Below are 257240 nucleotides of genomic sequence, written 5' to 3' on the forward strand. Positions count from 1 at the left end.
GGACACTTTTGTATTCGTGGGCATATTTTGAGTTGTAGGCATACAATTTTTTCAAGCTGTTATCGCTTGTTGGAGTATCTTTTGTTACCCCAGTTGTTGTTTTTTTTGTTTTGTTTTTGGACTGGTGGAACTTCCCTAATAGCCTCAGAGCTGTAGCCTATCTGTGTTTATTATTCTATTTTCTATATTTTCATTCATTGGCCTCCTTCAGTCGTAGAACGACTATGATTCATCTCAGTGCACACTTCCTCATGTGGCTGTGGAGCCCTTTTTTGGAGAGACACTTCCGTCCACAGATAGCGCAGGTTAAGGTGCCTTTTGCTTCGGTGGTAGAGGAGCTGGCCGTTTTTTCGGATTGTACGTTTTTCTCCCTGAGCTGAGACCCATGTACTTTCACTGTCCATAGCTTTCTTGGTCACTGTCTCTCTCTCCATCTGTTGCGGTCCAGAGCTATGTCTTCCCAATTGTCAGTATTGATGTTCACTGATTTGAGGTCACGTTTTATTACATCTATGTAACGGAGGTGGGGGCGACCAGTTTTTCTTGTGCCAGTCGCGAGTTGACCATACTTTCGAGATGCGCTTGTCCTCCATCCGGCGAACATGTCCAAGCCAGCGCAAACTGCGTTGTCTGAGGGCTGTAAAGATGCTGCGAATACCTGATCACGCAAGGATCTCAGTATTGCACACTTTTTCTTTCCATGTAACATTCAAGATCCTACGGAGACATCTCAAATGGAAGGAGTTTAGTTTTCTCTCTTGCTTTGCGTAGGTGGTCCATGATTCACTGCCATACAGCAGTGTACTCATAACGCATGCCTTGTAGACTTCCATTTTGGTCACCGTAGTTAGCTTATTGTTTTCCCAAAGTCTTGGCCTGAGTCTAGCGAAGGTCGAGGCAGCCTTTCCTATGCGTTTTTTTTATCTCCTCTTCTAGAGACAGGTCATCTTTAATTGTGGATCCCAGATAGCAGAATTCGTTTACGGCGTCCAGCTATATTTAAGCTTATCGATTTGTGTGTCGACACCCTGGTCATTGGAGTCCGTCATATTGAGGTCTGCAAAGCGTCCTATATTTGTGCCTCAAATTTATTCAGGCGTCTTTCAATGTATTAGTTTAATGTAAATTGTATCCTCGGAGATCCTTGTTTTTGTTACCTTGTGTGTGTGTTTGTAAGTTGAAGGTCATTATAACAAGGTCAGAGTCGCTTCCAAAGTCAGCTCGACGAAAACTTCTTGTATGAATGCTTGACTAAAACGCTAGCGCAGAACCTACAGATAAGATTTGTGTTAGTGGAGCCAGGAGGTCCTACGCAGGACTTTTGTGGAGATATCTACCTTCTACAAGTTTCATTACAGATCTACTTGAGAAGACCATATACACTATAAACGCTTACGTACAGTAGCTCATACACATATGTGATTCAATGTAGTTAAGACTTTGTCCAATGGACCTCATTCACCAATCGTAAACAAACAACATTTAGTCACGTGATCTTATTGATAAAACAATGAAAAAAACTGTCACGTGACAACCATCATGAATTAAACATGAGATCGTAAATTATATAGAAGAGATAAAGCACCAAGTGGCTAAATGTTGTTTGTTTACGATTGGTGAATGAGGTCCATTAAGCTTGTCGCAGTTAGTAATGTTGTTGAGTATTTTTGTAAAAATGAACACAATCAAATAGGCGATGACGTCATTCGTTGTATTAATATTTTATGTAATTTTTTTTCCTTGTCGCATAGTCTTGTTGTGACGTAATTTATCAGCTCTTATTTTGAGAGCATTTTCGTCATATTGTAATTGATAGACAAGTTGTACTTTTTTGTGGTCCTGAATGATTCATGTCTTTTTTACTACTGGCCAGCCTGAGCAAACTGCCTTGGATTTTAGCCTATTAATTCTTGTTAGGACTATTTGACCCCTGTTTAGGGTGAGTTGTATTTTATATTGTACGATACTCTTTGAACGGATTCGTTCGTCTTTGTACTTTTAGACGTTAGAATCTGTTATTTATTTCAATAGGGTGTCACTGTTTTATTTTTATTTCATCGTTGGTTCAATACTGTGGATTCTGATACTACCCTGAACATTGTTGTCAGCATCTTTAATTGTCTGTATTGTTGGTTGGAAGTTAACGACAGTCCTTGTATGCTGCTATCATGATTTATGTTCGTAGACAGTTTCTATAGTAGACCTACCTATTACAGAGACGAATCCATAGATTATCATAAGTTATGAAACTGTGATGTTGTTGACGTCAATGTTATCAAGCAACATAATATAAGATCTTTATAGCTTTATCACTTAGTCTAATTGACCGTTGCAAGATTCGTCGACCGTCTTTCTCCATTCCTCTCTGACTTTTGCCCAGATTAGGCGTTTAGTCGAATCTAGGCTTCTTTTAAATCTATTTTCTAGAGTATGACTCATGTTGCACTGACTAAAACTTACTTGAACTTTTTTTGTTTAGTATCCTACATTTTTACTTGCTAGATCTAGATTCTATATCTCTATCTATTAATTCTAAATCTAGACTTTTCTAATTTGATTATTATTATAAAACATGATTCTTAAAATGCAATCTATAGACTTGTAAAAATTTCAACAATCTTCACGCATAAACAATAGATTTTTAAAGAACATTATATTTAGATGTTTACTTTTAGACAAATGAATTATTTCTTTTATCAACATTTTGTATTTCTTTTTCTTGATTGCAGCCCTGTTTTGAATACAACTAGATCAACAACTTCTGAAACTCCAATAATACTACCTGCAAGTGCTGCTGAAAGAAAAATAACCCTAACAGCCTTTAAAATTACTACATAGATTCTAATGCTGACAACATCAATTAGATCTAGATGCTGCCTGAAGATTTCATGTCTGTGGCATTTTACCTCTCGAGAAAAGATCTTTTCCCTTTGCAACTTCTTGTGTGGCTAAAGAGGCCAATCCTTGATACACAGCTGTAGTCACAGGTTGAGCACATGTAATCACCAGGCACCATTGCATTGTCACCTTTCTTCCTGCTGCTGTTGTGTATGGCATCTGCAATCCGAGACCCTTCCTTTATGCTCGTCTCTCCATGTGGATCTATCCAGTGCCACCTTTTCCCAGCTGCTAGTGTCGATTTTGAAAATGCACACTATGATAAACTCAATGCAGTTGACTACAATAATCTCCATGTCCACATTGTTTCAACAAGAACCTGTGTGCATCACACATTGTAAAGGTCGAAATTGAAAAAAAAATATTTTTAAGCTCTGTGCCAAAAATGCTCCTAATATTCAATGATGAGCTCTGACCAGGATAACAATCACAGATTGAATTAAATCACAATTAAATAAAAAAAGTTGTAAATCTTAATTATAAATTGAAAATATTGTCTAGAGCAAACATTAAGTGGCACTTTTGGGTAATGCTTCACAGACCAGACCAATAATTCTATTGAAAATGAAAGAACATTTACTTTTTTTTTCAATTTCTGAAGTCGTATTTAAAATGCTTTCTTTCATCTGCTTTTTAAATAAGCAAGCCTTGCTAAATATTTCTTTAAATACATGATGACCCAAATTGATTTTTATGGATTTTTTCCTGTGTCAATGACACAGTAGGCCTACAAGATAATAAGCCAACAAATTTAATTTGTAAAGAAAATGTGTCTCTTTTTTAGAAAAAGCAACCTATAAATGGCATTATAAAACAAATATGACAACATTTTTGGCTTGAGCCATGAATATAATATGGTTAAACTATGCCTATAGATTGGAGGACCGATGGGAATATTTAATCAAAAGAGACCATAAAATGAATAGGTGGTCAGGTTAGCTACAATGTTGCTCATATTTTAAGTAGATAAATGAAGCCATTTTCTGATGTGTAAAAATATTGATTAATGTAAGTACTAGATCCACTGGTATCTAATAAAAAAGTTTCAGTTCAATTTTATTTTATTACCTTTTAGATCATATGACCCGTGACACAAGTGTTGGAAATTAAAATGGCCTGCAGGTTGAATTAAGTTGAGCATCACTTTTCTAGACTAACATCAATACATCTGCTATTAGAAATATTAACAATTGTTTTTATTTAGTGTAATTTCATGCTTTCTCAAGGTATTATCCTATCACTTGTCTGAACCAGTTAGATAGGGGGTATCTTATGAAGGTTACCATGGTTGCTTTTAAAATGCTTTTAATAAAAAAAAATGTATCATGTACAATTTCTTTCCCTAGTTTGATACCAAACAAAATATTTAATTTCCAAAAGTTTACAAAATTGATTCTTGATTTCAGGTACAATAAATAATTGTGCAAAGTTTCAACTTGATCCAAGATAGGGTGTGCAACAAATAAATGTGCAAACTTTTTATCACAGTGAGTTGATATAAGCTTTAACAAAAATAAACCAATTTATGAAGTTAGATGTTTTATTTTATCTTGAGAAGTCAGTAATGATTAATCATTTTGTAATTGATAGAATTATCTTTAAAAATGGTGTTAACCTAAGTGGCTTGTAATTGTTTATTAAAAGTAACCAATGGTTCCAATGTAGCTATTTGTAACTTTAAAGAGAAGCCTTTAAGAAAAATAAGAACCATACATTTTATTGACAATCTTATGTGTTGTGTGTGTCTTGGAAAATATTTTGTGTAATTGCTTTTCTTTATTATGGATGTAAAATTTAATATGATGATGTCTGTTAAGCATTAATAGTTGATAGTATTCAATTAAGCTTAAAAATGTGACAATGTGAACTAATACAGTGATGGTCAATACTGTTGTTGTGTATTCAATAATAGTTTAATTGCTTTTAGTTAGTTACAATGCTATTAATATTATAAGGCATTTTTTTTTAATTTTTGTTTTTAATATTAGAGATAATGGTAGGCCTTTATTTGCTACAGTGTAGCAAATATACTGCACACTTATAGTATTCCAACTAGTAAATTATGTAATTTGTTGAATGCTATTAAAGAGCTTCCATATAAAATATGTCTTAACATAATTCTTTAGTTTTTATTTCATAATACTATTACTACTATTAATAATAACACCTTTATTATCCATGCAGAAAATGTCTTTACTTTAACTCTGTGAAAAATATTTACATGAACAATCCCATTAAAAAAAACTATCTACATTGGATTTAAAAAAAAACAAATTACACTCGCTATAGCTCTAAAAATATTTTACTTAGTTTTTTTTTACAGTGACCAATAGTTAAGACTAAAAATTAAGGTGTAAAATAATATACAATACAGTACTAAAAAAGACATTGTTATCTTGGCGTAAATAGGGCTGCTTCATTGAAGGATGTCTTTACTGCTAACTGTTGATCATTGTGCAGGCCATATGACACCCTGCTTATTAACTAAAGTGTGCTCCCAGATTCTGCAGGCTTTTCAGGACTTTGCTTATTTATTGTGCAATAGTAGATCATTAGCGGAACTAAGAACACTGATCTGGAAGCAGTCAGAAACTTGTTCTATATCAGCAGCATGTACATTCCTTTGATCTAAAAAAAAAAATAATGATAAAATAATACAAATAAAAAATTATATTTTAAATGCAAAATATAAAAAGGATAATGCAGAAGTTCAATGTAATATAAATGATGGTATCCATATCTTGAGTCCACTTCCCCATTAATGTTTAGTCAGCTACCCTTATGAAACTTTAAACTGCATCCTCTTTGAATGCCATCTACAAGACAAAGATGATAGTGCCTAACATTTGGTTTGGCAGTTTTTTGGATAGCAGTCAATCTTGGTACTGATGCCAAGGTGGCTGGCTGATGACATGACAACTATTAGCTGGTTCAACATTGTTTTTTTTAAATACATTGACAAAGTTTAGTTTGTCTTTCCATTTTCCCTTGTATCGGTGGGCTGAAATCAATCACAACTGAATTTAATGTCTAGCTTTGTTTTAAAAACAAATTATTTTATATAAAACTTTTGAGGAGTACACATAATGGGTCCAAGAATATTGACTGATTTGGAAGGGTGGCTAACTTGGAGCTGTCTTCATATACACAGGAGCACCTGGCTGACAGCTGGTACATTGATGATAAAATAAGTTAGTTTGGGATTATCTGCGATAGAAAGTAAATGTACATAGTTATTTTAACCTGACCCTGTTTTCTAGTTTAAATGCATAGATAACTGAACCAATTAACAGCACCTAAAATTTGTTAAAATAGTAAAAGACTGATTTATAGCCAGTAACATATTCAGTTAACATTGACTAGCAAGAGTGTCATGTGCAAAGCATAATGACCTGCCACCTTTACTTTCAACAACAAATGTCAGGTACGTATTAGGGCTCAGGGTCATTCTAGAAACTCCATCCCAATCTTCAAACCCAAGACCCTTAGATTCAGAAACCAAGCCCTTTAACAATCAGCCAACCTTTTGAGAAGAATACAGAAATTATTACGGTATAAACCTTATTCATTAAGCCAAAATATCAAACTACAGCCTATGAGAAACAAAAAAGTAAACAGATAGAACAAGAAATCAAATGATGCACATGGGGATGCATTGGGCAAACAATGAGAAGAACAGCAGACAACATTGCAAGACTGGACTGGAACCAAGAGAGGAAGAGAAAGTCTAGGAGACCCATGCAAACATGGATTAAACCGGCAGACCAAGAAGGAAAGTTGGCAGGATGGAAATGGACCCAAGCAAGGGGAATAGCCCAGAACAGATTCAGAATGTGAAGCACTGATGCGGCAGCTCTATGCTCTGCTGGGAGTCAAAAAATTTAAGTCAAGTCCTTTATCCTTAGTGATTAGAATGAAGCTGTATTCAAATGTAATCTTGGAAAACTTATTTAAAAAAAAAAGGATAATAAAAAAAAAGCTAATGACAACATTTTTAATTAGCATGCTTAAATAAGTTTTTTGGTTAGGTAATTTTTATCTAATTTCTTATGTTGCCTATTTTTTGTTATTATGCATTCATTCAAAGATAGAAAGATCTATTTAAAATAGCTATACCATAATCGTAGGCCAAAGGAACAGATGACTTTATATCATCTGCCCTATGGACCACAAGGTCTAAAAGGGGAACTATATCATAATGCTTTAAAAATCTACTTGCCATGAAGAAGAATAAAAACAGGCCATCTTTGCTGCAGTTCTTTGTTTTCTATCTGTTCCCAAAATATGGTTTCATTAAACTGTGTGCAGCTCCTAATTCTTGATCACCAGGAAATACTCTGCATCATTATCTAAAAAACATTTAAAATTAATGACCTAGACATAGAAGATTAGTGTAGATACTGGAACTGAAAGCTATTTTTTTATATAGTTTAATCAAATTAGCACTTGAAAAAAAGATTTAGTACAAAAAAAAATAATAATTAGAAAGTTAACTTAATTTCCTGAACTAACCTGTAAGTTTTAGCTAACCTATTATGTATTATCACATTCACCTATCCCTCAGTTGTTGGACCATTGGGGCACCACACATGATCTGTTGGCCATATTTTCCATTCCTGTCTGTAATATTATCCAAAAGAAAAAAATTTTGATGTAGACTTTAAGTTTTGCCTGTAACTCATAGGAGATTATTTCATTAGTCTATAAGCTGATCTAATTTAGAGAACTTGGTCTGCATCTTGATCAGAACAATTGTTAATGAGATAATGAAGGTATTCAGCTGACAAATAAAATATAATGTGTTTAAAGTCTTAGTGATAAGGGAATTCATGCTTAACTAGTTTGGACACTACTGAATATATCTAGCTCTAGAAATCCTATAAGAAGAGAAATATACCAACTTTGAAAAGTAATTACAAAAATATGTGGACAATGTTTGACATGCCAGTTCTACAGACTAGCTGGATTTCACTAAAGCTGCACCATGTAACAATATATATAGAATCTTAAATTCTACCAAGTCTTGGTTTTACTGACAACCAGTCGACAAATGCAGTTAACAATAATTAAACCTGTAGCTTGTCTTTATTAAATTCAAAAGAGCATTTTGGCCCACTTCAAATGTCTCAGATGAGGGAACGAAACCTGAACTACTGGCCTGAATATCACAGTCCACAGCAGCCCTTTCAAAACTTAAAATAATATGGAAAGACAAAGGCTTAGCCCTCAGCACCAAAATCAGACTGATGCGCTCTCTGGTCATGGCCACATTTTTATATGCTTGTGAGTCTTGGACGTTGACTGCAAAGCTAGAGAGGAGGATCCTAGCAATGGAATTGAAATTCTACACAAGAATTCTAGGTATTACAACAGAAGAATCCTAGGTATTACATTCAGAGACCACATCACAAACCAAGAGACTAAAGACAGGGTTACTGCAGTGATTGGACCCCATGATGACCTGCTAACTATTGTAAGAAAACGCAAGTTTAAAATCTATGGCTATATTACAAGATCTTCGGGGCTCACAAAGACCTTCCTTCAGGTAACAGTACCAGGAAAAAAAAGAAGAGGCAGACAGAGAAAGTGATGGGAGGATAACATAAAAGAATGAACAGGTCTACCATTGAAAGAGGTTCTAACTAAGGCAAAAGACAGAGAGGAATGGAGAAAAATGGTCGACGAGTCTTGCATGGTGCCCCAACGGTCCCATAGACTAAGGGATAGGTAAAAGTAATGTAATGCATAGAACACTTTGACACATAAGAAATGTTAAGTCTAATTATAAACTATTTATGTAGTTTTGTTTACCCAGAGAGTGGTTCAAAGAAGCATCAATGTTTTGGATAACTAAAGTCTTTAATAAAAATAAACTTACTATTGACATGGTAGTTATCAGATGTCAAAGGATTCACCTGCTGTTCAGTGCTTGTATTAATTTGATCTTCCAGAATGATTCTTTAATGACTCCTTGATTCCACCGAGGACTAGTACCGTAACTCTAGTGTTGAAAACTGTCCTCACGTGAGCTTCCCTCTTTGGTTCAAACTATAACATTATAAATAAATTTACATCAGATTAGTACATTTTCCTTAAATGAACTTTTATTTATACTTATATACTACTTCTTCTTTCTAGCCAGCTTTTTGCTGCTGAGCTCAGAGCTCTTTGGCAGACTGTGCCAAGGAAAAATAGTGTCTTCAGTTGTTCAGCACTGCCATACAGGGTGTTGGTTATGTTGGTTTGAAATGTTAGTAGGGTCTGCCTAAGGTGGATTAGGAAGGGGCATTCAAAGAGGATGTGGTTTACAGTTTCATAAGGGTGGGTGCAGTGTCTACAAAGAGGTAGGTGAGTGGGATTTATCTTGTTAAGATGGTAATTTAACAGAGGTGTTTGTCCTGTTCTTAGTTGGAAGGTTGTAGATTGCTCTTTGCAGGGGAAGAAGTTAATATTGTCCAGTTTGTTTGGCATGGTCATTTCTTTGTACATGGCTCTGCCTGTGTTTCCTGATGCCCATTGGTAGAACCACTCCTCTTTGTGATTGTTGACTAGCATTGACCTTAGGGTGAGGTAGTTAACAGGTTGTTCCATAGTGATCCTGCCATACTTACGCTTAATGGAGTTTTATTAAAATCATTTATTGAAATATCTCTTAAATGCACATAATAAAAAAAAAAGAAGCCACTTACTAGTTGTCATGTTACTGCTTAGATTAATAGTTTGAATAGAGATTGTTGGATTTTGATAAGAATTATTGTTTTAGAGATTCCTTTTATCTCCATCGCTAATCTTAACTTTGTTCTCTATTGAATCGGGAGCAAAACAAACTCTGGACTCTCTTCCACTCTATTTTCTCATTTTACTGGCATCATGTCCCTGGGGAAATTTAAAAAAAAAAAAAATTAATTTCAGCTCAATCTCAATGATCAAGGTCAATATATGAAAAAAAATCCCCCTGGTCCTAATCCAATGATTCCCATGTTCATTTCATCAAAATCTATCAAATACTTTCAAGTCTTTGAAGTAGTAGTAAAAATTCTACTTGGTCATTGGAGACAATTACAAGATTCCCATTGTTATTTCTGTGCTGTCAGATTATTACCATTGTCAAAAGTATTCATTATATTCATCTAGATTATAATAAAATGATGACATGCAAAATGTTTTCAGAGTTGAAGATAATTACTTCCTAGTCCAAACCTCCTGCAGGAGGATGGGGAATGGGAGCGGGCAGGGTTTGAACCCAGGATCATCGATAAATCTGAATGACAGTCCAGCGTGCAAACCACACGACTAGGCAGACCATCCTGGTGTTTTAAGGTGTCATAAATAATACTGCTAGTGATAATTAGTTGCTAATACAAAATAATATTTTCCTCAGCAGCATTTTCAAAATATTCAAAAAACCTTTGGATGCTATTTGTTGATGCAATTTTGATATGTGACTCCAAAAAGCTAACCCAATCTTAAATGTATTCTTAAGTTATACTAAGTTATATGTAGAGGGCTGCCTGGTTGTGTGGTATGTGCTCTGGACTGTCATCATGATAATTACAAGTTTGAACTCTACCCGCTGCCATCCTCCAAGTCCTGTGGGAGGTTTGGACTTGAATCTAATAATCTTCATTTCTAAAGGAAGTTTCAAAACAAAACAAGGGAGTCACAAATTAATGTTAATTAATGCTATAAAAAAAAATGAATGAATTAAAAATAAGAAAAATAAATAAATTTTATTGCAAAAATGTTTAGTCTCCCTGTAAACATATCATGGAGAATTCAGTGACAAGAATTGAATGCTAACTTTGAACACACTCCATTTGACTTTTGTTCCCCATTGAAGTCTCTGTGTGGTTTCCTCCATCCCAAAATTGTCTTCATGTAGTTCATGTCTCCTGTTGAAAACCATTTCTTCAGTTTGTAAAATAACATATACACAATTCCTATGATTTCATCATTGTAAAACTAACCTACACTCCATAATATTATGTAATGTCTATATCTCTAGGTAGGTTGGCATGAGAGTTTATGTTAGAAAGATGATCATCATGGTCATGTTAGTTGGCAGTTAGGAATTGTCAGAAAACTCTTCACTTGAAAAACTAATCTCTATTAGTGGTCATAGTTTGGAGTACAAAAAGGGACAGGGCTAAGACTTTGATAATTGTCATAAGCAAACAGTTTAAGTATATTATCCACTTCAATGAGGCCATGAGATGGTTTACATTTATATTTCTGAAATTTAAAAAAAAATGTATGCTGTTCATGATTGCTAACATTTTTATTATAGTATAAATAAACTAAACAAAGCTTGTAAAGTGGGCTTAAAATATAAATCTAGGTAGAACCCAGGTCATTTATGTAAATTAGAAACACAGGTTGACCTTGAACTGTTCTTTAAGGTACACATGAGTTAGCTTGGTAATGATTTGGACTCATTATTATTATAGTTTATTCTACATCTATTTTCAAAATCCTGGATCCATTGGTGTAATGGACAGGTAAAGTCAGTTGTTTAATTTTGTAAGCAAACTATGGTGGTGAACTTTGTCAAATGCCTTAGAGAAGTCAAAATAAAATGATGTTTGCTCACTATTATCTAAGCCTTTGAAAAGTCATCAATTAGACCTATTAAGAGTTACACATGACCTAGATTTCCTAAAACCATGTTGTCATAGAGTAAGGACATTATGTTAATCTAAGTAATTATGATGTTCCTACACATTATGTGTTCTAGTATTTTACATGTGATGCTGATGAGTGATACTGGTCTGCAGTTTATCTACTTTGCTACTCTACCCTGATAATTTGATGCCCGAAAAAGCATTTTGAACACTGGTGCTAGTTCTTTGAGTAATCTAGCTTGAATACCATCAAATCCAGGTGGTTATTAGTGAGCTAATAGTTTTGGATCACTTTTTCTTGTGTGTGTATATATATTATATATATATATATATCCTACTACAATCAAAGAGAGTAAAGTAACATTTTAAGATGATCATAAAACTTCAGCCACTTCCAAATACCATTTTTCACATATATTTCATATGAAGAAGATGGTGAAGCTCTAATGCTCATCTTCTGGAATTGCTGAATGAAGAAAGACTAAAAGACTTTATTTTCAAGCCTAAATTATGACATATCAAATGATGGGAAAAAAACAAACTAAGACATACTCAGAGATGAAAAAATATTAATTAGTTGTAGGGAAATTTTCCCTTAGGATTCATTTACTAAATAGTATAGTGATGGCTGAATGTAATAAAAAATATGAATAAATTTAAAATATTTTTAGAAATCTTCTTTAGAAATTATGATTCACCCTATAATTATGCTGTCACAGTCTCAGTTGACATTGCCTGTTATATGTTCACCTCGGGTTAAGAGGGTGAAAAGACACATGAAACTCCTGATGTAGAAACAGGAAGTAAGGACTAAATTGACTTTTAGTTCAGTCAGTAGTATCTTTTGGTCCAGTCTGCACAGTAGTGACTTAGAGAGTCGAGTAGTAACTTTGAGTTAAGTAGTATCTTTTGGGCAGTTGAAGCCAGTGGTCACTTGAGACAGTATATATATTTCTAGGAGTTAATTTTCGGTAGTATTAAAGTATTTGCTACCCGCAGTGATGTGGACGTTACTTGTAGTCTATTCTGAGAACTTAACATGTTGAATATATGTGATATCGCTGTTATGCAGATGTGATAATGTCTTGTATTGGATTATGTAACTGCCAAGGAGTGGAGTATAATTATTGTCATCAAATAAACTTTATATTTTGTCTGCCAAAGTGGATTTAAGTCAGTCTGTAATATCTATTTTTGTCATGTGTGACTCCAGGAAGCACAAAACCAGCATTCCATGACATTCGCATTAATAGTAACCAGTCTTATGTGTAATATTATAATACTACCTCAACACACACTTAACGCTGACATATGCATGGTTCTTAATTTGAAATAGATTTATGCATGAGTGCAAACTCTCAACCATAGTTAATGGCTTGTATAACATTTTTTAAAATGACTTTGCTATTTAATCCTCATTATTGTAAATTATCGCATTTAATATTCTTTTAAGTTTACCGTTTAGAGCTATCCTGATATTGTGTGAACTCATCTTTCAGGGGGCCTAGGCACAACCCTAACACTAAGCATCTCCTTGCAATGTTTGTTTAGGTCTTTATCACAACTCACCCTAGCCCTAGAGTGTTCATGGTAGTGAGATCTTCTTCTACAGAAATGGGTCTTTATTGTTGTCTGACATCATAGATATTATTCCTTTATTGACTGGATGTGATGGAACAGACCCTGAGTAATACAATGAAGAATGATTAGGACTTACTTCTGGTTCATGAACAGTGATTATCATTAATTTTTTAACACTTTCATATATTTTTTTCATTCAAAGTAAGGTTAACCCAATTAATGTGGGAAAGTTTTTAATTTTTTAGACATAGAAGTATAAAAAATTTAAATGAAAGAGAGAGAATTTAATAGGAAAAAGTAAGTGCTGCTTAATTAACATCACCATAATTGACTACGGAATTGAAAGACATAATTAGACAACATGCCCTCTAACATTTGTAATAGTGATTAGTAGCATATAACTTAAAGTCATAAGATTTTAAGTGATCAATAAGAAAGCCTAATGAACTTATTTTTTTTTGTAACAAAGTTCTAGAATAACTGCATAACTTCATCTCTGGCACTGCCTTAATGATTTTAACTTCTTTACAGAGAACAACAAGGTATTTACCTTGGAGTTTTTGTCTCAGATGAAGGAACCAAACCTGAACTACTGGCCAGAATTGCCTAGACAACAGCAGCACTTGCAAAACTCAAAACAATCTGGACAGACAAAGGCATAGCCCTTGACACTAAAATCAGACTGATGCACTCCCTTGTTACGGCCACATTATTATTATATGAATGCGAATATTGGATGCTGACTGCAGATCTAGAGAAAGGGATCCTAGCAATGGAGCTAAGATGCTACAGAAAGATCTTCAGTATCTTATCTTATATGATACAGACGTTACTTCAAAAAAGAAGATGATTAGGTCCTACGGGTCATGCATATTTACATATTAACCAATGACCTAAATTCTGCCAAGTCAATGGTTTTCTTAGCTAGATCAGGCAACCCATTCCATGCTCTAATAGTGCTAGGGAAGAAAAAGCATTTGTACAAATTTGTCCTAGCCTATGGAACGATGAATGTGCCTTTATCTTTGGGTCTTTCTGAGTATTTTATTACATTTTGTTTTTGTATTTGAAGATTATGGTTCAGTGTTTTATGTATAATTGCTAAGTCTTCTATTCGAAGGCTTTCTAAATTTAGTGATTTTACTAAAAGTGTTACTCTAGTCAAATGTGAATATTCATTTGTTATGAATCTCACTGCTCTATTTTGTGTCCGCTCCAGTTTCTTAATGTTTTCTTGAGTTGAGGGGTCCCAAACAGAGGATGCATATTCTAATATTAGCCTAACAAGGGTTAAATAACATTTTAGTTTTATGTTCTTATTTGATTTATAGAAATTTCTTTTAATAAACCCTATTGCTTTATTTGATTTTATGACAGTTTCATCAATATGGGGATTCCATGACAGTTTTTCATTTATTATAGCGCCTAGGTATTTTGCATTTTTAGTCAGTGTTACTGGTTTACTATGAATAAGATAAGTGGAATTAATTAATTAACTTGTTTTTACAAAGATTGCATCATGAATGAAGAGATTAGAAACAGGATTAATACAGCAGTTGGACTCTCTGATGACCTGCTAACCACTGTCAAAAAAAAAGTAAACTCAAACTCTATGGCCAGGTCTTTCAGGCCCGCAAAGACTTTCCTTCAGGAAAAAAATACCAGAAAAAGAAGAAAACGGAAGACAGAGGAAGCGATGGGAAGACATCAAAGAATGGACAGGCCTGTCATTGAATGAAATTCTATCCAAAGCAAAGGACATAGAGGAATGGAGAAAGACATTTGAGAGATCTTGTTAGGTGTCAAAATGGTTGAACAGACTAAGGGATAGGTGATGAAGAGAACACACAACTCAATACTTTGAGCATCAAGCCATTGATCTCTTCAAATTTTCTCCAAAATTGAAATGATGCTTTTTTGTAATATAATCACTGATTCACACACATTTACTCACATAACTAAGTAGCTTTTGTTTACCCATCTTACTATCATTATTGTTTTAAAAAGATACAAATTATTTTGGTTTCTATACATACATTCCTATTTCTTAGGCAAACTTTTGCATTTATAAAACAATTAGTTTTTAGATGGACATAATGAAAGACAGACAAACATACCCATACATGTTTAGCCAGCAGAAAAACATCTTACTCTATAATTCTAGTCTGGCTGCAAGTCGTCCATACATTGAGTATAGTTGATAGATAACTTCTTTAGTGTCTTGTAAATCTGTGCAAAGCAAACAAACAAAACATATTTGTAGAATCATAGTAGTTACACATAAACTCGATTTTTTAACTGAGTAAAGTAGGATTTAATTTGTAGAATTCAAAGCATACCATCTTGATCCTTTCTCTTTCTTCTCAAACTTCATTTTTTGTACATATCTGAGGGCACGTGATGCATGATTACCTGATTAGGGAATAAATTCAAAAGATAACATTGCAATGTCTGTGAATATAATATACAACAGCAGACATTCATCTTAAAAAATATTATGGTGTTAATTTCTATAAACAATATTTAGACAAAATACAAAAAATATTCAAATAAAGTTAAGTTTCTATGTAGTGAGTGGATGCTTTACCCACTTAATGTTTATTTGACATAGTGTCCATGTTCAATTAAAATTTTATTTACCAACATTGCTATTTTAGTAACAGTAATAAACAAACTTACCAATTGATAAGAAATACATTCCTGAGACCTCGAAATAGTCTCACCACAGCTATAGGTGTTGGAATGATATCAAAAGGTATTGAGAGTGTTGTCCCTTGCTCTATGAAAGAAATCCAAAGCTTGCCTCTGGCAAACTTCCACACACAGTCTTCACTTTTCTGAAAAACGTACAACTTAGTAAATAGATGGCAACATAATGGAGAAAATGCAACAATCAATAATCTGTTTATTAACTTAAAACTTTAAAAGGGGCATCAGTATTGGAGCTGACCTGCTAACTATAGTAAAAAAACATAAGCTAAAAATCTATGGCCACCTTACAAGGTCTTAGGGGCCCGCAAGGACTATGTGGTCAAGACATTTTCAAAATAGTTATAAGGCGAAAAAAATATGAATTGATCAAAATCAATCTTAACGAGAATAAAATAGAACCACTCATTGGTCGGCATTCTATTTTTATGTCAGTGTAACTCTTATTCTTTGATAATAATTTTTGTTTAGATGCAAGAGCGTTCAATGACAACTTGAATTATAGACCTGAATGGGTTCCACTTTAGATTTTTCAGAATGTGGTGACTGATAGTGACATGCAGATGGTGGTGACTGATAGTACCATTAATGCAGATGGTGGTGACTGACAACTCCATTCAAACAGATGGTGGTGACTTATAGCACCATTCATGCATATGGTGGTGACTGATAGTACCATTCATATAGATGGTGGTGACTGATAGTACCATTCAAACAGATGGTGGTGACTGATAGTATCATTCATACAGATGGTGGTGACTGATATTACCATTCATTCAAATGTTGGTGACTGATAGTACCATTCATTCAGAATGTGGTGACTGATAGTGACATGCAGATGGTGGTGACTGATAGTACCATTCATTCAGAATGTGGTGACTGATAGTACCATTAATGCAGATGGTGGTGACTGACAACTCCATTCAAACAGATGGTGGTGACTTATAGCACCATTCATGCATATGGTGGTGACTGATAGTACCATTCATATAGTATTATTCATGGACATGGTGGTGACTGATATTACCATTCATTCAAATGGTGGTGACTGATAGTACCATTAATGCAGATGGTGGTGACTGACAACTCCATTCAAACAGATGGTGGTGACCTATAGCACCATTCATGCATATGGTGGTGACTGATAGTACCATTAATGCAGATGGTGGTGACTGACAACTCCATTCAAACAGATGGTGGTGACTTATAGCACCATTCATGCATATGGTGGTGACTGATAGTACCATTCATTGACAATGTGGTGACTGATAGTGACATGCAGATGGTGGTGACTAATAGTATCATAATGCAGATGGCGGTGACTGACAACTCCATTCAAACAGATGGTGGTGACTTATAGCACCATTCATGCATATGGTGGTGACTGACAGTACCATTCTTAGCAATTATACATTAAACACTGAACCACACAGATGGTGGTGACTGATAGTACCATTCATACAGATGTTGTTGACTGATAGTATCATTCATACAGATGGTGGTGACTTAAATCACCATTCATATAGATGGTGGTGACTAATAGTACCATTCAAACAGATGGTGGTGACTGATAGTACCATTAATGCAGATGGTGGTGACTGACAACTCCATTCAAACAGATGGTGGTGACTTATAGCACCATTCATGCATATGGTGGTGACTGATAGTACCATTCATATAGTATTATTCATGGACATGGTGGTGACTGATATTACCATTCATTCAAATGGTAATGACTGATAGTACCATTAATGCAGATGGTGGTGACTGACAACTCCATTCAAACAGATGGTGGTGACCTATAGCACCATTCATGCATATGGTGGTGACTGATAGTACCATTCATATAGATGTTGGTGACTGATAGTACCATTAATGCAGATGGTGGTGACTGACAACTCCATTCAAACAGATGGTGGTGACTTATAGTACCATTCATGCATATGGTGGTGACTGATAGTACCATTCATATAGTATTATTCATGGACATGGTGGTGACTGATATTACCATTCATTCAAATGGTGGTGACTGATAGTACCATTAATGCAGATGGTGGTGACTGACAACTCCATTCAAACAGATGGTGGTGACCTATAGCACCATTCATGCATATGGTGGTGACTGATAGTACCATTCATATAGATGGTGGTGACTGATAGTACCATTCAAACAGATGGTGGTGACTGATAGTATCATTCATACAGATGGTGGTGACTGACATTACCATTCATTCAAATGGTGGTGACTGATAGTACCATTCATTCAGAATGTGGTGACTGATAGTGACATGCAGATGGTGGTGACTGATAGTACCATTAATGCAGATGGTGGTGACTGACAACTCCATTCAAACAGATGGTGGTGACTTATAGCACCATTCATGCATATGGTGGTGACTGATAGTACCATTCATATAGTTCTATTCATGGACATGGTGGTGACTGATATTACCATTCATTCAAATGGTGGTGACTGATAGTACCATTAATGCAGATGGTGGTGACTGACAACTCCATTCAAACAGATGGTGGTGACTTATAGCACCATTCATGCATATGGTGGTGACTGATAGTACCATTCATTGACAATGTGGTGACTGATAGTGACATGCAGATGGTGGTGACTAATAGTATCATAATGCAGATGGCGGTGACTGACAACTCCATTCAAACAGATGGTGGTGACTTATAGCACCATTCATGCATATGGTGGTGACTGACAGTACCATTCTTAGCAATTATACATTAAACACTGAACCACACAGATGGTGGTGACTGATAGTACCATTCATACAGATGTTGTTGACTGATAGTATCATTCATACAGATGGTGGTGACTTAAATCACCATTCATATAGATGGTGGTGACTAATAGTACCATTCACAAAGATGGTGGTGACTGAGCATGGAATGGGTTGCCTGAGCCAACCAAGAAAACCAATGAATTGTCAGAATTTAAGTCATTGGTTAACATGCATGACTAGATGCAGATGCATAGGATGTAATCATCATTTCTATATTTTATATTTGGATTCATTAATTCATGTATTGTCATTGACAAGGAATATATGTTTAAAATTTCAACTTGATCCGTGAAAAGGAAATGGGAGACAGACACAGACCAAGTGAGCTAAGCTTTTAAAAAAGACCTAAATTCTGTTAAAAGAATCCAAAGAAGCTAACAAATGAACTGTCTTTATTTCATGTCTAACTCTAGTCTTTGTTTTTATGATGATGTTATTGTCACTATAAAAAACCTAATACGCAAAACAAAATGAATCTTAACATTTTTTTTACAGGCCTAATTCCATATTGTAAAGTAGCAAATCCTAATAATGTTAATAATGTATAGCCTAAAAGTACTTAGAGTTGTTCTAGTGTGCACACACGTTTTAATAATTGTAATTTTTTAGTTAATTTAATGATATATTTATTCTAATTGTTCATCTTTCCTTTCAACTAACAAAGGAATTCCTAAAACACAAAGTTGTAAGATCTCATGTAGCATAAATTTCTTAAGATGAAATCAAAGTTTCAAGCCATAAGTTTTCTATAATGTTTATGGGCTAGCTGATCAAACCATTACAGGCTAGAAATATAGAATAGAAAATAGAAATATTTGCCAATGCTTTGCAACCACAGGAAAAAAAAATTATACAAGATGAGGACAATAAATATTTTTTGACCTAAAGTTAGCTTTCTTGGGCTATTTTAAAAACTAATTTGAAGTATACAATTAAAAAATTACTTAATGTTTACTTCCTTTTTAGAGCTCTATGTCAAGCAAGCAACTTACAATTACTGGTTAATTGAAAACTTATGAATGGGTTAATTAGAACTAGCTGCAGTGTGTTAAGGTGCTTAGTTCTATTAACTTCTAAACGGTGAAGATCACACTTGATAAAGCAATTCCAGTATTATATTAATGATAGATTGTAGAATATTAACATTCTGAAATGAAGCTTCCCAATCAAACTGTATAAAGGCAGATTAAATAAATACAATCTATATCTAGTCATACACAAAATACATTGAAGTGACAGTAATAAAGTCTAAACTATACAAAAGATTAGATACAGAAAACAGCAAGGCTCTTAAAAATGGTACCTCAATTCCTGTATAATAGAACACAGTAAACCAAGTGTCCCTCTTATTTAATTATATAGGTTACATATGTTTATTCAAAAAATAGATAATTATGTCTTTCTAATTATGAATTTCATGTGTCAGTCTAGTCATGCATGTTAATCAGTGACTTAAACTCTGCTAAGTAATTGTTTTTCCCAGCTGATTCATGAAACGAACTACACGCTCATTTAAACTATACTATTCTTAACAACACTCTTCATATAGCTATTTCTACAAGAGAGGTCATTAGTACTATCAAAGCAAAGATGGACTGGCTTAATGGGCATTCTGGCAAATGTTCAAATGCCTGAAGGGTAGACACTACAACTGGACCAGTGGACCACTGAATAGGCCCTTTGAATGATATTAAGGCCTGTTTAAGTTTTTAATATTTTTTGTAAAAGGTGTCCTTTTCCTTTTTAAAGATCTTTTTATAAAATGTACAGTGTATACTAGCCTTATACACATTTTTGATAATGATAGAATGGATTATATGATATAATAGATGGCCTAAATTCAAAATATTAGGTGCATATAAGGACTGTAGTGCATCTTACGGCAAGGTGCAGGGCATAGTAGGCCTATTATTTTCGGTATTGTACTGTACTACAGTTCAGTGACTGTACTGTTAATAAAGTACAATACATTTTAATCAAACATTTAGAAAAAAATCTAGTCTTGATAAAAAAAAAAAGCAATTACTTTTGTGATTTAATAACTCATATCTACGGTCTACGACTACGTTATTATTTAAATTTAGACTATTTATTATACTAGATCTAGACAATCTTAGTCAATCTAGTAACTAGTCTAGATCTAGATCTAATTCTAATCAAGTCTAATGTTTTGTTATTTCAATGAAATCAATGCAATGATGTAAAATCATAAAGAATCTACACACAAAAAGTACAATAATCAAGTTATATTTAATACTGGTACTTTTCATTTGTTCAACAAAAGAACGTCATTTAACCTCGTTCTTCTTTCGACATAGATTCTATCTAAAAAAGGAAAGAAAATACAATCATAACAATGTGAGCCACCATAGTCCATACTGATGCTTTTACAGTTGTCAGCAATAATATTACGGTGTATAAGCAAAAAGCCCCTGAGAAATGTTGAGAATGCTGTACAACTATAAACCTAGATCTAGAACAGGGGTTTCTTAACCTGTGGTCGCGACCCCTTTGGATGTCAAATGAGCATTTCACAGGGTCGCCTAAGACCATCAGAAAATTGGATTTGGGGGGGGGGGGGGGGGGGGAGATTTATAATTTTTATCGCTAGTTTTTTTTGTTCTTATGTGTTGTAACATTTTTGTACCACAGTGGATATAGATTTATATTGCAAATTATAGAGATGGGACATTACTCAAATAGCATTATTACCAAATAAATTTAGAAACGATCGTCAAGTTTCAATTTTTAAAAAAAGTGGCGGTGACAAATATAATAATAAGGCTAGTCTTCGAGTCTGAATTTTAAGATTAGTGAGGAATGCAGTATTTCCCATGGCTGCGCAGTCCCAGCTGTGACCTACATATAACAAAGACATACCCTATATATTGCAAGACGATACAGAGGGTACTTTTAGTGAATGTAACATCCTTGTTTGATAGTAGTTTGTTATTTTTATTTGTTCTTCTTTGTGTTTCTTTTTTTTTATAATTGTCATTCAAAAATCGATGTTACAGACCACATCTTTGTTGTTGCAAAATATATTTTTCAAGAAATAAATTTACTGTCTATCAATGCATCGAAACACCATTGTGGGATCAAACATTTCTTTGGTGAAGATATAATCACGTAGTGAAGAAAATTCAATTAATAAATACGCCATCGTATTATAGTCAATGGAAAAAAGTTTATTATGTAACAACTCATGAACACGGACTTGTAACAAAAGAAGGTTAATAAAAGAAAAGAGAATGACGATTTTTTAATATTTTTTTTTTTGCGGTATAGTTTTAGCAGAAACCCGATGCAACATTTGTAATGAAGTTCTCTCTGCCATATGTATTGAGGTCGAACAAACATCCGAACTTTGCCGATTATGACATACAGTGGTTTAGTTTAGATGGTTTAGACTCATATGGCAAGTACCATAATTGAAACTTATCAGCCTATGAATCTTCTTGTTTGGTAGCTGTCAGAATCGCCAGAGTTCTGAAACCTCACACCACTACCAAGCAGTTATTGTCAGTGGCTAAAGATATGATTGGAGCCAAATTTATTAATAAATTTAGTGTAATTTGCATAAATAATGACACTATTTACAGGAGATTAGTTGACATGTCTTCTGATATTAAGGAAATGATATCTGCTTCTTTTACAATATTTAGCATCCAGCTTGATGAATCCACAGGCGTTGTAAATTGTTCACAATTACTAGTTCCGGTAAGATATACCAGTATACACAAAGGAGATTTTCAAAGATTAGTTTCAATGCAAAACTCTATAAACGACCTCTACAGCACCTGATGTAATTGACAAAGTTGGTTAAATTTGAAAAAGCAAAAGACTTCTTGGAAAAATAATTGTGGCATCTGAACAGATGGTGCTCTAAGTATGCTTGGATGTCGGTCTAGAGGTTCTATCTTTGGTATAGAATGAGTCCTCATAAGAATTCATCCTAATTCACTGTATGATTTATCGACATATATTAGCAACGTCAATAGCAATGCATCTAGCAATGCATCTAAATATTTCTCTTCAATGTCAATTACAAAATTCTGGATCAATTGTTTGCAGTCATATCTTCACAACATAAATAACATATATACACACACACATATATATATATCTTTAAATACAAACTATAAATTCTAAGCTTTTACTTTAATTACTATAATCTACATGTATGTTTGAACATTTCATTTTTTTATATATAATATTCACATAGATAGGCCTACCTACTACTACTATAGTCTATATTACTATATTAGTATAAATCAAACTTTGTAGCACCTATGTTAAAAGTTAACTCTATTTTAAATAAAAGATCTAATAGATCTATAAATATTTATTGGCTGACAGAGTAGTCAGTAGATCTTATCAAATATAGAGCTAATTAACTGGATCTTCTAACTCTTTGAGTACTTAGACTGATTTTTATACTAGAACTAGATAATCAAGAATGTCTAGTCTAGATCTAATCAAGTTGTCATTTTAATTCTATAATAGTAAAAGAGTAGATCCTTCAATTTACACCTATCTATATCTAGGTCTAATAAACAAACTAGATCTAGAATCTAGTAAGTATTAAGTATTAGAGATCTAGACATACTCACAATAGTCTCTGAGTCTAAGTCTAGACTTTAACTTGTCTAGGAATAGAGTGTCACTAGAGTACTGCTAGAGCTACTAGTTAACTAGATATTATATTTTCTCTAGATTTAGTTAGGTCTAGCGGCAGTCTAGCCTAAACCTAAATCCAAATTACTTTAGATTTAGTTCTAGATCTAGATCTAGACACTAATTTAGTAATGATAGAAGACTAGCCCTAGCTAGAATCATCTACTTGATCTAGAGTCTTGCATTTTTAAAAATACGTTTTTTATAATTAGTCTAGATCTAAAATCTAGATTTAATTAGAGCTAGTCTAGACTTTAAAAGTAGAATATTGAATATTATTTATTTTTTTAGATCTATATCTGATAATAGATTATAATAATAGATAATCTACTTTTGATCTACGCTGTAGAAATAGATCTAGAATCTAGATCTCTAGACTTGATTTAGCCTCTAGGTCTGGTTTCCTGGTTTCAATTTTTATACCGGCAGATCAAACTTATTAGAATTAGATCTTAATAAATTAGGCGTCTCAGGCCGGGGCCTTACTGATTTGTTTCTAAATTTTGTTTACGTTTTTGATACAAAGCGAAAGTTCGGAAATAAAGCGCATGCGCCGTAACTTAAGAATTGTAACTTCCTGTCTTTCTTTGAATTCGACTTATTAAGTTTTAGTTTGAAAGATCAAAACGTGAATGTGAAAAAAAAAAAAAAAAGTCCGATACCGAGCCGACAATCAGTCGTACTGGCATTTGCCGGCAAGCTTTTTTTTTTTTTTACTTCGATTTTGCCGGCATGCCGGATAGCTGGCGATCTTGCATCCATGACAAATTTTTTTTGTTATGGTTGGGGGTCGCCTCCAAGTGAAAAGTTGTGTTAGGGGGTCGCGGAGCTAAAAAGGTTAAGAACCGCTGATCTAGAGTGAGAATATAGACTATATCTACTTCTGATAACTTAAACTCACTAAACCTGTAGCATAAAAATAAATGACAAACCTAGATCTAGTCAATTAATTGTTTCTTCTACAATAATAAGGCTTCTCTTCGAGTCCGAAGATTAACGAGGAATGCATATTTCCCGTGGCTATAATACGCATTTATTGTCAGCATAATCTAGACTACTATCTGACCTAGGTCAATATAAAGAATGACGAGCGCTATAAAACAAGTAGATCTAGATTTCCAAGGGTACGCTATTCTGCCTCAAAGTGGCACACTGGGTGGAAACGATTACTTAAGGAAGTAATTAGGCTAAATCAGTGATGCTCAACCGAATTCGACCTGCGGGCCATTTTAACTTTCGACACTCGTGTCGCGGGCCACATCAATAAAAGGTAAAATAATGAAATCCAAATTCTCCAAAAACTATTTGAAAATATTGGATCTAGTATTAATTAATGGGATATTTAAAGTCATCATTTTTTACGCGTCTAAAAATGGGATCATTTCTCTACTTAAAATGTGAGCGACATTGTAGCTACCTTTACCACCAACTTATTTTCTTGTCTCTTTTTGGTTAATATTCCCATCGACCCTCCAATCTCTAGGCGTAGTTTGACCAATCTTTTATACGCGGCTCAAACCAAAAAGGCCTTCATATTTGTTTTATAATGCCGCTGTATATGTTCTTGTTTTTGAAACAGCCAGACTTTCTTTACAAAACAAATATGCTGGCTAATTATCATGTTCCACAAAAAAAGATCCTTTCACTTTTCTCGGTAGATTCCCATTTCATAAACTCATAAACGCACAATCGTTAAAGGTCATGGTACCAATCCTTCAGAGAAAAAGTGGAGGCCCTAACAGTTTTGAAGGGGTGAGGATTTGATTTTCTACTTTTGTGCCGACGTTTCGGCGGGCCGGATGAAACTACGTCGCGGGCCGGTTCTGGCCCGCGGGCCGTACTTTGGGCATCACTGGGCTAAATGAATAGCAAAACAAAACTCCTGTGGGAGTGTCCAAGGGAATGCCAGAGCTTTCCAATTGCACGGTGCGGAGTTGAAAGTTTCCACGTCCCTGTCGATAATCCATGTGCCGTTCCTCAAGGAACCGTTACAATAATGGCGAGTCCTGCACGGTTAGCTTGGTAAAACATAGGGAAATGGCGGGGTGTTCCCGGTTTGCTCGGCCTTCGGCAATGTATTCTAGTCCATGCGATCGGAAACAGCAATGTCTTACATAGGCATTGACTTGGACCTCTTTCAGACAGAACGGTTTGTTCAAGCAGGCTTCGGCTCAACTCTTTTGACAATCACAAGGATCTAGATTTCATTTTCTATACCCACACCATTCGGACACGCAAGTCAAATTGAATAAAGTTTTCGCCGCTCTTTGTAGATCTATCAAGATCTGTCAATGATGTCACAATTAAAATTCTACATTGTAAAATCATAGATTGTTTCTTGATTAAATTTGAATTAAGCTAAAGGCCTAAAAAAAAAACCTCGTCTTTTTATATTTTTTATCAATTTATCATGTTCCGTCAAAATAATATTATGAAAGAAATTTTGAGAAATATTGAAATGAGCAGAGTAGTTAAGTAATCCTATCAGACCTTGTGGTCTATTTTGGGCTAATGTTGAAAAGGTTATATGTTTCTATGGCCGACGGTTAACTAGAATGTCATGTGGCCAGCACAACGATCAAGTTCTGCCATGTTACATGCTACATGTAATGCCCTCGAGGGGACAACTCTAGAATAGTTCTGCCATGTTACACGCTACATGTAAAGCCCTAGAGGGGACAACTCTAGAATTTTCTGCCATGTTACACGCTACATGTAATGCCCTTGAGGTGACACCTCTAGAATGTTCTGCCATGTTACACGCTACATGTAATGCCCTCGAGGGGACAGCTCTAGAATGTTCTGCCATGTTACACGCTTCATGTAATGCCCTCGAGGGGACAACTCTAGAATAGTTCTGCCATGTTACACGCTACATGTAATGCCCTCGAGGTGACACCTCTAGAATAGTTCTGCCATGTTACACGCTACATGTAATGTCCTCGAGGGGACACCTCTAGAATAGTTCTGCCATAATAAACGCTACATGTAATGCCCTAGAGGGGACAACTCTAGAATGTTCTGCCATGTTACACGCTTCATGTAATGCCCTCGAGGGGACAACTCTAGAATAGTTCTGCCATGTTACACGCTACATGTAATGCCCTCGAGGTGACACCTCTAGAATAGTTCTGCCATGTTACACGCTACATGTAATGTCCTCGAGGGGACACCTCTAGAATAGTTCTGCCATAATAAACGCTACATGTAATGCCCTAGAGGGGACAACTCTAGAATGTTCTGCCATGTTACACGCTTCATGTAATGTACTCGAGGGGACAACTCTAGAATAGTTCTGCCATGTTACACGCTACATGTAATGCCCTCGAGGGGACAACTCTAGAATAGTTCTGCCATGTTACACGCTACATGTAATGCCCTCGAGGGGACAACTCCAGAATAGTTCTGCCATGTTACACGCTACATGTAATGCCCTCGAGGGGATAACTCTAGAATATTTCTGCCATGTTACACACTACATGTAATGCCCTCGAGGGGACAACTCTAGAATAGTTCTGCCATGTTACACGCTTCATGTAATGCCCTCGAGGGGACACCTCTAGAATAGTTCTGCCATGTTACACGCTACATGTAATGCCCTCGAGTGGACAACTCTAGAATGTTCTGCCATGTTACACGCTTCATGTAATGCCTTCGAGGGGACAACTCTAGAATAGTTCTGCCATGTTACACGCTACATGTAATGCCCTCGAGGGGACAACTCTAGAATGTTCTGCCATGTTACACGCTTCATGTAATGCCCTCGAGGGGACAACTCTAGAATAGTTCTGCCATGTTACACGCTTCATGTAATGCACTCGAGGGGACAACTCTAGAATAGTTCTGCCATGTTACACGCTACATGTAATGCCCTCGAGGGGACACCTCTAGAATAGTTCTGCCATGTTACACGCTACATGTAATGCCCTCGAGTGGACAACTCTAGAATGTTCTGCCATGTTACACGCTTCATGTAATGCCTTCGAGGGGACAACTCTAGAATAGTTCTGCCATGTTACACGCTACATGTAATGCCCTCGAGGGGACAACTCTAGAATGTTCTGCCATGTTACACGCTTCATGTAATGCCCTCGAGGGGACAACTCTAGAATAGTTCTGCCATGTTACACGCTTCATGTAATGCACTCGAGGGGACAACTCTAGAATAGTTCTGCCATGTTACACGCTACATGTAATGCCCTCGAGGGGACACCTCTAGAATAGTTCTGCCATGTTACACGCTACATGTAATGCCCTCGAGTGGACAACTCTAGAATGTTCTGCCATTTTACACGCTTCATGTAATGCCCTCGAGGAGACAACTCCAGAATAGTTCTGCCATGTTACACGCTACATGTAATGCTCTCGAGGGGATAACTCTAGAATGTTCTGCCATGTTACACGCTACATGTAATGCCCTCGAGGGACACCTCCAGAATAGTTCTGCCATGTTACACGCTACATGTAATGCCCTCGAGGTGACACCTCAAGAATAGTTCTGCCATGTTACACGCTTCATGTAATGCCCTCGAGGGGACAACTCTAGAATAGTTCTGCCATGTTACACGCTACATGCTATGCCCTCGAGGTGACACCTCTAGAATAGTTCTGCCATGTTACACGCTACAAACGGTTCGAGATGTGTAAAGAGAAGACAAATCCGTAACAGTGCAAGTGTTATTTCACAACGAGGATGTCTACATACATACATAGCTATTGCAGGTGAACAAAATCAATGGGCAAACTGCCTTTACGTTTTCCTACTTAAGTCAGGTACCCATTTTGAGATGGCTGGACTCAGGGGCGTCCTAAAAATAAAAAAAATTCAAATAGTCTACCATTCTTTTCTGGTATTTGAACCTGGGACATCGATTCGAAAGTCAAGCCTATGACCGTTCGGCCGTCACATCCTCCCCTCCCCTCTTCCAAAGAGCAGAGTAATATGTTTCAAGAGTTGATATTTCGCTTTCAAAACTTAATATAATTAAAAGAGGCCAATACGAGATGCGCATGTTACATTTTAGCAGGTCTATATTCTATTTCTTGGTCTACAATTCTAGAATAATTAGAAATCTACTTGATTAGTAGTAGGTGGGACTTAACTATTGTAGCTTAAGTAAAGTAAAAAAAATAAAAATAAAGTTCCCTTTTAGATCTTGCAATCTATTGAGCAGATGATGTAAAGGTAATCTGTTTCTCTGGCCCATGGTTAACAATAAGGGTGTCATGTGGGCAGCACAACAACCAACTGAAATGACTTTTCCCCAACTATTGTCAGGTACTTCTATAAGAGTTGGGCGGAATCAGGCTAAATAGTAGTAAAGCATTCAAACTTTATTATAGCGGTAAAATATTTCCACTTTATAATAGCAAGTGCTTGAATACTTTATATTATGTCTTTGGCAGCATACACATAGCTTCAGAAAGAATGGTCAATTTCAATTGGAGAAACAGAGGAGTGATTTTTAATTCAATATTTATAGTCAATATTTTATAACTATTTAATCTACTGTGCACCTTTTATATTAGTAGAATATGTAACTAAACATGAACAGAATTAACTACAACATTAAATTGTCTGCTTGTATGTTTATATATTCAATAATAGCTGTAAATAGAAAATTGTTAAGTATTTAAAGACCAGTAGTTCTTCAGTTACAAAAAATATTCCTTACATATTTAGTTTAAAATTTGTGCTCTGTGTATTATTGCTTCTTAAGTTTTTACCATTTACCTGCACCTGTACCAACTGTATTTGGTTATACTATTATTTATATGAATGTAGAATGACTTATTTAAAGAATCACGACACATAACCTATGATAAAAGCAGCACTAAGCTACCAAGGTTATTGAGAGAAGAGTAAAAAAGTAAAGTTCTCCTTTCAGACCTTGCAAGCTATAGGACAGATGACCTTTATATCATATATGTGGCCTATATATGTGGCCCACGGTTAACAAGGGTGTCATGTGGCCAGCACTATGACTAATCTCCTTTACTTTCACCAACTAATGTCAGGTACCCATTAGAGTTGGGTGGACTCAAGAGGTGCCCAAAGATACTGAAATAAAAAATCACAGAGAAGAAAATATGAAGAAATATAGACATGTCCCTTGTAGAACTCAAACCACTAAACTGACATGGCACCATTGTCTCGCCGTGACCAGGTATCATTCTAACACTCTCTGTCCCGCACTCCAAAAAAAAAAAAAAAGCATTTGCATACAGATAACTTTTTTGAAGTGCTAGTAATTAGATTAATGACACAAATGAGCTACCTTAGTGCTGCTATCATTATATGTTACAGTGTTACAGGTTATGTTAATTTATAATTTGTTTTAGCACTCAAAGCTTCAATGTTCATTAATGTTTTGCGAGAACCGTGATCACATTTAGACGACCACAGTAGATGTTGAGATGAGATCTGTATACTACTAAATTGTTCGTCCAGTTTTGTTGTTAATCATTTTGACTAAGTCTACACTAGAAACTCTCTAGACTTAAAGACACATAGTGCAAGGAAATGGAACACAAAATGCATGCACACAGTTAAAATAACAACATAAACAGAAGAAGACATAAACCAGACTTGTCGATTTTTTAAATTTTAAAACTCAAAGTAAAAATAAAAGACTTAAGTATATAGGTAAGTGTTACTGAACTGTTCTAGGACTAAATATTAACCCATTTATGCCAAAGGTTGCAATGTGTTGAGTATTTTTCTGCATAAAATTCACATATGTTTTGTAGAAAAAATTTAAGAAACATGAATTGGAAGAGAACAAAAAAGCTGTATCCTCTTCCATTTTTGAGTTATGAGTTGCTCCAAAATTAGAACTCTAAGCAATCCACTACAACAATAAATAAAAGTATTACCTGCTGCTGAGTGTGATTTCACAAATAAGGTAACATATTATTCATAACAAAATGTTTTGTTTTTATAACATTGCGCACACTGTGCTTTTCCTGTTTGACATTCAGGTTATCATAACATGATTCATTGTTGTGCTGTTGAGAATGTCTTTCTTTTCCGCCTAGGTCAGAAGGCTGGCCATGGTTCTTTAAACAATAACATGCAATAAGTCACCAACTCCAGAAGATCCACAAGCTTCTTATAATGTGTTTTATGTAAATGCCATTTATTTTGAGAAACAAGTTCAAAACATAACAATGAAGAACTTGATTATCATTTCCAAAGAATGATGCCTAATATTTTCATCAATGTTTTTATCAGCTCTGTCTACATCTCCAATGAAATGCTTTTAGACTCTAATATATTAGATGTCATGATTAGATCTACGATCTAAATCTAGATCATTAGAGATGATATCTAGACTAGATCTGGAACTATGTCTAAGACTTTATGTCTATATAATGAATATAATCTACTCTAGATCTAGGCTCAAGAGTGTTACCGATGCCGTGGATCCGCTACAAACGTAGACCCTAGGTCTATTCTATACTAAGACTAAGAATCTAGCCTAGATCTAGACTATATGGTAGTTATCGATCTAGATCTAGTCAATCTAAATTTTAAATCATACTAAAACTAATTTCTACTAATGAACTTACAAAAAAAAAAAAGTCACGTTGGTGTTTCAGCTAACTGACGGTACCAACCTGGTACCAACCCGCCACTCCCTCACTCTCGCGTTCTTCATTTCTAGACATCTAATTGCTATTTAGAACCAATCAACGTATAGATCTGGGCACATTGTGTTCACCCCACCTTTTCTGTTTCCCCTCTCTCCCCACAGGCGGGCTTAGCGTGACCTCCTTGACCGCTTGTAAGCTAGTCTAGAGAGGAGAAAAAAAAAAGGATACGAAAATGCGTAACGCGACGGGTTAAAAGCGTATTTGCGTACTGGCGGTCATTTTTGGGAGATTTTGCGTAACGAATGCGCATTTTGCGTAACGGTAGGCAGGTCTGTTAGAGCATGGAATGAGTTGCCTGAGCTAGCCAGGAAAACCAGTGACTTGGCAGAATTTAGGTCATTGGTTAATATGCATGACTAGATTGACTAGGGACACGCGTAGGACATAATCATTTTCTTTTTGAAGTAACATCTGTATTTTATAAGATCAAATAATGTGGCTCTTTCTACTTTCTTGAGCACAACATATGGCAATTTGTCAATGCGATACTTCTAACTATACCTGTTGCTTCATTGAACTGGGCAAAACCAAAAGTGAAATGCTAGTGAAAAAGGTATTAAACACAAAATAGTATTATCCAATAAACTGCAGAACAAGAATCGCACTGACATTGTAATCTTCATAACTATTATCTGGGCATTTTTACAAATATTGCTGAGACCAGAAAAAGAAAAATAGACTCCTAGACTGGTTAAACCAGACCAACTTGAAGCTAAAATGAATGGTCTTATACAAATAAATTGTTTGCACCCATGACAATCATGTTAATGTACCATGGATAATTTAATCAAGGCTGAAATATAATAGATCTATATTTTACTTGAATTAAATTTTCTGTATTGAGTTCATTAAGTTCTTTTATGGGAGGTCACAGATTAGAAAATTTGCATTTTCAGTGTCATACAAGTTTGAAACTATGGTTACAAAGCGATCAGGTCTCATTGCAACACTTAAACATTATGTGCTTCTGTTCTTCATCCCCAGAGAGATTCTACAGGTTTAAAAGGAATAGCTATTATTAGTGATACTGGATTTGCCTGGATACTGGAACATACAAAATTAGAAGCCTATAATTAATCCAACAATCATAACTTTTCACAGCATCAGTATTACAGAAATAATACATGAAAAAATTTTTTAGTACTTGACATAAGTTCAGAAAAGTTATTTTCATTAACCTTCATAGGTTTCAAAAATGTTCAGAAAATGTTCATTACTTTTTTACAAGGCTGCAGAACACCAATCTCTGCAATGCTGTGATAGTAAGGGGTATTCCATGAAAGCTTATTTGAATAAAAAAAAGCACATTTGCGTGGTGGACTAGAACAGTAGGATATAAATAAGTACCAAGGGGGTCGGTGTTCCAATAATGGATCACTTGGCATAAATGGGTTATTGCCAAAACATACAAGAGGAAGTAGATATGCATACAAATAACAACAACATGAATACTAAAAAACAGTCAAAGTCTATGTGAAAGTACTTTAACATACAGAATGAACTCCACAGTTCTGAATACTACAATGTTTGAATTTAAAAAAAAAAATTTTTTTGTAGGACTTGTATAACAAAAAATGCCTTTCAATGTTTAGAACACAATGTGGCATCAAATTTATGTTTTGAACACAATATGGTGTTACAATGTAAGTGATAATACACAATATTAAAAAAGTCAAATGTTTAAAAAAAAACAACTATAATAACACTGTAAAACTTTTAAAATACAACACTTGTAAATGCAATTTAAAAAATGTCAAAAAAGATAAACTCATATTTGCTAAAGCTTTAACCACAAGAGCATTACCCAACAATCAACATTACATTGGCATCATTAAGAAATGGCATCAGTTAGTAGAACTGTGCTTTACCTATCAAATTATTAATATCAAGAGTTTTTCATTAGGATATTTGCCAGTTCCATAGTACTTACATTCTATAAAAAATCTCTCCAGCCAGAAATGACCTCTGGTGAGGGTTTACTGACAGCTGTCCATATTTTAACCTTGAACTTGATGATGACGACCAGACTACATGAAACTATTCAGGGCCTAAGACTTGACTCAGTCAGTTAAAGGCTTTTGTTTTTGCTGCGCATCATGAGACTAAAGTAGATGTGAGTGAAAAATTCAACAAGTTGTACACAAACACCTGTGTATTCATTATAGTTGTGCTTCTTTTAGAAGTGGACTGACCCTTCTCCTTGTCACCTTGTTTTCTGCTCCAATGCTTGTACACACTGGAGAGGCCACTTGGGAGTCACACACATTGATGCTGGTTGAAGGACAGAGCTGAAATAGTCAACCAATAATGAATTGTTTGCTAAACATTTTCTATTCATCATCAATAGCATTGTACAAGTTTGTAATTCAAATAAATTTATTATAGTTAACTCTTTCAGTCAGTAAATAGAGATTGTAGCATTAAGTAAATTGGGAATGTTTTCATTAAATCAATAAGTAATAATTACCTTCAATCAAAAAGGAATGTTCATAATAAGAAAACAAAACTTATTTTAGACCTGTCTTCTTTGATTTGTTTTACATGTTTTCAAAAAGAGTAAAAAAAAATAAGTTCCATTGTTTTTTTTAATCTAGCACTCATTAGCTAAATAAGAGAAAAACAATCACTCTATAAGTTGTATAAAGGAGGTATTGTCTTTTTAAAAAAGTATTTTTAATGTTTTTATTTTAAATTTGTTTGGCTTAAAATTCTCAGAAATACTTTATTTTTCTTTATTCTTTTCATTCTATGTTTAGGTTTTATATATCTAAAACAAACAACTTTTAATTTATGTCCCAATAAACAAATGTAACCTTGGTGACATGAATGCTAAACAACTACTCACACAATGTCCCCAACAAGGAGTTAAGAGTTAGACGCTGGCTTGGTGATGACATAGGCTGCCCATCATGGAGTAGCCTTCAGACCTGAAATATATATAAACTGAACTTACAAACAATGTCTAAAAGTCCTCTGACTTAATAATTCTCTTTTTGTTGAAAAAAAAAGACAGTTGATAATGATTGCTTTGACACTTAGTCAGATTCTACTTTCATGTGTGATGTATGTGGGAAGAATGCCTCTCAAGAATAGGGCATAATAACCACCGCAAGAACTGCTCCTAAAGATGAGCCAAAATCAATTTATGACTGAAGGCAGCCAACGAAGAAAAAGATGAAATTTGTAACCAATATCATATTTTAAGCTCTGATTTGATCAAAATTATTAACAGAAGTATTTTGGTCTTTAACTCATTGTTTCTGATTTTGTTATCCATCATTGTAGTTCTCAGCAAAAACACATTTCAATTAGAATAATACATTAAAAAAAAGAAAAATGAAACAAATTCGAACCTTGTCTAGTTCATGAGCTTAGGGGATATTTTATTTTTACAAAAGAGATTTAACATCTTATCTTCTTATCTTAACATTAACAACCATCAGGGTTGGAAAGAGACCGAGCTAGTTTCAGAGTCATTTTGTTGAAGTCCACTACTTGTGGAGGACATGGCACAAGATAAAACAGTTTTTTACATGAAAAGAAGGTAGTGAAAGAACAGGACTAAATTTAAAGACTTTAAATAAAAGCATTAATAAATGTTAATTTATGGGTATGATGCTAAATAATTCTGGACATATTTTTGTTTTTGTTATTAAATAATTTGGTCTTCATTATTTTTTTGTTCTAAAAAAATTCATGCCTTCCACTAGATCAGCCAAACCTACTCAAATACTTAGATCCACAATGATAGAGGCCCATATCTTACTCCATAGGCTAGGTCCTACAAGTGCTTCTTCTTCCCTAGTGCCAGTAGAGAATGGAATGGCTTGAATCAGCCAGTACAGGAAACCCAACCACTTAGCAGAGTTTAAGTCACAGATTAACATAAATGACTAGAAATGTGATGAATGTAATTATCTTCTTTTTTTAGATAACATCTGTAATCTATACAATATGATGTAAATCACTACAGTCTGTAAATGTCAAGCAGAGATTAAGAGTATTACTAAATAAGAAGGTTAATTAACTTAGGACATTTTATGAGTCTAAGAGACAGTCTCTGGATTTATCCTAAGTTAATCAACTTGACATACTTTTAGATCAATTATTTCAGACATTTGAAAGCTTTGAAATTGATCCGATTCTTTTTTATTTTCTTGTCTATGTGTTGATTCTTTTAGCAATCTTTAAATCTGATGACAATAATTTATAATTATTAATTTGATATTTACCTGTGTTTAACTGTTGTGGTCAGCTTTATGTCCAGAATAACTTGAATCATATACCTCTAGGTTGTCCACTGACTGGGTTCTGTAGATAGCAAATGGTACTTGCCTACCTGTCGACATAAGTCTTCGTACAGGTGACCATACATCTGGTACTTCCTGACAGTAGCTTTCTTCACTAGAATCTGGGGATAAAAAGTTCAGGGATTTTATAAAATATATTCAGGCATGACAGATAACAGCCATGGACCTAGAGTTGTTGTTTTTTAAATTTGAATCAGAAAATTTCCTAATCTCAGGATTCCCTTTGAGTATTTTTTTGTTGAAGAAATTAAAGACGGATCATTATGTTGATCAAATGTCACCTACATCAGTAACAGGTTAAATAGCTAGCTAGGGAAACTGTAGGCATAGTTAGTCAAATTAATGAAACATCGATATAAATGATTTGCATAACCACAAGGACGGAAGAATTGATGATGCGCGGTGGTTGAGTGCATAAGCACTAGGGTCCTGGGTTTGAATCCCAGTGAAGACTGGGAGTTAGAATTTCGGGCACTCATGAGTCCACACAACTCTGATGGGTACCTGACTTCAGTTAGGAAAAGTAGAGGCGGTTGGTGCTGGTCACATGACATCCTGCTCTTTAACCATCATCTGCCCTATAGATCACAAGGTCTAAAAGGGGGGAACAATAAATAAGTCATCCCATCTCCAGTAGAACAACCGGTATTATTGCATGCTAAGAGAGCAATCTATTGTTAGGTATTATTGCATGCTAAGAGAGCAATCTATTATGTTAGGTATTATTGCATGCTAAGAGAGCAATCTATTATGTTAGGTATTATTGCATGCTAAGAGAGCAATCTATTATGTTAGGTATTATTGCATGCTAAGAGAGCAATCTACTGTTAGGTATTATTACATGCTAAGAGAGCAATCTACTGTTAGGTATTATTACATGCTAAGAGAGCAATCTACTGTTAGGTATTATTGCATGCTAAGAGAGTAATCTACTGTTAGGTATTATTGCATGCTAAGAGAGCAATCTACTGTTAGGTATTATTGCATGCTAAGAGAGCAATTTACTGTTAGGTATTATTGCATGCCAAGAGAGCAATCTATTATATTAGGTATTGCATGATAAAAACTAAGACACTACTATATAAAGCTAAACAATAAAGCATCACAAGAACTAAAAGACTATCATGTAATACTAGGAACTATGGAACGATAGGATCACTAACAATATTAGAAACAGAAAGGCCTACTAAGAATTAAAAGGATGGCCTAGGATAAAGGAATATGGAAATCTATTGCTGGTGGCCCATACTTCAATAGGGGTGATGGACTGTAAGTAAAGTAAGTACTAAGAATTAAAAGGATGGCCTAGGATAAAGGAATATGGAAATCCATTGCTGGTGGCCCATACTTCAATAGGGGTGATGGACTGTAAGTAAAGTAAGTACTAAGAATTAAAAACTACCATTTTTACTTGGAACTAATAATATTAGTACGTACTGTAAACATATTGGGATTCGCTCTTTCAATATCCAGTTTGTCAATCAATCGATCCAGGACAGCCTCAGCAAGTTCATAAGTAATATCATCATTAGACATCCCACCATCAGCTGCTACGATTCTCGGTTGAACATCAAGTATTGTAGCTAGATAAAAATTTGTTTTACTCCTTTAGTTCTGCATGAACAAAAATTTTTGTCTTAAATTCCAAACAACCCACCCTTTTTTTGTTGATTTATTTGAATGAGAAGAATCAATTGATTTATTAGTGCTGCTAACAAAACAGTAAGCTCAAGGTAATAGGTGAGCAAAACAGATATATAAAGCAAGAGTTTCGAACTGGTTTGAATGTTCTTCTTGAACATTATCAAATGTGGTTCTCCTGAGATCAACAAAAAGCAAGTTCTAAACGACCCACAATCTGAATCTTTTTAGAGAGAAAAGTGGCAAAGGAGTCTGTCCATAGAGCATAAGACTCACTGATAGCTACAATGTTGTAAGCTATAATAAAGCAGTGTAAAAAAGATTATATGCCAATTTATTATATGACAATGAATCATATTCTTAACTAAAGTATTTCAAAACAAAACCAGTGTAAGTGTATATAGCAGTAAATTGCGACTGTTTTTGTTTCTATACTAGCATTAGCAAAACAAACACAGTCTTACCAAGTAAAGCATTGGTTTCATTCAACTGAAAGGCTATGTTTGCATTCTCATGGAGCCCAAAGATTTCTGGCTCATCTATAAGTGGTAGAGATTCAATGTAAGCCTTGACAGTAGCCAATGTCTTGACAAGAGGTGGATAGTAAATACCTTCAAAAATAGATTAAATTTAAAAAATTACCTTCCGTGGCCCATTGTATTTAATACAAAACAATAACTTTTTTTCTCAAAGACATTCTTTCTTATGAGGCTGATGACTTTTGGTAAGCAATTACTTTGCTATTAATTACTAATGAATACTACATTTTAAACAAAAGAACAATTCCCTCTCCCCCATACCTGAAATAAATCAAGGTTAAGGGCATGTATAAATCTAGTCAGAATATATAAAATTCTAGATGGGTGATACAGATGCAGACATGGCAATATTTTAAAAAAGGGTAGCCTAGACTAGACTACTGGATCTAGATATTAATACAAGTAATCAAAGTTTCAAAGATGTCAAATGTTCTTGAAAAAGTTGAATGTATTTTTTGAACTCTTTGACCTCCAGACAAAATTTAATTGTAAGAAATTTATATTTTTAAAAATTATAATGGTCAAACAAGTTTCAAGTGCGGCCAATTAGCTAGTTATTCTTTTCCCAAAGTTATACTTAAACTGTTAAATTTGTTAGAGCTATTTTTGAGATCTGTGTCCATCCAAGTTTGTTTTTTTTTTAACCCTTTTGCCAGCTGATAAAAGGAATAGTAAAATAAACAATGTATCACGAGCTAAAAAGTTCCTCACCCTGACAGACTAACTAAAACAGTCTTAATCAAATCTACTTTCACTATGTTAAATCTTTGCTCAAGTTGCATAGGATTCTGAAGTCAGATTAGAATGGATTTAATCTAATTTGTTATATCAATTTTGATTAGGCTCATACTTCAATTCTGTAACTGGTTATAATTTATGTATGTTTTTTGTTTGCATATTTTTGAAAAGGAATTTTTGCTTTGATCACTCCATGCAACTATTTTAAAGTGCATGTTACACCCCTCTCTATGACATTGATCTTAATAGCAATACAAACTTTTTGATCAGTTGTCAACACTTCTAAACCCTGCAGCTTCTCTACAATCAATAGAGATCTAAATAATGTTGATGTGCCATAAGCTATTGACTATACCAGCATCTTAATCTTTTACAAATTATTAGTAGAACATTATACAAACTTACTGATGAGAAATCAATTTTGAATATTTGTATTTTACATCAAAATATGTTGATCAGTGTTAAGGACAATGTGTGTATGTGTGTGTGTACTGAATGAAGTAATACTTGTACGAAGACGAAGATGCTACTTTCAAAGGTTAGATCACAGATATGGTGTATAAAAAGAAAAAAAGGAAACAGATCCTCAATTTATTTTAGTCCTAGTTTGAAACCTGCTAATAAACATCAACATCTGCCGCAAATAAATGAATAGGACTTCCTTTATAATGTACTTTATATTGAACATACAATTACCTGATTCCGAGTATTTATATTTTGGTTTTAAGGTTTCAGGTCTGAAAAAAAACTTTAAAATTGTCCTTAGACATCTTTGATCTTGGGCATCTGTGACTCGACCACCATAGGTAATCTGTGGTGATAAAAGAAGTTTTAAATCATTCAACTAATTGTGTATTATACTGTACAAAAAAATAATCATTCATAAATGTTAACCTAAAATTTGAAAATTAACGAATATAGATTAATGTATGAAGTCTTTTATGGATGTATGTAGTTTGAAAATTGTGGTGGTATTTTATTTTAAAATGTTAAAATGCACAATTGCATTTTAAGAAATGTGATAATAATTAAATGTGAGCCATCTCTGGTCTGATGACAAAATGATACTTTTCTCTCTTGACTCAATTTAGCCCACTTCTGTTACTCCTTTAATTCAGCTTGGTCTCAAAGCCTGATATTGCATGTCTAGCTGCTGAGCAAAATCCATATAGAATATATGATATAATGTGCACTGTTTTGTCATTTTCGCTCCACATGAAGTGGGCATACATGTCTGGTCAATTCCAATTACAAAATTATTAAATAAGTTGTCTCAAACTATTACAATAATTTCCTTTAAATTTTTTCTTTTTAATTACATGTTTATAACAAAGTCATGAAAAGTCAAGAGATAAATATTTTTGGCTTAGTGTTTTAGAAAGAAACTAAAATATTTATATCTCATGAGCAAATGACAATACACACAATACTCTACCTCTCCTGTTATATAGATCAGTGTCTCCCAAGGGATGTAACCATCTTTACAAAACATTTCCATGTTGAGCAATGCACACTCTCTATCACTATCACTAAAAGCGTACTAAAATAAAAATAGATACGACTTATTTATAAGAAAAACTGTATACATACATTTTGTTTTCTAAAAAGATAATATTTTGAAATGAATTACTTTAGGAAAGTGAAGAAATGATCATCCAGAGAGGACTAGTGACATTCAGAAACCCTATATAAAGAAAAAGAGAGAGTTGCAGAGTCAAGACAGTCTAGCACAGTGGAGTCCAGTACAAGATCAGAACAGTACAACAGTTATTCAATTAGAAATTTTGTGTTGCCAATAGTACACTATTTGGCATGTAATACATCAGACTCAATAAAGTACACTATTTGGCATGTAATACATCAGACTCAATAAAGTACACTATTTGGCATGTAATACATCAGACTTAATAAAGTACACTATTTGGCATGTAATACATCAGACTTAATAAAGTACACTATTTGGCATGTAATACATCAGACTTAATAAAGTACACTATTTGGCATGTAATACATCAGACTCAATAAAGTACACTATTTGGCATGTAATACATCAGACTTAATAAAGTACACTATTTGGCATGTAATACATCAGACTCAATAAAGTACACTATTTGGCATGTAATACATCAGACTCAATAAAGTACACTATTTGGCATGTAATACATTAGACTCAATAAAGTATCACCCTATTTAGAATCTGAGTTGCCAGATTCTCGCAATTGGTGATAGCTGTTTTGATTTCAATCAAGAAACAAAGGAGAGAGACACAACAATATCATTATTGTTAACTGTGTTAAGTTCATTATGATTTATTAGTTGTTTAATTAACAGGTCCATATTGCTGCATGTTTTGATGCTGAACATTTTCTTTTTTAAAAAATAAAAGAAATATTTATACTTTATATGTGTGTTTGTTATATTTTTGTGTGTGTTGAGCATTTTTTTTTTTTTATATTCATGAGCCACCAATTTTAGAACTTGCATTGCCAGGATGGTCTGTACTGAACAAAAACACAATTTTCTTCCCTAATTGCATTTTCTATTTTAAATTGAACAAATCTAGTCTACCATATATCACAGTAGCTACTCCCATAATACAGCCTCTCATTACTTTCAAACATTGATTATCTCTTTATCTCTTTCTCTTTTTTTTTTTCTACACAGCACAGGGAATACATTTTTCTAATACATAACTTCCTTTGCCAGTTGATTAATGTCTGCCAGGAATCTTTTATCCAAATAAGATTTAATAACAATATTATATAAGTAATCATCCAGCTTCAATTAATTCTGACTCTATACTGGTATAGTCTTTCACAATTGTTATAAGGAAAGGTCAAAAAATGTATTTTCAATATACCAGGTAGATGAATTTTCTCGAAAAAAAAAGGTTGTTAGACAATTATAAATGTTTAACAAAATGTCCTAGTAACCTAGAGAAAAGATTTATTTTTGAATATCCAGCACTAAATGAAATTTAATAATCTTAATACAGTCAGATGCCCCATGCCTAATTAGCATTAAGTAAGGCCAACTCTCGTCAAATTATTATTTTATATCAGCTTCATGTCATAATTAATTTAATGGGACAAGCCTTAATAAACAAGTTGATTCTTTTGGAATAAAAACAAACATTAAGTTCTAATAATAACAATAGAAACACTAAAAAAACAACAACATAATTCCTAAGCTTTTTCTTTATAGCCTCACTGTTTTTTTTTCCAGCTATTTTTTAACATAAATAACTTTTGATTTTTTAGATAACTTCATGACACATGTTGCTGAGATTGCTTTTCTATTCCTTTTCATTGTTCAGATTGTAAGGTTTTCTTTGCTGGAGGTGGTAATGGCAATAAGCACTATACTACTACTGGAATGACATGGGAGCAAATGAAGAAAGCTGCTCAGAACCAAGTTTGGTGGAGAGGTGTGGTTGTGGCCCTATGCTCCCCTGGGAGTGCACAGGATTAAGTCAAATAAGTCGTCAACTACAGCATTCATTTTCGTGACTGAAGGATTATATATATATATATATATATATATTACTATGAATAAAGATAGGACAAAAGCAATTAAGAAAACTACATGACAAATGTAGAGAGTATAGATTCCCTATTCATCATGAACTGCCAGGTTTCTTTAATCCACTTAGTTTGCAATCTTAGGTACCCTACCCTGATTAAGTGTTGCCTGAAAAAGTATTTTGAGCACTGGTGCTAGCTCGTGGCTTAGTTCTTTAAATTAAGCTAATATGAGTTTTCTTTGCCTCAACTCTTTTCTTCTGACCCACACATAAGTCAGCTCTGCAAAGATCTCTATCTGCAGCTGGGCAGATTAGACCAGATCTGACCATATTTGACAACAGAGTCAACAAAAAAAAGTTAGCTGTGATATTCATACTCTCCTGCCTTGACTACTGCAATCCCATGCTAGCAGGTAGGTATACAGGACAACATCATCATTCAGCTAGAGCAGGGGTTCTCAACCTGTGGGTCGCGACCCCCTTGGGGGTCGATTGACAATTTGCCAGGGGTCGCCTAAGACCATCGAAAATATAGATTGTTTTTTTCTATTCTTCTATTGCTGTGTGTGTGTGTGTTAGGGGGGGTCGCATTAGAGTGGGGGATTCTAAAAGGGGTCGCCGACCTTAAAAGGTTGAAAACCGCTGAGCTAGAGCAAATTCAGAACAATGCTGCATGAATGGTCCTATAAAAAACAAGAAGTGATTCTGCTACTGCTCTCTTGTGTACACTCCATTGAATGCAAGAATTGACTACAAAACTAAGAATGTCCTTTTACTTTAGTGAACTGATCACTCCATATGTTAGAGAGAGAGCCCTGCAGTCCATGGACTCAATGTGACATGTTTCTCACTAAAAAGTTACAGTTTGTGGGCCTTTTCAGTGCTTGTCTAAAGGTTTCGAACTCACTCCCCATTGATCTCAGACAAACAGCTTGCTTCACTACTACATTCAAGAAGAACATTAAGACCTATCTGTTCAAAACTTTTTTTTTAGATTAATGGGTCATTTTAACACTTGAGTTTATGTCTGTTATGTAATAGCTTTAATAGTATCTAAAAAAACAAAAAAAATTGAATGGGTCCTTACACTAATAGATAATATTCCAGTTCTTAACATTACTCTTACTGTAATATTATGGTTCTACACTCTAACTGTAATATCCCAGTTCTACAGTCTTAACATGACTCTTACTGTAATATTCCAGCCTAATGGTCCAAATTTTTTCCTCTCAAGAATAACAGCATGAAAAAAACAAATGCCAAAAATGATCTTCCTCCAGTCCATTCCCAGAGCTGTTATAAAAATTTTTTTAAATTTATATAGAAACAATAACACAAGTTAAGTCAGTCATTATTATTACTAATCTTTAAAATGTCTTTTTTTTGTCATTTTTAAATTAAAAAATCAATCAACCTACACTATAATAACAAATATAACAAATATGGAAAAGCTCCAGACCTTTGTTAACAGATGCCTACGCCGCATATTAGGAATTATGTGGCCAGAAAAGATAACTGCTATCGATTTGTGGGCGAGAACTAGACAAAAGCCCATAGCCCAAGACATCACAAAACGAAAATGGAGCTGGATAGGACACACCCTGTGAAAACCAGCTACCAATGTTGCAAGGCAGGCACTTGACTGGAACCCACAAGGAAAGAGGACAGTGGGCAGACCCAAGCAAACCTGGAAGAGGTCAGTCATCAGTGAAGCTGAGGGTACTGGAATGACATGGCAGCAGATTAAGAAAGCTGCTCAGAACCGAGTTCAGTGGAGAGGTGTGGCTGCGGCCCTATGCTCCCCTGGGAGTGCACAGGATTAAACCAACACTATAATAATCCATACACAATACATAGTGTAAATAACATTATTACTATTAACACAGAGGACTACATTATCATCTCTCAATACTATCATAGTGTTGGAATTTATTGTTAATTATTAAACAATTTTCTAACAAAAAAAAAAGTCTTACGGTGGTCTTCAAAAAATGAAGTTGACATATCTATGAATGCCCTTCTTAGATTGGCTCTAATGCCCTTAGGTGGCTCATTAGTGACTATGACACTATTCTGAAGAACACTGACAGGGAAATGTTTGGCAGGCATTGAAGACAGATAAGAGTCTAAAGTTACTGTGTAAAAGTGAACTGGTCTCCTGGATATTTTTTATAATGTCTTCCATGGCATTCATCCATGAAGCGGCTAAATGGCAATTCTAAAAAGAATTTTTCAGTTAAATTTAAACTAAATGTTTTGGTTTAAATAACTTTTTAAAGCAAAAAATGTTAAGTCTTTTAAAATTAATACAATCAAATTTTTAATTAATATATTTATAAATCTGGGGAAAAAAAATCTATGTTTATACAAAAATAACAAACATTGGTTTCTGTTTAGTCAATGGCTAGGAGAGATTATAATATAACAGTTACCTATATACTTTTTGAAAATGACAATAGGAAAGGTCTAAGAAAAAAAAAAGCTAGCTTCTGTTCCTTACCTGTACAAAAACCCATTCACCAAATTTGGTTGCATTCTTGATCATTTTATCCGCCACTGGACCTTGACCTTGGCCAAGTGAAATTGATTTCACACTATAAGTGAATAGTTAAAATAAGGAATCAAACCTACAAATTACTTTCTAAATGTGATGAGGATTTAATAAAAACAACCACAATGTAATTAAGCAATAACTAATCATCCATAAATAAAATTTAGGAAATGTCATGTCTTTCGTTAGCTCTAATAATAACATAATAATTAAATTTCCCTCAGGAGAAATTCAGAGAGAGACAGACCCCTTTACATCGTTTTCGTTGATCTTACTAAAGCCTTTGATATGGTCAGCAGAAGTGGCCTTTTCAAACTCCTAAGGATAATAGGTTGCCCTCCCAAACTACTGAAGTTCATTGAGTGCTTTCATGAGGAAACGAAATGTACTGTCAATTCAATGGAGCCCAATCAACACCTTTTGAGGTGAGCAGTGGTGTCAAGCAGGAATGTGTGCTTGCACCTACTCTGTTTGGCATATTCTTCTCCTGTCTACTGCATCATGCGTACAACGACATCAACGAAGGTGTGTTTCTCCATACAAGATCCTCTGGAAAACTATTTAATGTATCAAGGCTGCGGGCAAAAACCAAGGTTAGGAAGCTACTTATCAGGGAACTCCTGTATGTTGATGATGCAGCTATTGTGGCTGATTCTGATATTCAGCTTCAATTCCTAGTTGACAAACTATCTGCTGCTAGCCAGTTAGGCTTAAACATTAGTCAAAGTAAGACTAAGATACTAGTCCAGAACACAAATACTGCACCTCAAGTAAACATTAATGGCCAACCACTAGAAATTGTGGATCACTTTTGCTATCTCAGCTCCATCATATCCAACAATACTCTACTGGATAAAGACATTAACAACAGGATAGCCAAAGCAATGGCCACCATGTCACAGTTGCAGAAAAGAGTGTGGGACAACATATTGCTGACTAACAATACTAAAGCCCTAGTCTACTGGACCTGTGTGGTTGAGCACCTTTCTATACGGAAGTGAAACTTGGTCAACTTACTCATGGCAGAAAAAAAGCTGAATGTCTTCCACCTCCGATGCCTAAGGCGGATCTTTAAAATAAGGTGGCAAGATAGGATAACCAATAAGGAAGTGCTACAAAGAGCAGGATGCCAGGACATGCGCTCTGTTATCAGCAGCAGATGCCTTGGCTGGCTTGGCCACGTTCGTAGAATGCCAGTAGATCGACTTCCACAAGATATTCTGTATGGTGATCTAATAGAAGGCAGGAGAGCCGCTGGTCGCCCACTTTTACGTTATATGGATGTATGCAAACGCGACATGAAGCTCTTCAAAATCGACACTAGCAGCTTGGAAAAAGTAGCTTTGGATAGATCTACAAGAAGAGTGAGCATAAAGGAAGGGTCTCGGATTGCAGATGCCATACACTACAGAAGCAGAAAGAATGGTGATAATGCAATGGCGCCTGGTGATCACATATGCCCAACCTGCGATCACAGCTGTATATCAAGGATTGGCCTCTTTAGTCACACAAGATGTTGCAAAGGGAAAAGATCGTCTCTCCTGACGTAAAATGCCACAGAAATTTCCCTTAGCCAGCTTGCTCCAAATTAAAAGTTATACAAAGAAGAATTTATCAAATATATAATTAAACTGTATAAAGATAAAACAAATAAAAAATTGATAGGTTTCAAATAAGTAACACTTCTATCCTTCTATTGGTATTTATATTGTATCATCAGAGGGATAACATACCATCAGAACTTTTAAAATACAATGGCTCAAATATAACAAAATTTTTAGGACAATCTGACAGAAAATATGGGATTAAAAAAAATATTGCCACAAGAATAAAACCAAATTTTTTTTTATTCCACTGCTCCAGAAAGAAAACTTGAGACAATAAAAAAACAAACAAACTATAGAACGATAAAGTCTAATAGTTATCCAAGCAAAATAATGCTGAAAATAATTTCAACAGACTCAAAAGTTGAGGAGGTCCTTTGCAAAGGTAGAAGCATTCTTGAACATATATTTAACATTAGACTGTTAAAGGAGAAAATGTCTTTAACAGCTAAATAAACTGGTACACGACTTCACAGATTAAAAAAAAAAACGTTTGACTGGTGTCACCACCTCAAAGTTGGTGCCATAGAGTAGAAACCCTAATTCTGTATTGTGTATGTTAATTCCATATTGTGAATCTTATTCACAACCCATGTTGCACTAAGGTGAACACTTTTGACCTTAGGTGAACCAGAGAGTTAAAGGGAGTCAGTCCACATAGAGATCTTGTAGCAAGCACTTGTATTGAGTCACTTAAGATATAAGCAGTAGAGTTAGATGTTTAAAGTAGTTGGTTATAGAACAAGTACTAAGTTGTGATATTCGTATATTACTGTTGGATTAATACTGACCATTCCTGGGTCGAATTGTATGGTGTATTCACTATGTGGTGTTATATTAAACTTATTGTATCTGCTACACCCAGCGTCATTTCATTATTCAGTGATTTATAACAAGAACCCAATGTCACCACCACGCCTACATTGATAACCACAGCCACATTCATAACATATAAAATACATCAGTGACATTTTTGGTGTCAGAAGCGGCCGAAAACGACATTTATGACAGCATTGTTCAAAGTCACTTTAACATGATATGCTGAGACAACCTGCGTAGATGAAACTAGACAACCCTGATCTTACAACCTGTGTGGGTGAAACTAGACAACCGTGATACTACAACCGGTGTGGGTGAAAATCTAGTACTACAAGTCATTCAAGTCATCGTTTGAAGACAGCTGATATATGGTCAGTCGAAGTAGCTGACATATTCAAGATCATCTACGTCGAGTGCTCGTCATAATTCTAATGACACACTCATATTGTCGCTGTCTAACAGCACATTTAATAAGAGAGCGCCCTCACTCTTAGACCTCTCTTGTCGTCACTACCTAAGGTCATTTTTAGTTATTTATATTTGTTTCAGCAACTGTATGAAAATGGATTACTATTGTTCAAGGACTTGAGTACCGTATCATTTAACATTGTACTGTGGATTTAACAAGTGGATTACTTATGAACTGTAACATTGTACTGTGGATTTAACAAGTGGATTACTTATGAACTGTACCATTGTGCTGTGGATTCAACAAGTGGATTACTTATGAACTGTACTATTGTACTGTGGATTTAACAAGTGGATTACTTATGAACTGTACTGTGGACATATTTTATGTGGAGCATCACCGGAACTTTATGTACAAGTCAAGCATCAAGTGAATATTTAAGGGAAGTAACTTTAATTACCCTTAGTATTATCAGTATTGATTAGTTCTCTTGAACTACACCACAATTTTTTTTCATTGTTTACATTTGTATTTATATATACATTTGACTTTAGGGACTAAATTTAATTATCTATTGAGTCTGAGCATTTATATTTTTTTTTCAAGTAAGCATCCAGGTATTGGTAGGGACTCTTTAGATAAAGTAAATACTTGATCGTATAGCTGTATTAGTCAAGTTTGTATTCGTCAAGTATCTATCATATTGTTAAACTCTTGTATTGATATTGTCTTGTTTACATTTGTTGAATTTCTTTTGCGTCATTGTTATTTCTCATTGTAATTCTTTTGTCTACTATTTCTACTATCTTGTAATGTCTCTTTAAAGCAGACTGTTTAGTATCTATAGTGTATTTATGTTTGTCTAATTACTTATTAATATATATATTTATTTACTTCTTATTTCAACCTATTTTTTATTATTATCAACACTACACTACACACTTGATACACTATGGGATATATTTTGATTTGAGATTGTGACAAGATTGATTGTATATAATATATACTTTGAGCACATTGAACTATTTTGATACTATTGATACATTGATCACTATTTATCAGACTAATAAGGCTCACATAATTGTGAATTATTTGTTGCAATAAACTTTTACATTGCAAGGGGAGATACTAAAAATACATAATCACATAATTGATCAGTAAAGTATTACATTATGAACTAGACAAAGTACCAAGAATAACTTAAGATACCTCATAACCTCAATTGTTTCGCACAAAATATATATCTACTATTACCTGCAATTACTATTTGAGCTATATATATAATAAGTATTTATTGTACAATATTTCATTTACAAATATCTAGTACACATATCTATTACTAAACTATATTACTAATTTGAATCTTTGAAAATGGCTGAGTATGAAAAACTAATAGAGATAGTGGATAAACTAAAGTTAAAAGAAGATGATAGAGCTGCATTCATTAAAATTGAAATAGACAGAATTAGAGTAGAAAAAGACAAGCAACGGGAAGAAAGGCTACATGAAAGAAGACTGAGAGAGAAAGAACAAGAAAACTTAGAGAAAGAAAAAGAACGCCAGCATGAAATAAAATTAAAAGAACATGAAGAAAAAATGGCCAAGCTAGCAAAAGAAAATAAAGACAATTCAGCAAGTCAAACTTCATCTCATCATCAGTATCATAGCAAATTTAGGAACTTTGACCCAAAAGAAGACACATTAGAAAATTTCATAATACAATTTGAATACATCTGTCAAACAGCAAATATGAATAGTGCACAAATGGCTCAACAACTTCTAGCTAACCTAAGAGGTGAACCACTAAACATCATCGACACACTAACTATGGAGCAAAGAAAAGACTACAACACAGTAAAACAAAGACTTATTGAACATTTTGGCAAAACGGAGGAGCACTATCGAAAACTTTTTAGGGAAATAAAACTAGCCAAGAATGCAGATTTAAAAAGAACAGTACATGACATGCGCCAGAACATGACAAAGTGGCTACAACTCGCAAACTGTAACTTAGATGACCCCAAACAGATATTAGATTTCTTTCTCATTGAGAATGTGCTAATTAATGTTACAGATGCAGCATTCTCATTCCTGAAGGAGAGAAAAATAAAAAATGAAGCTGAATTGATATCAAACTTAACAACATACAAAGACTCACACCCAAACATCACCATTGACAAAGAGGAATTGTACAATGTAGCTGCAACAGTGACAGAAAACCATCCAAGATCTACAAATAAATTTAAATATGCCAAGAGCATACAATGTTTTTTCTGTGGCATATTGGGTCACACCAAAGCAGAGTGCAGAAAGAGAATGGCATCAGAAAAACAGCAATATGTAAATAGAAACCATAAATATGGAAGAGATAACAGAACTTTCCAGAGCTTCAGTCCTAACTATAATAGATCCTATCAACAACAATATAACAGAAGAACATGGCAAAGCTACAGTCCAACTAACAGTAGATCACATCAAACAAACAGAAGATGGCAAAACAACAGAATGTCTAGAAGAGACCAATTTCAAGTTAGACAACATACTTACCACAATAACAATCATACCAGACAAAATATAGCAGCTGTAGCAACTGAAACACCAATAGAATATGAAACAGTAGCATATATACAGACAAAGGTAGCCAAATTAAAAGTTTATCCTGCATATGTGGATGGCATTAAGGTATATGCATTACGTGACAGCGGCTGCACCTCAATCATTGTGAAGAAATCACTAGTAAAACCTGAACAGATCCTAAAAGACAAGGTCACTCTGACTTATGCAAATAAAGACTTATGGGAAGAATGTGAAACAGCATTAGTTTTCATTGAATCACCATGGTTCACTGGTCAATACAAAGCCATAGTAATGAACAACCCAGCTGAAGAACTAATTATAGGGAACATAGAGAGTATAGTTGAACTATCAGAAGAAGCCTTAGTAAAATGGGCTAATAGTGTGAATCAAGAAAATATTGAGTTAGCATCAACTACTAATTCACATGAGTACAACAATGTCAGTATACATAAAGGAACTAAAGATAATCAGTCAATTACAAATAAAATAGATGAAGAATGTCAAACTCATTTGCTAACAGAAGCATCTAAACTAAATAAAGATTGCCAAACAATTAACACACAAACAAATGATAGTGAAATACAAACAGATGAAATACAAATAGATGATAAAGATAAAGCTGAAAAACAAGAAATACAAAATGACATTAACATTAGCTCACCTAAAGTAATAATAACAGAAGAAATATTAGCCTTGACATTTAAAAACAGCAAACAGATAGAAGTATATGATCTAGAAGTCAATTATCAGGATGTTGTATGCATAGTTGATGAAGAATCCACAATCACTTTTGTAGAGCCCAATTTAGTAGAAAAAGAAGATTATTTGAATGATATAGCCATTGTAACCTTACCAAACTCTAGAAAGATAGAATGTAAAACTGCCATTGCTGAAATCAAATCACCATTTATAAAAGGGAAAATAAAAGTTGTAGTACTTGAAAATACTATCAGTCCAGTAATTATTGGATCTTATCCAAAAGTTAAAGTGCATCAAAAGCCAGTAATACATAAAACAATATGGTTTTATGACCTGTCTGATTCTGATTTTCAGAAAGAAATTTTTCAAATAGTACAAGAAATAACTTGTGATTTTGGATATAAAAAAGTTTGGAAACATCCAGAACTTGGAGAGTCAATGTGGGTACAAATAAAAAACTTTGGCCATTACAAAGAGTTATTACATAAAATATACGGAACACCAATTAAGGGACTCACAATTAACATCAGTGTTGTTGACTTAATACATCGCATCTGGTAAACATTGAGCATTATTCTGTAAACATTGAGCATTATTCTGTAAACATTGAGCATTATTTTGTAAACATTGAGTACTATTTGTAAACATTGAACTAGAAACCATTTTTTTAAAAACTCTATTTGTAAACAAACTTTGGAATTTGATTACTACATTGTAACCAACAATTTTTTTCACATTCTTTTGTCAACAAGAATATTTTTGTACTCAACAATGTAAACAAACATTGATTTTTTCCAAACTTATTCAGTACCTAGCTTAATTTTTTTCCATACAATGTAAACATTTTTTTCCCATTGAGAACAACTTGGACAAATTTTTTTCTACAGCTATTGTAAACAAGATTGGAATTTTTTTTACTATGTCATTTATCACAATTATATAACTTAGTCACATTTTTCAATACTATTGAAAAAGGAGATTGATTCATAATGTAACTTATTTATTTAATGTCAATTAGTGTAATCAAATATTGACATACACTTGTATTTTTTTGAAAACATTTTTGTCAAACTATTCTTATGGACTATATTTTTTGTAACAATCATTGATGTAAACAAGAAGATTGTTGTACAAACTTTTTGATATTTCAAGTACTGAAAGAGACACTTGATATTATTCTTTTAAATTGAACTAGTAGGATGTTATGCTTGTATATATATGCTTGAACAAATTAATGTAAACTCAAAGATTGTATCACAACTGACACATTTTCTCAGTTGAATCTTTTTTGACAAAAGAGTTTTTTGAACTTTGTACTCAATAATTATTTGATAAACAATGTAACATTAAACTTTTGCCATTACTAGCTACAAATTATTTGAACTGTCATATGGAGAAATACTTAATTGAAACATAAGTTGCATGCAACAAGCACCATGAAAGATATTTATTTTGATTTGATGTTCATACTTTTGATCCAATATTTTGATACTTGAATTATACATATTTACTTGTGTAATATTAATGCACAACAATTTTTTATGGAGATGTCAAACCTCATATTGAAGTAAATAGATATTGTGAATAAAAACTTGTATTAATTTTTCACATTGTGACATAGGAGATTGTCATTGAAATTTTCGTCACACTTTGCACATATTATTATGAAAAAGACTTGTAAATATTGAACACATTTGAACATTGATGTATATATTAGAACTACATGTAAAGAATTATTTGGGATGTTAAGTATTTGACTCAGAGAATTATTTGAATTGCCTTACAAGAATATGATGAATTAGAGAATTTTGCCCTTGTATGAATTTTTTTGATTCAGCAAATATTTTGTGTAACACCGTCATATTATATATTTTATTGCAAGTTTGTAGTTCTATTTGAACTCTGCAATTGTACATTTCATAGACCCCAAGAATTCCAATTGATCCTACTTATGATAATTATGTCGTCAAGCTGAAAAAAATTTCTTCAAAATTTTTTTCAAAAGGGGGGTGATAGGTAATGTCACCACCTCAAAGTTGGTGCCATAGAGTAGAAACCCTAATTCTGTATTGTGTATGTTAATTCCATATTGTGAATCTTATTCACAACCCATGTTGCACTAAGGTGAACACTTTTGACCTTAGGTGAACCAGAGAGTTAAAGGGAGTCAGTCCACATAGAGATCTTGTAGCAAGCACTTGTATTGAGTCACTTAAGATATAAGCAGTAGAGTTAGATGTTTAAAGTAGTTGGTTATAGAACAAGTACTAAGTTGTGATATTCGTATATTACTGTTGGATTAATACTGACCATTCCTGGGTCGAATTGTATGGTGTATTCACTATGTGGTGTTATATTAAACTTATTGTATCTGCTACACCCAGCGTCATTTCATTATTCAGTGATTTATAACAAGAACCCAATGTCACCACCACGCCTACATTGATAACCACAGCCACATTCATAACATATAAAATAACGCGGTGACAACTGGTTTTGGCATCATGGTATGTGGTAAGTGATGGGGGAGTTCAGCTTGGATAAAAACATTATCAATAATATCGAAGCCCTACACCCTAAGGTAAACAGCTCAATACTTCTGAACAACAAAGTTGGAGAAAGTTTTAGGACATCCATTGGAGTGAGGTAAGGATGCATTCTCTCTCCAGCTCTTATTAACATATTTCTGAAGCATATTATGATGGAAACTCAAGAAGGATTTACTCCTACTTGACCATATGGGCAGCCTTTGTCCATCTCGGGTTTGAAGAGGATATAGACCTCATTGGGGAAATTTCAGACCAGGTACAAGATATTACTTCAAAACTGTATACTAGAGCAGTCTGCATGGAAATCAGTGCTGATAAATTCAAAATACTAGTTTGTGCTGGAGATATAATGAGATGTTGAGGATGTTGGGGTACAGTCGAACGAACTAACATTAGAAGAAGTTGACTCATTTAAATACCTATGGTCAAACATTGGAAGAGATGGACTTCAAATCAATAAGAAATAAAAACCCTTTTAAGCTTGGCAGTTGCTGTCATAAGCAATCTAGAGAATCTGGAAAAGTAACAGCTGCATTCTTCCCTAGTGGTCTCTGAACCCCCACATGGTTGTGTAAGTTGGATACTGAACACAGAAAGAAAAAATTCAAATAAATGCTACAGAAAAATGCTGGGTTTTTACTCTTACAAGTCAACACTCTGGATGACAAAAAAAGGAGGAACTTCTCAAGTCTATAATGTGAAAAGACAAAGCTGAGCTGTTTCAGTCATATGGGTAAATTTGAGGAGATTACAGAAACTCTTGGAAAATGAGGAAGCAGGGGGAACACTGTAATAAGAAACTCTCAGTCTAACTAGAGTTAGAGCCTTGACTTTGTGAATGAGATGATGTAGATCTACTTGTATTAAAAGCTAGTGTTGCAAAGAAATCTAGTTCCCTATGTTGTTTCGTTTAAAACTTAATTTTCAAGAACTAACTGATATGAAAGGGCAGCAGACTGACACCAGACAAAAAAGATGTCACAAAAATGGCAGCAGTTTCTCCATGTAAGCTTTATGTTTCTCTTTTCCATAACAATCATATTTAAATTCCCATAGAATTTAGCTTAATTTAAAGAAGACATTTATGGTAGAAAACTAATTTAATGAATATATTTATTGAAAAATGTCTGTGTTTACTTTTCATGAACTCCCATATCTTTAGCAAAACGTAGAAATGATGTCATTGGATCTGATCCTGGAGAAAGAACGAAGACCAGTGGAGTAGTCTTAGACATACTTTCATAGAGTTCTGGCAATGTGACAGGAGGACTTTCAACAAATTGTTTCCCTAAACATTCAGAAACAAACTCTGTCACTGCAAATGTTGTCTAGGATAAAAACAGAATTGACATAATATAAAAGTTAACAATAAATCCAAAAAGGATATAATTAATTTTTATTCACATAAAACCCAAGAAAAATATCTTTGTTGAAAAAAATTTACACACAGTGCTTTATAGTTAGAAGATTATTTTGATCCTAACTGCTACTTTTTTCTATCATTTTTAATGGATCAACAATCTCAATAGCCCCAAGATATCTATTAGCATTGAAGGATAACCCTAGCATCAATTTAGATTAATCTAGATCTAGATCTATTCAATTAGTCTTTCTACCTCAACATTAAGTTAATTCATGTTACAGAGAATATCAACTCCTTTTAAACATTTGAACATTGTGAGTGTAAGCATTATTTTTAATTCATCATATTGTAAAAAGCCAGAATGAGCCTTTAACTGGGAAGAAGTTTGGTTAGCAGGCCATAGATCTAGATTATCCATTTGACTGCCCTAACCCAGGGATCTAAGATGTGATGTGATTTTACAGAGAACCTGTGCCGCAGAACATAGATCTAATATTTAAACTATGACCATGGTAAGAAAACTTAAGGCTATGGCGCAAGATCCTTTGATCCCCTTTGCCAGTTTCACAGTTAGAATAGTAGGTCTATGTACTGGTTTGTAAGACGTGAGTGTGATGCTCTTTCTTGGGCACACAACAAAACTTTTAATTGAAAACTCACCCTTTCCTCACGGAAAACTTTAACAAACATTAATTTTTGAAACGCTGTCAGGCAATCATTCCAATTTCCATTAACTCTATCTGGAAGAGGCAGATCACCATCGTTATATTCAGGGGGATCCAAGACAGCGTAGAGAAAGCGCTCCGGAGGAGGATTTGCTTGAACCTAAAGTTTTTGATATAAAAAAAATCATGCTTTCTCAGTTATAATCTATACAATTTTAAAACGCAAAAACTTTCACAAGCTTCTTGCATTCATAACATTGTAAAACCTAGACCTAAAGGCCCAAGTCAAGCTGAATATAAAATACATCCTTGTTAATAAAATGAGCCTTTTAAAAAAATTTTAACAGTTATTGTAAAGAAAAACACTTTTTTTCTCTTGCCTCCTGGAGTCGAAATACACTGAATGACTACACAACACACATCTCTAATATTTGCTGAACACATTCTTATGGAAAGTTACAAGCACACGTTAACATAACAACAACAACTGATACATTAAATCATTTTCATAACATTCACCCCATACCCCTCCGGTTCAAATTGTGCCTAGGATTTACAAGGAAAGAACTAAACTAACCATACACCAAAATAATTGTTATCTTGTTCATTTTCTTTATTTCCAACAGTTATTGTATAAACTTTATGTCCATTGCTTACATAGATTGATAAATCATTATGTAAAATGGGAATACCCACTAGAGAAAGTGAAATAAAAAACTTTATGTTTGTCACAAGGCACTATTGTTTTGTTATTGTCACAAGCACTACAATTTTTGTGTGAAAGATGCCAACTCACTTAATTGTTCCTAGTTGGAGGCTCAAATTTACACTCTTGAATTTAAAGGTTTATGTCTGCATTTTCTGCCTGTTGTTCCTTATGTCTGTATCTTCAAGGTGTTTTTCTTATGTCTGCATTTTCTGCTAATTGTTTCTTGTCTTAATCTTCATGCTTGTTTCTTTTGTCTGCAAGCTTGCTGGTTGTTTGTTAAGTCTGAATTTTTGTGGGCGTCTCCTTAATCTGCATCTTCTGCTTTTGTTTTGTTTTTTTTTTATGTTTGCACTTTTGTGGTTGTTTTTTCATCAGGTAACTGGCTTGATCAATAAAATGCATTTTGACCTCATGAATATTATCATCATAAGGTTCAACAAAAGCTGTTGCATTTTTGGTGCAAAGATAGCAACTATCTGCTCTTAATTTTACGATCTTCATTTGGTCCATTTGTTCAGCTTTTTAAGATAGTAATAGAGCTTCGTGAGTTTGTGGTCAGGAAATCCTGATATGAAGCTAAGAACTAACCAACCCAATAAATGTGACTGGACTTGCAATCTGAGTCTAATTCAGTAACACTGGAACTAAAGTACAGAGAGCTGTACACAGTATACATTAATGATTTCAACGACAGATTTTTATTATAGGTTCATCCAAATGTGTTCAGACTAATGTGAATTCTTTATGACCATAAGAAATATAGTGCTTATTTTGATTGTTCATTGCTTTATGTGTATTGGCTCACCAGGCTATATACTATTACAGAAAATGTGTTTGGCTAGCATTACAGAGTAAACAGAAGGGGTAGCAAGAGACTCTTGGGCACAGGATTAAAACAATGAATCTAGAATGACAAAACTAAATTTAGTCATCCTGTACGGAGGCCCCATCAGTTTCTTTATCAAATTGCAATATACTGCAGACAATTTAAAAATTATAATCACAGAATTAATGGGAAATAAAAGTAAGAATTCAAAACATTAAAACACATTTTGTTTTTAAGAGATTGGTAATGAGCCTGGGCTCACGGAACCCATTTGTGCCATGGTTACTATGCCACAAACTGTAAAATATTTTGTATAATTTAGAACCACAATAAAACAATTTAATATATGACAAGTGATTAAGGCATATTTCTCATTCTAAATGCTAGGACAAATTCTTAAAAGTGCTATTTATTTCCTATGCCTGAAATGGGTTGCCTGAATCAGCCAGAAAAACAATGCCTTTGCAGAGTTAAGTCTCTCATTATTATGTACAAATAGATTAAAGAGACAGATTTCAAAGAATGAAATGATCTTTATTGAAGATATGTCCTAATTATTAAGATATGTAGCCTTCAGTTTGATTGAGACTGATTGTTTTAATATTTTTTTATATGGGTAATGCATTTTGTTATCGTTATCATTACCTCAGGGCCTTCATCCAGTCTTATCCATACAGGTGTTTTATCCAAATCATAATGGATGTAACGGAAGTTTTCAAATGTGTCACTCATCTCGCAGGCCATTTTCCAAACATTTAATGGAAGCCACGTTGTGTTTTCTGGTTTGGGGACATTTTGCTGTAGAAAATGTAATGGCTTTTAATTACAATAAAAGAAAAAAAGTTTTTATTTTGATAGAAGTTGTGTGTTCTATAATTGTTTAACCTTCCTCTTTCAATGAGATTCTAAATAATCCATAAATATTTCAAGTTGTCAGTGGTGACAAAGTGTGTTGATTCTCAATGGTTATATAAATTTAAACTCTCAAATCTAATTGATTTGAATAAGCTACAATCTTTAAGATGTACAGAAAATTCTGTGGCATTCAGCATTTTACATCTGTTAAAACTTATAATCTTCCCTTTGTAACTTCTCTTCTGTCTTTTCTGCATAAAGAGGCTAATCATCGATACACAGCCACGGTCACAGAAAATCACTACTCCATACAAGTGTACTATTATTTAAAACTTTTTATTCCTAATGTATATAATAAAATGATAACATATTTATATATCTCTAGGATCTCTAGAAAGTCATTTCATTTCTGTGAAGGCATTTCCTAAAATAAATGAAGTTGAAATAAGAGAAGAAGACAAATAATAATCAAAATGTCTAGTACCTTCTCTATACCTCCAATAGGTCCACGTAGAAAAAAATTCCACTCCAAGGGAGTTATTTCCCCTTCAGTTTTCATAATCTCTGAGCAAAGCAAAAATGAAAATACAAGCTTGTGTTTTTCAAAGAGACCTCTGAAAGAAAATCAAAGCAACCACTAGAGGAATATCTCATTTCACATGTCACATTAATCTGTAAGTAAGATCAAAGTTAATTTAGCTAATGAATTCTTTAAGATTTACAATATAAATAATGGGTACTTGACATTAGCTAAGAACACCCTTGTTAACCATCAGTAATAGAAACAGATGACCTTTGCATTATCTGCATCTGAAGGATGTGAAAGGGGACCAAGCATACTACAAAATAAAGCATGACCCACAAAACCATATACTAGAGGCACTATGAGATACATTTGATTATTTTATGGCCTCCTTCAGTTATGAAACAACTATTGGTCTCATGTAATTGAGATGAATACATAGGCTATGATTGGAACCATGTCACACATGGAGCAGTCCTCCCCCCCTTCCCCTTGCAACCAGCTGATCTATCCAAATGAAGGTTAATGCCAATAAAGTTAAGGAGTAAATTTTATCGGCATCGCAGACTCTGCCAGGGTGTAGCACTGTAAGCTGCCCAAGGGTCACTGGCTCTTGATTTTTCTTCAGGGTTGACTCCTGAAAACTTTCCCCATGTTTGGATATAGCTGCAATGAGTAGAGATTTGAATTAGAGTTTTCCTTCTCCTAGGTGGGTAGCCAGCAAGCTAAGGAGCCCCTTCCTGCCTGAAGATTACTTGTTAAAGCACCAGTGCTCTTCTTTACAGATAACTGTTCAAGCCGGATCCAATATCTGAGTTGGACTAGTTGTCATAGGCTAGTTGAGACGCATGCCTTTGGAAGCATTTTATAGGCAGTGGAGTGCTTATTTGCATAACACCAATTCCAGTAATGTCAATATTACTGAAACCATGAGACACAATGCAGGTAACAATACAAGAATTACCTAGAAACATTCTTGTAAATACATACTGTAGTCTCTTCTAAGCAAATGTCCAGTCGTGTTTGAAGGTCATCGGACTTCTCACTGGTTGAGATTGTATTGTTAAATAGCTGAATAAAATTTTAAAATAATAAAATGGTTAAGATGTTTCTGACTGAATCCTAAGCATTTGAAACATTGGAAAAATAAAGGCTAAAATTCAAATTAAACTCAGACATGATTGCCTAACTTTGGACTGGACCAATTTTCCTTTCAGACAATCAGATGATGGGGAGGGAGATTTTTTTTTTTTTTTTAAATTTTATTAGTAATGTGGGTGTAGGGGAGAAAACTACTCTATTCTAGCATCATTTCATTTGTCAAATTTGTTTCAGATTTTCTAAAAAATAAACCAAACTAATTTCTACACCATACTCATACAGATGGCTCCTTGGTCCTTTTACTACTGTCTTGTCCTGTTTTCGAACCCTACCAATTTATTACAGAGGCACAGATGACAAAAATGTTGACACCTTGTAATTAATTCTTTTAATCACAAAGAAACAATGGATTTTACAGAAGAATCCCATCTAGCCTTGTCAAGAACCATAGCTGCAGTGCTAAAATTTGTTGCAGGTTAGCGTCATTGTCATCTAATATACCATCTAGCAAAGCATTCATGGATAATAAAGGTTATTATTATTATCGGCTTACAGGGGTAATGTTTAAAGTGGTTCTGCCCATCAGCAACACAATACACAAAGAAGCTAAACATTTTAAAATGAATTTTCTAAATTAGTTAATAATGACACTGTATCTCAAACTTTAACTGTAAATAATGGATATTTTGGATAAGACATATACTGATTGTCAAAGAATATGAGAAAAAAACACATGTGCTTATAAATGAGTAAATTATCTGTTTTTAATTGTTATGACTATCTATCTGGCTGCCTGGAAACACTGGACTCAGATTGCCGGGTACTTTATCAACTCTAATAAACTATGTCAAATACTGTACAGTTGGAAGTTTGAAAGACTGCACAAGCGCTTCACTGTAGAGAACCTTACAAAAAGGTACTGCTCTACTTAATTGAATCATACTAGACTATCTGTTTTGTCCTGAACTCATACTGGACTCTACCAGACTATCTTGACTCTGCCACCTCTACTCTTTATAAAGGGCCCCTGAAGGCCTACTAGGAAATTACAGAATGTCCCCAGACCTTTTTTAGACAAATCACATGACCACATCACAACCTATTTTCAAGTAGAGTGTCCCTGAAGGGCCGTCCCTCATCCCTGTTCACTGCTAGCAGTAAGCTGGCTTCTGTCACCTGTGTGAGCGTGTCATATGCACATCTAACCTTACCCACATCAATAAGTTCATTTATAACAATATCATTTTTAAATACTTGTGTATATTAAGTAAATATGGGTAAAGTTTAAAATTTATATTTATACATGGGCCCACTGCAATTTGAAAGAGATCAACTTTGGGTACTAAGATCAATACTTATTGGTTTAAGAATGTAAAGTACACATACTAATGTGATGATTTTATGGCTTATCTATTCCTTTACCTGTTTAAAATACTTGAGAGAGAATTGATACATGGGATCTACTTCCCCCATGTCAGACACCACAAAGTACATAACAGAACCCCTCTCAGCAACACAGCGATATTTCTCCCGGGCTACACTGATCTTTTCTTCTGTTGTCTCGGATTCAGCAAGTCTTTGTTTGATAACTGCTGAGGTGACCTGTCAAGAAACAATTCAATGTAAGTCTTTGATAACTGCTGAGGTGACCTGTCAAGAAACCATTCAATATTTTTCTTTAAGTTGATCAGAAATACACTGTTACACTGTTACTTGATGTTTTTACTTTAAATTGGCAACTAAAAAACAATTTTTTCCCAATAGCTGTAAAATTTATAGGAGGACACCCTCATGATATAATTTTCTGGTAATATTGTCAGACCCATTTTAATCTTATTAGAATTTTGTTTAACCTTATGCACATTGTTTTTTCTTGAACCAAGTCTAACAAAACATAATGGTATTTTTTCTATTTGATTTCTAGTCTTCTACATCTTTGTTTTCTAAATCACATTATAATTATATGATCATTATTATATATTAAACTCTGCTACTGGAATTATAAAAAAAAATATTTTAGTGCTGTGTTACTTCTGCAGAGAGATATAAGGAATGAGAGATCCTCAAGATGTACTTGGGACATTTGAATGATGCTTTAATGGTTATAAACACCCACATTACCAATGGAAACAAGTGAAACTCTCACACTTCAAGGCCTATGTGATACTTGCCTTAGAATCATTCAATGTATTGATAAGTTCTTCATTGTCCAATATATTTCCTTCCGATTCAAAAAGTAACCAGAATTTTATCTTCAATAGATTTCAGCTGGTTCTTATCAGCATTGATTCTCATGATGAGTTCATTTCTTTGTTCTTCCAAGTCTGGTCTCTCTAAACTGACAACATCACTACAACCAATAGAAAGAAAAACAACCTTTTCATGTCTGACCTATTAAATGTAACTAGTTGAAATTTTTACTGCTCCTAGTTAAAAATTAGTCTATTTAAAAACAGATTGTATTCCCCAAAAAATTATATATTTTCATAATCAAAACAATAAAACAACATTTACATAAAAGTAGATTTTATAGTAGTAATAAAAATTGTAATGTATTTAGTTTAACCAATCTTATTTTTTTAAAAATCTTTTTAATAATTTGACTGGTTAATTTAGTCTTGAAAGAATGCTTTGGATGTTAAGCCAGAGCTAAAATAAAATGTATGTAACAAGAAAAAAAAAAATAGATGCGAAAGAAATTTTCAACCTAAGAAGTTGATCTTCAAGGCCTTTCTTGGTGACTGTGAAATTGATAACTGTTACTTTGATGCAGACTTCTGGCAAGTAATGTGGATTAGACAGTTTGGTGGTCATATAGAAGCGAAAGTTTCGATCATAGTCTATATCGCTATCCCCCAAGCGAATCAACACACGCCCACCCTGAAAAAGACAACGAAAAAAAAGATTAAAAAGTAATTTTTATTAAATCAGAATGTTGGCCTAAAACTCTATACATTGGGTATCACTTTGAAAATTTAGTTTTTAACTGCAAGTTCTATCCTTCCAATTTCCTTTTAAGCTCATTCATGACAAATTCAATTATAATTTCACTCATGTTGATTTTATTTATAATAATCTCATTCATTACTAGTTGATTCATCATGATTCTATTTATGGTCATTTCATTTATTATAATATTATTCATGCTAAAATTTGTCCTTATTATTTAATTGATGGGAGTCAGGTAGTGTGATATGCTGGCTGGACTGTTGTTCGGATGGTCTCAATAGTACCAGATTCATAACCTACAGTTCAGCGAGAGGTTTGGTTAGGATGAAATTACCATCAAATCTGAAGGAACATGTGAAATATTTTACATGTGAATAGACTTCATTACTTTTAGAAATATTACAAGATAAACTAACTTTTGTTTTAATTTTAAAGATTACATCCAAATAGCTGTTCATTGAATATTTCCTGTAAACATGAGACACGAGCTAAGTAAAAGTAAAGTTGCCCCTTTCAGACCTTGCTATCTATGGGGCAGATGATGTTAAGGTCATCTGTTTCTATGGCCAACAGTTAACAAGCAGGGTGTTATGTGGCCAGTACAACGACCAACCGCCTTTACATTCCACAACTAAAGTCGGGTACCCATTAGAGTTGGGTGGACTCAGGGGCAAATGAACTCCATCTTATATTTTCTTATAATTCCAATAAAATCTATTGTGAGCCTAAACATAAAACTTAGTTCATTCCCTTAGAAAAGGAAAGAAAAATTATCATAAATCAGCCCATAACATAGTTATAATGAGAATGATATTCGAGAATGTTTAAAATATCATTATCTAGATTTCAATCTACAAAGGAATATGGTAAGCAGACAAGATAGGATAAGATGATCTGTTCTCTGCTATAATATAACAAGTAGGCTCTGACCAGAAAATAATTTTCTAATTGGAAATACGTTTGACTACATATACTCTATTAAAAAAAAAATAGGAACATTCCAAGACAACCACTAAGGAGACCAGATACAACACTAAGAAATTCATTGAAAGCATTGGCAAATGGGGATGGGGGAGGCATTCCATAAAATCATCCTTAACCTTTTATGTATTATCATTTTAGCCTCGCATTTTTTCATTCACAGTTACCTACAACACTATACTATTTATTTTTGTACAAAATATATTTTGATAACTTCAGCAACCAAGATTAGTGTTCTAAAAGATTACAGTAACATTTTTTTTCCTCTCTGTTCAACAATACATTTGCATCTGAACACTCTGCATTAACACTGTTCTGGGCATCTCTTTGAGAATCCTGGGATTAAAGCAAGCAATAGCTTTACTTCACAAATACCTAATTAGGAACACCAAAAAACTCAAAATTTTTGAATCTACTCTTATAGAGAAACATGTTAAGTCCTTAGAAATGAAGCATTTTCATAATGTCAAATTTGATAAAAGTGACCTTACTTATAAATATATAACTGAAAAAAGTCAATAAGGTTACATAAAAGGTTCAAATACCTAAAGGAGTTTAAAGCTTGATATGTTACTTGTCATGTAAAGCACTTTAGTTATAGATGGAGAAATGAATTGAATGTTGCACTGACCAAACCCTCAAAACATATTGGAGTCCAAGGGTAGATTACATAAAGTTGTAACAAGTCAGGAGACATTACTCCATCATTAAACCTTTTTGCTTTTACAAACACAGCTTTTACACACACAGAGAAAATTTTGGTATACAATAAAGTGTTTAAATGTTTAGATGTAATAGAAAAATGTTACCTGTATAAAGGTTTGTTTTAACAAGACAGGTTCTAGTGCTGGATCCAAAGCTTCACCAACATCCTCCATCAAAACAGGTAAACCTGCTCTTATGCAAGCTTCCAGTGTTCTCAGAAAGTTGGAATTTGATAATTTAATAATTTTAAGCTTATTTAGAGCCTCTCTATTTCTGATCCATCTGTTGGCCTGAAAGAAGTGTCAACAATAATACTCAGCTTTAATCAATACAAGTACATACTAGAAACATTATTTGTTTACTTAGAAACTTTACCTGTTCTTGTGGGTCAATCATCAAAGGCCACCTGCGACCTTTAGTTACAAGAACAGCGTTTTCAATTGACACAGCATCTCTTGGCAGACCGTCAGCATTCCATTGTCGAATTTCATATATATCTGCCAAGACTGACACAAGAGTCATATTTTCTGTTGCAGGTATTTGAAGATCAATCAATCGTTTAGTCCAACCTGTAGAAAAGTTTTTGTATCCAAATTATTAAATACATTCAAATGTCTTATAATGAACCTAAGTATTCATGCTAGATACATCAGAGTATTTCAGTCATATCAATTGGTCGTTGTGGTAATATTTAGGTTATGTTATGCTACTTTCTTAAAAATGTTCTTTCTTAATATAAATATTTCTAAAAGTTTTTAACAAATAATTAAATGTGAGAAATACAAGATACAGTTAAGTTAATAATAGTAAAGTAAAGTTCCACTTTCATACCTTGTGGTCTATAGGGCAGATGATGTAAAGGTCATCTGATTCTGTGGCCTACAGTTAACGAGGGTGTCATGTGGCCAGCTCAACGACCAACCGCCTTTACTTTTCCCCAACTAATGTCAGGTACCCATTAGAGCTGGGTGGACTCAGAGGCGCCCAAGGATCCTGAAATTAAATATCCCAGTCTTCACTAGGATTCAAACCCCGGACAACGGTTAGGAAGTCAAGCCCTTTACCGCTCAGCCACCGCGCCTTCTAAGTTAATAATAATTGAAGTAAAATATTTTGTTTCTAACTACTAAATCATATATCTGAGAGTAAAGCATAACTAAATAATGAAAAATCAAGCTAGACCTAGTAATATTTTCAAGAGTTATGAGAACAAGAAGTTTGTATAATTTGATGTTTGGCCAGGAAGGTATACAGTCTCAAATGATCAATTCAAAAGCAGAAAGCAGGAGGTTTGGACTAGAAAGTAGATTATCTTTATCTTTGAAGGAACATCCGTAAAATGTAAAACATTTTATAAACATTTTTTAGAAACAGCCTTCACCATTTTCAAAACCTAATTCATTTTGTACTTTTCATATTTTCTTATTGAGGATGATTAGTTGCCATGTATCAAGATTAATGGGCAATTAGGAAAACTTACAACTGAAATGAATAAAAAGCTGCTACAAAGGTCTAAAAAATTTATTTATGTATCCAACACAATACTTAAGCTAGTCAAAAAACAATCAGTTAATATGGTATAAGCAGACATTGCATTAATAAAGGTTTTGTTTTTTAAGTTTTGGACATTCATTCAGAAATTAAGATTATCATGTACCAATCTAAACTTCTTGAGAACCAAAGCAGACAGCAGTGGGAAGGGTTCAAACTGATGACAGTCCTAAAGGCATACCACACAACCAGTTTTCTCTCTTAATGGTACTAGTTTTCAAGGGTGTCTGTATCTAAACATTTTAAAAGTACATTGTTTTTGATGTTTACTTACCTTCTACAAGTTTTTGCCTGTAAGTAGAAGTAAAGGCTCCATAGTAAGCTACACAAGCTGCTGCTATAAAAACATCTCCTACTACATTTTTCAACTGTACATCAAAGTTGGCAACACTTTCCTCCCAACGAACCTATAAGAAACATGATGTAGAAAGAGAACAAATACTATGGCCTCTTTCAGTTGCAAAATTACTATGGAAATGAGAAATGAGATGAATGCCTGGGCATTAGTTATGGTTGGAACAATGTAACCCAAACAGCTATTTTCCAATTTCTGAGCACAGCTGATGAATCCAAAGGAACAGCAAGTGCTGATACAGAATGCGAAATGCGGTGGCACAGGCTCTGCAAACTGCCTTAAGGTTGTCTGCTCCTTATTTTTCCTCAAGATAGACTCCCAAAGCCTTTCACATATTTGGGTATAGCCGCAAGGCAGCAGAGGTTTGAATTCAGTTTTCCTTCTCCTAGGTGGGTAGCCAACCAAGGCTAATGAGCCCCTTAAGCCTGAAGCTTACTGGTTTAGGCACTGGTTACACATTTTCCCCAGTTAGTGATAACAATTCTCCCATATCTAACATCTAACGGGTAGAGGCTGTTTGTCAGAGGCTATCTGAAAGCCATTGAAAGTATTTTTTAAGTAGTGGAGTGCTTATATCCATTACCACTTTTAACAACCTTGCAGAACAGAGAATAAATATTTCAAGGAGCAGAGAATAAATATTTCAAGGAGCAGAGAATAAATATTTCAAGGAGCAGAGAATAAATATTTCAATGATAAAGATGAGAACTAAATGAGTTTCTAGTAATGTCCCATCCTTATTTCAACATGAAATCATGAGATTGAGATGTTGTTTCAAAGATAGTTGAGCTATTGAAATGTATATTTTTTTAAAGTAGAAATATGAAAAAAAAAATCACACCAAAAAAGTGACAAAATCATTGTAGTCTCACACTTCTTTCTAAGACTGTGTGCCATGCATGTCTCATCTCCAGTATGGAAATATGGTTTTAGTGAATGAATGCACATATTTTCAAATCGTTAATTTATTCCTCAAGGTGATATTTTTGTTTGATCATTTCAATTTATCTTTGATATTATAAAAACTACGCCCAGTAGGCCAAGTCTGACTAAGAATCATATTTTAATGTTATAATAGTTCTCATAGATTTTAAAATAACCTACTTGTTCATCAGCTAAGGCTGTTGTCAGTTTGGAAGAGCGTTTCAATCTGGCAGCAGTCACAGCCATGTTTCTTTCCATACTCTTGTCAAAGACAGCCTGAAGATTTTTAATTTGTTTCTCCACTTCAGCCAGTTGGTCTTGTTTAGCTTTGAGGACACTTAAAACCTCATTGAGAACGTCTTGAGCCTCAGCCAGTCTGACAAGGAAGAGATAATACATCTTGTAATAATAATATACCAACTATACATATACTTCTGTAATAATACTATATATATATCCCATGTTCCACTGTCAAAGTGACATCATTATGATTTAGTACAAAGTTTACTAATTAATGACCACTAAAGTTGTATTAAAACAAGTCTAAGAAAACAAATATAATTGAATATTTTTTTACTTAGACCTAGAATGATTTAAAAAATAGCAACACTTTGACTGCTAATTATTTAATGCCTTGACTGCTAATTACTTACGCTTGTTTCTTTGGCTCAACTTGTTTAGCTACAGCAGAGTAAACATCAATTGCTCGAACCCATAGGACTAAAGTTTTACAAGCCTGGACGAAGAATAGATTTATCAAACAACATTCCATCATTACTCTGTGGTTATAACAATCTTCAAAACATTAAATCACAAATATTTTCAGGTAAGTAGTTAATGATTTAAGATGTACATTCACTATGAAACTTTTCCATAAACAATGTGATTACAAAATATAATGTCTACTAAAAAAAAATAATAATGCATCTATAGACATTTTTTTCCACACCAAATACAGAAATTGTTTTTCTGCTTAGAAGACTGCTGGTTGGCAAATAAAAAAGAAGTAAAAAAACAAACAAAACAAAACAACATTCAATTAAAAGTGGAATTGTTTTGACATACTGTGGGCTTAACTTATTAGACAGATCATTTTATTAGTACAACATTTGTGGGTGAATGTTAGACTGTGTTACTCTTCAAGTCTCTGAACCAAATAAAAGAAATGATTTCACATTCACATTTTGTTGTGTAGTGACAGTTGTTTTTTTTAACACCAGATCTTCTGTAGAATATTAAACACATGACTAGCCTAGTTGATCTAATTTTAAACATGTATGTTAATCATCCCTCTTTGCTTTTAATATAGACAGTATCATCTCTTTCTACTAGGTTTTCTCCTTGACGTTGTAGTGGTTTTTCTTGGTTTTATTTATTCTCAACACCTGAGTTTTCTTTTCATTGATTTTTAAACCAGTTTTCTCCACTTCTATAATGATCTTGTTTAATTTTATACGAGCATGTTGTAGTTTTTGGAGGCAGATATCATCTTGTGAAATCTAGATCCTCCATTTTTTTGTCCATTGAATGCATGTGTTGCCAGCTTTTTACCTTTTCATTATCCAGTCTAATGAGTTTTTTAATGAGTTTTTAAATTAGTTACCTTTGAAACTTTGGCTACAACGTCAGGTACAAAACTTGGCATGGATGTATATTTCCTGACTTTAGCCAGCTTGGCGGCTGGGACATTTTCTTTGTCATATTCATAATTTTTTTTTAAGAAGTTTGTGTCTGCCAGCATGGCTTTACAACTCGCCCAGTCTGTCCTGAAAGAAATTATTGCATATGCAATCAACATTTTAGTGCAATGAATTACTGAAGGTCACGGTCATTAGACGTTCACCAAGTATAAAACATTAATGTTTCGTTTGTTTATTCCACTTACTTGTTGCCTAAGAGTATGGCAACAGCTTCTAGAACTGTCTGAACAAGTTCTGGAGGTTTGGTAAATACTCGTATCTCAGCAATGTCATTTTTGTCTAGTGCTAACAAAGCCTGAAAGCGCAGAGTCATAACAGATCATTGTCATTCTTATTATAAAAACTAAAACAAATAAATTCCACTTATCTTACTCATGGTTAACCAGTAACACAGACTAAAAACGCAAAATACTTAGGTGTTATGATAAATGAAAAACTGCCATGGAATCCCCATATTGATTAAACTATCAAAAAAAATCAAACAAAGCATTAAGCATAACTAAAATGTTTGTTAAGCTCATAATAGAATATGCATCCTCTGTTTGGGACCCCTCAACTCAAGAAAACATTAAGAAACTGGAACAGACACAAAATAGAGCAGTGAGATTTATAACAAACAAATATTCACATTTGACTAGAGTAACACCTTTAGTAAAATCACTAAATTTAGAAAGCCTTCAGGATAGAAGATTCAAAAGTAAGGAATCAATTATACATAAAACATTGAACCAGAATCTTCAAATACAAAAACAAAACCTAATAAAATACTCAGAAAGACACAAAGGCATATTCCTCGTTCCATATGCTATGACAAATTTGTACAAATGCTCTTTCTTCCCCAGTGCTATTAGAGCTTGGAATGGGTTGCCTGATCTAGCCAGGAAAATCAGTGACTTAGCAGAATTTAGGTCACAGGTTAATACTCATGACTAAATGCATGACGCGTAGGATGTAGTCATCTTCTTACAAGACTGTCAATTATTTTCTTATAGAATGTCACAATTTAATTGAACTGAACAACCTAGAATAACTAACACTCTGTAAGGCAGTGTGGAACAACTAGGAAGAACAGCATGCCACTGCAGAGAGCCTACAGCTAAGCTGAGTAGATGAAGAAGATGAGAAAATGTGGTAGAGCTCATGAGTTTAATAAAATTAATTTATTGTTTCCCCAGCATTAAACTCTTCAGTGCTTTCCAGCAATCAACTCTTCTAGGGTGACAAGTTATCAATACTTCATATGCATAGTGGTTATGTGTAGATCTTTTCTGAGAGTTTCATTAGTTCACATATATATAGTTTTTTAAAGTTTAAATTTAACTTAACATTAGGTGTTTAAAATTTTAATGAAGTGGTTAATATGAAATTTAAAATTTATTTATGTGTTTAAAATTTGAAAAAAACCCAGCATAAAACAAGACAAATCTCAGAGACTTATAGCAAAGGCAAAAGTCAAATATGATTAAATCAGAGATCTGCTATTCACATATGGCTGCACTTTACTTCCCTCAAATATAGTGGGTCTTCAAAAGAGCTTGACCCTCTTCACTAAGGCAAAAACTTTGGCTTCAATATCAATGCAGCAAAGACAAAAGTTCTGTACCAACCTCCTCCCAATAAAATTGCCAAGAAACAAGACATTTTTAAAGATGGCCAGAAACTAGTAAGCATAAAAATGTTTGTCTATCTGGTAACTAAATGCCAGCCTATATGCTGAGGTAGACTTCCTTGTTGCATGCCACAGTGCCTCAGACTTTAAAAACAAGTATGGTCAAGAAGACTAAGCACTTGTACAAAAATTAAAAATTGACAATACTGTAGTCCTTCTATGCTTCAGATTCCTGGACCTTATGTTCCAGTCACATCAAAAAGCTGAACTCTTACCATCTCTGATGTCTAAAAACTTAACCAGTGAAAAATGTTTGACTACATATGAGATTTTAAGATCTTTTGCCACAGCAAAAAGGTCAGAACTATGATGGGCTGAACATGTAGTTCTTTTGCCTGAAAATTGCCTCCCCAAATGACATTTTATGTGGAGCTATGAGCTGGAAAGTGCTCCCAAGTGATATATAGGCAACTCTCAAGAGATCCCACAAAGAAAATGAAATTGACATTTATGACTGTGAAATGCTATTTATTATTGCACCTCATGGCATGAAGCCGTGTATGGCAGTATTATGAGATTGAAGACAAGGAGATTATGGTCATCAGTAAAGAACATTCTCGCAAATTTTTTTTTTATCAAATTGGGCAACTCTCAAGATACCCAACCTTTTCATGCCATGTGTGCGTCCAGTTTTTCAAATGAAGATAATCTTCCCTAGCAGTTTTTGAGTTAAAAGAAAATGAGATCATTTTTTAATGACAGAGAAGGAACTACTACCTTGTCATGTAATGACACTTTGTGAATAACAGAAGATTAAAAAGTAAAGTAATAATACATTCTTTCAAGGAAAACCAAGAAAATAATATACAAAACCATAACAAGACCAGCAGCAATGCGTGGAAGTGAGACCTGGACACTGACTAAGACATCTGAAAATTTAATTAATACTTGGGGAAAAAAATTCTTAGGAAAATCTATGGTGCCATACAGGATGAAACTGGGTGGAGGACACACATTAACCAAGAGATATATCAATTATATGAAGACCCACCAATAGTGACCGAAATAAAAAAAGAACAGACTATGTTGGGCAGGTCACCTTGAAAGAATGTCAGATAACAGAGGAGAGAAAATCGTCAGACAAAAAACAAAAGGCAGGCAACCCAAAGGCAGACCCTGAATGCGATGGATTGATGATGTGGAAGCAGATCTTTAACAGTTTGGGGTTAGAGCGTGGAGACGAAGGGCCCAGGAGAGATCTGAATGGAAGGATGTGTTGAAACAGGCCAGAGCCCTCCATGGGATGGGATGGAATAATAATACATAAAACACTTAACCATAACTTATAAATACAAAAACACAACCTAATGAAATACTCCAAAAGACACAAAGATAAAGTAACAAGTAACATTTCTTATTCCATCTGGTAGGACAATTGGTACAAGTGTTTCTTCCCTATTGCTATTGCAGCAAGGAACATGTTGCCTGAATCATCCAGGGCAATCAAGACTTAGGTGAGTTTAAGTCTGTTATTAACTTACATGACTAGATTAACAAATGGATATGCTTAATCTATAACTCTCTTCTGTTTAGAAAGAGTGTCTGTAATTTATAAAAATGTTTTACTTTCTCTGCAACTTCCAGCGCAGGTAGCGCCTCGTTCAAGTCTCGCTGAGCATCATCTGCTATAGCCTGAGTTTCTTCAGCAGTTGTTTTCGCTTTTGCTTCATCGATAGCCACCTGTTTCTGAACCTGATTGATAAATTGAAAGAAACTGTTATCCATACATATTAAATATTTCATATTGATTAGAGCTCTGAAACAATCCACAGCAGCCATTTCTGAGCCTAATCAGAACATACTAAAATAGATCAAAAGCAGCCTAGAATCTCATTAGTGCATTGAAATACTGATGGAGGTCTTTTGTTCTTAAATGTTGACTGGTTTCTACATCAAATATTAACTTAAATAATCACTCAACTTATAATTGTTATTATCAGTGAATTTTATTACACTGCAATTGTTCAGGGAACAGTACCAGGAAAAAGAAGAGGCAAAGAAAGTGAATGGAAGACAACATCAAAGAGTGGACAAGCCTATCACTGGAAGAGATTCTTGATCTAGTGTTAACTTAAGAGATTTCTTCGGACTTATATTGTGAACATTTCGTTGATGTGATTACTTATTCTACATGGCATGAGCAGCCAGTATTTTATTGGTTTATATTTTGTGATGGCTGAAGTCACCAATATCTTTTGTGATCTATATCTTATATGTAATAAAATTCTTGTCTGCTACAAGAGCGTTTATTAATAATTCAGAATGTTTGTGCTTGGAGAGTTCAGTACGCTAGTGTACTCACGCACCTGCAAATCTAGTGCGTATGAGAAAGTACTTAATTAAAGAACATTACAGCAATATCTACAACACTCGGACACATTCGCGTCGCAACGCCTACAACCAGAACCAGGCAGCGACAATGAGTAAAGCTATTAACATTTTCTACAGCCTAATCTAATACGTTAGTATTCTTTAGTTGATCCTGATTTGTGCTTACATTATAAGATGTCTGAGTAACAAATATATTACTTTTATTATGACTAAAGATAATCCTAGCTTTAAAATATGTCTAAAAAACTAATTGATGTCTGTGGACACTTATAATGATACCATTTGAACTATCCCTTTTTAATACAACTACACTATAATAATAGTAAGGCTTTTTCTTTGAGTCCAAAGATTAATGAGGAGTACAAAATTTTACATGGCTACACAGTCCCAGCTGTGACCTGCAACTGCACTATAGAATAGTAGCACAAAAAATGACTAAATTAGGATAAGCATTAAGAATTAGCCACCAGCAATATATATCAGTGCATCCAGAACCAAGGAGATGAACCATTTAGTGACAGTCATAACTTAGATAGAAAGATCAAACTTCCGTTATATCCAGATTTAGCTTACTATATTTACAGCCATCAGCTCTACTACAACTTAGCTATTTTTAACTAACCTCATTTGACAAATCTAATAACTTATTCTAAACCAATAATATATACTTATGTCAAAGTCAAGCAAAAGAACATTACTTTAAGGATAAAAAAATAGAGAAAGATTAAAGGGCTGAGAAGAGTCTCTCTGAAAAGGATAGATTTGTGCAATGGTCGAAAAGGATAGATTTGTGCAATGGTTGAAAAGGAAGAGCAAGATTTAGTACAATCCAAGATAAATGTTTTTTTTTTACATTAATAACATCCAAAAATGTGAAATAAGTCTGGCTTTATTTAATAAAAAAATATTTATAAGGAAGAACTGACATTTTTATTTTGAAATATTAGAACAATAGACGGTAGTTTCTATTCTAGGATTTAATAGGAAGTGCAATTTATGATCACTTCTTTCAAATTATATTTATTTAGAAGAAATTAGTGTACCTTGTTTTCTCTTGTACCATGGTAATGTACAGGTTGATCAGCTCAAGGTAGGAAGTGGGTGTGGTGTAGTAACGACGCTTTAGCTCGGTGAAGAATCTCTCTGACATTTCTGTAACACTCATATGAATTTCTACACACATTTTAGATACATTGTCCTGTAAATGAAATACTCAAACTATTACAAAATTTGTGGGACATGATAGTCAAATGATGAAGCACTTGGCTTCAAACTGATGAGAGGGATTCAAGTTTGAAAAACAGTGAAGAGTTTTAATTTTGAGATTTTTTGGAGGCCCCTGAGTGCACCTACTCTAATGGGTACCTGATATATGATTTTTGGATGCCCCTGAGTGCACCTACTCTAATGGGTACCTGATATATGATTTATTTTGAGGCCTTGAGTGCACCCAACTCTAATGGGTACCTGATATATGATAGGTACAGAAAAGGCAGTTGGCATTGTGCTGGCCACGTGACACCCTAGTTAACCTTTGGTTATAGAAACAGATAAGCTTGTTTGTTGAACATGTTTCAGATGTTACTTCAGAATAGAATATCCTTATTTCCTAGCCCCCACCTCCTTCAGGTTGACAGGGGAAACCAGTGCGCAGAGTTTGAACCCAGGGCATCAAGATGACAGTCTGGAGTAAATACTGCTTGATCAGGCAACACAAGTTTTATTCATCTGCCTTTATAGATCACAAGTTCAGAAAGAGGAACCTCTATATAATATGTGTTTAGGGCAATAAAATAGCAATGTCAAACCTATGTAATCAAGTCCTTTTGATAAAACACCAATGTAAAATGAATAAGAACTTTCTTGTTGTAATGGTTCAGATGCTACACTTAATTGTAACTTGTTGACAAAATATTTTGCTACAAAATATTCAAATTTGTTTTGCTCTAAATTAAACATTTCTTGTATGTCTATTTGTATTAAGTGTCAATATTAATATTTTTTTAAGAACAATTTTAACTATTGAGTTTTGTTTGTTTACTTAAATAGTAAACATTATTTGTTTGAAGATTAGTTTGCTTCATATTTTTTAAGTGGTAGTTTCTAGAAAAATGCAAGTCAAGTTTTTCAATTGAAGACTTGAGTGAATGTTAATGATCATAGATATTTGAGAATCACATTTTCTTTCTAATGCTCAATAAAATAATAATTTAGTGTAAAACTTACTTTGATTTCATCTGAACATCCTAAAGATACGGTTTTAAAGAAAGACTGTGCCACTCCTAAAAGAGCTTCTTTCGGCCATTCAATGAACCAGTCTATGGTGCAACAGTTGACCAAAGATGGAAACATCTGGCATGTTGATCGAAAGGCAGAGCCCACCGGAGACATGCACAATACTATGTGCAGATTATTTCTGGAAAAAAATACAGACCGATAAAGTGCAATTAAATTTAAAGGACAGCTTTACAGAAAATAATATTAAACAAATTTATTATGTCTGGATTAAAATATTACAACAGTACAGAGTCTTAAAGAATTTATTTCTCTGAAAAGTTTTCTTTATAACCATCAAAATAATTTTTCTATCTTATCAGTCTACAGATATTCCTTGTTAATCTAGTTATGCACATTAATTTTAGACCTTAACGCTTTTGTAATTTCAGCTCTTTTGTTTTCTTTTTAAGAATGTCCAAATGAAGATCTAAAGGGTAAAAGTGTTGACTCTATCACAACATGATATCTATACTCTAAATTCACTTTAATTGCTCTCAACAAATCTGCAACTAATAGTTCATTCTTGAGTGCCTTCTAATCATCTTGTCTTACTTTTTTTTTTATTTTGTAAAATAATGTTTTACATGTTTCGGATGTTCCTTCAGAGTTGAAGATAGTTCACTTCCTAGCCCAAACCTCCCGCAGGACGACGGGGGATGGGAGCGGGCAGGGTTTGAACCCTCGACCGTCGATAAATCCGAACGACAGTCCAGCGCACAAACCGCATGACCAGGCAGCCATCCTAACTTTTAACTTTTACTGTGACTGTTCATTCGTCAAATATATATTTACCTATGCATGCACAAATTGTTAACTTGTATCACATACAAAGATTATATTTTCAAACTTGGAAATCCAAAACAGGATTACAATTTACAATGGCAACCAAGCCCCATGATGACCTTCTGACCACTGTTAAAAAACACAAGTTAAGACTGTACAGTGAGATTCTCAGGGCTCGCAAGAACTTGTCTGCAGGTAACAGTACCAGGGAAATAAAGAAGGTGGTGTAAATGGAAAGGATTGGGAGGACAACATTAAGGAATGGATGGGGCTGTCTACGGAAGAAACTCTAATCCTGATAGAGAGAGAAATGGAGAAAAACTGTTAACAGATGTTTATGGTGCCCCAACAGTTCAACAGACTGAATGACAGGGTAAGGTGAAGATACCCATATGTATGTAGTGCTACACACCAGTCAAGTGACAAGCACAATTCTCTGAACAGATGTTTATGGTGCCCCAACAGTCCGACGGACTAAATGACAGGGTATGGTGAAGGATGGCTGCCTGGTCGTGCGGTTTGTGCGCTGGACTGTCGTTCGGATTCATACATGAAATATAGTAAGGTCATATGTGCCTGACATTTAAAACAATAATGTCAACTGTACCTGACACAATGGATACATGTCAACTGTACCTGACACAATGGATACAGTTAGGTCTAGTGTCATTTATACATGAAATATAGTAAGGTCATATGTGCCTGACGGTTAAAACAATAATGTCAACTGTACCTGACACAATGGATACAATAGTCATAGATAGCATCTCTATTTCCTTCAGGAATTCCTGCCTCTTTAGCACCTGGTCTGCAGCCTATTATCAACCTCTCATACTCGTCAGGTTCAAACAAGTTTGGAACTTCTCCAGAGTTCAGCATGTTGTTAATATCTTCTAGAAATTCTTCTACCACAATCTGTAAGATGACAAAACTCACATATTTTTTTCTGTCTTTATGTTGTAGTATAGCTAGCACATTAAAAAACTATTGAGCAGTGGTGCACATGTATGATTATTGATGTTTATGGTCAATTATATTGAAATTAGTGCAAGGGAAACATTGATGACAAGGCATTTGACCACCATCTTTTGTAAGACAAGTTTTGTGGATGTTATTTTGTTGTGGCCATATTTAGAGGGGATCATTGTGACCTACTTGTAAAGGAATGTTATCTAAACAAATTAAGTGGACACCCATAAAGGCAAGACACAGATAGTCAAAGGTAATTGTACTGAGAAAGGCTTCAAGATAATGGATTGCTTTGTTTTGGAAAAAATTCCAAGAGGATGGGAGAAGGGTTGCATTGCAAGAAAAAACAATTTCTAAAACTAGTTAAAATGTAGATTCTATTGTTGCTAATTGAAAAAAAAAAAGTGCATAAACACTAAATATTTTAATAAGACATAATAATATGGACTAATTAATTAAAATAAGTACTATATGCATAGTTCTATACAGGATTTTACAAATCAAGTTTTCATATAGATCTAATGATTTTAAAAATGTTTGTTATCTTTAATGATCTCAGTATAGGCATAAAATGAATATTTGTGTATGCAATATATAATTTTTAGGTTATTTAAATATCAAATATTTATGACTATGAAACTGATCAAATAGACAGTTTACACCAATCTACTTTTATCTACAGTAGATCCAATGGCTTTTTAACCTGTCTTGACTTATCATCAAAATGAAGAAACTGCATATCCTGATCAGGGACTGCTGTTCATGACAATAAGGTGCACACCTACCATTTGCAAGAAAGATCACAAAAACTAGTAAATGCTCTGGTTGTTGCATGTCAAGGGTTCAGACTTACAATAAGTCTCACCAAGACTCAAGTCTTGCACAAGAAAAAGCTTCTGCAGCAGTGGCAAGACTCTCTAATTATGTCTGGGAAAATACCAAACTGACCACAGCGACCAAAAAAGCTGCATAGTGTGAACTCTTCTTAATGGTAGTGAGAGCTGGTCAACAAGCATACATCACGAGAATAGATTAAACAGTTTACCCTTGCACTGCCTGTGACACATAATGTCCTTTTCCTGCAGGGTTTGTGTCTCCCATCAGGAAGTTTTGAAATTAGCCAATACACACAATATCTATAATATTATGACACAGAAAAAGACTAAGTTGGCTTGGACATGTCACTTGCATGCCAAATGAAAGTTTCCTAAGCCCAACCACTATGCCAAGATTATGGAGTCTCACCCAAGGGATGCCCAAGACTAACCAAGCAAGATTTGATGATCACAGGCTTCAATGAAAGTATGTGGGAGAAGAATCACCCAAGATTGGACATACTGGTACAAACATCACCCAAGATTGGACAGGGTGGAGGTAGACTGTGCACACTGGTACAAACATCACCCAAGATTGAATAGCATGAAGGTAGAATGTGCACACTGGTACAAACATCACCCAAGATTGGACAGGGTCAAGGTAGACTGTGCATACTGGTACAAACATCACCCAATATTGAACAGCATGAAGGTAGACTGTGCATACTGGTACAAACATCACCCAAGATTGGACATCGTGAAGGTAGACTGTGCATACTGGTACAAACATCACCCAAGATTGGTCAGCATGAAGGTAGACTGTGCACACTGTTACAAACATCACCCAAGATTGAACAGCATGAAGGTAGACTGTGCATACTGGTACAAACATCACCCAAGATTGAACAGCATGAAGGTAGACTGTGCATACTGGTACAAACATCACCCAAGATTGAACAGCATGAAGGTAGACTGTGCATACTGGTACAAACCTCATTGAGAACAAAAGGAATGAAGCAGCTAGAGACAAAAAGATGATAAAGAAAGCTGTCCTGTCACATAGCCCTTTAACAGGTGCATTCATATACACTAACTGTGGCAAACATTGACACTTAAGAATTGGCTTGTTTAATAACACCAGATTCTGCCCAGACTCAAGAAGAAACTAAAACCGATGATGCATCTAGGCTTATCCATTGTCTTTCAAATAGAAGAAGCCATATAGTATAGTACCAGTATTAGATTTTTCAAATATTAATATGTATCACATTAGTTTGACAAACACACATGATCACACAGATATTCACATACATACAGTTTGACAAACACACATGATCACACAGATATTCACATACATACAGTTTGACAAACACACATGATCACACAGATATTCACATACATACAGTTTGACAAACACACATGATCAAACAGATATTCACATACATACAGTTTAACAAACACACATGATCACACAGATATTCACATACATACAGTTTGACAAACACACATGATCACACAGATATTCACATACATACATATGTCTCTCTCTCTCTCTCTCTCTCTCTCTCTCTATATATATATATATATATATATATATATATATATATATATATATATATATATATATATATAAACTCTTTTGCCAACCTGTGTATCAGTAAATAAAAAAATTGTGGGTTTATTTTGAATGCCTGCTGTATCATACAATTTTTTCAGGTCATCGTGGAATGAAGAATAGTCATAGCCTCGAAAGAGCTCAATCTGGAAGCAGCGATAGTTACACATGTGGGCAGACAATCTGCACACAAAAAAAAAAAAAATCACATACTTAGGTGTGTTTTTATGTACTAGTATATATAAATGTTCTTTTAAAACTGTAAAAAATGATTATTTTAACTCAACAATCTGGTAAAAATATTATAGATATTTATATATTGAACCTTGTTAATGACTGTTTTCCTGTTCCTCCCACTCCAACCAATAAGGCATTGCCTCTTTCTTGTTGAATCATCCTGACTAGTCGAGTAATATGTTCCATTGCATCCATAAAGAACACAAAACGCATTTCTTTAGGTGATGTAAGGTTAAGGTCATCTAGATACTGTCTCAAACAGAAGGAATTTCTACATAAGTAAGTATTACAAGCTTTGTAGAGTTCTATATAAGATGTATTTTAATTTAGATGATTTAATAAAATATAGAGGTTAGACTATGAAGTGCTTGATGATAACTTTTGAAATGGTTAAAAACATTATACCTATGTAACTATTTGAAGTATAAAACTAAGTTTCCAAATGTCTAGAACTTTATCGTTTTATTTTGATATTTTCATATGAAATTTTCATTACACAATATAAATTTTAGAAATCATTAAATAGCAGTTTGTTACCTCCCCTAAAACATGTTGAAGTTTGTTCATGTCAGATATCTCCTCATAAAATTTCTCTTCTGGTGGGCATCCCATCTTTATGACATTACCAAACAGTAAAGGATCTTTGATAAATGAATGCGGATCAAAGTTCTGAAAATAATTAAAAGAATTCTTTACTGGCATTGATATTTGATGAGGGTCAGATATTTGGAGTTAATTTAAAAAATTAAAAAAAATTGACATTTGTATTTTAGATAGGATGGCCAAGTGATAAAATGATGGTCTAATAAATAGGGTAGTAAGATCTTGACAATCTCAGTTCAGGTCAGGAGAATGAATGAGATTTAGGCTGGTTTGTAGCTTCATTATTCATGCTTATGGTAGTGCGCTATGGTCCAATCTATTTTTTTTGTGTGAGTATGGGCTATCTGTGAGAAATTTCTGTGCTGCCTTCAGGAACCCAGCAAACACAACTCAGATCTTAGTCGGGTTATGAGCTTGAGCCCCTTTGATGGATAGCACAGCAGTTTAAGCTTTTCCGCCACTCTTCACAGATCCTCTCCCCCCCCCCCCAATTTTAAATGAAATATAGATTCCATTGCACTGAGCTAACTAAAAACTATTAAACATGTATGTTATGGAGTGTGTGCCCATGTTTGTATTGACAGAGAACTGTTGCTGCTAAATTCAGATTTCTACAGTTGGTAAAAGAAGCTTAGCAGCTGATGAAAGAAGTAGGAGATGAGAGACAGAATGTGTGTTGATTGTAGGTGTTGAAACATTTTCAGAATTTATTTAGAGTTTTGTATCAAGTAAGCTAAATGCTTACTAGAACTACAACACAATGACAAGCTCATCAACAATGGAATAAATTTCTATACAAACATTCATCAATCTGAATGAATGTTCACATTGTAATATGAATAGGAACAAGACTGTTTGCACTTCTTACACCAATTTAAGAGCATTGACCTAAATGTTCACATTTTAAAGAGTTATTAATAAAGATTATTTTGCCTCTATTGATGCTATTACTTCTATTGATGATTGTATTTATTTCAGTTCTAATTAACATTACTGATTAGATTGGAAACAATAATTAAATAAATTAAAAATAATGATAACAGTAATTTAAACATAACCTCATTGAATGTTTTGTACACAATTTCTGCCATAAGTTTGTGGAAGAAAAGCTTGTCTTCATTGTTAATCAGTCGATCATGGAACACTCTTTGAGTCTCGTGAATAAATAGACGAACAATTTGAATTTTTTCACGGAAGATTCCTGCATCAGCCTGCAATATACCTACAAAACAATAAAATGTCATTACAAATTTGAAAATTCTAACAGAAAATGAAATTGAGATTCTAGCAATAAAATTACAAGGAAATGGTTTGTTAAAAAAAAAAAAAGAGTAAAAGTGAAAGAAGAAATAGAATTTTTGCTATAATTTCATCCTATGAAAATATCAATCTAAAAATACTATTAAAAAAAAAAATTCAGAAAGTCCAAACCATTTTTGTGAGACTTTGTAATCTATTTTTAAAAAATGTGTTTAATTAACCCCTGCTTTAGTTACTGTAAATTAATGTAGCTCTAATTAAAAAATCTGTGCTTTTATTGTGGAACTATTTAAAGTTGTTTGATATGAAATTGAATTTATCAACTTCTTCATTGAAGAGCTGTTTCTCAATAAAGTTAGTTTACTTTTATTTGTAATCAGAACCAGTCTGCATTCTAGGCCTTATGGTCACTCTTGAGCTTTGAGGTGATAATAATTTTCAAACAACAATTCTTTCACTTCTAAAGCTTTGTAGTGAGATTTGGCAGGCGTAGGAAGTAGGTCTGAGCTCATTCTAAAATAGAGTTCAACAGCTGAGTTAACTATTGGTTCAGCTAATGTACGGGCATTGCGAGAGAAGTCTAGTAAAAACCCATTGATGATTGCCTGGAAGTAAAAGTGAAGTCAAACATAATAGGCCCAATAACCTAAACTATGTTTTTATTATTAAGTAAATACTTTGTTCAATGACTGAAAGAGGCCAACAAAGTCTTTATCAAATGTATTTTAATTTACTAGTCAAAAAAGTTATATTTTATCTAATTATCTTTTTTTTTTCCACAAATAGTTGAAAACATTTTATATTTCAATAAATTGTAATTTATTTCAATGTGTGTTACAGGACAGACATTCTATCTGAATTGAAGATTAGAACATCCTAGTCCAGACCTGACAGGAGTGACCAACATGACAACATTCACAAATACTAAATGACCAGGCAGTTTACCCTGACATTTGAGAATGCAGTCAATACAATTTACAATCACTATTTTTTAACTGAAAATATATATTACACTCAATATTAATATTTTAAGTATAAAATATCAATACCATTAAAAATTAAATTATAACATGTTTAAGTGAGGCCCTTGTTAAAATGGTTGCCTGATGATACGGTAGGAGCTCTGGACTATTGTCTGAATGGTTCCTAGTTCAAACACAGTCACCATCCTCCACTACCTGAGGGAGGTTTGGGCTACAATGTAATAATCTTTTAATTTTGAAGGAACATCAAAAACACATAAAAAGCAAAAACAAATATTGTACTAAAGAAAAGTATCCATAAAAAAAACAACTTACTAAAAACATCTGTTTTAGGCTCATTTCAGTTGGGGATGGCATGGTGAACATGGAAAAATGTCGAAATAACCTTGGTGACACAGGATTTCTACCGCCACCAGGAGGCGAACAGGCAGCAGCAAGGGTTACATCCTGTAACAGAGAAAATTGTTTGAGTCAGTGCACAAAGCTGTGTAGCAGTGCATCAGCTTTTTTTCTTTTAAAATGGACTAAAAGAGAATTTGAAAGATTATTTCATGGAATCTTGAACACAGGATTAAATATGTCCACTTTGCTGATTGTCAGTAATGGTTTCTCTGGTTTGATGATAGATTATTTTGTGAAAGCCTATATATCTCCACACCTGTACCTTCTTGGCAGCACTAAATTCTCTATATAATTCTGATAATATAACTTCTGGTAGCCCAACTTTCACTTCAGAATAGATTCAGAAACAGGACTATCATTTCAAACCAAATTTCTTAAGTGAAATAAACACTCAAAATATCTTTAAGAATGTTAAATATTAAAAGTGCTACTTGAAACTCTTTGCTGAGTGAAAATATTTGAATTAAATTGATCATCTGAACTTCTGTGTTGCAAAGCCTATTTATTCTCTTATCAAAATCTATCCCATCATTTAATGACATTAACATAAAACCACTCAGTGAACAAGTTTCATAACTATTTCTTCACATTATTAATACTTTTTTTATTCCACCCAAAATATAATTTTTAAAATTTTGATTTATCTGTAAGAAATATTCTGTTTAATGCTGGTGATAAAACCATAAGAAAACTTTCCACAAATGAATTGATAATTCATAGATAACTATATGTTTGTCTAAAAACTAATTAAAAGCTTAAGCTCCATGTAAGTAAATACACATTATTAACATGTAATATGAGTGATAATTTAGTTTATGGCATAATAATAATATACAGTTTTTACTATTGTATGGTTCAGTAAGCTTATAGTCAGAAGTAGGGCCTACAAAAATAGACGTAGTGGTTTATTAATCAACAGATTGATTTATCCATTCATCAAATGGTTCACATTTATTACAGGGCTTAACACTGTGGTTTTTACTTCATCTTTCTTTTGTTTTGACATTTGTTGGAAGAGTTTATATATATAGCGGTTAGTCTTTTATAACAGTTCAAAGCATAAAAATAAACAAATAATAGTGATACTTATACTAATAATAATAATAAATGAAAAAGTAAAAACCGAGTTACTTTAAACAGTTTAGCATCGTTGAACAAAAACTTTGGAAGATTGCTATCACGAAGCGCTCGAATCAGAACTACATATTCCGGTTTGTCAGGATTCTGTCTTTTTAAACTGCCAGCCATAACCAGGACAGATTTTACAGCTCGCATACCTAAAACAAAATGTGTATATTATCATAAATTTGCATATTTTATTTGAGTGTGTACATGTCTTTATTTTTAGGATATAATTATTCATGAGTGTCTACTATTTTTAGGACATTATTATTTATGAGTGTGTACTTTTTTTCTAGGAAATACTTATTGATGAATGTGTCAAGGTTATTACCAAAGTCATAATGATCTTGTTGCGAGAGTTGTTCACTACACAGTTTGTACATTTGAACCATTTTCTTGGCTAATGTTCTGGAGGACTCAAATCCTTCTGAGTACAAGATAACTTCAGCAATCAGACCTAAAAGAAAAGAAGCAATAAAATATTAGAACTGGAAATAATTTATCTACAAGGAGTCACTTTGTACAGGAGTGACAATAAACTACATATAAACATCATCTGTAAGTTGATAAAAATGATATATAATAAACACTGCAGCTGCATACATAAACTAAAAGAAAAAGAGAACACATGAGGACTAATGGCATTATTGGAAAAAGCTTCATTTGTCTTACAGCTGAAAATGAATGAATATTGAGAGGAGATGAAATGAATTAGCCCAAGTTCCCATCATCTAAATAGAGAGACAATATAGCAAATCTAGCATAAGATCCAAGCCATCAGAGGCTGAGAAAGAAATTGCATGTGATACCAGAGATAAAAGTAATAAAACATTCAAAAGGATCACTCAACTTTAAACTGGTTCATAGGTTTAGGTTCTATTTTTGTTGTCTTATAAATTAAATACATAAATAAATGTCCTTAGGAGTCAAACTTTGGCCCGAACCATGCAAAGTACAAGACAATACACGACAATGGCCTGTTCTGCACAATGAACAGTTTGTTCAGGCATCCATGCCAGGCATCATATGTAGTTGCAGATTTGGGCCTTTTGGGATTTTTCTAAACACTTAGCCATTGTTGTACTTTTAGCTTTTGAATACTACTAAGGAAAAGACCTTCTAGATGTTTCATCATCTTACCATAATCTGGTACCATCATTGATATAGGTCTAAACAAAGCCTGTAAATTATCAGGTAATTCTGTCCGTCCAGCATAACCAGGATTCATAGTGATGAAGGCTGCACATGTATGAACCAGTTTGATCTCACGCCCTTCAAACATGAACCTATTGAGCTATAGAGGGAGACAACATAGAAAACTTTGTTCTTACCAGTCTAGTAATCTAAAGAGAGAGACAATTTTTTTTATTGTTTCTAACACCAATCAGGTTAACCAATTTCATTAACAAATCTCCTTGACCATAACCTACATGGAAACATACATGCACTACATGCAATTACCAAGCTTCTATCTAAGGATTTTAAAACTTAGAATAAACGCACCCACCTCTCGAACCATCACTAAAACAGAGGTAATGATAATGAATAGTCAACAGTAAATTGGAAATAATGATTATGACGATCTCAGGAATATATTAATATATGGTGTGGTGTAAAAAAGAAAATATATGAAAGTTTTAAATTGCAACATTAGAAAATACAAGAAACTGCTTGACACATAGAATTTGGAAAAATAAGTAAAACAAAAACACTGCCCATGATGAAATATTGTTGTGTTATTCTGATGAAATATTGGTGTGTTATTCTGATGAAATATTGGTGTGTTATTCTGATGATATATTGGTGTGTTATTCTGATGAAATATTGGTGTGTTATTCTGATGAAATATTATCTCCCTTCCTTTTCCTCCTAGCCATCGACTACATAATGAGGAGAGCAATGAACCAGACTGCCTTTGGTATTCCATGGCATGAACAACTCCGATTGATGGACTTGGACTTTGCTGATGATGTTGCACTACTCGGGGCTACAAATAAATGCATTCAAGAAATGACGGAGAGCCTAGACAGAGAGGCACCCAAAATTGGCCTCCGCATAAACTTGGATAAGACTAAAATTATGCGAGTGGGATATAAGGCAAAGGGTGTCCCCATCAGACTTGGCGAGTCAAAGCTTGAAGAGCTGGACAAGTTCACGTACCTTGGCAGCATCATAACAAATGATGGAGATGCTTACCATGATGTAGCATGTCGAATAGGAAAGGCAGGGAGCATTTTCCAAAGGCTGCAGCCTATTTGGACTAGCCAAGCCATTGGACTCGAGACAAAAATACACCTTCTCAACACAATCGTCATTCCAACTGCTACATATGCATGTGAGACGTGGAAGTCATCTGTCAAAATTGAGAAAAGACTAAATGTGGCTCAACAGAGATGGCTGAGACGGATTTTGGGAGTCAGTTACACAGACCGGATCTCAAACAAGGAAATCCTATGCCGAACTGGGAGTCGAACACTTAGTGAGGTTGTGACTGAGCGTCGCATGAGGTTTGCGGGACATGTTCTACGTCAAAATGAATTATGCACACCAAGAGTTGCGATAACCTGGAAGCCAAAACGAGGAAAGCGCAAACAGGGACGTCCTCGTATTACCTGGCGACACACCTTCATGGAGGACCTCAGAACAGTGGACACCAGATGGGAGGAGGCTTCAGACATTGCCAGTGACAGATCATTATGGAGACAGCTTGCCGCCCAATGCGCCGAACGGCGCGGGAGGACCTAAGTCTAAGTCTAAGTAATTGGTGTGTTATTCTGATGAAATATTGGTGTGTTATTCTGATGAAATATTGGTGTGTTATTCTGATGAAATATTGGTGTGTTATTCTGATGAAATATTGGTGTGTTATTCTGATGAAATATTTGTGTGTTATTCTGATGAAATATTGGTGTGTTATTCTGATGAAATATTGGTGTGTTCATCTAATGAAATATTTGTGTGTTATTCTGATGAAATATTGGTGTGTTATTCTGATAAACTCTTTGAAAGATTGATTTTGTTTCGCTTTTTAAACCAGAGTTGCTGATTTATTCACATTTACATACACACTTGTATCTACTGATTATAATATGGAAAGTTTGCAGTAGTATTTAGTATAAAAATTCCAATCCCATTATTCAAAATCTACAACTTAGAGAAGTCTATAGACTTGTGAGGAGCAGAATAAGTTGAATAAAATTATAGGAATGAGGCACATTTTCTCACACTGATCTTTGTATTTTATAATGATGGACTTATTGGAGTTTATATGGTGTCTTTATTTACTGTGCCTTGTACAACTGAAATTATTTATTTCTTAGTCTGCAACACTTTTCATAAATAATACTTCCAAAAAAACTAAGCCTAACGATGTTTGCCACTTTTTCTAGAGAACTATGTTTTAGTCTGATTAATTACATTGATTGTTTAACTCCCTTTCCATATAATATTTAAAAAAAACACTCTTCTTTTAGTAGGCAATAATGGAGATTAATAAAGGACTAGATTGAAACACAAGAGGCAAGCATGTAGGCCTTGAGTTTCATGTCAAAAAAACAAACAAACATGTAGTCCTTGAGTTTTAGGCCAAAAACCAACAACAAAAAAACATGTAGGTCTTGAGTTTCATGCCGAAGTGTAATCTAATATAGGTAAACTTTCATCTGGGTCGTTAGACCTAATAAAAACACAAGAAATCTTCATTCAGAAACCTAGAACCCAAGTATTTACTTTCATGCACAATGTTCAATATGAAAATATTATTTTCTCATTAGATTCTTTTGCTAATTTTTTTTTGTCTTTATTACAGTTTATCCTATATTATGATAACCGTATTAAAGTAATTACATTTTGATAAAAGTCACTTTATCTTGATTAGTTATTATTTTATTTATTTTTGGGCTACACTTTATAATTGACACTTCCCTTGATGGTAAGACATGCTTCATATTAGCTGCTTTAGCTTCATACCTATGTTACTTTTGAATCCTGCCTTATGTACTTTTGATTCCTACCTTAGCTACTTTGGCATTTCTGATAGTAATAAGTTGTTGAGCAATAACAGATAAAACTTCAATATTGATTCAGTTGAACTCATCAAAACAGCACCAGGCCCCTGACTGTGCTAGCCCAGAGAAGAATCCTCCCATCATCTGGAAGAATACAATGGAAATTGAAACTATCAGTTATGTTAAAATAACATAAAATTTTAACATCTAATAATTGCTCAATAAAACAGTATTTAATATAGCTGAAGAAGTCAAACCATAGAGCAGTGATGCCCAACCTAATTCGACCTGCAGGCCATTTTAATTTCCGACACTCGTGTCGCAGGCCACATAACCGAAAAAGTAACAAAAATAAATGCAGAAATGAAATTGACATTAAACTAATTTTATGAGAAACCCATGGATTTAGTACTTACATTAACTAATGGGATATTTGAATTTTTTTTTCACGCATCGAAAAATGGGTTTATTTCTCTACTTCAAATGTGAGCAACATTTTAGCTTTTCCCACCGACCCATTTTCTTGTCTCTTTGTGTTAAATATTCCCATCAATACCGCTATATTTGTTTCATAATGCTGTTCATATGCTGGTTTTTTTTTTGTTAAACAGCCACACTTTCTTTATAAAACAAATATGTTGGCTTATTATCATGTTCCGAACAAAAAAAGTAAAGATCTGTTCACCTTTTCTGTTACATTTTACATCTAAGTGTTAAATGTCATGGTACCAATCCATTAGAAAAAAGAGAGAGCCCTAACGTAGGTAAAGTTACATTTTTCAACCTTTTTTTTTTGGGCAGAAGGTATGGGTGATTATCTTAATTTGGTTTGGCGTTTCAGCGGGCCGGATAGAACCACGTCATCTGGCCCGCAGGCCGTACTTTGGGCATCACTGCCATAGAGTAATCATTATCATCATTGACAGACCTCTGTCCTAAGATGACTATGGCTATCCCATAGAGCCTTCCTTGTTAGGGCTATAGCGCCAATGCATACTATGTAGAACCTGGTAGTTCCAGTCTTTTCCATTTAACTGGCTAGGTCAGCTGAGATCATTGCTACATCATTGCTGCTACATCATTGCTACATCATTGCTGCTACATCATTGCTGCATTGCTGCTACATCATTGCTGCATCGCTGCTACATCATTGCTGCTACATCATTGCTGCAACATCATTGCTACATCATTGCTGCATCATTGCTGCTACATCATTGCTACATCATTGCTGCTACATCATTGCTGCATTGCTCCTACATCATTGCTACATCATTGCTGCATTGCTGCTACATGGCTGTTCATTGAGTGTCTCTCTACCACTTCTCTACACATGGTGAAGTCTAGATCTATGTCCATGTCTTCCCAAGCATTTATATGCTCTTCTATTCGTTATTGTTACGATCTCTCCTCTACTTCCAAGGCTCTCTTCAAACTGCACCACACGACACAACAAACTCAAAGAACCTCACAACTCATCAGGGCTCCAAAGTAACAGTAGCAATTTAATTTCAAATACATTAGAAATACTGTACGGTTGGCAACAACATCACACTAACTGTCCAAAACCTAGCCTAGCTCCGCCTGACTTCACACACCGTCTGTCTCTAACTTCGCCTCGTCTGGTCACATTGTGAGGTAACGTGAAGTGCAGTCTTTCTAACACACTCACTCTTATTTAGAGTCTCTACCGGCCTTCTAGAATGGGATGGAACGTTCTTGGCCACTCAGAATGATCACAATCGCCATGACTTGCGTGCGTAATATTTACACACAGGTCGTTGCCGAACTGACGTGTACTGTCACTGGTCACAGTTGACCGCTCATCCTGCACTGGACTGTGGCGATTTGAGTAGGCTAAAAACACACAGCACTACCCCCAACTGTGTCACCACCAGGTTTACAACAATATGATTTGATGCATTCTGAAAGCTTCATTTGTACATGATGATCACACCTTTATCATCAAGATAGTTAAGCAACTATTTTCTTTTTAAAAGATCACCACAAAAGTTGTTTTTTTTTTTTTCCTTTTGATCACATCCACTTGGCAGAGGTGGGGACTTGTTTCACATACATTGACCATGTTTTGTACTCAGAACGCATGTATTGTAGACTTGCATCTTTTTGGGGTGAGTTTTAGTTTTATCAGACTTGTGAGCCTAGTCTAATGATAATGGAAGCAGCCTTCCCTTCCAATAGCCTATTAAGAAATACATGAAGTTTAGAACACTAGAGCATCGCCAATAAAAACACACACAAAAATATAAATCTAGAGAGGATTAATTTACTTCTGTTATAGAATTTATTTATCTTAAAATATATTGTGTTATATAATTATCTAAGTCACTGAGCCTTGTGGAGTTATATGTCATTCAGTTTTGTAGTGTTTATGTCACCCAGTCTCATCAGTCACATGTCTGTATGTAAGCCATTAGCCATGGTGTTTTTCAATGAAAGTAAGCTTCTCTATACCATTTAGCTATGGTTTGTCTGCCCCTCAGCCATGGTGTCTCTGCCTAAAGGCAGCACAGAAAACCAACTCCTAGATAACCCCTCCCCCCCCACCGGTCCACAAATGAGATTGGACCAAAAGCGCTCTGAGCATGCTATAAGCATGAAAGTAGCGCTATATAAAAGCTATAATAATAATAATAATAAGTCAATGAACAATTTGAACTAAATATTCAATATTCACTAATTCAAATAAAGTCTTTATAAAAGAAACATAATTATATTTAAGGTCCTAATCACCTTATAATCCAAGCTGTCTGAACAATTAAACACTACACACCATATAGCCAAAGCTTTAGCCAAATCTTTAGTTGTTTCAGTCTTTCCAGTACCAGCTGGACCTACAGGTGCTCCACCTAGATCAAGTTGTAGGGCTCCCATAAGGCAGAGATAGCATCTGTCCTATGAATGAGCAATGTGGCATGAATAGAAAACTAAAGATAGAGATGGTTGCTGTTTTAATGCATAAACTAGAAAGATGAAACTTATCCTTCTAGGAGGGAGAAAAAATTTTGTCAATGTCTCTATGATTGTGCTTTGATTGTGCTTATAACTATTTGTCAAAAAGTAACATCTGGCATCACTTACAGATTTTGAGCTCCCATTCTACTAGATTAATAATGAATAAGGTACTAATATGTTAATCATAAAATCTTCAGGCTAGTTAAGCAACTGAGAATTTACAATTTAAAAGTAGGGATCTACACAAAAGTGGTAGCTGTTTTTTTTTAAACTAAAAGCATTGCTATTAAGTTTATTTAAAACTAAAGAATTTATTAGCAATTAATTCTGTTGTGTTCAGTAAATTTGTTAAACGTGTTTGCCGAGTTAATAATCATTGATGAAATGGATATGTCAACTTAGTTATTCAAATATTTTATTTTTTTAATTCAATAGAAATATCCACTTGAATCCTCAAATAGTCAGCTAGGCATGTTCTGAAAATTAGTCAGGTCATGTCATATTATTCAAATGTTTTATCCTGACATTAATTCAAATGTTTTATCCTATCAATTGATCAAACAAATATGCCTGTCACTTGGAAAAATATAAATAGTCCAACAATACCCATATCAATAAACTTACAGTCAGAGGTGTAATCACTAGTCTAGGACAGGCTCCAAGGTACTCATAGCCATAGGTGTAGACAGCAATTGACATGCAGACAACACAGTTGTCCACTTTCATATTCCAATAATATCTGAGTTGTTTTTGCCAGTCAAAACTTAAAAGTTCTGATACCTGTCAACACAAGTTTTGTTGTTTCTTCATTTAACAAACAAATGAAAGAAGGCCAAAGAGATTCATGAATCTAGTAGATCAAAAGAAATGCCACACCAAAAAACTTGGCTAAAGAGATTTTAAAACTGCCAGCAGCTACAACTTACAACTTGAAATATTTATAAGATATATTTCCTCTAGATTGTAAATGTTTTGAATGCACATGCAATGTTTCCATTCATGTGCAGAAAAGAAAATGTTTTTGTTTTGTTCCTAGCATTATACTGATCCCCAGAAAGATTTTTTATTTATATGCAGATGATAATGACACAGACCTAAAGAGACTAAAATGAGTCCTATAGTTACAAATGTAAAAGAGGTAAAGCACTGTGCTACATTTCATCACCATTACCGAAACTATTCTTTATTTTTAAAAACAAAAAATTTTCCCAAAACACAGTTTGTAAAAGCGAAAGAATGAAACTGTAACTTGTGATTTTCCTTTCTATCTTTTTAAAAAGAAGATCTTGTGTTTATTTAAACGATGTTTTTCTAAATGCTCTTTTTTGTTTTGACCATGAAGTCTTGAGTGCTGATTAATATAGGCATAATTAACCACATTTGGGACAATTAGGATTTTGTCTTTTTTACAATGGATTACCATTTTTAAAATTCCATTTGACTGATTAATTTGTAAAGCTTTGATTTTTTTTCAGACATACTATTTTTAAGATATTAGCTATAGATATTACATTCTAATACAAGATTTTAAAGCTTTTGGTAATCTCAGGGCTGCATGTAAAACATTTCTGTTACCTCAAGGGTCACACAAAATGGTCTTTCTTTTTGCACAGCATGGAGGGATAGATAGGGTACTTGGGGCACTATAAGGTGTTGTCATTACAGATTTTACAATGAATACATTTCATTTAAAAATATTTTTAATGCACATTTAAACAGTCATCTTTTAAGAAGAGGTCTTTGTTGCATGAAGCAATATGTATTTTCTAATGATGTCAAAAAAATTGATTTAGCCATCAAATGGAATTTAATAATATTAGGAAGATGAAAAAGTTCAATGTCAAAAAATGTCTGACCTGTTTTTTCACCATTTCTGAAATTATGTCCCGTGCATGAACATTGATTGTAATAAGAGCGCAGAGTGTAGCTCGTGCCAGTTTAGGAAGTTCTCCTCTCACTGCCCCAGCTAGAAGATTTAACTCCTGTTGATAGAAAGTGATTTTGAAAGTACTGATATATTTTAAGTGCTGATACATAATGGTAGAAAAGTTTTGTGAAATATAAAATCAAATAAAAATTTTTTACTGTAAAGCTTCTTTGTTCGAAGTCCCTCATTCCCCTGATAACTGTTCGAGAGTCTCTAAGAATAGCTGTGACATCACGGGTCCACATCATTTGACATATTGTTAGAACAACCTAAGAACAGAATTGATGTTGAAGAACAATGATAAAAATGGTTAGCTCTATCATATACAAAAGTCTGAGATCAATATGTGTCTGAACTCCAACATAGCAGCAAATGAATTCATTAAGTTTTTCCAAAGCGTAGGACAAATACAAATTAATGAAAGTAGAAATAAAGATGTAAACTCAGAAATCCAAGATAAAATTAAAGAAAACAATCCAGCTTACTCCTTGGGAATGACCACTAATCTTAAAATGAAGGAACTAGATGAATCCCTAAAAGTCCTCAAACCAAAACAAGCCCCGGGTCCAGACAAATTATCAAATGACATGCTTCTTCACTTGGGTCCTCAAGCCAAAAGAAAACTGCTACAAATATTCAATGCTAGCTGGAAATCTGGCAGAATTCCAAACATCTGGAAAAAAGCCATTATGATCCCTATAATAAAGCACGGCAAACCAAGAAATAAACTGGATAGCTACCGTCCCATCATCCTCACTAGCTGTACTTGCAAACTGATGGAAAGAGTGATAAATAGAAGGCTGACATGGATCCTTGAGTCAAATAACCTACTCACTGAAGCCCAGGCTGGCTTTAGAAAAGGCAGATCAACAGAAGATCAAATTGCCTTCATCACACAAGAAATAGAAGACGGCTTTCAAGAAAAGAAACCAACAACAATTGTGTGGGTTGACTTAGAAAAAGCATTTGACAAAGTCTGGGAACAAGGTCTCTTGCTCAAGCTAATCCAGCATCACATATCCCACAGAATGTACAACTGGATAAAGGAATACCTAAATAACAGAAAAGCCTTAGTTTGCATGCAAGGACAAAGAAGCCACACAGTGGGTATAAAAAATGGCATCCCCCAAGGAGGAGTCCTATCCCCAACAATTTTTCTAATATTCATAAACGATCTAAATCAAAACCTACCCAAAAAAGTTAAAAGCAGCATGTATGCAGATGACCTTGCCTTAATTAGCACAGAAGAATATGTAGGAACATCGAAATTTCGATTACAAGATGCTCTTGATAAACTCAATAATTGGTCCAAAGACTGGGGCATGTCCATTAACACAAAAAAGACAACATATACCATATTCTCACTGTCAACAAAACAACAAACAATAAAATTAACATTAGATAAGGAAGCTTTAGAAAAAAATGACAGCCCTACTTATCTTGGAGTCACCTATGACCCGAGACTAACCTGGAAAAACCAAATAGATAAAACACAGAGTAAAGGCATCCAGAGACTATCCCTCTTGAAAAAATTAGCTGGCACAGATTGGGGAGCTAATCACAACATCCTGAAAAAGACCTATACCAGTTATGTAAGACCTGTACTAGAATATGGTGCCACAGCATGGGGCTCAGCAGCCCAAACCAACCTAAGAAAAATAGACAAGGTTCAAAATATTGGTTTAAGGATAATGACAGGAGCAATCAAAACAACACTCATTAGAACTATGGAGGAAACCGCTGCCCTGATCTCTCTGGATGAAAGAAGAGAAATAAAAATCCTTTCCCAATTCACTAAATTGGAAACCTTTGAAAGGCACCCACTTAGAACAAAAATCCACAAAACTGGCACAAAAAACATCTCAAAAGGACCAATTTCATACAGGAATCTCTAAACCTAAAAAAGAAACACCAACTTGAAAAAATTACTCTGGAATCCTCGATACACTATAACGAATTTCCACCCTGGGACGAAAGCCCTATTCCTACTATAAGGGACCATATTGAAAACATAAAAAGAAAATCTGATTACAGACCAACAGAGCTCAAGGAAATAGTGAACTGTTTTCTACATACCAATTACCCTAGCAATCAGTGGATCAGAGTTTACACGGATGGCTCATCCCATAAAGCCACCACAAATGGAGGAGCTGGAATACTTATCGAATGGCCAGATGGAGGAAAACTAGAAAAATCCATTGCAACTGGAGAGCTCTCTGACAGTCACAGAGCAGAAAGGGAAGCACTAGCACTAGCTGCTACCATGCTAGCAAATCATCCAAGTTCCCCTCACAGTCAGATTGTCTTGCTAACCGATGCAAAAACAACCCTCCAAAGCTTGCAAAACTCTGATTCCTCTTTTATTAAAAACCTCAGAACAGCACTTACAAAGCTCAACAACAAGAGCAAAAAAACTGTTATTCAATGGATATTAGCCCATATACAACTAGAAGGAAATGAGAAGGCTGACACACTCGCCAAGAGTGGGAGAACTAACTCTCAAATAAACTCTGCACTCTATCCAGAAGAAATGAAGAAATTAATTGTAAACAAAATAAATGAGAAATGGACGAGCTCTCATCCAAATCACAAGAAAGATGAAGCTTACTATAAGCTATCCCGACAAAACCAACGTCTAATCTTTCTCAGGACCGGACACAACAGAATGCGACAACACATGCACCGGAAGCTCAAAATTGGAGCCAGTGAAATCTGCCCATGTGGAGTATCACCAGAGAATGCCGACCACGTCCTCCAAAACTGCTCTCTTTACCAAGAGGCCCATATAAGACATTGGCCCCAAATCACCCCAATAGAAAGAAAACTATATGGAGAGCTCCCTGATTTGGAAACCACCGCGCAGTTCATCTCATGTATTGGTCTAGTCATATGAACACTCCAACATAACAATGAGAACGATGAAGAAGAAGAAGAAGAATTAGTTATTAAGAGTTACGAGCAAAGTAATCCCTCTTACAAAAAAGGAGGGATTGTCTTTTTTTTTACAACTTTTTTTTATGTTACTTGCATACTTAGAATGAGAACAATACACTGACCTAGACAAGAATAGTGAAAGAAAGAGGGACAGAAGGAAAAAACAAGAGAGACATAGAGAGAGGACAATGGAAAATTCAAGCTAAACTAAGCAACAAGACCTAAAAGACAGTGGTCTATGTCTAGCAGAATAGAACAAACTAAATGTTTATGACTAGCGTACTGATTAACTATTGATAAAGATTTCATCTCATATTAAACTGACTACATGTTTGTGTAAACTCTTTAAAATTTCAATACCTCAAACTAGCTAGATCTAACATGGACTCATTACTTTTTTTTTTATTTAAATACACAAAACTTTATTCTTGGCTAGTGGTCTATGTTCTCCTATAAGGTTGTTAAAGTTTGACATTTAATGCTGAGGTTGACTGAAAGAAAAACCAAAGTCTTTGAGAGAATAGAACAGAAAAATGCAGGGTATCAAATAACAGGAAAAGAAGACTGGCTGGCAAAAAGGAGGAGCTCCTCAATACTGTGAAGAGATGAAAGCTGATGAACTGGTTTGGTCATATTGTAAGACATGACTCATTGCCTAAAATCATTCTTCAAGGTACAGTGGAGGGAACATGAAGAAAGGGTCAATCTGGCTGGATAACATAAAATAATAGATCTTAATATCCTGCTAAGAACACCTGCTGATGAGGTAAAGTGGAAGCATTTGGTTATGTGAGCTGTCAAAGTACCCCTAGACCAAAAGTCAAGGGACAAATGAAACGAAGTGATAGGGAAAAATGAATGACTAGATTAAAGCACAAATAGAACAAATAAACAACTAGATTAACACATTAATAGTAACTACCAATACGTCTATAAATAACAAGAAACAGGATCAGTTACTGATAATACTTTAGATACTGTACCTCCAAATACTTCCAGTCATGTAACAGACTAATGGGAAATGAGCTAATGTATCCAGGAACAAAGCGTCAGGCCTGAAACATTTAAAAAAAAACAAAAGGCTATTATTAAAATATTCACTTTATTAAAAAAATGCTAAAAAATTTTGATAGACAATACTAATTCAAGATATTTCTTTATAAACCCATACTAGTAAAAACAACTAAAAATGAAAAGATGTGACACGAAAAAAAACTACTATATTTTGTGCAGAAAACTACGCCATAGGACGATCCCAAGCCCAGCTGAGAAAGGAGGAAGTTTGGGCATAGGGAAAAACCTTTAGCTTCAGTAATAACAAATGGCAAATAAACAGAGGACACAGACCTGGAAGAAGATGGACCTCCAGCTTGAAGGTTTAAGATGGGCAAGACATGGGAGGGGGAGTCAGTGGCTGAATAGTTAAGTGCTTAGCTTCAAAACCTGGGGATTTTTAGGGCACCCCGGAGTCCACCCAACTCTAATGGGTACCTGAATTTAGTTGGGGAAAGTAAAGGTGGTTGGTAATTGTGCTAGCCACATGACACCTTTCTTATTAATTGTTGGCCAAAGAAACAGATGACCTTAACATCATATGCATCAAGGTCTGAAATGGGAACTTTACCTATTTTTTTTAAGACATGAGAGCAGTTGGAGAGACTCGCCCAGAACTGAGACTCCTAAAGGAAGATGTTTGGTAGCCTATGCCACAGACAAGACAACAGGCAGAGATGAGATGATGAGACCTAGGAATTTTTTTTATTTCATTGCCTATACTTATAAAAATATTTTATTATACTTACTGGTCTTCAAGTAACACAACTATTGGACTGAAAGCATATGGGTCAATGGAAGAAAATCACAAGGGAATGATAAAGTTGAATATTCCTCCTGAAGCATGCTCTGCCAAGAGTTTAACTAACTGGTTAAATCACCTGGTGGCATTCTTGTAAGCACAATGTGGAAAGACCTGACAAATGAAACACAATGATTGGATAACAAAAGTACATTATAACATTGATGTGTAAGTTGTTCAGAAACTGAACTTTATATGTAGTGTAGACCAAAGTTACTGCCCTTTGATAAGTTTAATTTTTTTTCAATCAAGAATTCAACATTGTTATCCAAAAACATCACAGAGATAGATGAACCAGTATTTCTTCTTCTTCTAGCCAGCTTTAGTGCTGCTGAGCTGTGAGCTCTTTTGCAGACTGTGCCAAGGAAAAAAAAGTGTGCTGTTTTCTTCAGTTGTTCAGCACTGCCGTACATGGTGTTGGTTTTATTGGGCTGTAGTGGAAGTAGGGTCTGCCTAAGGTGGATTAGGGAGGGGCATTCAAAGAGGATATGGTTTACGGTTTCAAAGGGGTGGGCGCAATGTCTGCAAAGGGGTAGTTGTGTGGAGTTCATTTTGCTCAGGTGGTAATTTAATAGTGGTGTGTGTCCTGTTCTTAGTTGGAAGATTGTAGATTGTTCTTTGCGGGGGAGGAAGTTAATACTGTCCAGTTTGTTAGGAGTAGTCATTTCTCTGTACATGGCTCTGCCTGTGTTTCCTGATGCCCATTGGTTGAGCCACTCCTCTTTGTGATTGTTGACTAACATTGACCTTAGGGTGAGGTAGTTAACAGGTCTATCTGGTTGTTCCATAGATGAACCTGCCTTTGATAGCTTATCTGCCTTTTCATTTCCCATGATGTCAATGTGTCCAGGGATCCACTGTAGCGTAATATTGATATTTAATTTTGATATCATCTGGTGGATTATCACAATGAGTGTTGTCAATTCTCTTGGGCTGTTTGAGGTGCTGCTGTTAAGTGCTTGCAGAGTAGATTGGGAGTCTGTAAAGACAACAATATCTGATGGTGGTTGCACTCCTTCATATAATTTGTTTTCCCCTGTCTGGAGTGCTATGGTAATTGCCTCAATTTCGGCTTGGAAGTTTGAGCAGTAATCACCACAGGGTGCGCTTATCTCAAAGTGTTTATTTTTAGGGAAGACCAGGAAGGCACCAAGACCAGCATTGATGGTAGCTTTGAAAGCCGATCCGTCTGTATAAATATGGATAGCTGTTTTTTGATAGCTTTCGATTGTTTCAAGCGTGCCTACTTTGAGCTCCAGTGGATTTGATTCTTTTGTTAAGGTGTTATTTAGTAAATGTGTTTTGATGGTTGGTTGTTTGTAGTTTAGTCCGGGTGTAATGTTTGAAAACCTGGTAATTTTTTCTCTTTTATTGGGTAGGAGGTGTTTTAGGGCTAGTTCGTCAGTAAGTTGGATCAGAGTCCTTTGCTTTTTTTGGTTGTTTTTCCTATTTCTCTGTGTTAGTAATTTATTAGGATGATCGTCCTCCAACCTTCTGTATCTCTCAATAGCTTCTAATGCTGCTCTGTTGCGCCTTAACTTAAGAGGTTCAATATTGGAGTCTATTTCACAGGCTGCTGTGGGAGTAGTTCTCATACCTCCACTAATTAGCCGCAAGGCTTGGTTTTGGATTGTATCTAATGATGATTGATAGGTTTTGTTGGCAGCTACTTGTATGGAGAGACAGTTATCCATTACAGATCTGACATATCCAGTGTATAACTGTCTTAAGGTTTTCTTTTCAGCTCCCCAGGATATTCCTGCTAGGTGTTTTATTATGTTTAATCTTTGTGATGCCTTTTCTTTTAAATCTGCCATAAAGTGTTTTAGAGACAGTCTTTGGTCTAGTTTTACACCAAGATATGTTGGATTTTCTTCTTTATTTATTGGCTGAGAGTCTATTTTTAGGATGTAGTTTCTTTTTGCTGTTTTGTTGCTGTGGCTAAAGATTGAATAAACTGACTTTTCTTTTCAGTATTTCCATTTTCCATAATTTTGAATATGTGGAGATAGTTGTGAGGGCTCTATTTAGTTTGGATCTAGTCAGCACTGGATGTTTCTCTGTAGTCCAAATTAAAAGGTCATCTGCATAAAGTGCCTTATTGACCGAAATGAAGTCCGGGAGGTCATTCATGAAGATTAGAAAGAGAGTGCAGCTAAGGGCTGAACCTTGTGGTAGTACTTCTTCCAAACTTTTTTTACTAGAGATGGCACCTTCGAGTCGGGTTTGAATGGTTCTGTTTTTTAAGAATGCCCTGATCCAGCTGTACATTTTTCCATGGATGCTTATTTTTTTCATCTTCAAAAATAGACCTTTTCTCCACACTTTATCATAGGCTTGCTGCAAATCTATAAATACTGCTGTAGTGTGCTTGTTTTCATGAAACCCTTCCACTGTGTCCTGGATAAAATGAAAGAGGTGGTCTTCTGTTCTACTTGCTTTCCTGAAGCCAGCTTGTGCATTGTGGAGTGAGCAAGTACTTTCTAGCCACCAATAAAGTCGGTTATTGATAATTTTTTCTGCCATTTTGCCAATGGCAATGTTAGAGATATTGGTCTATAACTTTTTGAGTCTCCAGGTGGTTTATTTTTCTTTAAAATGGGTATTATGTTTGCGGTTCTCCATTCCTGTGGTATGTCTCCAGTTTTCCATGTATGGTTGATAAAGTTAAATATACAGTTTTGTGCCTGTGGTCCTAGTCCCCGAATCATTTCATTTGTTATTTTATCGGGTCCAGGGGATTTTCTTGAATTGAGGCTTTTTAGGGCAGTATTGAGCTCATGTAGAGTGAAGGGAGTGTCAAAGATCTGACAGTTGACTGTTGGAGCTTTTTCTTCTTTCTTTAAGATATTACTGAAGGCCTGGTCCAGTTGTTTTCTTGGCTTTGACTTGTTAATGCTGGCAAAATATTTATTGAAGGTTTCAGCCTTTTTAAGGTTTTCTGTTATTATGTCGTCAGTGCCTTTTATAGGTTGGGGGTTTGTTATTTGTATGAACCAGTATATGACACATTGTTAGCAGGAAAAACATGTTTTGTTATTTTACAGTATTTTTTTAGACCTACTATTATTTGACATATTATTTATATTTGCATTCTTACTGTACTATCTTATGCCCTACAAATCCAGAATTTCTCTATCTTTATTAGACAGAGTATGTTGGAGTATGCATTCTAATACATCCTAATTATCTTGGCCATAAAGTATGTTGTGAGAGACATAAGGTTATATTATAAGTGTGCTTAGAAAAATTGAAGCTTTCGTCAGAGTATTCATTTTATATGACAGGGTTGTTAGCCCTGCGCACAACCGTCTGGGGGAGTGAGCCTTTTGCCTCTATCAATAGCTGCCTTTTATTTTTGTGTAAGCTGCTCTAACCCTTTGTAGATCCCTCCACATCCTGCAAGGCAGCAAATTTGATTTTGCTTCACCAAGGGTATGTTATATTATGAGAGTGCTAAGAAAAATTGAATTTTACAAAATGACAACTAAGATCTAAGTTTACCTTTCCCAATTTCCCCATTCTAAGCAGCACAAAGATCTTGGTTCTAGCCTGATGTGAAAGTTTGTTTTGCCAAAACCTGATGACATTGTCATGGGGGGATGTCAATTGTTAATCTGAAAAAAAATATTAAAAATATATATATATAAATATGAAAATAGAGACTTTATTGTACAGATGTCCTTGTTGGAATGATAAATGTGGAATGCGGAATATACACGCATTAATTGTCTGTCATCATTTGGTCATTACAACAATGAAATAAAGAAGGCTACATTTAGACACCATATTTCAAGTTGCTAAGAACTTATTGTATTTGCCTATGATTTTGTCTACCCTGACATAATCTAACCCTTAGTCCCAGCTGTTTCATGTCTTTGAAAAATGTTTGTTGTGAGTTTGCCAAAGACTAGTGATGCTCAGTTTCCATCATCATCATCACTCCTTTGAGTTCCTCATGGAACATAGGGCCTCGACAAAAACATGCCACTCTCCACAGTCTCTTGCTAGTTTTTTAATGGTTTCCCAGCTCTTACCGGTCTTCTCTGCTTCTTCAAGTACACTGCGTCGCCATGTTCTTTTTGGTCATCCTCTGAGTCTTGCTCCCTGGGGGTTCCACTCTAAGGCCTGCCTAGCTCTGTTGCTGGTATCTTTTCTAAGGGTGTGACCAATCCATCTCCACTTCCTCTCTAAGATCGGCACTTCTATATTTTTCTGTCCACTCATCTCCCACAGTTTGGTGTTTTCTAATTTGTCATACCAGTGTATTTTTTAGGATATTTCTCAGGCATCTGTTGATGAAGGTCTGTATTTTTTTTTTGTTGTGGCTTCAGTTGTTCTCCATGTTTCAGAACCATACAGTAGGACAGCCTTGACATTAGAGTTAAAGATTCTTAGTTTAGTCTTGTTTGAGATGTGAGGAGATTTCCAGGTTGGTTTTAACTGTGTAAATATCTGACGCGCTAGATGCACACCTGATGCACATACCTTGCCGTGGTGTGACAGCTTGAGTGCCTCAATGACCCTCAGAGCTATACCGGCGGGAGCTCATCACTCCTGGCAGGTACTACCAAGCCAGACAGGTCTGCTAGGAAAGAGGCCAGACAAAAGGTGCATCCCCCTTCCCGGGACACAGGTATTGTTTGATAGGCTAACAACCTGTCCATTGAAAAAATAGTGTTATAGAAACCAGAACAAAAACACAAACACTAAACATTGTCAGAGGCGAAAGTAGAGCTCCACAAAGGAGACTTATGAAGCTATGCAGGGAAAGTCGAACGAATCCTGTGAGGCCGACCACTCTACTTAAACCAATGAAAAAGAAACACTTCCTTATTCAGAAGGCAGCATTTAACTTGGGAACATGGAATGTCCGTACTTTACTAGAACCAGGTAGATGTGCACAAATTGCAAAGGAAATGGCCAACTACAAACTACAGATCCTGGGAATGAGTGAAGTTCGATGGAAAACATTCGGTGAAACAAGACTGCAATTAGGAGAAGACCCTTCTCTTCTCTGGAAAGGAAAAAGAAGATGACTTACATGAAAATGGTGTAGCACTACTACTAAACAAGGAAGCTTTCAAAAGTCTCAGTTTCAGAACGAATAATTAGAGCAAAATTTTTGTCTAAGTTCAAAAATGTTCATATCATTATGTGCTATGCTCCCACCAACCTTGCAAGTGATACCGACAAAAATACATTTTATGACCAACTGCAAAGTATAGTTGACAAAATGTTTTGATCTTCATGGGAGACTCGAATGTCAAAGTGGGAAGTGACACAGAGAGAGAGAGAAAAGTATGGGCACCCTGGGACTTGGCATCATAAATGAAAATGGAGAAATGTTTGCAGACTTCTTCACATTTAATGAATTAGTTATAGAAGGCAGCATTTTCCCCCACAAAAAATGCCACAGTGACATGGGTTTCACCAGACAATAAAACAGAAAATCAAATCAACCACGTTACCATACGGCGGAACTGGAGAAGCACATTACTAGACGTTACCGCTTAGCCACCGTGCCTTCAGCTGAGGCTTGTGGGAAGTTTTTTGTGTTAGGGTGAATAGATTGTGCAGGTTTTCCCTTATAACCCTCCACATCATACTGTGGAAGTCATGACCACCTGCAACCCTGCCATATCCTAGAGGCCTCTGAAGTTTTGTGGGAGAAAGACGAAAAAAAACCTGCATGTCATTTGCCAACATAACCCATGATTAAAGATTACTTACCTCAAGCCTTTCTTTATCATGTGGTAGTCTAACTATTCGTTTGTGTTTGTTTTGTTATAAGTTCTATGCCATGAGAATCAAAGCGAAATAGCTGACAAAATTAAACTATTTTGTTATTCAATTTTAAAAAATTTAGCCACATATCTCTTTGCAAGTTGATATGATTCAATCTTCTGTAGAATGACTCCCAAGCTGAGGTTACCTCATCAAATCTGTAGTAGTTTTGTTATTTTATAAGAGGCTTAAAGTACAACTCTTTTAAAGTGCTATTAATGGTCCTATATTTAAGCAATGGCCTCACCTCTAAGTTAGGATTATCATAAAACTCATTCAGGAAGTCTATCAGGCTGTCAAGAGATAATGTTGTAGAACAGACAATCACATGCTTCTTGATCTTAGTTAGACCCAAATTGTAGTCTCCACCACAGTTAACTCATTCCATGTATGTGGCTAAAATTCCTTGAATCTAGAATGGATTTATAACAATGAACCAGTTAGAAGAAATGAGTTAAAATGTTTAAGTTCCATTGGAATGTTTGTAGTAAAGTAAAGTATCCCTTTACTTAGCTAGATTGGGAGACTTGAGTATGATTACATGGCTAGGTATAAAAACAAAGGCCAGGATAATGGTTAGAATCATAAAGAGTTGGCCCAGCCAAATGTCAGGGGAAAATTCTCCATATCCAACAGTGGAGAACATGACAACAACAAAACAGAAAGACTCAAAAATTGTGAAGTTTGTGCTGCTGCTTCCTCTCTGAATGTGTTGAATAGTGCAGATACTTAAGGGAAGGAAATCAAGGAGAAATCTTCAAGTTAACTCAAGTGTCAACTTATTTATATTTATGTTTATTACTGACAGAAAATAAGGCAAGCTATTGACTCTAGAAACTGGGTCAGAGAATACATGGTCACTTAATTTGAACTAATCATATATTCAAATCAACTCATGTAACTCTATCAAAAACTAAATTTATAGTGCAATTTCTAGGCTATATTTCACATTCTGTAGCACTATATGGCTATACAGTACATATATTTCACAGTATACAGCACAATACCTAGGCTATATCTAGGCTACAAAGCACAATAATTAAATATTAGTATATAACTCTATATATATAAAAATATATATATATATCTATTGAATTAGATACTAGTAATGCAGATGAATGCCTGCCTGTTCATGTGGTCATTGATCATGCTGTTTGTTGCTTTTACATGTTTCTGATATTCCTTCAGATTTGAAAATTTATTACATCCTAACACAAACCTCCTAAGAATTGCAAGAGATGATGACAGGGGATAGTGAATTCTCAAGTGAAGCAGTATGAGTCCAGAATAGATAGAGAGTTTAGTATGGCAGTACAGCAATTTAGAGTTTAGTAAAGCATTTTTAGCCAGTGTATCCTGTAGCCAATTGTGCAGTATTGGATGTGATTTGTTTGTTATTAAGAACCACATTATTTTGGAACTCTTGTTGTCAAGTTCTTGAGTTGGATGTGTTGTGTTGATCTGTGTTTTACAGAAGGCCTGTTGGAGAGAAACATTACAATATATAAAACCAAACAAATAAATTTATTTCCAAAAAATATTGAGAGAGGATTTGTTTTTCAGTAGCCTCACATGCTAAATAAAAAAACAAGTGATGTTGACAAACAGTAGCACCGTCTGCTAAAGTAATGTCACTGACATAGTTTGGTTTGTTAGGTGGAGATCATTATGCCAGAAAATTATTGTGTTATTTCATTAGTGTGATGGTCTGGAGAATCAAAGGGAACCTTATGATACTTTTATTTTTTTTAAGACAAAGATCATTGTCTCAGAATGTATTGGAAAAAATGAACTAATTGGTTCATTATTAAGAGTTGCAGACACAGGAGAATAATAATAAAACTTCCTTTGCTAAGCAGATCTTAAAATAGCCTATTGGCTGAAATAAAAGGAATGACTAGCAGCAGGCTACAAGCATTTTATAGCACCCAGCACATACTTAGAAGCAAAAGTAAAGTGTATATCAATGAAAAGAAAAAAAAAGTATATATAAACATCATAAGACCAGTAGCCATGTATGCAAGTGAGACCTGGGCACTGACAAAAACTACAGAAACTCTGCTAAATACTTGGAGATAACAAATCCTTAGAAAAATGTATAAAAAAGAGCAGATTACATTGGGAAGATTTGCCCAAAAGAATGTCAGAGAACAGAGGAGCGAAAAAAGTATACCAACAAAAAACAAAGGGCAGAACATAAATAAAATGGATTGAAGATATAGCGACAGATCTACAACAACTTAGAGTTTCGGCATAGAGATAAAAAGCTAAAGAGAGATCTGAATGGAAAGATTTTACTAAACTCTAAACTACATACTAAATTTAAAGCAACGATATTTTAAGAATATTATAGACTCATGATTCTTGTTCTTGAAAAGCCTACTCTCTGAAGAAACTGAAAGGAGAAGGTGACAATAACAAAGACAGTTGACAGCCATTCTCTGATTCTGAGACTAAGAATAAGACTACTTAAGTTAAAGATCTAGATAGATTCAAGTCATATCAAAGTTATCATAGTAATCTTTATTGTTATAGACTTAATTAAAGATCTAGATTGATTCAAGTCATATCAAAGAATTCTCAGTAATCTTGACTGTTATAGACGTAGTTAGATCTAGACGTCTTTATGAATCATATTATTGTCACATTGACTATCATGAATACTGTTGCAGGCATTTCGCAGCAATGAGTTTATTCAGACTCTATTGACTAGATCTATAGGAAATAGATGTAGTGATAAACCTAGTTATCAGGACATCATATATGTGATAATATAATGTGATCATCATATAGATTATACATAATGTCATAAATCGTACAGACTTAGTCATAGGTCAGACTAAATTTCTAGATGCATTAAGATTCTACATCATGCAACAATACAGCATTACACTTTACAGGCAGCACTTTCACTTTCTTAGTAAGTGTTATTGTAATACTAGAATACCTAGATCTAGTACTAAGTAGTAGGGACCACATTGATCTAGATTTCTATATATATAGAATATCTGTGTGGCATTTTACGTCTCGAGAGACGATCTTTTCCCTTTGCAACTTCTTGTGTGACTAAAGAGGCCAATCCTTGATACACAGCTGCAATCGCAGGTTGGGCATATATAATCACCAGGCGCCGTTGCATTTTCACCCTTCTTTCTGCTTCTGTTGTGTATGACATCTGCAATCTTTATGCTCTATCTCCATGTGGATCTGTCCAGTGCCACCTCTTCCCAGTTGCCAGTGTCGATTTTGAAGAGCTTCATGTCGCGTTTGCATACATCCGTATAACGTAAAAGTGGGCGACCAGCGGCTCTCCTGCCTTCTATTAGATCGCCATACAGGATGTCCTGTGGAAGTCGACCTACTGGCATTCTACGAACGTGGCCAAGCCAGCCAAGGCGTCTGCTGCTGATAACAGAGCGGATGTCCTGGCATCCTGCTCTATGTAGCACTTCCTCATTGGTTATCTTATCTTGCCACCTTATTTTAAAGATCCGCCTTAGGCATCGGAGGTGGAAGACATTCAGCTTTTTTTCCTGCCATGAGTAGGTTGACCATGTTTCACTTCCGTACAGCAAGGTGCTCAACACACAGGTCCGGTAGACTAGGGCTTTAGTACTGCTAGTCAGCAATATGTTGTCCCAGACTCTTTTCTGCAACCGTGACATGGTGGCCATTGCCTTGGCTATCCTGTTGTTTATGTCTTTATCCAGTAGAGCAGTGATGCCCAACCTAATTCAACATGCGGGCCATTTTTATTTCCCACACTCCTGTCGCGGGCCACATGGCCGAAAAGGTACAAAAACAAAATTGACCTGAAACAATTTTATTAGACACCTGGTGCTCTAGTACTTACATTAATTAATGGGATAGTGGAAGTTTATCTTTGTTTTTACGCGTTGGAAAATAGCTTCCCATCTCTACTTAAAATATGAATGTCATTGTAGCTACCTTTACCACCGACTCATTTTTTTGGTCTCTTTTTGGTAAATATTCCCATCGATCCTCCTATCACTAGGGGTAGGTTAACAATATTTATTCACAGCTCAAGGCAAGAATGGCGTCATATTTGTTTTATAATGCCGTCTATATGTTGTTGTTTTTTAAAGAAAAAAGAATGGTGTTAGAACAAAGAATGCATGCATGAGCCATCAGTATGGTGTTAGAATAAAGAATACATACATGAAAAAAAACAGCTACACTTTCTTTATAAATAAAATATCTTGGATTTTTTACATTTTCCCCACAAAAAGTAAAGATCCAATCACTTTCCCTAGTAGCCTAGATCCTAAATTCAGAGTCTACTTGTAGTTTCTTCGGCTCTCCCATTTCATAAACGTACTTATATTAAATGTCGTGGTACCAATCCATCAGAGAAAAAGTGAGGGCCCAAAGTAGGTTAAGATACATTTTTCAATCTTTTTTTTTTTTTTGGAGGGAGGTGATTTTCTACACTGTCACCTTGTGCCGATGGTACGGCGGGCCGGATAGAACCCCGTCACGGGCCGGATCTGGCCCGCGGGCCGTATTTTGGGCATCACTGCAGTAGAGTGTTGTTGGATATGATGGAGCCAAGGTAACAAAAGTGATCAACAATTTCTAGTGGTTGGCCATTAATGCTTACTTGAGGTGCAGTGTTTGTGTTTTGGACAAGTATCTTAGTCTTGCTTTGACTGATGTTTAAGCCGAACTTCTGGCAAGCAGCAGATAGTTTGTCAACCATGGACTGTAGCTGAATATCAGAATCAGCCACAATAGCTGCATCATCAGCATACAGGGGTTCCCTGACGAGTTACTTCCTAACCTTGGTTTTTGCCCGCAGCCTTGATACATTAAATAGTTTTCCAGAGGATCTTGTATGGAGAAACACACCTTAGTTTAGATATATAGAATATAGACTTATAGATTCTATCTAGATCTATATCATAGACTAGTGTTGGCGTGGGTGTGTGAGTTATTGTGAGACTGAACTCTTAATCTGTGACTGTGACTCACTGTACTGTAAGTGTTACTCACTGATGTCAGTGTCGTCAGTGATGAGTGTGAGTAAGAGACTGTCTCTGACTCTTAACTTAACTCAGACTGTCACTGTGAGTCACTGTAGTTACTATAGTAGTTTATTTATTTCGGACATTACATGAATTCGGACATTCGCTGTTTTTTGTGGTCATTAAATAATTATTTTAATATGTATTATAAAACTAGCGCGCTGTATAATGTGCTATTCCAATTTCCTTCCATTTAGCTGTCTTTTTATGTAAGAAAAACGAATTTCAAATTAGTTAGTCAGATTGTTGTTTTTTCCTGTTACCCGGATGACTTTACCTCTTCCTAGAGTTAAGACTATATTTTTTGATTGGTCAAGTCTATACTAATGAGCCCGGCAATATTTATTCTGTTTTTGGAGCTAATTTATTTGATTCATAAGCCAAGTTTTCTAATTCCATACCAAAAAAAAATTAATATGGTGTCCGAATTAAATTACGATTTTCTTACCAAAATTTATTTCGGACAGCCAGTTTTGGACATCAATAAAAATGATCTTATATTATATTTGTTCATTTGTTGTTGTTTTTTTAAATAGAGAATCAATGGGCAAATGTTTGGAGTGAGCTTGGTACATTGAATGAAGTTAAATGCTTAGATCTAGACCAGTGGTTCCCAAACTTTTTTCTCTCGTAGACCCCTTGCCTTGTTTTCTGGTTTTCGGTAGACCCCCTGTTTAACTTACAAATTTTTTCAAATTCAACAACATTGTTTTACAACTAATTTCTATCTGTAGTGAGTTGAAAAGTGAAAAAGTAATTTAAAGCTACATATTAAATTATAGAGATCTATCTTTTTTTTTTATTGATAAAATTCAAATTGAAACCAATTAAAATAAAAATTAATATGTACTGCAGGAATCACCAAACAAACTGGAAATGTCTTTTTGCAGGTTTATCATCCGTTGCTACAGATGTGTTTCAAACAGGAATTTGTTGTTCAATGAAGTAGTGCTTCAAACATTAAATATTAATTATTTAATAAAGTTTTCGCAAAGAGCAGTTTCTGGCGTATTTCTTGATCTTTCAAGTGTTGCTCATATATTGAGTCCGCAAACATGTTATCACTATCAGGAGAAGGGGCGAAGCCAGTAAGCGTCAAGCATGAAGGGCTCATTAGCCTTGGCTGGCTACCCACCTAGCCGAAGTAATGAATTCAAAACTCTCCTGCCTTGCAACTAAATTCAAACATGGGAAAGGTTTTGTGGGTCAATCCTGAGTAAAAAAAAAAGAAAGGAGCCGGCGACTCTAATGCAGTTTGCAACACACATCACTACACCCTGTCATAGCCTGTGACACCGCTGATCCCAAACTGTATATATGTCGTTTGCAAATAATAATAAGCTTTTAATTTTATAACTCATGCCACTGACGTGTCCTTGAACTGTAGTGTTGCTTAAAGCAGTTCTTTTAATAATACCAGGTGTAGGTTTGTGTGAAACAGTGTTTACAACTACAACGGCTGGTAAAATCAATGTTTTACCTTTAATGTTTTACGTGTTTTGTCATAAAAAAGTGAAGTTTCCCTTTCAGATCTTGTGATGGTGTTAAGATTATCTGTTTCTTTGGCAAACGGTTAACGAGCATGGTGTCATGTGGCCAGCACAACGACCAACCGCCTTTACTTTTCCTAACATAAGTCAGGTACCCATTAGAGTTGGGTGGGCTCAGGGGAGCCTTAAAAATCATGAAATTAAAAATTCACAGAGATTCGAATCCAGGAGCCCAGGTTCAGTAGCCAAGCGCCTATTTTGCTATATAAGTAAACAGATAGTGTAAGACACCCACAAACCATGATCTTCTCTATATGATGTTGAAGAGATTTTGTGGGTCTAAGTTTTTCTAATTTTTTTTGTCAGGGTGACATTGTCTCAGTTGATTCTCAAGCGTAATTAGTTTAATATCGCCATAAAAAGGCAATTGGCATGTTTGATAAGGAAGGAATGAACAATTTTAAATAATCAACGCTATACAGTTTACATTTCTTTTTGCTAAACATTACTTACATGTAGACACAATTAAGTTACTTAAATAATTATTGAAATTAAATACAACAATTTTTCGTTTGAATAGCAGGATAAATATTTAAAGAATTAACTTACGCACACATTATATGTTAGTGTGAAGAATTAAATTAATAGGATGTAAATATTAATGTCACAACGTGCTTAAATGAAATCTATTATCGTAGACCCCCGTGGACATCTCATAGACCCCCCAATTTGTTTTTTCACTTTCGTAGACCCCTTGGAAGTCTTCGTAGACCCCTGGGGGTCTATATAGACCACTTTGGGAATAACTGATCTAGACCTACTAGATAGATCTAGATTTATATAGAGAGAATATAGAGGATTCAGTTAGGCCTACTATACTACAAAAGATCATCTGTATTAGAAATTTATTAAATTAATAAACAAAAAAACATAAACATTCAACACACATCTAATCATGCAAAACCCCAAACATTCAACACACATAAAATAAACAAACATAAAATAATTCCAGAAGTCGGTGCAGAAATCACTATTCCAGTGACCTAATTTTGGTAGAATAAGTGTGTTCATATTTTTATTTTTTGTGTTCGTATTTATGCATAGTTTGAAAATATCGTAATGATTTCATGTGAGGGGCTATGCCTGGGGATCTTAAAATTTAGTTAATGTTAATATAGAATTAAAATCTGAGTTTATTGATGCCTAAATATAGAGACTGTCTGAAATAAATTATGGTGTCCGGAATCAAATAATGTGGGTCAAATGTGTCCGAATTAAATGAAAACACACGGCCTCTTTGATCTTAAATATAATAACAAATATAGGTTAGGGGAACAAATATAAGTAGTCATCCTTATTCTCCTTTAAGTTTAAGTAAAGAAGATTTTGATGTAGACGTCATTTTCTTTTCTATGTCAAACCATTGTAAAATAATGCGCTGTCAAAGTTAAACTTTCAAATTTGGGCCTATAGGTGTCCGAATAGCATAAACTACTATAGTTACTTACAACTTTTGAACTTATATTGAACTTACACTCATTACAGTTACACTGACTTACACTGACTGACTGTACCACTCGCGGCTGAGTGAGTGTACCTGGGCTGTGGTCTTCATCGCCATCGATTTATAAATGTATGAAATTTATGAATAATTCAGAAAATACTAGAGTAGATTCTAGATCTAGTAACTATAAAGATCTAGATTACCGTGATGAAATATCTAGCGTCTATATACCAGACTGTAAATTAAAGTCTAATAGTCAATAGAGCTAGCTAGTCATGTTAGTTTCAGACGTCAATAATAAAAACGTGTTGCGGAAGTCGTCTTTTTTTTCTAATTCGTATTTATAGATCTAATGGGAGCATCCATTGTCTTCTAAGACATGGGGAGCCATCATTTATAATTTTAAGTCCTCACTTTCTGGTCTTCGCTTTTTCTTTTTTAAACTTTAAATGCTCTAAATTTTAGATGATCTCGAATTAAGTAATTTTAGATCGATCTAAATAAGAAGGAATACTAACAAAACAAATATAGATCAATTGTCATTCATTGTTTGAATGGCTGCCTGGTCGTGAATGGCTGCCTGGTCGAGGATGGCTGCCTGGTCGTGCGGTTTGCACGCTGGACTGTCGTTCAGCTTCATCGAGGGTCCCGGGTTCAAACCCTGCCCGCTCCCATCCCCCGTCGTCCTGCGGGAGGTTTGGACTAGCAATTAATTATCTTCAACTCCTGAAGGAACATCCGAAACATATAAAACATTTTACGAATGTAGAATGTGTGTACGTTGTTAACTTCCCCACCTCTTAACATGTTCAGATGATTCATTTAATTGAACAAGCCATTGTGATAGCTAAGTCTAGATATAGATCTAAAATCTAATTTAAAAAATAAAAAAAAAAAGGAATTTAAGTTTGTAGTGTACTTGTTGCTATCCAGCAATGCAAATAACCTGGAACAAAAAGGTCTTTCAGAAGTACTGGATACACAATCTGGACACGAATAGGAACAAGAAAAAGGCAAAATATAGAAATACTTTAAAAAAAAAACTTTTATAGGAGGAAGAACTCCACCTTCGCAACAATAAATTTCAATATTGTAGAAGCTATTTTAATTTTTCCATATCAAAATAATTGATAACCAATATATAATGGACCTCATTCACGAATCGTAAACAAACAACATTTAGCCACGTGGTTTTCTATCTCTTCTATATAATTAACGATCTCGTGTTTAATTCATGTTGGTTGCCACGTGACAGTTTTTTTCCGTTGTTTTATCAATAAAATCACGTGACCAAATGTTGTTTGTTTACAATTGGTGAATGAGGTCAATTGGCAAATTGGTTAACTTTTAATTGATTCATGTTTTTTTAGGTACAAAAAAAATTAATGTTTAAAGTTTCAACTTGATCCGAAAATAGATGTGGGAGAAATAACGAGTACAATTATCTATGGGGACGAAACCCTACATTACATATTTAGCATATCTGTGACTGTTAAATGATTAATTTCCTTTGTTGGCATTAAACAAAATATTTAATTACCAGTACTTAAAAATTGATTAATTGGTTAATTTTTTTTGTTATCGATTCATGTATTTACTTCACCGAGGAATAATTAAGCAAAATTTAAGCAGGATCCAAGAATGGGTATGGGAGAAATAACGTGTTAAAACTTTAGACCAGACAGAGTGAGTTGATCTAAGCTGTGTAAAGACAGGTTGATTGTGTAAGTGATCTCCCAATTTAAAGTTTTGTTTTTTCAAGTTTCGTACACTTATTTTGAAATGAAGATAATTCATTCCAGACCAAACCTCATGCGTGACGTCAGGGGATGACGTCATTGACGACTAGCATTAAAACGCATATCACTCGAACAGGCGGCCACACATTTTTTTTTACTAAGCGTATATCAACTTTCTCTGTCTGTCTGGTAAAAAGTTTGTACAGTTTTTTTCTAAAAGTATTTTTTTATATTTTCTTTTTCATATACTAATTTTTAAGACGGGAGGGTATTTCAAGTCACTGTCCACTGAGAGCAAACCTAGATAAAAGTCGGCGCTATAGCATGAGCAACTAAACGTGTGTCACTAGAACAGTGTTTCACAAACTGTTTCCTTAAAGCAGGGGTCTCAAACACGTGGCCCGCGGGCCACAAGTGGCCCCGCGAAACTATTTTGTGTGGCCCGCGGACACTTCCGCAAATTAAAAAAAAAATAGATAAAATTTACAATGACCACATATCAACCGTGAAATGATTTACAACTCCACAAATCAGTAAATGAGGTGTCACTGTCGCCCACCGACCGCTTAGGCTTTCAGAAGAAACTGGGTGAACGGTGGCCTGATTCCAACCGCTGGCCGCTAGCGAGTCAGCGACAAATGTTCAACAGCAACTGATTGCCGCTGCAAAAGACTTTGTAGCATATTCCATTGCACTGGACGAGTCTACTGGTGTAACAGACACCGCATACTGTGCTGTATTTATTCGTGGGGTCGACGAAAACTTGAACATTGTTGAAGAGCTATTGGACTTACTACCCATGAAAGGAAAGACGACTGGACGAGACGTGTTTCAAGATTTGGAAGCTTGTATTGTCAGCTGTGGGCTACCGTGAGAAAAACTTGTTTCAGTGGCTACGGACGGTGCACCAGCAATGTGTTCAGAGAAGGTTGGTGTTGTTGGATTAATTGTAGAGAAACGGAATCAGCTCAGCTTGGCGGGACCTTTTGCAGCCATACATTGCATTCAGCACCAAGAAGCACTCTGTGGCAAAAGTCTACAAATGAAGAACGTGATGGATGTTGTCGTGAAGACGGTGAACTTCATACGTGCACGGGGTCTCAACCACAGACAGTTTGTGTAATTTCTAGCTGATTTAGAAACGGAATACGGAGAGTTGCTGTATCGCAGTTGACGTGAAAAACGTTCCAGAGGAAGTCCAGATGGATCTACTGGACCTGCAGTGTGACACTGTTCTGAAGCAAAAATACGCTGATGTTGGCGTTCCAGATTTTCTACCAGTTTCTTCCCAGAGTGAAGCTTCCAAACTTATTCTGCGCAGCTGCTAGAATTCTAGCGATGTTTGGGAGTATGTACGTTTGCGAACAGTTTTTCTCCAGAATGAAGATCAACAAAACAGCATTACGATCAAGACTGACTGATGAGCATCTGAGAGCATCCTTGCGGCTTGCCACTACACGCGACTGCATGCCTAACGTCGATGGTCTGGTCTCTGCCAAATGCTCTCAGATGAGTGGACAGAAACATGAGTGACGAGCTAACTGCAGTTGGCCTAGTAATTATAATTTTTTTTTTTTTTTTTTGGGGGGGGGGGAATACAGTTTCTGCTTTTTTATTAGTGACAGACACAACGTCAACTTATTTTAGCAATCTAAACTGCCTGTGCATGTTATAAACTACACTAAATGTAATTAATAATTATAAAAACTTTATTTTAGCATTTAACTGCAGTGTTCGTAAAATTTAATGGAAAAACATACTCTTTTCGTGGTGCGGCCCGCTGACTGGTTGTTACTTCTCACTGCGGCCCACATGCTGATATGAGTTTGAGACCCCTGCCTTAAAGGAACACTTCGCACGTACTGAGTATTTAGCTGAGCACTTCGCTTATTTTTTCTATTCACGTGGTGGCCTTGTTATGGTGTGTTTGTGTGTGTGTGTGTATTTATATGGTGATGGTGGGGAGAGGTTAGCGGTTGTGAATGATGCAATATAGGTGGCATTGACGTCACTTGGTCTTAGTTAGGACAGACGACTCCAGAACGAAAGACTGAACGGTTGATTTATTGTAGTGAGTTAGATTTTGTTAAGAAATATGAATTATTACTTAAGGCTAATACATCTATTTCATTAATCACAAGTTGATTTTGTTTATATTATAATTAAAATGTTATTTAGTTTGTTCACAAAAGGAAGTTATTTAAGTTATTTGAAGTTTTTAAGTTAAGATGCATTACGCCTAACAACGGTTTAGTTGTCTTCCAGCAGTCTGGTGCTTCAAGTCAACGACCGGTAACAACCGTGACTTTCGTGATATATCGAAGGAGCCGTAACAACAGGCCTACTAGTTAATTATTCTAGTAGTCCGCGGAACACCTATTCAGGCCTCGCGGAACCCTACAGTTCTGCGGAACACAGTTTCGGAAACACTAATCTAGAGAATGCTGACCACGTCCTTCAAAGCTGCCAACTTAATCAAGATGTCAAACAAGTTCATTCAGAATATTCAGATTATGTTATGTTTTCCCTTTTTCTTATTCCGAGTTCAGAATTTCAAATCGTGTATTTAATTTATGTGACATCAGTATATGTGAATATTAGAATATGTCAATATGCGTCCTTTGTTTGGGTTGGCTGCCTGGGCGTGTGGTATGCACACTCGACTGTCATTCGAAAGGTCCCATTGGTCCTTGGTTTATACCCTGCCCACTGCCATCCTGCGTTGACCTGCTCGATGTTTGAGCTCGGATAAAATTATCTTCAAATCTGAAAGAACATACGAACGTAAAACATTTTGCAAACCTTCAACTGAAGAAAACATGAAGACATTCAAACAGACGGGGCCTCGAGATTTATAGCAAACAAATATTCAGATCTGACTAGAGCAGTCAAATCACGCAATTTATAGACACTTTAGCACAGAAGAATGACAATAAAGTAGCAATAATACATTGAACCATAACTTACAAATGCAAAAATACAACTCAATAAAAAAGAAATTCAGACACAACGATAAAGGTACATTTCTTATCCTATATACTAGAACAAATTTTTGCAAGTACTTCTTCTCCATAGTGCCATTAGAGCATAAAATAGATTGCCTGAATCAGCCAGGAAAACCAAAAACCTGAGAGTTTAAGTTCCTAATTAACACGCGTGACTAGATTAACAAATGTATTCGATTAGGACGTAATTATCTTTTTGAGAAACGTATGTAATTTATAACATCAGATAAGAAGTATTCTTATAGCAACCCAATTCATTAGAGTAGAAGTAAACAAGAGATTGTTACGTAAGACTTGAGACTGATTTTGGTACTTTTTTAAAAGATGTCCGGCTAAATTAGAGTTAGAATTAGGATTAGATTAGGTGGACGTATGAGCGTTCTAAGAATCCACGTAGAATGCAATATTTCTGTTCTCTAAATGATTTGTGTATTTCTGGTCACACAAATGATTATAATTCAAAACCCATCTCCCATTCAATTCATCATTAGTGAGTGAGTTTAAGTGATTAAAGAAGAAGATGTAAAGGATTGATTTAGATGGCGTTATAATTTGGCTTTCTAGTATACAACAATTGAAAGCCGGACATTTTCACATTTTAGACCAGTGATGCCCAACCTAATTCGGTCCGTGGGCCATTTTAATTTTTAACACTCGTGTCGCGGGCCACACCACCGAAATGATCAAATAAAAAAGAAAGAAAGAACATTGACTTGAAATCATTTTTATGTAATTATTCACACATTAATTGCTTGTTAGAAATTTATTCGAAAACATACTTCTGAATATCCGGCTGCATAGATGAGACACTAAGTCAGAGCACTGAATCCAGACTCTCGTCCGTGATACGAGGATTTAATATTGGTTTCGCCTGTTTCATCACTGAAAAAGTTTGTGCTTGTAAACAAGGTGACCATCCTTAACTCTTGTTTCGGGGGATTTAGACAAGTTTCTGCAGGCACCACGGAGTAGAAATCAATTGTCTGCATGGTTAGAAATGTATCAAGAAGTGATGTCTGGCTTTGTAAGTCAATCAGTTCCAGTTACAGGGATGACAGGGCTCTTGACACATCAGCCGCTAATGGATTTTCGAAAAGACTTATTTCATTCTTTAAAAATGTGAAAATCGATAAATCTTTCAGTGAATAATCCTTCATTGGCCTCAGAAATTAGATCGTTTTTTGATCTTTTTGGGATAGACATATTAAGCTGCTTGTATTTTTGTAGAGCGGTACAGGCTAGAACTTGAAAAGATGCACCCCTTCCCATGCTGAATGAAGAGCTGCAATGTCAGCATAAGACATGCTAAGAGAAATCAACTTGTAGTTTGATATTGAGTTCATTCCGATGTGATGTAATGTCTCATCAAATAGCCAAATCCCACAACTTTGTGTGGTAGTTCAGTTGAGATACTTGCTTTGAATGCTCTGTCTCAAATATTGATTTTAAAAAAAACCGTTTTAGTACCTTATCATATGCTCCAGGTTTAAACCCTTGTCACAGAGGTTTAGTTGGTGAATAAAGCAATGAAGCTGCAGACACTTGGTTCCATTGGACTCGACAACCTTTCTAATAACTCTTGCTTCCAGTCCACAGTGGAATCCAACCATACTTTTAATTGAAGTCATTGGTTAATATGCATGACTAAATGCATGACGCGTAGGACGTAATCATCTTCTTTTTTTGAAGTAACGTCTGTATTATATAAGATAAGATACTTCTGGCGCTATCAGAAGTCACTCTCATAAATTTCTCCCAAGAAAAATATCCTTTATGATGGTTGAAACCTTTTTGAACAGGTCTTTGCGTGATAGTCCCATGCATCCTCCTTATAGCTATTAACTCCTCTATTATTGCAATATTGCTGCTTATACCGTAAATACCAAGAGTTAAGCGGTACCAGATATGCCTGTTTCATTATGTTTTTGTTTTTTAAAACATCCACAGTATCTTATCAAACAAATATGTTGACTCACTATCATGTTCCTAAAAAAAAAGTAAAGGTCGTTCACTTTTCCAGGAAGATTTCACATTGAAGTTTAAAAGGTCATGGTACCAATCTATCTATGAAAGCGTGACTGTCCTAACATAGGGAAAAATACATTTTCATCTTTTATTTTCGGAAGGGGGAAGATTTTCTAAGCTCTGTGCTGACGTTTCGGCGGGCCGGATGGAACGACGTCGCGAGCCGGATCTGGCCCGAGGGCCGTATTTTGGGCATCACTGTTTTACACTATCACCCAGCCACACCCCTAAAATGAAGTCTCTTTAGTTGGCTACCCGGTAAACGGTTGCCTAAATAAACATGATTAAATATAGATTGACCGGAAGTGTGTTTGTTCTCAGAGGGTGATTAGACAGAGCCCAGCTTGTGTGATATGCCGTAAAGATCATTAAAGTTTATGTATTTGATCTAGTGATTTAATTGTTTTATTTCGTTAACTACAGCTGAACCAGGGACACATAGAGACGTATCGAGACTTAAGGTAGATTCTATCGAGTTATAAGTAGATAGTTATATAATAGGAAAGCTGTGACATATTTTGGAGGCTCGTTTATCTAGTTACTCGACTTAGTCTTGGAAGACAGGCAGAACTGCGGTTTGCCATTGTGAAAAGGTCAAGGACCAAGAAGGCCGTGAAGTGTGTGCGCTCACGTGCAACGGCGGGAGAAAAAAACTAAGTCAATCAGCCGAGACGAAACTAGGTCAGACACAGTGATAAAATAATTTGTTTTGTTTATATTTGATGCTACACACATAAACAAGAATGGCAGACAAATTATCACAGATAATAGCCGCTGGAAAAGAGATGGGATTGACTGGAACCGCTTTACAAGAGTGGGTAGAAAAAAAAAAGAGAAGACAAAGATCGAGATGAAAGAGCTAAAGAGAGGAAAGTGAGAGCTAAAGAGAAAGAAGCTGATGTAGAAATACACAAATTGAGAGTAAGAGAGTTGGAGCTTAGGGAGACGAAAGGAGAACTTAAAGAGCATATAAAACCTGTATGGAAACCAAAGTTGCCACCTTTTAATGAGAATGTGGATCAAATGGATGCATATTTGGCGAGATTTGAAGTGCATGCTCAAGCTACAGAAATACCTAAAACTCAGTGGGGAAGTCATCTATACACATTGTCACAGGGAAAGGCACTGCAAGCTTGTATCAACTTTTCTAAGAAAGATTTAGAGGAATAAGCAAGTGAAGGAAGTACTTTCTAGATATGATGATATATTGACGGATGTACCAGGGAGAACTGCAGCAATTAAACACGACATCATTCTCAAAGACTCTGAACCGGTGAAACAGAAACCGTATCCAGTACCTTTAGGGTATATGAAGGAAGTGGAAGAAGAGATTCAGTTGATGCTGAAATTAGACATTATATCACCAACAGAGTCACCTTACACAGCACCTATGGTGGTAGTTAGGAAAAAATCAGGCGCAGTAAGAATATGTGTTGACTACAGGAAGCTTAACAAAGTTACTGTGCTTGATTCGGAACCATTACCCAATCCTGAAGACTTGTTACCTCAAATGGCAGACGCAGCATTTTTTACAAAGCTAGACCAGACCCGTGGGTATTGGCAGATACCTTTGGTAGATAAAGCTAAACCACTTACAGCGTTTAGTAGTCCTTTTGGTTTATTTCAATTTAATGTCATGAGTTTCGGGCTAGTCAACGCACCAGCAATGTTCAGCAGAATGATGAGAAAGGTATTGCAATAATCTACCCCATGCACTGTGCTACCTAGACGACATCTGCATTCATGACATTACTTGGTCAGATCACCTACAACATCTAGAAATGGTTCTAGATACATTGAGGAGAAATGGTTTAACCGTGAGACTATCTAAAGTGGAGATTGGTTGCAAGAACATTTCCTTTCTAGGATATGTAATTGGAGGACACTCACTGAAACCGCAACCTGAACTACGACAACGGATTATGAATCTTCGTCAGCCAACAACCAAGAGACAGGTCCGTAGTTTATTAGGACTCTGCAACTTCTATCGAAGATTTATAGCAGATTTTGCGGAGATGACTGAGCCACTCACAAACCTGACCAGAAAGGGAACACCCAATGTGATCAGATGGTCACATGACTGTGAAATATCGCTGCAGAAGATAAGAAGATAAAGAAGGCGTTTGCTGAGGAACCGATCCTGCGTCTACCTGAATGTCAGAAGGAATTCATACTAGCTACTGATGCATCTGCTGTTGCTATCGGGGGATGCCTAGCACAGGAATCACAGGGCATTCTACATCCCGTTATGTACGTCAGTAGAAAGTTTTCTTCAGCAGAACAACGATACAGCACCGTAAAAAGAGAGTGCTTGGCAGTTGTTTGGGCAGTAACCAAGTTGGCCAGGTACCTGTTAGGCAGAACATTCGTACTCCGCACAGATCACGCACCCTTATGTTGTTTAAACACAAGTAAGTCGGTGAATTCCAGGGTAACTCGCTGGGCCCTGATGCTTCAGGACTTTCAGTTCGAAGTGCAGCATATTCCAGGTAAAGGAACGTGGTAGCGGTCATTCTGTCACGCTTATCATGAATATAAGCCTACGTGGCTTCTTACAAGCATGTGTTGCCTGATCAAAGACTGTGTGTCATCAACTAAGACTGTGTGTCTTCAACTAAGACTGTGTGTCTTCAACTAAGACTGTGTGTCTTTATCTTCTAAGACTGTGGTTCTTATACTAAGACGGTGTGTCTTAAATATAGACTGTGTGTCTATTACATTGAAGTCTGTGTGACTACATTGAAATCTTTGTGACTATGTTTAAGTCTGAATGACTACATAACCGCCTGTGTGGCATATTCAGAGCCTTTGTGGCCTATCGAACGAACATTTTTGTTGTATTGTGGTGTAATGTTTACTATTTGTTTTATAATCGTTTCATTTAGTAATCTTTGTAAAAATCGATTATAATTTTAGGAGGGGCGAGATGTCACGGCTGAATGTGTGTATGTATGTAATTCTAATCTATTTTTACACTCTGCGCGATTGACCGGAAGTGTGTTTGTTCTCAGAGGGTGATTAGACAGAGCCCAGCTTGTGTGATATGCCGTAAAGATTATTAAAGTTTATGCATTTGATCTAGTGATTTAATTGTTTTATTTCGTTAACTACATCTGAACCAGGGACACATAGAAACGTAGCGAGACCTATGGTAAATTCTATCGAGTAATAAGTAGATAGAGTTATATAATAGGAAAGCTGTGACAACTACCATATGCCAAAGGCAATATTTTTTTAGTGAGCTGAAAGGTGGTCGAAATAACCCCCCTCCCCCTTTTTTTTCCCCGAAACGCTTTAAAGGTCAGCTAGCTTTAAATGACATAGAAGAGAGCACCTGGCAGCAGGTGACTTACAAATAAAACACCAAAATTTACAATGTTTGAAATGTTCAGTTGAAACTGGAACATTCCAAAACCTAAAGCGGCCATGACCTTCGAACATTTGTTTTAACCAAACAGGATGAATAATAAAAAGAGAGGGAAACAAACGCTTTTGTAACGTTTAGACGTTAAATCAAGAAATTCGCCCCCCTCTCCCTTTTTAAGGCCTACTAAAATACTTTGATAAACGCAGAAGATAGATTTCTTATGATTTCTTATCCTGAAGAGCGTGACATGTGACCCTCTATCTATGCATCAGTCAAGCAGAAGACAGTGAAAAAAATCCGTGGCCTGGAGTGGGAACAATGTCTCCATTATCTTCATAATTAGATTTACATGATGGGAAGTGAAAGAAGATAAAATTGCAGCACTGTCATGAGAAGAATGAATCTTCGGTACAGTTTATTTCTTTTTTAGCTCATTCGGAGGGGCCTGCTGAGTGGTATAGCGCTTGGCTTCCGAACCGGGCGTCACGGGTTCAAATCCTGGTAAAGACTGGGATTCTTAATTTCGGGAAGGGTACCTGACATTAGTTTTGAAACGTAAAGGCGGTTGGTCGTTGTGCTGGCCACATGACACCCTCGTTAATCGTAGGCCACAGAAACAGATGACCATTACATCGATCTGCCCTTACGGTGTGAAGTTACGCTATCAATTGATGGAATGGGTGATTCAATGGTGAGATGAATGGTTTATGTATTAATAGTTACATAGCAAGTGACCTAGCTAGGGCGGGGGGCGGAGGTAACTCACCAGGTGACATCCGTCAGTGCTGACACCACAGTGAATAAATTTAACTTTTGCAAAAGAAAGCTACAAATATTTTTTAAAAATGTATTCCTACTTAATGTTCAAATAACAGAATGAACTGAACATTCCTATTAGTCATTGTGCAAACAAAAAAAGTGAAACAAATGCCATTATGTGATCAAACCCACGACATTGTTGTTATTAGCGCTATGCTCGATCAACTTAGCTATCCAGCTGTCACAATCCGCCTATACATGGGAGGTTACCCCTGCTGGATGTGAAAGTCGTTTAGAGGGTTGGATCACTGGCGAGCAACTCCAAACCCTAGTTCAGTCTCTTGACGACTGGAACATCTTATGTAATAGTGGAGGATTAACATACTCTATAAAGAGACACAACTCAGAACTTTATAGTTAATGAAACACTTTATTGACTATACACATTGTTTGCTAGTACGTTTGTGGATCATCAGATCAATGGAGCTCATTCACCAATCGTAAACAAACAACATTTAGCCACGTGGTGCTCTGTCTCTTCTATATAATTTACGATCTCATGTTTAATTCATGATGGTTGTCACGTGACAGTTTTTTTCGTTGTTTTATCAATAAGATCACATGACTAAATGTTGTTTGTTTACGATTGGTGAATGAGGTCCATTCAACAAAAATACATCGTCCAACATGGACTATCTACGATAGGAAAAAACTTTTCTACTCTCAAAACTCTCCACTAACTCTCTCTCTAACTTTAGTCTGCGACTCTGACAATATCCGTACTCTCACTCTCTCGGAGCCCAGTCACCAACTAACTTAAAAATTCCTACATCTCATCTCTCCCTACACACATTCACGTGGATCTGTTGATCACAATCTCACTATCTCTTGCAAGCCATAGTAGAGTAAAACTATACATTTATCCCTACCATTACAATAAGCAAACACAGCTTGTAACATCAGCCATACTTTTATTTGCAAAATTTGAGCTTGAAATACTTGTGCCTTTTACCTCGTTCCAACTTTTGACCTCCCTCCACATTTTATTGACAATAAAAATAAATAAATAAAAAGAAGTAAAAAAAAAACAGGCATCTCAAATATTTTTTAATACTAATAAATGGACCGGCCTCTCCCTTCATATCCTGCTAAGAACCACTGCTGACCTTAAAAAGTGGAGGGTTTTGTTATGCGAGCTGTCACAGCACCTCTACGACTAAATTCAAAGAACAGATGATGATGATTATAAATAGAATACTTAGATACTGTCCTTGCGAACGCCGGTATGGACAGTATAGAGAGACTTCTTTTGGTCCGACAGCACGCTGGATAGGGCACGTATCCCGTATGGGAGACGAACGTATGCCAAAGGCAGTCTTTTTTGGTGAGCTAAAAGGTGGTCTACGTAACAGAGGCGCCCCACGGAAACGCTTCAAAGACCAGCTTAGGCGTCAACTTTCCTTGGCTGACATAGAAGAGAGCACCTGGTTGCATGCGCCTCAGAATGAGACAGCTGGAGGTCACTCACGAAGGCCGCGGGATACACATTTGAGACCAAAAGAAAATCCGCTGCCGAGGAAAAACGCAGACAACGATAAGAAAATCTAAATCGACCACCTGCGGACAATGGTTATGCTTGCCTTGGATGTGGCAAAATATGTAGGTCACAGCTAGGGCTGCGCAGCCACTTGAAATACTGCATACCTCACTAATCTTCGGACTCGAAGACAAGCCTTATTATTATTAGATACTTATATCTTAGTTCCTTGTGTTCAAATATACGGGTAGACACTGAAAAAAAGAAGCAGGACTATTGCCAAACGTCTTTTTACAAAGCTTATATTTATATTAACTCACTCCGTCTGTCTGTCTGGAAGAATTATTTTACGATTTTCTCCCTTTTCCCATTCTCAAATCAAGTGGCACATTTGCACAATTGTTGTTAGTAATGTTGATCGAAGACAATACATGAATCAATTAAAAAATAATAACCAGTTAGTTTATCAATTAGTGGTAAGTAATAAATTTTGTTTTATATTGAAAATGGATAGGCAAGCCTTGCAGTTTTGATAGATGTAGCAGTGATTGTGCAGTGCTTCCTCTAAGTAAATTTTTTAAAAGTATTTTTTTAATTAGTTTGTTTGTTTTACAAAAGCTAGAGACGATTCAACATGTATCTCGATGAAAAAGATGAGACCTTAGATCCAAATGCTAATAAGAGGTCTCTCTCCATATCAAAACAACGTGATATTTTTGCTGAAACATTGCCGAAACAAAATATCAAAAGCGTTAGTTAATAGACAAGGGAACAAAAGATGTATTAGACTATGGTGAATAGATTGTTTTTATACACCGGGTAGAAAGAAGAGTGAAAGTGCTCAAGCGTCTGGTGACTACAGATGCTCAACTTGTGAACTTGTGACCGCGTATTAAGGATTGGCAAAGGGTGAACACTACCTATCGAGACGTAAAATGCCACAGATAAATCAGACAACGTATTCTGAATAGGCCTACTGTTTCCCTAAGCAGCTCATTAAAGAATAATAAGCAAAACATGTTTCTGGTCGCGTAAACTTCGTACTGTCACCTAGGTGGTCCGTGTCGCCCGCCGCCATGAGAGAATTTGGGGCTAGGATGTAATATATTTTTTATTCTAAAGAAACATTCGATAAATATTTGTAAAACAAAATTGTAATGGCAATTATGAATATGATTAAAATTTCATAAACAACTAATGTTTTTTAAAATAGAATCGTTTACATTTCTTTGTTTTGTACCTATCTATCAATGTAGTAATTAGCTCTTGTATTGGGGTTCAACAACGACTTTAACACCTATCTTTTTTTTTTATTGAGCTATAAACTCACCTAACGGCACATGTGTAGAGTTGCCGTAAGTCATAAATACGTGCTTGCTCTGTCATTGCTATGAAAAGATCTTCTGCGATGTTCTACACATTTAATAACACATCGTACGTTGTATTTGCATAAAAGCTATTATATATACTTATTGGGCGCAATGATTACATGGAAAGAGTGAGAGTCTCGACCTTGAGTGACATGCCCCTAATTCATTCAATAAATTAATAAGTTTATAATAAAAACACATATGAACCAGAGTACGAAGCTAAGAGCATAGCCACCCGATGATAACAAATTTTGCAATCTTTCCAGTTTCTCCTCTCTCTCTGACTCTCTGTAGCTCACCTCCATCAAATGACTAACTAATATCTTCTTTAAATTTCCTTTTATTGAAACTCGAGTCTTATGTTCGTTTCCGTGTTTGTCTTTTTTTTAAATAATTGTTTATTATTTATAATTATATAAAAGTTTCTGCTTAAAATCCATGATAGAAGTTTTCATTGAAAAATTAATTAAAGAAAATTGATATAAGCACGTTTCATTTTCCCAATTTATTTGTATTATTTTTTTTTAAAAGGGGGAGGGGGGGGGCTGCCATGTTTGACATTAATGTTGTACATGTTTCGGATGTTCCTCCAGAATTGAAAATAATTTACTTCCTAGTCCTAACCTCTCGCAGGACGATGGGGGATGGGAGCTAGCAGTGTATGAACCTGCGACCATCGACAAGTCCGAACAACAGTCTAGCGCGCATAGCGCGCGACCATGCAGCCATCCTACATGTATGCTAAGAATCGTTGTTTGTTTTTAAGCCAAGGATAAGAGGTCAGTTGGGGTCAACATTCCAAAGTCAGGACAGGACTGTATTTGACCAGTTGTTCTGCTACACATCCACACATACGAGTGTGTGTACACGTTGTTTTGTTTTATTTATTTTATTGTCACGTGACCAGGAGACCTGGTCCCAAAAGAGGCAGGATTGCTTGGGTACTTATGTTATATAATACAGGCGTTACTTCAACAAATAACATGATCACGTCCTACGCGTCATGCATTCAGTCATGCATATTAACCAATGACTTACATTCTGCCAAGTAACTGGTTATCCTGGCTAGCTTAGGCAACCCATTCCATGCTCTAATAGCGCTAGGGACAAATTTGTCCTAGCATATGGGACGAGGAATGTGCATTTATCTTTGTGTCATTCTGAGTATTTTATTAAATTTGTTTTTGTATTTGAAGATTATGGTTCAGTGTTTTATGTATAATTGCTGCTTTATTTTAGGGAGAAAGCATAGTAAAGTTCCTCTTTCAGACCCTGTAGTCTATGGGGCAGATGATGTAAAGGTCATCTGTTTCTGAGGCCTCCGGTTAACTAGGGTGTCGTGTAGCCAGCACAACAACCAACCGCCTTTACTTTTCCCCAACTAATGTAAGGTACCCATTAGATCTGGATGGACTCAGAGGCACACGAAAATTTCGAAATTTAAAATCCCAGCCTTCAGCTGGAATCGAACAAAAAGCAGTTATTTCCCTTTTACGAACGTTCGGCGTTACACAGTCATAAATAAATATATTTATAATGCCTAGTTTTTGTATTGATTGATTGGACCTGATATATTAGATTTCAGAACTGGCAAGAAGAACGAAAGGTCAACTTTGTAGGGGAGCCAATTAGTCGAGAGAAGTGAAGATGTTACTTATAAATGAGTACTCATTTTATTTTGGAAACTATAGAATCGTGTCGCTACAGGTAACTTTGGTGCATATATACTGCCCTACAGCTGAGATTCAATGTGGTAGAACAGGGGTTCTCAACCTGTGCATCGCGAAACCCTTGGGGGTCGATTGACAATTTGCCAGGGGTCACCAAAGACCATTGAAAAAATGGATTGTTATTGTCTATTCTTCAATTGCTGTGTGTGTGCGGGGGAGGGGGGGGGTCGCGGCTAAGTGGGGGATTGTAAAAAGGGGTCGCTGAGCATAAAAGGTTGAGAACCGCTGTGGTAGAATCTCCCACCATTTCCAGGGCTGTTAAGTTGCCACTTTGATCTGCCAAGAGATATCTGCTCTCCGTATCTAAAACAAAATTCGTAAAACCAAGTGTTATTTCTACAAGCTAGAGATGTATCTTCAACACAGAAAATATATATGTCTTACATATATCCATGTGTTAATCGACCAAAGTATGTGGAAGGAGACAGCCCAAGACCAAGGTCCCTCTCTCTCTCTCTCTCTCTCTCTTACACAATTTCAAGGGCTTTATTTTCTATTTCACTCAAATTTTGAAATTGCCTGTCTTAATTGGTACAAATACATTTGTTTTGTGTGTGTGTGAGAGTGTGTGTGTGTGTGTGTGAGTGTGTTTGTGTGTGAGTGTGTGTGAGTATGTGTGAGTGAGTGAGTGTGTGTGAGTGTGTGTGAGTGAGTGAGTGTGAGTGAGTGTGAGTGTGAGTGAGTGTGTGTGTGTGTGAGAGAGTGTGTGTGAATGTGTGTGTGAGTGAGTGTGAGTGAGTGAGTGAGTGAGTGAGTGAGAGAGAGAGAGAGAGAGAGAACCTATTTGTGGATCCTTTCAAAGCGAGACATTGCCGATAATAATTCATTCTATAAAGGATTGCTTAGGCTGCTTTTCGAAATCATGCATTCTTTAATGCGTTGCATATATATTGTTTTCTTTTAAAGAGCATTATATTCGTGTCTTTTCAGAATTAATATTCCCACGATCTTTTACTCCTTTTGTACCTCTACTGTCTTTTTTATTTATTTATTCCTAAATGGACCGATAGTTTCAGAATATAGTGACTCGAAACACAAAAGCCTTTGACGGTGGGCCGTTTTCAACTTTTCGTAAACTAATGATAATGATTATCACGATTGTATTTTGGAGAGATGTGCATTTTGTCCACAAATCATCTAACATACGCTGGATTCGGAAGTGCCTATAAATTTGTCAAACACACCTCTAGGACAAAATGAAGCAACTCAGTGTTGAATATTTTTCTTCAATTGATATAAAACTGAGTAACTTAAATGTAAGCCCTTACTTACAAGAATGGGTTCTAAACTTTTAACCCAACGGCCCAGTATGTTAAAGTCAACAACACCAAATCCCCAACTCGAGTACTATGTACGGGTGCTCCACAAGGTTGTGTACTTTCTCCTGTACTATACACTCTTTACACTAATGACATAAGAAGCATCTATGACTCAATTTAAACTCATGAAATTCGCTGATGATACTGCCATAGTCAGTTTTATTTCAGGAGACGAAACTCAGTATCGAAACTCGATAGAAGAGTTTACAAACTGGTGCACCGACAACTTTCTAGAACTGAATGTAACAAAAACTAAAGAACTAATAGATTTTAGAAAGAAAAAAACAAACTATACGTGAACTGCAAATAAACACTACATCTATAGAACAAGTAAAGGCATATAAATATCTAGGCGTTATCATCAACAACAAGCTTTCATGGGAAGACCACATTGGAACTCTGACAAAGAAAACAGCCCATCGACTCTTTTTTTCTATACAAACTCAATAGCTTTAAACTAAACAAGAAGATCCTTGAGACTTTTTACGGCGCGACTATACAAAATCTGCTAACATACGGAATAACTTGTTGGCAAGACAACGCCTCATCTAAACTGTTGCGACGTCTAGAAAACATCATTAAAAAAGCATCAAAAATTACACTCACAACATTACCACATTTTGAACAAAAGTGCCTAAGAAAAATCGAAAAAATCTTGGAAGACAACGGCCACCCGCTCCCTCAGAACTACGTCAGGTCGTCGCGAAGTGGGCGACTGCTGTCAATCAAAACAAGAACGGAGCGGTACAAAAACTCGTTCGTACCTCACTCGGTCCGGCGCCTTCGACACGGAGGTCACGCTCGGTCAGACTCTTTCACCGCCCCTCATTGATCAGGGAAATGCACCAAGATACCTGTGTGTAGTCGCTGAATGAACTCTTTATGTTGTCTGTTGTATTTATGTGTATTTTTCTGTTGTGTTGTCTTTATATGAGAAAAGAGTCCTTGTAATCACAACAAATTTCCGTAAGGATCAATAAAGCAGTCTTAGTCTTAGTCTTAAAATAAATAATCCTAAGTACAAGTCATTATACATTGACTTGAAATAGGCCTAAAGCAGGTTAAGGCATTTCCTGGTGGCGACCCGTACATGATAAAATTTACGTTCGAGACTCTCTTAGAAGCTGGGGACCTAGAGGAGTGGTGTAGGCTCCCGCAGTAGGTCCGTGAGAAAAAAGTTGGTCATAAGTAAAACGCAAATAAGTTTCACTTTTCATTTTTACTAATTTAACGCTATGTTTAGAATCCAAAATTACACTGGGCCTAATGAAATTTTACTAAAACGAGTTCGTTGTCTTTAGTGGGTTTTTTTATATAGTGTTGGCTACATAATTTTAAGCGTTGTATAAAGTTCTTACTGGAGATAGAATTGAACACTCGGCGGGTTTCTGCTCAAGCCGGCAAGCGGTCTGATTTCGAGGCCGGGTCCCGGCGCTCAGCGTATTGTGGTGTTAACAGCTTCAGAAATTCTTTCTCCTTGTTTTTACACCTTTTTTTTTTCGTAATAAGAAGAAAGAATATAAAAAAGGTCAATATTAATGAGTTTTCTTTTACAACGCACTATTCATCTCAGTAAAACAAAATAATCTAGTAATAAAGAGGCAGCCATGGTTAATAGTATAATTCGAGGAACATTCCAGGTCAAAAGTACAGGGGCGGACTGGCTATATGGGCAAACGGGCAAATGCCCGGAGGGCCGGTACCAAATGGGCCGGTCTGGTCGCGACGAAAGGAAAAAAAAATCAATGCAGACAACTTTTTTTAAAAAAAGTGACAGCAGCAAGACACAATGGCCCCAACACATTTTCTTTTTTTCTTATTACAATTAATTTTGTTTGAAATTCAACAAGAATATGAAAAACAAAACATTATACACTGTACGTATTATCATTTGCAAAACGTTAGGCCGTACTTTCGTACTTTCTGCTACGCACGAGCGGCATGGACTGCTTTGAAGTCTTCGAGGTTGTGTTTGGCCTAATCATTTTGCAGGTCGGCATGGGCCTATGATGGCACTTCATTTTTGTTCGCTCCTTCCCTCTCCCGTCTTTTAATGGTTCCAATGAAATTTAACCAAGAAGAGGGATGAGAGAGGTTAAATTAGAAAACATTGATATAACGCATAAAAAAAAATTAAATAAATAAATAAAGATAGGTGCGACAATTAGCTCTTTAACAATACTTAATAGAAATTAACTTTAACACATCCACACAGCCGCGAAATAGCAAACCACCCAACTTATTCACAGCTCAATATGGGTATAAAGCTCTACTTTCTGCGATTTGGAAAGAAAAAGAAAGTTTCTTTTTGTTTATTTTTAATAACATAGATCTATAAATACTACACTTAAGGCTTATAAAAAAAATATTTAATTAAAAAATAAATCTAGATCTAAATCAATTTTTATACTATTATAATTAATGGCAAACTTATGCTTAGTATGAAGTCATTAATGATGAAAATTATTACAATAATTACAATAATTTATATAACACTGTCACATCCGATATTTATTGAAAGGAGATTTATATTTTAAATAATGGGTCATGGTATATTCATATACAAATCGCGTTTTTTGAGAATGCTAGGAGGAAGCAAGAGCTTTTCACATTAAGTAAGTGCCTCTCTAACCGTTCTGCTTTCTCTTATCTTTTAATGGAATGGGTTGCCTGAGTCAGCCAGGAAAACTCTTGATTTAGCATATTCTAAGTCACAGATCAACATGCATGACTATGCATCAATCCAGTTTTCGATGCGTTATCAAACTTTATATATTTTGTAGAGAATTAGGCTTACATCTATAATATAACACATGGGCGTAGCCGTGAGGGGAGGGTCTTCAAACCATCACTTGCCTCAGACCTCATTGTCTAAAAGAGAAACTTTACTTACTGCCCCAGTGCAGCCAACTTAAAGCAAACTACAGTTACCAAACTGAGCGTAACCAAAAGGGGTTTTGTGGTTTCCCTTCCCCCTCCAATACAAAAACTAAAGCATTTTACCATTTTCTACCAAACGCTGGACTCCATTGAATAGCTGATTTGGTTTTTTATTTTTTTTTTTTTTAGCAGAAGAGTAGCAGGCTAATTGCACTGTAGATACCTCAGAATATGCATTTTTTAAGGTTAAAATAACGGAAATAATGCTTCACCCCGGACCCCACAGGGGGGGAGCTCACAGCGCTCCCCCGGACTCCCTAGCTGCCCTTTGGCGGTGTGTACTGTCTTTCCACTAATTATAGGAAGAGAGTATTCTAGGGTAGAAAAAACTTTGAAAGAATGAAAGATCATAATTTAATTAATTTCATATACACACACCCTAATATATATATAAATTGTGGAGTGGGGTAAAAATCCCCCCCCCAACCGAAAATATATGACATGCCATTTGTGGGCCGGTTTATTTGGTAATGCCCGGGCCGATTTTGATACCCAGTCCGCCCCTGCAAAAGGTATATATAGCACACGGATGTCAGTAATGGGCGTGATATTTTTAAAGATCATCTTCGTGCTAAGTAAGACATCTCTGTCGCGGAGCATTTTTAAATATTTATATATAGATATTTATAAAGTAGTGAGGGGCGAGTCGATTGTTGCTGAAATTATCCTATTGGATAAACTGGCTTCTAGAAAAGAATTCATTTTAAATTATATACAGTTTTCATGTTGTGTGGAAATCCTTTCGTCATGCCGATTCTTGAGGTCCCCGGATACAGTATGAGAAACATTGAGTTAAGTGCTATGTGAACTAATAGAGCGTGACTAGTCACCTTTTTTTTTTTTAGAGTTTAATGAAGAACAACACAGCTAGTTTCTAAATACTAGCCACGCAAGTGAAACTCATAGGCCTATACTAAAATCTTAAGCTATAGCACAAGATTAAAAAAAACACGACCCAAAATACACGTGTCAACATAGCGACTTGAATTGAAACATTTGATCGTATAGGATCATCATTCACATGCGCATAAACACAAATACACACACACACGCCGATACGAACACATGAAATTTATTTCCTATGAACATATTCGTGTTTTGGTTTTGTGGTGAAATAAGAGAAGCAGTACAGAAATTAATAATTGAAGAGACCAAGCACTGCACGTACCCTAGACTGTTGAACCGTTGGGATACCACACATGATCTGTCGACCATCTTTCTCCATTTCTCTATCTTACAGGCCCGACTATTCATTTACGTTGTCCTCCCAGAGTCCCATCGCTTTCTCCGTCTGCCTATTCTTCTTTATTCTGGTGCTGTTTAATGAAGGAAGATCTTTGCAAGAAATGAGGCCTTGTGATTTGGCCATAAAGTTTTAGTTTGAGGTTTTTGACAGTTATTAGCAGGTCGTTTTGGGGTCCAATCTCGTTGTGATCTTAATGGACCTCATTCACCAATCGTAAACAAACAACATTTAGCCACGTGGTGCTTTACCTCTATATAATTTACGATCTCATGTTTAATTCATGATGGTTGTCACGTGACAGTTTTTTCATTGTTTTATCAATAAGATCACGTGACTAAATGTTATTTGTTTACGATTGGTGAATGAGGTCCATTCTTATCTGTTCCTTTGTGATGCTGACTTTGTATGGGATGTCTAGGACCCTCATATATTAAATATATATTGTTACGAATCTCACTATCCAGGCTCTCTGCAAACTGCACCATACACCACCAACTTAAAGAACTTGACAAGTCAGGGCTCCAAAATAACGTAAAGGTTTAATGTCCATAAATAACAGCCAATACTGTACAATTGGCAGCACGTAGAAAAGTACAAATAGCTCTACGATAACAAATATCTCTCAAGTTAATAGCCGTTCCGCCGTATCAAGGCTTGCACTGGCCTCTCCGTCTCGTTCCGGGCTTGCACTGGATTCAACAGTTCGGGACTGACTTCACACACTTGGGCTCGTTGTGTCGGACTCGATCACAGACCAAGATCAAGACGCCGTTCGTCTCAACTGTACTTGACAGTACTCCGCACTGAACCGTCGTAATGCTCCGTACAGAACCACACCGTTGAACTGTGCTGTAGTCGACCGTGCTCTGAACTCCTGTCGTGAACCCGCTTTCTGAACCTTGCTGTATTGAGCCCCTTTTCTCGACCGTCTTGACTGCGACACCTCCGCTCTTATATAGGGTCCCTACTGGCCTTCTCGAACCGGACAGAACGCCCCTCGACGTTTCTAGGTGGTCAGATGACTATAACTCTCGTGACGCTCCTGATCTCTGTTCACGTCGGCGATCCTTCCCGAACTGTCCTCGACTCGGCTGACAGTCATAACTCGTCACGCTTGACCGCTCGTCTAGCGCTGGCCTGGGGCGATTTGCGTCGGCTGACTACACACACACCACTACCCCCATCTGTGCCACCACCAGGTTTATAACAATATCATCTAAATTTCATTGCTAGGATCTTCCTCCCTAGTTCCACAGTCATCGTCCAAGATTCACACACATAAGAATGTGGCAGTGACCAGGGAGCGCATCGGTCTGAATTTAGTGTCGAGGGTTATGGCTTTGTCTTTTCAGTTGTTTCAATTTTTTGCAGGTGCAGCTGTCATTTTTCTCCACAATCTTATCTCCACATTATTATATTCACATTCTCATATTAACATTCTTATCTCTACATTTTCATCTCTACATTCTCATCTTCACATTCTTCTTTCTATATTCGGTGTTTTAGTTTGTAATACATCAAATACAATGAGATTGAAAAGTTATTGACTTTTAATTTAATGTATTAACTGAACAAAATAAATAAGTATTTTAAAACATCATAAATAATGCAATGCAACGCGCATTCCGTTCAAACTCTTTCTGCATCCCTTGTGATTCGCGTAGGCTACCACACTTTGGAAAAACTGTGTTAGAAGAGACAATTAGCTGGCCGAGTCAAGATGAAACATTGTGGACTAAGGGAGCAATGGGTATGGCCATTTCAAAAAGTGTAACAATTACAAAGTGATTTTAAACAAGGTTACAAAGACAGTTGGTATGGAAACACAAACTCAAAATCAGCACCCGAAGTGGTCTACGCAGGCAGGTAAAAAGGCAGGTTTCAATATTTTCAGAAAGAATATCAGAATAAAATTCTATCAAAAGCTAATGACAGAGAAGATTGGAAAAAGAAAGTTGACAGATCCTGTGTGGTGCCCCAACGGTCCAGCAGACCAAGGAATAGGTGAAAGTAAAGGTGAAGCTAAATGTGAACGTGGACGGACAGACAAATCACATAAAACTAATAGAGTCGTTTCCCTTTTCTGGGGCCGCTAAAAAAAAAGGGAGAAGACGTTGACCTTAATACCCTGTAGACTAGACATGTGTTATTGTCACGTGATTTAACCTGTGCTAAACGAGGGAAATAAGGAAGATGATGACATTGACCTAATTTATGTTGGAGTGGGAAAGTATCACATATCAAGAAAAAGAAAAAAAATATCACTTTAAAAAAATAAAGCTTATATTTAGAATAATTGTATCAATTGTTTTGTATTAGTTATGTAATCCAACTTGTAATAGATCTAGATTTTTCTAGACTTAATATTAATAGGAAAAACAGTGACTTGGCAGAATTTAAGTCATGCATGACTAAATGCATGACGCGTAGGACGTAATCATCTTCTTTTTTGAAGTAACGTCTGTATTATATAAGATAAGAAGATAATAATAATTGTGTGCAATTGGAAACATATGTGAGAAATAAAGTGTACAAAACATTTTACCAGGCAGACAGAGTGAGTTGATATAAGCTTTAAAAAAAAAAGTTGACCTCCCATCTTTTAACAAAGACATCGAAGTGGCTATACATTTTTTAATCAACATTTGGTGCACTTGGTGATGGTCTTGGTACCCTCACTGACAGCGTGCTCGGCCAACTCACCAGGAAGAAGGAGACGGGCGGCAGTCTGAATCTCAGAGAAGTGATGGTTATGCGTTTGTTGTAGTGAGCTAAACTGTTAGCTTCAGTGGTGGTGATGTGTTTGTTGTAGTGAGCTCAACTGTTAGCTTCAGTGGTGGTGATGTGTTTGTTGTAGTGAGCTCAACTGTTAGCTTCAGTGGTGGTGATGTGTTTGTTGTAGTGAGCTCAACTGTTAGCTTCAGTGGTGGTGATGTGTTTGTTGTAGTGAGCTCAACTGTTAGTTTCAGTGGTGGTGATGTGTTTGTTGTAGTGAGCTAAACTGTTAGCTTCAGTGGTGGTGATGTGTTTGTTGTTGTGAGCTCAACTGTTAGCTTCAGTGGTGGTGATGTGTTTGTTGTAGTGAGCTAAACTGTTAGCTTCAGTGGTGGTGATGTGTTTGTTGTAGTGAGCTAAACTGTTAGCTTCAGTGGTGGTGATGTCTTTGTTGTAATGAGCTCAACTGTTAGCTTCAGTGGTGGCGATGTGTTTGTTGTAGTGAGCTAAACTGTTAGCTTCAGTGGTGGTGATGTGTTTGTTGTAGTGAGCTCAACTGTTAGCTTCAGTGGTGGTGATGTGTTTGTTGTAGTGAGCTAAACTGTTAGCTTCAGTGGTGGTGATGTGTTTGTTGTAGTGAGCTAAACTGTTAGCTTAAGTGGTGGTGCGCCCAAAGAGTTCATTGGGTTCATGATAGAGATATGGCTTTTGAGGAGATACCTAGTGTCACAGTGCTCTTGTTTCAAAACTTTGGAAATATAGATGCTATAGCTTTCATAAGCTTTCCTTTTCTTTTACCACCGGTGCGTAAAACTCTAACCTTGCCGACTTTAATTCTTGGCTCCACTTGACGATACTTTAAGTGACCTAGTTTTCAATCTGTGCGTGACAAAATTGAGAGTGACGGACGAAGAGGTCCCTTGCGTGGAAATCGGGCGAGCATGCCACAGAAAACGAACGCGTCGAACCAATAGGAGTGCTGCTTTTTTTACACTATTAATATATATAGATCAAAGCTCCTCGAAAGAACATACACTTTTTAAAGCAGGTTGACACAAAATGAGTTAGTGTTGCTCCCATATGGTCTGCCTAGTGCGAACTACAAACCGTCATGGGCATATAATTGGGATGTTTCGTAGCACGCTTTACATTTATTATCGTTTATATGATTGATCCCTGAAAATTTCTTCTCATAATTAGCATAGAGGGTTTTATTTTTTTTTTTAAATAAGACTTTAAAAAAAAAAATCCTATTTCAGACCTTGCTTAAGAAAATTGATGTCAGCTGGGTGGACTCACCAGGATTCGAACCCCGGATCCGGTTCGGAAGCCAAGCGCTTTACCACTCAGTCACCACGCCTCCAAAATAAGACTTAAATCAAAATTATTTTTTAGATACTAAGTAGATTTCAAATTAGATATATTGATATTGGGGCGATGTGGCTGATTATTTAAAGAAAAATTACGATGGTTTTTCAAATTCGGGCTATTGACATATTTAAATTCTGCGTAAAAAGTTGTGATAGTAAACATTTTTTGTTGATTCGCTACTCGACCGGCGGCGTACTATACGCCGCTATTTTGCAGGGTCGGCTTTAGGTGACCGCAGTGGGCTCCGCACTTTTGCGACAGCAGGGCGCCCCGCAATTTCATAGGACCCGCGCCAATTCTAGGTTTACGTTGTGACGTTGGGAGTTTTGATACTACTCTGAACCTTGATTCTTCATCTTCGGTGAACATTCGACCTGGCTAGAAGATACTAATGTTACCTTGAACAGTTTACAGAATCTTTGTCTTGAAATGGAATATTGATGAGGTCAATACTATTTCTATACAATACTATTTAAATATTTAAATTGAACTATGCAAACGCGACATGAAGCTCTTAAAAATCGACACTAGCAGCTGGGAAAAAGTAGCAATGGATAGATCTACATGGAGAGAGAGCATAAAGGAAGGGTCTCGGATTGCAGATGCCATACACTACAGAAGCAGAAAGAAGGGTGATAATGCAACGGCGCCTGGTGATCACATATGCCCAACCTGCGATTGCAGCTGTGTATCAAGGATTGGCCTCTTAAGTCACACAAGAAGTTGAAAAGGGAAAAGATCGTCTCTCGAGACGTAAAATGCCACAGATTTAATTTGAACTATATCTATATATATATATATATATTTATATTCATTTATTATTATCATTAATCACATGTCATTTTCATTGTATAACTATTGTTATTAACCTGGTGGTGAGACAGATGGGGGTAGTGCTGTGTGTGTTTTGGACTACGCAAATCGCCCCAGGCCAGCGCTAGACGAGCGGTCAACCGTGAAGAAAAACAGTACACGCCAGTTCGGCAAAGACCCGTGTTGTAAATATTACGCACACAAGTCACGGCGATTGTGATCAACCAGAGGTCAAGCGACGTTCCATCCAATTCTAGAATGCCTATGGACCCTATATAAGTGCGAGTGTGTTAAGAGTCACGTTACCTCGCAATGTGACCAGTACGAGGCGAAGTCAGAAACAATCACCACACTGGAAATTCAACAACTCACTTTTAACAGACACAAATTACCTTAAAAACATAACAACTTTAATACTTTCGACACAACAGACCCAAACACTAACACAGAAGACCTTTGGGCACTACTTAAACGAAGCCTAAAACAACAAACAATAATAATAGCCACTCAAAACAACAAGCAGCGCACACAACAAGAAAAACATCTGAAAAGAAAAACTCCAAACACTACAGGAAGACTCAATCGACATCGAGACAACATAAGAACTACAAACACTATTAGACTATAAATACACAGGGGCACAAAAAAGATGCAGACAAAGAACCATAACAGAAGGGCCAACCAAAGCCTTTCTAACCATAGAACAGAATATACAAAGAAAACGCAACATAGATAAAATAACAGACACACTAGGCAACACACAAGAAGACAATAAAAATATAGCTGAGGCATTCAAACAACACTTCCAAAGCATTTACACGAAAGAACAAGGTTACAAAGACAGTTTGTGTGGAAACACAAACTCAAAATCGGCCCCCGAAAAGGTCCATCCAGGCAGGCTTCAATATTTTCAGAAAGAACATGCAAATGAAATTATATCAAAGACAAATGAGAGATAAGAATAGAGAAAGAAGGTTAACAGATCTTGTGTAGTGCCCCAACGGTCCCGGAGATCAAAGGATAGTTGAAAGTGAATGTAAAGTTAGATGTGAACCTGGCCTAACTAGTTCCCTTTTAGACCTTGTGGTCTATAGGACAGATGATGTAAAGTTCATCTGTTTTTGTGGCCTACGATTAGCGAGGGTGTCATGTAGCCAGCACAACGACCAACCGCCTATACTTTTCCCCAACTAATGTCAGGTACCCATTAGAGCTGAGTGGACTCAGAGGCGCCCAAAGATTCCAAAGCTGATAATCCCAGTCTTCACCAGGATTTGAACCCGGACCCCCAGTTCGGAAGCCAAGCGCTTTACCGCTCAGCCACCGCGTCTCCCTTGGCCTAACTGATGTCTTATAATCGATCCAGTTGTTTTGAAAAGGCTCAATCTCTTATTCGAATCCTCAAAAAAAAATAATTTCCGCAATAAAAAAAATTTTCATACAAATGGAGTTTATAAGATTACTATTCATTTTAAATTAGGTCTAACTTATAATGCATACTAATTAGCCTTTTCTCTTTAAAAAACTGCTTGCATAACTGATTTTAAAAATTAGATTTTTCGCTTTCAGAAAAAAAAAGTAGCCGTTGCATCATAACTTTGAATGGTCTAAAATATTGTGATGTCGGATTTTCAATATCTTTTCTAGTTTACGAGATCTAAACGGGACGGACGGACAGACGGTCAGACATTTCGCACAAAACGAATAGCGTCTTTTCCCCTTTCGGGGGCCGCTAAAAAACAGAGGCAGAGGCACAAAATGAAACACTAAAATTTTGCAAACAACTAAAAGAAGACAAAACCGCAATAGACACACTACTCACACTCCGTGACATAGAGATTTTAGCAGTCAAAAGCCTTCAAAACGATAAAACATCCGGACCAGACGGCCTAACAGCGGAATTCTACAAAGCCTTTCTGCCCCTTATAGGCCCTATCATTTTAACAATTTTTAATAATGCACAAGAAAATGGCAAACTTCCGCATCTCTTCAGTGAGGCTTACATCACTGTGCTAGAGAAAGACAAAAAAAACCCAAAATTAATAAACACCTACAGACCCATCTCCCTTCTCACACAGACTACAAAATCCTAGCCAAAACACTAGCGAACAAACTACACCCAAACCGACACTGCAGCACATCAGGAAGAAACATAGATACAATGAACCACCGCATACGCGACATCAGAACATACGCAGACATAAATAACACACAACTAGTAGTCTGACCATCGATCAGGAGAAGGCATTCGAATGAGTAGACAACTTCCTATTCAAAATTCTTGAAAACAAACAACACAGGAAACAAAATAATAAAGTGGGTTAAGCTAATGTACGCTGACCCACAGAGCAGCTTACTAGTGAACCACACCTTGTCTAACCCATTCCCGGTGGAGCGATCAGTTAGACAGGGCTGCCCCCTCTCCCCCACACTATACACATTATGTATAGAACCTCTCCTACAAAAGATTAGGGAGGACACAACAATAAAAGGCCTAGCAGTCCCGGGCGACCAAACCACCATCAAAATACAAGCATACGCAGACGACACCACTTTCCTCATAACACACACAAACGACATAGCGAACATAATACAACATTTTAAAAAATAAGGCCAAGCCAGTGGTTCCAAAATAAATTTAGGGAAATCCGCCATAATGGGAGTAGGCAAATGGAAACACAGAAAAGATTTCCCCGAAGGCCTACAAAGCGGAAAGACCCTAAAGATATGCGGGATCACGAGGACGCCAAACCCCTACATACCACACAGTGAAACATGGGATACACTCATCCAAAGAGCACAAAAGACACTAGATAAATACAAACACATAGGTATGACAATCTTTGGTAGAGCCCACATATACAACACACTAATACTCCCCAAAGTCATCTATCAAGCAACCACAACAGAACCCCCACCACAGTTCATACAAACACTTAACAAAATCACTCGCAGCTTTATTTTTAAGAACACAATAGCAAACGTAAAACACACAGCACTAATACAACACAAACATAACGGCGGCATAGGACTGCAAGACCTTGCAACTAAGATTCGGGCTCTGAGGCTCAAGTACGTGGGGCAACTGGCCAAGGCACCGGAAAAGAACGGTTTTGCCATCTACCTAATCGGTCTACGTCTCCAGAAGCTGATACCAATACAGAACACTCACACACACTACTCAAACACATACACAACACCTTTTCACGAAGCAGTCATTAGGAGCATTAAAGACAACACCCAACACATACACAAAACAACAAAAGAAATATACACTCATACGGCAGCAAGCAACACCCCTCCAAAAACGCATTAAATGGCATAATGGAGACGTAGACTACCAGACGGCCTTCAGAAACCTGCACAACAAACACATCTCTGCGAGGTCACGGGAGGTCGCCTACCGTTTGATCCTCAACATGACCCCGACCTCGGAGAGAAAAGGCACAAAGCAACCGTGCAAAATGTGCAGGACCGGAAAACTGGAAGATGAGGGGCACCTTTTCTTAAGATGCCCCGTCGTCCAAGCAGCAAAAAACACCCTGTGAAGGCTACTGTCCGGGAGCACTGGGGTGCCGGTGGACGTGGACAGGGCCATCACGACAAACCAGATTCCGGCAGCCAGGAGGAGGGAGGCGGACATCCTCGGCAACATAATTGCCGCAACATACAGACAACTGGTCTGGATGACAAGGGCAAATGTCTGGAAGAAAGGCAAAGAAAAGACGGCGGAGAGACTAGAGGAGGAACTGAGAAATATGGTCGACCACCATATCCAGAAAATTAAAATCTAAGCCAAAAAAAAAAAAAAGCATGGCGACCCGTTTCTGGAACTCTAATAGAATCGAAACTCCTGGGGTGGCACAGGACGAAAGAATTAGGGGGAAAAAAAAGTTTTAAATAGAGCCTAAACTAAGCTCTGTTTATTAAGGGAAGGAAACCGCTTGCTAGGCGGACAAAGAAAACGCACCAGGGACACCCTTAAAGCTTCTCTAAAGGCGTTCAACATAGACCTAGCCACCTGGGAGACAAGAGGCACATGACAGAGCATCATGGCGTCGCGCTGTGAAAACTGGCGCATAGGCTGCTGAGGAAATGAGAACAGCGCTGGCAGAAGAAAAGCGCCAGAGACGAAAAGCAAGACCAATAACACTAGCTCCAGCTGGAATAACCTGCCCGGTGTGCAGCCGAACATTCCGGGCTCACATAGGTCTCATCAGCCACATGAGGAGGCACCTAACCCCAGTGCAAAGCTTTCAGCCCTCTGGATGACAAAAGTGGTCATTATCGAACCACGATGGACGAACTATATAAACTAAGCAATGTAGTTGTAGGGTCATGATTGTCTTGTTAAAATTTCTATTTAATAAGACCATAATCCTAATTATACCTAGACACGATATTAGTATTTAATACGTAAAAATAGAAAAAAACATCGAAAGGAGCGGGCATCCACAAGAACAAAATTAATTATAAACAATTACACCTCTCAAATGATTTTTTAAAATGAATGACCCCTTTTAAAATAGTATCATACTCTCTTATAAAAAAGAATTGCTTTATTTACATTTTTATGATCACTGACATAGACTTGCATGATTGTAATAACCTTATTTAGAACACTAAGGCTTTTTACACACGAATGACAAAACAGTTCATAACGATACAGTACACACACACACACACAAGCTGACCTATTCTATGACTGTGCAGCTGGATGAGTCAACCTTGCCTGGTATGGGTAATGTAGCATTATATAATCAGTAAAAAAGTTATTTATCATGAAATATTTCCCCTAATTATTTTTTTCACGCAAAAAAGTGTAACTGTTTCTGTTGATGATAAGTGATACTTTAAATAGTAATATCTTCTTTGTTTTTGGAGAGTTTTATTATGTTCTAGGAAAGTTGCAAACAACTGATTGATGGCTTTAAGCCCTACTGAACTACACAACTGCATAGCAGACATAAATGTTTTTATTGCAACTGACAGTCATATGGTTAGGTTAGTAAATGTTTTATAATGTGGTTGGTTATTAGTCTTCAAAACAGATTTGCTACTTTGCATTTTAAGAGTCCTAATTTAGTATTTGAATGTACTAATAATGTACAAAATAAACACCCATACTCATTCTTTTCACTGCAAGCAATATTTGTTTTTTCACATTTTTTTTGTAGAGGGCATCTTTCATGCTTATAACAAGCTCAGTGCACTAAGATCTAATCTCTTTTAGTGGAAACGTGGTGGAAAAAGAGTTTCCTTTATGCCTTTAGATGTTTAACAAACACAACTGAGCTGTAGTAAGGTTTGAAGCGTAAGACATTCTATAGATAGCAAAATGGTTTTATCCCAATCAGTTACACATCCCACTTTTTTAAACATATTATTTTTATTTTATTAATTACCCCATACAAATAAATATACTGATAGCTGATAATGAATGTCTTTGTCTCTTTCTCTACACTCATAGATTTAGCACTTCAAATGTATGTGTGCAGACATGAAAGAATGCTGAGTGTAAAGTAGTAGTGAATGAAATGTTAATAATCAATCAAAAAAAATTATTAACAAATATAAAGTTGTAGTAATATAAAAATAACTTCAAGTTTACATCCATCACCTTTTTCTAGTATCCTCATGAAATAATATTTTGTTGATCAGCCACATAAATCAACCTTGCAATATAACAATTTAAATTCTTAGGTCCACTAAATCCAAACTTGTTACACCCCATTTTGAGGTCAGAACCTCGTGGTTCCATCAAATTCTATTGCCATGTATTTTAAGACTGTTTTTATTTGGTAGATGTTATGGTGTGTGTGTGTGTGTTTATATGGTGATTGTGGGAAGAGATTAGTGATTGTTTGTGAATGATGCAACATAGGTGGCATTGCCATCCTTTGGTGTTAGTTAGGGGAGAAGACTCCAGAACATGAGACTGAAAGATTGTGCTATTATAGTGAGCTAGTTTTTTTTTTAAAGATATTATTACTAAAGTCTACTAAATTTATTTCATTTGATCACAAGTTATTTTGTCTATATTAGAAATAAAGTTATATTTAGTTTTGTTCACAAAAGTTATTCAAGTTATTTGAAGTTTTATTAGTTAAGATATATTACTCTTACAATGATTTAGTTGTCTACCAGCAGTATGGTGCTACCGGTTAACGACCAGTAATAACAGTAGGAACATCTTTAATTTAACATAACATTAGCATATGTAACCATGGCACAGATGATGTAAAGGTCACTCATTTTTATGTCAGATAATTAAGGAGAGTTATGTGACAAGCGCAACTTCCTTTGCTTTCTTCAGCTAAATTCTAAAGTCAAGTAGACATTAGAGTTCGGTGAAATAAAGATCAATTCCAAAAATCCTGAAATTAAAAAATCCCACTCTTGGTTCACAGTAAAGTTAACCTTTCAAACTTTGCAATCTATGGGGCAGACAATGTAAAGGTCATCTGATTTTGTGGCCCACGGTTAACAAGGGTGTCATGTAACCAGCACAACAACCAAGTGCCTTTACTTTTCCCAAACTAATGTCAGGTACCCATTAGAGCTGGGTAGACTAAGGGGCACCCAAAAAATCCTGAAATTCAAAATCCCAGAGCTCCCTGATTTGGAAACCACTGCGCAGATCATCTCATGTATTGGTCTAGTCATCTGAACACTCCAACATAACAATGAGAAAGAAGAAGAAGAATAAAAATCCCAGTCTTCACAGAGATTTGAACCCAGGACCACAGGTTCAGAAGCCGAGCACTTAACCACTCAGCCACTGTGCCCCCATCAGTAATATGTGTTTGCAGTTAATTAAAAAAAAAAAGGAATTCAATTACTTACTTCCTACAGCATCTACTTCATCAAAGGCAAGCTTTTTTAGCTATAGCCATTTTGAAAAATTCTCTGATCATTCTGGCACCCTGAAGGTATTACATAAAGAAGTAAAAGGTAAAGGTACCCATTTCGGATCTTGCATATTTTGGACACAGATGATGTTAGGGTTAGGTGATGTCTATGGCCATTGGTTAATGAGTCATGTGGCCAGCACAAAGACCAACTGTCTTTACTTCCCCAGCAAAAGTCAAGTACCCATTAGAGTTTGGTATATTCATGGGCATCTTAAAAAATCCTGATCTTCAAATCCTAATTTTCACCAGGATTGGAACTCTAGACCTGTTGCTTGTTGCCATGTGCTTTACTACTCATACTACACCCCATACAAGAATAAGCTAGTCAAAATTTAATAAATACCAACATTTTTTACAAACCAAAATAAAATAGAATTGAATGCATATAATGAAAACTGATTTGACATGGCAGTTGATTTTTGTGCTGGCCACGATACCCTCATTTATTATGGACTACAGAAACTGATGACCTTAACATCATCTGCTCTATAGACACATGATCTGAAAAGGGAACTACTTTACTTTTTACTTTAATCTATGGGGTGTTCTGGTAAAGAGCATGTAAAATAGACTAGGAACAGATCAACAATGTCAAATTAAGAGAGGCTGTAAAAACATATAGTCTTTTTTCAAAAATTCTTTCATTAAATTTTGAAAATACAGACATAATTCTGACAGTAGTTAGCAGCCTTGTTTACAACATAAATACAGTGTGACATCACAAGCAATGAAGAGTCACATCTAGAATAATGTTATATATCTGTGTATTTTCCCAATACCTTCCTCTATGTTCATAGTGTAAAGTAGTCATTAAATGAATAAGACACCGGTCCCAAAAACCACTATAGGGCCCTATATAGAGCAAAAACTATTAGGAGAGCTACCAGATCTGAAAACCATTGCACAGTTCATCGTAGGTATGGGGTTACTTGTCTGAAACCTCCATCATATAAACGAGAACAGAGAAGTCATTGAATGTACAATTATAACTTTTTTTTTCACTGAAACTACCAGATGAAAAACTTAATAAAGAGTCTAGCTATGCTAAAGAAACTCAGGCTTTTCTTCCACCTGAAATACATAAAATCAACTCGAATATAAACCATAACAGATATTTTCACATTACTATCTGTAATAGAAAACATCATAATCATTGTAATAAGGACATTCCTCTTCATTTTGTTTTTCTTTGCCGCCTTTGTTCTAAACAGCTTACTTTATGAATATGGATGTGTGGCTAAATGGCATAAACCACAAGGCTACCTATTAAGGGGACTTGATTTAAAAACCCAACTCAATCTGGGTTGTGTTTGCTGAGCATCTAAAGACAGCTCAAAAAGGTCCTCCTCACACAGATCCACAAAAAAAGCAAAAAAGATTAGACCATAGCCCCCTGAGCATGCTATAAGCATGAAAAATGTGCTACACAAAAGCAATTTTTAAAAAGTTATGACCTGCTTCTTCATTAATGAAGTATGTATTAAGCAAAGGAAAGAAAAAAAACTTTATAAGAATTAGTTCAAGATAAATATTTTCTGCACTATGTAACAACTTTTTTTTTCTATTATTGCTGTAATGAAAAGATTTTTTTTAATTTATGTTAAAACACAAATGTATAGAACATGGGAGGACACCTGGTGAATCCAAGTAATTATTTATCTTCAAGAAAATGATGTGGAAAAAAAATATCAAAAGATATAAATAGAACTCCATTTAAGTTTATTACAATTCATGATAGTTTAGAACATAATATAAAACAATTTATTCTTTGTCATCTAGCCAGTTTTTTTGTTGCTGATCTGTTCTTCTTAATTTTTCTGCACTACTAAACAAAATGTTGGTTACCCAAGATGTTACATGCGCATAATTTTGAAGTAACGTCTGTATTATATAAGATAAGATAAAAGAAGATAAGATAAGATAATAGTGTGAATGTGAAATGGTGCAAATTTGTGTTGAAATAAGAAAGATAAGAGATGGATCAAAAAATGGAGTAATGTAAACGAGATTATTATTAACATATTATTATTTGTTGAACAAGATTAAAATTCTATTGATTGCTCTATTTGGTGTATGCTTAAGAGTCTCAGATGCTCAGAACAATAGGTTTTTGATGTGATGGGGTCTGCCTGAGATTAATTAGACTGGGGCATTCTAAATGGTATGTATGACAGAAAGTTATCATCAAATTTGATGAAATGTTTGATTATAAGAAGGTATCAACTTAACACAAAGAATCTGACACACTCTAAAAGCATGGCAAGGCAATGAAAGAGCAACAATATAGGCACTTTACAGTGTTGTAAACCTGCATCAAACAGTTGAGTCAGCAACAGAGAATGTAAGCATAGCTTAGACATGTTTTGTTGTTGTGTTTCAAATTATTTTTTGAAAATTAAGTTTTGTTGCTTAAATGCTTAAACCTCCCACAGGATGGAGAGAGATAGGATGGCAGAGGGTAAAATTCAAACCCAGGACCATCAAGACAAGAGTCATAGCACATATTACATGAATTGAAAACCAACATGATAAGAAATTGCACCCTCATTAAGAGATGAACTGGAAGGGTGACAAATAGAATAATGAGCTTTAAAGAGTTGACAAGCTACACAAAGTGAAACACAGACTGACTGGATAACTTGTAGAACTTAGCTTTAAAGAGTTGACAGGCTACACAAAGTGAAAGACGGACTGACTGGATAACTTGTAGAAGAAATACACTCTATAGAATGAATCAACTAGTTTATAATATCTAATCAGGATATGTGGAGTCCCTTGGTAGCGGTCACTATAGGACATGTATCAATAATTATGTGAATGGGTAAAATCCAGAATCTAAGCCACTATAAATGAATACTTGTCCAGTACAGACACAAACACTCTTTTGTTCCCCTGGCAATCAAATCATTAAATAAGAACAATCTGGTATAAACTTTGTCACATGTAAATTATGAGTGAGTCTGGTGTGAATGTACACTTTGGTTTCTTATAGTTATAATGTTTTTTGTTTGGTGTAATGCACAAATTGTAAGACAAATTTCCTTACGGATAATAAAGATTATTATTATTATTATTATTATTATTACAGTGTAGCACAGATGTAATGATTATTGTTTTGTTTTAGATGTAATGATTATTGTTTTGTTTTTTTTACATGTTTGGAATGTTCCTTCAAATTTGTAGATTATTACATCCTAGCCCAAAACTCCAACAGTCTGGTGGGGGATGTCATTGGGCAGGGTTCAACCCTGTGACCATCAAACTACCTTCTAGAGTGCAAACCACATGCTGGCAGGTTCTTTAAAACTTTTTTTACTTTATTTAATTACTATATTAGGGATACTTCATTAAATCAGGTTAACAAAATTATCTACTTTGTCAACCTTTCTTGTAATTGTCTTAGTCTATTTAGCAAGCTTTAACCCTATGTGTTTCATTAAAATGTTTCTAAGTATCATTAAAGCTATTATTAACCTCATTTAGCCAACTTTCAAATCAGCATTATATAATCATGTTTGATGAACAGATGTGCTTTTTGTTTATAATACTATTTTCCTTTCATGATAAGAAAGTGAAGAAAAGAAAGGCCTTTAAAACTCACTAATTTTAAAGCATATATTTTACAGTGTTTTTTTTTTATAAACATTTTAAATTCTGTGGTCAACGGTTGTCGAGGGTGTCATGTAACCATCACAATGACCAACCGCCTTTACTTTTCCCAAACTAATGTCAGGTACCCAATAGAGCTTGGTGAACTCAGAGACTACCACCTTAAGATGCAGGATTCAAACCTGGGACCCCCTTGGATTGCAAGTCAAGCTCTTTACCACCTAGTCACAGCACCTCCCACGTGAATATAATATTTACACTTATTCATGGGATGTAGGATGTTTATCCAAAACCAACTTTTAAATATCACACTGTATTGATGAGACACCAAGTTGAAGCAGTATTGTAATAGCAAAATTAGGTATATGTAATAATGTTTAATTCAATTAATAATTAGATAAAACAATCTTCTAATTTCTAGATGATTCTTAGCAATTTTTTTCTTTGTGGCTCAAACTAAGAATGCTGCAATATTTGTTTATTTATATATATATATATATATGATAATGCTGTTAATGTTGTGTTCTTTAAAAAAAGCTACAAACATTTATATACCAATAAAAAATATTGACTTATTTTCATACTCCATAAAAAGAAAAAGATCTGTCCACTTTTCTTGGTAGTTTCTACATTCTGAGTCTACTTTTAGTTTCTTCGATTCTCCCATTTCATTAAAGCACAAATGTTAAATGTTACAGTACATTGGCTGTGAATCAAAAGAAGACGACCCAAAATGATCCAGCTGAGTTATCCAAAAATTAAAAATAACTGTCCAATCCTCTCACTGACACTAAGTTTTATTTTTTCTTACTAAAAAATATTAAGTTCAGTTCAGACCGATCAGTCTTAAAGTTTGGGTTCAGTTCAGTTGTAAGTGAGGTTTGAGTTCAGTTTGTTTGGTTCAGGTTCAGTTCATTTCCCATCTCTAGTACAAGCACATGTAACATCTTTAAAAGACATTGTTAAATAGATAATTGAAAAAATAATATAATAAATACAAATCATAAGGGATGGGTATTATTATTTTTAGATTTAATACTCTTGTTTTTAAAGGAGTAAACATTCTTAATTATAGATATCTTAAATATTTCTTGACAGTTGATATATATATATATATATAACAGTCCAGCATGCAAACCGCACGACCAGGCAGCCATCCAACTGTCAATTCTGTGCAAACCAAAAAGCAACTTGTTATAAACATGAGACTTATTATTAAAACAACACACAATTTCTAATTGAAGAATAAAAAGAAAATTAAAAACAATACATAAAACACTGAACCATTATTTATTTACAAATAGAAAAACAAAACCTAATTAAATACTCAGAAAGACATATTCTTGGACAAATTCATTGCCTAGTGCCATTATAGATTGGAAGGTGATGTTTTGTTATTAATGCTTTTAACAAAATCAAACAAAAGTTGTAGAATAATCTGTTTAGACAGTTGAAAGATGTGACTAAATATGAACCTTAGACTTAAACCAGATGTAATGATTTGCAAAGAAACTTGAGAAAATGCCAAAAGTATAGAGTAATTAGTCTGATCAGTCACCCGAGTAAGATAATGCTAAGAATAATTCTCAATAGACTCAATAGAGGTCCTTTCTGAAAAATAGGCAGGCTTCAAAGCAGGTAGAAGGACTGTTGAACAAATATTTAACATGAAAAATGCCTTCAACACCAAAAGAAATTGGTACATAAATTCATAGATTTATAAAAAAAAAGCTTTTGACACGGTTTGGCATGCTGCAACTGATGAGAGAGCTCAACAGAGATAAAAACATTATTGATGTTATCAAAGCCCTACATCAAAATAGGACAAAATAGGACATCCTTAGAAGTGTGGCAAGGATGCATTCTCTTTCCAGCTCTTATTTCTGGAGCATATTATGATGGAAACGCTAGAAGGATTTACTCCTAGCTTGACCATAAATGAGCAGCCTATTTCCAATCTCAGATTTGCAGATAATATACACCTCATTGGAGAAAATACACACCAGGTACAAGATCTTACCACAAAACTAGATGCTGCAGCTACAGCAGTTGGCAAGGAAATTAGTGCTGAAAAGAGCAAAATATTAGTTTGTCATGTAGATAGTAAGAGATGTTGCATACAATTGAAAGGCCAAACATAAGAAGTTGACTTGTTTAAATACTTAGGGTCTGGAAAAATAAAATCAGCTTCCTAGTAAAATTAAAACTGTATTCTTCACTAGTAGTCTCTGTGCTCATATATGGTTGTGAAAGTTGGACACTGAATGCTGAGGCTTTAAAAAGAATTCAAGCCTTTGAGAGTAAATGCAGAAACTTGCTGGGTATCAGATATGAGGAAAAAAAGACAAACGAGTTTGTACATTAGCAAGTCAACACTCTGGCTGGCAAGAAGGAAGAGCTCCGCAATACTGTGAAGAGACGAAAGCTGATCTGGTTTGGTCATACTGTAAGACATGACTCACTATCAAAAGTCATTCTTTAAGGTACATTGGAGAAAGGGTCATCCAATGAATAGCTGACTAGATAACATAAAAGAATGGACCGGACTTTCTCTTAATATCCTGCTTTGAACAGCTGTTGATCAGGAAAAGTGGAGGGAATTGGTTAGTGAAACTGTCACAGCATCCCAATGGCAAAAGTCAAGGGACAGGGTGATGATGAGATAATTTTCTTGCTAGATCAGTGATATTTAATTTTATAAAATTATAGGCAATTTCTTTACAAGGTATGCAGTAAAGTAAAGTTCCCCTTTTAGGCCTTGTGGTCTATAGGGCAGATGATGTAAAGGTCATCTGTTTCTGTGTTAACAAGGGTGTCCTGTGGCCAGCACAACGACCAACCGCCTTTACTTTTCCCTAACTCATGTCAGGTACCCATTAGAGCTGGGTGGACTCTAGAGTCTAGATCAAGATCATGATTAAAAATAATAATAATTTAATAATAAGTAAAGTAAATATATTTAGGTCTTAGGTTTTTCTGCACATTTAATGAGCTATTGGCTCTAGTGCGCTAGGCAATTACATCTTTGATAACAGGCTATGTTGAAGGGCTTATCAGTACTTCAGTCTCATTAAGCTATGACTAGTAAGCTGTTAGGTCACTAGCAACTGGAGAAAAACAACTAGTCAAAATCTTAATCCAATGTTTGGATGCTTGAAATCAATATATAATATAATAAATTAGATTCATGTTAAGATCCTTTTAGATATACTATTGATCTGTATGTATGTCAACTGTGCTTGGTAAAGGCCAATGCCATTTTTATGTCATCCAGATGAATGTGGGTATTGAAAGACTTTTTTATCATCTGCAAGTTATTGTCTCTACTACTCTAAAATATTCTATATCCAACGATTGCAAATTATTCTAGAGTCTAGATTACTCTAGATCTAGATCTAGATCTAGATCAAGATCATGATTAAAAATAATGATTAAAAATAATAATAATTTAATAATAATTCTATTATTTATAATTACTAAATAAGGCATTATTAGTAGATCAATGATTTGATTATAGTAATATTTTTTAATACTAATAAAGACTAATAATAATAGTCTAGACAGTTGTGTGAGTGTGTGTGTCGTGTGTTGTTTGAGTGTTTGTGCTATTCCTATTCGATGATCATACCTAGATATACAGTATTATTATCTAGATTATTCTAGATAATGATATTTACAAAATTTACGGTGACTTGCATTCTCCATTACCAGAGTTATTGTACTTAGATCTAGATCTAGATCTATGAAGTTATTGAGTTGAGTTAATTGAGGTAGATAGTTATTAGTTGACTTACCGAAAACATTTTAAGTCATAAGTGCCAGTCGCTGTTCAAAGCTTGAACGAAAGGTTCCGAATTTATGGCATTGCCACATCCTTTACAAATCTGAGACGGTCCAGAAATCATCTGAACTGTTTAATTATTCCATTCCGTTTAAATGAAATTAGTTTACACTTTAAATCCAAGTTTCCACACTTTGAACTTGTTTGTCACCAATAAACATCCACCGCGTCCACCATTTTTTTTTCTTTTCACTCAGGTGAGACACAAATATTTTTGGAGTAGCGTCCCTTAGATAACAAAGCCACACCCACATTTGATATACCATCAATCGATCCTTGGTTTGTCAGGTGTATGTCTTATTGTCCAAAAATCACCCCTTCCCACCCCCTTTTTTTTTTTAAATATATTTATATCCTAAAAAAAATCAGGTTTTTCGTGAGAAAGGAACAGACTGCAAATATTACTAGATTAGGCCTATATAATATGATTGTCTTTACGTCTCGCGGTATGACATGGAAATAAAGGAGGGACTACTGCAGAAAACAAGCAATTCGGTCATAGGTCAAGAGTCATAGGTCAGAGTATTGAATAGATGTTTGCCCGAAGATCCCGAAATTAAAAATCCCAGTCTTCACCAGGATTCGAACCCCGGTCCCCGGTTCAGAAGTCAAGCACTTTACTGCTCAGCCACTGCACCTCCAAGGTATGCAAACACTGGAAATATTTTATCACATTTTGAAAGAATTCAGATTTTAATCTTTCAGACCTTTCTTTGAGGAGTCAGCAATGAATGCTTTGGCATCCTAATTACCTCAATAATCACTAATAACAAAAATATTTAAGATTTTTTTTCAGACATAATCCTAATTAGTCATTGAACTTGTTTGTAATTAAGAAGCTGGGCTAATGAGTCTGCTGAATAGATAAACTTCCTAGCTATTGCATCCTGGGTTTATGGTCCTGGGCTCATACCCTCCCTGCTGCCATTTCCCATCATCCTGCCATAGGTTAATAGGGCTAGTAAGTAGATTATAATCCTCAGCTCTGAAAGAGCATCTCAAAATTTAAACAATCAATTTGATTCTCTTTGTCATGCTAAGAAAGAGATTATGCTCAACCACCAATTCTGACAATGTAACCTTTGCCCTTCTCACTTTCATCTCAAAAGAACTCTCTCCTGAATATGGTGGTTTAAAAAAATCTAGAATGTAAATCTAGTCCTAGACACTATGCTATTAGAGCATGGAATGGGTTGTCTGAGCTGGCCAGGAAAACCAGTGACTTGGCAGAATTTAAGTCATTGGTTAATATGCATGACTGAATGAATGATGCATAGGATGTAATCATCTTCTTTTGTGAAGTAACATCTATATTATATAAGATAAGATGTATAAATGCAGTTTCATTACCAGTTGTTCGGTTTAAGTCTATAGGCTTTTTAAATTTATTTTATAAATCAAAAGCAACAGTACTGTCCTGAATGTGAAATACTAGCTCAGCCAATTTCGCCCCTATTTTATTTTAGATTCTGTAAAGGATAATAAAGGAGATCAATAAATCTCTTTGTAAGATGACAGGAATAGCTGCTTTTAAGTACACCTAACTCTATATCTAATAGGTCTAGATTCCTAGAGCCACTACTAGAAACTATTATAGTAGTAGCCTAGTGCTACTACACCTAGTCAGTAGTTTCTATAGTAATGGACATAATCATCTTTTTTTAAGTAACATCTGTATATATAAGATAAGATATAATATAATAAGATCTAAATTGATCTAGCTCTAGATTAATTTTATATCTAAGTCTAGTACACACCTAGTTGACCTAGTCAGATCTGGAATATAGACTAGACTATAATAGTTCTAAAAATAGATCTAGATCTGGATCTATTTTAAGTTTTTAGATCCTAGTTCTAGACTAGCTCCAAATCAAGTTACATAAACTGAGAGAGGTTGAGATCGTAAAACGCATTATGATCTCAATGTCAATATGAATTTATAAAATATCTAGTCCTCTAGATTTAGATTTATCTAGAGTCTAGACTCTATAAAAGTCCAATGGTTATTTAAAAAACAGACAAAGATTCCTCTGTTCCCCCGGCAATCTCATTGAATAGAATTTAATCGATCTATCTGATTACTGAGTGATGGTGATACTACTGACTGTAACTGATTAGTGGATCTGGAGCAAATAGATCTAGATCTAAAAATCTGTGATATTGATTCTATTCTAGATCAGAGATCTAAATTAAAATATTATCTAATTAATATCTTGCATTGTTTGACTGAAACTAGCCACTTACTTACTAGCGTGAACCGTTTAGAACGTATATTTTATTTCTATAACTAGGCTATAGATCTAGACTAGTTATAATGTAACTTTTATAATCATAATAATAATAATAATAATCTTTATTATCCTTAAGGAAATTTGTCTTACAATTTGTGCATTACACCAAACAAAAAACATTATAACTATAAGAAACCAAAGTGTACATTCACACCAGACGCACTCATAATTTACATGTGACAAAGTTTATACCAGATTGTTCTTATTTAATGATTTGATTGCCAGGGGAACAAAAGAGTGTTTGTGTCTGTTTGTCTTTGCTATCGGTGTCTTGTATCTCTTTTGTGATGGTAAAATCACAAATGCACAAATAGTAAGACAAATCTCTAAATAGATAATATGGATAATAATAATTATTATTTTAGTTAGGAGCGCATTTCACACTCACACGTAAAAAAAATAATTAAAAATTACAGTTCCCATTTGATTTTTATAATGCTTGATCTCTAAATTAAACCATCTATAATTAGTGTTGCTCCACAGAAGCATCCGGCGTTTAAACTGATCGTTAAATCGTTTTCGCGGGGCACTTGTTACTCCGACTTCCTTAAACAAAAAGATTGCCTTTGGCATACGGTAGTTTGATTCCGGAAACATTAAACTCAAGGAAAATATATTCTACTGCAGTAAATCATCAGTGTGTTGAAATAGAGGCACATATGCTTATGTCACGTCCATTTGTGAGACAATATTACATCTGAAAAACAGCTTGTGAAAACTATAATAAAGTATAGATGGTTAGCCAATACAATAATTGTTTTGTGCTAATATGTTGATATTACGTCATTGTTTGTTGTGAATGTTTATGTGAGAAAGTACTTGAAAGGATAATGTAATAAAAATGAGAGTCTTCAATGTCTACTTATATCAACACAAAGTCTCTATTTATTAATTGTTATTATTAACACAAAGTCTCTATTTATTAATTGTTATTATTAATGTCTACAATATTTTTTTTATAACAAAACAGCAGAATGTGTTTTCAGAGCACTGAAAGGTATTTTTGCTGGTCATGGCATAGCAGAAGAAATAGTGAGTCATTCAACATTCAATTTGCCATTCGACAGCTATCAATATAGAGAGTTTGCTTCTGAATGGGGATTCAAGAAAACAACATCAAGCCCCAGGTACCCTCAATCAAATGGTCAAAGTGAGGTGTATGTATGTATCGTAAAGCAGATATTCAACAAAACATACAAAAGTGGAAAGGATCCATATCTCGCTATATTCGAGTATAGAAATACTCAGATAAGTGATGAGGGACATCATTCCAACAGTTCCTAAACTATTAAAACCATCAGTAGCTGAAAAAGCAGAGACATTACTCAAAGAACGACATATGAGAAACAAAGTGAAATACGATGTTCACGCAAGCTTACTTTAAAATTACTCTGTAGGAGAGAAAGTGGGAGTTCGTCTAGGGCAAACATGGCAGAAAGCAGTTGTTAAAAAAAACATCACCCAGAACTTACATCATAAAGACAAACGATGGAAAAACCTACAAACGAAATCAATGCTTTTTAAATAAGTTTCGTAGAAGACATCTCTGGGTACTATGATACCGATGAAGACAACGAACAGCAAACTGTTGAACAAATAAAACAGACAGTTATAGACCAACGTATAGACAACTTGTGCCAGTCAAGACAACCCGAAGTGGTCGAGTTGTTAAAGTTCCTAGTAGATATCAATCTTAAGAACTTTAAAATGAAGGATGTGATAACAACCTTAAGGAAGGATGAGTTAATATGTTTATATTACTTCATTGTTTGTTGTGAAGTTTATGTGAGAAATTACTTGAAATGATGTGGCGTGATAAAGATGAGAGTCTCAAGCCTATACAATAATTGTATAAACACTGGAAAAATCTTTTTATTACGGCGATTGGACGCACGATCACATGCTAACTACTGTAAAAAGAAAAGCAAAACTAAAATTAGATGGCGATATTACAACGTCCTCATGGCTCGCAAAGACTTTCCTTCAGGGGAAAAGAAGACAAAGCGAACAGAGACAGATATGGAAAAACAACATAAAGGAATAGACGGGCCTATCATTAAGGGAGAATATGCCCAAGGCAAAAGACATAGAAGAATGGAGAAAGATGGCTAACAGATCTTGTGTGGCGCTCAACGGTTCAATATACTAAGGGATTAGTGAAGGGAAATATCTTTCAAATAGCATTACGCACAGGTTACGCCAGTTGATTTGTTCCAAGGCTATATATTTTTTAGGTCGAAACATTCTCTTTTTAAAACTTTTTTTTTTAAACAATAAACGAAACAAGTATTCAAATAACATGTTGAAATATCCGGCAGCTCATCGCCAAGGGAACAATAGCAATACGTATGTTTTATAATTAATTCAAGAAACAGTTCTCTCCCGCCATCCACCATCCATTCATCGTCTGCTCTCCATACCGCAAGATCACTGCAGGACACGGTTATTACATTACCTCTTCTGATGTTGGTTTGTCCCGAAGTTATTCCGCCAGCGGTCTATTTTAGTTTTCTTTCCGTCTACTACGCTTGTCTTCAATAAGGGCTTATCTTTGGGTCTCAAATGTGTGTCCCACGGCCTAAGTGAGAGCTCTCCAACTGTTTCTTTCAGAGGCCATCTGCTACCAGCTGCTTTTACCAATGCCAGTGAGGGCGAAATGGCGCCTGAGTTGATCTTTAGAGCGCTTAAGAAAGGACCTCTGTTACGCCTCCCTGCTTGAAGCTCACAAAAGATTATCGCCTTTGGCATGCTCTCGTCTCCATGATGGATAAGTGTCTGACCCAGCGCAGCTGTTAAATGATGATTAGTGCTTCATTATTTTCAACACCGGCCTCCAACAGAAAATAGTCGTTTTTAATGTAGTCTAGGCAGCGTATGCCCATTATGGTGTGAAGGCATCTTTGATGGAATCATTCGGAGCTTTAAATGCCTTCGATAGAGCACCCATGTCGGATCCATACAAAAGTGTGTTGAGAACAACTGCTTATAAACATTGATTTCTGTTGCAAGGTGAAAAGACTTATTCCGACATACTCTGTTTGAGGCGACCAAAAGCACTGTTGGCCATTGCGAGACGGTTGTCTATTTCTCTGGACAGTGACGCATCGCTGGACACTGTGCAGCACAGGTAGGTAAAGTGGTCAACACCATAAAGGAGATTGTCATTCACGTTGATTTATGAATCTGGATTAGTTCCCATTGGGGACTTCAAAACATGACCTCCGTTTTCTTTTAGGTTGAGGCAGCAGTCTCAGCCAATCCATGGACATCAAGTTGAAGTTCCTGTTCGGTGTGTGTAAGAGAGAAGCAATCATCCACACAGAGGCAACAACAGCTAAAACAGACTATTCAGGACACAACGACCATGGCAGTGGGCTATTGCAGCAGACCCAACAAAGACTGGTTCGACGAGAACAACACAGCAATCCAAGAGTTATTAATAAAAAAAAAAGAGTCGTCATAGACAATTAATAATTGTGCGAAATTTCCACTTAATTCTAAATTCAAAAAATTGAAGAAAAAAAATTAGTGTTAAGACGCAGTGAGTTAATATAAGCTTTGTAAAAATAGATCAGTGTGTCAACAAACCAGTTGATGTCAGTCTTAGCGATTATAGCTTCTCTTTCATTGGTCGATGTGTTGTCAACTTGACCACAGAAATATCCATAACTTTTGAAGACAAAATTGAAGCATTTTATTTTCGTTATACTTCTAGAAGGCAAACCAGTTGGGTTAGGAATCAATGGCAGTGAGAAGATAATTACAGCATCCATGTGTTTATCTAGTGGTTCATGCTGAGACTCAAACTCTGCTTATTGGTGTTCTAGTTAATTCAAATGTATTTCTACAGTGAGCTATGGAAAGTGCTCTCAATTAGATCAACTCAGTACATACATATAAACTTTTTCTCTTGACGAATGCATAATCAATTTATGTGACTGGAAAATACTAGCGGGATCGTGGCAACAAGTGGTCAGTCGAGACCAATAACTGCTTACCTCGTGCATTCAGGCCTACGACTGTGTTACAAGAGATCGTTGTCATTAGTTTGAAAAAGTAAAGGCGGCTGGTCGATGTGCAGTCCACATGATACCCTTGTTAATCGTCGGCTATATAAACAAATAAGCATTATTATATTATCCGCCCTTTGGATCGCAAGATCTGCAAAGGGAAGTAATGCTTCTTTTCTTCATAACAAAATACTAGAAAATTATGCACGTCATTTTTAACACTATCACCCAGTCACACCCCTAAAATAAAGTCTCTTTAGTTGAATACCCTGGAAACGGTAGCCTAAATAAACATTATTAAATATAGATGGATAGATAGATTAGATAGATTAGACAGACAGATAGATAGATAGATCAGACAGACAGACAGACAGGTAGGTGGGTGGGTAGTTAGGTAGGCAGGTAGGTGCAGGCAGGCAGGCAGGCAGGCAGGCAGGCAGGCAGGCAGGCAGGCAGATAGATAGATAGATAGATAGATAGATAGATAGATAGATAGATAGATAGATAGATTAGATAGATTAGATAGATTAGATAGATAGATAGATAGATAGATAGATAGATAGATAGATAGATAGATAGATAGATAGATCCTATACCATTTCTTTGCCGATGACTCACAGTTATACGATTCCTCAGTACCCTCAGAGGTGTCGCATCTGGCAGAGAAAATCAGTAGTACCGTTGCAAGGGTGATTGAGCAATTGGATGGTTGAAAATAAACTCAAGATGAACGAAGATAAGACAGAAATAATTAAGATTGACACTCGGAACAACGTCTCAAAAGTTGACAGCACAGATTCTCTTTTTATCACGAACTGCCAGCTTCCTTATGTCCATGTAGTGCGGAATCTTGGGAGTTTTCTTCAACTCAACACTATCTTTCGACCCACACATAAGTCAGCTCTGCAAGGGTCTTTATCTGCAGCTGCATAGATTTGGCCAGATCCGACCATATTTAACAACGGAGTCAACAAAAACGCTAGCTGTGGCATTCATACTCTCCCGCCTTGACTACTGTAACGCCGTGCTAGCAGGTATACCTGATGACGAAATAGCTAAACTGCAACGTATACAGAACAACGCCGCACGAATAGTACTTAGAAAAACAAGACAAGATTCTGCTACTACGCTCTTGAGCACGCTCCATTGGCTTCCCGTGAAAGCGAGAATCGATTACAAGGTCACCACACTTTGTCATCAGTGTATATATAACAATGAGATGCCCTTGTACCTTAGAGAACTGATTACTCCATATGTCCCCCAGAGAGCCCTGCGCTCAATGGTCTCAACGCTTTTAGTGGTGCCACGTTTCTCCCTCAAAGGCTACGGTCTGCGGGCTTTTTCAGGGCACGGACCAAAGGTTTGGAACTCACTCCCCATTGATCTCAGACAGACAACACGCTATACCACTTTTAAGAAGAACATTAAAACCTACTTGTTTAAAACTTTTTTAGATTAGTTTTTGATTTCTGTTGTCGTGTTCGTGTTTGTAATGTTATTACAGCGCCTTAAGCCTACATTTTGTTTGTTAACAGCGCTTTATAAATAAAATTATTATTATTATTATTATTATTATAGATGGATAGATGGATGAATGGATGGATGGATGGATAGAGACAGACAGACAGACAGACAGATAGATAGATAGATAGATAGATAGATAGATAGATAGATAGATAGATAGATAGATAGATAGATAGATAGATAGATAGATAGATAGATAGATAGATAGATAGATAGATAGATAGATAGATAGATAGATAGATAGATAGATAGATAGATAGATAGATAGATAGATAGATAGATAGATAGATAGATAGATAGATAGATAGATAGATAGATAGATAGATAGATAGATAGATAGATAGATAGATAGATAGATAGATAGATAGATAGATAGATAGATAGATAGATAGATAGATAGATAGATAGATAGATAGATAGATAGATAGATAGATAGATAGATAGATAGATAGATAGATAGATAGATAGATAGATAGATAGATAGATAGATAGATAGATAGATAGATAGATAGATAGATAGATAGATAGATACAGACAGACAGACAGACAGACAGACAGACAGACAGACAGACAGATAGATAGATAGATAGATAGATAGATAGATAGATAGATAGATAGATAGATAGATAGATAGATAGATAGATACGAATCACGTATGGGGGACTACCATATGCCAAAGGTATTATTTTTTTAGTGAGCTGAATGGTGGATGGAAATTAGCCACCACCCCCCATTTTTCCCCCCGAAACGCTTTAAAGGTCAGTTTGCTTTACATGACATAGAAGAGAGCGAGTGGCAGCAGGTGACTTACAAACAAAACAGCTGAAGATTTCTCACAAAGACCCAGGGATACATATTTCAGACTAAAAAAATCCACTGCCAGGGACAGACGTAGACGGCGAAAAGACACCCTAAATTGACCACTGGCAGACAATTGTTTGGTGTTTGGTTTACGCAGTATGTTGTAAAATGTTTAGGTAGCAGGCAGTCGCAGGTAGACTGCGTATCCACGGGAAATACTGCATTCCAATCTTTGTTTTCAAAGACAATCCGTACTACTACAATTATTATTATTCACTTCAATGCTACGTGGAGATAAACAGTTCAAATTGAAATAAAGTAAGGCACATATAAATTAGTATGCTGTGATGTTGGCACGTGTCGCTCAACTGCCCCAACCCAAAACCCAAACAAACAAAAAAAAAGAAAAAAAACTATAGAGATCTGACTCTAGATGTACTGACTCAAGATGAGTTGTGTTTTCTAAGTGACTAAAGATTGGACCAAAGCAAGCTTTGCTCTCTAGGTTATGCTTAGAAATTATAATCATTTTAATAGGGAACTACTTTCATTTTCATTGCATTAATTGTAAGTAGAGTTGGGTGAACTCCTAAAAATACCTAATTTCAAAATCCAAGTTTTCATTGAGATTTCAACCCAAATATCTCGGTACAGAAGCCAAGAGTTTTACCACTCAGCCACCAAGTCCCCACGTAGTAGAAGTAGTAATGTAGTAGTAGCCTACATTACAACTTAAATTCCGATTCTTGTACAATATCAAGTTAAAAACAAATACTAATCATAGAAATCATAGAAAGATGTTACAGTCGACACGCCGGAAGTGTGTACACATGTTTTAACCCGATGCGACTGTCATGTAACTCCTTACCATTCGTATTGGCTGACGTCATCCACACTCTGGTGACGTAGTTAACACACAACACTAGGCCAACAGCGAGGTCAAGAAAACTGCAGGCCAAACCTACAACACAATAAAGCACCAAAGCTTATAATGTCTGAAATGTTCATTTGAAACTGGAACATTCCAAAAATTAAAGCGACAATGACCTTCAACCTTTCTTCTTTTTTTTTAACCAAAGAGGATGAATAATAACAAGAGGGGGGAAACAAACGTAAAATCACCACCCCCTAAGGCCGCCTCTGGTTCTGGAAGAAAATCGTGCCAAATGTAAAATAAGTGGTTGATCCACCAGCAAAGCGAGTGCCACATCAACCTGTATGTGTGGAAGATATTGTGACATTGTCTCAGAATAGGCCTCTATAGCCTTTAGAGTCAAATGACTAAAAGTAGCCAACTAACTCTTCCTGGCTTCTTTAGTTTAGGTTGTGTGGCCAGATTTTTCAAAGGCGAATAGATTCTTTAATAATCATTTCTATGCATTTCTCCTCAATAGAGACAGCAAAAAGTTAATACAATCAAATTTCAGACTTATCAGAACAACTGTTATCTGGCCACCAGGAGCTAAATTAAGTGTTATTATTCTAATTTATTAAAATACACAAACAGCATCATTTGAAGAGTGAGGTTAAATTTAGTTTGTATTATGAAAGCGAACAAATGACGTCACCAACTTACGCGTGTTTGGGTTTCTAATGAAGAACTTTCGAAGTTAACCTCGGAAGAAGAGTCTTAGAACCAGATAATTCAGTGCTCGTCTGAATTTAATGTCATGAAAGAAAAACAATGTTTAAAACAATACTTGTGTTACACAAATAACAAACTAGTGTTTCAGAGGGAAGACATATTAGGAACTCCATTTATTTCGTGAATATTTCGTAAACACAAGCGGTGTTGCACTGACGCGCTAGTGTGCAAATGTATATATGCAAATGTATATATGTTACATGTTTGACTACGAGTGCGTAGATTAATGAGGAGTGCAGTATTTCAATTGGCTACGCAGCCCCAGCTGCGACCTACAAATTTTGCCGCAAGCAGTCAAAGCCAGTACTTGATCTATATCAAAAAGAAAAGTAGCGATAACATAGGCCTAAATCAGGACCGGACTTAAACTTAATAAGACCCTAAGCTTTTTGAGAGAGGGGGCCCCTTGTAATCAAAATTGTCCATTTCTTCAAAACGATTAAAAATATCTCTGGAAACTATTTTGAAGGATCCCAAGTAAGTGGAAACTCTTAGCTGTAGATTATAAATCATTAACTTACAAATACAAAAACATAAACCTACTAAAATACTCAGATAAACGCAAAGATAAAGAATCTTTTACGCCGAGATGCGATAATTGTAAATGTTTGAAGTACTATAGTTATGGTAATTTTGTTTGCTTGGGAGCTGAGACGTAAGGTTCTTGGCTTCCGAAGCAAAGGGTCTCGGGTTCGGGTTTTGAATTTCGGCCAAGAAACGCATTTATAAAGTTTAACATCAAATTATTTTCATTGTCATCTTTTTTCGTTGCATGTCTTTTTATAGTATGACTTGACAGAAACAAAAGGGCGAGCTTAGGCCAAACATTGAGAGCTCCCTTTAATCATATAGTATAAGGGGTAGAGAGTTGTGCTGGCCACATAACACCCTCGTTAACCGTGGCCTCGTTATTACCTTGCCTATAAATCGCAGGGTCTGAAAGGGGAACTATCTTGCTCACTATCGCGTATAGCAAACTAAATCTACATATATCTTTTCAATCTCCCTTCATAATAATATTTCTTCATAAGAAAGAATCAAAACCATAATTATAGAATAGGTCTTTGATTAAGATATATTGACTCTCGTGAGATTTGTTCTCTAATACCCCACCCCCGCCTCTTTAGGACGTGTTATCGGGAATTCACGATCTTTTAATTAATATGCCCGACGCTCGTATTGAATACTAAGATCAATGTGGAATCAATTTAGATGATTTCTAATTCTGATGAGCTTGTCGTGTGACCCTACATCTATAGCCTACATCAGTCAAGCAGAAAAAAGGGGAGGAAAATACGTGGTCTGGAGTGGGAATAAATATCTCCGTTATCTTCATCATTAGATTGACATGATGGATAGTGAAAGGACATTAGCTTGCAGCACTGTCAAGAGAATGAATCTTCTGTTGCATTAACAGATTAGTTCTATTTGATTTCATTCGGGGGAGGCGTGCTAAGTGGTAAAGCGCTTGGCTTCCGAACCGGGCGTCACGGGTTCAAATCCTGGTGAAGACTGGGATTCTTAATTTCTGGATGTTGTCCAATCAGCTCTAATAGATACCTGACATTAGTGTGAGAAACGTAAAGGCGTTTGGTCGTTGTCCTGGCCACATGACACTCTCTTCAATCGTGGGCCACAGCAACAGATGATAATTACATCGATCTGCCCTATAGATCGCAATGTCTGAAAGGGAAACTTTACTAGTTCATTGGGCGTGTGAATGGGGGATGGCTGGAGATATTAATTATGGTAGTGATGCCATAAACTCATCCTTTACCTACGGTTAAAAGGAACTTCTCCTTGCCGTCCAAGAAGGAAGAGTCTTATGATTGTATGCTGGACGTTGAAGCTCTGCATGACAATTGTAGGAACACGTAATTAAGATAAATCTTATATTGAAAGTACAAGAGAGGGAAAAAATCCAGCTAAGAAAAAAATCAATCACATTTAATGATGTGGTGACCAAAAGAAAAATTATAATAGTCGATACTTCTCGGCCAAATCTCATTCCTGTTATATTTCTTAAACTTAATCATATAAAAGTTACATTATGGAAAAATCTGACCAGAGTTCTTAAAAGCTTGGTACCTAAGCGATGTATCACAATGTGGCTTAAGTAACGAGGGGCAGAATGTCGGTAGAAATGTAGGCATAAAGCACAAGTCAAAAACGCCAAACAGGCAGTGATGGGAACTAAACTAACTTTTAAAAGTTAAACTAAAACTAGTTTTCAACTAAAATAAAGTAGTTAAACTATTAGTTTATCATGAATTTCAAAAGATAGGTAAACTAAAGAAAGTTAATTAAACTATTACAAACTTTTTTTTTTGGGGGGGGGGGGGCGGAGTTGAACTAGACCTACATAGATATAATCATCCGACTATATGCCTACGGTTCAATCTTATTCTTTTAACATTCTAGTAATATTTATCTATGATAAAATCAGTATTAAGGAATATGTTTCTTACATAAACGTTAATGCACAATAAAATAAAATGTCAAAATAAATATGTGTGCTTGTATTTTTGCCTTGAATTAAAACCTTTAGAAAATAATGGTACTCTTTTAAAAAAAATATATTAACTTATTATATAATGGAAAATCTTACTAGTACTGGTAAAGTTTAAAATCTCACTAAATAACATAGATTTAGAATTTCAAATTAGATCTAGTATCCAAAGAAATAGAAACGAAATCGTTGGAGTTTTAAGAAACATTTGACCTGTATAACTATTTTTTAGTGTAAAATACATGCTTGACTAACAATGCCGATGTGCTATTTTCTTGTCTGACCACTAAAAATACAACTAACACTATTGCATAACCGTAATGCGCGCAAGAGTAAAATAAAACTGGGTGATCTTGTCATTATGGACTGCACACTCAGTACACCATATAGACCTACACGTGTACATCTATATGGCAGGTTGTTAAAATCAGTCGGACTCACTGTATATTTACTTTCTGGGCAGGGAGGGTGTATAACTATTTTAGCGTACAAATATATCTGCGAACATGCTTGACTAGCCACGCCAGTGTGTTATTTTCTTGTCTGACCTCTCCACATTAAGCAAATACTATTGCATAAGGCTTAATGCAGGGTAGTCTTACAGTATTATCGACTACACACGTACAGTACACTAGGCCTACATGTGGTCATGTGTATGTCTAGCTGACCAGGTTGTTAAAATCAGTTGGACACGGTCTATTTACTTTATGGTCAGAGAGGGTGTGGATTAAGATTTTTTTTTCTAGAGTTGGTTACCCTAATGCTTTTAGATCTATATAGGCCTAGCTGTTGATTTAGACTTAATAGATCTCAATAATAAGTCTTAAGACTATAAAAGGGTGTACTTGATGTTCCTGCAGTTAAAAAAATATGTTTGCCGCAAATGAATTGATTAAGACCACTAATCAAGATGAATTGAACAAGTGAACGGAGAATATAGGCGAAGATCTTAAAAAGAAATTGAGATGGATTGGTCACACCCTAAGAAAAGATGCCAACAACAGAATAAGACATGCGTTATATTGGGGTGTTATGGAGAGTGTGTGTGTGTGTGTGTGGTCTATATTTTAATAAAAGTTATATTTAGTTTTCTCATGAAGAAGTTATATTCAAGTTTTACAAGTTAAAATTGTCAACCAGCAGTTTGGTGCTACAAGTCACCACCATCACACTCTAAGAAAAGATGTCAACAAAAGAGCTAGACAGGTGTTAAATTACAATTCCCTGAGAATAAGACGCAGAGGAAGACAAAAAAACAAAAAAAACATGGCGACACAGTGTACTATTGAAGTGATGCCCAAAATGCGGCTCGCGGGCCAGATCCGGCCCACGATGTGGTTCTATCAGGCCCGGCGAAACGTCGGCACAAAGTGTAGAAAATCCTCCCTTCATGAAAAAAGAGGTTGAAAAAAATGTATCTTTGCTTACGCTAGGGTCCTCACTATTTCTCTGATGGATTGGTACCATGACCGTTAACATTTAGTTGTTAATGACTGTGATTCTGAATTAAGAGTCTACCAGGAAAAGTAGATGGATCTTTAATTGTTTGTGAAACATGATAATAAGCCAACAAATTCGTTTTATAAAGAAATTTTGGATGCTTAATAAAAACAACAACAGATAAACGGTATTGTGAAACAAATATGACTGTCATTCTTGATTTGAACGGCAAATAAAAGATTTTTAAACTAAGCCTAGAGATTGAAAGATTTTGTAGAATATTTACCAAAAAGAAACAAGAAAATGATTCAGTAATAAAGCTAGCTACAATTTTGCTTACATTTTAAGTAGAGAAATTAAGCCGTTTTCCGTAAAAAAAAAATCAATAACTTCCACTATCCAAATCATGAATGTAAGTCTCCAATCCAAATAGTTTCAGGTTCATTTCATTTCGTTTATTTACCTTTTCTTGGATGTGACCCGCGACAATAGTGTAGGAAATTAAAATGGCCCACAGGCCGAATTAAGATGGGCATCGCTGTACTAGAGGAACCTTGAGAAGACAGGAAAGAGTTGGTAAGACTAACGAGAGACTGTGGAAAATGCAGTGTTTTTACTCAGGCCCTATGTTCTATAAGGAACACAAAGGACAGATCATGCAGATCATAAATGGACTATTGATTTGAACGATGTTCTATTGTTCGACCACTTTACCTGTAATTTGAAATAATTTTCAGAACAGAAAGATTACTTTTTCGTGAAAGTAAAAGTTTCTCTTTCAGACCTGGCTATCTATGAGACAGATGATGTAAAGGTCATCTGTTTCTGAGGCCGCAGTTAACGGGGATGTCATGTGGCCGGCACAACGACCAACCGGGTTTACGTTGTTTTTTTTTTTTTGTTCCTAATATTATTTTACTCAAAGAGTTCCTCAAGATAAGTGAATCTGAAATATTTTTATATAGCGCAGCGTTCATACTTATAACATGCTCAGTACTCTCTTGTCCAACCTCTTTTGTATGTGTGGGGGGGGGGGAGGGGATTATGGGAGAGAGTGTTTAAGCTCCCTATAGACGCTCAGCAAACACAGCTCGAGTTTTGAACTCAAAATTAGTAGGTAGCCGAACGGTTTAAGCCACTCTTCCAAAAAAGCAAAAATGTTTTCGCTGATCGACACTCAGCCATCGCAATGTGAAAAAGAGGAGAGAGACTTTCTATTGAATCAGGTCAATATGTTCGGCTACCTATTTTCTTTTGAAGAACTTTTTCATCAACGATTCTCAAAGACTACAACACAACCTTTAACCCCCAAATGTACAGTTGTACTTAATGTGAAGTATTTAACTGTTTACACTCGTTCGTAATGTTCCGGAACTGTGGTACTAGTTGTCATCCTTGTGACTGCTATCAAATTACAGTCAGTCAACATCAACCTTTGATTACACTTGTTAAGTCTCCTAAAAACAAAACATGTTTGTTCACAAATGTATGCTACTAACACCCATTAAACTCGCGTGGAAGAACTGACTGGACCTTCTCTTTCAGGTCATAATTTGCATGGAATTATGTTCTTTGGAACTGAATCAGTATCTGCGCTAAATGGTGAGCTGATGGTATTGAAAACTGGTTCTTGGCGTCTTAAAATTTGCTATTAAAAATTTTATAATTAAGGAATTTAAAATAAGTTTTGTACTTTTAACAATTTCACTAGAAATAGTTTCACTTTTCAACAAAGGAAAATGACAAAATCTTTTTTTCTTTTACTTGCCTGGAGAAATTCGAAGGTCTTGTTTGAAAAGATTTAACATGCACTTACATAGCAAATGCAAACAACTCATTGCTATAGCTGCCACGTAAAACATGAAATCTGTCTTCCACTCTTCATTAGAAATAACGTCACAGTCAATGTCCTTCAAGGAACATAAATATTTCTTCCTTGAGGTTTTATATTCTTCTCATTGCCTTGCCCATGCTAAGCCAACGGATACATCGGAATATTTTGTTTCTAAATCTCTGAATACGTGTTGGAACTGACGAGATCACAATAGTTTATGAGACAATAATATGATATTTTATGCAGGTTTGTGCAAACTTTCCTGTTAAGAGTTTAAGGTTGGGATATTCTTTAAAACAACAACAAACAAACAAACTCTTTTTCTTAGTCAAAGATCGAGATTTATAAGTTGTTACATTTGCCATCTTGTTCTAAGCATACCCAACACTCAACACAGTCTTCATAGCATTGAATAAATACTGGCCTGAGATTGTGTCTTAGATTGAGTGAAGTCTGAGTGTATTGAAGTATAGTCAATTAGCTTAAGCTTCGTCTACTTGAAACTTTTTATAATGCGACAGTTTCAATAATTTATACAGATATTTATAATTATTTTTAATATAGTTGCATTTTTACATGTATATACTGTGGGCACACCTTATATATCCTTATATATCATTTTTACATGTATATACTGTGGGCACACCTTATATATCTGTAGGTGTCCGCAGGCCGCATAAAACACTCCGGCGGGCCGCATGTGGCCGGCGGGCCGTAATTTGCCCACCCCTGATGTAGACAAAACAAGTTGAACTGAGCATTATTATTACTTGAAAAGCGAGACGTTAATGAAGAAACTAACGAATCAAGATACGGAGTGTAAAGCTGTGTTCTGTAATAACTCTCTAAATCCGAACATGTGGTTTTCGCTCGGTGTGTCTGTCGACTGCAACTTCTCGGCTGCACCAATCCAATACCAAGTGTATCTGACAGCAGTCTCGCCTTCCTCAAGATGCCATCCCTTAAGTGTACCTCAGCATGGTCAAGTTGATTTTTGATAATGTCATCAATGTGACTGCTGATGTGTTGTTGAACTTTGCAACATCAGGGATACTGATTAAAGAACAGATGAATACTTGAGGACAATTAAAAGAAAAATCAGAAACACACGAGAAACAGGCATTCATTACACATATATGCAGTTTGTCTGGTTTCACTTACAGCCGTTATTTTTAGATACGCGACACAAAAGTTTTGACTTAAATTGCGAATGAATTCGTATTTCTCAGTTTATCGTGTCTCACACAAAAGAAGTAAATTTAGCACAAACGCTCTAGCTTGGGACTGTTACGGAAGAAATAGATAATCTTCTTCATGACACTGACAGCATACGTATATCTGAAACGTCATTCAGGTCATTAATAACAAAGTTAAGAATGTGAGACGCGCTACGGACAAAGGCTGCTTTTTATATATTTTTCAACAATCCTTGTCTGAACATAGTACTAAATGCTAGCCATCACGGGGCAGCCATCGTAGCCTTGGCCGAGTAGTTTGTTCATGTGTAAAATGTACACAATGTATTGGCTGACAATGACGTTAGACACAGGCAGTGCGTCCCTCTTAACAATAGTGACAAAAGAAATGAATTCTTCTCGAATACAATCGTCATTAACAATGCTCAAACACATCTATTCAGTGCCAGAGATATCTGCAGTTTTATCACCAAAATACCCAGTAAACGCAGTTAATTCATGATGCTTCTGCTCGTATTTTGTTTCTTGCTGCTGCCAGAGCTCCGTCGATACAAATCAACATTTTGACTCAAGACAATGGCAAGTGAAGAACTTTCTTAAGTTTCTTCTATCGTCAACTGGTGGACGTTAACCTGCTATTTTATCGAGCGCTAACACTGACTGCAACTCCCCAAATACATGTACCAAGATGACTGCACTCTTCAAGCTTGTTCAAAGAAACTCTCACATATGTCAAATCGAAAGATAGCTGGCAAGGACTTTTCCTCCAAGGCAGAAAAAAAACGTTTATCATATTCTAGGTGTGATGATTGTATTTGTATACAGTATTATATATAGCACTTGATAGAATCTTGGTTGTAAGATATAACGATTTCTATGTTATGATTTCATTGGTCTGTAAGTACAGTTACGACCCTTGGGAGATCGTTATTGTAATCAGAGGCATGAGTTTTGAAGTCTAATCATATAGTTTAAGTACTGTACAAGGCAGTTTGTGTATATTTAATAGTTTAACATTTGATGCATTGTCTATAATCACAGATATTCTGATTGCTTTTTATTAAATTTATATTTCTTTCTTAATCCCTGGAAGAAAAAGGTTATATGTCCATGTCAAAGCCATGTCAGGAGTTCACAACACTAGGTGTTAACTAAATATAATGGTAACTATCAGTGGCGTCACTATGGTGAGTGTCACCCGGTGCGGTCAGCTCAAGGTGTCACCCCCGCCTCCTTTAAAAAATCTTTTTTTTTTCGTTTGTTTGTTGCGCGGTAATACATATAGTTTATAATGTTACGTTCTCTCTCCTAATCGGGCCTTCTGTAAACACTGCTAAACACAACACAGCACATCTAACGCATCAAGAACTTGACAACAAGAGCTCTGGTTAATCTGGTACTTTAATAATGAGTGAATAAGTAGATAACAGCCAATACTAGACAATTGGCAACAAACACATCAACAACTAAAATGCCACTCTGTACATCAACGTACAAAACTCTACTGTCTCTATCTCGTACATAACACATGAGGACTCAACCAGGACCGACTTCATAGCCAGACTAACAGTCCAGGTCTCCTTCGTGTCCTATCTTGAACCGCCGCCTTCTTACACACTAAGCCTTTAGTCGGCGCCTTCGGGGTCACGGAGGTCACGCTCTAGTCCACACAGGCTCTCGATCACATGACCATAACATTGATCATATTTGCGTGTAACCGCAGTACTGTCCCTTCTCCATCGCCTGAGTTCACGTGTGTCAGCTGAACCTACAGTTAACCTTTTCGCGCCGCCAATATGGTTATGATCTGTCAACAGTTATAGAAATGAGTGTATATTAAACCTTTAAAATTCAGCTGTTTATTACAAGTTATCTACATTTCACTGGGTTTGCGTAGTCATGTGAAATTATGCACGCATCCTTAATCTTTGGAATCGAAAACATTGCCATTAATATTTAGTTCAATTTTGCAACAACGCAATCATAAGTAAATGTTACTTTTTTTTTCTGGATTTCAAACTTGAAAACGTATCGCTAACTTCAAGTTAATGTCTGTAACGATCTCATTTTTAATAAAATTCCGCTTTGTGAAAGTGTCGTTTGTTCCCTTTGTCTAAAAAAGTTCTTAATTTTAAAAATCCTTTTTCACATACACCATAGATAAGCAGATGGTAAGAAATGGTGGATGGCTTTGTTAAATGATTTAAAGATATTCTTGAAAGCCTTAGTGGCATATGAAACATGCAAATGTCCACTTTTATTTTCTTTAAGAATAACTTTTGTTGCCTTTAGATCCGTTCTCAGTCATTGTATTTCTGATTGAATGTCGCCTTTTGAAAAATCATCATATAGTCATACGCGACTATTTTGAAACTAACATCTACAATACTTTGTTGGTTGTTGAACTATAGAATTTTTCGGTTGGATTGCTCCATATTTATCTGCTACATCAATGATTGCTTCCAGTAAGAGTTAAAGCTCAGAGTAAAAATATGGTCAATGCACATAAGAATGAACCTCTTTTTATCCTCTTAAATCAACGGTTCTCAACCTTTTTTGCTCGGCGACACCTTTTTACAATTCCTCACTATGCCGCGACCCCCCCCCCCCAAACAGTAAATCTGATTTTCATTGCCAAAGCTTTATGTTTAATCATGAAACAATTTGTAATTATATTCTCTTTATAATATCTCTTTAAGATATGCATTTATTTATCTTACTATTTCTAATTCCTATTATTCACATTGCATACACATGTGACGTTTTTCTGTATTTAGACATGATAATGAACAGGCTGTTGTGCAAATAATGTATTATTGCAAACTGAAGAAGAAAAAGCAACACAGACAAATTGGGACATGACTACAGACACTTGATCCAGATGTCTGTAATAGAGAAATATTTCGCTGCATCTTTATTAATGAGTTCAATAAACTATTTCTGTAACCTAAACATTTTCACTTTTGACTTTCATTGGAGTTCTGGCATGTGCAAATGGGATGTTAAGTAATTTGGAAAGTTTGATGAAATTTTGTCCGCAAAGCATTAGCAAATGGCATCACTGATAATTCGACATAAATAACTTCGCTACAATTGACATACAAACTGATGGGGCAGGCAGAGGAAACATTGGTGAATGTCTTACGAGAGTGTCCAAATGCTGCGAGGAGACAACTGAAGGGTCACTTGAACTCCATGGAGGCTATGAGACACTACGTTCAACAACAGAGTTTCTTACCAGCACTATGGGAGGCCCACAACAGAGTTTCTTACCAGAGCACTACGAGAGGCCCATGCTTTTCTGCCCTACTACCATTAGAAGTTCATCCAAGGTTCATGTTCTCCAATACGTTATGCATTTCTATACAAAGTTTACGTATTAAAATTCAAATTTATGGATGCACTGTTCAACCTTTTTCAAAACGTACACATTTTGGTTCACATATTACAGATTTAACACCTTAGTATTTAAATTAGACACCCTATATGAACTTTATAAGTGGCGAACCTTAAACTTCACTTATATCTTATTATTATTGACGATTAATAATGACTCATGACCTTACGTACGACATACCAGAACTTTACAACACGACCAGGCTTATGCATTAAGCGCATTTACTTAAACTGTTGAAATTTGTTCTGCTGCGACAATTAAAATGTTTGAAATGAATTCTGATTCTGCTGTCTGCTACATCTATCTTCGAATAACAATAAAAAATAGTAATTTCCGTTGTTACAAAAACATGTATGTGTCAAGTTTTACATTTTAGATTAGGCCATACTTTCGATGGTCTTAAACGACCCCTGACAAATTGTCAATCGACCCCCAAGGGGGTCGCGACCCACAGGTTAAGAACCCCTGTCTTAAATATGGTAAGGTTTTCCAAAAAAAGGCCCCTGGTTAAGTTCCACGGTTCTGGTTCTTTTTGCGCTGATATGTTGATCTGTTGGTGCTGGCTTCTGTCTTCAGGTCAGGAACAAAGTGACAAATGTCAATACTAAGACAAGCTGGTGGTGCTGTTTCAAGAGAGATAAAAAAAAAATGGCTAAGTCCAACTCTCTCTTCAAAGAATAAAATAAGCAACCTCACAGGTTGAATAGACGATCACGCAGTGTGGTAGTAGGGCATACCATCACTCGTGTGTATATCTAGTAGATTCCAAGCTCAGCAACACTGCAACAGTCAATAACACAACAAGGTGACTCTAACGATCAGCTTGTAAATATGTTACGTTCTTCTCTCTCTCTCCTAATCAGGCGTTCTGTAAAAAAACTACTAAACACACAACACATCAACACAAGAACCTGACAACAAGAGCTCCAAATAATCTGGTACTTTAATAATGGTCAACTAAATAGATAACAGCCAATACTAGACAATTGGCAACATAATCAACAACTACTAATGGTGCACTGTACATCACCGTACTAAACTATACTGCCTCTATCTCTTCCTGGACTCGTACATAACACTTGTGGACTCCGCCATGACCGACTTCATGGTCGACTAACAATCCCGGTCTCCTCCGTGTCCTGTCTTGAACTGCACTGCCTTACACACTCTGTCTCTGGTTTACGCAGGCCTATGATCAGATGACCATAACACTCTAAATCACAAGCACAAATGTAGACCAGATCAAGTAGACACAATGAATAAACAAATGTTAATCCAGTAATCCTACAGTAATCCTCCAGTAGTGTACTTATCCAGATCAGTGGCGTAGCAAGGTACTCGTGGGCCCGGGTTCAAGAATATGTTGATGGGCCCCACCCCCCAAATGAAAGGATCATTTAAGATCATGGTTAAGTACTAGTTAGCACACTGAGCATAATGCGCCCGTGGGTGCTTTTGTTGAAACAATAACTGAAGGCTATTGTACTGTCCACTCATATTGGAAAACCATCATGGCCTTGACATCGTCAGTAATTTTAAGAAAGATGGTGATATTTTATTAATTTAGAGTATTTGTTCAGTCAAACCTGAAGACTTCTGGTTCGGACAAATATGAAAACCTAAAAATGACTCTCTGATTACAATTTCTTTGGGTAGTTCGTCATTGGAGTTCACAAAACATTTTCAGATAATGCAATTTTAATAAATTTGTAATTCTCTTTGAGGGCTGTAAATCATGATATCTAATTGGATCTCCTTTAGTATTTTTTTCTAAAATTGCATTGCCCAACAGGTCTATTATATCTTTGAATCTGTGAGTAGAGGTAAAGGCTTATGTTTTTGAATTCTTAAGAATTTATTTATTGCTAAGATATTGTCGTTATTACTTGTGTCACCAAAACGACACTCTTCGCGATGACCACTAAATGAAAGGTTGTTGCATGCTTAAGTTAAAACTAACATTCACTATGCGATTAATTACTTTCAGCCAGTAATTATCAACTTCTTCAATGTATTCTTTGTTTGCATCATCCACCGTTCTCAGTCTTTCATGTTGTCTGTATGTTTGGCAAGCTTGTTGCTGAAGTTAAGTCATCATTAGGCCTATCCTTTTTTTGACGATACGGTTGAAAAACTAACAACATTGATGCTGTGTCAGGATATAAAACCGAGACCATCGAGACCATCCGAACGACTGTCCAGTGCACATACTAGACGACAAGGCAGCCATTCAAGTGAAAGACACTATTCCATGATAAATGTAATTATCGCTCTATCTAAAAAAAAGTTTTGTTATAAGCCTCCTCCCTAATTCAGTCATGGTAATTAGCTAAAATGTCATCAGCTTTAACGTTTTCGTAAGTAACATAATATGATGTCTCTTTTCATTGTTTAATATCTAATTGTAAGTCTAGGCCTATATATAGATTTCTGATAATAGAAAAATGAAAACAAAAAGGATGCTTACTTTAAAAAAAAAAGCACAAAAAAAGGTAAAACTATCAACGGTTTAATTAACATAGAGGAACAAAAAAGAAATAATGGGAGTTTGGGACCCAACGGTCACCACCAACGCACCGTCACCTACAATAAACCTGATGAAGGCAGTTCCTTACAATGACTGTAGGTGAAAATACGGGTTAATGTTTAGAAGTTAAAATGACATTTGATATGACGTTTAGGATATTTTAAGGAGACTTTTAAATTTTGAACCATTTGTTACAAAATTACAGTGTAGGACAGGCCACAGTTGGTCATTAGTCATGGGACCAAGTGATACGAAACCCCTACGCGCCATGCAGTGCCGTATTTAGAGCTGAAAAAGCCTTAACCTATTTGAGATATGGGGCCCTATATAAGTCTAAATATTGTATGTAACTGCTAAATATTTCTTGGAGGCCCTAAGCTAAAGCTTATGTTGCATAGAGGTAAATCCGACCCTGGCCCATGGTTGTTACACCATCGGGTATGGGCTCCTAAATGGTCGTGGGCCCGGGTTCATTGAACCCCTTCGCGCCATGGATGCTACGCCAATGATCCAGATGTAGATCTAGATCTAGCAAACTACAAAGATGACGACCTAGTCTGTAGTCAGAGAAGAGTCGCCATTCCTGTTGATGTGTGGATAAATGTAGATGTTTTATGCGAGGGTTCCCGGTCATTTCATCCCCGGTCACTTCATCCCCGGTCATTTCATCCTCTGGTCACTTCATCCCCGGTCATTTCATCCTCTGGTCACTTCATCCCCGGTCATTTCATCCCCTGGTCACTTCATCCCTGGTCACTTCATCCCCGGTCATTTCATCCCCTGATATTTTCATCATCTGATCATTTTTATCTGTAATTGTAATTTTAAAAATCATGAAATGAGCAATATTTAATATATTCATTTTTTATTTAAATGACAAAATTGTAACACGTTAATGTTTAAAAGGAATTAAAGCAAAACTTATACAGGCGACATGATATCACGAGGATGTGTGAACTCCGCCTTTATTAGAAAAAAATAAAACCTTATTTCAAGGCTAAAAATGACCGCCCATTTTCAAAAAAAAAAAAAAGAGCGATTGAAAAATAAAATAAAGTGAAACATGGTCGTACTTTCACCACACCTTGGCCTTTGATGATAAGTTATCAGCGGCATAATCATAATTATTCTAATCGCACTTCTATCTCTCAAATGATTTTTTACTACTTCCACCAAACCTTGGCCTTCGATCCGGATAATATTATGATATTACAACCCCCACATCCAATAGAAGCGCTTTAGCTAAGTACATAACCAGATTTACAATATAATATAAGATTTCTCATTAAAAAAACAAAGTGGAAGAGGAAACACTATAAACGCATTAGTAACAAGTCATAAAATGTCAAAAAGCATTCGACACAATCATATTTATATATAAAATATTTAATTGGGGATGAAGTGACCGGGGGATGAAGTGACCAGGAGATGAAGTGACCAGGGATGAAGTGACCGGGGATGAAGTGACCGGGGATGAAGTGACCGGTCACCTTATGTGAGTTAGAACTAGACACAATCAACAGAACAGTTAAGAGATAGATTCAATAACTCCAGCTGATAACTTCAACAATTTAATGAATAAAAAGGGCCCACCAAGACGACCGAACAACAGTCCAGACCGCATACCGCACTTAACAGACTAGACATATATTGCATATATCAGAAATATTATCGTTCGCGAAGATGTGACCACTGCCTTATCTATGACGTCCACCTGTAGATAACTTATTGTAAAATAACACATAATAAGAGAAGATGCTAGTTTATTTTCTATTTTCTCTTATTATTTATATAAAATCAAATCTGGTTTGATATATACAGCTCCTCTTTCGCGGTTGAAGATGAACACAATGGAATTCATTCACCAGTCGTAAACAAACAACATTTAGCCACGTAATAATATTGATAAAACACATCACGTGACAGCCTTTATGGATTACGTATTTTGCATAGAAGAGATAGAGAATCACGTGGCTATATGTTGTTTGTTTACGATTGGTGAATGGGGTCCATTCGCATTTCCTGTTTGAATGTCGCCTTTTGAAAAATCAGCATATAGGCCTACGCCAATATTTTGAGTAGAGCTGAACCATAGGTTCTTGAAACTCTAGGCCAGCAAAAGCGAGCAAGAGCTCCCTCTCACCGGCCTGATTGAACCGTGTGTTCTGTCTGGCTGAGTGTCTTGTGTCAATTTTGACGCTGTCATTTCCAGTGACAGTGTCGCTGCGGACTCGCGGACTAGAGTCTCGGTCGGAGGCCGCGTACACAGGGAACCTCTGCCATTTTCCAATAAATACGAAGATGGCTACAAAGTCCAATCATGGTCCAATGGACCTCATTCACCAATTGTAAACAAACAACATTTAGCCACGTGGTGCTTTATCTCTTCTATATAATTTACGATCTCATGTTTAATTCATGATGGTTGTCACGTGACATTTTTTTTTCATTGTTTTATCAATAAGATCACGTGACTAAATGTTGTTTGTTTACGATTGGTGAATGAGGTCCATTGTCACTTTATTTTAAAAAATTCAAAATATACCTCAAGAAAAGAAACATTGTTTTAAACAAAACAAAAGACAATTTAACTTTGGTTTCATTAGACTGTTTGGAAGAAGAAAAAAATGGACCAAAAAAAAACAGAACTTGAAGCTGAGATGGACCCTCCTTCCCACCGCTATAAGTGGCATCAAGTGACAACGTCGTAACTACAAAATGTGGGTTGATATAGCCCACACCACACTGCAATTATTATGATAGCATTTTATTCCCGCTGAAATGTAGAGTACAATTGTGGTCTGTTTGAAATGGGGTCAGTGGGTGAGAGGAGAATGACCCGCTGGGTCAGACGTGTCAGTTCATGAGTTCCGTCTGCACGTCTCTGAATCTGTGTGCAGCAGGCGTGTCGAGATTGAGATAATGCGTGTCAAATTTGCCGCCTTCAAATTAAGGGGACATAAATATAAGTAGTATAGGAACAAGGACTGCGTGCTAACAGTTATTATTATAAGACTAAGTAGTTTCAAATTTTATTCTTGCATACAAGCTGCTTACAATCCATTTTTGTATCAAAGACTAGACACTGAGGAGTCTTACCAAATTTAAGCATATAATAGGAAGGAATAAATCCAGGAACAAAACCAGCTATTATTAGCAGGATTTAGTTGCCAGACTTGTAAATTTTTGGATTTGAGTGGGTGCCATTCCCATGATTTCCATTTATGTTTTACAGGCGGCGATACCGATAATTATTCTTACCAATATTTAAAAATATTATATCAAGGATCACAGCAGGGACCCCTTTGTAGTGAACACCAGTAATGTCCAAACATTTTTAGAACGTGGGTAAAAAAAAAATAATTACCGACTCATGGATCAATCCCCCCCCCCTCCAAAAAAAAAAAAAAGTAGAAGTCGAATCCAAGGTTAGCGAGCTTCAGCAGACTCATTCACTGTGGGTCAATGTTTCATTGGGTTGGATAGAATGGCAAAGTGGGCCGGAAAAAGCCCCCGGCCCCTATGCTGGAAATCGCTGGCCCACACAATATGACATTGCGTCAATTCATTACACTTAGATCAGAACCACCTATTCGAACATCACAAGTCTATAATGACATTGTGTGCAGTAATAGCACTTAGGTCGAGACAAAGTACACCACAATGTGATAGCATGTCAACTCATCACACTTAGGTCAGGACCTTCTCGTACGCCACTAAATTTATACAATAAATGTGAACAGTTATCACATCAAAATTTTATTTTAACATTAACACTATGATTGAATTTTTTAAATTTAAAAATATTTAAAAGCAAATTTATATAGCAGCTCTATTTGCCTTTCTTAAACATTCGTCCATAGAAAATACTTCTTAGAATATGTTTTATTAAAGTTAGGTGACATTTCCTATCAAAATTACTTGCATCTTTTAACTGATAGAAATCGATAAATAATGTGTTGGTCAGATGAAATGCACGTGTGATTATAGAAATACATTGTAAAGCATTAATGAGACAGACATTGCTTAGGCCAAAACCTAAGCTAAAAAGAGTTGCTAAAGCCATAATTTTAATTATCTATAATCTAAATAAAAAGTTAAGTTATAATCTAAATAGTACGAGTTACTAAAGTCATAATTAAAATAAAAGAGCTGCTTAAGTCCTAATCATAAAGTTATATATTATATCTAGACTGGAAACCGGAAACTAATTCTTATCCATGATTGATCGATTCACACACACACACACAGATATATATTATATACGCAACTCTTATTCAAGCTCTAATAGAAGTCGCTCCAATCAATCTTTTCTGTCTTAGAAAAGAAATGATCTTTATCTTATCTTTAGTTTTCAAAGTTTAGAAATAATGTCTTATCTTTAGTTTTCAAAGCTTAGAAATAATGCAAAATCATTTCTCGGATTTTCTTTAGAATGGACTATTAATCATATAACTATATATTCAAGCTAATATTTGAAACAAAGCCATTTCCTGTTAGTTTACATTGAGATGTTTCAAAAAAGCTAGCTCGAAATAGTTCATGTCTGTTGCTTTTAATCATCTATGTACATTTAAATAGATTGATTACCTAGATCTTTCTAGATTATGTATCAAGAAATTGCAAAATAATAATTATAAAACGAGAGTAATCTTATTTTTGATGTTCAATTACTAGTTCTAAATCTAAAAATTAAATTATATGTCACAAAGGTTAGATTGGGGAGGGGGTATTATTATTCAGAAAAATATTAAAGTTTTTTAACTATTTCTAGGTAAAAAGATAGAAGAAGAGACGTTGACGATTTAAATGTAACATTCAAACTAATAATGTAACACGATAATATAATGAAACTAAAGTGAAAACGTGAGAATTTGATCACAAACAAAAAAGAGAACAGAGGAAAAAAAAAAGAAACATGCAGAAGAGAACATAAAAATCGGGGTAAGGTTATTAGAGATACATGGGAATTAAAAGTGTTATTCTATATTGTGGTGTTGTATGTGCAGTCATTGCTTGAAACTTTTGATGCAGCAACAACTGTTGTGAATGTCTGAGAGTTTCACTTACCTTACGGCTAATTGGATTGCTCTTTCCAACCTTACAGTGGCAGACGTCAATTGCAGCACGATTAAGGAGATTAAGCATCATAGTGTGTGTGTGAGTTTGTGTGAGTGCATTAAGTGTGTATGTGTGTGTCCAGGGCCGGCCTTAGATAATTGCAGGCCTTATGCAAAGTGAATTTGGTATCCCCATATCAAATCAAAAAAAATATTTTAAAAAACGCGAAAAAGAAAATTAAGCAATTTATTTAAAACCTAGTCAGGCTACCTGGCTAGTATATACTAACAATAAGATTGGGCACAAGTTTTGCTATTTTTTCTTTAAAAAAATGTTTTAAGTCCTGTGCGATGCCCCCGCCAATTGTAGCCCCCCCTAGGCCTCGGCGGCTGTCTTGTTTGTCTATGCCAAAGGCCGACCCTGATGTGTGTTTTAAGTGCGTGCGTATAATAATTAGTAATTTAAATAATTAAAAGTTTTTGGGACGGGTAAGATGCATTCGATTATATTTGTAAAAAGAAGAAAAATAGAAGAAAAAAATCTGCATTGTAGCTATAAATTAAATCTAGAGAACGAAGAAGATCTAGATCTACATAGATTCTAGTAGATAGACTAAATATATAAAAATAGATCTAGATTCTAGTTAAACTAGTAGATGTAGTTCTAGAGATCTTTATTTCATTGAGCATCAAATGAAAACTAGAAAATGCTAAAAGATCTAGATCTAGTAATCGATCTAGACTCTATATGACTATATCTAGATCTACAATAAATCTCTCATAGATCTAGAGTCTATAATGAGTATGTTTATATAATTTCTTCATTATTTGTAAGATTTCATCATACTTAATGTTATAGACAAATCATTTAGATCTAGAAGCTAGTACTCAACTAGTCTAGTAGACTCTATCTATCAGTCTATGTACCTTGCCTACTCTAGTCTCTAGATTCTAGATCTACATTTAGATAATAGATCTACTATCATCTAGAATCTAGATCATATATATATATATATATATCTAGTTCTCGATTCTCCTTATGTAGATCTACACGCTCTCCCGACAAGTCAGTTGATCTAGATCTATCTAGATTCTATATATCTAGAATCTAAAGATAGTTATGCAAATGAATTTTAAACTTACGAGGTTCAATGTTAGCTTTTTCTTCTATTTTTGATTCTAAGAAGAGTCCTACCTTTGAGTAATAAATAATCCAATCTGCTCCAATAATCCGTGCTATTTCAATAATCCAAGTTGTAAGGAATATCCAATAGTTGAATCACATTAAATTATCCAAAAAAGTAGATGATTGAAAAAGAAATATTGTTCACAAGAACACCAATAACAACACGTCTGCTTCCACTCAAAGTAGGTCTATTCTAGATCTAGGTGGTCTCAAACTATCTCTACATGAGAAAAAAAAAGTTAACTTCCGGTCAATGCAATGTATTGCTTCGCTTGAATGAATTACGTTACGTGTAAAACTAAAGTAGCAGTTGAAATTCGTTCAATATACTGATAATAAGGCGTGTCTTCGAGTCCGAAGATTAATTAGGTATGCAGTATTTCCCGTGGTTAACCAGTCCCAGCTGCGGCCTACATATTTTGCCACAATTAGCGTAGACAAAACCATTTTCCATTTTGGTGGATTTAGATTTTCTTTTCGCCGTCGACATTAGTCCTCGGCAGTAGATTTTCGTTTGGCCTTAAATGTGTGTCTCGCGGCCTTTGAAAGAGATATCCAGCTGTCTGGATCCGCTGCTTTCTTTAATGTTCATATGTAATGAGAGAAAATTGACAGTTCTCAAATAAAAAAAAAAGAAACAAAAAAGGTCGACCTGTTGAGCCTATCTAGTATAGCAAGGTCTTATTTTTTTTAACTCAAAAGACGTCTTTGTTTACATTTTTTTTTTTTTTTTTTTTTGAGGTTTATGTTCCAAAATTTATTTATAATTTAAATGGAAATACAAATTAGTTTTTTCCCCTGGCAACATTAATAAAACTCCCCTCTCCTTATCACAGGGTTCTTAGCGCTCCTAAAAAAAATAAAAGTCTCCTAATATTCTACTAAAAATTGCCAGAATTCTCCTAAAATGTTGTCCACTCTCCCAATAATTTTTAAAAAAATTAGAATCTTGCTTATTTCTTGCTAAAAATGTGGGTGGAAAACAACAACAGGTAACTAGGCATTCTGATCGCATGACGTTACGGGCTGGCTGTGTTAATGAGCTGACCAGTGACGCGACGCGTTTACACCGCCTTTTACCGTGACCTCCGTGTCCCTCTCTCTCTCTCTCTCTCTCTCTCTCTCTCTACGTTGAATGTGCCGGGACCCGCGACCTCGTGATTGAAGATGACCTTGACTCAAGCAAGCATTTGACCTGGCAGCGTAGAAATGGTTGTTCCCTTTCATTGTTACGACTGAAGGCGCGCTAGATCTAGTCTGTAGTGATTATTGTCTATAATTAGAGCAATTACCAGCCTAATGTGTGGACAACACCCCTCCGGGCCCTCCCACAACCCTTACCTAAAATCTTCTTATTCTAACTGTAAGAGTGACTTCGCGTAGAAAGTCCGTAAATCATCTAGCTAGAAATAGTATCTAGATTGATTTAGATATACGTTAGATCTAGAGAAGACGATTCGCACCTAACCTGAAAACTCCATAATTTTAGTCAATTCAATGATCTCTATGAATTTAGGAAATTTAGGCACTTTTTTGACAAGACGGAAAATTAGGCACTGGATAATAGGCACTCTTTAATTAGCGACCTTAATTTTGAAAATAATTTTAAGATTTTAATGTATATTTCATCCTTAGACCATGGGCTATCGGTGACGTTCTAAAAAAAATAGCAACTATAACGATTCTTACTGAATTTTCTTGATATAAAAGAAAAGCTGACAAAACGGGGGGAAATGACAATCATGAGAATGTGTGGAAAAAAATGACTCCGGATTAAGAGCCATTATAAAATGATGATTCTCCTCTCATTTCTTCACCTCCGTAGCCCTCCCCCCTCCACGCACTCCCATTAAAAGGAGAGGATTTGTCGCGGGTAGATGTTGAGCTATGTCGTGAAAATGAGGCAATGAGTCTCAAAGCTACACACTGGAGTTAAGGGCAGGGAACAGCATTGTATACCAAGGTGTTAAAATTAGAGTGGGAATGGGGATCATATACTGATCAACTTACGTAGTATTCATATTTTATAAACAGTCTTAATCTCTATTATCAACACTCCTTCTTTCTATTTTTAATGGGTAGCCTCTTTACGAAGATCTATTGTGTGAGTGTATATGTGTGTTACCTCCTTCAAATATTATTTGTGGTAATTAATATTTATTGAATATATATGTAAATTTATGTAATATAATATTTAAATAAAAGGTATATGGTTGGAAATTGTAAAACGGCTAGAAATCACGATCAAATATGTTTTGAAAAGACAGATGAGTTAAACATTTCTATGTCATGTTTTTTTAATGGAATATTGGTCTCTTATAGATACTTAGTCTGCTTATAGCAGATTGTTGATGTTCCAATTTAACCCCGCCTTCTCTATCATAAACCAAATTTAATATATGGCCTATTTACTACAATTTTCGAGAAGGTATGATATTCCCCCATTCCTTTTGTGTTCAGTACCACATACAATTTTTTGCTCTTTAGAATGAAAAATAAAAAAGTCAAAAAAGGTTTCATACACACATTATTAAACAAACACTTACACACACACAGTCAATTGTTGATTAAAACAACAACAACAACACTCGTTTCCCTTTCAACACTGCCCAATGAAATTTAACTATCTGCATTTCCTTTATATTATTATTTGTATTACTGTTATTAACATTATGATGGTTAAAACTGAAATTCGTCTACCAAAGTTTTTGAAAGCTCTGCAAAGCCTATAAAATTGAACTCCCCAAACGTCCATTTGTACTATATGCTGATCTACTTTCCTTACACCGCCAGTGTGTAGCCTTGAGACTCATTACGTAATTTTCACGGCCAAGTTCAACATCTACCCACGACTAATCCTCTCCTTTTAGTGGGAGTGCGTGGAAAAGGGGGGGGGGGGGGGGGCTAAAGGGCATTACGTGCGTTACTTCGAGGTTTAAACAAGACCAATCGTTGTTATCGCTATAACAATAGGCAATATGTCTCGGTTTTTATGTTAATAAACTAATACAAGTATTTAGTTTATAATCAATACAATAGTAATTCAAATATCTATAGTTCTCTCTTTTTATATTAATTAAAAATGAACAATTCTACTTGGAAGATCTAATTTTGTGAGTATAAGTGTGTGTTAAAAATTTCTTTATCAATGTTTTGAGAAAATTGGTCTCATATGAATACTTATTCAGCGCTTATTCAGCGGTAGAGTTCTTACAATGAGTCAGGCTCCCTTACACAGGCGACTTTCTCACAAGAAATAAAGGTTTATGAGCCGATCATCATCCACATCTTTACCGCCCCTCCCCGTTTTAAAAGTACTACCCCCCCCTTCCCTTTTCAGGAGCACTTCTTAAGGGTTAAAGTAGATGAGGAGAGAGCGATTATATTTATCATGAATACTCTCCGACATAATATATAATAAATATTTTATAATATTATTTAATCTAACGTATTTACATTGGTAACTAAACATGTACACAAATCGCGTAATTATCAATTTCAAAAACTCATCCGACAACCATAGGGGTTGGTGATGGAGGTGAAGCAATGAGCGGAGAATCATCTCTACCTCCCCTCCCCTGAATCATGTGATGTCTATATTATATAATGACTCTTAATCCGGAGTGTTGTTGTTGTTTTTTTGCCACACATTCTCATGATTATATTTTTCCCCCGTTTTGTTTCAGCTTTTCTTTTGTAACACTCGATGCTGGGTACATCAAACTCTTTAATAACACATAACACACAATAGGAGCTTGCTTACCGAGGGGAATAGCTCTATATACAAACACATAAACACAATGTCAACATCTCTATATTTTTCTTTCTCTTATTCTCTCTCTTTGTGTGTTTCTCTCTCTCTCTCTCTCTCTCGTCGTTCGGTATGCTTTGATTCTACTATCCTCCCTTTGTTTCTACAAAACTTTATTTAAAAAAAAAAAAGAAGATAGCTACAAGAGCAATTAATCAATGGCGTCTCAGCATTGCACGGGACCCTGGGCGAGTACCAAAAGGGACACGAATATTTGTACGATGGACTAAAGGTGTCGAAAGATTCTCTTTGTGGTGGGGCTCCAATCTCTCTCTTTCTTTTTCCCTCTAAGCCTTAATCTCTCTCTTATTCTCTATCTCTTCCCCCCTTTCTATCTCATTCCTTCGCTCTATCTCTTTTCTCTATCTCTTTTCTCTCTCTCCCTCTATTTCTCTCCTTTTTCCTCTCTTTGACCCCCTCTCTCTCTCTCTCTCCCTCTTTCTCTCTCTATTTCTCTCTCTCTCTCTCTCTCTCTCTCGTTGTAGTCTTGACCTGGTACGCTTTTCGCGCCATTTGTCACGTGAGCCATTTGTCGATAAACTCTTTGTCCAGTGAACTAATTATTGTTTTCAAAGAATTGTCATTGAATCTTCTTCAGAGTTAACATACGTTTTATATTTGACGGACAGGCGTGGGAGCTCCAGTTGCACACGTTCACAGACCACGGGGAATTTCAGACAGACACAAATGACCGCCACTCCAGCCAAGGGTCTCTGATGGCGGCCCCATTTGTGGAACGGCGTGTCGGACTTTTTGAACTGGGACTGGGGTGTGTGTGTGTGTCAGGTGTACCTTTCATTCTCAACATGGAGAATAAAAAAAAACATAAACAAAACACATAACAAAAACAAAACAAAAAACGGACAGAAGCGAGGCTCACTACCCGATGTTCGCCTATCTGCTTCCACTAACATTTCTACCGAGGCGCCACCTTAAGGTCAGGGGGATCTGGAATTAACTCGGTGTCATTGAACCAGCTGTCTCTGCACCATTTGTCGTGGCGCCTTTATTGACCTCAACCTATCCCTTGGTTTGTTAGCCCGTTGGGGCACCACTCATGATCGGTCAACCGTCTTCCTCCTTCCCTCTCTGTTCTTTGCTTTGCGATGTAAAGTTTTACCAAAAATTCTTCCAAAGACAGGCACGTCCATTCTTTTTGTTGTTTTCTAATCGCTTTCTCTGTCTGCCATAATATTTTTTTTTTACAGTGGTCAGCAGGCCTTTATTAAACGATTATAATGTCTTGAATTACTTTCCTTATTTCCGACCCAGTGCAGTCTTGCCAATGTTGGCATTATTTTGACGAGAAACTCGTGCGCTAATGGACACACGCGATGGCTTTGTTGAAGCACGGAGATACTTTTGGGCTGTATGACACGTTGCGGGGTTGACTGCAGACACTTGGTACTAGATTGACACGTGATATGACGTAATTATTTTCCTTTTTGAAGTAACGTTTGTAATATGTAAGATAACTTTATTGATCCAATCAAATGGAAATTCAGTTTGATACAATTGACACCCTCAGCGTAACTACTGTACAATAACAATATAGATGCACGATATAGATGCATATACGAACAACATTCACACACGAAAAACACATACACATGCATAACCAGCGCTTTATAAATAGACTTGAATGTTTATTTTAATGTCATCCAGGGTCTATTATTACTGAATGTTTTAATTTTCTTCTTTGATATAATTATTTTTTCACAGAACTGGATGTACGAATTAACAGTTGTGGTAAGTTCATCTGTCTGGGCAGTTGTTTACAAACATGTCCCAATCTGTTTGCTCCAGGCAACTTTGTGGCTGTAAAACAGCGTCGTCAGACCATGACTGGATGGACTGTACTTCGGGTTTTTTTTTGTTTTTAAAACCGATTTGTACACGGGTGTAAGTTTGGTCCGACTCTCCGAGGGGAAATAACAATCGAGATGTGTAGGCCATTTTTATGTTGCTATAACACATGTCCAAGGTTTTATCGTGCCTTGTGGGACAATTGACATATTGACTTTATGTTGGCAAGTGTTGAGCTAACGATAGATGATTGAAATCTCCCATAACTAGTCGGACAGCATCAGAACTATTTGTCCCAAGTATATGTACAATGTTTAGTACCGGTTATATGTTTTGCTGCTTTCTCTGTGTTGGCTGTGGGTTTTATATACACAAGTATGATGTAAAATTGTGTAGTTCAATATCGGTCGTGCACACTTTAGTTTTGATTGAGATATTGAAATGTAAGATAATATAAGGTTGCGCAACAAGATCCACTTTATTTAGAATCTTATAATGGCAAGCGATTATAGATCTAATTGTTATAACAATAAGCTACATATTAGAAATTTAGTTTTCGGTTTTTCAACACCGGGAAATATAGATATATTTAAAAATCTGAATTTTTTTACAATTTCTTGTAGTAGCGGTATCGTAATATTATTGGGTTGGAAAGATTCCATGTCTCTTGCAAAGCAACACCAAGTATGCAACGAATCCTCCAACCATTTATAACCTTGACCTTGTGCTAGTACACGTAGGGAAAAGAATAAGGCCACCAGACGTCTGCACATACACGCAGACAACTCTTACTACCTGTCATGTCTGGGTGTCAAGTTTTAGTCTCGCCGCTAGGGGTGGGGGGGGGGTTAGAATATAGAATATCTAATCAGAGACAACATAACAAGTTTATAATAGATTTTTAAAAAAATCGGCTCATAATTTATGGCTTTACAATCAATGATTGTAAATAGCCTACTTGGTAATGTACCGATCAATAATTCGTATCTTTCATATCTTATCTAATACAGACGTTACTTCAAAAAAGAGGATGATTACACAATTGTAGGTAATCAGTAGTGTAGCAATCAATCAGTGTTGGTAATTAACAATATACCAGTCAGTGATTGTAGGTAAAAGATTATTTGTTTTATGTTTGATCACAAAAAGCCAAGATTTGATTTGGAATAGTTTATTTTGGGAAAGGGGGCGATATGGTATAACCATTACTTTTTTTTTTGACGGTACGCACCGCTACGTCGTACCGGCACCTTTTTCAATGTGGGCAAAAAAAATTACTTTTCTTGTATTTTAACGTTTATTATTAATTTATAAATAGTTAAAAGTAAGGCAACCCATCACTGAGTGCCGGCATCTAGTTTCTTTTTACAAAAATAAAAAGCAGTGGGTCAGACCATTAACTTATTGGCACTAGTCGCCGTGGTCTATATTAAATCATGATGTTTTGCACTGAGCCGACTTCTGCACTGATCGCGAAGGACCCGCTCGGGAAAGACAGCCTTATGAACTCTCCGTGACTTACGCCTTCTTGGATGTAGCGCAGCGGTTCTCAACCTTTTATGCTCAGCGACCCCTTTTTACAATCCCCCACTTAGCCGCGACCCCCCCCCCCCCCGCACACACACAGCTATAGAAGAATAGACATTTAACAATCAATTTTTTCAATGGTCTTTGGCTACCCCTGGCAAATCGTCAATCGACTCTCAAGGGAGTCGCGACCCACAGGTTGAGAACACCTGATGTAGCGCAACCAGAAAAAAAATCTCAAGCATAGAAGATTACTTCATAGACGGTTGTGATGGTAGACTGGCAGACGTCTGTGGCGCGGGAAGACCTGTAAGACTAAGACAGAACTGTTCGATGGGTCAACCGTACTGGACACTTCGTAAAAGTATAAATGTCAGTTGGTCGACACAGGGGAACGTGGGTGGGTGCACTATGAGCTACAACCCCAGCTCCATTTTGTTTTATCCGCTCTAAAAACTCCAAGGGGGGGGGATAAGTACCTGTGTGGTGAAGCACTTGGATTCCTAGGGTTCTCAGCAAGAATTTCTGAAGACTGGTATTTTTAATTTCGTGATAATTATGATGCCTGTGTCTACACAACTCTAATGGGTACCTGGCATTCATAGGTCGGGGTAAAGGAGGTTGGTCGTTGTGCTGGCCACATGACACCATCGTTAAGCGTTGGCTTTTTAAACAGACAGGGCCGGATTAAATTGCATGCAGGCCCCGGGGCAGGATTTTGTTAAGCACCATACACTTTTTCTAAAAAACTTTAAAAAGACTTATATGATTATTATGAATAACAATACCGGTACTTAAATTATATCCAAAAGGATGCCATATTTTAGAAGAAATTAATTTAATCTCATTTTAAAAACATTATTTAAAATGTATATTTTAGTTTTAAAGAGTTGGCCTACAGTCTTGATTTTGCGGATGATAAGGTTTTTGGTAGTCTCACTGCCGTAAATCCGGAGCTATATTTACATATTATTATTATTATTAAAGACTCATGAGCATGCAACAAGCGGGCACTTGTTAATCACGACAATGTTGCCAACCGACGTAAGATTGTGGTGGCAAAAATACAAATAGAATGTTTGACCAAAAAGAAAAGTTCACACCCGTCATAATTCGGTAATATTTTTTTTTTATGATCTCACTTAAATCCGGGCATGAAAACAATAGCCTTTACATCATCTGACCTACAAATGGTGAGGTCTGAAAGGATACTTTTTATAATACCGGTACTAAAAACAAGGGAGAGAAAGCATGTTTGCTTTCATTGAGTAGTTCCACAAATTCAGTTTAAAAAAAAAAAAAGTCTAATTATGCTTCCTAACGAGTTTCTACATGTTTTACTTTTGTTCATTTCCCCATTATTATAACATGTAGTTGATACAAGTTTAGACCTGACCCTGAATTCTGAGATCCAGCTAGGCGCCCACAATCTCGGGGACTTTAAACCAGTCGTGCAGACCGACCTCCGTCTCTATTTCGTAGTGTTGACTCGCACCCTCTTTTTTTCCAACACATACAAATGAAGAGATGGGGCGAGAATGGATAAGTTGGCCTATTGCAACAGTGGGCATCTGTTCATTAACAGCACATCTATCTCTGGTCAGGTGTGTTGTGGGGTCACGGAGGTCACTGTTGTGGCAGCGAGCAGTGAGAAAAGGTTACATCATACTATATGACCAGCTGCTTGCTTCATAGTAACTTTATACATACTCATCTCTTTGCCTTTGATTCCGAAGATTGTGTGACTAAAGATGAATGCCCCATTTAACGTGGCAAAGCAGACCCAGTTGCGACCTGCATATTTTGCCACAACTTATGCATAAAAAGCAGGTTCTCTGAGGCCTACGTTCTTTTTTTTTTTTTCGTCGTCTGCGCCTGTCTTATCTGATGAATTACAGACGTTACTTCAAAGGAAAATTACGGCCTGTGAGAATCCAGTTATCTAGTTAATTAGTGATTTAGTATTTTCCAAGTCATTGCTTTTCCTGGCTGATTCAGACAACCCATTTCATGCTCTAATAGCACCATTGAAGAGGGAGCACTTGTACACATTTGTCCTAGCACGTGGAACAAGTAATGTGCTTTACCCTGCTGTCTTTCTGAGTATTTTATTTTGTTTTCAGAAAACTTTCAGACAATTTTTATTGATCCAATCAAATGGAAATTGTTTGTCTAGAACTGTCTTTGTCTTTGACCACCTCAAGTAACTACTGTAACAATAACAATATAGATGCAAATACGAACACCATTCACACACGGAACACATACACCCTAACAACCAGCGCTTTAGAAGTTAGACTTCTATAGACTTCACAGCCAGCGTTTTCTAAATTAGACTTCTATTGACTTCACAACCAGCGTTTTAAAAGTTAGACTTGTATGGACTTCTCGATTGAGACAGATGACCTTTCGTGTTTGTAAATTATGGTACAGCTAGTGTTATGTAGTATTGCTACTTTACTTTTTAACCTTCTGAGTGATTTTGATCATTGTGTTACTCTAATCAAATGTATTCTTTTCTGGCAGTTGTTTTTCTCTGTCACCTCGATCAAAATGGCGCCTCATTTGATCTTTATAGCGCATGGGGGAGGAGGGGGGTATCTGTTACGCCATCCTTCATTACGCTTAATTTAAAGATTGCATTTGGCATGCAATCATTCCAATACACAATACTCATATATAATATAATAATTTTGGGATTAATTTCCAATTGAATGAATAATACGTGAGGTAGATTTAGCAAATTTTATAACTAAGTGCTTAAAAAAAATAATTCCATTAGGAAAATAAGAGTTTAGATCTCAACAGTAGAAAGGTGGAAGAAATTGGTGTTAATATAAAGGCCTATAGGTCTGTGATTTGTCTCAATTTTGAAAGAAAAAAATATATATCACGAGATTTTTTAATTAGGAATCACTAAGTGCGCAAACAATTCCCGAAATTCGCAAAGTAGGCCTACTTGAATTTTATCTAGTGATCTTTATCTTCGCACATTTTAAGAATTTTTAATTGAAGTAGAGCGAGAGAGAGTGTGTGTGTATCTATGATGCAGATATTCTGCTCTATGACAAAGTTCGTTGGTTATAGAGAGAAACATTTTAAGCTTCAATTTTTACCGATTAAAAAAAAACATCTTATTATTCACTATTCACTGTGCAGAGATAACGAACGATCTGTAGATGACAGCTCTTTTATTTTTATTACGAACATGTAATGCTAATTTTAAAAAGATCAACAACGTCATAAACATAGTCAATATTTGATGAAATGGTTATTAATTATTTACGATGGGGGATTATTTACGAGGATGGTCGTGCGGTATGCGCGCTGGACTGTCGTTCGCGATGGTCCCGGGTTCAAACCCAGCCCGCTCCCCTCTCCCGTCGCCCTGAGGATGGTTTAGACTAGGAAGTAAATTATCTTCAACTCTGAATGAACATCCGAAACATGTAAAACATTTTACAAACAAACATAATAATTTAGTGATCCTTTGTCGGCACATCTGGGAAGCGTGGTCGAGAGACTAAGAACGCTTGAACTTAACTTTGCTTGGCTACCTATAAAAGGGGCTCGAGGTTCGACACCCGACTCGAGCAGTTAACAAACAAAAATGTAGGCTCAAGGCGCTGTGATAACATTACAAACATAAACAGGAGAGCTAAAATGACAAACTAATCTAAATAAAAAGTTTTAAACAGATATGTCTTATTAATGTTCTTCTTGAATTTAGTGTAGCATGTCTGTCTGAGATCAATGGGGAGTGAGTTCCAAACCTTTGATCCGTGCACAGAAATTGCCCGCAGACCGTAGCTTGTGAGGAAGTTATAGTTCTAACATGTGTTGCCTATAGGTAAATCCGGCCCTGGTATAATACTAAGTTTAATTTGATGTAGGCCCCCCAACCTAAGACAAAGGTAACGGTAGTCGCGAGATTGTACTTTAAATCCTAATTATTTCAAATAAAAGTGTCTCCAGGGCTACTAACTCTGATCAAACTTCAATTTTGTATTGTTTATATTTCTCTCTTTTGGATGACGAGTTTGCCGACCACTGGTTAGTATATTGTGTGTATGTGTATAGATCTATGTCCCTTGTGTCTAATCTTCGGTTCCAGGTATGTTTGCAGTGTCTTCTAGATCTAATTTAAATTTAGTAATGCCATCTTATTATCTAGTCAATTTTTACTTGCTTTGGCAACTAACTCTTTATCAACTTTATGGTAATTCTTTCATAGATTAAATAACTTTTATAACATGATTAATAAATTTAATTTATGTCTAGATTCTAGAGATGTATAGGCTTTAACTATAGACTATAATATAGATTATAGATATAGATCTAGACTATTCACTCTTATAGGGAATATAGGCCTTTAAGATAAAGTAAATTTGCTTACGTCACGATAACCGGCTCATCTAGATCTAGATATATGTGGAGGCGCGGTGGCTGAGCGGTAAAGCGCTTGGCTTCTGCACCTGGGGTCCCGGGTTCGAATCCCTGTGAAGGCTGGGATTTTTATATCGTGATCCTTGGGTGCCTCTGAATCCACCCATCTCTAATGGGTACCTGACATTAGTTGGGGAAAAGTAAAGGCGGTTGGTCGTTGTGCTGGCCACATGACACCCACAGAATCAGATTATATATATTTAGAGAGAGAGAATTCTAGATCTAGTAAACATCTAACTATTGTTGTGTTATTGTTACCTGTATCAAGTGTATCCTAGGCCTAGTCTTACTTTGTACTTATCATATTTGTGAAAAGAAAATGAGGCCTTAATAATTTTAGGTCTTAAGTTGTTCATTTGTGTTGAAATATGCATTGACAACTTGGTCTGCATAGCCATGTGAAATACTGCAGGCCTACTCATCCATAATCTTTGTATTAAAGATGGTGTCACTCATCCATAATCTTTGTATTAAAGATGGTGTCACTCATCCATAATCTTTGTATTAAAGATGGTGTCACTCATCCATAATCTTTGTATTAAAGAGTGTCTGCTTATCCATAACCATCACAGTCCTTTGTATTAAAGATGGTGCCTTTCTTTCTGCTAGAAATGTAACAGATCTAGTGGGAAGCGTGGTCGAGAGGCTAAGTGCGCTTGAACTTGGCTTGTCTTGACTACCTAAAAGGGGGCTCGAGGTTCGACACCCGACTCGGGCTCTGAGCATGATATAGGCATGAAAGTAGCGCTATATAAAAAATTATATTTTAAACAGGAGTGTTGTAATAAATAGTTTTTAACTTTTTTTTTTCAGATCAAAACACAGATCTCTTCTTTGTAATATAAAAAGGGAACATCATACAAATTGCTAGAAATTATTACCTCTGAGAAGCAGACAGTAAATAAAAATGCTAAAAAAATTGGTGTATCAATAATTCTTTAAGGCAAGTAGTCATTGACAAAGGTAGAATTTAACAATTTTGAATTTAATGTCATTGTCATAAAATTTTCCTAATAACCAAGGGCAAGCTATTAAACCACTGATTTAGCAAAGCAAATATCTGTAAGTTTCATTCTTTTTTTTTTTGTGTTGCTTTATCTTTTGTGTTATTGCATGCAAATTGAGCATGTTTTTAATTGAAATTATTTAAAGAATAATTATGTTAATTAATAGCTCATTTAGCTTCATATAGTTTTTATAGATCTAGTTTTAATAGTTAAATTGAAATTTTATCTTCAAAAAAACTTATCAAATCTGATTTCATAGTCCAATGTTTTATATATTCATTATCATAATTAAATTTTGGAACATTTTCAGATCATGAAGATGTAGACCAGCATGATGAAGATGTAGACCAGCATGATGAAGATGTAGACCAGCATGATGAAGATGTAGACCAACATGACGAAAAGGTAGACATGTACATGTAGACCAACATGAAGATGTAGACCAACATGAAGATGTAGACCAACATGAAGATGTAGACCAACATGAAGATGTAGACCTACATGAAGATGTAGACCAACATGAAGATGTAGATCAACATGAAGATGTAGACCAACATGAAGATGTAGACCAACATGAAGATGTAGACCAACATGAAGATGTAGATCAACATGAAGATGTAGACCAACATGAAGATGTAGACCTACATGAAGATGTAGATCAACATGAAGATGTAGACCAACATGAAGATGTAGACCAACATGAAGATGTAGACCAACATGATGAAAAGGTAGACATGTACATGTAGACCAGCATGAAGATGTAGACCAACATGAAGATATAGACCATTATGAAGATGTAGACCAGCATGAAGATGTAGACCAACATGAAGATGTAGACCAACATGAAGATATAGACCATTATGAAGATGTAGACCAGCATGAAGATGTAGACCAACATGAAGATGTAGACCAACATGAAGATGTAGACCAACATGAAGATGTAGACCAACATGATGAAAAGGTAGACATGTACATGTAGACCAGCATGATGATGATGTAGACCAACATGATGATGATGTAGACCAACATGAAGATGTAGAACAGCATGATGAAGATGTAGACCAACATGAAGATGTAGACCAACATGAAGATGTAGACCAACATGATGAAAATGTAGACATGTACATGTAGACCAGCATGAAGATGTAGACCAACATGAAGATGTAGACCAACATGAAGATACAGACCAACATGAAGATGTAGACCAACATGAAGATGAAGACCAACATGAAGATGTAGACCAACATGAAGATGTAGACCAACATGAAGATGAAGACCAACATGATGAAAAGGTAGACATGTACATGTAGACCAGCATGATGAAGATGTAGACCAACATGAAGATACAGACCAGCATGATGAAGATGTAGACCAACATGAAGATGTAGACCAACATGAAGATGTAGACCAACATGATGAAAAGGTAGACATGTACATGTAGACCAGCATGAAGATGTAGACCAACATGAAGATGTAGACCAACATGAAGATACAGACCAACATGAAGATGTAGACCAACATGAAGATGAAGACCAACATGAAGATGTAGACCAACATGAAGATGTAGACCAACATGAAGATGTAGACCAACATGAAGATGAAGACCAACATGATGAAAAGGTAGACATGTACATGTAGACCAGCATGATGAAGATGTAGACCAACATGAAGATACAGACCAGCATGATGAAGATGTAGACCAACATGAAGATATTTAAAAGTTAAAAATTACATATTTCAATGTTCAAAACTTGTAGATAAATGGATAAACTTTCAAATAATGAAATAAAAAAAGTTCGATTTTTAAATTTTAAATATCGATATTTTGCTCCCTAGTGGTGGTCCTCCTCCCCTTAGATAGAGACTCCTCCGAATCCACACATGCTGTTCTGGCTAGTATCTTGGGTGTTATGCAAATCCACTACTATTTCATCAACTATTGTACATTAGCCAAAGAACATTACAATTAATAAGATGAACGTACTCAAGACTTTCTACTACTATAAATGATGCATTCATTAACACTTGGGATGCCTGTCTTGTCTACTTATCCGTCGTTATTTAAATATCTCTAATTCTAATCAACCATGTTCTAAGCTATCGCCACATCGTTCTTCCTTGTTCGCCTATTCTCCTGCGTTATTCGTCTGTCTGACTACGTCACTGTCACTCCTTTAACCGTCGCTAAAAACAATACACAATATAATCTACCAAAGCTAACATACTCTCTAACTCAACTAGGACACAACAATGCCACGTAATTTAGGAGACAATATTACTTTCCAAAGACATATCAGTGAAAACGTTCATTCTACAGGCTTATAGCTGGTTAGCCTATGCAATAATTAATTAGTGTAAATATCTTTTAACTAGTATTACACACCGACCCGTGACTGTCTATTTATGCCGGAACATTCTCTCCTTTTAAACTTCTAATAAACTGGACGCATTTCAACCATCCACCTATTTTTGGCAGTCAATACCAGTATCTGTTACACCAGTGATGCCCAACCTAATTCGACCTGCGGGCCATTTTATTTCCGACACTCGCGTCGCTGGCCACAAAAAAAAAAGTAAAAAAAGAAATGAAATTGACCTGAAACTATTTGATTAGAAACCAGTGTATCTAGTACTTACATTCATCTATAGCACATTTGAAGTTTATCCCTTTTTTTTTAACAAGAATGCCGGAATATTTGTTTCATAATGCCGACTTTATGGTGTTAGTTTAAATAGCTAAACTTTTTGTATAAAACAAATATGTAAGCGTATTATCATGTTCCGAAAAAAAAAAAGGGAAGTTCACCTTTTCTGGTAGATTTTACATACAGAGTCCCATTTCATAAAAGAACAATTGACATGATAGCAACCAATCAGATAAAAAGTGAGGGCCATAGTGTAGGTAGAGATACATTTCTGCACTTTATGTCAACTTTTCGGCGGGCCGGATGGAACCAGGTCGCGGGCCGAATCTGGCCCGCGGGCCGTATTTTGGGCATCTTTGTGTTACACTGAACCGGAACGGATCGCTATCATTCTCTTTCCTTTCTTCTCTCTCTCTCTGGAACCCACTTTTATTTTCACCCCCAGCATTGATCACTGACCTAGACTTTTGACTTGCAATGGAACAACTCGATTGTAGTAACCTAAGCTAAGACCAAAACGTTATTGCAAGTGAAAACAAAAAGTCCGATATCGAGTTGGCAGATGTGAACAACACATACCACCGCGGGATCATAGTGACCTTAAGTTACACAATTTCAAGACGACGACATAACTTGTGCATAGCTTGTTAAAGTAAGAGCCACACAGAATTAAAATGGAATTAAATCTAATGATGATTTGATGTGATAAATGCATGTAAATTATTAATTAATGACAGATTTCATGGACACACTCAAAGTTAAAATGTTACAATCTCATTTCAAGTGCAAGAGATAAAAAGGTCTATTTCTGATGCCCAATCTTCTTTTTTCAGCTTGGGAGCCATATAAATCTTTATTATGACTGAACTTACTGGTGCAGGTCTTCGCCAGTGATGGCTCCTCATGTCGGCTAAGTTCTACAATTTGTCGCTGATGCGTAGGCTCTATTCTGTGAGCACGAATTCTTGTGTATGTGTGTGTGTGTGCACGCAATTTGGTGACCCCTCTTGGTTGCTAAGTGTTTGATGACGTCCTTCTTTTTCCCGTCTTTGGGGCTTGGTGCTGAACTTCGTTGTTTAACTGCTCGCCTCGGCTCGTCGCTGTGTAAATAATTCAGTCCGTTTGTAAGAACTGCTAGGTGCTGGTTCAGAGAGCCAGAGTGGAAATATCGCTCGGCTAGCAATGTTGGGGCTTGGCCGACAGGCGACGTAATACGTGTCCATGTTAATTAAGGGATAGTATTACTGAGATACGCACGACCCGCACGTGTACTATAAATGATATGAATGTGTGTTGCAATCTCTTGTCACATTATTTACAGATCATTCTTCACTTTGAACAGTCGTCGTATTAAGTGTTCAGTGGAATCTTTCTGCTCCTCATTCATTCATAACTAATTCAACATTATCCTTTTGTCTTCCTCATGGAACATATGGCCTCAGTAAAATTACGCCCTCTCCAAGGTCTCTTGTTTAGCTGTTAGCAGCAAAGCAGTTTGGTCGGGGGGTCATTGTGAGTCAAAATATTTACACGGAATCCTGACATATACCGCGAACAAATACCAAGAGCGGAGTTGCTATGCTATATTCGTCAATTTTAAAGCGATACCCTCCACCCCCCCTTTTTTTTTTCAAACTCGTCTTGTCATTGTTTTAACTGCATTCTTACTTCAAGCCACATTTTCCCCACAACGGCCAGCAAACACTTTAACCCATTCGCCGGAAAATGGCTCTTATCGTGAATTGCTCGGTAGCACATAATATCGCCGCTCGTATTTTCTTGTTGCTATAAAAATTCCCCAAATCTCCGATTTATGAACCTAGAAATCTTTTCCTTGCGGCCTGAACCAAGAAAAACCTAGACACCTGTCTTTTTTTTTTTAAGTTTTGTTTCATATTGTCGTTAAATGTTTTGCACCTTAGAGACACACTTTCTTCGCAAATCTAAAACGTCGGGTCAACACACACATGCTAAGAGCAGGGTTCCACTTGAGTGGCTAAGAAGACTGCCCACAAAGCCGATGAAAGTTAACTGTTACATTTGATGTCAAGGACACAAGGCTGGAGCGAAAATTTCCGAAACTTAAAGTAGTTGACAACTGATTGTTTAACTTATTGGAAACGTAATTACCACAGTCTACGGAATCAAAACCACGAAGATTGACACGTCCGAATGTTCAAAAAGAAATGTAGATTGTAGGCCTACAGAGTTGACTATTTTAAATTGGGATTCATTCCTTCTTTATCAAACAAGAGGTTGCCTAAGTGGCTTTTTAAGACGATATGAAACCAATTACGTTGGAGGATCATTTGAGATGATGTTACCCTGATAAAAAAATAAAGGTTTGAAAAAAAAAAAGATTCTCAAAGAAAAAGTTCAAAATAGACTCACAACATCTCTCTTCAACATGAGACAGAGAGAGAATATGACGGTTTGTGAGCGTCTTACAAGATTTGTTTACTTATAGCCTAATAGCGAAAACATTAAAGATAAAACACTGATTTTACCTACTGTTAAAGTAGTTTTAAAAACTTGTTTTAACACAAACCTAAATTTGATAGTATTAAATGAATTTATTTAAGCAACAATACAGTTTAAGGGCACATTAGTGGTGTGAGTTATAACATTAAAAGCCTATAATGTAATTCTTTGCAAACGAGATAAACAGTTTGGGATTAGCGGCCTCGCAGGCTCTGGCAGGATGTAGCGCTGTGTGCAGCTAACTGCCAAAAGGTCACCGGCTTGACGAAACATTTCCCATGTTTGGGTAGGCCTATATCTGCAAGGCAGCAGAAGTTTGAATTCAGTTTTCCTTCTGCTAGGTGGGTAGCAAGCTCAGGCTAATGAGACCCTCCCGCCCAACGCTTACTGATTCAGATGACAGTTTCTCACCTTCGCCCCTTCTACTGATTGTGAAAATAGTTCCGCGAACCCAATATTTGAGCCAGACTTGAAATATGAAATACACGAGAAACTGCTCCTTGCGAAAACTTTTACTGTGGTACTTAAGGACCAATTAATTAATTAATTAATTAATCAATTAATTAATATTTAATGATTGAAGGACTACTTCATAGTACAACAAATTCCTTTATGAAACATAATATCCGTAGCAACGGATGATGAACCTGCGACAAACAACAACACACGTTTCCAACATGCTTGGAGGTTCCAGTAATACATATCAATTGTTATTTTGGTTTATTTTAATTTGAATTGTATCAATATAAAAGATATACTAACTAGCGTTAAATTACGTATTTACCCTTCGACTTACAACTGTTAGAAATTACTAATAAAAAATGTTGTTGGTGAATTGCAAAATTGCAGTATAAGTTAAGCAGGGAGTCTACCGAAAACCAGAAAACATGGCAAGGGGTCTACGAGACAAAAAAAGTTTGGGAACCACTGATCTAGGTTAAGCCGGATTGAACGGCTCCTTCGACACGGAGGTCATGGATTGAACACGCTAAGCCAGTGGTCTTGTCAGTTCAGCAACTCTTACAAGCCTTACGGTGTTAGAAGACCCCGACCACTTCCGGGGCGCTGCACAGCAGGCGACCTAATTATACTAGTCTTAGTCTTAGAATGGCCAAACAGTATATTTCTAAAGCTGCTGATATATCAAACTTTCGTTCGATAACGCACCGAGACACAGGACACATTGCGGCTGTTGCCTTTGTACGGTAGAAATCCAACGTGAAAATATTCAGATGCATATTTACGTCATTTTGTCCTACGCTGTATGGCCTCTCTTACGTCATCGTGTCTCAGCTCACTGTCACTATTTCCATTACACTCTTGCTCTTCTTCAAATGTCAGCTTACGCTTCAAATATTTATCCATAATCTAACGGTTAGATGGGCGTGCGAAAAACAATGTAACAAACACGAAATACTACTGTCAATGTTAAACGTAATAATTAATCATAACATGTGAGCGATTAATAACAAGACTGATATCTGTGTGTTGTGGAGTCTACTTCTTTGAATGGCGATGTAAAGCAGAGATGCTGATAGAACGATTGATTCGTTTGTAAAATAATCTAATACTCATGCGCAAAATATAATTCTACCACAGGACTGTTATTAATCATTATTGTTTTGCCACGCTGCGTCAACAATTGTCATAGAATAATTCGTAATAGACATATTAAACAGTAGCGAGGGACCAGTTGATTATTATTCAAAATATCTGGTCGGATTAAACTAGCTCAGGGGTGGGCAAATTACAATCCGCGGGCCACAAGCGGCCCGAGGAGTCTTTTAAGCGGCCCGCGGACACCTAAAGAAATCAGGTGGGCCACCTATAAATGTAAATATATTTAAAAATAAATAATTCTACATATCTATATGCATTTTAGAAAGTTCTGATTCTTATAAATTATGAGGAAGAGGCTAATGAAACATTGTCTCTACATGTCATTCTAAAAAGTTCAAATTAAACGAAGATTATTCTTATTGGCAATATTTCAAAATATAATTTTACTACATTTTTTTTGCACACATCTCCAGCAATGGTTGCTTTTTATCTTACTTATTTTCTGCTCCTTTTTTTTTTTTTCATTTTGATTCCAAACAACGCATCGCTACACTGTTCAAGATAATAAAGTCTGTGATTTATAAATGGACTTCGTAGCGGGGCCAACTCGAGATCATGCGACACATCCACCAAACCAATGTTAATTCGTATGTGATTAGACATGTCATCTACTGGTCTTAGAACGCTGTTGTTGGTCTCTTAATTAATTCATCCGAATATATTCACTACACATACATTAATATCAATCACTGTAACAAATAAAGGCCTTAAGTTTCTCTTTGTATGGTAATTTACTTAAAAAGAATGGGCAGTCTTCCCAACCAAGTTTATTTTAAATAAAAGTTTAGCTAACCGTGAGCTCCATGAGATTCAGATACACACTAAAGATCTCAGGAACCTTGGATTGTTGTCCCGCTTCCTCCTCCTCCCTCCCCCCACACACACACAAATGAAGAGAAGGGGCACGTATGGATAAGTAGGCCTATTACAACAGAGAGGCGAGGTTCACTACCCGTTGTTCGCACAAATGCTACCAAAACAGACATTTTCACCGGCATGCAACATTGAGGCCATGGGAAGCTGGAGTTACCTCGATGTCATCGAACCAGTTGTCGGCGCCCCTTTTCTCGTGGCGCCTTAAGAAATTTCTTTATAATTACTTCCCCTTATTTCTGACCCATTGCACTCTTGCCAATGTTGACATTATTTGGACACGTCGTGCGTTAATGGATACACGTGACGTGACACCCAGGACCCCAGAAAGCTTAACCACTCCGCCACCGCGCCCCCTCTTTGCTTATAATTCAATTTTCTTTAAGCTCAATTTTTTTCTTTTTTTCCCCCTGTATTTAAAATAAAAGTTTAAAAAGCACTTACACATCAAATAGTTCAAAGATCTTAACTGACTTTCAGCTGTGTTTGATAAATAAAGAACTTGTACTTAACGAGCTGCAGCACTTTGAGGACAACAAGAAACATTCTATAATCTTGTTCTGCCTATTGTCTAGTACAATATTGTAATCAATGTTGTGTCAAAAATGTTGGATAGCGAGCAGCGAGAAATACATACATCAGATAGTCAACTCAAGAGGCTCTTGACTGAAGTAAATTATTAAAAAATGACTTTCAGAGCGTAAAAAAAAAAGAGGCTGCTGAAGTAGCTGGGCTGTTAATAATTTTTTTTTTGCTCTACACAATTGCAGAAGGTTAAAAGACAATTTGATGAGCCTGCCACTAATTACAAGAAGAAAAAATTCCAAGATTCGAGAGAAGACTCTCAACATCAACGTATCCAAACAAACTATTGATGTCATTGTTTCTGAAATACGCGACAGATTTCATGGGCATCAAAAATGTCAAAACGTTTTCGTCTTTAAAAGCCCAGTTTCATTTCGATTGAACAAAAGTTATTTACAAATTTGTATGACAAAGAGCAGGTTGGCTTCACTTGGTGAGAAACAGACAAAAGCACTAGTTACTGACATTTCTTCTAAGAAGGCCAGAAAAATATTATTAGATTAATGTTAGATTTAATTACTGTTAAAATAATGAACGTCGAATCAGATACTAGTTTGTAGCAATGCTTAATAGTTTTACACCTAGAAGTGTTTTAGGAATGTAAATGTGTATACTGGGAAATAGAACTCATAAAACATTTCTTTATTCATTTGAAACATTTCATTTTTTAAGTCGTTTAATTCTGTTAAGAAATTGTACAAACATGACTTTAAAGACACTATTACTGGAATCCTAATTGAAACAAACGTAATTGATATAATTAGCCCTACTTATTTTAAAGTACATAGAAGTCAAACTCATAAAGCGCTGGTTGTGAATGTGTATGTGTTTCATGAGTGAATGTTGTTCGAATTTTTCATCCATTTTGTTTTTGTAAAGTAGTTACGCTGAGGTTGTCAATTGTAGTCAAACTGAATTTACATTTACATTTGATTGGATCAATAAAATTATCTTACCTTATCTTAAAAAAGGGGCTACACTGCTACTGCATTAAAATGTCTTTTGGTAAATGCACCAATACATTCAATTTTTTTGTCACACACTACATTTGTCTTATTGGGGGAGGCGGTGACAACCAAGATATTTTTATACCTGGGCCCACTCGTAGGCTACCTTGCAACGTTACTAAACCTCTTTGTGGTCTTCCTCTATTAGGCTATATATCTACCCCCTCTCTTTTATGTACACATTTAACCGAATACTCTAACTAAAGTTAACATCTCAAATAGCACTTGAATAGATTAGATCCTCTAGACTCTAGACCAAGCATGTCAAACTCGTTAAGGTGTATGGGCCGCATAAAAACTTACTATGACCTGAGGGGCCACAGCCAAAAACAAAACAGCAAAACAGCCTACTAGTTTTATGTAAATTAGAAACAATACAATGGAATACAATAATTAATGGCATACCTGTCCCTTAGACAGCTAAATGTGTAGTACTATTTGATAATTAAAAATATGATTACGCATTATTTTCTATGTTCTGATGCTTGACATCTTTTATAGGATACAAGCTTATTAATGTCATGTTGAATTTTTTTTTTTACTGATAATTTCATCACTGATGACAAATATTGATGAGATAATCTCAAACGGTGAGGTGCTTTTGTAGCTTTCATTATAGCAAAGAACTGCTCACAGAGATAAGTGCTTGCAAACAGCAAGAATTCTGGCTGCAAATTTCCGCAATTCAACATACCTTTCAGGGTAAATAACTGTAAAAGTTTGGCACAGCCAATTCTATATACTTCGATTTCAACAAAGAATCTGCTATTCTATCAGCTCTAGTTGCACATTACCAGCAGCAATTTCAGAATCAAATGAAAATGGAGATACAAACTATCACAGGCCTTATGAATATAACCAACTGTGCTACACCCGTTACATCAGTTGACTCATGGAGAGCCAATAAAAATAATTCAAAATCTTTAATTGTTCACGCAATCTGACTGACATGTCATTTATTCTATCTGCCACAGTGTTCCTAGTTAACGCTATTTCTGTGAATGCTTTCACCTTTTCTGGACAAATTACTTCGGCTTTAACGACACTCCTTCATACAATCACATTCACTAAATGTTGTACTATGGCTTGCAATTAAATTTGACAAATTGTAGCTTAAATTGCTTTCACTACAACTCACTCTCGTTGTTCAGTTTAACAAATACTATTTTTCAATTCAAGTAGCTTGTCATCTCTTATTTTCCAGCGTAACAGTTTAACATTATTTCGATAATTTTTAGGTGGCTAAGCGGGCCGCACGCAAAGTGGTATGCGGCCTCCGAACGCCGAGTTTGACATGCCTGCTCTAGACAGAAGAGGCGACTCTGTGAGTAATAAACGTTATCGGATAAAGAATAGATTTTTGTTGGTTTTATTGGTTCCGGGTTCAAGCGGCACGGAGGTCACGGTTCAAGCCCAGCCTGTCTCCATTCCCAACCATCCTGCGTTACACTGCGTAAGGATGGAAACGATGTTTAGGCAGCCAGTGCTGAGTAATAATCTAGATCTATTGTCATTTCGCTACATTCAAATGGGGTCAAATAAACGATTACAATGAATAAAACCGAATTGATATTGCTTTTTGAATGGCTGCCTGGTCGTGCGGTTTGCGCGCTGGACTGTCGTTCGGATTTATCGATGGTCGAGGGTTCAAATCCGCTCCCAATCTCCGTCGTCCTGAGGGAGGTTTGGACTAGGAAGTAAACTATCTTCAACTCTGAAGGAACATCCGAAACATGTAAAACATTTTACAAACAAACATTTTATTTAGAAAACAAAATATCAAGTGAAATAAAGAAATGGTAAAGGGAATGTGTACGAAGGACCAACATTTTGTTGGTGGTGGGGGTGAGCAGCAGATAAGTAGGCCTAAATAAGTGCTACTAAAATTAACAGGCCCAAAATATGAGAGCGTGTATGTGTCGGAGGCCCATTATATATGAAACTGATCTTTCCAAATCAAGTCAAAAGTTTAATGAGTGGGAGAAATTACAATGCGCAGGTAAAAAAAAATTGTTCCATTGAGCAAAACAGAGAGAGAGAGAGAGGGCCATGCACTTTCAATCTAAGAGAGGCTGACGGGCTTTAAAAAAAAGTGTTAGATTGTTCGTTAAAATGAGGTACGTTTATTATAATTTAAAAAAACACAGAAAAGAAGGGGTATTCTGATCATGATAACATGGAATGGGAACATATCAACGTAGTCAGTGTACACTGACATTCATTGCCATACTCATATTACTAATACTAGTAATACTAAACATCTCTTAGAATCTTAGATCTATTCATCTATCATTTATTATGTTACTAAATTAAAGTACTATCAGTATCATCATCAGATTATCATGTATCATTTTTTCGGGTAATCTATTTTCTTCTTTTTTAAAAAAGTGCCTTACCTTTGCGTATTAAATAATCCAAACTGTTCCAAAAAATCCATGTTATTAAGGTAGGCATATAAAGTATAATGGCTAGAATCGGCTAGATCTAGATCTATATCAACACAAATCCAATATTTTTGAAGTATCCAAAATACGAAGCACGCTAATTTTTTATTTTTTTCAGAAGCACGCTAATTTATAGGCCTACACACACAAAATTAATTGATTGAAACAGCAAAATGAGCCGCTCTATATTAAGTATCTAGATCTAGATTTAGATCTAGGTACACGTTTGCTTTCACTAAAAGTAGATCTAGGTCAAACTTTTTCCCCGTGTCTCCAACAAATCACGTGCATTTTAAGTTATAATTAGATTCTAGATCTAGAATCTAAATATGGCTCCTCATGTCTCGGAAGACAATGAGTCGGGAGGACAGGTGAGTCACTGGCTTTGATTTCGTTTTGAGATGGGGCAGAATTTTGTGTGACTCATTAAGCCTTATATTCTGGAGTGGCAGAGTTTGACACAGTTCGTGCATGTATAGATCTATATATGTGTAGTGGAGTGGATATCTTATCAGGAAACACCGGCCACCCCGATATCCACGTGACCCTTCCCCCTAAATGGCACCTTGTGTCCGCGCATGACAAGGCAGACCAACATGGTCACTGTTGATTCGACCGGCATCTCCCGTATGTTACTGGACCTACGTCGTCTCCACTCCCTGTTTGTGTCTGGTTCTACACCATGTGTTTATGTATGGCTGCAGGTAATTACATTTTACTTTTTTATGTTATATTGTAATTTTATTTAGTAGTCTACATAGAATATCGCTACCCCCGGATTTCGTCCATGTTGTTGGACTATCGTTATTTTTAGAAAACCAGCATGTAAATGTTTCCATTTGTTAGGGTTAGGGTACCTTTAGACTTAAGTATACCATACGAATTAGATCCCATATAGAATGTTAACTCAATGAGTGAGGAGCGTCTATCCCATAGACGGTCTGTCCGCCCTAAACGCACGGAACGTCTATCCCATAATAGACGTTCTTACCCTACCTTTGTTTCGTTGCATTTTTTAATTTTTTAAATTAAAATTTTTAACTAACAACAGTGGAACTATTTTTACTTTATAAAAGAGTTCTTCATCCTTTGTTTACATAGAAATGAGAAGCTTTCGGCTTTATTTAGACATTTATTTATTACTTTTTTTACAATGTAAAAAAACGTCGCCATGACTACGCTATTCCAAGACACACCCACAATGTTGACTACTGAAGAAACTTTATAATTATTCTAAAATTTATCACAAATAAATAGTAATAATGAAGAATTTGATCTAGATATATAGATAGATTAGATCCAGGTAGGTCTAAATTTAGCGTATTTATATTTTTATATCTATAAGTATTATTAGTATTTAGATCTAGATACTAGATCTAAATCTATTATTGTCAGTAGGCTGAGTAGGTCAGGTGTAGTCTGTAGATCGAGATTGACTAGATCTAACTTAATCTAAGCTTTTAACTTTTATGATACTTTTATCTATAGACTTGGACTCTAGCTAAGCTTATGGTAAATAAAAAGAAAGGAAATGGTAGATCTACATCAAATAATCATCCACTGTGGGCATTTTTTCCCCATTTTCTTTTTTTTTTTTTTAGTATTCTTTATCTGTAAAAATCTACAACATCATGGCTATGCTTGTCCAAGACACACCCACAATGTTTACTACTGAAGAAGCTTTATTGTTTTATTTATACTTCTATGAATTGTAATAATGAAGATCTTGATCAAGATTTAGCATAGGATGAAGCAGACTTGGACATTATTAGCATTTAGACTTAGATCTAGTATTGCCTTGCTTAGGCCTTAGCCTTAGACTATAGGTGACTATAGGGCTAGGTCCTGAATGTAGATCAAGGTTGACTAGATCTATGCTTTTATCTTTACACCTTTGTAGATTCCTATAGAACTAAGCCTAAGATAAATGAAAACAACAGAAATGGCAGATCTAAATCCAATATTCATCCACCATGCTAGGCCTTTTCTTGGTATATTTTCTAGCAATTTTTTTTAGTATTGCTTTTTGGTAAAAATCATCACCATCACAATACTGGTTCAAGTTGCACTCCAAAAGGTTTACTACTAAATAAAAGTAAAGTATAAAACTATTCTAAATCCATAATTTATCACAAAGGAACAGTAATAATGATCTATTAGATGTCTATATCTTAGGTAAAATGAATTAGGATTTTTATTGTCCTTCATCTAGTTAGAGATTTAGGCTTTGATCTCTCGCTAGCCTATGTCTTGCACTGGTCTAGTATTAGAATAAAAGATGTTCTAGGCAAATAAAAAGAAGACAAATCTAGATCTATATCCCATTGATTCAAATGTACATAATATTTGAGTGCATTTGGTTGATAGATTTAGTACTGGTATCTATTGTTATTGGTAGTAATGAAAAGCGCAATAATTTTCACTTTTTTTCAGACTAAAAAAAACAGGTAAAAATAATAATATAATCAATGATTCATCATCTTTTATTGACTGTTTTATCAGATTTCTTTTTGAAAATGCTGTAAATAGTCTAAATATGCTGTTTCAACAGTAATACAAAGAACAAAATCTAAATTTAGGTCTCAAAAGTTCTAAAGTTGGCATCCATTTTTTTTTCTGAGTGTCATATTATTTAGATTATAATTTGTATCTTATATTTAAATAGAAAGATGTTTACATTTTCACATTCTCCATTCATTTACCTTTACTTTGATACCAAATATGTTACTATAGCATTATTGGTACTTAAACAATAAATTTTTGTTTTAGCCATGTTTGGAACATTTTCTTATTTTTTTAAAAAAAGTAGCATTTTTATGAAAAAAAAACACAGCAGTCAAAGAGTTAAATGTCCATCTTGTTAATCTAATTCTACAACCAGTGTGTAGATACTGGCTTTTATGAACCAGTTGTTCTATTTAATTGTTAATGTCTTTTATTTTTTGTATGTTTCGGGTGTTCCATATCTCTCTTGTGTTTGTATAAGACGAGATGGTTGGTTTACACTATATGATTTTCTTTTCGTTTTTTGTTAAGATTTAGTATTTAGACTTTGATGTTGTGTCTACAACTTGGTCTAACCATTTACTGCTTATTAATTATTTTTAGTTAATGCTCATTATTGTTATTATGTTTTATGTTTGCCTTTGGCAGGTCTTAAATGTATAATAAACAGTTAGGAATCGTCCTACGAGTTCCTTTCATCATTAGAATTTAGTTGTCTTCTGTGCCAAACCCACCACATATGCATCTGTCCTACGTTAGCTTTCTTCTTCTTTCTCTCGACTGATGCGATGCAGCTTCGTTTCTTTTGCACTCGGCGAAGTTCGAGATAACACAATAAACAATAATAAACCAGGTCATTACCATGTTTTGGCATCTCAAATCTCGATTGATCTAAAATATAGCCTAAATATAGCCATAGCAGATCATGTTGTTACTCGTTAAATTTGATAGTAGACCTACAATCATAGATCTATCATCATGACACATGCTGCCATGCATGATGTAGATATTTATCCTTGCATGGTTCGTGATGGGGCTAATAAATTACCGTGGTAGGTGGTGAAAAATGCTCTAGATGTCTACAGACATAATTTGATTAATTTTGATGTGCAATTAAAAATGCAGTTGAGATTCTTACCAAAAGATAAGATACATAGACTATAGTGTGTACAAATAGTGGTAAAATGAAGTAGCTACCACTTTCTGTTCCCCACCTACCAGACTGCATTTGTTTTGACTAGTTTGAAAAGCAGACTTTAATTTTTGTCTAATTTTGTAATCAAACACTTGAGATAATTGTTCAACTTTAAATTATTTCATGTCCATATGCATTACTTAGGGGGGTGTGGTAGCTGAGTGGTTAAGCACATGGCTTTCAAACCTGAGGTCCTGGGTTTGAATCTCTGTGAAAACTGGGATTTTGAGCTTCATGATTTTTAGGGCGCCCCTACTCTAATGGGCATCTGACTTTAGTTGGGGAAAGTAAAAGCGGTTGGTTGTTGTGCTGGCCACATGACACCCTGCTTGTTAACCATTGGCCAAAGAAACAGATGATCTTAACATCATCTGCCCTATGCCTATAGACTGTATGGTCTGAAAGAGGAACTTTACTTTCTCTTTACTATGCATTACTTACACTTTGAAATTCTCATTTTCTCATAGTTCAACTCAATAAATAGTTATTGGATTAAATGTTCTGACAGTTGTCACAAAGGGTGGGGACATAGACATTTAATTCATACATCATACTGCTTGTTCGCAACAAAGGACACATAACTAACAATTACAAAGGAATGTAACTCAAATATAACAAGTATTAACAACATTGAGTCCCAATCGTGTTAAAGCATACATGATTTAAACAAATACTTTCATTCATTAATAATTATTTTGTTTGTGTTCAATTTTATGAATACTGTTAACTTAATAGTGTAAAATTAATCATCTTTCTGCTTAAAAAAATATTATTTACAAACATGATGATGACATCATTAATAGATGAAAATCTTTGTCCTCTGAGCACAACATTTAGTTTAGGAAAAATGAGCTCACAAATATATGTTACAGCTTTCTATTAAATCTAGTTCTTTAGAAACTACATTGGTTTCTCATCAAGTTTAATTGTCCCTGGGTTCAGCTTTTATATAAAAACACTAAATAACTCGGTCAAGATGAACAGTGGACTTTATTACACTTGATAGCGTATATCATATATTTCATTTTCTTTTGTTGTCTGGATGTTTAAGTTGCAACATGTGAAGTTTGTAAAAATAAATGAATTCTTATGTTTGTATACCATCAAAAAATTTGACATTGTGACTTTAAGCACCACTGAGATGGAGATATCAATTATTTAATTTGGAAACATTTACTTTTTTTTCCTTAGAAATTTTGTTTTTGATAAAATGTTTTTTAATAAGTTTTAGAATTAATTATCTTGTTTTAACTGTAGGGGATTAAACTGTGAACCTTACCAACATTCATGTGTTTAGAAAATTCATTAAAAAAATAGAGAAAAAGATAAATGCAGCTCTTTTTTCTAATATTCTAATATTTCATTGTTTACACAACAATGAATAAGATGGATATCATTTGTATTTACTTTAACTAATAGTCACATTTCAGGGTTTTAAGACATGATCTTGAATATTGAAATGCCATTTCCTTTCATTAGACTTATTCTTTTCTACAGATTGTTGAACCAGTCATTGATTGACAGTTGTTTATAGTAAACAAAGGAACAAAATGAAGACACAATGTCCAGATGCATGAATTGGAGATTTAGTATCAAAAGAAAAAGAACCTCATATGCTGAACATAAAACTTAATGGTTTTATATGCTCTGTAAGTTCTTTATTTACAAAACCTCCATACAATAACGTTGCGTTAATCATTAAAAAAAACATCTCCATAACTCACTAACAAAACATCACTGTAATCTAGTAATAAAAGTTTGCTCTAGCCAATGAGAAAATAGCATTTTTTTAAATATACATATGTTATAAACTTGACTTTTTTTTCTTAGCTAAATCACTTTTTAACTTGTCTTTCTGTCTGTGCCCCTAAAATTTTGCTATGAAAAAGTGCTACTAACCCATAGCCAATACGTTATGTCTGGTACTTTTCTATTCCTCTAATATTAAATCTGCCGCTGTTGGGAAACAGGTCATGTCCCACAGGACATGCGTGACGCAACTATAGTCACAATATACAAGAACAAAGGGGATCGGAGTGACTGCAACAACTATATGGGTATCTTTCTCCTCAGTATAGTGGGCAAAATCTTTGCTAGAGTGGCACTATCCAGGCTGCAGGTGATAGCTTCTAGAGTCTACCCAGAGTCTCAGTGTGGATTCAGGAGCGGTAGATCCACTATAGACATGATATCTTCTCTACGACTACTGCAGGAGAAATTCAGAGAGAGAGACAGACCCCTTTACATTGTTTTTGTTGATTTGACTAAAGCTTTTGACATGGTCAGCAGAAGTGGCCTTTTCAAACTCCTGAGGAAAATAGGTTGCCCTCCCAAACTACTGAAGTTAATTGAGTGTTTTCACGAGAAAACTAAATGTACTGTCAAATTCAATAGAGCCCAATCAGCACCTTTTGAGGTTTGCAGTGGTGTCAAGCAGGGATATGTGCTCGCACCTACTCTGTTTGGCATATTCTTCTCCTGTCTACTGCATTATGCGTACAGCGACATAAACGAAGGTGTGTTTCTCCATACAAGATCCTCTGGAAAACTAATGTATCAAGGCTTCGGGCAAAAACCAAGGTTAGGAAGCTACTCGTCAGGTAACTCCTGTTGATGCAGGATGATGCAGCTATTGTGGCTGATTCTGATATTCAGCTACAGTCCATGGTTGACAAACTATCTGCTGCTTGCCAGAAGTTCGGCTTAAACATCAGTCAAAGCAAGACTAAGATACTTGTCCAAAACACAAACACTGCACCTCAAGTAAGCATTAATGGCCAACCACTAGAAATTGTTGATCACTTTTGTTACCTTGGCTCCATCATATCCAACAACACTCTACTGGATAAAGACATAAACAACAGAATAGTCAAGGCAATGGCCACCATGTCACGGTTGCAGAAAAGAGTCTGGGACAACATATTGCTGACTAGCAGTACTAAAGCCCTAGTCTACCGGACCTGTGTGTTGAGCACCTTGCTGTACGGAAGTGAAACATGGTCAACCTACTCATGGCAGGAAAAAAAGCTGAATGTCTTCCACCTCCGATGCCTAAGGCGGATCTTTAAAATAAGGTGGCAAGATAAGATAACCAATGAGGAAGTGCTACATAGAGCAGGATGCCAGGACATCCGCTCTGTTATCAGCAGCAGACGCCTTGGCTGGCTTAGCCACGTTCGTAGAATGCCAGTAGGTCGACTTCCACAGGACATCCTGTATGGCGATCTAATAGAAAGCAGGTGAGCCGCTGGTCGCCCACTTTTACGTTATACGGATGTATGCAAACGTGACATGAAGCTCTTCAAAATCGACACTGGCAACTGGGAAGAGGTGGCACTGGACAGATCCACATGGAGAGAGAGCATAAAGGAAGGGTCACAGATTGCAGATGTCATACACAACAGAAGCAGAAAGAAGGGTGAAAATGCAATGGCGCCTGGTGATTATATATGCCCAACCTGCGATCGCAGCTGTGTATCAAGGATTGGCCTCTTTAGTCACACAAGAAGTTGCAAAGAGAAAAGATCGTCTCTCGAGACGTAAAATGCCACAGTCAATATTAAATTTAGTAGTTATCAATATCACTAGTACAGTCAATTTAGGTTAATTGGACTACATTGGGACATGATTGATTCAGTCAACAACTAGATCAAGAGTCTAGAGCACAAACATCAAAGTGGAAAGGAAAAACTAATAAAACATCAAAAGTTGTGTATACAAGAAAGCTACTGTAATAAAGAAATCAAAATGAACACTTGCTGGTATTAGCAAAGCTCAAGACAATTAAAAAATGCCCATGATATAATATAGTTCAAGCAGAATAAAAAATGATTTTCAATTAAAAAAAAACATTTGGGCATTCCTTCATTATTATTACATCCTACCCCAAATCTCCTTTAGGATGGCAGGGTATGAAACTCTGGACAATCATGGTAACAGTTCACCCATCATTTTTTAACTTTTTTTGTTAATTTATTTTGTAATTCAGTATTTGATGATTTAATATATTTTATCTCAAAAATGTATGTATTGATTACAAATGTTCCTAATTTGAATCTTATTGTATCGCCAGCAAAACATCAAATCTTGCGAAACCAGAGTCCTATCAATGGTCTTTTTCCTTCTATTGGATCCGACAAGAATACAAATAGAATAGCACATGTTCAGGATTCTATTTACTGTGCAGTTGCTGTTTGGTCACTGGCTCAAGTTTATAAGTATTTCAGCTTTATCATTTCATGTTTGGTATTTTTAGCTGCTGCCTTTTTTTTTTTTTTAAAGTCTGTCACTTTTATATTAATAAAAACTCACCTAGCACTAGTAGGGATAGAGATTTCTAAATTGAAAACCTCAGGTGGCAACTCCATTTGTTAGCGTTTCATAAGGAAAGATTTATGTGTGAAAAAAATTAATAGGTATTGAAGCATTTGGGATACATGTGGTATAGGGTTAAAACAGTTTATAATTATGTTTCTTTTTTTTTCCAATATCAGGGTTGTATATTTCTTTTTTGACTTGAAGTGTGTATAATTCCTAATTCTAAACTGGTTTTAGTTAGTTATTATCCTCTGGTATCTACTTTTGGTCAAAGTGTCTTCCAAGTAAAGATACTGCAATGGTTACAAATAAATTGGTTCTCAAACACCAAACAAAAATCTACCCAGAAATAAGTTTCTTTATTAAACTATGAAACATAATTTCATTTCAGTCAGATTTTCATCAGAATAGATAGCAATCCTTTGTTAGTCAATGTCTCACTGTAAGTCAGATGCCAGGAGTGTTTAGTTGTTTATGATAATAAATATTTTAGCTAACCAAATAACTTGGAAAAAATTAAACCTTAAGATTGTGTTACAAAGATTTATTTTAAAGGTTAGGGTCCATTTTTTGGTCATAATTAATATTTAATTGGTGCATGTTGACTTGAAAATTAGTACAGTTTTGATGACTAATTGAAAATTAGTATCTTTGTATGCACATAATTAATTACTTGATTATTTCTATCCAGAAAGATTGATGATGACCAGGGCAGTATCATTAGTTGGGCCAAGCTGATGATAGGTATGTTGCAATGTTGGATATTCAAGTTGGCCTCCTTCAGTCTTAGAGCGACTATGGTTCATCTCAAACACTTTTCCAAGTGCAATGTTGGATATGACAGGCAGATAAAGTGAGTAGTTTGTTTACAACCAAGCATAGAATATCATTGCATATCAATATTAAAATCATTTTGTTTTGGTCAGTGCATAAAATAACTTGGTTTGGATTACTCCTGGGTCCCAGGGTCTGCACGTAAATTACTTAACAATATGCTTTCTTAGTTTGGAAATCCAAGACATGTGCAGCTCTAAAAAAATATTTATTGGTGGTATAAAATTTCTCTACAAATCAATAGTTGGCTCTTGGGGGAGTTACCACCTTCTACCAAGCGCGTCCCCAGGTTGCGGATAGGGGAAAGACCCTTAGATATAAGGGTTAGCTGTGAATAGCAAATAAACAGCCATGGACCAACTGGTTTGCAGTCATGGAGGATGAGATGAAGTATTCCAGTGGTTAGAATATTTACTAAAAACATCTCAGAAATCCAGGGAAATGATTGCAAAAAGCGAATATAGGGTGCTCTAACTCTAAACCCGGGTAGATAAAACTTGTTAGCTAGGGATAGCAGTTCATCTAGGAGAGAAAACTCCGAAAATAAACACCTGCTGCCTTGCAGATGATCTTGGATGATCAAAGGCTATGGGAGCACACCCAGAAAGAAAAGCAGGCTGAAGTCGGAGTCAATGGGCCTCCTGGCGCATAACACATTGACACTAACCTCATCTATGTTGGAGTTCAGTAACCATTCTAATAGATGTGGTGTCCTGCCTGTGGAATCCCACCACGCAGGTAGGGGGCCCGGCTCTCCGCCTCGAAGGAGCCCACACAAGCGAGCTGGTGGTTCTTCTGTCTCTGCCTGTGGAGCCAGGAGCAGGGACAAGAAAGTAAAAACTACTGGCCAACACTCCAAGACCAAAAGTCTAAAAATCTTACAATGGAATGCAGAGGGCATCCAAAAGAAAAAAGAAGCTCTAAAAATATTTCTGCATGAGAAAGAAATTGATGTAGCTTGCATCCAAGAAACTCATTTGAACAGTAATATTCGTTTCTCCATTGGAGGCTACACCTGCATCAGACAAGATAGAGAAATCAGACCCAAAGGAGGAATCCTAACCCTCATTAAAAATGACATCCCTACCACAGACATAACTATGCCCAACTCCTCAGAATCAGAAATAATGGGAACTAAGCTAATTCTCCCAGATGGAAATATTAATCTATTTAACTGCTACTTCGCACCAGACAAGGAAATAGAGACTGACCACATACAAATACCTGACCAAGAAGACTGTCTAATCTTAGGAGATATGAATAGTCACTCTCAGAGCTGGGGATACCCAGACCTAAATGCCAGGGGAGAAGAAATTGAAGAATGGCAAGCAGAGAACAGACTTATCTTGCTTAATAAACCTGAGGATAAACCAACCTTTTTCTCAAGAGCCTGGCTAACATCAACCACTCCAGATCTAGCCTTTGCAACTGACAACTTATCCAAAAAGTGCACCAGAGAAGTTGCAGACCAGCTAGCCACCAGTGACCACAGACCCATATTGATCAGTATCGATACCTCCTTCAAAATATCAGAAAACTCCTCCATCCCCAGATGGAACTACAAAAAAGCCAACTGGCACCTATTCTCAAAGCTCACAGACCTATACACAACTTCAATAAACTGCAAATCAAATCAGGTTAATAAGTCATTCTCAGCTTTCTCCAAAGCAATCCTCCTAGCAGCTAAGGAATCAATTCCCAGAGGTGCAAGAAAAGATTATATCCCCAACTGGTCTGATCACCTTCAACAACTCCACAATGCCACTATTGAAGCCAGAAACACAGTAGAAAATAACCCTTGTATAGAAAATAACATAAATCTAAAAGCAGCTAATGCAGTTTTCAGGAAAAATTACCTTTCCGCCATGAGGAAAAGTTGGCATGAAAAAACAGAACAACTAAACGTAGATAGAGACGGCCACAAACTCTGGCGTATAGCCAAATGTCTCAACCAGGAAGAAAACAGAACAACTCCTATAGTAATAGAAAAGGACAACAAACCCCTGAAAGGCCAAGAAGCAGCAAATGAATTCATTAAGTTTTTCCAAAGCGTAGGACAAATACAAATTAATGAAAGTAGAAATAAAGATGTAAACTCAGAAATACAAGATAAAATTAAAGAAAACAATCCAGCTTACTCCTTGGGAATGACCACTAATCTTAAAATGAAGGAACTAGATGAATCCCTAAAAGTCCTCAAACCAAAACAAGCCCCGGGCCCAGACAAAATATCTAATGACATGCTTCTTCACTTGGGTCCTCAAGCCAAAAGAAAACTGCTACAAATATTCAATGCTAGCTGGAAATCTGGCAGAATTCCAAACATCTGGAAAAAAGCCATTATGATCCCTATACTAAAGCACGGCAAACCAAGAAATAAACTGGATAGCTACCGTCCCATCAGCCTCACTAGCTGTTCTTGCAAACTGATGGAAAGAGTGATAAATAGAAGGCTGACATGGATCCTTGAGTCAAATATCCTACTCACTGAAGCCCAGGCTGGCTTTAGAAAAGGCTGATCAACAGAAGATCAAATTGCCTTCATCACACAAGAAATAGAAGACGGCTTTCAAGAAAAGAAACCAACAACAATTGTGTGGGTTGACTTAGAAAAAGCATTTGACAAAGTCTGGGAACAAGGTCTCTTGCTCAAGCTAATCCAGCATCACATATCCCACAGAATGTACAACTGGATAAAGGAATATCTAAATAATAGAAAAGCCTTAGTTTGCATGCAAGGGCAAGAAGCCACACAGTGGGTATAAAAAATGGCGTCCCCCAAGGAGGAGTCCTATCCCCAACACTGTTCCTAATATTCATAAACGATCTAAATCAAAACCTACCAAGAAAAGTTAAAAGCAGCATGTATGCAGATGATCTTGCCTTAATTAGCACAGAAGAATATGTAGGAACATCGAAATTTCGATTACAGGATGCTCTCGATATACTCAATAATTGGTCCAAAGACTGGGGCATGTCCTTTAACACAAAAAAGACAACATATACCATATTCTCACTGTCAACAAAACAACAAACAATAATATTAACATTAGATAAGGAAGCTTTAGAAAAAAATGACAGCCCTACATATCTTGGAGTCACCTATGACCCGAGACTAACCTGGAAAAACCAAATAGATAAAACACAGAGTAAAGGCATCCAGAGACTATCCCTCTTGAAAAAATTAGCTGGCACAGATTGGGGAGCTAATCACAACATCCTGAAAAAGACCTATACCAGTTATGTAAGACCTGTACTAGAATATGGTGCCTCAGCATGGGGCTCAGCAGCCCAAACCAACCTAAGAAAAATAGACAAGGTTCAAAATATTGGTTTAAGGATTATGACAGGAGCAATCAAAACAACACCCATAAGAGCTATGGAGGAAACCGCTGCCCTGATCTCTCTGGATGAAAGAAGAGATAAAAATCCTTTCCCAATTCACTAAATTGGAAACCTTGGAAAGGCATCCACTCAGAACAAAAATCCACAAAACTGGCACAAAAAAATGTCTCAAAAGGACCAATTTCTTACAGGAATCTCTAAACCTAAAAAAGAAACACCAACTTGAAAAAATATCTCTGGAATCCTCGATACACTATAACGAATCTCCACCCTGGGACGAAAGCCCTCTTCCTACTATAAGGGACCATATTGAAAATATAAAAAGAAAATCTGATTACAGACCAACAGAGCTCAAGGAAATAGTGAACTGTTTTCTACATACCAATTACCCTAGCAATCAGTGGATCAGAGTTTACACGGATGGCTCATCCCATAAAGCCACCACAAATGGAGGAGCTGGAATACTTATCGAATGGCCAGATGGAGGAAAACTAGAAAAATCCATTGTAACTGGAGAGCTCTCTGACAGTCACAGAGCAGAAAGGGAAGCACTAGCACTAGCTGCTACCATGCTAGCAAATCATCCAAGTTCCCCTCACAGTCATATTGTCTTGCTAACCGATGCAAAAACAACCCTCCAAAGCTTGCAAAACTCCTCTTATTCCTCTTATATTAAAAACCTCAGAACAGCACTTACAAAGCTCAACAACAACAGCAAAAAAACTGTTATTCAATGGATACCAGCCCATATACAACTAGAAGGAAATGAGAAGGCTGACACACTTGCCAAGAGTGGGAGAACTAACCCTCAAATAAACTCTGCACTCTATCCAGAAGAAATGAAGAAATTAATTGTAAACAAAATAAATGAGAAATGGACGAGCTCTCATCCAAATCACAAGAAAGATGACGCTTACTATAAGCTATCCCGACAAGACCAACGTCTAATCTTTCGACTCAGGACCGGACACAACAGAATGCGACAACACATGCACCAGAAGCTCAAAATTGGAACCAGTGAAATCTGCCCATGTGGAGTATCACCAGAGAATGCCGACCACGTCCTCCAAAACTGCTCTCTTTACCAAGAGGCCCGTATAAGACATTGGCCCCAAATCACCCCAATAGAAAGAAAACTATATGGAGAGCTCCCTGATTTGGAAACCACTGCGCAGTTCATCTCATGTATTGGTCTAGTCATATGAACACTCCAACATAACAATGAGAACGATGAAGAAGAAGAAGAAATAGTTGGCTGCATTATTAAGTTATCTTTCATTAGATATTTCTCAATCAAATAGCATTATTAACTTATGTGTCTTTAAATAAAAAGCACATTCATCATTGTTCTCAATTAAATGTCAAGTAAAAAGTTTCTCCATGGTAACAAAAAGCATATAATGTTTTCTAGTAGACTTCAAATTTAAAATGTTTCCAGTTGACATGAAATAGAAAATTGTACAAACATAACCTTAACTATTTGACAATAATGAAGATAATAATTTGAATGAATAATTTTGTCTGAATATTTTAGTGTGTTAAGTAAATATCAAATTTAAACTAGATTTGAGTACAATTGTTTTTTCTTTTTCAAAGGTAGAAAAGTTCAAATCCAATTAAGTCCAGCATATGCCCTGCACTCTACATTGGATCTTGTCACTGGTTACCCAGCATACAGAGGCAAAGAATATGAACATTTGCAAGTAAGTTGTTTCTTGGTCATCAGGAATCTGTAGCCAAAGAAACAGCCATGTAGAAAGATAAAACTATTAGTAACCTAATGTAAAAAGCAAAAGTTACATGGATAGTGCATGAGTGCTTGGACATTGATTCTAATCTAAAAATGAATAATCCTAAAACGAGTCAGTAAATTAGTTATGTTACGAGCAGATGAGACTCTTAATCTTGATTAACAAACAATAATATGTCAATTAAATTACTCCATTTTTCGGTTTCTTCTCTTCCTATTTCAACACAAATTTGCACCTTTCCACATTCACACTATGCTGCACACATAACAAATTACCTTACAAGTGAACAATTCAGCAATATACAGAGCATATAGGATAAATGCCTGATGGAGGATGTCTTACATCCCTGAGTAGATAATAGATCATATGCCACCAAGCAGACATAAGACCTGTTTGATCAAAATGGATTTTTTTTTGTATGCCATTTGTCAGGAGTTTTAAAAAAACACCACCACAATGTTTTTCCAATTTAATAAGAACAAAAATAGAAATGCTATTTAACCTATATTTCAGATAATAAATGAACACCTTTGATTTGGATTCCTCAACTGAAGGAAACATACCAATACTAGAACAGTCTTAAAAAAACAGCAGTGAGGCCAACAACTAGGTCAGTGAAACACTAGGTTTAGAGACTTCAGGATCAAAAGACATTTAGCATTGCAACAAAAGTACATAAACTAAACAGTAGATTAACAATTAAAAAACAAAACTTGATAGAATGCTCAGAGAGACAAATGATTTCTAGTTCTTTAAATTCTCAATTAATCTTTTTCAATCATGAAATGAGTCTGCCAAAGTTAGCCAATTTCATAGTACAATTATGCTAACTGTACACCTGCTTTGGACTGATGGCTCTGGGTTTAAAATCTGTCTGCCACAATCCTCTCCCATCCTCCATGAGGTTTGGGATGAGAGGAAATAGTCTTCAATTTTCTTAAGTCATTAAGTGACTAATTAACATGAGCAATTCAATATCATTTTTAAAAAGTCTTCTGGTGTGTTTGACTGATGCAAACATTATTTATATACTTTAAGTGTCATCAACATGATCAGTGCTTCCCTCTAACAATCCCTATTTATAACATTTTTGAAGTAAGGTCTGTATAGTATAAGATAAGAAGATAAGATATAAAAAAGAAAAGCTTATAGCTTTAAATGTTAAAATTATCAACCAAAATCTTAAATCTACAACAAAAAAAATAATAAGTTTAGTGTTTTACAGTGTAAGAATAATACAAAACAAATCTTTAGCTTGTGATTAATTTGTGAAAGATTGTCCCATACTAAAGAACTGTGAAATGAAATTAACATTGCTCTTCTATAATATTAGTGCAACTCTGAAAGACACTTCAGAGAGTCTAGTTGACTAGATTAAAACTGTTGTGAGAGACAATATGACCTTTCTTTTCACCTGGGAAAGATCATGACAGATGGAAAACCTTCTTTTCATAGTTATTTCAGGTTGACAAGGGGTGGGAATCTACTGGAATGGTTGAACAATAACAATATCACGCTAACCCCCACTCTATACTTATGCAGTCATTAGTCAAATCATTGTTTTATGGATGTAGAGCCTTGACACTTTCAGCTGATTCACAAATATGGATGTGAGTCTCAAGATTATTTCTTTGTTTACATATCTAAATATTTCATACACTATGCATGACACAGATTTAGAAAATAAATATAATTAGCTTTAGGAACTAAAGATCACTAAGAACAGCAAGAGACTGATACAAATGGTTCCCGGTCATTTCATTCACAGTCACTTCATCGCAGTCGATTCATCTTTGGTCACTTCATCTTTGGTCACTTCATCCCCTGGTCATTTCATCTCCTGTTCATTTCATCCCCTGGTTATTTCATCCGCTAGTCATTTCATCCTCTTATCCACCAAATTATAATTGTAAAAAGGTTGAAATTAACAGTATTTCATTTTATTTCATTTACAAGACAAAAAGTGTGACACATTAACTAAGAACAGAATATAATGTCATTAAAAATATAAAAATTTAACATTTATAGATATAGAGCTAATGTAAAGATTATTTTGCATGTTAATTGAAATCATTTATAGATATAGAACTAACGTTTATAGAGCTAAATTGTTTTTGCATGTTAATTGAAAGATAAGATAGGCTATTGATAGTTGGTACAGAAGACAATCCATTGATTCGTATTGCTGTACATCAGGGGTGGGCAACCTTTTAGTATCGAGGGCCGCATTAAAAAAAAAATTGGGAATATATATATACAACTTATAAAAGATACGCTAGCTAACTGTGCAGAATGTCTTTTAACTCATATTTACACTGTATTTTATTCACGTTGTTGTTTTTTTTCACACTCCACGTTGAGGAATTACAACAACAGCTAGCAACTTTTAAAAACCAATTTTACAATTTTTTAAAAACATTGCTGTTGTCTTTTAATATTATACTATCCCCACAAATATACAGTTGTACTTAATGTGCAGTATTTTACTTTTTACACTCGTACATTATGTTCCGGAACTATGGAACTAGCTTACTAGTTGTTACCCTTGTGACTGATGTCAAATTACAGTCAGTCAACATCGACCAGTGATAATACTTGTTTAGTTCCCACACATACAAAAAAAGAGACAATATATGTTCTGGAAGTTAAAAGTCGGGACGAGGGATACCTGCCCTTGTGGAGCATCACCTGAGAGTGCTGACCATGTCCTTCAATGGTGCATACTAAATCAAGTGACCCGAACAAGACTCTGACCCCAAAACCGTCCTATATAACAGAGTCTATTCGAAGAAATGTCATCTCAAAATATACATGTAAAATGAGGACGACGAAGAAGAGGAACAGATGTATGTGTACCCAAATAGTGTGAACAGCAGCAAGGTTTTTTTTTACGTGTGGAAATACAGCTTCAGGCACCCATAAGACTCCCGTGGAAGTACTAACTAGTACTAACTGGGACTTCTCTTTGCTTGGAGTTATGTCCTCTGGAGCTGAATCAGTTTCACTATAAATAGTTCCACCTTTCAGCAAAGGAAAATGACAAAACCTGTTTTCTTTTTCTTGTTTGTAGAAATGAGAAAGCTTTGTTTGAAAAGATTTAACATGCATTAACATTTCATATGCAAACAACCAATTGTAATAGCACCTATAACAAAATCACCAAATCTGTCTTCCACTTTTCATTAGAAATATTGGTAACTAAGTCCATGCTAAGCTAGGGAATTCATTGGGCTGTTGAAAGTTTAACCCCTTCCGTGTTATGAAATTTTATGCAGCTTTGCGCAAACTTTCCTGTTTAGAGTTTATCTCAGTCAAAGATCAAGCTGCATCAGTTGTTGCACTTGCCATCGTGTTCCAAGCCTACCCAACACTCAACACAGTTCTTTATAGCATTGAATAAATACTGATCAGAGATAGTGTCTTGAATTGAGTGTATTGATATATAGCCAATAAGCGTAATCTTCGTTTACTTGAAACTTTTTATAATGAGACAGTTTCAATAATTTATAAAGATATATTTTTAATATATTTGCATTTTTATTTGTATATACTGTGGGCACACCTGATTTCTGTAAGTGTCGGCGGGCCGCATACAACACTCTGGCGGGCCGCATGTGGCCCGCGGGCCGTAATTTGCCCACCCCTGCTGTACATCATTCTTAATTTCTTAGCCAGTGTTACGTATTTCTTGCTGTCAGCATTTATTAGAAAAAATAAAATGTTATATCTGGGTTTGAAATTGCATGCTCATATTCAAGAAAGAATGATTGACAATTAAAGATAAAATAAAAAAAGATGGCCGTCAGGAGAAAAGTTATCAGCAGCATGATCATAAATATTTTAATCATTTTCATCTCTCAAAAGATATCCATCACTTTCACCACACATTTACCTTTTTTGATAAGTAATCAGCCTAGAGCGGCAAGATCATAATTATTCTAATTGTACTTGTATCTCTCAAGAGATTTCCCCTACTTCCACCACACCTTGGCATTTGTTCATAACATTAACACAAAATGTGCAGGATAATATTGGCATCCCTATAGCAAACAGAAACAATAGAACTAAATACAAAGCCTGCATTACAATATATCTATTTATTTACATATATTATTTCACTTCTCAAAAATTATGAAGAGTGGAAGGAACAATATAAACACTATAATAACTGTCAAAATATCAAAAAGTGTTCTAAATAAACATATTTATATATTAGATAAACAAGGGCTTAAAGGCGAAGCCTTAACAGCACAGTTACACAACTAGAAAAAAATATTTAAATGGGGACAAAGTGACCAAGGATGAATTGATTGGGGATGATGTGACCAGGGATGAAATGATCAGTCACCAGTACAAATCATCAAATGTCTTGAAGTTGTGAAAAAGTTATTAGTTATTTAAAGCATAGAGAGACATGGGAAAAAGTTTTAAAGGATTTCGCTTGAAAATTTTATTTCACCTGAAACTGTTTCTTAATATTCTTAATATTTTTAGATGTTATTTCATTTAGCACACTTTATATGTAACAAATATACTTACCTTGCATAGCTCAAGATATACAACATTTTATAGGAACTTGAACTTGCTGAACCTTTGTATGTCTTACAAGAATAAAAAAATGATATTTCTATTGTATTACAGAGTTGCACTATATCTCCTGGATTACCAGTAAATAGAAATACTGTTTCAGCAAGTAATATTTTCATTTCTAATTATAGTAAAAAAAAAAAGTAAAGTTCACCTTTCAGACCTTGCAGTCTATAGGGCAGATGATGAAAAGGTAATCTTTTTCTGTGGCCCACAGTTAACAAGGGTGTCATGAGGCCAGCACAATGACCAACCGCCTATACTTTTCCCAACTAATGTCACGTACCCTTTAGAGCTGCACGGACTCAAAGGCCCCCAAAGATCCTGAAACTAAAAATTGCAGCCTTTACCAGGATTCGAACTTGGGACACCCAGCTCAGGAGCCAAGGGCTTACTGCTCATCCATTGCACCTCCATTTCTAATTATACAATTATGAATATGTCTAAGAATGAGGGAAAAAGAACTATAACCTTTTTTTTCTCCCACAATAACAATGACCTTATCAGTCACCTGCAAATAGGGATCATCTCATGGAAATTAGAGGATGGCCTGGACATTAGCTATGGTCAGAACAATGTTGTCCACATAACAGTTCCCCTTGCTCCAAAAAAGTTTTTTTTTCCTAGGGAACACAGGTGCCGATACTGCTTGGTATTAATGACTTCACAGGTTCTGCCAGGATGTAGCATTTGTGCTGCAAGCTGCCCAAAGGTCACAAGTTCCTGATTTTTTCCTCAGGTTTGACTACCAAAGCTATTTCCCATGTTGGGCACAGCCGCAAGGCAGCAGAGTTTGGATTCTGTTTTTTCCTTCTAGGTGGATGGCAAGCTAAGGCTAATGAGCCTTTCCTACCTGAAGATTACCTGGCTTAGTTGCCAGTTGTTCAACTTTGCCCTTTCTCTGCCAGACACAATATCTCCTACATCATGGGACTTTCATTATTACCTGTACTTGTTGCTTGTACTCATATTGTTATTTAAATAACCAATAACAAAATCTTTCTTTTTATTGTTATTCTTGGTATTTATTGAAAAGGATTTTTTTTAGTTCTCCCAATTAACAATGGTACAGTATCATGAAAGGCAACATTGATTAAAAAAAAGATGTGTTGTGCCGCTCTTATCATATTTATAAGTTGAATTTGTATTTGATGATTGCAGAAATGATGCTTAAAATGAATGAATTTTTCCTACTTTTATTTCAGGGGATTCATTCAACAGATGAAGTCAACTTCATACAGAATCTAGTTTTTTATGTGGAGAGAGCTTATAGAACACCTGACTATGAGCTTATAGAACACCTGGGAACGAGGAAATATAACAATAAAAGCACAGAGATTCATGCCAGGTAAATATAACAATAAGGACAGAGAGCCTGATAATTATAACAATGGAGATACATGCTGGTAACTTAAACAATGGAAGAATAGAGATGCATGCTTACTAGATATAACAATGGTAAAAAAGATAACAATGGAAACAGATATCCCCCAAAAAATAAATATAATACTGGATATCTAATTTTTTATTCATTGACATCTAATTTAATGAAATAGAACACATAATCTTATCTTATCATAAGCAAGAAATGCAAGATGTTTTAAGAAATATATTATTGTATTTGTCATCATTTCAGTTGGCATTGCTAGAGCAGCATTAAGGCAGTCAATGAATGCAACTTATTTGGTGAGCATGGAGCCACCTGGTCTGGGATTTTTGTTAATATTGATGCCCACCACAGGAACAGAACAATCTTACCCTGGGAATCAAACTCTGAGGTAAGCAAAGAACAAAGCCTCTTTGTAAAAAAAAATGCCCATGGAAAGATAACAAAAGTAAAAAAAAAAGTATGTGGGCAGACTCTTGGCAAAGTGCAAAACAATGAGTCCTAATAACCTAACTAACTTGAAAGGTTCTTTTTGGGGACTTGATGGTCAAAGATATTAGCATAGTACATGGGCTCTGGTGCTGTGGCTAGTTCAGAGATCTGTTTGTATCCTCTTCAGAGCTTATCTATATTTAACCATATTTTATTCACCTCTTTATAACCATTTTACCATTGTAATATGAGGCCAAAGAAAAAAGAATTTATGTACTAGGTACTAGGCAGCCTAGCAGAGAAACTTCATTTTTGTAGATCACTCAGTCTACAACTGCTATTAGTCTTACATCTCCTATTCTCAACCACAGCAACTCTTTCTATTTTCAGTTTGTATTCATGTTTGAGTAATAGGAACTGAGATTAATTTTGAATATCCCATTATTAGGTCTCCGCACAGTCCACTATATGGTTTTCATTTTGCATGATTAACCTGGCTAATTCAGACAAACTGTTCAATGCTCTAATGACACCGGGGAAGGAATACTTGGACAAATTTGTCCTAGCATATGGAAAAAGAAATGTGCCTTTATCTTTGTGTCTTTCTTAGTATATTAGGTGTGTTTTGTATTTGCAAATTATTGTTCAGTGTTTATGTTTTACTACTTTACTTTTTAGTCTTTAGTTCAGAAGCATCTCTAAATTTAGTGACTTTACCAATGGTGTTACTCAAACGTGAATAATTGTTTGTTATAAATCTCATAGCTCTATTTTGCATCATGTATTTTAATTTTATGTTTATGTTGTTAGGTTGTTTTCATTTATTTGGGGAGGGGGGGGGTAATTACTTATACCAATTATTAAATCATACCATTTGCTGAGCCATCAAAAAAATTGTTACTTGCTTTGAAAATAAGAAATATGCAGTACATATGCATTGCAAATAAATGAATCTACAGATGTAGCAGGACTAGTTGAAAATAAAGCACTTTTATGGCATAATGTGAGATATTGGTCTATAACTTTTTGGTTCTCCAGGTGGTTTATTTTTCTTTAAAATGGGTATTATGTTTGCGGTTCTCCATTCTTGTGGTATGTCTCCAGTTTTCCATGTATGGTTGATAAAGTTAAGTATACAGTTTTGGGCCTGTGGTCCTAGTCCCTGAATCATTTCATTTGTTATTTTATCGGGTCCAGGGGATTTTCTTGAATGACTTGAGGCTTTTTAGGGCAGTATTGAGCTCATGTAGAGTGAAGGGAGTGTCAAAGATCTGACAGTTGACTGTTGGAGCTTTTTATTCTTTCTTTAAGATATTACTGAAGGCCTGGTCCAGTTGTTTTCTTGGCTTTGACTTGTTAATGTTGGCAAAATATTTATTGAATGTTTCAGCCTTTTTAAGGTTTTCTGTTATTATGTCGTCATTGCCTTTTATAGGTTGGGGGTTTGTTATTTGTTTCTTTCCTGCTGGCCGGTGCAGAAGGGTCCAGGCCTTTCGACCATCCTTGTTTAGATCTAGTTGTTCGCATGTTGTGGTCCACTTTTTCTTTTTTTCTGTTTTAATTTTGTATCTTATAAGCCCTGTCAATTTGTTGTACGTTGTCTTGTTCTCTCTAGTAGGGTTTTTTTTCTATAGTCTTCCTGGCCATGTTTCTTTCTTTTACTAATTTATCTAATTCAGGTGTCCAAAAAGGTTTGTATTTCTTAACTTGGCCTCGAGGGATGTATTTTTTTGCTGCTTGTAAGATGTTGGAGACTATAGTTGTGTAGGTTGAATTGACGTCTGTCTCAATTATGCTTGATAGTCTTGTGTCTGTTTCTTGTGAAAAAGCTGCCCAGTTAGCTTTTTTATAGTTCCATCTAGTTGTTTTGTTGGATTGGTATCTACCTGGCGTTCCAATATTGAGGAGTATAGGCCTGTGGTCACTACCTATGTCTTCAAGTTAGGGGTGCACTGGATAGTCCCTCCGGCTCCGGCTTCTGCCGAATATCCGGCATTTTTTACTATCTGGTGCTATTCGGCTCACTATTTGGATATCACTACCGGATAGTAAACCGGATAGTAAAAAATACACCTATTTAATATGCATAAAGTGGACCTCGTTCCATTACTGTCTGTTATAGAATGTATTAATGCTTATATGAAATCAAAATAATGTGCTTAAAAATAGAGCCATTATGCATATGCACCAAATATCATTTGTTATAAAGACAAGGCATGTTAATAACTTAATATAAATAGAGATGAAACTTTACATCATAAATGCGCTTTACATACAGAGCAGCAATGGCTGGCACTTTTTTCAATTTGTCTTGACCTTTGAGTAAGTTAGTTAACATGTTAAAATGCTACATTCCTTGACTACGTCATGCTGACCAGACGTCTGTCTAGCTGTGCGGGTATATCTCCAGAGGTAGAGATGAACAACTCCCACCCCTTTAGTCCATCACATTGAGTTTTTTTTTATAGGCAGGTGACCACAAGTTAAATACGATGGACGTAGGTTTAATGTCAGCGTATTGACACTCTCTAGTGGTCACACCTTTCGAGGGAACTGAGTTTGTTTACTTAGTAGTTAATCTTTATTGGGGGGGGGGGGGCTGGACTACAAGAGCCACACCTCTAAGGTAACCAGGTATATTTCTAGATGACATCTCCCTCCCCCTTTTATTTGTTTAGCCCATCACATTGAGTTCATTGATTGACATGTGAACCCAAGTCAGATACGATGGACGTAAGCACTCTCTAGAGGTCACACGAGGGAACTAGGTTTGATATTGGGTGGTGGACTAGACTTTACATTATAAATTCGTATTACATACGTAGCAGCGATGTCTGGCACACTTTAAAAGCTTGTCTTGACCTTTGAGTGGTCTAGTAACCATGTAATATTTCTTAACTATGTCAAGCTGATTGTCTAGATGTGCGAGTATATCTCCAGAGGTAGAGATGAGCAACCCCCACCTCCTTTTGTTTGTTTAGTCCATAACATTGAGTTCACAGATAGGCAGCTGACCACATTAAGCCAGATGTCAACATGTTGACACTTTCCAGAGGTCACATCTTATGAGGGAACTGAGTTTGTTTACTTGGAGAAGAATTTTTATTAGGGGCGGTAATACAAGCCAAATCTCTATAAGGTTAATCTGGTATGAGTTTGTTTATTATGAGATAGGTTGTCAATCAAGGGTCTGGAACACAAACCACACCATTTATACTATTGGCCGGGACAATAAGTTTGTTTACTTTAAGTCTCAATTAGGAGGCTGGACTACAAGCCAAACAGACACTGACCAGGGTTATCATTAAAGGGAAGGCTAAAGAGACTCATCACCCCCAACTTCTTATTTGTTTAATCCATGACAATGTATTGATAGACATTGACCATTCTTAAGCCAGAATGGATTAACGCAGATTGTTGAGAAAAATTTGACACTGTCTAGAGGTCACTAGATGATGAGACTAAGTTTGTTTACTTGGAGAGAAATGTCATTTAGGGTGCTGAAAACATGTTCGTTGCACAATAAAATAAAACAAATATGTGCATGTGTGCGTGTATGTATTTTTTCCCCTTGTATTAAAACTTTTAGAAAGAAAACTAATATCATTGTTTTAATCTATTGACTTAATATATTAAGGAAAACCTTACAGTAACATTTAACATCACAGAAAATAAATTGATCTAAAGCACCACAATTAGAATTGGAATGTTAAGAAACACTTGACCTCTGTAACTAAGGTACGGATATAATTTATCTATATGCTTGACTGACCATGCCAATGTGTTATCTTTTTTCGCCTGCACACTAAACACTGTTGCGTATGCCCAAGAACAAAAACGCATGATGGTCAACACCATCATCTTTACACACTACACTAGGACTACATGTGTAGGCTCACTAAGTCTATCTGACCAGATTGTTACTATCAGTCGAACACAGAGTCTATTTATGTTTTTTTTTTGGTACGGAGGGTGTGAATGAGTTTTTTTTCTTCTATAGTTGATTTTCGTGATTTTCTTAGATCTATATAACAGTAGATCTAAACATAGATACCAATAATAGGCCTACAGACTACAATTAAATCTATGCTTCGCAACATTTAAGGCTCTGGCTATGACTAGGTATAATAGATGTTCCTGCTGTTAATAAAATATCGTTTGCCGCAAATGGATTAATAAATATATGAACTACTACGCTTCAGATTCCAACTATTAACTAACAGCTATCAGTATTAAGCCCTTGAAGCCAGAACCAGAAGCAGTCTTTGGACTTAAAATTACAAGTCTGATGACCAGTTGTTGGTCAGAAATTCTTGAACACATAGCCTACATCCAACCACCATACAAGCCAGATGAGAGATTTACATTAGTAACTAGTTAAATATATACTAACATATAACATTGACCCTCCAACACACAGCCTTTATGGTTGGTGGCCTCGTACATGCTACACAGATTAATTTTTGTTTATAAATACTGTTAAGCTTGAATAAATCAATCAGTAACAGAGTTTAAAACAATAAGGTATATAAAAGGAAAAAAAATAATACCAACAAATATAGGTATGTTATTTAACAGTTTCGTAAAATGCTCAGCAATACAAGCTATTTACAAGACACTTAGGTATTCGGCTCCGGCCCCGGCCGAATATCAAATTTTACTATCCTTCATATCCGGCTCCGGCCAGATATCAAAAAGTACTATCCGGTGCACCCCTACTTCAAGTACTGTTATTTTAGAAGAGTCGGTAATGTCTGTAGAGATAAAAGTTAGGTCAGGTCTGCTAGTTGGTTTGTGTGCTCTGTGGAGGAAAGTTGGAGGTGTAGTTTTGTTTTGCAGAAGTTGTAGGTTAGAGGCATTTGTTACATCCTCTGTTTCTTTGCCACGCTTGTTGTAGTGTGGGTAGCCTAGGGAAGGTGTGTGTGCATTGAAGTCGCCAGCTATTATTGTCCTTGTGTAGTGTGGTAGTTGTATGTCTATTTCTGCTGTTGATGATGGTGGGCAATAGTAGTTTTTGATGGTGTACTTTGTTCCTCCTCTCCAAAGAAGTATTTCCTGCGTGTCGATGTCTGTATTGTTCTGTATTTGTTTTACTGTGGCTTGTGTGTTGTTTCTTATGAGGGTCATAATTTCCTGGCATTTGGTGCAAAGGCATCTGTACTGTGTGTAGCCTGTGATGTTTATTTTTTTTTCTTGGGCAGTAGTGTTTCTTGTAATAGCGCTATGTGTATATCATGCTTCTTGAGTATGTGTTGGAGTTCTGTTGTCTTGTTTAGATGTTGAGTTGCAAAAGGTTTAGGTGTTTGCTGCTAGTCTGTTTTCTATTTCCAGTAGCTGACTTATCACAGGCAGTCCTGGAAGAAACTGCCATGCGCAGACCTTTTACAAGGCGACGTCTGAGCTCGTATGGATTTCGTTAAATTCCTTGGCATTTAGTGTAGGCTGGGTGTTTCCTCAGGCTTTTTTAAAATATATAAATATATAGACCCCACATTTTAAGGGAGTTTTCGGTCTTGGCAATTTTCTCCAATACTGACATAAAAGGAAACATCTAGGTCTGAAGACTGTAACCGGAATATCCATGGGACAAGGTGGGGTTGGCCAATGGTCCATTCTCCGCCATCCATAGAGCTCTCCAAATGGAACTTTTCTGCAGTAGAAAGCTTAAAGTGGACTGTGCCCTGGGTATGCTCTGTGGAATCGTCACATCCTGGATCCAGGCCCCTTCACGATATCACATTCACCAGATTTAGAAAAAAAAACACTTCATGATGGGTTTATGTCTAGTATTATAATGTAATGAGACAAGGACCTCCGTCTGGTGTAGTGCAATCCAGACCTCTGTCAAAAAGCACCTAGAGGGGGGGAAGGTCCACTATTATTCACTTAGTGAAATGCAAGTGGAAAGGCAGTGGGGTTATTTATTTCTCTTGGTCATTTCCAAGCCCCGATACCCACACGGGGGAGTATCACCACATAGTGGAGGTTTGGAGTCAGAGTTTTCCTTCTCCTAGATGGGTTGCGTTATTTAGGCTGACGTGCCCCATCAACACGAAGCTAAACTGGTTTTGAGGCGCCAGTGTTCCGCCTTTCATCCCTTCTCCTGTCAGTTTGTAAGAACAGGTTCCGCCGGATTTTTGAGAAAATCACACGTGAAGGCCAGGAGCTGGATTTGACTGTCAGAGGCATTTAGAGACGCAAGCCATGGGAGCATTTCTTGGAAAGTGGGTGCTTATCCCCACTTTCACCACCGGCATTGACAGTCCTTTGGAACACTACAGCAGTATTTATAGATTTGCAGCAAGCCTATGATAGAGTGTGGAGAAAAGGTCTATTTTTGAAGATGAAAAAAATGGGCATCCATGGAAAAATGTACAGCTGGATCAGGGCATTCTTAAAAAACAGAACCATCCAAACCCGATTCGAAGGTGCCATCTCTAGTAAAAAAAGTTTGGAAGAAGGACTACCACAAGGTTCAGCCCTTAGCTGCACTCTCTTTCTAATCTTCATGAATGACCTCCCGGACCTCATTTCGGTCAATAAGGCACTTTATGCAGACGACCTTTTAATTTGGACTACAGAGAAATATCCAGTGCTGACTAGATCCAAACTAAATAGAGCCCTCACAACTATCTCCACATATTCAAAATTATGGAAAATGGAAATAAACAAAGAAAAGTCAGTTTATTCAATCTTTAGCCACAGCAACAAAACAGCAAAAAGAAACTACATCCTAAAAATAGACTCTCAGCTAATAAATAAAGAAGAAAATCCAACATATCTTGGTGTAAAACTAGACCAAAGACTGTCTCTAAAACACTTTATGGCAGATTTAAAAGAAAGGGGAAATCACAAAGATTAAACATAATGAAACACCTAGCAGGAACATCCTGGGGAGCTGAAAAGAAAACCTTAAGACAGTTATACACTGGATATGTCAGATCTGTAATGGATAACTGTCTCTCCATACAAGTAGCTGCCAACAAAACCTATCAATCATCATTAGATACAATCCAAAACCAAGCCTTGCAGTTAATTAGTGGAGGTATGAGAACTACTCCCACAGCAGCCTGTGAAATAGACTCCAATATTGAACCTCTTAAGTTAAGGTGCATCAGAGCAGCATTAGAAGCTATTGAGAGATACAGAAGGTTGGAAGACGATCATCCAAATAAATTACTAACACAGAGAAATAGGAAAAACAACCAAAAAAAGCAAAGGACTCTGATCCAACTTACTGACGAACTAGCCCTAAAACACCACCTACCCAATAACAGAGAAAAAATTACCAGGTTTTCAAACATTACACCCGGACTAAACTACAAACAACCAACCATCAAAACACATTTACTAAATGACACCTTAACAAAAGAATCAAATCCACTGGAGCTCAAAGTAGGCACGCTTGAAACAATCGAAAGCTATCAAAAAACAGCTATCCATATTTATACAGACAGATCGGCTTTCAAAGCTACCATCAATGCTGGTCTTGGTGCCTTCCTGGTCTTCCCTAAAAATAAACACTTTGAGATAAGCGCACCCTATGGTGATTACTGCTCAAACTTCCAAGCCGAAATTGAGGCAATTACCATAGCACTCCAGACAGTGGAAAACAAATTATATGAAGGAGTGCAACCACCATCAGATATTGTTGTCTTTACAGACTCCCAATCTACTCTGCAAGCACTTAACAACAGCACTTTAAACAGCCCAAGAGAGTTGACAACACACATTGTGATAATCCACCAGATGATATCAAAATTAAATATCAATATTACACTACAGTGGATCCCTGGACACATTGGCATCATGAGAAATGAAAAGGCAGATAAACTATCAAAGGCAGGTTCATCTATGGAACAACCAGATAGACCTGTTAACTACCTCACCCTAAGGTCAATGTTAGTCAACAATCACAAAGAGGAGTGGCTCAACCAATGGGCATCAGGAAACACAGGCAGAGCCATGTACAGAGAAATGACTACGCCTAACAAACTGGACAGTATTAACTTCCTCCCCCGCAAAGAACAATCTACAATCTTCCAACTAAGAACAGGACACACACCACTATTAAATTACCACCTGAACAAAATAAACTCCACACAACTACCCCTTTGCAGACATTGCGCCCACCCCTTTGAAACCGTAAACCATATCCTCTTTGAATGCCCCTCCCTAATCCACCTTAGGCAGACCCTACTTCCACTACAGCCCAACATAACCAACACCCTGTACGGCAGTGCTGAACAACTGAAGAAAACAGCACACTTTTTTTTCCTTGGCACAGTCTGCAAAAGAGCTCACAGCTCAGCAGCAATAAAGCTGGCTAGAGGAAGAAGAAGAATGGCATAATGTGAGATCTAGTCAGTTTCATCAGGAAACCAAGCACTTCACTACTCTGCTGCCATGTATATTCCTCAAAACCTAATCTTGTGAACTTTAAATGTGTAAGAATCCTGGATCTTGATATTTGCATACTCTTGTATCCTTGAACTTTTCTAAATGACTTTTTTTTTTGTATCGCAGAACACTGATGCCTCTCCGTAAGTTGGCCTGCATTAGCCGTAAATGAATATGATGTTAGAATGAAAACAATTGAGAAGGTCATTCGCAAGTTAAAGGCAACTTTGGTATCAAACATTTTCCTAGAGATAGGTACAAAACAGCTATAGAGGACAAAAATAGAAAGTATTACCGCCCTGCTGCAATTGAGGTATGAGTTTTAAAAAAAATAGTTCTTACTTTACATTTACACGCTTTGTTTTAAGTTTGTACATTTTTGTTTCAAGTTTCTCAGTGCTGTTTTTTTAACTCTTCAAATAAAACACAAATGTATCAAAACTACTGTTACAATTATTATTCTCCCATTTTTTTTTTATATAATTCCAAGAATTAAAATGGAAAGTAAATTATTTAAAAAGAAAAGATGATTGATTTGTCTGTGTAGTCTCACTTCCCTTTATCTCACTCAGATCAAATGTATTTTCAAAACAGTAGGGTTTCAAAATACTTTGTGTCTTATATGTTGGAATTACAAAGTTGTCTTAGAATATTGAACATTTAGACAAGTAATTCTTTTAGTACTACTATTAGAGTCTACAGATATTGGGTTAAAACCAAATTGTTAATTTTTTTCTATCAACAGTTTTTATTATGGGACAAAATTTTTTTTTTCTAATAAAAAAAATGAGTGTTTTATCAAATTATCAAAAAGTGTTTGATTAAATAACATTTGTATGGGTCAATGAGATTATATTGTTCTATTAGCAGCTCCAATAACTTAATAATTGTGAAACATCTCTCTTCTACAGTTTTGATGGGCTTGAATTTGAGGGACCTAAGATGTCATTTTAATTGATTTACAGTAAGTTTTTTTTTTCTTTTAATTAAGTTTAAAAAAAAAAGGTTGCTTCTCATTTGTCTTAATTGTTAGCACACTCATGACAAAATAATTAATCAATATGTCATTTACTACACCATGAAGTAATAGTACCTCTCCCACAATTTAAATTAATCTACCCAAAGAACCCAACTATGTTTGAAAAAAAAAAAAAGATTATATTTATGAAAAGTACTAAAAAAACAACATTTTTGTTTTAATTGGTTTTAAAAATTGTTATTTGTTCTGGTACAGGTGCATTTCAAGTAAGCACAAAGCCTCCCTATCTTATCTTATATAATACAGACGTTACTTCAAAAAAGAACATGATTACGTCCTACGCGTCATGCATTTAGTCATGCAAATTAACCAATGACTTAAATTCTGCCAAGTCACTGGTTTTCCTGGCTAGCTCAGGAAAGGCTAGCTCCCTATTTCAGATAAATAAGTTTCTTTTATAATGTGCTTCAACAGAGCCCTGATGTTCACCTGTCCAATTCATGATGGGTTTTGAAAAAGGAAAAAAAAAAATTCTTAGAATAATTGAAAATGATAGAGCCTAGCCTACTGAATGAAACCTGTCCCACGTCTCTAGTGTCATTTCAACCCATACTTATACAAAGTCAATTGCTACATTTAAGATTATCTTAAAATATTTGTTTGATTTTCAGTTTATAAGCACAGTAAGACTTTCTGATCTTTTGGCATCATTTTACATAGCTCAGGTAAGGCTCATTTTTCTTGTTTGTTTTACTTTACTACCTTAATGTAAAAGTATTTGATCAGTAGTTGTTTTTTTTTAAAGGCTAAAAAATCTTTCAAAACCTTCCTTGGCTTTTTTGAAGGATCATCTGAATCATCTTCTTCTTCCTCATTCTTATTTTTATGCTGGAGCATTCAGATGACTTAACCAATATTTTTATATCAACTGAACAGTGGTTTTAATCAGGGATCTCTCCATATAGTTTTCTTTCTTTTGGGGTGTTTTGAGGTCAGTGTCTTGTACAGGCCTCATGGTAAAGAGAACAGTTTTGAAGGACATTCTCTGGTGACACTCCACATAGGCAGATTTCACTGGTTCCAATTTTGAGCTTCCGGTACATATGTTGTCTCATTCTGTTGTGTCCAGTCCTGAGTCGAAAGATTAGGCGTTGATCTTGTCAGGATAGCTTATAATAGGCATCATCTTTCTTGTCTGAATCATCTAAAATAAAACATCTATTAACAGCTCACATCATATTTAATGTATAGTTCATTCATTATAATTCATAGGACACATCTGTCCTGTAGGTGGCACATTCCATTTTTTTGTGCCTTTCTGATGAGCTTGGAATGTTTGGCTGCATACTGGGTAAATGTAAGGCTGTGTGGATTTCTATTTTTCTTCTTTCAAGGCTTTTTTTTTTTCTTTATCCTTTGCAGTTTGTGCTTCTATTCTCATAGTGTGGTGTCCATATGCTCTATCATTTAGAGCTAAGCTTCATGGCATGCCTTCTATACACTGTCCATGTTTCAAAGTATAGAGAATTGTTGAGAGGAAAAGTCAGACTGACCTCTAGTTAAGTTTGTATGGTGATGGCTTTTCTGTGCCAGACACTTTTGGTCATTCTGTCTTAGCTATTTGGGAGTCTATGTCTAGGTATCATTATGTGTCAGAACCAAGTTTAAGCTTGACATTTTAAGTTCCTAAGTTAATTGATCAGCAAACCTTTCTTCTCTACTATATCATGTAATGTATGCTAAAAATGGTTGTTGTTTTTTTTTTCAATATGTAAACAAATATTTAGTGAGGACAAGACAGTTCAAATGTTTTTTTTTTGTTTTGAAGAAGACAGAAACTGCCACACAGTCTGCTCTGAACTCCCAAGAGTACTCCAAATTACCAGGTAAAAGTTTGTGATAGGATCTAGTAACTGTCGATTATTATGAACGAATAATAAAAGACTGGATATAACTTATAAGACATGAAATCAGCTGTTTAATCTAACGCCATATTGGTTGACAACAACTGTTACAAGGGATGTTACTCCCAAACACTGATTGGTGCAACCTATATAAAACACACATCAACATCCTTCCCTTTCTATAGCTAACAAAATACATATCAGAAATATTTGCAATGAAAATAACAAACATTAATAACTCATCATATTTTATAAATATTATAACAACTAAAAAAATAAAAATAAGTTTCAATTGAGAGTTTGACACATATAGAATAAATATTTCAACATGCATATTAATATTGTCATAAAAATTCTTAGTACATATCATAATCCCTATGCCACACATGTCTATTTGTTTCTCGAGTGCTAGTTCTTGTTGGCATATTTCTATCACAATTATTGTCTGGTACATGAGAAACTACTTCAGACTGTGATGCATGTTGAGAACAGTTATCAGAGAAATCTGGCCTTTCATTATCATCATCATCATCCAAGACATTCCCATCATAGACATCTGTGTCAGTGTCTTTCAAAATAGTTTTACTTGGCCTAATATGAAATATGTTGCATATGTAGAGTCCTCCATTATCTCCCTTGATCTTATAAGATCTTGGAGATGGATGTTCCCTGATCATTCCAGGATACCATCCAGTTTGACCTGGGTTTTGGTAATAAATAGTTTGCCCTAGATGGAGTTTTGGTAAATCCCAAGCTTGCTTATCATATTGTCTTTTTACTTGTCGTTTGTAATTCTCTTTCTTCTCAGCTACAACATGTTCACTTAAACACTTTGACGTGCTGGGAATCAATGTCTGAGGACTTCTTTTGAGGCACATTTCAGCTGGGCTAAATCCAGTACATTTCCGAGGTGTATTTCTGAGTTCCAGTAAAGCTTCATATGGATCATCACCATTATGATTAGTTTTCAGTATTAAATTCTTCATTAACTTTACAGCAGCTTCCGCCTTCCCATTTGTTCTCGGATAACCAGGATCTGATCTGATGTGATTGATGTTCCATCGCCTTGTGAATCTCAAAAACTCATTTGAACTAAATTGTGGACCTCCATCTGTTATTAACATTTTTGGAGCACCAAAACGAGCAAATTGTTGTCACAGTCCAGTTTTAGAACCACTGTGACATGATGTGACACTCAGTCACCCATTGTAATATTCCGTGCTGAGAACATGTGAATAAGTTAAAGGACTCTAAAATAAGGGTCAATGTTAACTAGTTAGTGAAGAACTCCAGCAGAGAGTGGATGTACGATTTTCTCTGTCTGTAATATGTACCTTAATGAATTTGATCTTATGTTAACTTGAGAGATTTCTTCGGACTTATATTGTGAACATTTCATTGATGTGATTACCTATTCTACATGGCATGAGCAGCCAGTATTTATTGGTTTATATTTTGTGACGGCTGAAGTCGCCAGTATATTTTGTGAATTATATTTTATGTATAATAAAATTATCGTCTGCTACAAGAGCATTTATTAATGTTTCGGAACGTTTGTGCTTGAAGAGTTCAGTACGCTAGTATACGCACGCACCTGCAAATATAGTGCGTATGAGAGAGTATCTACTTAAGGAACAATACCTACAAAACACGGACACATTCACGTCGTCACGCCTACAACTAAAACTAGGCAGCGACATTTGGTGGCCAGTAAAGGTGTCTTAAAAGACAAGTGAACCTGCACGTTCTCAACGGATCTCAATCGCCTCTATAGTAAACAGCGCAAGACTACACCTTAGACCGGTACTTTTTTCTCAAGATGGCGTCTAACTAAAGAAGGACCAAATCCAGCCTGCCCACAAGATCTACAAGGAAATCAAGGTATTTACAAGGCATTGCTGTCCAACCTGTAATCAAGCAAGCTATAAAACATCACTAGATCTATATTTGAACTCGGTGTCAAAACGCCACAGAACGCACTTGCCTGATCGCCACTGGCTAGACAAGATTCCAACACATGTTGAAATTCAGGTCATCTCTAACTAGATCTAGGTCATCATAAACTAGTTAGACATCAACACCAGTCACGCCATTACATGCAGATCGAATCATTCAAGTAACCTAAATAGCTTTGCCAAAGCTATTCTACATCTGCATGCTGAGATCCATTCAACTTAATCAACCCTGTTCCTAGATCTACCTGTGACACCTGTGTGAAACCGAAAGCAGAAGACGACTCTATTCCTAACTAGAGCTACAGGTGTTGTCTGAAAGAAAGAGCTATACCATTCAAGACATCGTTTGATGACAGATACACCGCTTCATCACTAGTGCTCGCCACTATTCATCATTGGCACACTCGCACCTTGACATGGTCGTACCATTCAGGTCTTGTAGAGAAATAGCTCTCAGCTGAGACATTCTCTTACTTATGGTCAATATTTTTTTTTCAGCATACTGATGGATATCCTGATTTGATGTTATTTATTTGGGCTACTTAGGAGTAATACATAGCCTAATATACAAGTAACTGTACAAGTTCTATCTTTCCAAGAACTGGATTATATTAATTTGAACTAACAGAAGCCCCTAGTAAGTAATTATCTTGGATTACCTAGTTGTGAACTTTCTAACCACTGTGGATTATTATTTTGGAGTTCTTGACAGAACTTGTATTAATTGTAAATTTGAGCATTTGAGCCATCTTATGGCATTGAACTGGATTATTTTTCTACTACCACTTTAATGCTCATAGTGACATGTATTCTTAAATTGGATTACTTATACATGGATTATTGAACCACTCAAGCTGTAATTGCATTTGACAAGCTACAAGAGAGAAGACGATTAAACTACACTAGTCAACAAGAGAAGAGTCTGTAAGTCATTATTAACAAATTAAATACATGCATATGATTATAAAGTACATGGATTTTGCTTTGATATAGCAGTAATTAAACTTGATTGTTAGTAGAGTTAGTAATTGATAACTCTTGGCATTCTTGTAGCCATATATTGATTTCATTTCTCTACGTGTTTTTTTGAGGGTGGCTGGAGAGGGACTATTTTATGAACTATCATAACAATAGGATCTATTAGGGTCTATCCTATTTGTTCTTTAACCTCTATAAGGCCCAATGCGTTTGAGGCTCTCCTTGTTGGTACGGAGGTCATAGAATATAGTGGGAAAATATTTATTTAGCTGTTGAGTCTTGTTTGTATTTCTGTCAGTGTACTTAATCTGTATCTATATTGTTGTTTGTTTAAAAGTCCTGTATCCATATATCTGTATTTCTCCTGTCACATTTCTACTTTTTATTAATTTCTTTAAAAGCAGACTGTGTTGTTCTCTATATTGTTTCTGTGTTTGTCCTTTTACTTATACTGTACATATATTTCTTTCTTTTACTAATTTACATTTTTTACTATTTTACTTTGGCACAACAGCACACATGTATAACATATGTTGATATTTATGACTATTGAATTTGAATAGTTTATAATTGAGTAACTAATGAGTAAATTTTGATCTAGATCGATACATTTGTTTGACAATTCTCATTACATTCTGTCATTACATTATAACCATTGATTGAAATTTTTTATTATTGTATAATACACACATGTAAAATAATTGACACACACTGTATTAATAAGCATAACACAGTACATTCTTCCTCACTTAATTAACTAATTATTTTGAGCACACAAAGCATTAAACATGTCTTCCTATGACAAAATTTTAGAACTAGTGAAAGTCATGGAACTAGAAGGGGATGAGAAAAAGGAATTTATCAAAAAAGAATTAGAAAAGGCTGAAAAGAGAGAAAGGGAGGAAAGAGATAGGGCTGATAAAGAAAAAGAGAGAATAGAAAAGGATAAAGATAGGGAAGAAAGAGCTGCTGAAAGAGCTCATCAAAAAGAATTAAAAGAACTAGAAACTAAACAAAGAGAAAGCCAGGACAAAGTAGAGTTAGCCAAACTAGAAGCTGCCAAAACAAATCCCAACATTATAACCCAACAGTCTACAACAAAGCCATTCATCTCTAAATTCCATAAATACAATTCAAAAGATGAAACACTTGAAAACTATTTAGTCCAATTTGAGCATATTGCCTCAACTTATAATCTTAACAATGAGGACATGGCCAAACACCTACTAGCAAACTTGTCGGGAGAACCCCTCAACATCATTTCCACTTTAACTGTAGACCAAAAGAAAGACTATGCGGCAGTAAAGACTAGATTACTAGAGCACTTCGGGAAAAATTCAGACTTCTATCGTAAGCTGTTCAGGGACACTAAATTGAAAAAAAATGGGGACTTTAGTAGAATAATATTCGACATGAGGACTAATATGATAAAATGGTTAGAGCTAGCAAAATGTGACATCAAGGACCCGACACAAATCCTAGACATGCTACTTATTGACAATGTCCTCAACAACGTGACAGACTTGGTATTTACTTTCCTTAAAGAAAAAAAGATCAAGACAGAGACTGAACTGATAACGAATCTAAATTTATTTAAAGACAGTCACCCTGGACACACCATTGACAAAAGAGACCTATACCAACTTGCAGCCACAGCAACAACATCCAACAACAACAACAATGATAAATACAAATGGTCTAACACCAAGACTTGTTTCAATTGTGGGAGAAGAGGTCACGTGAAAAACCAATGCAAAGCTCCCATAAACTACAATAACAATTATAGGTACAGAAGCTACACTAATTTCTACAACCCAAACAGCTATAAGCACAATAATAATTACAATAATAGACCATATAGACCACACCAGAGTGCAAGTCCCAATGAAAGAAGAAATTTTACAAACAGTTACCAACACAATAACTATAATAGAAACAACAGACAATCTAGAAGGGACCAATTTAACTACCACACAAACAACCACCCAAACAACTACAATAGCGGAAATAGAAACAATAGAAACAACAATGGCAATAACACCAACACCCATAGAGAGGAAAATGTAGCCTATATGCAATCAAATAAGTCCAAAATAAAAGTCTTTCCATCCTATGTCAATTCTAAAGAAGTAGGATCAATTCGTGACAGTGGAGCCACGGCAATAATAGTTAAAGCCTCTTTAGTTGAACCAGGACAGTATCTGGAAGATACAGTAAAAGTGACCTATGCAAACATACAAAAATGTGATATTTGCAAGACCGCTAAAGTCCTAATAGAATCACCCTGGATTACAGGAGAACTAGAAGCCATAGTCATGGACACCCCAGCACAAGATCTAATAATAGGCAATGTAGAAGGTGTAAAAGATCCAACACTAGAAGAAGTTATGCAATGGGCGGAAGATAGACAAAAGTATTCCCTATTCAAACATGAGGCATTATTAGTTGAAACTAGATCACACAAAAAAATAACACCAGAAATAGAATGCCCCACTGTATTACTTAATGAAATAGGCATAACTAGGGAGGAACTAATAGCTATGCAGAAAAATGACACCACAATACAAGACCTCTTAAGCAAAGATTATAACAAGATAAATTTAAATAACCACCATATAGAAATTAACAACTTAGCCATTAGATACAACAGGAAAGAAAACTGTACTAGACTTCAAATCCTGATCCCTAAAACTTTAAGAGCTAAAATATTAAATATGGCACATGATGACCCCACAGCAGGACACTTAGGAAAAAAAAAAGTATATACTAAGATAGCCAACAAATTCTTCTGGCCAAAGATGGGAAAGGACATTAAGAACTATATGTAAACAGTTGCACAGAATGTGCCAAACAAAAAACAGTGACTAGAGCCCTATTAGAAAAATCAGATAAATCTCACTATTTTTGGGACAAAATTGCCATGGACATAATGGGACCCCTAACTACCAGCAGTAAAGGGAATAAATATATTTTGGGTATCATTGACATGTCCACTAGATGGGCAGAGGCATTTCCTCTAAAAGATATAAAGGCTATTGACATATGTAATTGTTTAAAAACACTTTTTCTTAAATTTGGATTCCCTAATAAGTTACTGTCAGACAATGCATCAAACTTTAAGTCCCACCTTAACCAGGCATTTGCAGAAATGACTAACATCCACCTCGTCCATAGCACTATCTACTCACCACAGGGAAATGGAGTCATAGAGAAATGGAACAGAACTGTAAAACAGATGATATATAAGCTAGAAAGAGACTCAATGAGTACCTGGGACCAGACTCTTAGCTATGCTATATTTGCCTACAACACTAGCATCCATGAAACCACCAAATTCAGCCCCTATGAGCTTGTATTTAACAGAAAACCTAAAGGACCGTTAGAGTTATGGGCCGACAACATGTTAAACTTAGAGAACTTAGAACAGTACCATCCTTTGATAATTCAGACCAAACAACAGCTTAGACAAGGAATAAAACTAGCAGAGATAAACATGGACAAAAATCTAGAAAGGCATAGGAAAATAAAAAACAGAAATAGAAAACTAAGAACACTAAATGTAGGTGACCAAGTTTTTGTTAAGATAGAAAACAAACACTGTAAAGATAAGAATGAGTGACCATTTAAAGTTATGGAGAGAATTAATAACAAAGTGTACATCATTGATAAAGATGGTAGAGAATGCAAACTCAATATTGATAAACTTGTTAAATTGGATAAGAGACAAATAACTGACACAGATATAATTGAACTTGATGTAGAAACCAAACACAACATACAAGAACATATAGCAAGCACCATAAACACCACAAACAACAGTAGTCCAAATATTGAAAATGATATGTTACAGAATTTGACAGTTAAATATAGTGATGTAATTACACAAAAGCTAGGATGTACCAATCTGATAGAACACACAATAAAACTCAACAAAGCACTACCAACTAAGACAAAAGCCTATAGTATCCCCAAAGCATACGAGGACCTAGTTAGAACAGAAATGACCAACTTAATCAAAGATGGGAAGATAGAGAGATCAGAAACATGTAAATATGCATCACCCATGGTCATTGTAAAAAAGAAAGACAGTGGAGTAAGAATCTGCTGTGACTTTAGAGAAATAAACAAATGCACAATCATAGACCCAGAACCCCTACCAGACACTGACAGTATAATTACAACTTTAAGTAAATCATCCCTATTCACAACAATGGACTTAAACAGAGGCTTCTGGCAGATTAAAATGGACCCTGACTCTAAGGAATATACTGCATTCAAATGCACTATGCCAGGCCTAGAAGGTATCTATGTCTGGAATGTCATGCCATTCGGCTTAATAAATAGTACAGCCACATTTCAGAAATGCATGTCAAAATTATTAGAAGGCATAAATAATGTATTGTCTTATGTAGATGACATTTGTGTTTTCACCAACTCACAACAGGAACACATTCATGTACTAGAGCAAATATTTTCAAGACTAAGAACACACAACATGACATTAGCCCCCAAGAAATTAAACCTAGCCAAGCCTGAAATCCAATTCTTAGGATATTGCATTACCAATGACAAAATCACACCCACTGAAACAAACCTAACAAAGATTAAAAACATAAAAGAACCTAGGACTAAGAAAGACATGAGATCATTATTAGGACTTTGCAACTTTTATAGAAAGTTCATTCCAAATTATGCACAGATAATTGAACCCCTTGTTGAATTTACTAAAAAGAAGCATGGAAACACAATTTGTATGGATGAAAAAAGTAGACTAGCATTAAGCAACTTAAAAGATAAATTTAATGAGAAACTAGAATTAGCCAGTATTGACCCAACATCAACAATATCACTATACACTGATGCCTCCAACACTGGTATTGGGGCATGCTTACTACAGCAAAGAGAGTCATTTTTTAAGCCAATAGTACACATCAGTAGAACACTATCTGAAACAGAAAGAAAATACTCAGTGATTGAAAAAGAATTATTAGCCATTGTATGGTCAGTTGTAAAACTCAAGAATTACTTGTTAGGAAGATTTTTCAGCATTAAGTGTGATCATAAACCATTACTGGCACTAAAAAGAAAAGAGCTAAAAAATGACAGGATAAACAGATGGACACTCATTCTCTCAGATTACAAATTTGACTTACAAAGCATTCCAGGACATGAAAATGTAATAGCTGACTTTTTATCCAGATACATAATACATGAAAATGAAGCAAGTGATAATAATGACATTAAACACATCAGCCAGGACATTCTGATAGAGTAAATAAGCAGTACAAATCACTTAGAAACAAGTAGTAGTAGTCAACTAAGTCAAATTAACATTCTACACATTTTTCAAATAGGTCATGACACTTTATTGTTACACTTTTCTTTTGGGTCATGATGACATTTATGCTTATGATCAATAACAGATCATCTATTTACTCATTGTATTTTATTGTCAACTTGTAATATGACAAATACCAGATGTGTTTATTTTGTGTGTATATATTGTACTTTATTACTGATCATGCACAGCAATGTAAACAATGAGATGTAAACAACAGTGAACTACTTGAACTGTTGACCTAAATTTTTTTTCATAACTCAAAGATGTAAATATTGTCTAAAATTTTTTACATACCTGAATACTACAATGAATGTTTATAAACATGGAAATTTGTTTACTATTGTACTTCAATACTACACTCAGACTATTTATAGTAGCCTTATGCAAGGTCAACCTTGAACTGGATTGACATGTCTCTAATTTTTTTTATTTTTCTTGATGATGGCAAAACTTAGAATAATATTTTGACACAGCACATCACAATTGTAAATAAACATTAATTTTTTTCTGTAATCATTTTGAGTAAATTTACTCAGTGTGTCAAATGATACACATTGATAATGTTGTGCATCTACAATTATAGTAAAACATTGGATGTGGTATAACTTATATATTTTTTTCCTTTTTTATATTGATTAGCATGTGATTGCATGTACAAATTTTTTCAGTACAAATGTATGCATAAAGCTATTAACACTTGATGGAGGTACTTTTCATTACAATTAGTGTGATATTTCAGTGATTTTGCTCTCAGTGAATTAAGTATATAAATGATTATACATTTTGGACTCAGTAATTTATATGATGTTATACATAATTACTAAGATTATATAAGATGATATGAGCAATTGAAGTGAACTTACAGCATTTCATGGAATAAGGTACTAAGCTCATATATATATTTGTACAGTGATATTGATGTAAAATATACTTGTCAAAGATTTTTGGTCAAAAATCTTTTTGGAGTGTGGGGCGTATGTCACAGTCCAGTTTTAGAACCTCTGTGACATGATGTGACACTCAGTCCCCCTTTGTAATATTCCATGCTGAGAACACGTGAATAAGTTAAAGGACTCTAAAATAAGGGTCAATGTTAACTAGTTAGTGAAGAACTCCAGCAGAGAGTGGATGTACGATTTTCTCTGTCTGTAATATGTACCTTAATGAATTTGATCTTATGTTAACTTGAGAGATTTCTTCGGACTTATATTGTGAACATTTCATTGATGTGATTACCTATTCTACATGGCATGAGCAGCCAGTATTTATTGGTTTATATTTTGTGACGGCTGAAGTCGCCAGTATATTTTGTGAATTATATTTTATGTATAATAAAATTATCGTCTGCTACAAGAGCGTTTATTAATGTTTCGGAACGTTTGTGCTTGAAGAGTTCAGTACGCTAGTATACACACGCACCTGCAAATATAGTGCGTATGAGAGAGTATCTACTTAAGGAACAATACCTACAACACACGGACACATTCACGTCGTCACGCCTACAACTAAAACTAGGCAGCGACAATTGTCCTTTTAATTTTCTAATCACATCTTGTGATGTTGTTGTTGAAAGATAATCATACTCAGTAAAATTAGAGTAATAATCAACAGTAATTAGATACCGTCTTCCATCCACTTCCATCAGGTCAGCCCCAACTTTTTCCCATGGAACATTTCCTTCATCATGTTGTATAAGTGTTTCTCTCTGGTTCATAGGTTTTCTTTCTTGACAAGCAGTGCATGTCTGCCATCTGCTTTATTTCATCAGCCATGCCTGGCCAGAATATCGTCTGTTGGGGCCTCCTCATCATTCCATCATATGCAATGTGTGCTGTGTGCAGGTTTTTCTTCATTTCTTGACGCATACTGAAAGGTATGACTATTCTTTCTCCTTTCAAAATTACTCCATTACTAAGTCCCAAAGTATCAGCAAAATCAAAATATGTTCTTATCATGTTGTCTAAATCTTGTTTTCTTTGAGGCCATCCATTCATAATTTGCTTTGATAATTTATTTAATGTGTCATCTAAGTCTGTTTCTTGTTTTATTCTTTCTAATAATGGATCCGGTATGTCCACAACTTGTGTCTGGCATATGTTAAAAACTTCATCTTGCTTCTCTTCTTGATTGCACAGTGATAATGTGTCAGCAATGTGTAAACTGTTTCCTTCTACCCACTGAAATGAGAAATCATAACGATTGCTCCTTAACATCAAGTTTTGTAATCTTCTTGGAGCCTGGTTTAGAGGCTTCCTTAAGATGTTTGCAAGTGGCTTATGATCATTTATTATTATGACATGTCTTCCAAATGTATATTGATTAAATCTTTCTAGCCCAAAAACCACGGCAAGTAGTTCTTTTTCAATGAGCCCACCGTTTTTCAGTTGGTGTCAATGCTCTAGAGGCAAATTCTATTGGTTGTCCTTCTTGCATTAGTACAGCTCCAAGTCCATGTTGACTACTGTCCACTTGTATTTCCAGTTTCTTGTCAGGGTTGTAGAATATAAAAACTGGAGTATTGGTAATCATTGTTTTTATCTTGTTGAATGCCTCTTCACATTTTTCAGTCCATCTAAAATTGCAATCTTTCTTTGTTAGTTCTCTTAATGGTTGAGACACTTCGGCTAGATTGTTAAAAAATTTTGACAAATACTGCACCATTCCACATAATTTTCTTGCTTCCTGGCTATTTTCTGGTTTCTTCATTTCCAGAATAGCTTTGATCTTCTTTGTGTCAGGCCAGGCTTTATGCCTTGTGCACTAATGCAGTGTCCCATGAAACTTATCTGGTCTTGTTTCTATACTGTTTTCGTTTCATTTGATTTAATGCGTTTCTCTTTGCATCTCTCTCTTAATCTCTTCAGTTTGTCAGAGTGATCTTTTTCTGCTTCTTCTTTGGACTGACCACATCCCACAATCACAATATCATCAGCCACATTAATGCATCCTTCTAATCCTAACAATGCTTCTGTTAACTTCTTCTGGAATATTTCTCCACTTACACTTAGTCCAAAAGGAAGTCTTGACCATCTGTACCACCCATATGGTGTGATCATGGTTGTTAGTAGACTAGACTTTTCATCTAGACGTACATGCCAGTAAGCCTCCTTTACGTCTAATTTAGAAAATATTTTAGCATTTAGGAACTGTGGCATTACAGCTTCCATAGTTGGTAACTTAAAATGTTCTCTTTTTAAAGCAGTGTTTAGATGTCTTGGTTCAATGCAGATCCTTAAATCCCCATTTGGCTTTTGAACCACAGCCATCTGGCTGACCCAATCTGTTGGTTCATTTACAGGAATTAATATTTTCCTTTTTACTAATGTCTCTATTTCTGCTTCCACTTTCTTTTGAAATGCAAATGGTATATTACGACAAGGTGATACCACCGGAGCTATGTTCTCATTGATAGTTAATGATGTTTCACCTAAATCTCCCAGATGACAATCCATTGTGTTTACTTGTGATATGAATCTATCTTCATTTAATGTGATCAGACTTAAACTATGGCATGTTTTACGGCCTAATAAGGATTGATAGTGGTTCTCTACAACTGTGAATGTTAACAAATAATTCTTTTTGTTTTTAGGATTTGTTATTATTAAGTTAGCAGTGCCCTCGGTTTTTAATTTGGAATTATTTCATATTGTTAATGTTTGAACACTCTTCTTAATTTGTGTCTTTTTAACGTATTTCTTACATATAATGTTAACATCTGCTCCTGTGTCCAGTTGAAATCTTATTTGTTGACTATTTATCATGAATAGTGCTGTCATTCTGACCCTATTTATGTTTAACACATTAATTGAGTTTAATTGTTCCTCTTGGTCAAATTCATCCATTGCATTATGCATATGTATTTTATTCTTAGTCTTACACTTAACTGCAAAATGATTTTTGCCTTTGCATTTATTGCAATTTTTTCTCCAAGCTGGGCATGCTGTTCTGTTCACTGCATGTCTGCCTCCACAAAACCAGCAATCTATTACGTTGTTTCTGTTGTCATTTTTCTTCTGTTCTATCTTATCTCTCTTCACAACAGTTTCCTTATTTATCTCTGCCAATCCTTTTGCAGTTTGCTTGTATGTTTGGCATATCTCTATGCACTTCTTCAAGGTAAGATCATCGTGATTCAGTAATCTCTCCTGCAATCTTTTCTCCACAGCGAATATAATCTTGTCTCTAATCATTCTATCCTTTTCTTTAAAATTACATTTTTCAGTCTGAGCTCTAAGTTGCATAATGAACACATCACAAGATGACATCTTTTCTATGTTCCAAAATCTGAAACTTTCCAGAACTTCATTTTTTCTGGGGTTGTAATAGTCGTGTAATTTCTTTAGTAATATTTGCGGGTCATTTACGTCTTCATTCTCATCATGCTGCAACTGCTCACAAATCTCTTGGGCCTGAGGTCCAGCACAATGTAATATTATTGCTTTTTGTCTGATTTTAGGTTTTTCTTCAGCTTCTATTGCTAACAGTAACAGTTCCACGTGTCTTCTCCATTGGCGAAAGTTTTCACTGACATTACCTTCAGTCACTTTTAACTCTGTTGGTGGTTTAAGTAGACCTTCTGCCATCTTCCACGAAAACTTCACTATAGTATATTTACCGTAACTGAATAACCCCGAGCCTCTCTATATATATTTAATAATATTCTAGACTGAGACTCTGGAATCTACTAGATTCTAGATCTACTCTTTAGATCTTTTTTTTTTTTTAAATTTAACTAGATTTATATCACTGATATAAATCTAAATATAGTTCTTGTTACCGCTGCCACCATGTTGATTATTATAAACGAATAATAACAAGACTCTGGATATAACTTATAAGACATGAAATCAGCTGTTTATGAAATCAGCTGTTTAATCTAACGCCATATTGGTTGACAACAACAGTTACAAAGGATGTTACTCCCAAACACCGATTGGTGCAACCTATATAAAACACACATCAACAGTAACTATAATATATTTGTAAAGTTAACAATAGCTCTAATATAAGTGTTTGTATAAAATTATGCAATGACATTTTAACATGAGTTGTAAATTGTTTTTTTTTTAAGGCCCCTTCATATGTTGACCTAACAAAGTCAAAGTTGCCAAGGAGAGTTGAGTAAATAGAAGGTTTGTGAATAAACATTTATATAAGTTGTTTATAGACATATTTTACTATCTTGCCCTGGATGTGGCAAAATATGTAGGACACAGCTGGGGCTGTGTAGCCACGGGAAATACTGCATTCCTCGCTAATCTTCGGACTCTTAAGACAAGCCTTATTATTACTGGCTTACAAAAATGGAAGAGCTGCTATTAGTTTTGTGTGGTAGTATGACCATCTGACTGTCATGTTTAGATCTCAAAAACTAGAAAAACTGATTTTATGGTATTTTGCAACTTGCTAAGTTTATATTCAACAACTAATAATTGCCTTGTCATAAGGAGTCCTTTTTTTAATCTTAAGTATCTAATCAGTTTTCTGTAAAAACTTTTCTTTTTTTTCTGTTATCTTTGAAAGATTCTAATTTGTTGAATCTGGGAAGAAATGGGCATATTGAATGGTTATCATTATGATAGTGTCAAGATGTATTTAATAATTATATACAATTCAAATAGCTAGTAACTAATTACATATTTGTATCATTATTTTTCAGCGCAAAAGTTTCATTTATTAACTTTTAAAGCAATAACACAGTTGAATGTTCAAGTATCCACCAGACAGATGAATGTTCAAGTATCCACCAGACAGATGAATGTTCAAGTATCCACCAGATAGATGAATGTTCAAGTATCCACCAGACAGTTGAATGTTCAAGTATCCACTAGACAGATGAATGTTCAAGTATCCACCATTTCATTAATTATCATATTTCTCTTTTAGGAAAATGTTTCTGTTTTCACTTTATTTTATTTTGTACCAGTCTATTATTTTGTACCATTAAAAATTTATATTTTATGTTAGTAAAAAAGATGTTTGAAATTTTGTAGCAAAATTTAAAAAAAAAATCTCCTCTATATATATTAAAATAGTAATTTACTCAACCTTGGAATCCTATCACTGAACTGGGAAAGCTAGCTTTGATTGTTTTTGTTGTTGTAAATATCCATATGGATAGTGTGTATATTATGCAAAGGTTGATTATTAGCTGTTAAGGTTGGAATTTTCCTTTTTTTAATTTTTACATGATTTCAATGTTAAATACCACTGTAGTTGTCTTTCTGATAATGATGCTATGATGTGGTCTTGGTATATTTTTTCTGTGATTAGATGTTGTAACATATAGATATTGACAATCTACAAAGTTTATATACAACCAAGTTCATACATTAATCTATTTCACAATCATACAAACTATAAACTGCGTAAAGCTTTTGTTATTATTAAAAATATAAACTGTAAAGTATTGGATGCTAAAATGCATTTGAATTGATTCTTCCCGAGCTATACTTTATTGCTTCTTCATTTTGTGTGTGCACAATCTATTGAATTAATAATGTAATTTTTTGTGAGATGATTTGTGTTGGTCACATGTATAAGTCATTAGTTTCTATCATGATTTTTTAAAAAGTATTTGTGTAAAACCACAGAGGTTTCATTAAATTTGTACTTTATTAATTTTTTATTTTAAATTTTTGTTAAGTTTTAATTTTACTTACAAGCTGAATTTGTATACATAGCTATGATTTGATTTGATGGAATTCTTCTTTTTATAAAATTTTACATGGTCTAAGGTTTTTGAGTTCATTGAAGCTTTTTTTCAAAACTGTCTGAAGAGTTGAACTGAAGGCTTGTGAAACAATAGGCCAGCAAAAAATAATTAAAGCTTCCTCTCACCAGCCTGACTGAAATGATTTTTCTGTCTGGAAGAGATCCTACTTGGTGTCTGTATCACACTACTATTTCCAATGCTTCAGAAGCTCCAGACACGGGGGCTAGAGATTGGCAGACTGCTAAGCACACCAAGAACTCCTGCCATCTTCCTGCTCTTTACCACACTCAACAATCCCCATTGCATTTGTGAAACAGAATGTTGGGATTGTTGACATGGTCATAAAGACTCTCTTCCCAACCAAGACTTGAGCAATGCTTTTCCATTCCTAATGAAGTCTTGTTTTCTTACTTCCTTGAAGCCTAATTGTTTTGACCCAGGGGTGGGGGGGCACTATGTTGTAGACTGGGATGTTTGCTTTCTGACAGCATTGTAGAATAATTATATTGTAATAAAATATTTTTCAAATAAAAAAATTAAATGAAACAAAACCTACATCTTGGCTATTAAAATCCAGGTTAATACTGCTATTTGTTATATAATGTATGTGTCACTGTCATGAGATGTATACATTGGATGCTTACATAAACATTGGTTTTGTGAAACATCAGTCAATTGTATTTATGACCCTACTCTAAATGGCCTAGAATGTTGAACACAAGAGTACCAGTTCAATGTTAGAGAAAATAATAGTAAGTAGGGGAGACAATAAAAGAGTTTTAATATGTTCCATCTTCTTGTTTAGTCCACTTTTGTGAATTATAGTTGAAGTTTAATTGTGTTTAATCATATTAGCCACCCAACTCTATTGTAAAAATCGTATTATACAATGCAACTTTTATCTACAGATAATGACCCTGTAAGAAGGTAAAGTACCACAATGACCAACCAGCGTTACTTTCCCCAACTACTGTCTGGTGCCCAATAGATTTGGTTGGACTCTCAGGCATCATTCTATGGCCTCCTATGGATCATCTCGGTGAGATGAATGCCTGGGCATTAGCTGTGGTTGGAACGATGTTGCCCACACATCAGTTCCTCCCTCTCCATGCAGCTGATGTATCCAAAGGAACGGCAGTGCCGATACAGTTTGGGGTTAGCGGCATCGCAGGTTCTGCCAGAGTGTAGCACTGGGTGCTGCAAACTGCCTTAGGGTCGCCAGCTCCTGATTTTTCCTCAGGGTTGACTCCCGAAGCCTTTTCCATGATTGGGTATAGCTGCAAAGCAACAGAGGTTTGAATTCAGAGTTTTCCTTCTCCTAGGTGGGTAGCCAGCAAGGTTGTCATAGCCGGAAGTGGTAATGGATGAAAGCACTCCACTACCTATAAAATTCTTCCAAATGGCATGCATCTCGAATAGCCTCTGACAACCAGTCCAACTCATGGCCTTCATGTGTGGCTCAGATATTGAGTCCGGCGGAACTGTTCTCACTAACAGGAGAAGGGGCAAAGGCGAGTAACTGGCACCTTAACCAGTAAGCTTCGGGCAGGAGGGGCTCAGGCATCGTAAGAATCAAAGATCCCATTCTTCAGCAACATTTGAACCCTTAGATCCCCTCAGTTTGGAAGACAAGCACTTAACCTCTCACCCACAGCATCCCAAAGTTAAAATTTATTTAGCATAAATATTTAAATGTCTAGATCCTCTGTTACTATTTGCAGCACGTTTTTCAGCATTATTACACAAGAAATGCTCAAATCTTATTGATTTAAGCAAGTACTTATATATACAATGCAGCCATTGTAATAGTAATTAGAAGCCTAATTTTACAAACTTGAATGACAGCAATTTGGTTTGGAACCTAATTGTCTAAATTTTTAAAAATATATTTTTGTTTTAAATAAGCTCAAGACATGCCAACCTATTTACCCAAAAAATTATTTCTGTACACTTAATTTTTGAAGAATTATTTTCATAATGCTTTCTAGTGTCTTTATCAATTGATATTAAGCCACATCTGGGTACTGTTCATGCATTGCTTTTTAATGCCCTGAGTATCAAGCACACTGATCTAGTTCATTCATGTTCAGATTCTATTAGCTACCCTACTAGATGAAATGCCCATACTCATTCCCAGCTATCCTGCAGGAGGTTTGGGATGCAACAATTGCAAAGGAACATGCAGATGTAACAAATTACTGACAAAAGTAAAAACCACACTGACAACATATTTAATAAGAAAGATACCATGATTTAATAAGTTGAAATAAAACATCAAACAATGATTCACTTAAGTTTAAAATCAGATCAGTGAGTAAACACAAGTTCTGTACTGATTCTCTAGTAGACATTTCTATCAAGCTACAATTGATTTCATTGTAAGTCATGTAGCAAGGAGTTGCACTAGATTTGGCATAGGCTTTGATGACTTTATTTACTGCTTCCAGAAAATCTTTCTCTGTAGCCATCTTCCTATGAACCCTGATAGCAAACATTCCAGCTTCTGTGCCAACACAACGAATTTCCGCTCCTATTGATAAAAGCAAATAAAAAAGTAAAAATAAAAAAAAAAACAATAGACCTCTTTTGTTTTTTAACCAATGCATTAACAAACAAATGATTAATTCAAAACTTAGAAAAAAAGCATAAAAACACAGACACTATGGAGTCACTATCAAAATAATCAGTATGACAAGATTCTTAATAAATACTATTCAGATTTATTTCTCTTATAACCACGGCATGGGGCTCAGCAGCCCAAACCAACCTAAGAAAAATAGACAAGGTTCAAAATATTGGTCTAAGGATAATGACAGGAGCAATGAAAACAACACCCATAAGAGCTATGGAGAAAACCGCTGCACAAAAACCATCTCAAAAGGACCAATTTCATACAGGAATCTCTAAGCCTAAAAAAGAAACACCAACTTGAAAAAATTACTCTGGAATCCTCAATAAACTATAATGAATCTCCACCCTGGGACGAAAGCCCTCTTCCTACTATAAGGGACCATATTGAAAACATAAAAAGAAAATCTGTTAACAGACCAACAGAGCTCAAGGAAATAGTGAACTGTTTTCTACATACCAATTACCCTAGCAATCAGTGGATCAGATTTTACACGGATGGCTCATCCCATAAAGCCACCACAAATGGAGGAGCTGGAATACTTATCAAATGGCCAGATGGAGGAAAACTAGAAAAATCCATTGCAACTGGAGAGCTCTCGGACAGTCACCGAGCAGAAAGGGAAGCACTAGCACTAGCTGCTACCATGCTAGCAAATCATCCAAGTTCCCCACAAAGTCAGATTGTGTTTCTAACCGATGCGAAAACAACCCTCCAAAGGTTGCAAAACTCTGATTCCTCTTATATTAAACACCTCAGAACAGCACTTACAAAGCTCAACAACAACAGCAAAAAAACTGTTATCAATGGATACCAGCTCATATACAACTAGAAGAAAATGAGAAGGCTGACACACTCGCCAAGAGTGGGAGAACCAACTCACAAATAAACTCTGCACTCTATCCAGAAGAAATGAAGAAATTAATTGTAAATAAAATAAATGAGAAATGGACGAGCTCTCATCCAAATCACAAGAAAGATGACGCTTACTATAAGCTATCCCGACAAGACCAACGTCTTTTGACTCAGGACTGGACACAACAGAATGCGACAACACATATAACGCAAGCTCAAAATTGGAACTAGTCATATGAACACTCCAACATAACAATGAGAACGAAGAAGAAGAAGAAGAATTTCTCTTTTAATGTAAGTTGATTCAAATGGAAATCTAGGTTTACTTCTGTATACCATTATCAAGAGTAGATGAGAAGACATTAACATTAAGAGTGTTTGTTGAGAGGAAAGAACATAGTTTGTGAGAGAATTAAATTTGTAAACAATAACGATCATTGTGGTAACTACATTATGATGAATACACAGTTTTTAAAGCTAATGTACATTAAAATGAAGTAATTGCTATCATACATAAATTTGTCAATAATAGAAATAGTATCAAGTATTAGATTGCAGAGTGAAAGTATAAACTTGAATGGAAGAAAGAGAAAGTAGTCAAGTCTAAACATCAAAGTATGACTAGGAAAATCTCAATGTAATGTCTCAACACCAAATATGACTAGCAAAGTCTCATCTCAACATCAAATAGGATTAGGAAAGTCTCACTGTAATATCTCAACATTAAATTTGAGTACTTCTTTGAACCCAGCTTGGTAAAATAGTTTTAATAGCTCTAATAACTTGCAATCAGGCAACTGATTGTTGGCTTAAAAGGCTAAAAGGCAGCCATAAATGTTTTGTAGTCATTGATTGTCATATGGTTAGGGTTAGTGAATGTTTTATATAGTGGCTGATTATAAGCTTTCAATAAAGTTTCACTACTTTGCATTTTAAGGGTTCTTATTTAGGATTTTAATGTATTAATCTGGAGTCATTTAATTTTTTACCAAATAAATACCCTTGCTCTTTCCATTCACTACAAGGTATTCCTTTATTTTTTTAATTATTTTTTTATAGAGCGCATCTTTCATGCTTATAACATGCTCATGGTCTAATCTCTTTTAGTGGAAACTTGGAGTAAAAAGGTTTCTGTACTGCATTTAGAGGCTCAGCAAACACAACTAAGCTCAAGTAAGATTTGAGCTCAAGCCCCATTGATAGGGAGCCAAGAGATTTTATCCAAAACAGCTACACATCCCACTTCTTTTAACATTGTTAATTACCCCATAAATATAAACATAATAATGTGAATACATACCTGTACTGTTTGGGCATAATCTAGCCAGCAGCTCATAACGAATATCTTTCTCTACACTCATAGATCTAGCATGTATTTTACATATATGTGTACGGCCCTGCAAAATGATAAGTGTTATGTAATAATTCATGAAATGTTTATATTCAATGAAAAAAAGTTATAACAAATAAAAAGTTGTAGTAACAAAGAAAAACTAAACATTTAATTTTCTGAAGACAGGTATTTTAATTTCGGGATCTTTAGCATACCTCGGAGTCCACCCAGCTCTAATGGGTACCTAATATAAGTTAGAGAAAAAGAAAAGCCAGTTGGTCATTGTGCTGGCGACATGACAACCTTGTTAACCATAGGCCAGAGAAACAGACCTTTTCATCATCTGCCAATAGACTTTATTTTACTTTTTAGAAAGCTAATGCTTCCAATTAATGCAGTTTAGTTCATAGCCAATTGATAAATCTAAAAAAAATATTGGTGGGGCACTGACCATTTGACCCTAATGCTGAGGTTCCAATGTCTATAACATTGAAACAATAAAGCAATTGTTGGCAACATAAATATCAGACATTTTTAATACAATTGTGTGTCTTTGGACATTTTGTGTATTAAATTATTGTTAATTATTATTATTAATTGTTATTATTAATTATATATCAGTTATAAGCATTCTTGGCTACCAAGTGAAAATACATTTTTACACCAACAATGTTGCCAACAATATACTAACATTCCTTACATATTTCAAAAAGAATAAAAATTAAAATCCTTAAGTTTCTTTCTTTAAATCATAAAAAAAAATCACACATATAAACATAACACATTATACAATTTATAAATGCTAAGCTATAAACTGCTTGATTATGTATGTGAGGAGAGCTTCATTGAAATCACATTGTAGACTAGGTATTTTTGATTTGATTCCACATTGTGCTTGCTGAGAGCCTAAAGGAAGGACTCACCGATATCCTCCCCCCCCCCCCCCCCCAATATGTCAACAAAAGTTATTGAACCAGAATGCACTGTGCTTGCTATAGGAGCATGGAAGTTGTGCTAATCAAAAGCAATAATAATACTAGCAATAATAAACTACTGGCCAGAGATGAAGCCTTCAATTCAGCTTTCATCACCACATTTTGAAAAGCATGAACTAAAAATGTAAGTC

At 35.6% G+C, this 257240-nt stretch overlaps 4 protein-coding genes, 1 long non-coding RNA gene and 1 pseudogene across 10 annotated transcripts; 2 read left to right on the forward strand and 4 right to left on the reverse strand.

The window, feature by feature from the left end:
* Positions 1–5182: 5182 nt before the first annotated feature.
* On the reverse strand, positions 5183–82101 carry LOC129923920 (dynein axonemal heavy chain 6-like; annotated as a pseudogene).
* Positions 81079–84460, reverse strand: LOC129923992 (dynein axonemal heavy chain 6-like). The gene is made up of 5 exons (XM_056017537.1): positions 84319–84460; positions 83510–83635; positions 83188–83333; positions 81970–82101; positions 81079–81276 (listed from the first exon to the last, which is right to left on the reverse strand). The coding sequence occupies exons 1-5, from the start codon at positions 84458–84460 to the stop codon at positions 81079–81081; spliced, it is 744 nt and encodes a 247-aa protein (XP_055873512.1).
* LOC129923921 (dynein axonemal heavy chain 6-like) lies at positions 83318–151302 on the reverse strand. Of its 6 annotated transcripts, none has more exons than XM_056017024.1 (9): positions 150954–151301; positions 102909–103073; positions 100379–100491; positions 92244–92354; positions 92015–92140; positions 90783–90938; positions 87192–87329; positions 83510–83635; positions 83318–83333 (listed from the first exon to the last, which is right to left on the reverse strand). In XM_056017024.1, the coding sequence occupies exons 3-7, from the start codon at positions 100394–100396 to the stop codon at positions 87261–87263; spliced, it is 480 nt and encodes a 159-aa protein (XP_055872999.1). In that variant the 5' UTR covers positions 100397–100491; positions 102909–103073; positions 150954–151301; the 3' UTR covers positions 83318–83333; positions 83510–83635; positions 87192–87260. The 6 variants fall into 6 exon arrangements, with proteins under 6 accessions (XP_055872999.1, XP_055872998.1, XP_055872994.1 ...); XM_056017023.1 differs by lacking the exon at positions 150954–151301 and adding an exon at positions 89977–90098 and having other exon boundaries at positions 102909–103059; XM_056017019.1 differs by lacking the exon at positions 150954–151301 and adding an exon at positions 89937–90098 and having other exon boundaries at positions 102909–103058.
* Positions 151303–191238: 39936 nt separating this feature from the next.
* On the forward strand, positions 191239–193788 carry LOC129923922 (uncharacterized). Its single transcript, XR_008775868.1, has 3 exons — positions 191239–191617; positions 192824–193072; positions 193328–193788. It is a non-coding gene; the product is annotated as an uncharacterized LOC129923922 (long non-coding RNA).
* A 42876-nt stretch (positions 193789–236664) lies between these two features.
* On the reverse strand, positions 236665–237432 carry LOC129923993 (uncharacterized). The gene has a single exon (XM_056017540.1). It carries the CDS (start codon positions 237430–237432, stop codon positions 236665–236667), a length of 768 nt encoding a protein of 255 aa, XP_055873515.1.
* Positions 237433–239206: 1774 nt separating this feature from the next.
* On the forward strand, positions 239207–252087 carry LOC106069916 (uncharacterized protein MAL13P1.336-like). Its single transcript, XM_056017009.1, has 3 exons — positions 239207–245067; positions 249654–249714; positions 250242–252087. Exon 1 carries the CDS (start codon positions 240030–240032, stop codon positions 242067–242069), a length of 2040 nt encoding a protein of 679 aa, XP_055872984.1. The 5' UTR covers positions 239207–240029; the 3' UTR covers positions 242070–245067; positions 249654–249714; positions 250242–252087.
* Positions 252088–257240: the final 5153 nt, after the last annotated feature.

The sequence above is a fragment of the Biomphalaria glabrata genome, chromosome 18, assembly GCF_947242115.1.
Source record: "Biomphalaria glabrata chromosome 18, xgBioGlab47.1, whole genome shotgun sequence".
NCBI lineage: Eukaryota > Metazoa > Mollusca > Gastropoda > Planorbidae > Biomphalaria > Biomphalaria glabrata.

What these genes read in the sequence shown, in the direction of transcription:
- LOC129923992 (XM_056017537.1), bottom strand. Translation starts at nt 84,460, where the DNA reads ATGTTTGAAGGGCGTGAGATCAAACTGGTTCATACATGTGCAGCCTTC. An exon ending in ACGATGCTAAACTGTTTAAA is followed by an intron (nt 82,102 to 83,187) that starts GTAACTCGGTTT and finishes TCTCTGTTACAG; the next exon opens with GATGTAACCCTTGCTGCTGC. An exon ending in GCCTAAAACAGATGTTTTTA is followed by an intron (nt 81,277 to 81,969) that starts GTAAGTTGTTTT and finishes TTTTACTTCCAG; the next exon opens with GCAATCATCAATGGGTTTTT.
- LOC106069916 (XM_056017009.1), top strand. Translation starts at nt 240,030, where the DNA reads ATGTCTTCCTATGACAAAATTTTAGAACTAGTGAAAGTCATGGAACTA.
- LOC129923993 (XM_056017540.1), bottom strand. Translation starts at nt 237,432, where the DNA reads ATGTTAATAACAGATGGAGGTCCACAATTTAGTTCAAATGAGTTTTTG.
- LOC129923921 (XM_056017019.1), bottom strand. An exon ending in CAGAAATGGTGAAAAAACAG is followed by an intron (nt 90,939 to 92,014) that starts GTCAGACATTTT and finishes TTGTGTTGACAG; the next exon opens with GTATCAGAACTTTTAAGTTT. An exon ending in TAGTGATTACACCTCTGACT is followed by an intron (nt 90,099 to 90,782) that starts GTAAGTTTATTG and finishes GCTCATTCATAG; the next exon opens with GACAGATGCTATCTCTGCCT.